The 253,035-nt window shown below is 48.1% G+C and overlaps 3 protein-coding genes across 3 annotated transcripts; 2 read left to right on the top strand and 1 right to left on the bottom strand.

Moving 5' to 3' along the window:
• Positions 1-19,257: 19,257 nt before the first annotated feature.
• On the top strand, positions 19,258-99,903 carry NADK2 (NAD kinase 2, mitochondrial). Its single transcript, XM_068251240.1, is given in 13 exon segments — positions 19,258-19,591; positions 31,075-31,163; positions 35,934-36,022; positions 44,144-44,225; positions 45,137-45,220; positions 47,507-47,643; positions 56,031-56,112; positions 60,678-60,821; positions 74,204-74,259; positions 93,620-93,673; positions 94,694-94,803; positions 94,805-94,818; positions 99,294-99,903. Coding segments are annotated over 13 exon segments (1,293 nt in total). The 5' UTR covers positions 19,258-19,378; the 3' UTR covers positions 99,433-99,903.
• A 21,030-nt stretch (positions 99,904-120,933) lies between these two features.
• Positions 120,934-144,454, bottom strand: SKP2 (S-phase kinase associated protein 2). Its single transcript, XM_068271846.1, has 10 exons — positions 144,384-144,454; positions 139,359-139,615; positions 136,458-136,569; positions 135,241-135,384; positions 132,619-132,753; positions 129,183-129,281; positions 127,417-127,544; positions 127,257-127,308; positions 125,478-125,585; positions 120,934-121,740 (listed from the first exon to the last, which is right to left on the bottom strand). The coding sequence occupies exons 1-10, from the start codon at positions 144,389-144,391 to the stop codon at positions 121,530-121,532; spliced, it is 1,254 nt and encodes a 417-aa protein (XP_068127947.1). The 5' UTR covers positions 144,392-144,454; the 3' UTR covers positions 120,934-121,529.
• A 16,847-nt stretch (positions 144,455-161,301) lies between these two features.
• Positions 161,302-228,553, top strand: LMBRD2 (LMBR1 domain containing 2). The gene is made up of 18 exons (XM_068251239.1): positions 161,302-161,405; positions 186,937-187,149; positions 189,737-189,870; positions 196,334-196,447; positions 196,706-196,873; positions 199,942-200,152; positions 201,083-201,157; positions 210,633-210,746; positions 212,918-213,101; positions 214,457-214,638; positions 216,650-216,783; positions 217,600-217,705; positions 217,788-217,885; positions 218,710-218,813; positions 221,909-221,955; positions 223,591-223,696; positions 224,707-224,833; positions 226,124-228,553. Exons 2-18 carry the CDS (start codon positions 186,976-186,978, stop codon positions 226,188-226,190), a joined length of 2,145 nt encoding a protein of 714 aa, XP_068107340.1. The 5' UTR covers positions 161,302-161,405; positions 186,937-186,975; the 3' UTR covers positions 226,191-228,553.
• Positions 228,554-253,035: the final 24,482 nt, after the last annotated feature.

The raw sequence follows: 253,035 nt of genomic DNA, 5'->3' as shown, positions 1-253,035 counted from the left end.
ACAAAAAAAAAACGCTAGCAGATCCGCAAAATGCTAACAGATTTTGAAACGCTTTTTCTTATTATTCTGTAGCGTTTCAGCTAGCATTTTGCGGCTTTGGGAAGCATTTTTGGTACAGTAGATTTTATATATATTGTTACAGTAAAGCTGTTACTGAACAGCTACTGTAACAAAAAACGCCTGGCAAACCGCTCTGAAGTGGTGTTTTTCAGAGCGGTTTGCGTTTTCCCTGTACTTAACATTGAGGCAGAAACGCCTCCACAATCCAAAATCTGCAGCAGCCCGGGAGTATGCTTTTCTGCAAAACGCCTCCCGCTCTGGTGTGCACCAGCCCATCGAAATACATTACCCTAGCGGATCCGCACCCGCAAGCGGATCGCAAACCGCAGCCGAACCGCTCTGGTGTGCATTAGGCCTTAGAGCATAGAGGCAGTTCTGAGTTTATTTCAACTTTGAGCTGCCTACGTTTTGCATCTGTTTTTGTGGGAGGTGGGAGCGAGATGCTTCTCTGCACAATCACGGGAGGGAGACCAGTTCCCACACAGGAAAGCCACAACTATTGCAACATAAGTTGGCTCGTTCTGCTGATGGTAAAAAGTTCAGCTCTGTTTCAGCATGTACTGTACAAGTCAGAAGCGATAAGAGACAAATGGCGCCCTTCCCCTCCGCACAATCTGGCATGCTTCCTACACAGGACTACAACAGTTAGGACAGAGAGAAAAGCACTGAAACCCCTCTGCCAGTTTTTTAAAGACTGTTATCAAAACCGGTGCAAAGACAACTTTGCCAATGTCAGCTGCTGAATAAAATAAAATTCTGATTGCTTATGATAATACGCTTAAAGTGGATCCGAGATAAACTTTTACTCATTGCATTATTGTGTTCCTTTCCTATAGTTTATAGGGCATTCCTCAAGCCAAATACTGTTTTTGTTTTAATACTCTAATTCCCTATAATCTAAACAAGCCTCGCCCACAGCTTCAGAGTACCTTGGCATTTCTCTGATTTATGTAGCAAGGGCTTATGGGAGCTCAGTCTGGGCAGGAGGAGGAGGTGTTACTAGCCAGAGATTTCAGAGGCGGAGGGAGGAGAAGAGGGCATTGAGCTGAGGGCTGCAGATGCTATCAGCTTGCCTTTGTGTAATGTGACAAACAGAACATGGCTGCCCTCATTGTATTACAGGAATAAATAATCATAAACTGTTGAAGCTGTTTACAGCTAGATTTACTGTATAAACTATCTAAACTTTAGATAAGATATGTAGACAAGTTACTTGTCCTAGTTAGTTTTTATATCTCGGATCCGCTTTAAGTCTACGTTTGTTTATATAATGACTGGAAATGGGCGCTTGTCCGAAATTGGTAAGATCAATCGCAATCCTTGTTATTTGTAAAAGGTTATTTATCCAGGCTAGGACGTAACTAGCATATGTGCAATGAAAAAATATTTCATGGGGCTCCCTGGATCCATAGGCTTCTCAACCCCCTCCAAAAACACACGATCCGATCTCCAATATTTTTCTGATCAATTTTCGGATCCCTTCTGTACAGATTCGATTAGAAAAACATTCGGAAATCAAATTGAACTTGTCTGAAAATTATCGATTTGACCCATCGATCTGATAGGAAATTGCAGTGGTGTGTACCAGGCATTACTGACAAGTTCTTCCCTGCTTCTGTGCAGTCAGCGATGATCCCGGGCAGGCGAATGCGTTCCCCATATAGCGTATTGTGCTAACGCATCTGCCCCCGGGCTACAGCGGGACCACGGCAGACCATCAAAGCTGACACTACACTGTCCACACGTGGTCTGATGGCAGACGAGAGCTGAGCTGCACACATACTAGATTCTTGGAACAGGCAGCCCTGGACAGCCACATTGTATACAAGGCTTTATTGTACAAATGTTAATGATTTATTGCTGGGGTTGTGTATTGTTCTAAAAACATCCAGGAAAGCATGATAAAACAGTGGTGTACATTGGTGCAGTGGTGCTGAGGGCCCTCTCCCATGCTTAGGGATGCAAACCTGTTCTCTGTCCTATATGTGCATCCCACCACCCTAAAATTGTGAAGCTTTCCAAGATACTAAACATGCACTGCAACTAGCGCGGCCTGCTGTCTGCAACTAGCGCGGCCTGCTGTCTGCAACTAGCGCGGCCTGCTGTCTGCAACTAGCGCGGCCTGCTGTCTGCAACTAGAGCGGCCTGCTCTCTGCAACTAGCGCGGCCTGCTGTCTGCAACTAGCGCGGCCTGCTGTCTGCAACTAGAGCGGCCTGCTGTCTGCAACTAGCGCGGCCTGCTGTCTGCAACTAGAGCGGCCTGCTGTCTGCAACTAGCGCGGCCTGCTGTCTGCAACTAGCGCGGCCTGCTGTCTGCAACTAGAGCGGCCTGCTCTCTGCAACTAGAGCGGCCTGCTCTCTGCAACTAGCGTGGCCTTTTCTCTGCAACTAGTGCATCCTGCTCTCTCCAAATAGCACAGCCTGCTCTCTGAAAGCAATAAGCGCGGCCTGCTCTTGGCAAGTAGCGCGGCCTGCTCTCTGCAACTAGCGCAGCCTGCTGTCTGCAACTAGCGCGGCCTGCTCTCTGCAACTAGCGTGGCCTTTTCTCTGCAACTAGTGCATCCTGCTCTCTCCAAATAGCACAGCCTGCTCTCTGAAAGCAATAAGCGCGGCCTGCTCTTGGCAAGTAGCACGGCCTGCTCTCTGCAACTAGTGCGGCCTGCTCTCAGCAACTAGCACGGCCTGCTCTGCGACTAGCGCAGCCTGCTCTCTGCAACTAACCTGCTCTCTGCAACTAGCGCGGCCTGCTCTCTGCAACTAGCGTGGCCTGCTCTGCAACTAGCGCGGCCTGCTCTCTGCAACTAGCGCGGCCTGCTCTCTGCAACTAGCGTGGCCTGCTCTCTGCAACTAGCGCGGCCTGCTCTCTGCAACTAGCGTGGCCTGCTCTGCCACTAGCGCGGCCTGCTCTCTGCAACTAGCGCGGCCTGCTCTCTGCAACTAGCGCGGCCTGCTCTCTGCAACTAGCGCGGCCTGCTCTCTGCAACTAGCGCGGCCTGCTCTCAGCAACTAGCGTGGCCTGCTCTCAGCAACTAGCGCGGCCTGCTCTCAGCAACTAGCGAGACCGGTTCTGCATCTAGCGTGGCCTGCTCACTGCAACTAGCGCGGCCTGCTCTGCATCTAGCGTGGCCTGCTCACTGCAACTAGCGCGGCCTGCTCTGCAACTAGCGTGGCCTGCTCTCTGCAACTGGCGTGGCTTGCTCTCTGCAACTAGCGCGGCCTGCTCTCTGCAACTAGCGCGGCCTGCTCTCAGCAACTAGCGCGGCCTGCTCTCAGCAACTAGCGTGGCCTGCTCTCTGCAACTAGCGCGGCCTGCTCCCAGCAACTAGCGCGGCCTGCTCTCTGCAACTGGCGCGGCCTGCTCTCTGCAACTAGCGCGGCCTGCTCTCAGCAACTAGCGCGGCCTGCTCTCTGCAACTAGCGCGGCCTGCTCTCTGCAACTAGCGCGGCCTGCTCCCAGCAAGTAGCGCGGCCTGCTCCCAGCAAGTAGCGCGGCCTGCTCTCTGCAACTAGCGCGGCCTGCTCTCTGCAACTGGCGCGGCCTGCTCTCTGCAACTAGCGCGGCCTGCTCTCTGCAACTGGCGCGGCCTGCTCTCTGCAACTGGCGCGGCCTGCTCTCTGCAACTGGCGCGGCCTGCTCTCTGCAACTGGCGCGGCCTGCTCTCTGCAACTAGCGCGGCCTGCTCTCAGCAACTAGCGTGGCCTGCTCTCTGCAACTAGCGTGGCCTGCTCCCAGCAAGTAGCGTGGCCTACTCTCTGCAACTAGCACGGCCTGCTCTCTGCAACTAGCACGGCCTGCTCTCTGCAACTAGCGCGGCCTGCTCTCTGCAATTAGCGCGGCCTGCTCTCTGCAACTAGCGCCGCCTGCTCTCTGCAACTAGCGCCGCCTGCTCTCTGCAACTAGCGCCGCCTGCTCTCTGCAACTAGCGCCGCCTGCTCTCTGCAACTAGCGCCGCCTGCTCTCTGCAAGTGCGCCGCCTGCTCTCTGCAACTGCGCCGCCTGCTCTCTGCAACTAGCGCCGCCTGCTCTCTGCAACTAGCACAGCCTGTTCTGCAACTAGTGTGGGCTGCTCTCTGCAACTAGCACAGCCTGCTCTCAGCAACTAACACGGCCTGTTCTGCAACTAGCGTGGGCTGCTCTCTGCAACTAGCGCAGCCTGCTCTCTGCAACTAGCACTGCCTGCTCTGCAACTAGCGTGGCCTGCTCTGCAACTAGCGTGGCCTGCTCTGCAACTAGCGCGGCCTGCTCTCTGCAACTAGCACGGCCTGTTCTGCAACTAGCACAGCCTGTTCTGCAACTAGCGTGGGCTGTTCTCTGCAACTAGCACAGCCTGCTCTCAGCAACTAACACGGCCTGTTCTGCAACTAGCGTGGGCTGCTCTCTGCAACTAGCGCGGCCTGCTCTCTGCAACTAGCACGGCCTGCTCTCAGTAAGTAGCGTGGCCCGCTCTCAGCAAGTAGCGTGGCCTGCTCTCTGCAACTAGCGTGGCTTGCTCTCAGCAACTAGCACGACCTGCTCTCTGCAATTAGCACGGCCCGCTCTGCAACTAGCGCAGCCTGCTCTTAGCAATTAGCTCAGCCTGCTCTGAAACCAGCGCGGCCTGCTCTCTGCAACTAGCATGGCCAGCTCTCTGCAACTAGCACGGCCAGCTCTCAGCAACTAGCACAGCCTGCTCTGCAACTAGCGTGGCCTGCTCTCAGCAACTAGCGTGGCCTGCTCTCAGCAACTAGCGTGGCCTGCTCTCAGCAACTAGCGCGGCCTGCTCACTGCAACTAGCGCGGCCTGCTCACTGCAACTAGCGCGGCCTGCTCTCTGCAACTAGCGCGGCCTGCTCCCAGCAAGTAGCGTGGCCTGCTCTCTGCAACTAGCTAGGCCTGCTCTCTGCAACTAGCGCGGCCTGCTCTCTGCAACTGGCGCGGCCTGCTCTCTGCAACTGGCGCGGCCTGCTCTCTGCAACTGGCGCGGCCTGCTCTCTGCAACAGGCGCGGCCTGCTCTCTGCAACTGGCGCGGCCTGCTCTCTGCAACTGGCGCGGCCTGCTCTCAGCAACTAGCGCGGCCTGCTCTCAGCAACTAGCGTGGCTTGTTCTGCATCCAGCATGGCCTGCTCACTACAACTAGCGCGGCCTGCTCTCTGCAACTAGCGCGGCCTGCTCCCAGCAAGTAGCGTGGCCTGCTCTCTGCAACTAGCGTGGCCTGCTCTCAGCAACTAGCACGGCCTGCTCTCTGCAACTAGCACTGCCTGCTCTCTGCAACTAGCACTGCCTGCTCTCTGCAACTAGCACGGCCTGCTCTCTGCAACTAGCGCAGCCTGCTCTCTGCAACTAGCACGGCCTGCTCTCAGCAACCAGCACGGCCTGCTCTCAGCAACCAGCACTGCCTGCTCTCTGCAACTAGCACTGCCTGCTCTCTGCAACTAGCACTGCCTGCTCTCTGCAACTAGCACTGCCTGCTCTCTGCAACTAGCACTGCCTGCTCTCTGCAACTAGCGTGGCTTGCTCTCAGCAACTAGCACGGCCTGCTCTCTGCAATTAGCACGGCCCGCTCTGCAACTAGCGCAGCCTGGTCTTAGCAATTAGCTCAGCCTGCTCTGCAACCAGCGCGGCCTGCTCTCTGCAACTAGCATGGCCAGCTCTCAGCAACTAGCACAGCCTGCTCTGCAACTAGCATGGCCTGCTCTCTGCAACTAGCACGGCCTGCTCTCTGCAACTAGCGCAGCCTGCTCTCTGCAATTAGCGCGGCCTGCTCTCTGCAACTAGCGCCGCCTGCTCTCTGCAACTAGCGCCGCCTGCTCTCTGCAACTAGCGCCGCCTGCTCTCTGCAACTAGCGCCGCCTGCTCTCTGCAATTAGCGCGGCCTGCTCTCTGCAACTGCGCCGCCTGCTCTCTGCAACTAGCGCCGCCTGCTCTCTGCAACTAGCACAGCCTGTTCTGCAACTAGTGTGGGCTGCTCTCTGCAACTAGCACAGCCTGCTCTCAGCAACTAACACGGCCTGTTCTGCAACTAGCGTGGGCTGCTCTCTGCAACTAGCGCAGCCTGCTCTCTGCAACTAGCACTGCCTGCTCTGCAACTAGCGTGGCCTGCTCTGCAACTAGCGTGGCCTGCTCTGCAACTAGCGCGGCCTGCTCTCTGCAACTAGCACGGCCTGTTCTGCAACTAGCACAGCCTGTTCTGCAACTAGCGTGGGCTGTTCTCTGCAACTAGCACAGCCTGCTCTCAGCAACTAACACGGCCTGTTCTGCAACTAGCGTGGGCTGCTCTCTGCAACTAGCGCGGCCTGCTCTCTGCAACTAGCACGGCCTGCTCTCAGTAAGTAGCGTGGCCCGCTCTCAGCAAGTAGCGTGGCCTGCTCTCTGCAACTAGCGTGGCTTGCTCTCAGCAACTAGCACGACCTGCTCTCTGCAATTAGCACGGCCCGCTCTGCAACTAGCGCAGCCTGCTCTTAGCAATTAGCTCAGCCTGCTCTGAAACCAGCGCGGCCTGCTCTCTGCAACTAGCATGGCCAGCTCTCTGCAACTAGCACGGCCAGCTCTCAGCAACTAGCACAGCCTGCTCTGCAACTAGCGTGGCCTGCTCTCAGCAACTAGCGTGGCCTGCTCTCAGCAACTAGCGTGGCCTGCTCTCAGCAACTAGCGCGGCCTGCTCACTGCAACTAGCGCGGCCTGCTCACTGCAACTAGCGCGGCCTGCTCTCTGCAACTAGCGCGGCCTGCTCCCAGCAAGTAGCGTGGCCTGCTCTCTGCAACTAGCTAGGCCTGCTCTCTGCAACTAGCGCGGCCTGCTCTCTGCAACTGGCGCGGCCTGCTCTCTGCAACTGGCGCGGCCTGCTCTCTGCAACTGGCGCGGCCTGCTCTCTGCAACAGGCGCGGCCTGCTCTCTGCAACTGGCGCGGCCTGCTCTCTGCAACTGGCGCGGCCTGCTCTCAGCAACTAGCGCGGCCTGCTCTCAGCAACTAGCGTGGCTTGTTCTGCATCCAGCATGGCCTGCTCACTACAACTAGCGCGGCCTGCTCTCTGCAACTAGCGCGGCCTGCTCCCAGCAAGTAGCGTGGCCTGCTCTCTGCAACTAGCGTGGCCTGCTCTCAGCAACTAGCACGGCCTGCTCTCTGCAACTAGCACTGCCTGCTCTCTGCAACTAGCACTGCCTGCTCTCTGCAACTAGCACGGCCTGCTCTCTGCAACTAGCGCAGCCTGCTCTCTGCAACTAGCACGGCCTGCTCTCAGCAACCAGCACTGCCTGCTCTCTGCAACTAGCACTGCCTGCTCTCTGCAACTAGCACTGCCTGCTCTCTGCAACTAGCACTGCCTGCTCTCTGCAACTAGCACTGCCTGCTCTCTGCAACTAGCGTGGCTTGCTCTCAGCAACTAGCACGGCCTGCTCTCTGCAATTAGCACGGCCCGCTCTGCAACTAGCGCAGCCTGGTCTTAGCAATTAGCTCAGCCTGCTCTGCAACCAGCGCGGCCTGCTCTCTGCAACTAGCATGGCCAGCTCTCAGCAACTAGCACAGCCTGCTCTGCAACTAGCATGGCCTGCTCTCTGCAACTAGCACGGCCTGCTCTCTGCAACTAGCGCAGCCTGCTCTCTGCAATTAGCGCGGCCTGCTCTCTGCAACTAGCGCCGCCTGCTCTCTGCAACTAGCGCCGCCTGCTCTCTGCAACTAGCGCCGCCTGCTCTCTGCAACTAGCGCCGCCTGCTCTCTGCAACTGCGCCGCCTGCTCTCTGCAACTAGCGCCACCTGCTCTCTGCAACTGCGCCGCCTGCTCTCTGCAACTAGCACAGCCTGTTCTGCAACTAGCGTGGGCTGCTCTCTGCAACTAGCGCAGCCTGCTCTCTGCAACTAGCACTGCCTGCTCTGCAACTAGCGTGGCCTGCTCTGCAACTAGCATGGCCTGCTCTGCAACTAGCGCGGCCTGCTCTCTGCAACTAGCACAGCCTGTTCTGCAACTAGCACAGCCTGTTCTGCAACTAGCGTGGGCTGCTCTCTGCAACTAGCGCAGCCTGCTCTCTGCAACTAGCACTGCCTGCTCTGCAACTAGCGTGGCCTGCTCTGCAACTAGCGTGGCCTGCTCTGCAACTAGCGCGGCCTGCTCTCTGCAACTAGCACAGCCTGTTCTGCAACTAGCACAGCCTGTTCTGCAACTAGCGTGGGCTGTTCTCTGCAACTAGCACAGCCTGCTCTCAGCAACTAACACGGCCTGTTCTGCAACTAGCGTGGGCTGCTCTCTGCAACTAGCGCGGCCTGCTCTCTGCAACTAGCACGGCCTGCTCTCAGTAAGTAGCGTGGCCCGCTCTCAGCAAGTAGCGTGGCCTGCTCTCTGCAACTAGCGTGGCTTGCTCTCAGCAACTAGCACGACCTGCTCTCTGCAATTAGCACGGCCCGCTCTGCAACTAGCGCAGCCTGCTCTTAGCAATTAGCTCAGCCTGCTCTGAAACCAGCGCGGCCTGCTCTCTGCAACTAGCATGGCCAGCTCTCTGCAACTAGCACGGCCAGCTCTCAGCAACTAGCACAGCCTGCTCTGCAACTAGCGTGGCCTGCTCTCAGCAACTAGCGTGGCCTGCTCTCAGCAACTAGCGTGGCCTGCTCTCAGCAACTAGCGCGGCCTGCTCACTGCAACTAGCGCGGCCTGCTCACTGCAACTAGCGCGGCCTGCTCTCTGCAACTAGCGCGGCCTGCTCCCAGCAAGTAGCGTGGCCTGCTCTCTGCAACTAGCTAGGCCTGCTCTCTGCAACTAGCGCGGCCTGCTCTCTGCAACTGGCGCGGCCTGCTCTCTGCAACTGGCGCGGCCTGCTCTCTGCAACAGGCGCGGCCTGCTCTCTGCAACAGGCGCGGCCTGCTCTCTGCAACTGGCGCGGCCTGCTCTCTGCAACTGGCGCGGCCTGCTCTCAGCAACTAGCGTGGCCTGCTCTCAGCAACTAGCGTGGCTTGTTCTGCATCCAGCATGGCCTGCTCACTACAACTAGCACGGCCTGCTCTCTGCAACTAGCGCGGCCTGCTCCCAGCAAGTAGCGTGGCCTGCTCTCTGCAACTAGCGCAGCCTGCTCTCAGCAACTAGCACGGCCTGCTCTCTGCAACTAGCACTGCCTGCTCTCTGCAACTAGCACTGCCTGCTCTCTGCAACTAGCACGGCCTGCTCTCTGCAACTAGCGCAGCCTGCTCTCTGCAACTAGCACGGCCTGCTCTCTGCAACTAGCACGGCCTGCTCTCAGCAACCAGCACTGCCTGCTCTCAGCAACCAGCACTGCCTGCTCTCTGCAACTAGCACTGCCTGCTCTCTGCAACTAGCACTGCCTGCTCTCTGCAACTAGCGTGGCTTGCTCTCAGCAACTAGCACGGCCTGCTCTCTGCAATTAGCACGGCCCGCTCTGCAACTAGCGCAGCCTGGTCTTAGCAATTAGCTCAGCCTGCTCTGCAACCAGCGCGGCCTGCTCTCTGCAACTAGCATGGCCAGCTCTCAGCAACTAGCACGGCCTGCTCTGCAACTAGCATGGCCTGCTCTCTGCAACTAGCACGGCCTGCTCTCTGCAACTAGCGCAGCCTGCTCTCTGCAATTAGCGCGGCCTGCTCTCTGCAACTAGCGCCGCCTGCTCTCTGCAACTAGCGCCGCCTGCTCTCTGCAACTAGCGCAGCCTGCTCTCTGCAACTAGCGCCGCCTGCTCTCTGCAACTGCGCCGCCTGCTCTCTGCAACTAGCGCCACCTGCTCTCTGCAACTGCGCCGCCTGCTCTCTGCAACTAGCACAGCCTGTTCTGCAACTAGCGTGGGCTGCTCTCTGCAACTAGCACAGCCTGCTCTCAGCAACTAACACGGCCTGTTCTGCAACTAGCGTGGGCTGCTCTCTGCAACTAGCGCAGCCAGCTCTCTGCAACTAGCGCAGCCTGCTCTCTGCAACTAGCGTGGCCTGCTCTGCAACTAGCGTGGCCTGCTCTGCAACTAGCGTGGCCTGCTCTCTGCAACTAGCACGGCCTGTTCTGCAAATAGCGTGGCCTGCTCTGCAACTAGCGTGGCCTGCTCTGCAACTAGCGTGGCCTGCTCTGCAACTAGCGTGGCCTGCTCTCTGCAACTAGCACAGCCTGTTCTCAGCAACTAACACGGTCTGTTCTGCAACTAGCGTGGGCTGCTCTCTGCAACTAGCGCAGCCCGCTCTGCAACTAGCGCGGCCTGCTCTCTGCAACTAGCACGGCCTGCTCTCAGTAAGTAGCGCGGCCCGCTCTCAGCAAGTAGCGTGGCCTGCTCTCTGCAACTAGCGTGGCTTGCTCTCAGCAACTAGCACGGCCTGCTCTCTGCAATTAGCACAGCCCGCTCTGCAACTAGCGCAGCCTGCTCTTAGCAATTAGCTCAGCCTGCTCTGCAACCAGCGCGGCCTGCTCTCTGCAACTAGCATGGCCAGCTCTCAGCAACTAGCACAGCCTGCTCTGCAACTAGCATGGCCTGCTCTCTGCAACTAGCGCGGCCTGCTCTCTGCAACAAGCACGGCCTGCTCTGCACCAATAACAAAGTGATTGATTAAACAACCCACTCTTAGGCCAGTGAGTAAGAAGTTCCTCTAGTAACCCTTTCCCATTGGTCATAATTATAAAATGTAATACATAAAACAGCGATGGATTAAGGTGAAATGGGTCCCTGGGCAAGTGACAACTTTAGGCCCATCCTTGATGGCTACCTGTGTTTTTGTTTTTTTGTTTTCGTTATAAGATTTGGTGGGGGCTAGCAGCAAGCAGGCCCCTATACTCTCTCCAGGCCCTAAGCACTTGCTTAAAGTGGATCCGAGATAAACTTTACTCATTGCATAATTGTGTTCCTTTCCTATAGTTTATAGGGCATTCCTCAAGCCAAATACATTTTTGTTTTTGTTTTAATACTCTAATTCCCTATAAAATAAACAAGCCTCGCCCACAGGTTTTCAGAGTGCCTTGGCATTTTCAGACAGTAGCAAAGGCTCATAGGAACTCAGTATGGGCAGGAGGAGGGGGAGGTGTTACTAGCCAGAGGTTTCAGAGGCGGAGGGAGGAGGGGGAATTAGGTTTTCACAGGCTGAGGGCTGGATATGCTATCAGCTTGCTTGTGTGTCATGTTTACAAATCGAACATGGCTGCTCTCATTGTATCACAGGAAGAAATAATCATATACCGTTGAAGCTGTTTGCAGCTAGATTTGCTGTGTAAACTATCTAAACTTTAGATAAGACATATAGACAAGTTACTTGTTATAGTTAGGGCTTGATTCACAAAGCGGTGCTAACCTACTTAGCACGTCTAAAGTCTTTAGACGCGCTAACCAGGGTGCTAAGTAGGTTAGCACCGGATTTCTCAATCAGATCGCGCGCTAACTTTGCGCTCGTAAAACTTTTACGCGCGCTAAGTCCCATAGGCTTTAATGGGCACTTCGCGGGGAGTGCCCTGCGCTCTGTGCAGTACGCGCGTAAAGTTTTATGCGCATAAAGTTTTGCGCGCGTAAAGTTTTATGCGCGAAAAGCTTGTTTAAACGTGCTAAGGGGGTTTTCACAGGCGTGCTAACAGTTAGCACCGCTTTGTGAATCAAGCCCTTAGTTTTTCATCTCGGATCCACTTTAAGATGCTTTGTGGATGATCTGGCTTTGCAAATACAACACCAAATATTCTAAAACTTTATTTATTCCATATGTTGAGTAAATCTTTAGAGTTCTTAATTTGGAAACTCCAGCCTCACTTCTTATCTTGGTAGCAGAGAGGAATCCCCCTCCAGCTGCATGAAGCCTTCTTTCTGGCAGCTTACATGATATCCTCTGACATGTTGCTGGAATAATTTTAGCTTGATTGCAGTGCAGGGTCCTCCCATGTTGACTGAAGAGATCCGGTTCCCAGCATCATCTAGCTATCTGGCATTCAGACGAGGTCATTCCATCAGCCCCCGCATATATTTATATACTGGGCGAAATTATATGAGTAACATCAGTCTGCAATTGTGCTTAACTAGTTGACCACTACAAGTTACCGTATTTCTCCTTATGGACCAGAGCAATTTTCACATTTTATTGTTCCTCCCATTCATTCGACAATAACTTTATCACTACTTAGCACACTTAAATGGTCTATACATTGTTGTTTGGTTTTTTTTCTCGCTACAAATTTGGCTTTCTTTGGGTAGTACTTTTTTGTTTCAATTGATTTTATTTTTTAAAAGGACAAACAAGAAAAAAAACATCCAATACACGTGGAATTTCACCACAGTCAGAAATACATTTAGTGGAATCACAATAAGAAACGACAATCTCGATATACAGACACACAAAAGCGATACGATATGCTGGAGTTCTTTTGCAACACCAATCTGCATCTAGACTCATAATATTAAATAAAGCAAACGCTACTGCCTCATCATGCAATACACTCAAGGCCAGGCAGAGGCGAGAGAGGCTCCAGCCTCAGGGCGCAGTGTAGAAGGGGCCCACAACACACTCAGCTATCATTCCCCTATTGTGTTTGAAGCAGAGAGAAATAAGAAAAGGTGATACATGGCAGCAACTGCAAGCCAGATAACTAGAGATAAAGGTATTGGGGGTCTAATAGCAATCAGTGTGTGACGGCTGGGGTGGGAGGAATAGAGGGAGCACTTTGGTATTTCAGCCATGGGTGCTGGAGGACTTTGTCCCGGCTCTGATACACTCCTATCTGCCTAAGGGTCCCAGATTTTATAAAAGATCTTGAGTTTATCAACAACAGTAGCATTATTTTTTTTTCTGACAGATGTTTAGCATCTAGCCTGGTAAAAACAGACGGGATTCGCAGAGTGGGCTTGTACCATTGCGAAACTAAATAAAGATTAGCCAAAAGAAGGACATGCTGTATCAATATATGCTGCTTTGGGTGTTTTGTTCTATCAGCCTTAAACCCTAATAAAAAAAATTGTAGGGTCTTTGTGGAAACTGGTTTCAAAGATGAGTGAAAGCAGTCGGTCTATTTGAGACCAAAACTTTGAGGCTACTGGACACGACCACCATACATGTTCTGGAGAACCTATGGCTTGGCAACCTCTAAAACACAGAGGAGATTATAGTCTTATAGTCCAAATGCTGGGAGTTCCTGACTTGTGAACGCCTGTCAATACGAACCTCCAACCTGCCGCAATGTCGGGACTCTCTGTACTGTGCCCATGCAGAGGAAGACACGGGGCAAATGAAAGACACAGGGGAACACAAGGAGGACAGAGGCGGACACATGGGGGACATAAGAGGTACAAAGGGGGCACCAGGTTTAGTATATATTTTTTCACCTGATTTTTGGACTCTAATCCTAGGTGCGTCTTATGGTCAGGCGCGTCTTATAGTCCAAAAAAAATACGGTAGTTTTTGATCGTGAGGGGGAGAGTTAAAGTGAGCATATAGAAGAGATAATACGCCATTTCTCAGGGGATCTTTTTTTACTAATTGCCTAGAGTTGGGTACGTTTAGGGTCTTCTGTTTGACAAGGTAGGGCCGCCAAAAAGTTCTAAATCTGTCTAGTACGGAAATACGTAGATTGTGAGATAAAATGGGAAATTACTAGCTGCTGCTAGGTGGGTAGCTTGCTAGAGGGGGCAAGTCGGCCAAGAGTATCACGTTTAGATGCCCTCCGCCAACAGAAAAAGGGGAAATCTCTTCCAGCCGGGATGTCTGGGTTTTCAAGTATCTCAAGGTTGGGAGCGGGATTAGACTGCAGGTTGGATGGGTGGTACTTTTTGCTAAGAATTATTTTATTGACATGCATTTTAACAGGAATAATAAGAAACAAATTTACAAAAATCATTATTTCTTAGTTTTCAGCCATTATAGTTTTAAAACAAAACGTGTGATTGTGTGGATAAAACCTACACACATTATTTTCCAATTTATCCCTGTTATTACAACATTTAAATTATGTCTCTAGTACAGTACAATGTATGGTGACAATATTTTATTTGGAAATAAAGATATATTTTTTCCATTTTGTGTTTTGGTGTCCTCATTATACCCTAGCATTAATTACAATCCATAGTTTGCAAAAATAACAATAATATACCCTCAAGGTATACATATACAAAAAGTTGAATCCCTAACGTAACAATTTATGTATGCTCTTTTTAATTCTGTCACTTTTTTTTTTTAAACAGGCTTTTATTTTGGTTTACATGAGGGGTTGGTATTGGAAAGGGTTAACAGATTTTTTATCTCTTTTTATACCTGCAATATTATTTTTGACCACAAGACGTCGCCTGCCTTAGAATGCTGATACATTCTAGGGCAATGCGAAAATTAATGGAAAAGGTTTTGTTTTTTTTATTTTTATTTGTTTTACAGCGCTCGTTATCCATGAATCAGGCACTTAGATTGGGTTTGGGAATATATGTCCCATTCACCAATCTGACATGTACCAGCGGCTGACAGGCACACATGCGGCATCCATAGAAAGCAGAAGATGAGTATCTAAGCCCCTGAGGCTTCAAATGAAGTCTTGCTGGCTGTAGATATGTTGCCCCCACAACAACAAGTAGTTAAAGTGGACCCAAATTAAAAATACAAGATTTGAGGAATAAAATCTATTTTCTAAATTATAATAATAAATAGCGGCCTTTTTTTCAGCTGCATGATGACAAATATAAAATATTTTACATTTATTGGAGAAACCCCTCTGTAACGATTGGTGTCAGCACACAGAGAGAATCTGATTGTTGATGATCTGCAGAATCATCAACAATACAGATGTATACTTGATAATGGATGATCTGCAGAATCACCAATAATACAAGTATGACTAACCTCTGGACACCAAATGAGTGAAGTACTATATGAACTGAAGGCTATCTCCCGAGGAGCGGGAGATATAAGTGGCTCGGCCAAGAGCCACTTGAGGGGCAGGTGGCCCTGGGCAGTGCAGAAACTATCTCCTAGATAGCAAAGGCCTGGTAACTAAGGATCAGATGGTAAACTGTACTGCAGCCAGAGGGAGAGACCACTGGCTGCTAACAGGCCGGACTCTCCGAGGAGCGGGAGTCCTGTATGCAGCTAACACCTGATGGAATGGTGTTACTGCTAGTACAGATCGACTGAGCACTTTGGGAGAGTGTCAGCTGGAGTGGTCGGGCAGGCCAGGTCGGCATCACACGAGCAGATTAGGTACAGAGAGAGAGACTGTTTCGGTAACCAGGTACAGGCAGGGTCTGGCAACAGGTAGGCAGATATGCAGAGGTACCAAATCAGAAGACAAGAGCAAGGTCGACAGAGCAAATGGTCATAACATATCAGTATAACAATCTCCTAGACTGAGGTGTGAGTTCCTTGGTCTCGACACCCTGGAACTAGTCTAGAGTATAACACAGTATTGGTATAGTATTCCTAAAATCGGGTGTGAGGTCCGTGGTCACATCACCCTGGAACTGGTCTAAAGTATAACACAGAAATGACACAGTATCCCTAAGCTTGGGTGTGAGGTCCGTGGTCACAACACCCTGGAACTGGTCTAAAGTATAACACAGCAATGACACAGTATCCCTAAGCTTGGGTGTGAGGTCCTTGGTCACAACACCCTGGAACTGGTCTAAAGTATAACACAGCAATGACACAGTATCCCTAAGCTTGGGTGTGAGGTCCTTGGTCACAACACCCTGGAACTGGTCTAAAGTATAACACATAAATGACACAACGTAATCTGGCTAAGTGTGAATTCCCAGGTCCTCCTGGTTCTAACACACTGTGGGATCTGACTGGTCTGAGTGCTCACACGTAAGTATTCGCAACGGCAGACAACCAGCAACTGACAGGCAAGAAGTATATATAGTGCAGCGCTCCTCAGCGCCGCCCAGCCCCACTCAGCCAATCACTCCCTGCGCTGGGATCAGCTGACAGTCCTGATCAGCTGATCCCTCTCCTATTGGCATAAAGGTCCTGCCCCCTAGCGCGCGTGCGCGTAGCTCTCCATCTGTGTGCACTACTAGGCTCAGACACACCAGACGCATGCTGCTGTGTGGAAACCGCCGGTCTGAACGCGGAGACAGCCGCCCCACTGCCAGACCGCGCGGCGGTGTCTCCGCAATCCTTTACACCCTCCCTTCCTTTCATATTGCCGGGACAGAATCCGGCAAACTGGTGGAGTAGGTGGTGTCCAGCAATGGAGGAATTGCTAATGACTGCCCCCAGTATAACCCTAGTTATGAAAAGAGAAGGGTGAAAAGCATGCACTGAAATGATCATAGGTTTGAAGGAGTGTTTATTTATCTTTGTATGTGTCAGAGTGGTGCAACTAAATATTTTGAATTAAAAAAATGTTTGGTTTGGGTCCGCTTTAAAAAGGATTAAAGAGGCACTGTAGAGGCATATAGTAGAGTGCAGTAAATTATTCTGGATACCCACTTGTACAGAAAGGGCTCGTTCACACTATGAGCATTTGTGGATTTTTTTTTTTAAGCACTGGTGATTTTAGAAATCACCCAAAGCGCTTGTGCAATGTTTTCCTATGAGAGTGTTCACGTTTGAGCGTTTCAATTTCTTTGAAATTGCAAACCCGCTACATGTACCATTTTCTGAGCGCTTTGGCTCAATGGAAGGTCTAGGGAAATCGCACAGCGCTTGAAATAGCTTTGTATATCGATTTAACGAGCGTTTTTTTTGAATAAATACATTGTATTTATTCATTTCTGGATCAAAGAGTTCACGTCCCAACTGATGTCAGGAAGTGAAAAAAATGAATCGTTCAACAAAAGCGCTTTTCTAAACGCAAAGCGCAAGGAAAAGCGCTTAAAAAAAGCTCACTAAATCGTTCAAGGCTTGTGATAGTGCTGGCGATTTATAATGTGAATAAGGCCTAATTTAGTAACTTTTCTGGTGGTTTCAGCATCAGAAACAATGCCTATAGATTGCAGTGGCGTACCTAGGAATTTTGACACCCGGTGCTGATTATTTACAGACCCCTCCCCCAAAACAAACAAACAAATAAACAACAATTTTTTTTGATGGGAGGGTTGACGGGTTGTGTCACTGCAAATTTTGGGGGATTTTTGGGGAAAAGGAGTCATAAGAATGTGGACGGCGCTAACCGTTATGAAACTCTGTACTCTATACAGTGCTGCAGAAGATGTCAATACAATAATAATATGGTAGGACATTAGACTATGACTATGGTACGATTAGATTGTGAGCTCCTCTGAGGAGAGTCAGAAAAGGAGGACATACGAAAGAGGGGGTGCATAGGAGGAGGGGGGGATTTAAGAGCTCTCTATCTCTTTATCCCCCAGGCCATGGGAGCCTCTAGGCATAGGCAGCACAGGCCATTGCCTGGAGTGCCATTGGTCCTAGGGGCGCCATGTTGATGGATTAAGCCATGCCCCCTGGACGGATCAACGCCCCGACTAAGTCCCGCCCCCACACGTGTTCTATTACTTGCTTCTGCTGCATCTGCTTAGCATTAGTTACAGACAGCTTTCATATGTGTCCCTCTGCCTTGTACATCCTTTTTCTTCCCTTTGTGCCTCCTTCTGTCCCTTTTGTGCCTCCTTCTGTCTCCTTGTTGATGGATGTTGAAGGATTAAGCCACGCCCCCTGGATGAAACCACGCCCCTGGTTAAGCCCCGCTTCCACAGGTATTCTATTACTTGCTTCTGCTGCATCTGCTTAGCGTAACTTACAGATAGCTGCGAATGTGTCCCTCTGTGCCTTGTACATCCTTTTTCCTTCCTCTGTGCCTCCTTCTGTCTCCTTGTGCATCCTTCAGTCCCCCTGTGCCACCTCTGTCCTTCTGTCCACCTGTGCCTCCTTATGTCCCCTTGTGCCTTTCTTTGCCCCCCTGTGCTAACTCTGTCCCCCTGTTGCTCCTTCAGTCCCACTCTGCCGCCTGTCCTCATGTGCCTCCTTCTGTCTTCCTTTGTGCCTCATTTTGTCTCCATGTGCCTCTTCAGTCCCCATGTGCCACCTCTGCCCCCTGCGCCTTTCTCTGCCCCCCTGTGCTTCCTTCTGCACCCCTTTGTGCCTTCTTCTCTCTCCCTGTGGCTCTATCTGTTCCCCTCTGCCTCCTCTCTCCCTGTGCCTGTTTCTGTCCCCTTTGTGCATCCTTCTGTTCCCCTTTGTGGCTCCTACTGTCTTCCTGTGCCTCCTTCTGCCACTTGTGCTTTTTTCTGTCCCCCATCATGCCTCCTTCTGCCCCCTTTGTCCCTCCTTCTTTCCCCTGTCTGTCTCCTTCAGTCCCCCTGTGCCTCCTTGCCTCCTTTTACCTCCCTTGTGCCTCAATCTGTCCTCCATTGTAATTCCAGTCTGCCCCACTTTATGCCTCCTTCTGTCCCCCTGTGTGCCTCCTTTGGTCCCCCTGTGCCTCCTTCTGTCCTTTTTTTGTGCTTCCTTCTGACCCTCGTGCCTTCTGTCCCCCTGTACCGCCCGCTGCCCCTTTGTGTACTTCCTTCTGTCCTTAAGTGCCTCCTTCTGTCCTCCTTTGTGTCTCATTCTGTCCCCCATTGTGCCACCTTTTGTTGCCTATTGTGCCTCCTTGTGTCCCCCTGTGTGCCTCCTTCTCTTCCCTTGTGTCTCCTTCTGTTCTCCTTTGGGACTACTTCTGACCCTCATGCCTCCTTCTGTCCCCCTGAACCTCCTATGTCACCCTGTGTGCCTTATTCAGTCCACCTGTGCCTCCTTCTGTCCCCCTTTGAGCTTCCTTCTGTCCTCATTTGTGCCTCATGAAAGTGGAGCTCTGCCTATGTGTATTTTCTGGTGAAACGCTGCCCGCATTGTGCATTTTCTGGTGAAACGCTGCCGCATTTACGTGTATTTTTCTGGTGAAACGCTGCCACATTATGATTATTTTCTGGTAAAAATGTCACCATGTAATAAATGTCAGAATATAAATCCGGGATTAAAAATATTTTACAATGGGCAAACACTGACTAAATCATTTATACATAATTATTGTAAAAATTAAGCACTTTTTTTATTACATTATTTTCACTGGTGTTCCTCTTTAAACTCTCTATAGCATTTTTTTGTTATATGCATGTGCTGAGTTAATTTTAGTTTTACATTTGTTAAAACTTTTATTCTTGTACATTTGTGTGTCCCGTCTACGGAGCCATTTTGTCGGAGTCTCCCTTCGCGCTTGGTTGGTACAGTGGGAGACTCCGGAAAGATGGCGGCCGCACGCAGGTTGACGGGAGATGACTACTGTCTCCGCCCACTGCAGCCCAGCCCTCCCAGTCACAGCCAATAAGACTGCTTGGTGTCGGCCAGCTCCCCCTCCTGTCACACGAAGGTCCCGGACCGGAAGTTTGTGGTGCGCATTGTGGCAGGCGGACTGTCTGCAGCGTTCCGGTGTCCGCACGTTCCGCAGCCGGGGAGGAGGAGGAGCTCCTCCGGTCATGAGCGCGTCCCGGGCCCTGCTGTGCGCGTGCTGCACCTCCGCGCGGCGCTTCCCCCTGGGGCGCGTGCCCGTCCGCCCCTTCTCCGCAGCCGGTGAACCCCGGGACTTCCGGCCGCAGAGGGTGGCCGTGGTGACCAAGACCACCCGCTATGAGTTCGAGCAGCAGCGCTTCCGCTCCGCGGGCCTTTCCGAGGAGGAGCTGAAGCAGCTGGTGAGTGCTGGGCCCGCCCCCTGGCCGGGTAACCGGGGTCGGTGTGACCTCTCTGTGTGCAGCCTGGTGGTCACCCCCTATACATACTATAGTGTCATTGATGATTTGTCCATTTACACTGAGCACCGTCCCTTTAATTGAAACCTGTAATTAAAAAAAAAAGTTGACCTTACCTGGGGCTTCTACCCTGCAGGTGTCCTGTGCTGGTGTGCTGAAAAGTTTTGCCACTTTATAACGTTTTGCAACCGGTTGCAATAATTTATACTTCTAGCTATCAGAAAGTGCAACCTAACCATTGATTTTAATGTATTTGTATCAGAAAATGCAACCCAACCTCACCCTAGTCTCACACAGGACCCTCCTCTACTGGGCAACTAATAACACACACACGCGCGCAATATTTTTAATTACACCGGGACATAATGATCCTCTGGACCCCTGCCGCAGCTTGCGATCGGTTTTGCAGTTGGAGGGCCACTGTGCCTGCGCTGCCCTCGCTGGAAGTGTCCTGCGCAGACGGAGGTTTTTTCTGTACCGCGCCTGTGCAGGATGCTCCCGTCTATGGGAGCGTTAATGAGAATGCGCACGGGCAGGTCCATGCAGGTGCAGGGGGCCTGCAGAAGCCCCAGGTAAGTTACATATTTTTTTTTTTTAATACTTTATTACAGGTGACCTTTTAAAGTGAATGTTTACAAGATTCAAAAAGAAAAAGTCAGATACTCACCTAAGGAGAGGGAAGGCTCGGTCCTAATGAGCCTTCCCCCTCCTCTCCCGGTGCCCGGTCCCGCGCAGGATCCCCCGTGGCAGTATTCGACCAGTTCGGTCAAATACTGCCACTTCCGCATGCCTTCGGGAGCTTTCGTAAGCCTTCGGGAGCACTCGGGCTCCCGATGACGCGGCCGCTCCATACTACGCATGCGCGAGCGCCCTCTATGACGCACTCGCGCGTACGTAGTATGGAGCGGCCCGTCTTCGGAAGCCCGAGTGCTCCCGAAGACCTCCGAAGTCCCTGCGGCCGCGGACGCGAATGGGAGAGCCAGCGCAGCACCGAGGGCACCGGGAGAGGAGAGGGAAGGCTCATTAGGACCGAGCCTTCCCTCTCCTTAGGTGAGTATCTGACTTTTTCTTTTTGAATCCGATACCCATTGGGTTTAAGATGGCCCCACTAACGATATAATTTGCTGAATGAATGTTTACGAACTATCCTTCATATGAACGATTAGAAATTATCGTTTGTTACCTCTAAGATTTCCACTGTGACTCTGTCTCCATCGGCTTTTACATTTGCGATTTTTGTGAATTTTTTTTGCTGCGATGTTTGTTTGTGGCGTCATATACTGTATGCGAACGCACGTGTCGTGTTAAAAGGCAGAAAGCTGTGAGAGTTAAAAACTCGTTGAAAGTCGCAAATGCAAATTGCGAACAAACTATCGTAACGAGTATTTTCCTCGTGATTCTATTGACTTCAATAGCCTGTGGAACTGTGCGCATTTTACTATCCACGGCAAAAGGTGCAAAATCGCATCTAGTGTGTGCCCTCTCCAATGGAAAAAAAAAAATCTCCAAACTAATCAGATTAATGAAGTTAATCCGATTTTTAGGTCCATGCTGTCAATCTGATTGGATTGGTTGGAGATTTTTGTCCATTAGTGGTTCCAAACTATCATTTAGGCCATCTAGGCCTGGAATCCACTAAAGACTTTCAGCAGCGCTTGCTGATCGCTGGCAGTTGCTAAAGTGATGCAACAGTGGAACCCTGTACTATAGTAATCTATCTATACTTGGCCCTAGTCTACTTCATGTAGAATCCCTTTATAGTAAATTCTAATGCTAGGTACACACAATACAATTTTCTGGCAGATTTACCTGCCAGGTCGACTTTTTCCAACAGGTCCGATCTGATTTCTGATTGATTTTCTGTTCACATTTATGGAAAATTGATCGGAAATAGGTCATCCTGCCCTTGCAAGCTTAAAATGTAAAGGCCATTACGCTACATGGAGGTGGTAAAATTGGCCAGTCAATGACCAATCAAAATTGGATGTATATACCAGGCTTTAGCTGGGAATACACGATGCGTTTCTGCCGCTCGATTCTCTTATCTTCTGCTCGTTTTTCTTATCTTTTTCCATTCACTTCTATCAGAAATCGAGTGGCAAAACGATCGAACGTGAGATCGGACATGTCGGAAATGATCTATCGAACCCATTTATCTGCTGCAGAAACGCATGGTGTATTCCCAGCATTACAGACTAGACTACATTAGATTCCTTCCTCTGCCTGGGCCCTGTATGGTTCTGGTTGTAGTGTTGTCCGGATCATGAACAATTCGGATCTTTGATCCGGATGATTCGACTCACAAAAGAGATTCGGATCACCAAAATGAATGATTTGGATCAAAAAGGGGGTGGAGCCAGGAGTGGCACCCCCCCTCCCCTTCCCCAGTGGGCAGCGGGGTCCTGGAAGCAGAGCAGAAATGGATCGCTCTGTTGGAGGGGAGCCAGCCTTGCAGGGACAGGTAGATGGGAGAGAGGGGACATCCGTGCCACTGCCAGATATGTGTAGAGCACACATACTGGCTATAATGTGCTGCTGATTTTAGGCTGTCTGTTCCGTAGTGCTGCATAGTGAACAAATGGGAAACTTTTGGCTCAGCTCAGTAACTTTGCAGACAGCGTGCTGGGCTAGAAGGGCAGGCACTGTGATTGCTGTGCAATATGATCCTCCTGCACTGCTCTAAACAGCTGCACTTCACTTCTCCCTAAATTTATGATGCGTGCTGGAGGTGAAAACAGGACACATTGGGGTGGGGAATGCTTTCTTTCACTGTGAGCATATGATTGCAACATGTGGGTAATGTGTGCAAAAAACATTTCTGCTCTCTGCTCACCCCTCTTCGTCCACCTCCTCTCTTCTCTTTCTGTCCACCATTCCCCCTTCTCTGTCCGTCCACCCCCTCCCCTTCTCTGTCCAATGCAGGGAAAGGCCTGTCCTGCTAGTCATTTCACCCCCGAATGCTTCCCTAGTAAAAATGATTCGAGATTCGGATCAAAGATCCAGATCTTTTCAATGAACCGATTCGAATCATCCGAATCATTGAAAAGATCCGAACTTCCCATCTCTATCTGCTTGAGACGTCTGTTTTGGTAACTCCCTTTCCTTCTACAGTTATCTCTGGCACCCTCTGAGGTACAGCTGTATATTCAGCCCCCACCCACTAGCAGAATCTAGCTGATGTGCCTGTGATTCTGACAAGAGAAACTTCCTAGAGACTGGCAGTTGCATGACTTGGCTTTTCAACGTATTGCCTACCTTACCAGCACTGGCTCATCTGCAATTCACTTTTTCCCCAAGTTGGCATTTTAACACCTTGTCAATAAAATGCCCTTTAAACACCCAGAAAGCAAGAAAATACACAATCAGTTTAGTACTTTTGGTACTTAATTGGAATTGTGAAATGCTGAAAAGTTATTCTCTCACCTAGGAGAAAACTCAGGAGAAAAAGTAAATTGCATATGGACTCCAGTGTGTGATAAACCTTTGCTTTCATTTTCTAACTGCAATGAAAACAATGGCCTCAATTCACTAAGATCATGCTGGAGATAATAAAGCGAGAGATATCTTACCTCCTCTGTAGTTAAGTTACCTCCTCTGTAGTTAAGTTACCTCCTCTGTAGTTAAGTTACCTCCTCTGTAGTTAAGTTACCTCCTCTGTAGTTAAGTTACCTCCTCTGTAGTTAAGTTACCTCCTCTGTAGTTAAGTTACCTCCTCTGTAGTTAAGTTACCTCCTCTGTAGTTAAGTTACCTCCTCTGTAGTTAAGTTACCTCCTCTGTAGTTAAGTTACCTCCTCTGTAGTTAAGTTACCTCCTCTGTAGTTAAGTTACCTCCTCTGTAGTTAAGTTACCTCCTCTGTAGTTAAGTTACCTCCTCTGTAGTTAAGTTACCTCCTCTGTAGTTAAGTTACCTCCTCTGTAGTTAAGTTACCTCCTCTGTAGTTAAGTTACCTCCTCTGTAGTTAAGTTACCTCCTCTGTAGTTAAGTTACCTCCTCTGTAGTTAAGTTACCTCCTCTGTAGTTAAGTTACCTCCTCTGTAGTTAAGTTACCTCCTCTGTAGTTAAGTTACCTCCTCTGTAGTTAAGTTACCTCCTCTGTAGTTAAGTTACCTCCTCTGTAGTTAAGTTACCTCCTCTGTAGTTAAGTTACCTCCTCTGTAGTTAAGTTACCTCCTCTGTAGTTATTTTCACACGCAGTTAATGAACAGCCTGTCTTTAACTCTGGAGTTATTTTAAGGATTAAAGAGTTAACTTAGACAGAAGAGTTAACTTTAGGTTTGCCTGAGGTAAAATGTTTCCTGAATACTACATGCCTTATCACCATGGTAACAACTCTAGAAGAGTTATTAAAGACAGGAGATAAGCTTAGTGAATTGAGGCCAATGCCTCAGGCAGGGGAGTGGCTGCTACTTTTAACAAACCAAGTAAACTATCTGACACTCAGTTATTTGTCTGCTTGCCACCTTTTGTGACTTGATCTAACATTGACCACTTTGTACTGCTCAGTTCAGTGCAAAGCTAATGCTGGGGATACACGGTACGTTTCTGTACCGTGTATCGACCAGCTGATCCGGCCAGCTGATAATGATCAGCTGGCCCGATCATGCCGCTCGACTGCTGCCCGCTCGATCCCCGCCGGCGGACAATGGCAGGGAATCGAGCAGCTGATTAGGAAGCGGGGACGAGCGGCAATCGATGCGCGGGGACGCGGCGGGGGTCGATCCGGCGGCTAATCGGCCGCCGGATCGACTCATCTATGCCCAGCATTAGATAGTAGTCAATCACATACTACTCATGCTTGTGTTGCCGTGGCGATCTTCTATCCCAGCATGACCTCTGATTTGAGGTCAGCTGGCTAATGAGCATTAGGTGTACCGCTCAAACCTCTCCTCCTCACATAGTACTTCTGGATAGATCGCAATGGATCAAGAAGCAGCAGGCTGGTTGGCAACTGGCTATTAGGGATGGAGTTTGCTGCGGTGACCAGATTTGTGAACTGTGGTCTGCTTTGGGACATGCTGGTCCGTGAAGGTCAGTGGCCAGCTGACTTCAGGTCAGAGGTCATGCTGAGCATTATGGGATGGAAGTTCGCCTCTGGCAACACCATTCCGGAGCCCATTCCATCTCTATCGCTTGATGTAAGTTGTATATGAGCCCATTGATAATTCACTAAACAATATGGCGCTCTCCATGAACTGTCCAGCTAGAGTTCTGTGGCTGCTTGTGCCAGGTAGCGCCTGCTAGGCCGTGCTTTTCTGCAGACAGCTGTTTGTCCGGTTCTGTGGATCAGCACATCAGGTGATGGCTGCAGTGCAATCCTGGGCTTGTGCTCTGAAACTGATTACAAATGACCTGATAGTCAGTGTCCTTTTCTGTCTGTTCTTGGCCAGACTTCAGAGTGGTTATGTTGCACAATATGCAGCTTTTATGCTTTATTTATTTATTTTTTTTGTTATTCAGGGATAATCCTACAATTCAGACCTTCTGATATGTTGCTGTAAATTCTTCTTCACTCTTCTAAAATCTGTGGAACTGTAAAGTCGCTGGAAAGCAGTTTCACTTACCTGGGGCTTCCCCAAGCCCCCAGCAGCTGTCCTGTCCCGCGCCGGTCCTGCATGATGATCCGTTCTTCTGCAGCCACTTCGTTTTGTTACCATCGACTTGTAAGACGACGCTAACTGCGTGCCCTGGACTAAGCAAAGCTTTCTTCACGTTCCAGCCAATTAGCGCTAATGGTGCAGGACACTATTGCAGGCTGAAACGCAAAGAAAGGTTCACGTAGCCCGGGGCGTGCAGGCACGGTTGCCGTCTACTTACAAGTTGACGGTAACAAAACAAGCTGGTGGTGGCAGAACAGAAGATCGTGCAGGACCGGCGCAGGAACATGACAGCTGCTGGGGGCTTGGGGAACCCCTTGGTAAGTGAAACTGTGTTCCAGCGACTTTACAGTTCCACTTTAAGCCTCATCTACACGGTAAAATTTTGCATCGGATAGACTGATCTATTATTTCTAATAAGAAATGGCATCGTGTGTAGACGTACAAATTGTTTCAGACCAATTTTGCAATAGATTTTGCTTTGATAAGTGCTCAAAATCTATTGCAAAATCTAACCCAATCCAATTGGACGGGTTGGAAATTATCTAATCCGTCTAATAGATCCGATCTGACGGAAAATTGTACCAAGTAGATGAGGCTTTACTGTTGTGTTTATAGATGGGTCTCTTTTCAGTTTCAATGACTGATGTATCCTCTAGCCATTACAGCTCAGGCACAGCATTTTATTTCCCTTTAATTAAACCTTTTAAAGGGGAACTGAAATAAAAAAATAAAAGTTGGAATCCTTCACAAGACAACCTAGGCAGCTGCCTTGGGTCAGGTGGATGTTAAAGGGGCTGAGCTGCCAGCTCTTGAGCCATCTCTCATCTCCGCTTACAAGAAAGACTATCATGGGGATCAAAACTATTACCTTGCCATGGGCCACATTTCATCCTAATCCTTCTCTGGTTCAATACTTGCCTCACTAGTTGTAACCCGGGCACCTGAGGTGTGAGACCCATGGAAGCTGCCATATTTCCTTTTACACAATACCAGTTCCCTGGCAGTCCTGCTGACCTCTCTGGTCAGTAGGGTTTACATCATACCTGAAACAAACTTGCAGCTAATCTTGTCAGATTTATCATTGGCCTCTGATCTGCTGCATGCTTGTTCAGGGTTTATGGCTTAACGTATTAGAGGCAGAGGATCAGGACAGCCAGGCAATGTGCATTATTTAAAAGGAAATAAACATGTCGGCCTCCATATCCCTCTCACCTCGGTTTCCATTTAATGTGGACCTAATCTCTTGCACAGGACAGAAGGAAAACAGAGAAATGCACCCTGTATATATTTAGAGAGTTTAGCCCAATTCCCCCTCTTCTGTGACTAATTACAAGTGTAATTTGATCTCCCAGCTGTGGCAGCTCGCTGCCATGGCAGAGCAGCTAATTTCTAAACCCAGCATGTTAACCCTCTGTCTAGTTCCATGAAAGCAGGAAGTAGACAAACTACAGATTTATTGCAGGATTTGTATTAGTTGTAACAAATATTTTTTTCTTTAAAGGTAATTATGCTGCTTCTTATCTTTTAGCGCAGAGAGGAAATTCTGAGTTCATGTCCGCTTTAATAGTCCAAGGTATAGAGCCCACCGGTCCTGTGCAGGGTCCCTCTTCTGGCCATGCTATTTGGTGCAGAGGACATAAAGTGGATCCGAGATAAACTTTTACTCATTGTATAATTGTGTTCCTTACATATAGTTTATAGGGCATTCCTCAAGCCAAATACTTTTTTGTTTTTGTTTTAATACTCTAATTCCCTATAAAATAAACAAGCCGTGCCTACAGCTTTTCAGAGTGCCTTGGCATTTTCAGACAGTAGCAAAGGCTTATGGGAACTCAGTCTGGGCAGGTCGAGGGGGAGGTGTCACTAGCCATAGATTTCAGAGGCAGATTGGAGGAGGGAGAATTAGGTTTTTACAGGCTGAGGGCTGGAGATGCTATCAGCTTGCTTGTGTGTAATGTTTACAAACCGAACATGGCTGCTCTGCTCTCATTATATCACAGGAATAATCATATACTGTTGAAGCTGTTTGCAGCTAGATATGCTGTGTAGGCCAGGCATTGGCAAACTTGGCCCTCCAGCTGTTAAGGGACTACAAATCCCACAATGCATTTGCTTTTGAGTCATGACTGTGGCTGTCAGACTCCTGCAATGCATTGTGGGACTTGTAGTTCCTCAACAGCTGGAGGGCCAAGTTTGCCCATGCCTGCCCTAGGCACTCTGAGACTCGTAAAGCAAGGGCTTATGTGAGCTCAGTCTGGGCAGGAGGAGGTTACTAGCCAGAGATTTCAGTGGAAGAGGGGGGTGGAGTTTTCACAGGCTGAGGTGTGAAGATGCAAAGCAGATTGACTGTGTAATGATCACAAGCAGAACATGGCTGCTGTCATTGTATCACAGGAAGAAATAATCATATACTGTTGAAGCTGTTTGCAGCTAGATTTGCTGTGTAAATTAAAGAGAAACTCCAACCAAGAATTGAACTTTATCCCAATCAGTAGCTGATACCCCCTTTTACATGAGAAATAGAATCATTTTCACAAACAGACCATCAGGGGGCGCTGTGTGACTAATTTTGTGCTGAAACCCCTCCCACAAGAGACTCTGAATACCGCGGTACTCTGGGCAAACTGCCACAATGTAACAATGTTCACAGACAGGAAATGGCTGTTTAAAGCTGTCTGTAACAGCCAGAGCAGCTAGAAACAGCTACATAACCTGCCCACAGTAATGATGTCACCATGTAATACATGTCAGAATGTGAATCTGGGAGAGGAAAGATTTTACAATGAGCAAACACTGACTAAATCATTTATACATAATTATTGTAAAAATGAAGCACTTTTTTTTATTAAATTATTTTCACTGGAGTTCCTCTTTAAACTTTAGATAAGATATATAGACAAGTTACTTGTTATAGTTTTTCATCTCGGATCCGCTGGGCAGGTGAGCTCCACGCATGTGCAGTAGAATGAAGCCCCTCATGCAATGTTTTTGTCCTCTGTGCTTCCTTTTACTGGGTATGCGCGGGCCTCTTACTCACGTGCCCAGTCTGGATGTGCTCGTCCATGGCGGGGAATGTGGCCCAGGGTTGAAGAGGGACTCTGCGCTGCAATGATGGGCTGCTGGAGGATCCAGGAAGCCTTTGAACCATATAGAGGCCTCCCACTACTGAGATGCCTTCTCAGTCTCCCACTTCCCTGCCTTACTGCTGAAGACTGACAAGCATTACTGGCCATCAGTTCGTATGGAGTTGAGGCTTCTGTTGATAGAAGCTCTCCTTCCTGCAAGCCTATAGGAGACTGCTTCAGACTGACTTGGAGTAACTGGCAGCTGTAGGTCACCAAGTAGGACATCAAATTCCGAGGGTCTGGTTATTGTAGAGGACCAGGACTCCCTAAAGGTGGCCACACACCATACCATTTTTTTAAAATATCTGTTCAATTTAAGAATTGCAATCATTTTTTTTTCCTGACTAATTGTAACCTTTCGAAAATATGACCAATGTACTACACACAAGTTCAATCTTTCTTCAATTATGATAAAAATGATTGGAAACTCTGAGAAAATTGCTAGGGTGTGTATATTCATAAATAGACAATCTCATACACACACCATACAATCTTTAGAAAAAATGAAGAAAAATTTCCAGCATTCCCGATCGATAAACGGGAAATCTGATCAGAGTTTTCAGTGGAATGAGAAAAAGCTTTCAATTTTTTTTTTTCGGGGAATCCGATCATATTTATCGAATTGCTGTAAAATCAGATCGTTTTGTTGTATCGTGTGTGGCCACCTTTAGTCTTGGTCCACACTAAAGCTATGTACCCATGTCGCGACTGGCGATTATTTTTTTTTTTTTTTTTGTGGCAAGTGGTCGTTTCCATGATATCGAGACGTGGGTACAGTGGCTCGACCACCCAAACATTGCTTAGTGTCGCGCCTCAATAGTGACCGTCACAACGTATCAGATCTTTAAGATCCCCAATGACTCCCGCACAACGTACCGCAATCTTTTAAAATCTCATTCACGCCCAACGTGTGACGTCATGCATACCCGCCGTCTGGAAGACACGTCGCCTAACGACCATCGTCAAGGGGACATCACTGGATCTGTTGGGTGGGGAGTACGGAGCTTAAGGCCGATTTTATGCAGGTGAGCTGTCGCCATCTGTGGATGAATGCTTTGTTCAGAGTGCCCCTGTCCGCTGTGTCCACGTCGTGCCTAGCATTGCTATGACATCCACGACTTCTTTCTGCTTATATCGTGCAAGTCAGGACTTTGTGTTCTGTCACTGCAAAGCACCCTGGGCAGAGCGGGTATGTTTTCTAGGCTGATTGCTAGGCTTTTGTGATTGGCTGTAGGGAGCCCTCTACTATAGGCTCAGTAGTGTACAGCACTGGCTTCCTACAGGAGGCTGTATTTGCTGCCAGCAGTCAGTACAGTGTGGGGAATGTGCTGTGAAGACATTACTGTCCTGCTCCTGTAGTAATTCTAGCCAATGTGTAATTTGCTGTGTAATCCTGCAGGGGAAGCTCAGTGATGATCCACACTTATTAATATGAGGCTTATATCTTTGTCCTCCATGTGTACCCGGTCACACCTTTGCTGTGCTAAGTACCGCATGTAGAGTGTTATCTCATCACTTGTAATCCTTCAACTAGCTTCTAATTACCAACATGTAAACTGTACTACTGTGATGTGCCAGTTCAGGCTTGGTTTGTGTGATTGGGGCTGCATAGTGTACTAGCTATGGGCTCTGACACTGGAGACCTGGGTTCAAATCTTGGCTCCTCCTGTTCAGTAAGCCAGCACCCAGGCAGTAAAGAGTTCTTGGGCAAGACTCCTTCACTGCTACTGCCTACTGAGCACACCCTAGTGGCTGCAGCTCTGGCGCTTTGAGTCTGCCAGGAGGAAAGAGCAATATGAATGTTTGTCTTGTGTCATTCTTTTAGGGCAGTGATGGCTAACCTTGGCACTCCAGCTGTGACAAAACTACAAATCCCATCATGCCTCTGCCTCCCCAAGTTACGCTTACAGCTGTCAGAGTATTGCAATGCCTCATGGGACTTGTAGTTTCACCACAGCTGGAGTGCCAAGGTTAGCCATCACTCTTTTAGAACATTATTTTTAAAATCAACCTTTGAAATCTTTAAATGCTCCCTCAAAACCATTTTTTCGACAAGCGTTCTCTCCTACTTGGGCCGTTCCACTCTGACCTCTGGCCAAGTTGTACGTCTTACTAGATAACCTAAAACCACACTGGCCCATATGTCATTCACTTTTTCTCCTGATTTCTCTCATAGGTGATATTTTAAAACTTGTCAATAAAATGCCTTTTATACCACCAAAAAACAAGAAAACACACAAAATAATTTTGATAGTACTTTTTTCAACTCCTTTTTAATATCTTTTTCAATTGCAAATTGCTGAAAAGTTGTTTTAAATAGAAACTGAAAAATGATCTTATGGGAGATAACTCAGGAGAAATAATTGCATATGGGCCGCTGCCTCTACTTATACAGATACTGTGTTCTACCCCACCTCTTTTGCTCTCTCAGCTGTGTCAGGTCAGGAATCTCCTCCTCTACGGCAGAGATGCTAATTTGTAAACACAGGATGTTAACCTGTCTGCATCCATGAAAGCTGGATGTAGACACACTGCAGATTTCTTGCAGGATTTGTATCGGCTGTAACAAAGATGTGGAGAGGAAGTTCTGAGTTCAGGTCCACTTTAAAGTGCCCATATCTGTCCATTGGAAGTGCTTCTAGCTTGACTTTAAATCAGAAGTGTGACTGCCGTGCGTCTAACATGTGTTCTTTGTGTTGCAGCTCGCCCTGAAAGGTTCCAGCTACAACGGTCTGTTACAGCGACATAACATTCATTCAGAAAATGTCGAGCATGTTGTAGAAAGCTTAAGGTACATTTTCTTTTGCCCTCCTGTTTAGAACAACGTTAACCACTTCAGCCCACAGGGTTGTTTGTTTTTGCATGTGAGCAACTTTCACCTCCCATTCATTTGCCAATAACTGTATCACTACTCATCACAATGAAATGATCTATATCTTGTTTTTTCCGCCACCAATTAGGCTTTCTTTGGGTGAAACCTTTTTGCTAAAAATTAATTTATTCTAAATCCATTTTAAGAAAGAAATGTTCATCCAGATAGGCTAAAGTGGTTAAGGATGCGTATACACCGATCCAGTTTTGATTGGCCAATTTGACCACTTCCATGTAGTATGAGAGTTTACCTACACAATGGTATTACAAATCTTTGAAAGGAGGAGAGAAATGGGCAATGCTGCATAAAAAGTCCCTTTATTGTGGCCGGGTTACACAGTGGTTGGCAGTGGGGGGAAAAGGATATGCCTAAGCTAACCACTGTGTAGCCCGGCCACAATAAAGGGACTTTTTATGCAGCAGTGCCCGTTTTCTCTCCTCCTTTCAAAGACGTCAGTGTTACATCGGAGCACGCTGCAGGTAAGCCCACCAGTGGCCGTTCCATCCCTGCCGCGTACTGGTGCCAGTTTTAACTATTTTTTCATCTTTACATATTGGTGTTACAAATCTGTTTGCCCTCATACGACATCCGTGTTCTCCTCCGGCTCTTTTAGCTGGGTGCTCCACCCGGCTAGTTTTGCTGAGCACCCGGCTGTCATCGGCTCACCTCCTCGTATGCTTTAGGCAGAGTTGTGCACAGAAGCACTGGCCCTGCATTCTCTCATCACGCCCCACCCGGCTACTTTTTTGTGCCACCCGGCTACTTTTTCAGTCCACCTGGCTGGAAAAAAATTCTGGGGAGAACACATGGAAGTAGTAAAATTGGCCAATCCATATTTTGTGTGCACCAGGCTTTAAGCTACGTACACACATGCGATAACTGTCGGCTGAAACAGACAATCGCGACCATTCCAGCCTACAATCGTTGTGTGTACAGCGGCAGATGTTAGTATTGCTAATGCATCAGGGGGCATCAGTTCTTTAACGACCGCCGATGCCAGAGCATTACTGAGAACGCCATTTCCATCCCCCTGATTGAAGTTGCTCCGTTGTCCGCCAATCGTTGTCCCTCTCCATAGCAACAGGGCATGTCCTAGAAAGCAATGTTGTCTGAATTGTTCGTTGCGACGGGACTCCAACGGATATGGAGGTGCTCAGAGGATCATACATGGCAAAAAGTCTGAGGTCGGCTAGCACACTAAAAGTAACTTGCAGCGGTATTTATTCCCTAATGCGTGTCAACAAGAGATTTGACAATTGTTTTGGGGCCACTGAGGTTCCTCTTCATCAGGAAGTGCAGACAGTGCAGAGTATGTTTGCACTTTCTGATGAAGGGGACCTTCTGTGGCCCCGAAACAATTGTCACATCTCGTGTTGACACATGCATTAACCACTTAAGGTCCCCAGGCTTAACCGCCACCCCCCCCCCCCCCCCCCCCAAACGACCAGGCTATATTTTTTTTGTAAGCTGGGCTGTGCAAGTGTGCAGTTTTTTTCAGCCTCCTGCTATGGAGCCCAGCGATATGACTCGCCTCCTCCTTTTTTTTTTTTTTTTTTTTTTTTTTTTTTTTGTCCCTAAGGGGACATGCCGCCCGGAGGTGTCTGATCGCTTATCCCTGTATAAGGCTGTTTCTCCCTCCATCCTTCCTCCCCTCCGAGATCCTGTATTGAACAGGACAACAATTCATCCTGTTCACCTCTAATAGGCATCAGCCTATTAGAGGACGACGATCCCCGGGATCACAGCACTGTACGTATGCAAACAAAGGGGATTTCTTTCCCCTTTCATTTAGCCGCGATTGGCGGAGCTCTGTAAACTGGCAGGGAACGATCGCGCATGCGCGCGGCCGTTCCCTGGGAAACTGCAGCTCCAGGACTTGACGTCAATTGGCGTTAGGCGGTCCTGGGGCTGCCGCCGTGGCCGCGCCCATTGGTGTGGAGCGGTTGTATAGAAGTTAAGGAATAAATACCCCTGCAAATTACTTTTTTTGTGCATAGTCAACCGCGGACTTTGTGTATTGTATTGGATGTGGCTTTTTGTCTTGACTATGGACCGAACTGTAAACGGTAAGGTCTGCCTCTTCCAAACCCTCTAATGCACGGATCATACATGGGATCAGCTGTCACCAGCCATGGCATGCCTGTGGCCTAGTGTAACCACTTCCTGCAAAACAGATGTATCAGAAATCTGTTTTGCAGGGCAGAGGATTGGGATGCAGCCACGAGGCTCACGCACATACGTGTATCTACGGGCGTGGCCACTTTTTGCTACTTTTGGGCAGTCAGAAAGGGATTAAACTCTTCCAAGTCAAGAAAAACCCAACACAACCTGAAGTGAGAGGTATATGGAGGCTGACATATTTATTTACTTTTAAACAATACTAGTTGCCTGGCTATCCTGCAGATGGGCTCTCAAAGTATATTCACATAGTATGTTTGAGATTGGGCCAATCACTTGACAGGAAGTGCATTTGATTGGGCCAAATCCAAGCTTACACAGATTTGGCTCTGTTTGCTTTTGCCTTCTTGGGCCACCCTGCCAGTTCTGGTTTGGTGCTGCACAGGGGGAAGCCTCCTTAGGATCCAGAGGCTTCCCTCTCCCGAGGTAAGTACCCCCCGGGGGCACTTTTCTTTATAACAGGTTCTCTTTTAAAGGGAATATGCGAGCTATTTACTTCGGGCTTCCTCCAGCCCCTAGCAGCCGCTATGTCCTTCGCCACAGCTCCGCTCTCAGATGCTGACTCCTGGTCCCCAACGGTGCAGAGGCCCGCCACGCCTCGTCCTCTACATCCGTCTGCATGAACACCGCTGTCAGTCACTCGCGTGGTTCTGCGCAGTAAACTCCACACCACGTGCGAGTGATTGACAGCGGCACAGGTGCAGTAGAGGACAACCTGGCGTTTTTTCAGCTCGGATATTACCTTTAAGGCCGTCTTTGGAGTTGCTGAAAGCCTCTTCACGCAGATTTGACTTTATTAAACAGTTAATGATGTAATTAGATCTCTATATGTACAGTGGAGGAAATAATTATTTGACCCCTCACTGATTTTGTAAGTTTGTCCAAAGACAAAGAAATGAAGTCTCAGGACAGTATCATTTCAATGGTAGGTTTATTTTAACAGTGGCAGATAGCACATCAAAAGGAAAATCGAAAAAATAACCTTAAATAAAAGATAGCAACTGATTTGCATTTCATTGAGTGAAATAAGTTTTTGAACCCTCTAACAATAAAAGACTTAATACTTAGTGGAAAAACCCTTGTTTGCAAGCACAGAGGTCAAACGTTTCTTGTAATTGATGACCAAGTTTGCACACATTTTAGGAGGAATGTTGGTCCACTCCTCTTTGCAGATCATCTCTAAATCCCTAAGGTTTCGAGGCTGTCTCTGTGCAACTCTGAGCTTGAGCTCCCTCCATAGGTTTTCTATTGGATTAAGGTCCAGAGACTGACTAGGCCACTCCATGACCTTAATGTGCTTCTTCTTGAGCCACTCCTTTGTTGCCTTTGCTGTATGTTTTGGGTCATTGTCGTGCTGGAACACCCATCCACGACCCATTTTCAGTTTCCTGGCAGAGGGAAGGAGGTTGTCGTTCAGGATTTCACGATACATGGCTCCGTCCATTTTCCCGTTAATGCGATTAAGTTGTCCTGTGCCCTTAGCAGAAAAAAACCCCCAAAGCAAAATGTTTCCACCCCCATGCTTGACGGTGGGGACGGTGTTTTGGGGGTCATAGGCAGCATTTTTCTTCCTCAAAACACAGCGAGTTGAGTTAATGCCAAAGAGCTCTATTTTGGTCTCATCAGACCACAGCACCTTCTCTCAGTCACTCACAGAATCATTCAGGTGTTCATTGGCAAACTTCAGACGGGCCTGCACATGTGCCTTCTTGAGCAGGGGGACCTTGCGAGCCCTGCAGGATTTTAATCCATTGCGGTGTAATGTGTTTCCAATGGTTTTCTTGGTGACTGTGGTCCCTGCTAATTTGAGGTCATTCACTAACTCCTCCCGTGTAGTTCTAGGATGCTGTTTCACCTTTCTCAGAACCATTGACACCCCACGAGGTGAGATCTTGCGTGGAGCACCAGAGCGAGGTCGATTGATGGTCATTTTGTGCTCCTTCCATTTTCGAACAATCGCACTAACAGTTGTCACCTTCTCTCCCAGCTTCTTGCTAATGGTTTTGTAGCCCATTCCAGCCTTGTGCAGGTCTACAATTTTGTCTCTGACATCCTTGGACAGCTCTTTGGTCTTTCCCATGTTGGAGAGTTTGGAGTCTGCTTGATTGATTCTGTGGACAGGTGTCTTTTATACAGGTGACTAGTTAAGACAGGTGTCCTTAATGAGGGTGACTAATTGAGTAGAAATGTCTAACCACTCTGTGGGAGCCAGAACTCTTAATGGTTGGTAGGGGTTCAAAAACTTATTTCCCTCAATGAAATGCAAATCAGTTGCTATCTTTTATTTAAGGTTATTTTTTCGATTTTACTTTTGATGTGCTATCTGCCACTGTTAAAATAAACCTACCATTGAAATGATACTGTTCTGAGACTTCATTTCTTTGTCATTGGACAAACTTACAAAATCAGTGAGGGGTCAAATAATTATTTCCTCCACTGTAGATCTAGAATGGATACTGGTTCTCCTAGAACTCTCACTAAATCCTTTGTGTTCCTCCCCCTTTCTTTCAGGAAGGAAGGTATTGAAGTAAAAGTAGTGAAAAGAAGAGATTATGATGAAGCCACAGTGCGGTGGGCAGACGCCATCATCTCTGCAGGAGGTAATGATTGCCAGTCTTACTTCTAATGCCCGGATTATTCTCATTGTGCTATGTATGGTCCGGTATAATGAGTGGCCAGGTTGTCCTGTATAATCCTGATTAGTGAGCTCTGGAAGGCAGGAGGCAGTTTATTTATATGTACACAAAGACTGCAATGTTCAGCTCCTCCATGCACAGTAGTTCCATCACAACATAATCATGTTTTTCCTCCTAGATATGTACAACTGTACCAGAAACGCAGATAGTACTCAGTGATGTAGTACTGGAGATTGGATAGGACAGGGTTAAAGTATTTATTTACTTTTAGAGACTAAAGACCTTCTTAAAGCAGACCTGTACTTAGAACTTTCTCTCTGCTCTAAAAGATACGCAACAGCAGTACAACTTTACAAGAAAAACATTGCTTTCTTACAGATGATACAAATCCTGCTATAAATCTGCAATGTCTACTTCCTGCTTTCATGGAAGCAAAGGAAGGGTAAACAGAGTTAACATCTTGTGGTTACATCATAGCTCTCTGTTTTGTGTACTGCCGAATTTTCTGTGCTGACACAGCTGAGAGATCAAATTACACTTGGGATTACTTGATGATGGGGAATTAGCCAGATCTTCTCTAAAAACAGAGTGCATTCTCTCTGTTTTCCTTGTGTATTGTGCAAGAGTTCAGGTATGGTGGGGAGCAATGCTTACGTTCGTATGCCCACATCTGTTAAAGTGGACCTAAACTCTTGCACAGGACAGAACAAAAACGCATAGAAATGCACCCTGCATGTATTTAAATAATTTAGTCTGTCTAATCCCACCTCATCTGTGACATGTGACAAGTTGTAATTTGATCCCTCCCCTTTGTCAGCTGACTGTCACGGCATAAAAGCTAATTGGTAAACACAGGATGCTAACCCATGAAAGCAGGAAGTAGACACACTACAGATTTATTTCAAGATTAGTATCACTGTAACAAAGCAAGCAAAGAAGCAGCCGGCACCATCAATCGTAAAGTTTCTGCTCTTTTATTGCATGAAGGATTCCAGCAGTTAAAGCAACGTTTCAAGGTTGCACACCTCTTTATCAAGCTTGCTAGGAATCAAGATACACACTAACTGACAGTATACAGCTTTATATAATACACATGATCAACAGCATCCAATAGGATTCAAATCTAACTGCCCCAATCATCACAGTCCTATGCTGGTGGACCTGATGGGGAACTTAAACATAGCTGTCCTGATAGGCTGCAGTATTGTAGAACCACCCACCTGTCCAATCTCTCATTGACCGACCAGCCTCCGTCCCCCTGGGTCCGCCGGACTTGACAATGGGCGTCCACCTTCCCCGCTGAACGTGTCAGGCGAATCCCCCATGTGTATACACGCGATGGGCGGAGCTGACGCTCCGTCCCAGCGTGTCTCGGCGGACTCAGGAGACGTCAGCGGCTGTCAGCCGCCGACGTCACCAGATGGAAGGGGGAGCGGCGCTGTCGGCCAATCAGAGTCCTCCTACATGTATACAGAACGTGGCAGTCGCCTGGCAACCGTGAAAACACGTTGTCAGAGCGACGCCACCGTAATACGCAATACACTGGTAGTAAGCATTCCATAAACAATCACTAAATACAATCCATATATAGACATCAACGCAGTATGGAGGCATAGCAGAGGCAGACAGAAGGAGAGAAGGAAAAGAGTATATAGTAACGAAAATAGAAAGGCAAAACAAAGAAAGGAGAAAAAAAGAGAAAAAAGAAGAAAGAGTATAAACGAGAGTAGGGGGGATGGCCAGTGCCAGCATACACAAGGATCAGAGAGTAGAAAAAACAACATCATATTATGTCATAAAATCGTCTACCAAAGTAACAGATGTCAATACATTCCCACCAGATTCCACTATGAGCATATATCCACAATTCCAATAACATGCAACCACAGTTCTATACATATAGTAAGGCTGGGCACAATGGAGTATTGAGTGCAACAGTCTATATCAACACAATATTAGCATAAAATTTTTTTTATAAAAAGGGTGATAAGTCAAGTTCCCTATTGAGTCCTCTCGGCTCCATTGTGTCCAGCCTTTTGATCCAATACGCCTCCCTCCACAATAGCTTCTTAATGCGATCCCCTCCCCTCCTAAGGGGTTCAATCCTTTCAATGACCATAAATCTGAGTTGGCTAACATGGTGGCCCATCTGTGCAAAGTGGTAGGCCACCGCCTGGTCACTCAGTTTCTCTCTAATTGCATGTTTATGAGATGATAAACGTTTTTTAAGTTTTTGTGTGGTCTGGCCAATGTATAGTAGGCCACATGGGCATTTCAGAGCATAGACTACATAGTCTGAATCGCATGTATGCCAGCCCCTAATCATAATTACGACAACTCATACCGGAAGGTGAATATGAGGCATTCCTGGTGGATTTAACCGACAGCCTGGAAAGATATGAGAAACAAATACAAGCAATAAAACGTGATAAATTCCAGAGGGATGAAGTGGATTATAAAACTGGCTTTGTGTATAATTGGCAAAGACCAGGAGCAAGACCATATCCCCCACGTAGACCAAGACAAGGGGGTAGACCAGGCGATCGACCGGGAGAACATCCAGTGGGGAGCCGGCCAAATTGTGATGAGCTGGTGGCATTGTCAGATGAATTTGGCCGGTAGACGATTTTATGACATAATATGATGTTGTTTTTTCTACTCTCTGATCCTTGTGTATGCTGGCACTGGCCATCCCCCCTACTCTCGTTTATACTCTTTCTTCTTTTTTCTCTTTTTTTCTCCTTTCTTTGTTTTGCCTTTCTATTTTCGTTACTATATACTCTTTTCCTTCTCTCCTTCTGTCTGCCTCTGCTATGCCTCCATACTGCGTTGATGTCTATATATGGATTGTATTTAGTGATTGTTTATGGAATGCTTACTACCAGTGTATTGCGTATTACGGTGGCGTCGCTCTGACAACGTGTTTTCACGGTTGCCAGGCGACTGCCACGTTCTGTATACATGTAGGAGGACTCTGATTGGCCGACAGCGCCGCTCCCCCTTCCATCTGGTGACGTCGGCGGCTGACAGCCGCTGACGTCTCCTGAGTCCGCCGAGACACGCTGGGACGGAGCGTCAGCTCCGCCCATCGCGTGTATACACATGGGGGATTCGCCTGACACGTTCAGCGGGGAAGGTGGACGCCCATTGTCAAGTCCGGCGGACCCAGGGGGACGGAGGCTGGTCGGTCAATGAGAGATTGGACAGGTGGGTGGTTCTACAATACTGCAGCCTATCAGGACAGCTATGTTTAAGTTCCCCATCAGGTCCACCAGCATAGGACTGTGATGATTGGGGCAGTTAGATTTGAATCCTATTGGATGCTGTTGATCATGTGTATTATATAAAGCTGTATACTGTCAGTTAGTGTGTATCTTGATTCCTAGCAAGCTTGATAAAGAGGTGTGCAACCTTGAAACGTTGCTTTAACTGCTGGAATCCTTCATGCAATAAAAGAGCAGAAACTTTACGATTGATGGTGCCGGCTGCTTCTTTGCTTACCTATTGATTGCTCCAGAGGGCTGCTGGACTATCAGCCAGGCACATCCAAGTGGATTTTTTTAGAGGGTGCTACCACATCACTACTTACCTATCACTGTCACAAAGAAATGTTTTTCTACGAAGGTTATTATGCTGTTGCGTATCTTTTAGAGCAGAGAGGATGTTTTCAGTACAGGTCTGCTTTTAAAGGGAACCTAAACTAAGAAGCATATGGATTTTTCCTTTTGAAATAATACCAGTTACCTGACTCTCCTGCTGATCCTGTGTCTCTAATACTTTTAGCCGCAGCCCCTCAACAAGCATGCAGATCAGGTGCTCTGACTGAAGTCAGACTGGATTAGCTGCATGCTTGTTTCTGGTGTGTGACTCAACCACTAATGCAGCCAAAGAGATCAGGACGACTGCCAAGCAACTAGTATTGTCTAAAAGGAAACTTCCATATCCCTCTGTTTAGGTTCCCTTTAAAGAGGAACGCCTGGAAAATTATGTAATAAAAAAGTGCTTCATTTTTACAATAATTGTATATAAATGATTTAGTCAGTGTTTGCCCATTGTAAAATCTTTTAAATCCCTGGTTTACATTCTGACATTTATCACATGGTGACCTTTTTACTGCTGACAGGTGATGTCGCTGGAAGTACCTGCTGCTTGCTTTTTTGGCAGTTGGAAACAGATGTAAACAGCTATTTCCCACAATGCAACGAGGTTCACAGACAGGAAACTGTCTGTGGGAGGGGCTTCACCAAAATATTAGCCATACAGAGCCCTCTGATGATCCGTATGAGAAAAGGAATAGATTTCTCATGTAAAATGGGGTATCAGCTACTGATTGGGATGAAGTTCAATTCTTGGTCACGGTTTCTCTTTTAAAGAGACTCTGAAGCTTCCTAAAATGCCACTTTTTATTAAACATTTCTCTTCAGCAATATCCGCATAGCTAAAACGCTGCATCCCCGAGGCAAAACGCTGTGTTTATACCCCCCAAATACCGGGGCAAAAATCTATGACTTTCAAAGTCATGGATTTTGCTGCCCGGGGAGACGGAGCCTAGCGCTGCAGCTCAGCCTCAATTTGCACCAATCCCTGCTGATCGCCGCCTCCCCCCCGCCCCTCTCAGTGAAAGCAGACTGAGAGGGGCAGGGAGAGGTGCCGATTAGTGGGGATTGACGCGAGTAGAGGCAGAGCTACAGCACAAAGCTCTGCCTCTACCAGGAAGCGCTCCCCACATTTTGCCCCGAGAATTTGGGGGGTTTAAACACAACACTTCTGCCATGGAGATGTGGCGTTTTAGCACTGCTGATATTGCTGAAGAGAAATGTTAAATAAAAAGTGGCATTTTAGGAGGCTTCAAAGTCTCCAAAGTAAGGTATACCGGTGGGGAGAACAGATTATGTCCTCCCTTGTGAGTTTCCTTTTGGTCTAAACTGCTCCTCTTCCTTGATTAAGAACCCTCTTCCACTTTTGCATTTTATTTATTATTCCAAGTGTAGACAAGGGTTAAAGATTGAACCTTATCCAGGGCTTCTGTATGCAGGAATCAGTGCTTCTTTGTGTGCTGCTGAGTTCCTTGCAGAGATAAGGCTGATCAGCACAGTCTCAAGGGCATGCATTCATAACATTGTAACTTTTCATGCATGCAGAGTGTCTTATCTCCATGCTGCTATACTGTACCCAGCAGGTCTGCCTGCACAGCTGCTTAAAGGCCCATACAGACGTCGGATTTTTCCAAACGACTGGTTGTTTGAACGTCCCGTCCAGTCATCCGCACGCCAAATTGGGCGTGTGTACAGTCCGCCGTTCGGGTGATAAGACTGATTTTGAGCGATCCGCCAGCCGAACGACGGACTGTGCGCACGCCCGATTTGGCGTGCGGACGACTGGACGGGACGTTCAAACGACCAGTCGTTCGTCAAAATCCAACGTGTGTATGGGCCTTTATACTGTTCACTCTCCCCGTTCTTTGCACTTTTTTTATTTTAGCTGGAAGTGTTGAAGGTCTTAAAGGAACCATTGGGAAAATCTTAAAATTTAAAATGCATACAAATAAGATGTACATTTTCTTCCTGAGTAAAATGAGCCATAAATTACTTCTCTTCTATGTTGCTGTCACTTACAGTATGCAGTAGAAATCTGACATAACCGACAGGTTGTCCATCTCCCCATGGGGGATTCTCCGCATGGCTTTTATTCTTAATAAAGACATTCCCTGAAAAAGATTTATACAAAGATACTGACCAGCCTCCCTGCTCATTGTACACTATTTTTGGCAGTTGGATGGAGCAACTGCCATTCACTAAGTGCTTTTTGAAAATAAAGAAATCCCTGTGAACCCCCCATAAGGGCTAGTCCAAAACCTGACGCTTCTGTCAGATTTCTACTACCTACTGTAAGTGACAGCAACATAGGAGAAAAGTACCGTATATACTCTCATATAAGCCGACCCGCTTATAAGCCGAGGTACCCACTTTTCCGCCAGAAAGCAGAAAAAAGTAATTGACTCTCATATAAGCCCCCTCCCCAGGCTAGCCCCTTGCCATAGTAGCCAGATGTGCCCCCAGTAGAAGTAATTCCCTCTCTCCTTAGCCAGATGGATGATACAGCTGTCTCAAGGCCCCACTAGATGGCGTCATAGATATGAGACACAGTGATTGCAACACAGGAAGAATCCCTGATCATTGCACCACTGGCACGCTCCACTCCACAAGCCAGGGACACAGGTAGTCTTGAGCAGTGCACTCTTCACACCATGTTGCTGGGGATGGGGGGACACGGACACAGCAGGGAGCCAGCTGGCAAGAGCAGGATCACTAGTGCAAGCTCCTTACGCTCCTTTGCCAGTATCAAACCTTCCTCCACCATCTATTCTTCTCCACTGACTCGCATATAAGCTGAGGGGGTAAATTTTCAGCACATTTTTTGTGCTAAAAAATTAGGCTTCTATGCGAGTATATACAGTAATTTATGGCTCATTTTTACTCTGGATAATTTGTACTCCCTAATTGTTTAAATGTTAGGATTTTCGCGACAGAGGTCCTTTAACCATTTTACGACTGCTTCACGCCAATAAGCTTGGTTGGCGGCAGCCCCAGGACCACCTGACGCCGATAGGTGTTCGGTCCTGGGGGGTGTGGTTTGCAGGAGATTGCGGATGCACGCACATCTCCGCTTGTATGATGGAGCCCTGCTCTGTCATCAGTATCCCAGCAGTGATAGCCGATAGGAGACTGTTAGACAGCGAAACCGCCGTCTATTTACATAGTACAGTGCTGCGATCTACGTCAGCGCTTTACTGGGGACTGCCGTGTCCTCTTGCCCTATGGAGGTAGGAATGTGGGAGGGGTGATAACCAGATTCCTTCTGATTGGCAATGCCAAAAATAGAGCCAGGCTGACTGTAGTTATTATAGCAGAAACATTTCTGACTATTTTGGAGTACTTGCAATGCAGGGTACAGCTGCAGGCTGCATAATAAACACAGAGCAGTGGGTAAATAGAATTTGATTTTGTGGCTGACAGTACCTCTTTAAAGAAAAACATTTCTTTGTTACAGCTGATACAAATCCTGCAATAAATCTGCATTGTCCATTTCCTGCTTCCATGGAAGCAGACAAAGGGTTAACATCCTTTTTTTTTTTTTTTTTTTTTTTTTTTTTACAAATTAGCTTCTTTGCTGAGGCTGTCTATTATGGAGCTGACATCCTAAAGATCAAATTACAGTTGTGATTTGTCACAGATGAGGGGGAGTTAGACAGGCTAAACTCTCTAAATACATACAGGGTGCATTTCTCCATGTTTTCCTTTTGCCCTGTGCAAAAAGTTCAGGTCCATTTTAAAGTAAACCAGAGATCAAAAACTATAAAGAATCGATACTTGCGTGGGGCTTCCTCCAGCCACATAAGCACGTGCGAGTCCCTCGCTGTCCTACCGTGGTCTGCTGTTCAGCCGCGATCAGCCCTGGTAACTGGCTCAGTCGCATTAGTCCGGGTCTACTGCACATGTGCAGAAGACCTGGACTGGACCCGACTGAGCCAGTTTCCAGGGCTGATTGCTGGAGCCTTCATTTTTAATAAGTTTGTCAAAGTGGACCTGAACTCTTGCACAGGACAGAAGGAAAACAGAGAAATGCACCCTGTATGTATTTAGAGAGTGTAGCCGGTCTAATTCCCCCTCATCTGCGACTGATCACAAGTTTAATTTCATCTTTCAAATGTGTCCGCTTGCTTCCTGGCAGAGCAGCTAATTTGTACACAGGATGTTAACCCAATGTCTGCTACCTTGAATGCAGGAAGTAGAAACAGTGCAGATTTATTGTAGTATTTATATCGGCTGTAACAAATGGGTTTTTTCTTTAAATATTATAATGCGGTTGCTTATCTTTTCGAGCAGAGCAACAGAATACATTGCTAGCCTATACGCTAGCAACCTGTCAGTATTGTACTGCCCTGAATTGTTTCTGGAGGGATCGAGTCCCTATTCTTTCGGGCAATAATCCTCATACATGCGTACAAGGCCTTTCTCTATGCTGAAGATTGCTTCCATTTTATATTTGGGTATTATTCCTCATGATATGAACTTGTTTCCCCAGGTGATGGGACAATGCTTCTGGCTGCTAGCAAAGTGCAGGACAAGTTTAAACCAGTGATTGGCGTGAATACTGACCCAGAGAGGTAACTCATTTGCTGCCTGATCTTTACAAATGCTCAATGAGACGCTAAGGATTCCAGCTGGCATGCCAATTTAATACAGCTTGGAATTGGGCCGAGCAGACGCACTTTTGATTTCAATTCCTATTTATGGGCTGGTGCACACAAAGAGCGGTTCTGAGCGTTTTTGAAAACTTTTGCAGTTTGAAAAGCGCTTGGCTAATGTATTTTAATGGTATGGATCACACCAGAGCGATTTTTGTTTTTTTTTCCACAAACGCAAGCTCTGATCCTGCAGCATTTTTGCGGATTTGAGGCGATTCTGCCTCAATGTTAAGTATAGAAAAATGGAAAACCGCTCTAAAAAGTGCTGAATCAGAGTGGTTATTCAAGCGTTTTGTTACAGTAGCTGTTCCGTTACAGCTGTACTGTAACAAAATATAAAAAAGCTCCAAAAAGACGCTAGGCATGTTTAGAAAATCGCTCCAAACGTGTCTTTAATCGCTCTGAAAACCCGCTTCAAAAACCGCTAGCGTTTGCGGATCTGCTAGCAGTTTGTGGTGTGCACTGGCCCTACCATAGTTTGCTTCTATCTGCTGTATATATGCACTTATTATCCTGACTAATACTACAATTTGCCTTGCTCGGTGTTGGGTTTCATCATTAAGTCATGCTTAGGACAAGTCATGGAGTACGTGATTGAGGTTCTAATCTGCTGTGATGACTTCCTGGTTTAACACATGATCATGACCAGCAAATCAGAGCATTACAAATGTATCAGCTGATCAAACCGATCACATGCTTCTCCATGAGTTCTCCCAAGCATTGCTATTCTCATTCATCATACTTTGTGTTCCTCATTACTGCTGTAGAGTGTATATATTTCTGCTGTGAGCTAATGACCTGATCCTGTGTAATTTTCTGTGATCCCCAAGGTCTGAAGGGCACCTGTGTCTGCCAGTGCACTACACCAATTCCTTCCCAGAAGCTCTGCACAAACTTTACCGTGGTGAGTTCAGGTAGGATTCTTCATGCCTGTAGCTAAGGTTTTCATGCCCGTCGGCTGTTTGACAGAAAGCCTCTGTACCTTGCTTATGCATGACATTGCATCCCAGACTGTAAGGCTGGTTGCTGTTATACATGGGTATAACAACGCAATGCACACCCTGTACATTATTTTTTATGGCGTGAACTATTTTAATGTGACCGTTTTTGCATGCTTAAAGAGACACTGAAGCGGAAAAAAAAAATATGATATAATGAATTGGTTGTGTACTATGAATAATTACTAGAAGATTAGCAGCAAAGAAAATATTCTCATACTTTTATTTTCAGGTATATAGTGTTTTTTCTAACATTGCATTATTCTATAATATGTGCAGATTACACAACACTCAGCATTCAAAATAATTCTTTCAGAGCAGTCTGTGAAGTAATGACATCTCTGGCAGAGGAAAAGTAAATAGTCCAGGAACAGTTGAGATAATAAAAGTCAGATAACAGCCCTCTCCACGACTAAAGGGGCCCATACACTCAGCCAATTTTGCTGGCCGACCGATCGATCCCGATCGATTGATTGTTTGCAAATCGGTTGGCCAATCGACCGATCGATGGCCGATTTCGATGGATTTCCATCGAACTGGCAGGGTGGAAAATTTAGGTCGATCTGATGAGATTGCTTATCAGTTTGCATTGGCCTTAATGGAAATCTGATGTCAAAAAAATGCCATCAGATCGAATTTCAATAGATTTCAAACTGAAATCTATTGGAATTCTATCCTGGTAAAAAATGTTCTAAAAACGCATCAGATAGATCATCAGATGCATTTCTTATCTATCTGCTGCCAATCTGGTGAGTGTATGGGCACCTTAACTTAGTCGGAGAGCTTAATGGCTTGTTTGCATAGAGATAACTGGAGTTTCTCAACTCTTCCTGTACTGGAAACAATTAGACTGATGTATCTGATCTTAATGTTTTATTTCTTAGCTGTACTACACATACAAATCATAATATAATTTTTTTTTCGCTTTGGTCTCTTTAAAGTGAACCAGAGACGAAGCATCCTTATGTATTTTACCATATAGATCAGTGGGAACATTAGAGAAAACACCTACCCTGCTCTGTTTCATCCTGCACTGCACAGCTTGTTTATCAGCCCTGATAAAACCCCCGACTGAGAATTCAGTCTGGCTTTGCTCAGGAATATTTATAGTTGAGTCTGTGTTTTCTGGTGTCTTTTCAAGCCCAAGCCTGCCCTGTGCTGGCTCTGCTCAGGAATCATTATAGCTGAGTCATTATAGCAAAGGCAGACTGAATACTCAGTCGGGGATTTTATCAGGGCTGATAAGAAATAAGCTGTGCAGAATGAAACAGAGAGCAGGCTAGGTGTTTTCTCTAATGTTCCCACTGATATACATGGTAAAATACATGAGGGTGCTTCGTCTCTGGTTCTCTTTAAAAGACACTTGAACTGAGAGGGATATGGAGGCTGACATATTTATTTCCTTTTAAACTATGCAAATTTCCTGGCTGATCCTCTGCTATTATTATTATTATTATTATTATTATTATTATTATTATTTTTGCCTGAGACCCTGAACAGGCAGATCAGATGTTTCTGACGGAAGTTTGACCTGATTAGCTGCATGCCAATCTCCCTAGCAGTATTGACCGATATACACGTCCATACAAAACCTGCTGTGAACAGTATTGACATGCATACACGTCAATACTCTGCTGCACTGCATACTAGACCCTTGCTTGACACATTTTGCCAAGTTACAGGAGAAAAACGTTTTTGCACAGAAATCCTGGGGAAATTGAATGCCAGGGAGGTTAAAGGGTGCCTGAACTCTTGCACAGAAGAAGAAAAACATAGAAAAATAAAAAAATGTATTTAATTTTTCTATTTCATATAGTGCAGGGGTAGGGAACCTTGGCTCTCCAGCTGTGATAAAACTACAAATCCCAGCATGCATTTGCCTTAATCATGACTGTGGCTGTCAGACTCCTGCAATGCATTGTGGGACTTGTAGTTCCTTAACAGCTGGGGAGCCAAGGTTCCCTACCCCTGATATAGTGTGTTTGGGTATATTTTTACTTTTTGGCCACAAGATGGCTCCACACTTAGTTCCAGATAAGATGGAAACGAGTGTGAAATATTTTTCTTTAAAAGGTTATTATGCTGTTGCGTATCTTTTAGAGCAGAGAGGAAGTTCTGAGTTCAGGTCCGCTTTAAAAATGTCTCCTTGTTTCATTGATCTTGTGAATGTTATCACAATGAAGAGCAATGTTTCCCCACTAGGTGGCAGTGGAGGCAGCGTATCAGACTGTACCTGGAAGGCACCGGCATAAACCTGACTCCTGTAGACTTGCATGAGCAGCAGATGAGCCTGGAGCAGCAACTCAGGGCCCAGAATGTGGACGCTCGTCAAGAGCAATGTAAGGTGAAGACTCAACTCTTTCTACCACATGCGCATTGTAACAGGGATTTATACTAAAGGCGATGTGAAGCCAACCCTAGTTCACTAAAAACATCAGTCGTGTGGATTAATTTAGAAATAATTATTCTAGAGATTGGATGCCTTTCACTGGAAGTTTCATTTAGTTATTCACACTCCCTGTGTTTAGAGTGTAGCATGTACATTACTGGTTGTGTAGTAAAACTGTAGTGGGTAAAAAAGTCAGATACTTGCCTATGGAGAGGGAAGGCTCTGGGTCCTAAAGAGCCTTCCCTCTCCTTGCACTTTCCCCGCGGTCCAGCGCTGTCACGCCTGTTACCTTTGTCAATGTGAGCACTCTCATGCAGTATGGAGCCGCCCTCCTTTTGGACAACTCTGAGACACGAGTGCTTCAGTAGCCTACCATTGTAAGCAGATTTGGACTGAGGGAACCACACTGGAACGCAGAGTCCATGATAGGAAAGGGAAGGTTCTATCGGACCGAGAGCCAACCCTCTCCATAGGTAGAGTATCTATCTGATTTACTTTAAAATGTAACTGAGACATTTGGAGATGGTTGGGACAGAAAACTGAAAAAGGCCATGGCTCAAATTGGGCTGTAGCTCCATCGGAGGAGGAGACAATTGGAAGAAAAGGCTTTTCACTTACCTGGGGCTTCCTCCAGCCCTCTGCATTCCAGGAGGCAGGAGGGAAAGGCTTACAATATGGCGTAAGGGTGCGAAATGCATATCCAAATTTGATTGGCCAATGTTTGGCTAATTTTACCACCTCCCATTTAGTATGAGAGCTTACCTATACAATATTTCATAGTATGCAAAATTTGTTGGCCTCATACTACATAAAAGTGGGAAAATTAGCCCATCATTGGCCAAAGTCTCGCTCCATAAGCAGTGTTAACATTGTGTAGTGCGGTAGCTGAGCTGGGAATGGGGACATGCCATTAGTTGCTAAGATACTTTCCATGCGATGTGAGGTTCTTGCTTTACCAATACATTCGCCCCCTGTACTGTGCCAGTGTTGTGTAACAAGCTGGATGCTAAAACTCTTGTGACATTGATCTGCAAAGAGCCTTTTGTGCTGTGTTGGCACATCTGCAGAAGCTGACCTCATGGGGCTGCAGGCATCCATAGCGGAGACTAGAAGTCGCTGGCAGTCAGTGGAGCACATGCCATGCAGCCAAAGCCAAGCGTCATGGCAATACTCTGGGCAATGGCCCGGATTAAAGCACACAAATAAAATTAACCATTTACGTTATTGGCTGATTTTACACTTTTACAGCAGTACTCCTGTTTTCTAGGTTAAGAATCCTATTATAGAGAAAATCTGTAACTTAAAAAAAAATTCATCTGTTTCTAAAAGCTTCAGAGTTGACTGTTGTGGGATGTCGGGTGTTGGAGATGGTCACTGAGTGGCAAGTTATTCATGCTTGCACAGGAATTTAAGGGCCTCTTCCATGGACAGTTTATAGGCAGTGCAATGCCTCTCAAACTCTCACAACTGCTTGCTGCTGCCTGGTAACTGCTTGCTGCTGCTTGGTAACTGCTTGCTGAGCAGGCAGTTTAACTGTCCATGGAATAGAGGCCCAAAGGACACCTGAAGTGAGCAGGATATGGAGGCTGCCATATTTATTTCCTTTTAAGCAATACCAGTTGCCTGGCTATCCAGCTGATCCTCTGCCGCTTATACATTTAACTATAGCCCCTGATCAAGCCTGCAGCAGATCAGGTGGTTTCCGACATTGTCAGATCTGACGAGATTAGTTGCATGCTTTTTTCTGGTGTGATTCAGACATTACAGCAGCCAAATAGATCAGCAGAATGCCTGGCAGCTGGCATTGTTTAAAAGGAAATAAACATAACTTCATTTGTACTTTAGGGCTACTTGCACACCAAGACGTTGCGTTAGGTGCCACGTTAAGGTCGCATAACGTGCACCTAACGCAAGGCCTGGTGCTCTTCGATGTGGACGTCAGAGTGAGCCGCGTTGTGCAGCTCACTCTGGCGTCCGTGATGCCGTGATGCGTACTCTTGGACGCATGCGCCATCACGTGGTCCCGCCCGGCCAATCGCCGCACAGAGCGGACGCTCCAGGAAGTAAACACTGCACGTCACTGAGTGCAGTGAATATTAATTAGCCATGTGCCTGGCCGCTCTCCCCTCCTCCCCAACATGACTGAGCATGTGCAAACAGTCTAACGCGGCTTAAGCCGATGTAACGCCGTAGCATGCTGCACTTTCGGAAGAACGTGCAGCATTACAATGTAACGCAACGTGCGCAGTGTGAACAGCCCACTTGTGTTACATTGCTGTGCGTTGGGGGAGCGTTACAGGCTGCACTAATGTGCGCCTGTAACGTCCCTGTGTGCAAGAAGCCTAAAGCAGATTCTTTGAAGTGGGCCAATTAGATGTACTTCCTATTGAATATGATTGGCCGAGTTGCAAGCTACATGCAATGTGCATGCCGCCTGCAATCATTTGCATCTTATTAACTTTAAAAACTAGCTCTAAAAACTGTAAGGAATTGTACTAAATCTTTATTTCTTCACCAATAATCAGAATCAGAATCAGAATCAGAATCAGTTTATTCGCCGAGTACGCTGTAGGCGTACCCGGAATTGGTTGTGGTACACATGGCAAAGGCAGGAGAGCGTGATACATTTAAAGCATTAAAAACATTTAAAACATTTGAGTCATTCGCTAGTTTTTAAGAGACAGGGCAGACATACATGCATTGGTGAGATTAGAAAGTGGGAACATATACATGTTACAGCATGCATGCCAGGCACTGAGAAGAGTACATTAGTCCTGGTAAAGGGTTGGTTAGTCCGTGATCAGGACTATAGGGGCCCAGATGGGCAAGTGTTCAGTAGGAGAACAGCTTGAGGAAAGAAGGTGTTCCTGCGCCTTGTGGTTCTGGTGCGGATTGTTCTGAACCGGCGGCCTAGTGGGAGTGGCTCAAAGAAGCGGCTGCCCGGGTGGGAGCGATCTTGTGCGATCTTGCAGGCTCTTTTCCTCAGTCTGGCGGTGTGGATGAGGTCAAGGGGGGGCAGGGGCGTGCCGATGATCTTTTCTGCAGCACTAATTACTCTTTGTAGTTTATACTTGTCGCTAGCTGTTGCCCCCGCATACCAGACAATAATGGAGGAGCACAGGATGGACTCAATTGTGGCAGAGTAAAAACTGGAGAGCAGCTCCCGTGGGATGCCAAATTTCTTCAGCTGGCGCAGGAAAAATAGTCTCTGCGCCAGCTGAAGAGATCCGTATCTAAAATGTCATCTAATGGTGGAAGTTTTGAAGCAATGCCTTTCTTTTTAGGAGTTACTGCCCACTCTAAGGCCCCATTCACACTTGCAAAACGCTAGCGCTTTGGCTAGCATTTTGCTCTGGTGATTTTTGGTGATTAACGTGAAAAAATCACACTTGGCGATATTTTTTTCCCCCACAATTAGCGCTTCAATAGCACTGAACACTATCGCCGGAAAATCGCCTAAAATGGTGCAGGATACAAATGTGCGCTTGGCGTGTTGCATTAATCATACAGCCATAAAACTTTTTCCTGGCAGTAAATGGCTTCTGAGAACAGGAAAGATATAAGGGTCAGTAGTTCATAGATTTTAGCTCTGGCATACTTCAATGAATGTGTCATTGAGCAGAGACAATGAAACCGTAATAACTTAAAAAGTACATTTAAATTTAAACTAAAACTGTGGGAGTAAAAAAAGTGTGTTTTACTCACTTGCCGACCGCCCACTACCTATGGGTGTCAGCAAAGTGGCACCCCCAGGACCGCGTAACGCCGATCGGCGGCGGTACCTGGGGGACTGAACAGCCAGGGATCGCGTTAGGCTCCGCCCACCCGCGACGTCAACTCGCCGGCCATTTAGAAGCGCGGGCGAGTTGTTAACCCCCAATATGCCGCATAGTAAGTGTATAATACACTTTGTAATGTATACAAAGTGTATTATACAGGCTGCCTCCTGCCCCGGTGGTCCCAGTGATCGAGGGACCACCAGGGCAGGAGGCAGCCCCCCTAGTAAACACACACACTGATCCTGCCCCCTGATCGCCCACAGCACCCTTCATACCCCCTGCCCGATCACCCCCTCAGACCACTGTTTGCACCCAATCACCTGCTGTCACGATCTGTCAACGCTATATTTTAGATTAGGTCCTAAATTGCCCCCTGAGGGCACCTGATCACCCGCCCACACCCTCAGATCACCTCTAATTACCCACTGATCAATCACCCCCTGTCACTGCTACCCATCATACCTATCAGATCAGACCCTCATCTGCCCCTTGCGGGCACCCAAACACCCGCCCACACCCTCAGATCACCCTCAGACCCCTCCTGATCACCTCCCCAGTGCATTGCTTGTAACGATTCCCCCCCTCTAATCACACCCTGAGACACCCATCAATCACCACCTGTCACCCCCTAGCACTCCTATCCATCAGATCAGGCCCTAATCTGCCCCCTGTGGGCTTCTGATCACTTGGCCAAACCCTCACCCTCCCCACCGCAGTGACAGAATTTTTTTTCTGATCACTGCTGGTCTCTACGACTTAATTGTGGCTGAGACCAACAGTTATGCCACACAATACACAACCGCCTATTTATTTATTGTATTTATAAAGCGCCAACATATTACGCAGCGCTGATCCAAGAGGCTACCATGCCCAGCCTTTTCGGTAGAAACCACTCCAAGTTTCCGAATGTAACATTTTTTGGGGCCTTCTCCTTAACATGGGTCTAGTCAAAAAGAATGTATTGCGGTCTTATTGGTCTGTGCACCCAATACATCACATGCCCATGTTCTCTGCTGCCATGTCCCGGTCACGATTTGAGAACATCCTGCGCTTCCTGCACTTCAGTGCCAGTACAACCTGTCATCTAAGAGGCCACCCTGCTTATGACCGGTTCCACAAAATTCACCCCCTCATAGACCACCTGTCATCAAAATTTGCAGATGCTTATACCCCTGAACAGTCATTTTGAGGCATTTGGTTTCCAGACTACTCCTCACTGTTTTGGGCCCCTAAAATGCCAGGGAAGTATAGGAACCCCACAAGTTGCCTCATTTTAGAAAAGACACCCCAAGGTATTCAGTTAGGTGTATGGTGAGTTCATAGACTATTTTATTTTTTTGTCACAAGTTAGTAGAAAATGACAAGTAGCGGAAATTAATTTTTTTTTTTTCCAGTGTCATTTTCCTTTCACTAGCTTGTACCAAAAAATAAAATCTTCTATGAACTCACCATACACCTAACGGAATACCTTGGGGTGTCTTCTTTCTAAAATGGGGTCACTTGTAGGGTTCCTATACTGCCCTGGCATTTTAGGGGCCCTAAACCGTGAGTAGTCTAGAAACCAAATGCCTCAAAAAGACCTGTAAAATCCTAAAGGTACTCATAGGACTTTGGACCCCTTAGCGCACCTAGGCTGCAAAAAAGTGTCACATGTGGTATCACTGTACTCAGAAGTAGTATAATGTGTTTTAGGTGTATTTTTACACATACCCATGCTGGGTGGGAGAAAGATCTCTCTGTGTGTGTGTGTGTGTCATCTCATTTACAGAGAGATTTCTCCCACCCAGCATGGTTATGTGTAAAAATACACCCCAAAACACATTATACTACTTCTTCTGAGTACGGCAATACCACATGTGTGGTACTTTTTTGCAGCCTAGGTGCGCTAAGGGGCCCAAAGTCCAATCAGCACCTTTAGGCTTTACAGGGGTGCTTACAATTAGGCAACCCCCAAAATGCCAGGACAGTAAACACACCCCACAAATGACCCCATTTTGGAAAGAAGACACTTCAAGGTATTCAGAGAGGAGCATAGTAAGTCCGTGGCAGATTTCATTATTTTTTTTTTGTCGCAAGTTAGAAGAAATGGAAACTTTTTTTTTTTTTTTTTTTTTGGTCAGTGTCATTTTCCGCTAACTTGTGACAAGAAATAAAATCTTCTATGAACTCACCATGCCTCTCAGTGAATACTTTGGGATGTCTGCTTTCCAAAATGGGGTCATTTGGGGGTATTTATACTATCCTGGAATTTTAGCCCCTCATGAAACGTGACAGGTGGTCAGAAAAGTCAGAGATGCTTTAAAATGGGAAAATTCACTTTTGGCACCATAGTTTGTAAACGCTATAACTTTTACCCAAACCAATAAATATACACTGAATGTTTTTTTGTTTTTTTTTATCAGGCATGTAGCACAATAAATTTAGACAAAAATGTATATAGAGATTTTACTTTATTTGAAAAATGTCAGTACAAGAAGTAAAAAAAAAAATCATTTTTTTGGGCAAAATTCATGTCTTTTTTGATGAATATAAAACTAAAACTCGCAGCAGCAATCAAATAGCACCAAAAGAAAGCTTTATTAGTGACAAGAAAAGGAGGCAACATTCATTTAGGTGGTAGGTTGTATGACCGAGCAATAAACAGTTAAAGCTGCAGTGGTCTGAATGGGGGAAAAAAAGGCTCTGGTCCTTAAGGGGTAGTAAGACTGCAGTCCTTAAGTGGTTAGTCATATAGGAGGAGGAGGATAGATACGATTGTTTATCATCAGTTTATTTTCACCTCGGATGTCCTTTAACAGCAACTCTGCATTTCTATATGAAAACCTGTAAAATTAACCTCAACATAAGGTGTGTGTGTGTTTGTGTGTGTTTGTGTGTGTTTGTGTGTGTTTGTGTGTGTTTGTGTGTGTGTGTTTGTGTGTGTTTGTGTGTGTTTGTTTGTGTGTGTTTGTGTGTGTTTGTGTGTGTTTGTGTGTGTTTGTGTGTGTTTGTGTGTGTTTGTGTGTGTTTGTGTGTGTTTGTGTGTGTTTGTGTGTGTTTGTGTGTGTTTGTGTGTGTGTGTGTGTGTGTGTGTGTGTGTGTTTCGGCAGCTCCTCTGGCACCACCTTCCCATTTGTGATATACTATTTTGTCCAGGCAAAGACTGCAGTGTGCTACAAATTTAAGCCCGGTACACACCGAGTGTTTTTTGAAGCGTTTCGCAAACCGCTTCTGCCTGTCAAAACGCTTGACTAATGTATCTCAATGGGCTGGTGCACCCCAGCGGTTTGAGGTTTTTAGCAAACCGCAAATGTGGCTCCTGCAGCACTTTGCATTGAGGCAGAAACACTTCTGCAAACCGCAAAAGTATAGGAAAAGCGCAAACTGCTCGGAAAAATGCTAGATCAGAGCGGTTTTTGTTACAGAAGCTGTTCAGTAACAGCTTTACTGTAACAATATATGAAATCTGCTACACAAAAACGCTCCAGAAAACGCTAGGCATGTTTAGATAACCTCTCTAAACGCCTAGAATCCCTCTGAAATCTGTTCCAAAAACCTCTAGTGTTTTGCGGATCTGCTAGCGGTTTTGGTGTGCACTGGGCCTCAGGCTTGATCACTCAAACCTCCCATTAACCCCCCCCCCCCCCCCCCCGGCCAGCCACCAAGCTGATGCTAGTTTTATGCAAATGACTGCATCTTTGCATGGTATAATGTATTATTGCATAATATAGCACGTGTATGTCTCGAGCCTCGTCTTCTCTGCATGTTTTCTAGTTTGGAAAGTTTCTGAAAACTGTTTTGGAACAAGGGGGACTCTAGGACCCCCTGTCTCTCTCTCGCTCCTTCTCTCTCTTCTCTTTCTTTTACTTGCACTTACCAGGACATGCGGTGGGGCGTCTGTACAGGATTGTGGCTGCTCCACTCGACATAGCACTCAAGGTGGCCACACACCATACAATTTATCTGTTCAATTCAAGAATAGCCATCAATTTTTCTGACAGTAAAATTTCAAAAATCTGAGCAATGTACCACATATGTTCAATTTGTCCTCCGTTATGATAAAAATTATTGGAAACTCTGAGCTTGGGTGTGTATATTAATAGATTGACAATCTACCACACACCATTCAATTTCCATAAAAATTGATTAGAAAAATCCACAATTCCCGATCAACTTATCAATAAAGGGAAATCCGATCGGATTTTTTTGCTTGAAAAAAAATAGAAAACTTAAGCTTTTTCGGGTAATCTGATCTTTTATTGAATTGCCATAAAATTGGATGGTTTTATTGTATGGTGTGGCCACCTTCAGACGGAGCCCTCTGTATCCAGTGTAATGTGCATGACTCTTTATTTTTAATGTATGCTGTTACTGTATCATTGCCAACACTGTATGTGCCAAAAACCATTCCGGGTACAACTACCGTTGTACTTGGCGAAGTAAATGATTCTGATTGCATCATTTACAAATTTGGCAGAACTATTCATTTTTTGCACTGTATAAGAAAACCGGTTTTATCTTATAATCTGAAGATTTAGCCTATTTTTAAAAATTAATTGTTTTTATGCTTTGTGTGCAGCATCTGCGGCAGTTTCTGGGCCTCAGCTTCTACCTATAAGAGCGTTAAACGAGGTATTTATTGGCGAGTCGCTCTCCTCCAGGTATTTACCAATTTAATATGCACTAACACAGAATACTCCTTCTCTCCTCAGCAGAATGCACATCTCTCTCCCTTTGATAGCAGTCACCCACTATGAGGGCAGAGGGATGTACAAATGTATGTGTGGGTGTGTGGTGTTCAACAAAACAAAATTGCTGTTCTTAAACTTGTAGGCATGGCTGAGCATATTAAAGTGTTTGGCGTACGACTCCTACAGCCGTGACTTAGCATGCTGTGGCTTTCAAACTCTGCAGCCAGGAACCTTCAGTACCGACTTTGAAGCTGCCCCTCACCCCACAATCGGCACAAATATTTCATCATGTTTGGTTAGTGCCAAGTTTGTGCCACAAAAATGATTTATAATGGCAATTGTTTTTTTCCAGGCCAGGGGTTGTCAAAGTCAAATCTAAAGTGGGCCAACATTGAAGACTGGGACCAAGTCACAAGCCAGCCTTCTTGTTTAGTGGCCACCTCCCTCCCTTATAAAGTTCCCTGTTGTCTAGTGGCCCTCCTCCCTCCCCTATACAGTTCCCTGTTGTCTAGTGGCCCTCCTCCCTCCCCTATACAGTTCCCTGCTGTCTAGTGGCCTCCCTCGCTTATACAGTTCCCTGGTGTCTAGTGCCCCCCCCCCCAAACCTGTAAAGTTCCTTGGTGTCTAGTGGCCTCCCTTATACAGGTCCCAGGTATCTAGTGGGCTCCCTCGCTTATACAGTTCCCTGGTGTTTAGTGGCCCCATCTCTCTCCTGTACAGTTTCCTGATGATCTGGGCTTCACCTCTAGTATAGCTCCCCTGGTGGTGTAGAGTGGGCCAAACCATTCGATAGTGGGGAAAACACTTGGTGGGCAAACTTTGATGGCTCTGTGGTGAGACTGAGTTTATGTATGTCCTAGATAGTCACCCAGCACCTCCTATAAAAGGGCACAAAACTGGTATAGTTGGGTAGTGCTGTGCTTGTGCTAATTTGTGTTGCAAAAATCAGTTCTACCTTTATATACTTTCAGATATATTCTTATTCTTATAAGGGTCAAAATTTCACTCAGTTCCCCTACAACAGTGTGTGGCTGTGTGTTCTTTGGACCTTGTATACACCATTTTTGAAGCATAAATGGGGACTAATGTGGCATTACTCAGCCATACCAGTTTAATATTTGTATGCTATTGTAGGGGTGATATTATCTGAAGAAAAAATAATCTCTACGAAAGTAGCACAAATCCTTATATTAGCAGCACAAATGTAGCACTAACCAGACGTGTGCTTTTTTTTTGGGGGGGGGGGGGGGGGGGGTAAACTTCAGCAGCCAATGTTTTTCTCTTGTGCCTCTTCTTGTGGTCCTGGCTGCCATGGAGTTTAGTTACGAACGCTACCTAATACTGTGGCAGTGCTGTACTAGATTTTGTTGAGGAAGATTATTTTCGGATTGGCTGTTTGATTTTACTGGATTACTTGGCTTTTACGGTCTGGTCCATACATATTTGGACGCTAACACAATTGGTAGCTGTTCACTTCAAATAAACTTGAGACAAAAAAAAAAAGGATAAAAGCCTTTATACTTTCCTGGGTCTTCCTTCAGCCATTCCCTGGTTGTCCTGTGATGCTGTGCTGGCTGGGCCGTCTTTCTCCAGTCACTGCGTGAGCTCCGGTCGTGCTACAGTTGCCGCTCACAAGGTCGCTGCACAGTACAGTGCGACTAGTGAGAGACCAGGCCGGCCAGTGGAGTGTCGGAGTGTCACAGGAGGGACGAGGCTGCTGAAGGAAGCCCCAGGTAAGTATAAAGTCTAATTGGTTTTATAATGAATATGGGTGTAAAGCGAGGTCCTTGGCGTCTTCTGGCTCACCTCCGTGGTCCGGCTGGCGGCTTCGTTAGCCCGGGGACTTCGGCCAAAGTCGTAAGCAACTGCGCATGCGCGGCCATCTGTGCACCCAGCTCAATCACGTTGCCGTAAGCCTCTTGCGTGGTTCTCTAAAGACTGAAATGCGCATGCGCAGGAGGCTTACAGGAATGGGCGCGTGATCGAGTTGGGAGTGCGGACGGGCCGCGCAGGTGCAGTTACTCATGACTAATGCTGACTACACACTGAGATTTTCTGGCCGATTTACTGTTGGATCGATTTCCAATAAGTCCGATTGATTTCCGAGCGTTTTCAGATCGGTTTCCTATTAAAGTTAACAGAAATCGACTGGAAATCAATCGGAAAACCGAACATGTTGGAAATAATCGATCTGACAGTAAATCAGCCAGAAAATCTCATAGTGTGTACTCAGCATTAGGCTGAAGTCACCGGGCTAATGGCCAGCGGGACCATGAAGGGGGAACCACAGGACACTCTGTGAGCGGGACTTGGGTCGTATTAGGGACAGGGCTGAGTGATGGCTACATGCGTCATTGAAAGTCATTCCACTTGTCTAACTGGAGAGATGTATTCTAAGCATGTCATGTAACTGGTTTCTGTTATGTATGGTCTTATTAACACCATGCTTGGCTTGTGCTAAGAAACTACTAAAGAACCACGATCACCAAGGCAATTAAATACATAAATGTACATTTCTCCCAGAGTCATTTGTGCTATAAATGACTTCCTATGTTGCTGTCACTTAGGCCTGAAGGTGGCCACACACCATACAATTTTTTTTAAAATCAATTTTTCTGACTGTAACATTTCAAAAATATGCAATGTTTTAAATAAATTGGTGTAACCCCCTGTTGCAAAGGAATTCAAGCCTGTGTTGTGGTTTTTACCCTGGGTGGTGGCCACACTGTTGTTGTGCACTGGGTGACTGCAGGCTGCAACTGGAGGGGTGTCCCAAATATACAGCGCTGAGGATTACAAAAGTTATAGGTCTATCTCCATGTGGATGGGATCAACCTCTGGCTGCTGAACTATTATTGCTGTCTAGCGCTCAAGTTTAACATTCTTCTAGTAAAAAAAAATAAAAAATATGACCAATGTACCACACACCTAGGTTCAATTTTTTTTTTTCTCCAATTATGATAAAAATGATTGGAAACTGAGAAAATTGCTGGGGTGTGTCTATTATATTGGCTATCTACCACACACCATACAATCTTTAGAAAGATTGAAGAAAAATATCTGGCATTCCGGGATCGATAAAAATCGAAGACTGGAAATCCGATCGTTTTTACCGAATTACCGTAAAATCGGATCATTTTATTGTATCATGTGTGGCCACCTTGAGACGCACTGCAGAGCGCATTTTGATCAGTCAACATTTTTATTGTTTTTTGTAAACCCGCTTTTTTAATCAAAAATCGTTGACTTGCATACAAATTGCGGTTAAATCACCGCAGTCATGATTTTTAAAAAAAATTGCAAATTTAAATTTTTATTTTTTTTTTTTTTTTTTTTAATGCAAGTCAGTACGACTGTTTTAAACACACAGTGTTGACTGATCAAAACGTTCTGCAGCGAGTCTCAGGCCTTACAGTAGGTATATTTAAAAAAAAAAAAAAAAAAAAAAACTGACCTGGTTTTGGGTGACTCTTATTTCATAGGAGATTCTCAGTATTACACTTCTATTCTTTACAAAGTTTTCCCTGGAAAGGATCTATGCAAAGATGACAGCTTCCTGACTCATTCGTGCACTATTTTGGCAGTTGGACTGAACTGCAGTTCAGAAAGTGGTTTTGTAAATCTGCAACGGAGAATCCCCCATGAGGAGATGGCATAGTCCAAAACCTGCCTGATTTTCACTGCTTGCTGTAAGTGAAGGCAATTTAGGAATACCGTTACAGTGCATTTACTCTGGGAGAAATACACATCTATATGTGTGCCTTTAAAACTCTACATTTTTTGTGATCGTTGTTCTTTAATTTCCACTTCTTTTAACTTTGTTTTATGCAGATTTGTTTTTTCCATCTTACCACTGTGTATTCAGCTGTTCAACTGAAGCCGTTTTATGATGCTGGCCTTTTAATAGTGAGGGTCTGAGCTATTGAAGTAAGCTAAGCACCCATTTATGAAAATATAGGAAAACAAGGGAGGCTGTTAATGAAGTGCCCCATTGTGTGGGATCCCTTTATACTAGCCCCCCCCCCCCCCCATCTTTATACTGCCATCAATCTTCTCCAGGAAGACCCACTAATGCAGCAGTCTGTTGCGGCAGTGTCGCTTGTTTGTGGATGCCATGATGCATGCTGGGAAATGGGGAAAATCAGGTTCAAGCTTGCAGTTGTGGGTCTCCCTAGAAGATGATGGGTGAACCCTGTTACACACACCACACACACACCCCACCAACCACACTCCTATATTTTTATAAATGGGTGTTTAGCTTCTTTACACTGTACATGTGTCCCCACTGTGGAATTCTGGGAGGACTAGATGCCAGTGGCAGCGCTGCAGTGTTGAGGGAGACCTCCGCTCACCCCCATATGCTGACATAGGTGGAGGTGCATCTTGTAGACAGAAGCCCATTCCATTACTCATTGTGAGGTATTCTAGCTTTTGCTCTGTCAGCAGTGGCTGCAATGCTCCATGTAGTCTGCTGTCCGTATTCACCAATGTGAGCTTTGCACAGCTGATGCACACTTATGTTCTGTCCCATTCAGGGTGAACTATAAAGTCTGCAAACCACGTTTTACCTTCTCGCTTCATAGGGCCTCCTACTATGAGATCTCTGTGGACGACGGTCCCTGGGAGAAGCAAAAGAGCTCCGGATTGAATGTGTGCACAGGGACCGGATCCAAAGCTTGGTAACCTCTTTATTCTACACGCTGCCCAAAAGAGGAGTGGTGGGGGGAATTGGTGTGGGCTACTTCAGCTGTGAGGGGAAGCTTAGCTTTTTAATTTTGGCCACGAGATGGCGCTAAAGCTATGTTAAATAGTCGCACTATACACTGAGTGGCCAAAAAAATTAAAGTAAACCAGTCCAGCAGTGATGTAGAGTGACTTAACAATTATTATTTTTTTATTTATAAAGTGCCAACATCTTCCGTAGCGCTGTACATTGTACAAACAAATAATGGGGGAAAAATATACAGTACATACAAAATACCAGACACTGTACAGTCATGACATTAAATAGAATACGAATACATACATAGTTGATGTGTAGTTGTTACATGTACATATATTAAAATCATAGCAGTATGGGGAGGCCCCTGCCCTTGCAGGCTTACAATCTAGAGGGTAGTGGGGAGGAAACAAAAGGGAAGGAAACACAAGGATTAGTGGGTGAGCCAGTGTGCCTTCAGTGCTGCCTATAGCAAATTATAGGCTTGTCTGAACCGGTGTGTTTTCAGAGTACGTTTAAAGGTTTCCAGACTCGTGGCATGACGAACCGGCTGAGGGGGAGAGTTCCAAAGGAAAGGGATAGCCCGTAAAGTCTTGGATGTGAGAGTGAGAGAAGGTTACTAGGCTAGAGGACAAAAGGGTCTCTTGTGAGGAACGGAGGGTCCGGGCGGGGAGGTATCTGGCGATTAAAGAGGAAATGTATGGAGGCGGTAGCTTGTGTAGAGCTTTGTTAGCAAGCGTGATAAGTTTTTAAACTGGATCCTTTGGGCAACTGGTAACCAATGGAGAGATTGGCAGAGAGGGGCTGCCTCAGGATCTAGAAGAGGTGGATGAGACGGGCAGCGGAGTTCAGTAGGGATTGGAGAGGTGCCAGTCTGCTTTTTGGTAGACCAGAGTAGGGTGTTACAGTAGTCAAGATGGGAGAGGATTAGGGCATGCACAAGCATTTTAGTTGCTTCTTGTGAGAGGTAGGGACAGATTCTAGAAATGTTTTTAAAATGGAAGTAGCAGGAGGTAGTTAATGTGTTCATATGTGGTAGAAAGGAGAGCCCAGAGTTACCCCCAGGCAACAAGCTTTGGGGGTTGATGCTATTGGGGTGTTATCTACATTGATTGTGACAATGGGAGGTGGAACAGAGAGTGAAGGTGGAAATATCACAATCTCCATTTTGCTCATATTGAGTTTAAGGAAGCGGGATGATATAAATGTAGATACAGCGGATACATTCGGGGACTTTTGATAGTAATGTGAAGAGGTCTGGGGCAGAACAATAAATTTGGGCGTCATCAGCATAGAGGTGATATGAAACCCAAAAGAGCTTATAAGCTTATAAGGACGGACCCATGTGGTACTCCCACAGCTAGTGGGCGCGCAGAGGAGTTGGTGTTGGCATAGGAGACCATGAAGGAACTACCAGACAGGTAAGATTTGATCCAGGAGTGTGCTAGGCCCTTGATTCCCAGTGTTGAGGGTCTGGAGAAGTAGGGTATGATCAACTGTGTTGAACGCGGAGGACAGATGTAGGAGTATTCGTACCGAAAATTTGGCTTTAGCAACTAGGTCATTGGCAACCTTAGTGAGAACTGTTTCCAGAGCGTTGAGGGCAGAAGCCAGACTGGAAGGGGTCCAACAGGGAATTAGCAGAGAGAAAGTTAGACAACTCTGAGTAAATGTGGTGTTCCAGCAGTTTGGAGGCAAAGGGAAGGAGAGAGACTGGGCGATAATTAGAAAGGACAGTAAGGACTTCCGGTTCCGGCGCCCGCATGATCGGAGGCAAGTGGTGAGAGCTCCGTGCAGCAACCGGCTTCGCCACTAATCCGCAGCCAAATAAAAGATAGGAGGAGGCCCTCCGAGCAGCTCTAAGTCCCCAGCGCACGGAGGTACGACGCATGGACAAATACCTCACCCGATCCTCTCGGAAGAAGGCCAAGAAAGACGCCTGGCAGGAGCCGCGTTGCAGGCAAGATGGCGGCGGGAAGATCACGCACCTCCCAGAGCCCCGAGCCCCACTCACCCACGGGAACGTGGGAGACAGAGTATAGAGGAGGAACGCACCAGGGGGCAACTTCAGTGAGGACTATCGAGCAATTGCCCAAGAAGTGGCTAAATTCATTACGGCTGATCTTCAATCCATAGTGGAGGGCGCTGTGAAGAAATCCTTGGGGCATGTGACACGCCAACTGCAAGATCCTGCTGGGAGGATTGGTGAAGCAGAGAAACGTATAAGAGAGCTGGAGAAAGATGTCGAGGAGGCGAACAAGCAGCTAGAAGACTCCCAGAAACACGAGCAAATGTTCTATGACCGTATAGAGGATATGGAGAACCGATCTAGGAGGAATAACCTGCGAGTGGTAGGCCTTCCTGAGCAATATAAACTACAGGACATCGATGAGTTTTGTGAAAAGACCCTGCCAGAACTCTTAAACATGGATGGGACCTTCAGAGCGGAACGAGCCCACAGAGTGGGTCCCCAGAGATCAGAAGGCGCCAAGAGACCACCCAGGCTGGTAATGGTCCGTTATTTGGACTATAAAGATAAGGCAAAACTGCTCTCAGCTTTTAAAGGGGAACTGAAGAGAGAGGTATATGGAGGCTGTCATGTTTATTTCCTTTTAATCAATACCAGTTGCCTGGCAGCCCTGCTGGTCTATCTCTCTGCAGTAGTATCTGATTAAAACCAGAAACAAGCATGCAGCTAGTCATGTCAGATCAGACTTATAAGTCTGAACCACTGAAACACCTGATCTGCTGCATGCTTGTTCAGGGGCTATGGCTAATAGTATTAGAGGCAGAGGATCAGCAGGGCTGCCAGGCAACTGGTATTGTCTAAAAGGAAATAAACATGACAGCCTCCATATACCTCTCTCTTCAGTTCCCCTTTAAAGCACGCAGGGAACCGCTTCTGTTGGAGGGTAAGAAAATTATGATTTTTTTAATGATTACTCGGCAGATGTTACCAAGCGCCGTCAGGCGTTTAATGATGTATGCTCGGAACTGGTGAAAAGGAAGGTTAAATTTGCCCTAATGTACCCTGCAACTTTGAAAATAACGGCGAAAGATGGGGAGACTTACATCTTCAAAAAACCCTCTGATGCCAAAAAATTCCTCTCACATCCTACCGCCTTTAATAGCCCGGCCAAAGAACCAGCTAACCACTCGACAGGGGACCCGGACATGAGCACCTGAGAAGAGACTGTCCAGGAGGTCGTAAGTTGCACTGTGAACCTGGGTTGGGGACAATTTTTTTATGTTTAACGTTTTTTCTTTGAGAAGTTATATGGCTGCTCATGCACTCTAAGCAAGTGTTTACTGGAAACCTGCGAAGCCGGGGAAGCAGGAGAAATGACACTCACTGAGGGAGATAATGGCGGATGTGACATGCGGGGAAGAAGTGAGGTCAGAAGAAAGAAGGGATGAAAATGGGGAACTGAACTTATGGGGAAAGATAATCAGTCGCTCAGCGAACAAGAGTTCTGGGGGTAAGGGAAGGGGGGATTGTTGTCTAATCTATGTTCTTCTAGTGGACAAGGGGAGCTCTGACTTGCGAACTTGTGGTCTCAGTACCAGGTGTCACGCATTCTTTCTGATATATAGATGACGTTTAAAATTATATCATGGAATGTAAAGGGCCTGCGGTCTCCGCAGAAGAGATTGCAGGTCCTACGTCACCTGAAGAATTACATGCGGACGTAGCAATTTTGCAGGAGACGCATCTAAAAGTGGGGGAGGCAAAGCTTATGCGGAAAAGCTGGGTAGCTGAAGCATTCGAATCGCCGGCGCAGAACCGCAAGGCGGGAGTTTTAACTCTGGTTAGTAAGAAGGCTCGGGCTAAGTCCGAGCTCCTGTGGTCGGTTGGAGAGGGAAGATGCTTAGCGTTAAATCTTGTATTACCAGGGGATAACCTCACAATCCTTAACATCTATGGCCCAAATTCGGGTACGAGTCAGTTTCTACACAACCTACAATGGCAGGTAACAAAAGGGATGGCTAATAATGTAATAGGAGGGGACTGGAATACGGTAGTGCACATAGATGAGGATAGAAGGGGAGGAAACTATGCCAGGTCCCAGTTAGGGGGCAAAGAAACACCCTTGGCCAAGTTCCAAAAAGCTATGCAAATCAGACTCCTGGAGTTATATGCATCCTTATGATCGAGAATATTCATTCCATTCGGCAGCGCATGGAGCCTTCTCCCGCCTAGATTGTATCTTTACAAACGAGCGTTTAGTAAACAGAATTTGTGCAGCGGATATAGAGGATATGATCATCTCTGACCGGTGTCTCTGGAACTACAGGAAAAAATCCAAAAGGGCTCGGATATAATCTGGAGATTCACCTCCTTCCTGTACGGGGATGAGGGGTTCCATGCACTGTTGAGGGGGATGGTGGTTCGAATATAGGGAAGACAACAGGGGACACAAGGCAACCCCCCTTCTCTTCTGGGACACGGCCAAAGTTGTCCTGAGGACGCATCATGGCATATGTGAGTGCAAAAAAAAAGGGAAACCGCAAAAAACTATACGGACGCACTTCTAAGGGTTAGAGAGGCTTTCAGAAATTACAAACTATCCCAGACTGGGCAGACAAGAAATGAATGGCATTCAGCTAAAGCCAATTCAGACAAATGGTTTAGAGACAAAGACACTATCCAGGTCATACACAGAGCTGAAATTCCATAAGCATGGCAGTAAAGCGGGACGTATTCTTGCCTTTATGGCGCGAGGGCACTACACACCTACGGAAATACACACAATACGGGACGAGAGAGGGAGCCTGATAATCCGAAGCAGATAAACGAATGTTTTCGACAATTTTATGAGGCACTATATACAGATTCGGGGGGAGTAGATGCCGAGGGGATCCAAAATATTTTGCGGAAGGTCAGTTTACCCCAACTTACTCAGGAAGAGATGGAAGGTCTCAATGTGGATATTACTGAAGGAGAGATTAAAGTACTATAACAAATTTAGCTAACCACAAAGCCCCAGGCCCTGATGGCCTACCGGGGGAGTTCTATAAAATTACGAGAGAAGAGATAGCCCCCACGCTTAGAAGAGTATACGATACTACTTTAAAAGGTAGAGGCTTTCTGGGCATAGGGAATGAAGCCCATATTAAATTACTCCACAAAGCAGGTAAAAACCCACAAAACCCAGGGTCCTACCGCCCAGTTTCTCTAATAAACCAAGACGTGAAATTGCTTTCCAAGATAATGGCCGATAGGCTGGCAGAACTTATGCCCAAACTAATTCAAGGGGAACAGGTGGGCTTCATTAGAGGGAGGGCGGCGGTCACCAATATTAGAAAAGTGCTCCTGGTTCTGGAACAAGTCAAGGCGTATCCTAAATCAAACCAAAACTGGGCACTGGTAACTTGACGCTGAAAAAGCGTTTGACGCAGTTACCGTATTTTTCGGACTATAAGACGCTCCGGACTATAAGACGCACCCAGGTTTAGAGGGACAAAATCAAGGAAAAATAAAATATACTAAACCTGGTGCATCCTTGGTCCAGGAGCACCTTGCGGAGCTTCAGACACAAATAGCAGCATCAAGTGAAAACCCCCCACTGAGGTGTAACAATATAAAACCAAAGATAAACTTGTATTGTGAACCCCCTCCCCTCCCCCCCACTAAGGTTCAACAATATAAATCTAAATATAAACTCCTGATGTACCACTGCCACCTCCTGTAAATCTTTCTAGATTGGTATAAGCAGTGAAATTGCAGAATGGCAGCACAGCCCCTCCCTTGAGACACATGGCCAGCAACCCCGTGCAGACCACCTCACCAGCTTGGTGGCCCAGTCCCATGATGCAGTGCTTCATGCCGCTCTCTGGTGCTTGGGGTCTCCAGGAGATGAGGAGTTTCTGTCTTGTAATGCGTCCCTGGGGGAGGAGGGAAGAGCCTCTGGGTATTGCGGATTTCTTATGCGGGGATCGTCTGCCCGGCTTGATGAGCGCCGATGTGTACCCATGGCAACTGCAAAAGCACCCCGCCATTTCAAGTCTCGCTGCGGGTCCCGACTTCCGCAAACAAGATGTCACACACTTCTGCCCATCTCCGTGAGTGACTGCAGATGCAGTCAGCTGCGGGTCCGGACTTCCGCAAAAACGATGTCACACACTTCTGCCCATCTCCGTGAGTGACTGCAGATGCCTCTGATTGGCGCTGATAGCCCTGCTGACGTGACGTAGGCACCGCTCCTGAACCAATCACAATTCCCCTTCCGTGGAAGGGGGATTGTGATTGGTTCAGGAGCGGTGCCTTTGCCAGGCCGGCAGGGCTATCGGAAGCCAATCAGCTGCATCTGCACTCACGGAGATGGGCAGAAGTGTGTGACATCGTGTTTGCGGAAGTCCGGACCCGCAGCAGACTGCATCTGTAGTCACTCACGGAGATGGGCAGAAGTGTGTGACATCGTGTTTGCGGAAGTCCGGACCCGCAGCAGACTGCATCTGTAGTCACTCATGGAGATGGGCAGAAGTGTGTGACGTGTTTGAGGAAGTCCGGACCCGCAATGAGACTTGAAATGGCGGTGTGCTTTTGCAGTTGCCGCGGGTACGAAGATCCTGTCCGGTATGAACTGCTGTGGCTCTGCAGCAGATGAGAAGGTCTGCCGAGACTCCTTCGCCTCCCCACCTTACCGGACAAGCCGCGGCTCCTCCACAATAATAAGAAATCCCACTTGCCACAGGTGCATTCGGACTATAAGACGCATCAACTTTCCCCCCCCTCTTTTGGGGGAGAAAAAGTGCGTCTTATAGTCCGAAAAATACGGTAGATGGAAATGGACAGAAGCCGTTCTTATTAAAATGGGATTCCAGGGAGCATTCCTCACTATGTTTAGACTAATGTATAACTCCCCCCAGGCTCGAATTAGTACACCAGGCTTCCTCTCCTGCCCCTTCTCACTGCATAGAGGTACAAGACAGGTGTGCCCCCTGGAAGGTATATGCATTGGTCACACGAAAGTAGTACAGACCCTATTCGCGGATGACCTCCTACTCTTCTTGTCGGACCCAGTCCAACAGCTCCCGAGAGCCCTGGAAATCGTGCAGGAAGTAGGCCATCACGCCAGGATTTAGAATAAATGCATCTAAATCTGAATTACTAATGCTCTCAAAATACGAAGACCACGAATCAGTCAATGGTCTGGGTCTGCAAGTAGCAAAAGAAAAGATAAGATATTTAGGACTAGACATTGGTAGGGACCCGAGTTCACTCTATACCCGCAACTTCTCCCCACTCATAAAATCCATAATTGAACAAGTACAGAGCTGGAAAGAGATTCCACTGGGGGTTGTCGGGAGGGCGGCACTGATCAAAATGATCAGTTTTGGGAGACTACTCTACCCCATGCAGGTTATCCCTCTATTGTTAAAGCATAAGGATGTTAGAGCCCTTAACTCCGCATTTGCTAAATTTTTATGGAGGGGAAAACGAACACGCATATCCCTAACAAGGTTACAACTCCCAAAAGAGAAGGGGGGCTTGAGCTTCCCAAATATTAGGAAATACAATTTAGCCTGCATGTTCCCGGCATGTAAGAGACTGGATTGCTGACACGGGACATTTCTCAAATATAGAGCTGGAGAAACAGGTAGCTGAGCCCTGGGAACTAACGGGTCTCCTACATGCAAACTGGTCCTGCCTACCATTTCGACTTAAATATAATGTAATATATAGAGATACCCTACTAACCTGGAGAGAAATACGTAAACTATTTCACCTCCCCTGGAGGATATCAAAATATATGCCCCTGGTAGGTAATCCGGGATTCAAACCAGGTTCTCTACACGAACACTACTCAGTTTGGGCAGACAAAGGGATCATGAAATTGGGCAATCTGTTGGATCTCCGGGAGCACAGATTCTTAACTCTAAGAGAACTATCCCAAAATTATGGTATCCCAAGAATTGATTTCCTCATATATAATCAAATTTGCTCTTATGCTAGAGCCAATCTACAAAACATAGCCTCAATAGTTGATATCTTACCATTTAACCTATTCTTAAAGCCAAGAGGAGAGAGGCTGTCCCTTTCGGAGATCCAAAGATCCATCACAACAATCAAGATGGAAGAAAAAGCAGTACATAATATGAGTAGCTGGTCAAAAACATTTCAGATCCCCAATCTAGAGAAAATTCTGTGAGGAGAGTAGTGGTAAGCGAGAAATGTAGGGAATCCCACCTATTAATGATCTATAAAGCAAAGTATGCCTTTAATATAATTTATAAGGTCCCGAGACCGGGATACATAGATCACTGCCCTAAATGTCATCAACCTCAGGCTAACATGGTCCATTGCATTTGGGACTGTCCTTCAATCCAAACATTCTGGGACTCTATTTGCACTTTTGCAAGTACATTGGGAAACTGCACCATAGAAAAAGAGCCGCTCCTGCTTCTATTCAATGCTACCCATGGAGAAAATACACCGGATCAGTCCAGGCGCATACAGGACCTTGTACATATAACAATGCTAGCAGCACGTAAATCAATCTTTAATAGATGGATATACTCAACACCTCCCACTTTATGGGACGTTCAAGAGGAATTAAGACATTTAATGCTAATGGAAAAACTGGATGCAACAATGAACATGGATAAAGGGACGAAATTGTTTTTCAAGAGATGGAAACCTTTCTTACTGCTCACGATGTCGGATTCGGACTTATGTCTGCTGCAGCCCTTCAAGTATACCTCGTGGTATGCAAAGGCTGATTTATCTGGGTCTCTAGGCCAGGGGTCTCAAACTCGCGGCCCGCGGGCCATTTGCGGCCCTCGATGCAATATTTTGTGGCCCTCGCCGGCAATAGCTTCCTTATAGTTCGTTTCAGTGCTCCCAAGTAATCGGCCGCATCCCCAGCGCTAAACGATCGAAATCGCCCGGGGGGCAATCCGCAGGCATTTCCTGGAAGGGGCAGAGCTTTCAGCTTCAGCTCTGCTCCTCCTGACGTCAATCGCCGCCTCTTCCCGCCCCTCTCTGTGAAGAAAGAGTGAGAGGGGCGGGCAGAGGCGGCGATGCGCCGCGATTGTGAAATTCCTTATGCGGCCCAGCCTCATCCTGACTTTGCCTCCTGCGGCCCCCGGGTAAATTGAGTTTAAAGTGTACCAGAGATCATTCATACTTATGGTATTATACATACCTGGGGCTTCCTCCAGCCCCATGGTCACGGATCGTTCTCCACGCCGCCGTCGTCCACTGCCTCCAGCTCCGGTACCGGGTCCTGTTAGTTTGGCCAGTCATGGGGCTGGAGGTAGCCCCAGGTATGTATAAAACCATAAGTATAAATGATCTCTGGTTTCCTTTAAGACCCCTGCTCTAGGCAGACTGAAACTAAGAGCTTGACCTATCCTACTGGACAATGGACATCAGACCCTAATTTAGGGGCCTTGGGAGAGGTCCCATTTGACTCTTAACTTAGCTAAGCAGGAGTGACCAAGGGGAGGGGAAGGGCAGGAAGGCAAAAGGGAGGGGGGAAGGGTTTTGAATTGTTTATCCTGTTTGACTTGCACTATATCTTCGCTGTGAAGATCATTTCAGCTGTCATTGTTTATTGAACATTCAAGAAAACGTTTTAAAAAAAAAAGACAGTAGGGTCTAAGGAGGGTTTTTTGATTAGGGATTTTGATGGCTTGTTTAAGTGAAGAAGGAAAAATGCCAGTAGAGATGGAAAGGTTAAGCAGTGTTGTTAAAGCAGGAATGAGTGGGGAGGAGAGCTGGGGGATAAGATGAGAGGGAATCGGGTCCAAGGCGCATGTAGTAAGATGAGCTATAGAGATTAGTGAAGAAAGACGCTGTTCAGTTAAGGCAGAGAAGGTTGTTGGCAGGGAGGAGGTTTGAGTGAGTGTGTGGTTATGTAGAGAGGGATAGTTGATATTTGGGGAGCTGCCGGGCAGAGAGGACAGAGGAAGAGGTGATTGGACCGGTGAAGAGGGTTGCTTTTGAAAGCTGTTCTGTAGTGTTTCAATTTTGTTCACAAAGTATGCTGCAAAGTCTTCTGTATGTGGTTGTAGTGGGAGGCGGGTGGTGGAGAAAAGAGCTGAAGGTGTTAAAAAGTTGTTTAGGGCTATGGGATTGTGAAGAGCTTTGCAAGTGAGAGAGCATCCCTGAGCTGGAGCAGCGTGTTTTTATAGTGGACGAAGTCATCTGCAGAGTTGCATATATGAAGAACGCTCAGCTTCAGAAATGTAGTTATCAGAGAAGTTAATGTCAAAATGGGTAAGAGAAAAGATTTAAGTTGCTTGTAATGAGGGATGATCGATACTAGCATCTCTGAAACAATGACTCTTGGGATTTTCTCACCCAACAGTATCTCAGGAGTTAAGAGGGTGGCACTTGAGAAAAAACTCAGTGATCAGAACTATTCTGGTAAAAAAAAAAGCTGGTGAATGAGGTGAAAGGCGAGTAGCACACATAGGCCTCGATTCATCATTCTCTTTGAGATAACTTTTTCCAGTTTGTTAAATTACAGAATTTGAAGTTTAGCGATTTCTAGTTGTATTCATCAAGGTTTTTCCTCATTCGGTGTGAATTCGATAACAATTCGGTAACCATTCGGGAACGTGTCGATATTTCCATTTTACAGTGGTACTTTAACACAAGGCCATAAGATTCCCATGGAATTGTGGGTAAAAGGCAGTCCTTTGAGCACTACTTAGCAACATTCTGAATAGGGCTTTACACCTGGACCAGGATTCTGAAAGTGGTTGGGACAATCCCACAATTTGATAGGAGCCTTTTCTAAAAAATTATAGTGCAGCTAGCAAATTAGTTAACCCTGACACTGCCTGTGTTCTCTTACAAGATGATTCAAGAGAAATGCAGATGTCGTGTTATAGCAAATAAATCTATTCTCTTACAAATTTATATGGTTGCAGACCTTATTCTTGCCCTTTTGCGCCTTTGAATCACTCTCAGCTGATACATAACCACTTCAAATGGCTCCATCTTCTCTGTCAGCAATGATCTGACAGGAATAACGACAGAGCAGTGAAGGAGATAACTAATCCTAAATGTAACGCTAAACCACGCCCACTTTCTTTTTCATGAATTGCACTTTATTCCATTTTAGCGAATCGTTACCGAATCGTTACCGAACGTTCGCTAACAGCTGTAGATAACTTTGATGAATCCCGAAATGAAGTTAACAAATTCGGTATTTTACCAAACTGTTGTTAACAAATTTGCTAAGCGTTGATGAATCGAGGCCATAGTCCACTGCAACAGAAGAGCATGACCAATTGCAGCTGAATTCAATGCAGATGCATCACAAAGCAAATCCAATGCACAAAACCACTTTGCAAAGGATGGGCTTTAGCAGCAGGAGACCAAGAGTGCGTTTGGTATCACAGAAAAATAGGAAAAGATGCCCATTGTGGGTCCTTGCCCCTATGCTGGATTCAAATTGGTTTGAGGGACATCAGAGTTTAACATGCTTCCATGGCCAGCTCAGTCCCCTGACCTCAATCCTACTGAGCATTTGTGGGACGAAGTCAAAAGATCACTTCAATCTGACCCAACTTAGAGCTGCCATTAGGTCAGCATGGGCCAACATTCATTAGCAATGGTATCAGCATCTTGTTGTGTCCATGCCAAGAACATCAGCTGTGATCAGAACGCCATGGGGAACCAACGCGTTATTAGAGGTAGTCTTGATTTTTTTTTTTTTTTTTTGGCCACTCGGTGTGTAATAGATAAGCTGTTTCATATTTGCAAATGTACGGTAAATCTGAAGAATTTCCAGTAAACATGCTTGAGAGATTTTTGTGGAAATCCGGTTGAACGAAGTGCCACACAGCATGTTTTAACTGTGCCAGCTGAAACCATCTGTTTACCTTTAGGAGCATGGCGAAGAGTCCTGACACCAACTAGTTTAATCACCAAACTATTGTGCTGCCAGGTGTGTCCGGTATGTGCCTCGCCACTGCTGATAAAGCCTCATAATTCTTGTGCTGATTATGTATGTCTGGAAACTAAAGGTGGCCATGCACTAATAGATAGCCACCAGATCTGACCATCAGATCGATCCCTGTGAGATCAAATCTGATCTGAGAGGGATTGAATCCTTCCACACACTGTACACAGATTTTCAATGGCTTTCAGCATTATAGAACTTACAAGGCCAAAAAAGAAATGCAGTTTTACTTGCCTGGGCTTTTCAGCCCCTAGACCCCAACGGGTCAGCGCCTTCTGGGCATGTCATTGGGAGAGTACTAAGCATGCGCAGGCCACTCCCAGTGTCTTAGGCGCACGCCCGCACATGTGCTGAAGGTGCAGACCCATTGGGGGTCTGCCATCCTTACAGGCTGCCAGCAGGACACTGGAGAGGACCGGAGCTGCGGCAAGGGGCCCAAATGACTTCTAGGGACTGGAAGGCCAGGTAATTAACCCTCCTTAGCGGTAACCCAGAGTCAGGCTCGGGACAGAAATCCTCAGTACAAAGCGGTAACCCTGAGCTGGATCCATGGGAGGTGTGTAATGTGCAGGGCTGCTACAGATCTATCTAGCAATATGACTTTTATGGTCTAAAAGCTTGTCAAAAAAATTGCACTGCATTTAGACACTAAGATCCAGATGTAATCCTACCACTAGGGAGGTTAAAACTAAATTTCTTTTTTGGCCTCGAGTCCTTTTAATCTATTGAAAATCTGTGGAGCCGCACACTGCCTGCTGGGCCCTAAGGTCTCCCCATCATGTGTAATCCCCATTCTAGCACCCACTTTCAAAGTGTTGGTAGTGGAGCTTACATTACCCTATCAGCTGGTGCATTTCTTTACTCCGTCGCCCACCCAGCCTGCTTCTTTCTCTCTTCTCTCCATCGTCTGTGTCCCGGGACAAATGCTAGAGGCTGAACATGAGGCCCAGTGGCGCTCATCTTGTGTTACCACCGGGTACATGCCAGGCCTCCTGCGTTTGACCTCTAGTGTTTGTCTCTGGACACAGGAGATGGAGAGAAGACAGGAGGAGCAGACTGGGCAGGGATGGAGAGAAGACTCTCGCTGGTGGACAAGTGAGTGTGCAAAGTGTTGGCAGCAGAGCCTACAATCAGTAGTCCTGAAGTCAAATGTGGCTACCAATCTGCCGCCGATCAAGTGATATCTATCAATCCAGTGATTGAATCTGCTAGCTATTGACTGGAAAAATCTTGAAGTGTATGGCCACCTTAAGATAATCCACACTGAATTTGAAAGTGAGCAGAAATTAAATCAAAATGGCTCAAAAGTACATTTGTAAAAAAAAACAAAAAAAAACAACAACCCTGTGACCTTGACAGCAATGCACACTACTGGTAGCTGTGGCAGATTTCCTGATGGCACTTCCTTAATACCTTGCAGGTCTTACAACATAAACAAGATGGCTGCACAGACCGTGGAGGACATCCTCAATATTGGTGAGTAACTGCATATTATTGTATTACTAGGGACCTTAGCCCTTTTAAGAATGGGATCTAGGTCTGTCACCGCCACCACCTACCAGCGCGCATGCCCGCCCGGCCCCGTCTGTCCTGCTCCTGTCCGAGGCTGTACGTGCTGCGCATGTCCTGCTCCTGTCCGAGGCTGTACGTGCTGCGCATGTCCTGCTCCTGTCCGAGGCTGTACGTGCTGCGCATGTCCTGCTCCTGTCCGAGGCTGTATGTGCTGCGCATGTCCTGCTCCTGTCCGAGGCTGTATGTGCTGCGCATGTCCTGCTCCTGTCCGAGGCTGCCCGACCCTGTCTGTCCTGCTCCTGTCCGAGGCTGTACGTGCTGCGCATGTCCTGCTCCTGTCCGAGGCTGTACGTGCTGCGCATGTCCTGCTCCTGTCCGAGGCTGTATGTGCTGCGCATGTCCTGCTCCTGTCCGAGGCTGTATGTGCTGCGCATGTCCTGCTCCTGTCCGAGGCTGTACGTGCTGCGCATGTCCTGCTCCTGTCCGAGGCTGTACGTGCTGCGCATGTCCTGCTCCTGTCCGAGGCTGTCCGGCCCTGTCTGTCCTGCTCCTGTCCGAGGCTGTACGTGCTGCGCATGTCCTGCTCCTGTCCGAGGCTGTCCGGCCCTGTCTGTCCTGCTCCTGTCCGAGGCTGTACGTGCTGCGCATGTCCTGCTCCTGTCCGAGGCTGTATGTGCTGCGCATGTCCTGCTCCTGTCCGAGGCTGTCCGGCCCTGTCTGTCCTGCTCCTGTCCGAGGCTGTACGTGCTGCGCATGTCCTGCTCCTGTCCGAGGCTGTCCGGCCCTGTCTGTCCTGCTCCTGTCCGAGGCTGTACGTGCTGCGCATGTCCTGCTCCTGTCCGAGGCTGTATGTGCTGCGCATGTCCTGCTCCTGTCCGAGGCTGCCCGACCCTGTCTGTCCTGCTCCTGTCCGAGGCTGTACGTGCTGCGCATGTCCTGCTCCTGTCCGAGGCTGTACGTGCTGCGCATGTCCTGCTCCTGTCCGAGGCTGTATGTGCTGCGCATGTCCTGCTCCTGTCCGAGGCTGTACGTGCTGCGCATGTCCTGCTCCTGTCCGAGGCTGTATGTGCTGCGCATGTCCTGCTCCTGTCCGAGGCTGTATGTGCTGCGCATGTCCTGCTCCTGTCCGAGGCTGTACGTGCTGCGCATGTCCTGCTCCTGTCCGAGGCTGTACGTGCTGCGCATGTCCTGCTCCTGTCCGAGGCTGTATGTGCTGCGCATGTCCTGCTCCTGTCCGAGGCTGTACGTGCTGCGCATGTCCTGCTCATGTCCGAGGCTGTATGTGCTGCGCATGTCCTGCTCCTGTCCGAGGCTGCCCGACCCTGTCTGTCCTGCTCCTGTCCGAGGCTGTACGTGCTGCGCATGTCCTGCTCCTGTCCGAGGCTGTACGTGCTGCGCATGTCCTGCTCCTGTCCGAGGCTGTATGTGCTGCGCATGTCCTGCTCCTGTCCGAGGCTGTATGTGCTGCGCATGTCCTGCTCCTGTCCGAGGCTGTACGTGCTGCGCATGTCCTGCTCCTGTCCGAGGCTGTATGTGCTGCGCATGTCCTGCTCCTGTCCGAGGCTGTACGTGCTGCGCATGTCCTGCTCCTGTCCGAGGCTGTACGTGCTGCGCATGTCCTGCTCCTGTCCGAGGCTGTATGTGCTGCGCATGTCCTGCTCCTGTCCGAGGCTGTATGTGCTGCGCATGTCCTGCTCCTGTCCGAGGCTGTACGTGCTGCGCATGTCCTGCTCCTGTCCGAGGCTGTACGTGCTGCGCATGTCCTGCTCCTGTCCGAGGCTGTATGTGCTGCGCATGTCCTGCTCCTGTCCGAGGCTGTACGTGCTGCGCATGTCCTGCTCATGTCCGAGGCTGTATGTGCTGCGCATGTCCTGCTCCTGTCCGAGGCTGCCCGACCCTGTCTGTCCTGCTCCTGTCCGAGGCTGTACGTGCTGCGCATGTCCTGCTCCTGTCCGAGGCTGTACGTGCTGCGCATGTCCTGCTCCTGTCCGAGGCTGTATGTGCTGCGCATGTCCTGCTCCTGTCCGAGGCTGTACGTGCTGCGCATGTCCTGCTCCTGTCCGAGGCTGTACGTGCTGCGCATGTCCTGCTCCTGTCCGAGGCTGTATGTGCTGCGCATGTCCTGCTCCTGTCCGAGGCTGTACGTGCTGCGCATGTCCTGCTCATGTCCGAGGCTGTATGTGCTGCGCATGTCCTGCTCCTGTCCGAGGCTGCCCGACCCTGTCTGTCCTGCTCCTGTCCGAGGCTGTACGTGCTGCGCATGTCCTGCTCCTGTCCGAGGCTGTACGTGCTGCGCATGTCCTGCTCCTGTCCGAGGCTGTATGTGCTGCGCATGTCCTGCTCCTGTCCGAGGCTGTATGTGCTGCGCATGTCCTGCTCCTGTCCGAGGCTGCCCGGCCCCGTCTGTCCTGCTCCTGTCCAAGGCTGTACGTGCTGCGCATGTCCTGCTCCTGTCCGAGGCTGTACGTGCTGCGCATGTCCTGCTCCTGTCCGAGGCTGTATGTGCTGCGCATGTCCTGCTCCTGTCCGAGGCTGTATGTGCTGCGCACGTCCTGCTCCTGTCCGAGGCTGTATGTGCTGCGCATGTCCTGCTACTGTCCGAGGCTGTATGTGCTGCGCATGTCCTGCTCCTGTCCGAGGCTGTATGTGCTGCGCATGTCCTGCTCCTGTCCGAGGCTGTATGTGCTGCGCATGTCCTGCTCCTGTCCGAGGCTGACCGGCCCCGTCTGTCCTGCTCCTGTCTGAGGCTCTACGTGCTGCGCATGTCCTGCTCCTGTCCGAGGCTGTACGTGCTGCGCATGTCCTGCTCCTGTCCGAGGCTGTACGTGCTGCGCATGTCCTGCTCCTGTCCGAGGCTGTACGTGCTGCGCATGTCCTGCTCCTGTCCGAGGCTGTACGTGCTGCGCATGTCCTGCTCCTGTCCGAGGCTGTACGTGCTGCGCATGTCCTGCTCATGTCCGAGGCTGTCCAGCCCTGTCTGTCCTGCTCCTGTCCGAGGCTGTACGTGCTGCGCATGTCCTGCTCCTGTCCGAGGCTGTACGTGCTGCGCATGTCCTGCTCCTGTCCGAGGCTGTATGTGCTGCGCATGTCCTGCTCCTGTCCGAGGCTGTATGTGCTGCGCATGTCCTGCTCCTGTCCGAGGCTGTATGTGCTGCGCATGTCCTGCTCCTGTCCGAGGCTGTATGTGCTGCGCATGTCCTGCTACTGTCCGAGGCTGTACGTGCTGCGCATGTCCTGCTCCTGTCCGAGGCTGTATGTGCTGCGCACGTCCTGCTCCTGTCCGAGGCTGTATGTGCTGCGCATGTCCTGCTCCTGTCCGAGGCTGACCGGCCCCGTCTGTCCTGCTCCTGTCTGAGGCTCTACGTGCTGCGCATGTCCTGCTCCTGTCCGAGGCTGTACGTGCTGCGCATGTCCTGCTCCTGTCCGAGGCTGCCCGGCCCCGTCTGTCCTGCTCCTGTCCAAGGCTGTATGTGCTGCGCACGTCCTGCTCCTGTCCGAGGCTGTACGTGCTGCGCATGTCCTGCTCCTGTCCGAGGCTGTACGTGCTGCGCATGTCCTGCTCCTGTCCGAGGCTGTACGTGCTGCGCATGTCCTGCTCCTGTCCGAGGCTGTACGTGCTGCGCATGTCCTGCTCCTGTCCGAGGCTGTACGTGCTGCGCATGTCCTGCTCCTGTCCGAGGCTGTACGTGCTGCGCATGTCCTGCTCATGTCCGAGGCTGTCCAGCCCTGTCTGTCCTGCTCCTGTCCGAGGCTGTACGTGCTGCGCATGTCCTGCTCCTGTCCGAGGCTGTACGTGCTGCGCATGTCCTGCTCCTGTCCGAGGCTGTATGTGCTGCGCATGTCCTGCTCCTGTCCGAGGCTGTATGTGCTGCGCATGTCCTGCTCCTGTCCGAGGCTGCCCGGCCCCGTCTGTCCTGCTCCTGTCCAAGGCTGTACGTGCTGCGCATGTCCTGCTCATGTCCGAGGCTGTATGTGCTGCGCATGTCCTGCTCCTGTCCGAGGCTGTACGTGCTGCGCATGTCCTGCTCCTGTCCAAGGCTGTACGTGCTGCGCATGTCCTGCTCCTGTCCGAGGCTGTCCGGCCCTGTCTGTCCTGCTCCTGTCCGAGGCTGTACGTGCTGTGCATGTCCTGCTCCTGTCCGAGGCTGTATGTGCTGCGCATGTCCTGCTCCTGTCCGAGGCTGCCCGGCCCCGTCTGTCCTGCTCCTGTCCAAGGCTGTACGTGCTGCGCATGTCCTGCTCCTGTCCGAGGCTGTCCGGCCCTGTCTGTCCTGCTCCTGTCCGAGGCTGTACGTGCTGTGCATGTCCTGCTCCTGTCCGAGGCTGTATGTGCTGCGCACGTCCTGCTCCTGTCCGAGGCTGTATGTGCTGCGCACGTCCTGCTCCTGTCCGAGGCTGTATGTGCTGCGCATGTCCTGCTCCTGTCCGAGGCTGTACGTGCTGCGCATGTCCTGCTCCTGTCCGAGGCTGTATGTGCTGCGCATGTCCTGCTCCTGTCCGAGGCTGTATGTGCTGCGCATGTCCTGCTCCTGTCCGAGGCTGTATGTGCTTCGCATGTCCTGCTCCTGTCCGAGGCTGTACGTGCTGCGCATGTCCTGCTCATGTCCGAGGCTGTCCGGCCCCGTCTGTCCTGCTCCTGTCTGAGGCTGTACGTGCTGCGCATGTCCTGCTCCTGCTCCTGTCCGAGGCTGTACGTGCTGCGCATGTCCTGCTCCTGTCCGAGGCTGTACGTGCTGCGCATGTCCTGCTCATGTCCGAGGCTGTCCGGCCCTGTCTGTCCTGCTCCTGTCCGAGGCTGTACGTGCTGCGCATGTCCTGCTCCTGTCCGAGGCTGTACGTGCTGCGCATGTCCTGCTCCTGTCCGAGGCTGTATGTGCTGCGCATGTCCTGCTCCTGTCCGAGGCTGTACGTGCTGCGCATGTCCTGCTCCTGTCCGAGGCTGTACGTGCTGCGCATGTCCTGCTCCTGTCCGAGGCTGTATGTGCTGCGCATGTCCTGCTCCTGTCCGAGGCTGCCCGGCCCCGTCTGTCCTGCTCCTGTCCAAGGCTGTACGTGCTGCGCATGGCCTGCTCCTGTCCGAGGCTGTACGTGCTGCGCATGGCCTGCTCCTGTCCAAGGCAGTACGTGCTGCGCATGTCCTGCTCCTGTCCGAGGCTGTATGTGCTGCGCATGTCCTGCTCATGTCCGAGGCTGTATGTGCTGCGCATGTCCTGCTCCTGTCCGAGGCTGTACGTGCTGCGCATGTCCTGCTCCTGTCCGAGGCTGTACGTGCTGCGCATGGCCTGCTCCTGTCCGAGGCTGTCCGGCCCTGTCTGTCCTGCTCCTGTCCGAGGCTGTACGTGCTGCGCATGTCCTGCTCCTGTCCGAGGCTGTCCGGCCCTGTCTGTCCTGCTCCTGTCCGAGGCTGTACGTGCTGCGCATGTCCTGCTCCTGTCCGAGGCTGTATGTGCTGCGCATGTCCTGCTCCTGTCCGAGGCTGCCCGGCCCCGTCTGTCCTGCTCCTGTCCAAGGCTGTACGTGCTGCGCATGTCCTGCTCATGTCCGAGGCTGTATGTGCTGCGCATGTCCTGCTCCTGTCCGAGGCTGTATGTGCTGCGCATGTCCTGCTCCTGTCCGAGGCTGTACGTGCTGCGCATGTCCTGCTCCTGTCCGAGGCTGTATGTGCTGCGCATGTCCTGCTCCTGTCCGAGGCTGCCCGGCCCCGTCTGTCCTGCTCCTGTCCGAGGCTGTACGTGCTGCGCATGTCCTGCTCATGTCCGAGGCTGTATGTGCTGCGCATGTCCTGCTCCTGTCCGAGGCTGTATGTGCTGCGCATGTCCTGCTCCTGTCCGAGGCTGTACGTGCTGCGCATGTCCTGCTCATGTCCGAGGCTGTACGTGCTGCGCATGTCCTGCTCCTGTCCGAGGCTGTATGTGCTGCGCATGTCCTGCTCCTGTCCGAGGCTGTATGTGCTGCGCATGTCCTGCTCCTGTCCGAGGCTGTATGTGCTGCGCATGTCCTGCTCCTGTCCGAGGCTGTCCGGCCCTGTCTGTACTGCTCCTGTCCGAGGCTGTACGTGCTGCGCATGTCCTGCTCCTGTCCGAGGCTGTACGTGCTGCGCATGTCCTGCTCCTGTCCGAGGCTGTATGTGCTGCGCATGTCCTGCTCATGTCCGAGGCTGTACGTGTTGCGCATGTCCTGCTCCTGTCCGAGGCTGTATGTGCTGCGCATGTCCTGCTCCTGTCCGAGGCTGTATGTGCTGCGCATGTCCTGCTCCTGTCCGAGGCTGTACGTGCTGCGCATGTCCTGCTCCTGTCCGAGGCTGTACGTGCTGCGCATGTCCTGCTCCTGTCCGAGGCTGTACGTGCTGCGCATGTCCTGCTCCTGTCCGAGGCTGTCCGGCCCTGTCTGTCCTGCTCCTGTCCGAGGCTGTACGTGCTGCGCATGTCCTGCTCCTGTCCGAGGCTGTACGTGCTGCGCATGTCCTGCTCCTGTCCGAGGCTGTATGTGCTGCACATGTCCTGCTCCTGTCCGAGGCTGCCCGGCCCCGTCTGTCCTGCTCCTGTCCAAGGCTGTACGTGCTGCGCATGTCCTGCTCATGTCCGAGGCTGTACGTGCTGCGCATGTCCTGCTCATGTCCGAGGCTGTACGTGCTGCGCATGTCCTGCTCCTGTCCGAGGCTGCCCGTCCTGCTCCTGTCCGAGGCTGCCCGGCCCCGTCTGTCCTGCTCCTGTCCAAGGCTGTACGTGCTGCGCATGTCCTGCTCATGTCCGAGGCTGTACGTGCTGCGCATGTCCTGCTCCTGTCCGAGGCTGTATGTGCTGCGCATGTCCTGCTCCTGTCCGAGGCTGTATGTGCTGCGCATGTCCTGCTCCTGTCCGAGGCTGTATGTGCTGCGCATGTCCTGCTCCTGTCCGAGGCTGTATGTGCTGCGCATGTCCTGCTCCTGTCCGAGGCTGTATGTGCTGCGCATGTCCTGCTCCTGTCCGAGGCTGTATGTGCTGCGCATGTCCTGCTCCTGTCCGAGGCTGTACGTGCTGCGCATGTCCTGCTCCTGTCCGAGGCTGTCCGTCCTGCTCCTGTCCGAGGCTGTACGTGCTGCGCATGTCCTGCTCCTGTCCGAGGCTGTACGTGCTGCGCATGTCCTGCTCCTGTCCGAGGCTGTACGTGCTGCGCATGTCCTGCTCATGTCCGAGGCTGCCCGGCCCCGTCTGTCCTGCTCCTGTCCGAGGCTGTATGTGCTGCGCATGTCCTGCTCCTGTCCGAGGCTGTATGTGCTGCGCACGTCCTGCTCCTGTCCGAGGCTGTATGTGCTGCGCATGTCCTGCTCCTGTCCGAGGCTGTATGTGCTGCGCATGTCCTGCTCCTGTCCGAGGCTGTATGTGCTGCGCATGTCCTGCTCCTGTCCGAGGCTGTATGTGCTGCGCATGTCCTGCTCCTGTCCGAGGCTGTATGTGCTGCGCACGTCCTGCTCCTGTCCGAGGCTGTATGTGCTGCGCATGTCCTGCTCCTGTCCGAGGCTGCCCGGCCCCGTCTGTCCTGCTCCTGTCTGAGGCTGTACGTGCTGCGCATGTCCTGCTCCTGTCCGAGGCTGTACGTGCTGCGCATGTCCTGCTCATGTCCGAGGCTGTATGTGCTGCGCATGTCCTGCTCCTGTCCGAGGCTGTATGTGCTGCGCATGTCCTGCTCCTGTCCGAGGCTGCCCGGCCCCGTCTGTCCTGCTCCTGTCCAAGGCTGTACGTGCTGCGCATGTCCTGCTCATGTCCGAGGCTGTACGTGCTGCGCATGTCCTGCTCCTGTCCGAGGCTGCCCGTCCTGCTCCTGTCCGAGGCTGCCCGGCCCCGTCTGTCCTGCTCCTGTCCAAGGCTGTACGTGCTGCGCATGTCCTGCTCATGTCCGAGGCTGTACGAGCTGCGCATGTCCTGCTCATGTCCGAGGCTGTATGTGCTGCGCATGTCCTGCTCCTGTCCGAGGCTGTATGTGCTGCGCATGTCCTGCTCCTGTCCGAGGCTGTACGTGCTGCGCATGTCCTGCTCCTGTCCGAGGCTGTACGTGCTGCGCATGTCCTGCTCATGTCCGAGCCTGTCTGTGCTGCGCATGTCCTGCTCCTGTCCGAGGCTGTATGTGCTGCGCATGTCCTGCTCCTGTCCGAGGCTGCCCGGCCCCGTCTGTCCTGCTCCTGTCCAAGGCTGTACGTGCTGCGTATGTCCTGCTCCTGTCCGAGGCTGTACGTGCTGCGCATGTCCTGCTCCTGTCCGAGGCTGTACGTGCTGCGCATGTCCTGCTCCTGTCCGAGGCTGTACGTGCTGCGCATGTCCTGCTCCTGTCCGAGGCTGTATGTGCTGCGCATGTCCTGCTCCTGTCCGAGGCTGTATGTGCTGCGCATGTCCTGCTCCTGTCCGAGGCTGTATGTGCTGCGCATGTCCTGCTCCTGTCCGAGGCTGTACGTGCTGCGCATGTCCTGCTCCTGTCCGAGGCTGTCCGGCCCTGTCTGTCCTGCTCCTGTCCGAGGCTGTACGTGCTGCGCATGTCCTGCTCCTGTCCGAGGCTGTCCGGCCCTGTCTGTCCTGCTCCTGTCCGAGGCTGTACGTGCTGCGCATGTCCTGCTCCTGTCCGAGGCTGTCCGGCCCTGTCTGTCCTGCTCCTGTCCGAGGCTGTACGTGCTGCGCATGTCCTGCTCCTGTCCGAGGCTGTATGTGCTGCGCATGTCCTGCTCCTGTCCGAGGCTGTCCGGCCCTGTCTGTACTGCTCCTGTCCGAGGCTGTACGTGCTGCGCATGTCCTGCTCCTGTCCGAGGCTGTACGTGCTGCGCATGTCCTGCTCCTGTCCGAGGCTGTATGTGCTGCGCATGTCCTGCTCATGTCCGAGGCTGTACGTGTTGCGCATGTCCTGCTCCTGTCCGAGGCTGTATGTGCTGCGCATGTCCTGCTCCTGTCCGAGGCTGTATGTGCTGCGCATGTCCTGCTCCTGTCCGAGGCTGTACGTGCTGCGCATGTCCTGCTCCTGTCCGAGGCTGTACGTGCTGCGCATGTCCTGCTCCTGTCCGAGGCTGTACGTGCTGCGCATGTCCTGCTCCTGTCCGAGGCTGTACGTGCTGCGCATGTCCTGCTCCTGTCCGAGGCTGTCCGGCCCTGTCTGTCCTGCTCCTGTCCGAGGCTGTACGTGCTGCGCATGTCCTGCTCCTGTCCGAGGCTGTACGTGCTGCGCATGTCCTGCTCCTGTCCGAGGCTGTACGTGCTGCGCATGTCCTGCTCATGTCCGAGGCTGTACGTGCTGCGCATGTCCTGCTCATGTCCGAGGCTGTATGTGCTGCGCATGTCCTGCTCCTGTCCGAGGCTGTACGTGCTGCGCATGTCCTGCTCATGTCCGAGGCTGTACGTGCTGCGCATGTCCTGCTCCTGTCCGAGGCTGTATGTGCTGCGCATGTCCTGCTCCTGTCCGAGGCTGTATGTGCTGCGCATGTCCTGCTCCTGTCCGAGGCTGTATGTGCTGCGCATGTCCTGCTCCTGTCCGAGGCTGCCCGGCCCCGTCTGTACTGCTCCTGTCCGAGGCTGTACGTGCTGCGCATGTCCTGCTCCTGTCCGAGGCTGTACGTGCTGCGCATGTCCTGCTCCTGTCCGAGGCTGTATGTGCTGCGCATGTCCTGCTCATGTCCGAGGCTGTACGTGTTGCGCATGTCCTGCTCCTGTCCGAGGCTGTATGTGCTGCGCATGTCCTGCTCCTGTCCGAGGCTGTATGTGCTGCGCATGTCCTGCTCCTGTCCGAGGCTGTACGTGCTGCGCATGTCCTGCTCCTGTCCGAGGCTGTACGTGCTGCGCATGTCCTGCTCCTGTCCGAGGCTGTACGTGCTGCGCATGTCCTGCTCCTGTCCGAGGCTGTCCGGCCCTGTCTGTCCTGCTCCTGTCCGAGGCTGTACGTGCTGCGCATGTCCTGCTCCTGTCCGAGGCTGTACGTGCTGCGCATGTCCTGCTCCTGTCCGAGGCTGTATGTGCTGCACATGTCCTGCTCCTGTCCGAGGCTGCCCGGCCCCGTCTGTCCTGCTCCTGTCCAAGGCTGTACGTGCTGCGCATGTCCTGCTCATGTCCGAGGCTGTACGTGCTGCGCATGTCCTGCTCATGTCCGAGGCTGTACGTGCTGCGCATGTCCTGCTCCTGTCCGAGGCTGCCCGTCCTGCTCCTGTCCGAGGCTGCCCGGCCCCGTCTGTCCTGCTCCTGTCCAAGGCTGTACGTGCTGCGCATGTCCTGCTCATGTCCGAGGCTGTACGTGCTGCGCATGTCCTGCTCCTGTCCGAGGCTGTATGTGCTGCGCATGTCCTGCTCCTGTCCGAGGCTGTATGTGCTGCGCATGTCCTGCTCCTGTCCGAGGCTGTATGTGCTGCGCATGTCCTGCTCCTGTCCGAGGCTGTATGTGCTGCGCATGTCCTGCTCCTGTCCGAGGCTGTACGTGCTGCGCATGTCCTGCTCCTGTCCGAGGCTGTCCGTCCTGCTCCTGTCCGAGGCTGTACGTGCTGCGCATGTCCTGCTCCTGTCCGAGGCTGTACGTGCTGCGCATGTCCTGCTCCTGTCCGAGGCTGTACGTGCTGCGCATGTCCTGCTCATGTCCGAGGCTGTATGTGCTGCGCATGTCCTGCTCCTGTCCGAGGCTGTATGTGCTGCGCATGTCCTGCTCCTGTCCGAGGCTGTATGTGCTGCGCATGTCCTGCTCCTGTCCGAGGCTGTATGTGCTGCGCATGTCCTGCTCCTGTCCGAGGCTGTACGTGCTGCGCATGTCCTGCTCCTGTCCGAGGCTGTACGTGCTGCGCATGTCCTGCTCCTGTCCGAGGCTGTATGTGCTGCGCATGTCCTGCTCCTGTCCGAGGCTGTATGTGCTGCGCATGTCCTGCTCCTGTCCGAGGCTGTATGTGCTGCGCATGTCCTGCTCCTGTCCGAGGCTGTACGTGCTGCGCATGTCCTGCTCCTGTCCGAGGCTGTCCGTCCTGCTCCTGTCCGAGGCTGTACGTGCTGCGCATGTCCTGCTCCTGTCCGAGGCTGTACGTGCTGCGCATGTCCTGCTCCTGTCCGAGGCTGTACGTGCTGCGCATGTCCTGCTCATGTCCGAGGCTGCCCGGCCCCGTCTGTCCTGCTCCTGTCCGAGGCTGTATGTGCTGCGCATGTCCTGCTCCTGTCCGAGGCTGTATGTGCTGCGCACGTCCTGCTCCTGTCCGAGGCTGTATGTGCTGCGCATGTCCTGCTCCTGTCCGAGGCTGTATGTGCTGCGCATGTCCTGCTCCTGTCCGAGGCTGTATGTGCTGCGCATGTCCTGCTCCTGTCCGAGGCTGTATGTGCTGCGCATGTCCTGCTCCTGTCCGAGGCTGTATGTGCTGCGCACGTCCTGCTCCTGTCCGAGGCTGTATGTGCTGCGCATGTCCTGCTCCTGTCCGAGGCTGCCCGGCCCCGTCTGTCCTGCTCCTGTCTGAGGCTGTACGTGCTGCGCATGTCCTGCTCCTGTCCGAGGCTGTACGTGCTGCGCATGTCCTGCTCATGTCCGAGGCTGTATGTGCTGCGCATGTCCTGCTCCTGTCCGAGGCTGTATGTGCTGCGCATGTCCTGCTCCTGTCCGAGGCTGCCCGGCCCCGTCTGTCCTGCTCCTGTCCAAGGCTGTACGTGCTGCGCATGTCCTGCTCATGTCCGAGGCTGTACGTGCTGCGCATGTCCTGCTCCTGTCCGAGGCTGTATGTGCTGCGCATGTCCTGCTCCTGTCCGAGGCTGTACGTGCTGCGCATGTCCTGCTCATGTCCGAGGCTGTACGTGCTGCGCATGTCCTGCTCATGTCCGAGGCTGTATGTGCTGCGCATGTCCTGCTCCTGTCCGAGGCTGTCCGGCCCTGTCTGTCCTGCTCCTGTCCGAGGCTGTACGTGCTGCGCATGTCCTGCTCCTGTCCGAGGCTGCCCGGCCCCGTCTGTCCTGCTCCTGTCCAAGGCTGTACGTGCTGCGCATGTCCTGCTCATGTCCGAGGCTGTACGTGCTGCGCATGTCCTGCTCATGTCCGAGGCTGTATGTGCTGCGCATGTCCTGCTCCTGTCCGAGGCTGTACGTGCTGCGCATGTCCTGCTCATGTCCGAGGCTGTATGTGCTGCGCATGTCCTGCTCCTGTCCGAGGCTGTCCGGCCCTGTCTGTCCTGCTCCTGTCCGAGGCTGTACGTGCTGCGCATGTCCTGCTCCTGTCCGAGGCTGCCCGGCCCCGTCTGTCCTGCTCCTGTCCAAGGCTGTACGTGCTGCGCATGTCCTGCTCATGTCCGAGGCTGTACGTGCTGCGCATGTCCTGCTCCTGTCCGAGGCTGTATGTGCTGCGCATGTCCTGCTCCTGTCCGAGGCTGTATGTGCTGCGCATGTCCTGCTCCTGTCCGAGGCTGTATGTGCTGCGCATGTCCTGCTCCTGTCCGAGGCTGTACGTGCTGCGCATGTCCTGCTCCTGTCCGAGGCTGTCCGTCCTGCTCCTGTCCGAGGCTGTACGTGCTGCGCATGTCCTGCTCCTGTCCGAGGCTGTCCGGCCCTATCTGTCCTGCTCCTGTCCGAGGCTGTACGTGCTGCGCATGTCCTGCTCCTGTCCGAGGCTGTACGTGCTGCGCATGTCCTGCTCCTGTCCGAGGCTGTACGTGCTGCGCATGTCCTGCTCATGTCCGAGGCTGCCCGGCCCCGTCTGTCCTGCTCCTGTCCGAGGCTGTATGTGCTGCGCATGTCCTGCTCCTGTCCGAGGCTGTATGTGCTGCGCACGTCCTGCTCCTGTCCGAGGCTGTATGTGCTGCGCATGTCCTGCTCCTGTCCGAGGCTGTATGTGCTGCGCATGTCCTGCTCCTGTCCGAGGCTGTATGTGCTGCGCATGTCCTGCTCCTGTCCGAGGCTGTATGTGCTGCGCATGTCCTGCTCCTGTCCGAGGCTGCCCGGCCCCGTCTGTCCTGCTCCTGTCTGAGGCTGTACGTGCTGCGCATGTCCTGCTCCTGTCCGAGGCTGTACGTGCTGCGCATGTCCTGCTCATGTCCGAGGCTGTATGTGCTGCGCATGTCCTGCTCCTGTCCGAGGCTGTATGTGCTGCGCATGTCCTGCTCCTGTCCGAGGCTGCCCGGCCCCGTCTGTCCTGCTCCTGTCCAAGGCTGTACGTGCTGCGCATGTCCTGCTCATGTCCGAGGCTGTACGTGCTGCGCATGTCCTGCTCCTGTCCGAGGCTGCCCGTCCTGCTCCTGTCCGAGGCTGCCCGGCCCCGTCTGTCCTGCTCCTGTCCAAGGCTGTACGTGCTGCGCATGTCCTGCTCATGTCCGAGGCTGTACGAGCTGCGCATGTCCTGCTCATGTCCGAGGCTGTATGTGCTGCGCATGTCCTGCTCCTGTCCGAGGCTGTATGTGCTGCGCATGTCCTGCTCCTGTCCGAGGCTGTACGTGCTGCGCATGTCCTGCTCCTGTCCGAGGCTGTACGTGCTGCGCATGTCCTGCTCATGTCCGAGCCTGTCTGTGCTGCGCATGTCCTGCTCCTGTCCGAGGCTGCCCGGCCCCGTCTGTCCTGCTCCTGTCCAAGGCTGTACGTGCTGCGTATGTCCTGCTCCTGTCCGAGGCTGTACGTGCTGCGCATGTCCTGCTCCTGTCCGAGGCTGTACGTGCTGCGCATGTCCTGCTCCTGTCCGAGGCTGTACGTGCTGCGCATGTCCTGCTCCTGTCCGAGGCTGTATGTGCTGCGCATGTCCTGCTCCTGTCCGAGGCTGTATGTGCTGCGCATGTCCTGCTCCTGTCCGAGGCTGTATGTGCTGCGCATGTCCTGCTCCTGTCCGAGGCTGTATGTGCTGCGCATGTCCTGCTCCTGTCCGAGGCTGTACGTGCTGCGCATGTCCTGCTCCTGTCCGAGGCTGTCCGGCCCTGTCTGTCCTGCTCCTGTCCGAGGCTGTACGTGCTGCGCATGTCCTGCTCCTGTCCGAGGCTGTCCGGCCCTGTCTGTCCTGCTCCTGTCCGAGGCTGTACGTGCTGCGCATGTCCTGCTCCTGTCCGAGGCTGTACGTGCTGCGCATGTCCTGCTCCTGTCCGAGGCTGTATGTGCTGCGCATGTCCTGCTCCTGTCCGAGGCTGTATGTGCTGCGCATGTCCTGCTCCTGTCCGAGGCTGTATGTGCTGCGCATGTCCTGCTCCTGTCCGAGGCTGTACGTGCTGCGCATGTCCTGCTCCTGTCCGAGGCTGTCCGGCCCTGTCTGTCCTGCTCCTGTCCGAGGCTGTACGTGCTGCGCATGTCCTGCTCCTGTCCGAGGCTGTCCGGCCCTGTCTGTCCTGCTCCTGTCCGAGGCTGTACGTGCTGCGCATGTCCTGCTCCTGTCCGAGGCTGTACGTGCTGCGCATGTCCTGCTCCTGTCCGAGGCTGTCCGGCCCTGTCTGTCCTGCTCCTGTCCGAGGCTGTACGTGCTGCGCATGTCCTGCTCCTGTCCGAGGCTGTACGTGCTGCGCATGTCCTGCTCATGTCCGAGGCTGTATGTGCTGCGCATGTCCTGCTCCTGTCCGAGGCTGTCCGGCCCTGTCTGTCCTGCTCCTGTCCGAGGCTGTACGTGCTGCGCATGTCCTGCTCCTGTCCGAGGCTGCCCGGCCCCGTCTGTCCTGCTCCTGTCCAAGGCTGTACGTGCTGCGCATGTCCTGCTCATGTCCGAGGCTGTACGTGCTGCGCATGTCCTGCTCATGTCCGAGGCTGTATGTGCTGCGCATGTCCTGCTCCTGTCCGAGGCTGTACGTGCTGCGCATGTCCTGCTCATGTCCGAGGCTGTATGTGCTGCGCATGTCCTGCTCCTGTCCGAGGCTGTCCGGCCCTGTCTGTCCTGCTCCTGTCCGAGGCTGTACGTGCTGCGCATGTCCTGCTCCTGTCCGAGGCTGCCCGGCCCCGTCTGTCCTGCTCCTGTCCAAGGCTGTACGTGCTGCGCATGTCCTGCTCATGTCCGAGGCTGTACGTGCTGCGCATGTCCTGCTCCTGTCCGAGGCTGTATGTGCTGCGCATGTCCTGCTCCTGTCCGAGGCTGTATGTGCTGCGCATGTCCTGCTCCTGTCCGAGGCTGTATGTGCTGCGCATGTCCTGCTCCTGTCCGAGGCTGTACGTGCTGCGCATGTCCTGCTCCTGTCCGAGGCTGTCCGTCCTGCTCCTGTCCGAGGCTGTACGTGCTGCGCATGTCCTGCTCCTGTCCGAGGCTGTCCGGCCCTATCTGTCCTGCTCCTGTCCGAGGCTGTACGTGCTGCGCATGTCCTGCTCCTGTCCGAGGCTGTACGTGCTGCGCATGTCCTGCTCCTGTCCGAGGCTGTACGTGCTGCGCATGTCCTGCTCATGTCCGAGGCTGCCCGGCCCCGTCTGTCCTGCTCCTGTCCGAGGCTGTATGTGCTGCGCATGTCCTGCTCCTGTCCGAGGCTGTATGTGCTGCGCACGTCCTGCTCCTGTCCGAGGCTGTATGTGCTGCGCATGTCCTGCTCCTGTCCGAGGCTGTATGTGCTGCGCATGTCCTGCTCCTGTCCGAGGCTGTATGTGCTGCGCATGTCCTGCTCCTGTCCGAGGCTGTATGTGCTGCGCATGTCCTGCTCCTGTCCGAGGCTGCCCGGCCCCGTCTGTCCTGCTCCTGTCTGAGGCTGTACGTGCTGCGCATGTCCTGCTCCTGTCCGAGGCTGTACGTGCTGCGCATGTCCTGCTCATGTCCGAGGCTGTATGTGCTGCGCATGTCCTGCTCCTGTCCGAGGCTGTATGTGCTGCGCATGTCCTGCTCCTGTCCGAGGCTGCCCGGCCCCGTCTGTCCTGCTCCTGTCCAAGGCTGTACGTGCTGCGCATGTCCTGCTCATGTCCGAGGCTGTACGTGCTGCGCATGTCCTGCTCCTGTCCGAGGCTGCCCGTCCTGCTCCTGTCCGAGGCTGCCCGGCCCCGTCTGTCCTGCTCCTGTCCAAGGCTGTACGTGCTGCGCATGTCCTGCTCATGTCCGAGGCTGTACGAGCTGCGCATGTCCTGCTCATGTCCGAGGCTGTATGTGCTGCGCATGTCCTGCTCCTGTCCGAGGCTGTATGTGCTGCGCATGTCCTGCTCCTGTCCGAGGCTGTACGTGCTGCGCATGTCCTGCTCCTGTCCGAGGCTGTACGTGCTGCGCATGTCCTGCTCATGTCCGAGCCTGTCTGTGCTGCGCATGTCCTGCTCCTGTCCGAGGCTGCCCGGCCCCGTCTGTCCTGCTCCTGTCCAAGGCTGTACGTGCTGCGTATGTCCTGCTCCTGTCCGAGGCTGTACGTGCTGCGCATGTCCTGCTCCTGTCCGAGGCTGTACGTGCTGCGCATGTCCTGCTCCTGTCCGAGGCTGTACGTGCTGCGCATGTCCTGCTCCTGTCCGAGGCTGTATGTGCTGCGCATGTCCTGCTCCTGTCCGAGGCTGTATGTGCTGCGCATGTCCTGCTCCTGTCCGAGGCTGTATGTGCTGCGCATGTCCTGCTCCTGTCCGAGGCTGTATGTGCTGCGCATGTCCTGCTCCTGTCCGAGGCTGTACGTGCTGCGCATGTCCTGCTCCTGTCCGAGGCTGTCCGGCCCTGTCTGTCCTGCTCCTGTCCGAGGCTGTACGTGCTGCGCATGTCCTGCTCCTGTCCGAGGCTGTCCGGCCCTGTCTGTCCTGCTCCTGTCCGAGGCTGTACGTGCTGCGCATGTCCTGCTCCTGTCCGAGGCTGTACGTGCTGCGCATGTCCTGCTCCTGTCCGAGGCTGTATGTGCTGCGCATGTCCTGCTCCTGTCCGAGGCTGTATGTGCTGCGCATGTCCTGCTCCTGTCCGAGGCTGTATGTGCTGCGCATGTCCTGCTCCTGTCCGAGGCTGTACGTGCTGCGCATGTCCTGCTCCTGTCCGAGGCTGTCCGGCCCTGTCTGTCCTGCTCCTGTCCGAGGCTGTACGTGCTGCGCATGTCCTGCTCCTGTCCGAGGCTGTCCGGCCCTGTCTGTCCTGCTCCTGTCCGAGGCTGTACGTGCTGCGCATGTCCTGCTCCTGTCCGAGGCTGTACGTGCTGCGCATGTCCTGCTCCTGTCCGAGGCTGTCCGGCCCTGTCTGTCCTGCTCCTGTCCGAGGCTGTACGTGCTGCGCATGTCCTGCTCCTGTCCGAGGCTGTACGTGCTGCGGCACATGCGCAGTAGCAAAAAGAACGGACATGGGACGCAGAGATGCTTTTATTATAGAGGATAATGTGAGAAGGTGCTCAAAGCAAGCAGGCAGGATTCAGCTGCTGAATAAAACAAGGACCCTGATTGCTCTGAGCAGCTGCTGCGCTTTGCAGGTGTCTTGGCAAACGAAGACTCCTGAAGTGAGAGGGTTATGGAGGTTGCCATATGCATATCCTTTTGAGCAGCCGTTTAAATTGCCTGGCTTCTCTGCTGATCCTCTGCCTCTAATACGTTTAGCCATCGACCCTGAACAAGCATACAGCAGATCAGGTGTTTCTGACTGAAGTGTGACTGGATACGCTGCATGCTTGTCAAGTGTGATGCAGGAACTACTGGCACCCGAAGGATCAGCAGGACAGTCAGGCAACTGGTATTGTGTAAAAAAGAAATAAATATGGCAGCCTCCATATGTCTCACACCTCGGGTTCCTTTTAAATCAATCCTGAAGTGAATGTATATTAAAAAAAAAAAAAAAAACCCTGATACTCGAGCAGTAGGAAGCCTTTGGATGATCTAAAGACCTCCCAGGTCCTTCTACCTACCACCGTCTCACTTTATCTTCAGTCCCTGTGGACGGCAGTTGTACAGTGAAGCGCTTGTGGACAGAGTTTTCCATGGGTTTCCCACTGTTAGGTAAGTAAAGTATCAAACTTTTTAAAAATTTTCTTGTTTTTACATTCACTTCAGGTTTGTTTTAAAGAGGGTCCGAGGTGGGCTCAACCCCCCCCCCCCCCCCCCCCCAAGGAAAAAAATGGGCTACTTGATCTGTGGGGCTGGGCGGATCAGTTGCCCGCAAAAAAACGCTGCTCCTGTGGGACGCACCGGCCCACTTTAGAGGTCACAATGTTGGAAAGAGATTTATTATCTCACCAACTTGCAGAGAGACGGGGGAGCGGCAGGAGATGTGGCTAGGGAGAGAGCTGCCCAATGGCAGCTCTGGAAATCTTTTAGGAACGCCCTTGGTGGGCATTTTGAACAGGAAATCCCTCTCCCTGTGTTTACCTCAGAGATGGCGACAATGTTGCCTGGGGAAGGGGGCAGGGGGGTGTAGCGCATCGGTGGTGGGGACACAGAGGCATGTCATGAGGCAGAGAATCTGCGTCCCATCTGCCCACTTCGAGTTCTCTTTAACCACTTAACGACCAGCTAACGCCGATAGGCGGCGGCTGGTCGTTTGTGGTATTACATGGAAACGTTCCATGTCCGTTCACAAAGGGTGTCTCCGTGAACTGCCTGCGAGCCTCTGATCGCGGCTCGCAGGCTAATTGTAAACACGCGGGGAAGAAATCCCTGCTGTGTACAACAATACGGCGCTGCTGCGCAGCAGTGCTGTAAAGGAGATCGGCGATCCCCGACCTCTGTTTGGCCGGGGATCGCCGTCGTGTGATAGGCTGAAGCCTATCAGAGGCGGCGCAAGACGCATCGGCGTCCTGTGCCGCCCAGGGATCGAGAGGTAGGGAAGGAGAGAGAGGGAGGGAGGGAGAAATCGCGCTGCGGAGGGGGGCTTTGAGGAGCCCCCCGCTCGGCCACACGGAGTGGCGGCGATCAGACACCCCCCCCCCCCCAGCAGGTCATCCCCCTAGTGAGGGAAAAAAAAAGGGGGGGGGGGGGGGGGAGTCTGATCGCGCTGCCATTTACACGATCTGTGCTGCTGGCTGGAGAGCCCACGCAGCAGGGATCTACAAAAACATAGCCCGGTCCTTAAGTGGTTAAAGGGACTCAGAGCTCTGAATAAAAATGAAATTGGTACTCACCTGGGGCTTTCTGCAGCCCAGTGTAGGTCGGGAGGTCACACGGTGTCCATCCGGCTCTTCTCCCAGGGCCTGGTCAGAAATGGCTCCCCGGCGGCTCCTGGCAGCATCTGACGTCACCACACCGACCGCCTTGCGTCACCACGGCAGCCGGCGTGACAGTACTGCGCATGCATGGTTTAATCGCGCATGCACCGTACTGTCACGCCGGCCGGCGTGGTGAAGTCAGACGTGACGTATGAGGAAGGAGCCAGGCACTCGGACCAAGTGTCGCCGGGAGCCGCTGGGCAGCTATTTCTGACCAGGTCCTGGGAGCAGAGCCGGATGGACGCCGTGGGACCTCCCGACCTACATCCCTTTAATATCTGCCATCTATGCAATTTTTTTTGTATTCGGCGTACTTGTATGAAACTTATATTTGTCTTTCTACAGTAAAACAGCACAAGAGTTTAAATCTCACACTGGACAGCGGCTTGATAGAGAGAGGTGAGTTTATAGTGAGTGATGAGCACATTCTCTCCTTCCTTTTTAAAGCGGCAGGGAGAACAATATGATCCCAGGAAAAAAACTAATATGGAAGTAGATAAATGCTTGCTCTATTTACATAACATATGTATTGTACTGTCCACATTTTGTCAGTAAATTTTATATAGTAAAGAGAAAACTGCCAGGCATTTTCCATCTTTACTGCCTTTGACTGAATCCAATACTGATGTCATTTCCTCCCTTTAGATATTTTTTTTTTTTTTCTCCTGCCTGAAATGGTGTTTGCATTGCCAGCCCTCCTTCCCACTGAGTTCTGTACTAGAAACTGCACTATCATATCTAGCTTGTTTGGTAAAACACACGCGAGCACAGCATAGATCATATTTCAGCAGCTTCTGCAGAGGGGTGAGGTGTATTTCCCTTCTCAGCCTCGTGTCACACTGCACTACCCTCAGCCTGATTGGAGCAGGAATGTGGGAGGGAGAGATAACAAGCTTCCCTCTCCCTGCCAACTCACCAGTACAGAGCCAGGCTGACTCAGATAAGATTCATTGCAGCAGAAACCTTTATGATTATATTGGGATGCAGGGGTCAGGATACAGACTACATAATTAACACAGAGCAGTGGATTAATGAAACTTGATTTTATGGCTGACAATCCCACTTTAAAGGAACCTGAGGTGAGACATACAGAGGCTAACCTATTTATTTTGTTTAAATCAATACACATTGCCTGGCTGTCCTGCTGTTCCTCTGCCTCTAATACTTTTAACCATAGTCCTTGAACAATCAGGTGTGTGATTCAAACACTATTGCATCCAAAGAGATCAGCAGAACTGCAAGGCAACTAGTATTTAAAAGGAAATAAATGTGGCAGCCACCTTGTGTCTCTCACCTCGGGCCCTTTTTAAGATCACCTTCATGTTATTAAAGCTGTCATTCACCTTAGTTTGTCTTTTTTTTTAAACCTGATTTTGGTTGTAGCTGATTGTAGTTGACGTTGTTGTGTCTGCTCTGCAGTGACCAATGAATACAATGACACTCTGATATTCAGTCCGGAGGAGCAGAAGATGTTCTTTAGTGTGCGGGAGCCAATTGCTAACAGGGTCTTCTCCAACAGCCGCCAGCGGGGGGTTCACCTCCAAGTAAGTGTTGGGGTTTCCAGGAATACAAATATTATGTAACGGCTTTCTCTCTCATCAGGACGGTGATACTTAATGAGAAACTATTCGATTATTGAACTTCATCCAGATCAGCAGCTGATACCCCCTTTCCCATAAGAAATCTATTCCTTTTCACAAATGGATCATCGGGGAAGGGGGGGGGGGGGGGGGGGGGGGGGGGGGGGTGTATGTATGGCTGATATTGTGGTGAAACCCTCCCACGGTGTGATGTAAGGTCCATGGTTCTGATATCACACTGTGGGAGCCTTGTTGCATTGTGGGAAGAAAGTCAGTCAAAAGTCATGAAAGTCAAAAAGAATCTTTTTTTTCGATTAAGTAAAACAATCGATTATCCCTTTTTTTTTTTTTTTTTCTATAAAAATATCATCAGACATGTTTGAAATATCTTTATTCGGTCTAACAATTGAACGAAACTATCTAATACAAAGAAAATTTTAAAATTGTACCATGTGTGGGCACCATTACATGTCTCATCGGATTTTTATCAAAAATAGGGTTAATCATTTGTTTCTCTTGATCGAAAAAAAAAATATTTTTGACTTTCATTGAATTCGATCATTTTGCTTGAATAAACTGGAAAATTAAACGTTTTTATTGTACAGTGTACGGGCACCATAACGGCTCACCACACACCATGCAATCTTGGTTGTACAGATTTACCAAATCTATGTAGTATAAGGGCCAACAAATTGAAAATACTTTGAAAAGATGGTCTTGATAAGCTCTTATACTACATGAAAGTGGTAAGATTGAACAAAGATTGTATGGTGTGTGTGGTGAGCCCTAAATAATAATGGTGGGTGTTCCTTTAACTTTGAGGAAGCACTTACCACTATCTGCAGTCTCTGGAGTCCTCCATTACTGTGAGGTTAGTTTTTTATCTGGCATGTAGTCGGTTCATTTAGACAGGGAGAGCCCACGGTTGATTATGTAATTGGCATGTGTGAGCTCTGAACTAGGTATGGACAGTAAACTTCTTTATGTGAGAGGCGCCCCAAGGTAATAACGTGGACTCTATGCGTCACACTGCAGCTATTGCCAAGGCGTATCCAGGACACCACAAACCAGCTATGACAGTCAATCAGTAGCGCTGTGCATTCCACTCTAGTAGTTGTCACATCAGTCTTCCACCTCCAGAGATCCTCATGAGTTATCAGTGAATACCTGAATGTATGCAGCTCCGTGCACAGGAAATACAAAGATGGAGATATCTCAGTGGAATATCCAAATTGGTGTGTATTTATTGAATTAAAAACATCCAAAAGTGCAGTATAAAACACTCACATTTAGAGGGTCCTACTCCAATAGGGACCCTCTCGGCAAATCCGCTTCCCACTCCATGTGGTACTACACACAGGTAGCAGCGATCATACATGCAGTAATGCCCGCTCTCGTATCCCCTGATGACGGCGGAAGGCCGAAACTATTAAACGGGGACGAGAGCGGGCATTACTGCATGTATGATCGCTGCTACCTGTGTGTAGTACCACATTGAGTGGGAAGCGGATTTGCCGAGAGGCAGGTAGGTATTGTAGACGAAAGCATGTCAATCTTATGTCGAAGAAGCAAAAGGAGCGTGCACTATACGTCTGACGATGTTTATTGCAAGCGTACATCCAACTTGTGGCAATCAGAGTAATACAATCAGTAGTGGCATACCCTTGACCGTGTTCATGGAAGCTGCTGCAATAGAGGTGGGAGTGAGGGAAGACTCTGGGCCTAGCGACGGTTGTTTTGTGTCACACAGCGTGACCAAGGGTCCGTCAGGACGCCAAATGGCTGTCGCTGAGGTTGGATGTACACTTGCAATAAACACATTGTCATAGGCGGATGATGCACACTCCTTTTGCTTCTTTGACATAAACTTCATATGTAAGTAGACCCAAATATTTGACCCTCTTAAAGCAGACCTAAACAAGGGGTGATTCAAACCAAAGGAGTTCTGCACAACATAGCATTATTGTAGCATTAGGTGTTACTTGCCTCTATACAGCAGCACATGAAGGTACCTGCTAGGCTGCTCTATCTACACTGACTGTTAGACGCTTCAGGCACCAGCAGCACTGACAGGAAGACACACTAATGGAAGGGGGGTACTGGGGGAAGGGGCATAGTTAAGTAGTGTAAATTCACAGTACAACCTGCATTTTACAGAACAAGTCAGAATTTTAGGTCTGGCCCATGTATGTCACCCCCTGTGCTGCTAGTCGTGGCCAGTCATCCTGCTCTGTGTGGAGCGTGACGGGTGTGCGTGCGGCCGGGCAGAAGAGGACAACCGACAAATGCTGGCTGCTGCCATGGGAGAAAGGAGCAGTCGGGGAGGAGTGGGGGTGAGGGAGCCAACTGACCACATGGGGTTGGGAGGAAGCACTAGGTATGTATAAATAAATGCCCTCCAGTACCCTCTTCCAATCACCTGGGTTGGGGGCATCACTACGCCCTGTGCTGGCCCGTCTGTGCGCTTCCTACAGTGCATGGCTGGGACGCTCTACACATGCGCATGACGTCACGATGATGCGGTCGCAAGCTGTAGGACGCGTGCAGCGGACCAGTGCAGGCGTCCTACTCAGGCGACCAGAAGATGGTGCTGGAGGTTAGAGGCAGCGGAGGGGCAGAATGGAGAACGGGGGAGCGGTGAGCATCAGGACAGCCTCACCATACATGCCTGCTCATTCCCCCCCCCCCCCCCCCCCCCCCCCCCCCCCCCCCCCCCCCCCCCCCCCCCGTTTCTCTTATTGATTTTGGCTCTGGTATCCTTTAACCTCCTTAGCGATAATCCCGGGTCAGGGCTCGGGACGGAAATCTGCAGCTCAGAGCGGTAATCCATGTGGCCTAAGTGAATTCTATGCAGGAGCTGCTGCCAGATCTCTGTGGTATGTTTTTTTTTTTTAATTATTAGGGTCTAAAAGCTTGTGAAAATTGCACTGCTTTTAGACCCTAAATTCGGAAATAATCATAACGCAGGGAGGTTAAGAGCAGCCATGTGCTCAGCGGGGTTCTACAACCCCAGCTGTCTAGGGGAACTTCCTTCTTGACCTTGTCTCTCTCTATTTTGTACTAGACCAGGGGTAGGGAACCTATGGCTCGGGAGCCAGATGTGGCTCTTTTGATGGCTGACATCTGGCTCACACTGGTATCAGAAGAAAAGTGAGTGTGGCACTCCTATGTATTCATGAGAGGATTTTCCGGTGGGAGAAGATGAGGAGGTCAAAAACATCCCGCACAGGGAGTCTCTTGCACGTACCTATCACTAATCACCACTGACGTGTGCTCCACATGATGAGTAGGAAGAAGTGTACCATGGATATTATACAACAAGAAGCAGGCACGGGCACCCTCCGTCATCCAGCTTTCAATTGTGCAATTTATTCGTGCAATACATGACATGTTGACATCACCTGATATTCATGGCGACAGCTGTGCGGGGTGGAGGTGGGTGTTCAGGGCTGCAAATAGATCGGCGACGGCCGTTTCGCGTCCACCAGGACGCTTGGTCACGCTGTGTTCCAAAAAATGGCGATCGATACGCTTCCGGTATAAGACGGGGTTAAACCCCGCCCCTACCGGTTGCGTGTCAATGCCAGTGCTCGGAGTAGATTGGTCGACCCAAGCCGGACGCATCTGGAACCTAGTACGCATGCGGGGCCTGGCTACGCATAATAGGTGCGACCTAAGGGTCGCACGGCGGACCAAAAACAATTTCAAAGTCCGTCGGCAATGATGTAGCCTATTGCGCTACGTTGCCCTATCCAATGCGTATCCACGGAGGTCAAGTGACCTCAGGGCATGCTAATCAAACACATGCCGATCCATTTGCAGCCCTGAACACCCACCTCCACCCCGCACAGCTGTCGCCATGAATATCAGGTGATGTCAACATGTTGACATGTATTGCACGAATAAATTTCACAATTGAAAGCTGGATGACGGAGGGTGCCCGTGCCTGCTTCTTGTTGTATAATATACATCTGGCTCACAGACAAATCAGTAGGGGTTGATTCACTAAGCTACATTGCTCAAGCAGCGCAGCTTAGTGTGGCAACGTAAGTAAAATTGCTTGCCAGGCAGCCTATTGGACCAAAGTGCGAGGATCTCGGCCTAAAAAGTTAATCGGCCCCCAAGTCAGCTAATTGTACAAGCTGTTAGTCAGTATTTCTCCTGTCTGGCTCTCGGTGAAATTGCTGATGTTGCTGAAACCCAAAAGAAGCTGAAGACGTGTCTGACTCTTCCGCTGCCCGGCGGATCAACTGTGTACACATCACCATGGCAACAGGGACATGAGCCCTCTGCTGTGTGTGCGCAATGTGCCAGTTTGAAACATATTGTATGGCTCTCACGAAAATACATCTTAAAATGTGACGTTTATGGATCTCTCAGACAAAATGGTTCCTGACACCTGTTGTAGATCTTCTTACATACTTGTGTTTCCTCCGCAGGGTGTGTGTGCGCTCCCGCTGCTGGGATGCCTGCATGGTGGTCGATGGTGGAACATCTTTTGAGTTCAACGATGGCGCCATTGTCACCATAGCCATGGATGGCGAGGATGCCTTGTGCACTATATTGCTGGATGACTAAGGCACGCCTGGATGACAATGAGGAGCTTCAGTTCTGCCGTTTCCCTGAAGATACTCATAAACTCAGGACACCAATCCTGATTCTTGACAGAAGTCATGGGCTGGTGATACCAGACTGCTGCAGACTCCATTCCTCATCAGAGCACTAATAGCAAACACCTGCCAAGCTGTCTAAACTGTGAAGTTACTCCACAGCGCCACCTACCGACCACAGGCCAACCTTACATGGATGCTGCACCCCTCCAGCCAGAGGGCTGTTGTATATTTGTACAGAGATATTCTATTGCCACATATAGTACAATTTTGATAGATTGCTTTTTTTTTTTTTTTTTTTTTTTTTTTTAGCTTTGTTACTTTTTTCCTTTTTTTATTTTGAATTTTCTTGTGTAAACTATGGGTTGCTGATTTCTACTTTATCCTTATTACTGCTTTGCTGAGAAATACATATATAAAACCATTTACTAGTTTCAAATACGCCTTGCCTTTTCCTGGAAAACAGAGTACCCCCTTTTAGGGCTGGTGCACACCAAAACCCGCTAGCAGATCCGCAAAATGCTAGCAGATTTTTAAACGCTTTTTTTTATTTTTATGAGGCGTTTTGCTAGCGTTTTGCGGATTGCTGCTGCGGTTTTCAGTATAGTAGATTTCATATATTGTTACAGTAAAGCTGTTACTGAACAGCTTCTGTAACAAAAACGCCTGCAAAACCGCTCTGAAGTGCCGTTTTTCAGAGCGGTTTGCGTTTTTCCTATACTTAACATTGAGGCAGAAACGCATCCGCAATCCAAAAAATGCCTCACCCAGGCATTTTTCGTTTCTGCAAAACGCCTGCCGCTCTGGTGTGCACCACCCCATTGAGATACATTGACCAAGCAGATCCGCAGCCGCAAGCGGATCTGAAAACGCCCAAAAAGCCGCTCGGTGTGCACCAGCCCTTTAAGCCATAGTTTTGTTGTATGGGCATTGTGTACAGTGTACAATCGCATTGCACAAAGATTTGTGTATTGTGTGTGGATTGTTCAGAAAGTATCAGCTGTTAGTATTTATCTGCCATGCAAGGTATTCCTTCTATATAATTTAACTTGCATCTGTCAGGTTGACCTCCTCTCTCCCTGCAGTTGTCATGTGACTACAGTATGCCAGTACATGTTTGTTCAGCAGCATGAACATGAAGTCAGCCTCAATTCCACCAACTCATAGAGGAGCATGATGCTACAATGGCCTCAATTCACTAAGCAGTTTAGACTAGTCTACAGATGGTTTTTAGTCTACTAATGGTTTGGTGTAATGTGTTAAACCTGTTTTTAGACCTGGTCTAACATTCAGTAATTACACAATTTACAAAGGCAAACAAGGAGTAACCACGCCCACTTTTTCTGACAGAGATTAGACCAGCTGATTTCTCATTGGTAAAGCAATTCTGTGAGGTATTTTGGATGTCAGGATGGAACCTTTTGAATTAATTATGCAGGAGTTTAATTGTATGCAGAGGAGAGCTCATCAGAGGAGAAGGATGTCAGTCATAGCTACTCGTATGTGAATTGCATCTTTTGATCATTTCTCCTGCTTTACCGACCTAATTACCGAATGGTTTAGACCAAGTCTAAAACATTTGGTAATAGTGAATTCCCCTTTGATGCAACTGACTAAACCATCAGTAGACTAAAAACCATCAGTAGAGTAGTCTAAACTGCTTAGTGAATTGAGGCCCCTAAAGGGATTTAACCTTGAGGACCCTGGGCTTAAACCTCCCTAGTGACCAGGCCATTTTTACAATTTAGGCCACTGCAGCTTTAAAGGAGAACTGTAGTGAGAGGAATATGGAGTCTGCCATATTTGTATCCATTTAAGCAATACCAGTTGCCTGGCTCTCCTGCTGATCCTCTGCAGCTAATACTTTCAGCCATAGGCCCTGAAGCAGCATGCAGCAGATCAGGTGTTTCTGACAATTTTGACAGATATGACAAGATTAGCCGCATGCTTGTTCCTGGTGTGATTCAGACATTTCTTCAGCCAAATAGACCAGCAGAGCTGCCAGGCAACTAGTATTGCTTAAAAGGAAACACATATGGCAGCCTCCATATACCTCTCACTACAGTTCTCCTTTAAAGCCTAATCTACACAATACGATTCTTAAGCTGGGCATACACGCTTTTTATTATCAATCGAGCCGCTGATGGCTCGATTGATAATATCCGACGTGTCCGATCACCGCGCCGGATCGATACCGAGCGGGAATCTATCCAGGCGCCCACTGGGACATGCCGGGATTGAGCCAGCGGCTCGATTCCGGCGCACAAACGTGCCGTGTATGCCCAGCATTAGTACGATTCGATTACGATTCTATATACGATCTGAATAAATCCAACATGTCCAATCGAATTCAATTCGATTTGCCATTGCAAAACAATGGTAAATGGAATTGAATCGAATCTCGATCGGACATGGCGGATTTAATCGGATCGTAAATAGAATCGTACAAAGAATCATATCATGTAGATGGGGCTTAAGGCCTCGCTGCAGGGCCGTACAACTCAGCACACAAGTGCTGCCGTCGATCGCAGTGCTGTACAGTGTAAATAGACAGCGGTTTAGTCGTCGAACAGTTTGAACAGACGGATGACCAACCTGAGCTCCATCATTTAAGCGGAGATGCGCGCATGATCTCCTGCAAAACGCCCCCATGACTGCACGCCAATTGGCGTTAGGCGGTCCTGGGGCTGCTGCTACGCTCATGCCAATTGGCATGAGGTGGTCATGTTTAACCTCCTCAGTGGTATGCCTGACACTGTGTTGGGCATACCGCTCTGGCCCCAGGAGTCCCCCATAATTAAATATTTGTACCTAATGTGTGTAAACCCTCTAGCTAGCGCTAGGCTAGCTAGTAAGAGTCTCCGGCACCCCTTGATCCCCCCCCCCTCCCTGGATCCAGCGATCGTGCAGCTCCGGTCTCTATAGAGAGGATCGGGTTTGCGCATGACGTCATCTGCGATTCTCCCCATAGTGAAGACCGGAGCTGTCCTGGGAGGCTTTGCGATCGCAGGATCCAGGCTGGGTAATGTAGAAACGGGGGGGGGGGGGGGGGAGATCAGAGGGTGCCTGAGACTTCTTCTAGCTAGCTTAGTGCTAGCTAGAGGATTTATAGCCATTAGGCACATTTTGTTTTCTAATCGGGCAAAAAGTAATGAATCCTCCTGAGCGTCATAACGCACAGGAGGTTAAGGGTTAAAAGTAGGGTTGCTCTTACCTAGTAGCTTCCTCCTTCAGCCCGGAAGCATGGAAGTGACATGGAGCGCATCATCTAACATTGGCAGCATCTGTAAATAAACTATTCTAAGAGCAACCCTAGTTTAAGAGATGATAAATGCTTAAAGGTGATGGCATAGTGTGTCTGAAACAAGAGGTATGGGTTAAGGAAACATTTTAGACTGTAATTTTCCTGCATGGCTCCTATGTTGGACATTGTCAGATGCGGTAAAATTTGCTGCAGTTTATCTGAAAACCGCACCATCCTACACGTTGGCCTATGTCTGACACTCTGATCCCTGCCTGCCGACTAACCTGCTGCCCCACTGTATTTTGTTCTGTTGTAGGGACACCGCTGCCTGATCAAGTATAAAACTTCCCAACTTGGGGAGGAGCAAAGTTGGACAATGCATTATCAGATAGTGATTTGGGGGTCAGTTAAAGGAAACCAGAGATGAACGCTTTGGCACAAAATAAACATATCCCCCGATAGACTTTACAAAATAAATACTATACCTGGTATTTTCGCCACTCTGCCGGTTTTTACTAAAACTCCATGCAAAACACAGTTCCTCAGAAAAGCATATTTAGTGGGCTGTGTGCAAAATAAAATCCCCATATCTAAAAACCTCTTATGACTAACAAATAGATTAAAAAAAATTCAATATACCCTTACATTAGCAGACACAAGCATAGCTCCTTCCTTGGCACCAGCAGCTCCTCCCATCTCATCACAGCTCTCTCTGATGCTGCAAGTATACAGAACAGGAAAGCAGAGCCAGAAGGGGGCTGGTTTGGGCTTAAAAAGGACATCAGAGAAGACCGACCCTGCTATGTTTCCTGAGCAAAGCCAGACTGACTGCTCAGTCGGGAATTTTATCAAGGCTGATAACAAGCAGGCTGAGCAGTGAAGCATGAAACCGAGAGCAGGGTAGGCGTTTCCTCTAATGTTCCCACTGATGGTAAAATAGATCAGGGTGCTTAGTCTCTGGTTCACTTTAATGTTCTTGAAACAGCCACTTCCTATAGAGGGTGACTGGTTTGTGACAAAACACTTTTTAGAAGTCAAGCTGGAACCTAAAGGGGTATTCTGAATCATACAGTCAGTCACCATGAGCTGCTTGGGTAATCTGTGTTGTGCAAGACATGAAGGGAGGCATTCACTTAAACTCAGACCACTGGGACCCGGCAGGCACACAGATTTTCAGCATGAAATCTTTTATAATCTAGGTACATTGTGTGGAGGCAATCGATCAGGTAGAGCCCTCTCTGATCAGATAATGTTCGGAGAGCTGTCTTTCTGCTGGTCATACCAACCAGTGTATGGCCATGTTAAAACTTACTCACTTTCAAATCCTATTTAGTACTCCCACTTAAAGAGACTCTGTAACATCAAAAACCTCCCCTGGGGTGTACTCACCTCGGGTGGGGGAAGCCTTCGGATCCTAATGAGGCTTCCCACGCCGTCCTCTGTCCCACGGGGGTCTCGCTGCAGCCCTCCGAACAGCCGGCGACAGACCCGACTGTCAGTTCAATATTTACCTTCCTGGCTCCTGCGCAGGCGCTCTGACGGCTGTCGGCTCTGAACTACACGATCTCAGTCGGGTCTGCTCTACTGCGCAGGTGCCGGAAACTTGCGCCTGCGCAGGAGAGCAGACCCGACGGCGCCTGCGCAGGAGCCAGGAAGGTAAATATTGACGTCCTCTTTAGACCCCTGAGGGACGGAGGACGGCGTGGGAAGCCTCATTAGGATCCAGCGGCTTCCCCCACCCGAGGTGAGTACCCCCCAGGGGATCTTTTGACGTTACAGATCCTCTTTAAAGAAAACCTGAACTGAAAATTAAGTTAAAATAAACATACACAAGTCATACTTCCTGTGTAGTCTACTCCTCAATCTTTCGCTTCTCCCATGTTCTGTTTGTCCACTGTGATCAATGGAATTCTCAGTCCTCCATTTTGAAATTGACCATTACCCCATAACAGCTTTCTGGTCAGTAAACTGTTAAACTGTATCATTGCCCACTTGAGCCATAGGGAGACTTGCACATTACCGAGCACATCAGTTGTCCACTCGGCTATATCTCGGGGATCATTGTCAGAAGAAAATGGTTAGCTTCTGAGAGGAACTGATGGCAAGGTAATTATGGAATGTTCATTTGACATTACCTCATGTGTTAATTTTACTCGGTACAGTTTCCCTTTTAATATAGGTAAATATTTTGATCACCATTACATTGTAAAATGTAAGATGCATATAAAGGTAAACGTCTTCCAGAGTAACATGTACTACAGATGTCTTTTGTTGCTGCCACTTACAGTAGTTACTGAAAATCTGACAGATTTGTCTAGTTCATCTCCTCATAGGGGATTTTCAGTTGCAGTATTTTTTTTTTTTTTACACAAAAGCACTTACGGCGTGTACACACTACAAGAGCTTTTCTAAAGGGCTCTTTCACACTAGATGCTGCGGTAGAAAAGGCTGAAACTCAGCCTTTTGCTTAACGCCAATACATAGCGTTTTCAAAGCGTTCTACAGCTCATATGAAAACGCTGAAGTTGGCGGTTTCCATTGACTATCATTGAAACGCCAACAGCCAACTTCGGCTGTAAACAGCCTTGAAAAGGCTCCTGGGAGCGTTGAAACGCAACACTCCAAAACGCTGAGTTAGATGTGAAAGTCTATGGACTTTCATTTTACCTTAGAAAACGCCAACTTCGGTTGTGGCGTTAAAACGCCGAAAAAGTCCTCTGGTGTGAAAGGGCCCTAACTGCTGCCTGTAGTGTGAAAGAGAGCGCTTTATGATTTTAAAAGTTCCTGCTAATGTTATCCTATGTGGTGTGTACATACTGGAGCGATGGTTTTTTTTAACAGTCCCCCATAGCAGTGCATTTGCAAGAGCTTTTCAAATTGCCAGTGCAAAAAAAAGCTCTTGCAGTGTGAACAAGCTCTTGCTGAATTGTAGTTGCTCACTGCCAAAATAATGTGCAAATGAGTAGTGAAGCTGCCTGACCTGTTTGTATAGATCAGATGCCAAACTCCAGTCCTGGAGGGCCATATCCATGCCGGGGTTTAAGATGGACTGAAAAATGTGCTTTACTTGATGAACCACACCCTTCTGCTCCAATCCCATCAGTTCATTTGAGCTGAGCCAAAAATGGGTACTTAACCGTAAGTGGCGGTAATTCCATTCATACATACTTCACGTAACAAGTGTGAATGTAACCTGCAGGTGGTGCTAATTGCATTCATAGTTAACGTAACAAGTGTGTTAATGTAAACGATGGAATTGTGTTTTAAAATGTATTGTAAACAGTGAGTTAATAGAATTAAAATGAAGCCGGGGGGGGGGCAATGTAACAGATGCAGCCGCCGGATTTGGCTCTCGCTTTCCTCCCCCTTTGCCCTCTCTTTCCTATAGAACACTGCCAGCCGGGGGGGGGGGGGGGGGGCACACGTGTGCCCCCCCCCAGAGTCGTTCGTCGCAAGCAACCAACCAGGATTCCCTGCCATGACGAACGACTCTGGGGGGGGGGGGGACACGCATGTCCCTGCTGGCTGCCAGTATTGTATAGGAGAGGGCAAGGGGAGGAGAGTGAAAGCCAAAGCCGGCGGCTTCATCTGTTACATTGCCGCCGGCGGTTATATCCACACTTTTGTTACGTGAAGTATGAATTAATGGAATTAGTGCCACCTGCTGGATGCGCCCAGCTAACGGATAAGTACCCAAAAATGTTTGAAGACTGGTGTTTGACATCCCTGCTATAGATCCCCTCCAGGGAGTGCTTTTGTAAAGAATAAAGGTAATACCCTCTAGTGCAGTGTTTCTCAAACCTGTCCACTTGACTCCCTAACGGTGCATGATTTGCAGGCAACCTCACCTATGCACAGGTGGGGTAATTAGTCTCAGGTGGATTCCATGTAGCTGAGATGCTAACTACCCCACCTGTGCATAGGTGAGTTTGCCTGCACCGTTGGGGAGACAGGTTTGAGAAACTCTGCTCTAGTGTGTATGCTAATTAGGGCTGGGACCAACTTTAGGTGAGATCTCAATTCACTTAAAGGGAAGGTCCAAGCAAAAAAAAAAAAAAGAGTTTCACTTACCTGGGGCTTCTACCAGCCCCATGCAGCCATCCTGTGCCCTCGTAGTCACTCACTGCTGCTCCAGTCCCCCGCTGGGAGCTTTCTGACCTCGGAGGTCAGGGCAGAATTGCGTACATTTTTACACATTCCCGCTAGTGCAGGAACATTAACGCATACATTTTTACGTGTTAGTGGTGCAAGGTGTAAATTTTTGTTCCTGCACTAGCTGGAATGCGTAAAAATGTATGCAATGTGGCCCTGACCTTCGAGGTCAGAAAGCTGCCAGCGGGGGACTGGAGCAGCAGTGAGTGACTACAAGGGCACAGGATGGCTACATGAGGCTGGTAGAAGCCCCAGGTAAGTAAAACTCTTTTTTTTTTTTTTTTTGCTTGAACCTTCCCTTTAAAGGGGCACTATGGCGAAAAATTGTAACATTTAAAATATGTGCAAACATAAACAAATAGGAAGTACATTGGTACTTATCCGTTAGCCGGGCGCATCTGGCAGGTGGTGACAAAACTCCAGAGTTATATCTTTCCCTACTATCCATGGCGGCCTGGAGGGGGAATAGTAATTTGCACCACCTGCCGGATGCGCCCGGCTGACGGATAAGTACCCAGTACATTTTTTTCCAGAGTAAAATGAGCCATAAATTACTTTTCTCCTATGTTGCTGTCACAGTAGAAATCTGACAGAAGTGACAGGTTTTGGACTAGTCCATCTCTTCATAGGGGATTCTCAGCAAGGCTTTTATTCTTTATAAGGATATTCCCTAAAAAGGATTTAAACAATGATGCTGGCCAGCCTCCCTGCTCACTACACAGTTTTAGTTGGACAGACCAACTGCCATTCACTAAGTGCTTTTGAAAATAAATCCCTGAGAATCCCCCCATGAAGAGATGGATTAGTCCAAAACCTGTCACTTCTGTCAGGTTTCTACTGCCTACTGTAAGTGGCAGCAACATAGGAGAATTGTAATTTATGGCTCATTTTACTCTGGAAAAAAAATGTACTACTTATTTGTATATGTTTGCATATATTTTCAATTTTAGTTTTTTGCTGTAATGCCCCTTTAATAACTATGCATAATAAAATACTGAGGATCTCCCATGAGGAAACAAAGTAGTCCAGAATCTGTAAAAGAAATTTATTACCTGCTGTAACTGACAACACAATAGGGGGCAAAAGAATGATCGCACATATTACTGAGAGAAATATACATCTATATAAATATTTTTCATGATGGTTTTGCTGTAATTCTTTTAGTATAATCTGATTAACTACAATGCAAGTCTGTCTGGACATGCAGTCCTCAATCAGTGAAATTTCTATCATAAATGAACACAAACACGATATTGGGAAAATATTTTAATACTTACAAAATAAGGTTTATAAAGTATCCAGTTAGTAATTGCTGTGAGAAAAGTTGGCTATTTTATCTTACAGAATTCACTTACAAATGGAAAATTGACTGACAACTGAAGTGAAAATAGGGAGACTGCCATATATTGCTGCATATGCTATATGATGCTGCAGCGCATCATCCGATCAGCGGAAAGGATAATTGGCTGTAGCTTACCTTCCCTGCAGGATCTTTACGCTAGCAGGTGCAGAAAGAGAGCATCCAAAATTGCCTCTGACCCCTCTCACCCAGCTCACTCCATCTTCCAGCGCATGCCTTCAGGAGTAAGATTCCGGTCAATCGCTACCAAAACCTCTAGACACAGGAACAGTTTTTTTTCCTCAAGCAGTAGCCATACTTAATGCTGAACCACGTTAGAGCTGCTAGGACTGAAAGTAATTAGCACAAAACTAAACATGAACAATTCTCACATTGCTTACTGCCACTATACTTATAATGTCCTTAACTTGTAATATTCACACTGTCTGTCCTTGTATTGTTTTTGTTTGTTTGTTAAGCAACTGCCAAGACAAATTCCTTGTAGGTGCAAACTTACTTGGCGAAAATAAATTGATTCTGATTTCCTTTTAAACAATACCAGTTGCCTGGCAGCCCGGCTAATCTATTTGGCTGCAGTAGTGTCTGAATAAGGGCTGGTGCACACCAAGCGGTTTTGGTAGCGTTTTCAAAACCGCTGCTGCTTGTGAAAATGTTCGGCGAATGTATCTCAATGGGATGGTGCAAATGTGGCTCCTGCAGCATTTTTGCGCCATCCCATTTGCAGATGTTTCTGCCTCAAAGTACAGGAAAGTGGAAAACTGCTCTGAAAAGCGCTAGATCAGAGCGGTTTTCCAGGCGTTTTGTTACAGTAGCTGTTCAGTAACAGCTTTACTGTAACAATATGTTATCTGCTACACAAAAACGCTAAAAAAAACTAGCATGTTTAGAAAACCTCAAACATGCCTAGAATCGCTCTGAATATCTGCTTCAAAAACCTCTAGCATTTTGCAGATCTGCTGGCGGTTTTTGGTATGCACTGGGCCTAAAGCCCCGTCTACACAAAGCGATCCGGTGGCTTGATTAGCTGCCAGATCGCTTCTGCCGCATACCCACTTGCCCGCGCACGCGTCGTATTCAATCCTCCCTCGTCCACACGCGCCGCCGTTCATCTTCTGCTCGATTCCCTGCCATTGTCCCCTCAAGAACGAGCAGGGAATCGGCGGTGGCGAGATCCGGCCTGTCGGATCTTGTCAATCGAGCCGCATCGCTCTGTGTAGACTGAGCATAACACCAGAAATCAGCATGCAGCTATTCTTGTCAAAAATACATCTATCTGATCTGCATGCTTGTTCCGGGTATATGGCTAAATGTATTAGAGGTAGAGGATCAGCAGGATTCCTCGGCAACTGGTATTGCTTAGAAGGAAATAAATATGGCAGCCTACATATCACTCTCACTTCAGTTGTCCTTTTAAAGTACACCTGAACTGACAGGGATACAGATGCTGCCAAATGTATTTTCTTTTAAATAATACAGATTGCCTGGCTCTCCAGCTGATCTTCTGCCTCTAATCCTTTTAGGCATAGACCAGTGATGGCTAACCTTGGCACTCTAGCTGTGGAAGTCCCATGAGGCATTGCAATACTCTAACAGCTCAAAGCATAACTCGGGGAGTCAGAGGCATGATGGGATTTGTAGTTTTGTCATAGCTGGAGTGCCAAGGCTAGCCATCACTGGCCTAGACCCTGAGGACCCATTCACACTAGAAGCGCTTTTCTGAGCGTTTTGTGATTAGCTTTTTTTTTTTTTAATCACTCCCATTCACCTTCATTAAAATCACTGTAAAAATCATGATTTTGTGATTGTGTACGCAAAAATCACAACGATTTTCCTGCTATTTAAATGAAAGTAAATGGCAGTGATTTTAAAAACGCTAATCAATCGCACAACGCTCAGGAAAGCTCTTCTAGTGTGAATGGGCACTCAACAAGCATGCAGATCAGGTGCTCTGACTGGATTACCAGTATACCAGGCAACTGGTATCGCTTATTCACTTGAGGACCATAGTGGTAACCCCCCACCCCCTAAAGACCAGGCTATTTTTTTTTTTTAATCAAAACTGACCACTGCAGCTTTAAGGCCAAGCTGCAGGGCCACACAACACAGTACACAAGTGATCCCAACCCCTTTTTAAATAAATATTTATGCTAATATTTTTTTCAATCCCTCCCACCCCCTAGCCAGCCAATAATGGCAATTGGTTGTCATAGGCTTCTGCCTATGAGAACTGATCACTCATGTGCCTCAGGGGGACAGCTGTGTCACACGGCTGTCCCCAGTACGGTGGTGCTGCTATTTGCAGCACTGTATATGTAAATAGACAGCAGTTTCACTGTCTAAGTCTCCGAGCGGCGTTTGCCGCTGAGGAGACTGAAGGTGGGGTGGTGCTCCGCCCCCCTGAGCAGGAGATGCGCGCGGAATCTCCTGCAAACTGCTGCCCCAGGACTTTATGCCGATCGCCATTAGGCGGTCCTGGGGCAGCCACGCCCATTGGCAAGCGGTTAAAGAAAACCAATACGGCAGCCTCCATATCCCTCTCGAGTAAGTTGTCTTTTAATATTTATAGCACAATGCTAGCTGGGGCAGCAGTCCATTCAGATTTGTGATAGAAATAGTACTGCATGCAAATACGTCAAATACAACAATCATCAGCTTTCACACCAGGTATAACTGATTGCTTACTATCTGGGGCATCCTATAACCCTTATATGGCTAGCTTTAAATGGACTTAGCAATATGAAGACCTGGGCTGTAGAGAGGGTTGGTATTAGAATGTAACTGTCAGGCATAAAATCAATTATTTATTTTTTATCTGGTGAACAAGTAATAATGATGCTAACCAGGCAATCCAAAAGCTTAAATCTATTACTTTTCTTATTGATAAACCATCATTCCCCAGTTTACCTGACTTTTATTTGGTACACACAAAATGGAAGTTGCAGGGCATGCTGGGTTGTCCTTTTTTGCTTCTATATTTTCCCTCAGATTTAACTAATGCGGCCTGATTGGCTGAAGCCTCTTTCCTGATACCTCCATGTCTTCATATTTCCAGGGTTAGCTCCGCACCTTTAACCACTTGCCGACCGCGCACTCATAACACGTGTCAGCAAAGTGGTAGCTGCAGGACCAGCGACACACATCTGCGTCGCCAGCTGCAGGCTAATTAATCAGGAAACAGCCGCTCGCGCGAGCGGCTGCTTCCTGTCAATTCACGGCGGGGGACTCCGTGAATAGCCTGCGGGCCACCGATCGCAGCCTAAATGTAAACACAAGCGGAAATAATCAGCTTTGTTTACATTTTTACAACGCTGCTATAGTAGCAGCGTTGTACTAGATCAGCGATCCCTGGCCAATCAGTGGCCGGAGATCGCTGTCACATGACAGGCAGGAGCCTGTTAGAGGCTGCACAGGACAGATCCGTTCCTGTGCAGCCTCCAGGGCAGGGAGGGGGAATCCTGCGGTGGAGGGGGCTTTGAGGTGCCCCCCACCAGCCACACGCAGGCAGGAGCGATCAGACCCCCCCCCCCCAGCACATCATCCCCCTAGTGGGGAAAAAAGGGGGACAATCTGGTCACTCTGCCTGCTATTTGATCTGTGCTGGGGGCTGTAGAGCCCACCCAGCACAGATCTTCTAAATCAGCACTGGTCCTTAAGGGGGGGGGGGGGGTAAAGGCTGAGTCCTGAAGTGGTTAACCAGACATACTTTCATACCTACATACATCCGCACTAGTCCAACACTGTCTGTTCTCTATCGCCGTTTGCCAGCTCTTGTGCACCGCATACTTCCTGGTTTCGTATGTCACATGGCAGTTAGGGCTGGTTCAGATGGACGTTTTTGCGGCGTTTAAGATGCTGCGTTTTTTGGGATCCACCATCGCCCCATTCAAGTGAATGGGAGCGTTTATGGCTGGCTTTTGCAGGCTTTCATAAACGCCTGGCGGTTGATCCCGGCGTTGCGTCTAGTCTCGAAAGCAACATGTTGCTTTCAGAGGTGGTAAATGCCAGGAAACAATAGCAGAGACCAGAACTGCTAGCCTTGAACGCTTCCAAAAAGCCTTCAAAAGCTAGCGTTTGAACGCGACGCCAAGCGAAAGCTCAGCAGACGCCCGTGTGAACCAGCGCTTAGTATGCCCTGCATTAGAGCCTGCAGGAGGTGAAGTGGATAGATGGGCATCGCTGGACTCCTGCTGTAAGGTATGTACAGCACTGCTGCAGCTTGGGAGGCACAGGGGGAGCAAAGCTTGATTTAAAGGAAATCGTGAATGTAATCACAATTGCGATTTTGGACAGAAATCACTCAAGACAGCCAGGCCATATGCATCATATAAAATGCACAGCCGGCCACTGCTTTGCGCTATAGCTCTGCCTCAACAGAAGTCAATCTCCCCCTCTACCCGCCCCTCTCATTTTTCTTTCACTGAGAGGGGTGGGGAGAGGCAGAGATCCACACAGAGATTGAGGCTGCTTTCACAGTGGGACGTTACAGGCGCACGTTAGTGCAGCCTGTAACGCAGCCCACCACACAGTAATGAAAAATCAATGGGCTGTTCAGTGCCCATGTTGCATTACATTGTAACGCTGCACGTCAAGGGAACGTACTGCATGCAGCAATTTATACGCGGCTGAGCCGCGTTAGACTGCTTGCACATGCTCAGTAATGTCGGGGAGGAGAGCCGCCAGGCACATGGCTAATTAATATTCACTGCACTGTGATGTGTGCAGTGTTTACTTCCTGAAGCGGCCGCTCTGTGCAGCGATTAGCTGGCGGGACCACGTGAAGCCGCATGCGTCCAAGAGTATGCATCACGGACGCCAGAGTGAGCTGCACAACGCGGCTCGCTCTGACGTCTACATCCAACACCACCAGGCGTTGTGTTAGGGGCACGTTATGCGACCATAATGTCCCCTAAAATGCGACGTCCTGGTGGGAAAGTAGCCCGACTGTGCAGGAGGCAGAGCTACAGCACAAAGCTCCACCTCCCCCAGGCAGCAAAATCCATAACCTGGAAAGTCGTGGATTTTTGCCCCGGGATTTGGGGGGTATAGAGCCCTCGCTCTGCCGTGGGAATGCAGTGTTTTAGCAGTGCTCATATTCTTTAAAGGAAAGGTTCAGGGTAACGTGGAAAAAAATAAAAATCCATATCCACTTACCCGGGGCTTCCTCCAGCCCGTGGCAGGCAGGAGGTGCCCTCGCCGCCGCTCCAGAGGCTTCCGGTCGTCTTCGGTGGCCGACCCGACCTGGCCAGGCCGGCTGCCAGGTCGGGCTCTTCTGCGCTCCACGGACGGGCTCTTCTGCGTCCCACGCGGTCATCGGACGTCCTCCGGGCTGTACTGCGCAGGCGCAGAACTACTGCGCCTGCACAGTACAGCCCGGAGGACGTCCGATGACCGCGTGGGACGCAGAAGAGCCCGTCCTTGGAGCGCAGAAGAGCCCGACCTGGCAGCCGGCCTGGCCAGGTCGGGTCGGCCACCGAAGACGACCGGAAGCCTCTGGAGCGGCGGCGAGGGCACCTCCTGCCTGCCACGGGCTGGAGGAAGCCCCGGGTAAGTGGATATGGATTTTTATTTTTTTCAACGTTTCCCTGAACCTTCCCTTTAACATAACAGGTCAGAACAAGTACCGTATATTCCGGTGTATAAGACGACCCCCCAACTTTTCCAGTTAAAATATAGTTTAGGATATACTCGCCGTATAAAACTACCACTCTTCTAACGCACACCAAATTAAAATAAAAAATCATATACTGGTGCTATGTATGAACAGATACTGGTGCTGTACTGTATGTGGTACCCAGTATATAGGCGATTGACTGGTTGGATTGGTCAACTCTCCCTCAGTGGATTGGTCAGCTCTCGTTTCCCTGTTTATCAGAGTGGTATGGAAGAATAGATCACACTGTGCCCATAAAACACGCCTCTTTCCCCTTCTGGGCCCACCCTTGTATCCTATTTACCTCCTTCTCTGCCTCTCAGAACTCGCACATGTGCACCTGCGCCGCTTCACTAGTCCTCAGCAGTGAGATCTGAGCGTGGGTAACAGGATAGGGTGTTTCACCCGGCATCAATGATACCCGGCGTATAAGACGACCCCCGACTTTTCAGAAGATTTTCAAGGGTTAAAAAGTAGTCTTATATGCAGGAATATACTGTTAAATTGGCTTCACACGCTCTTTAATTTCATAAAAAGGCAGTTGTATTTACCTGGGACTTCTACCGGCCCCCTGCAGTCGCCCTGGGCCTGCGCCGGTACTCCACTATCCTCCAGTCCCACGCCATGGCTCAGTTGCCGGTTACTGCACTTCCACAGCCCTTGCCACACACGTCCTCTTTCGTGCTCCCGGTGACGGGCATGTGAACGAGGCCACGCATGGCCAGAGCTACGGTGGGGGACCAGAGAATAGTGGAGTGCGGGCACAGGGCGACTGCAGGGGGTTATTAAAAGCCCCAGGTAAGTAATTTTTCTTTTATGGACTTAAGTATCCCTTTAAGCTATCCATTATGTGAATATTTAAGAGGAACTCCAGCAAGCACTCAATGAAGAACTTCCTGAGCCTCCCGGGGCCTCCAGTGGGAACAACATCAGGGCTGATGGGTCTGAGAAATTTTTGGGTACCTGGAGTTGGGAAAAACCACCCCAACTCCTTATAAATGTAAACTGTAATTAACCGCTTGCCGCCCGCGTCACGCCAGTAGGCGTGGCCGCGGCGGCAGCCCCAGGACCAGCTAACGCCAATTGGCAGAAAGTCCTGGGGCAGCAGTTTACGGGAGATCGCGCGCACGGTGCACGCGCATCTCCCGCTTGGTGGGCGGAGCTGAGCTCCGCCTTCAGTCTCCGAGCGGCGATTGCCGCTCGGGGGATTGTTACACGGCGAAACCGCTGTGTATTTCGCCGTGTATTTACATGTGCAGCGCTGCGATCAGCAGCAGCGCTGCACTGGGGACAGCCGTGTGACACGGCTGTTCCCCATGGGGGACAAGAGAGCGATCGGCTCTCATAGGCAGAAGCCTGTGACAGCCGATCGCCGTCATTGGCCGGCTGGGGGGAGGGAGGGGATTTAGAAAAAAAAAAAAAGAAAATGTCAAATATTTTAAAAAAAACCAAATATTTATAAAAAAAAAAATAAATAAACACAGGGGAGGCGATCAGACCTCTCCAAAAGAGAGCTCTGTTGGTGGGGAGAAAAGGGGGGGGGGGGGGGGGGAGATCACTTGTGTGCAGAGGTATACGGCCCTGCAGCTTGGCCTTAAAGCTGCAGTGGCCAATTAATGTAAAATTAGGCTGGTCACTAGGAGGGTTTACCACCATGGTCCTCAAGAGGTTAAGAGACAATGTAATAAAGTGGTCTCTCAGATAGTCATACCATACATACAGTAATAGTAGTGCTTAGTCTACAAAAATGAAGGAAATTTGGGTGCAGGGTGAAGCTGAAAAACAGCTCACCCTGCTCCTGCAAAAGTCCCAGCGTTGTTAATTACTATTCCCCCTCCAGACTACCATGGACTCAAGGGAAAGATGTAATTGAACTGCCACCTATTGCTTGGCAGCTGAATTACATTGTTATTAAAGCAATTTGTGCTTCACCTTTTGACGGTGCCCAAATTACTGTTTGAGTGGCACTATGACAGCACATGATGTGCCCAAACTTCCAGCACTTTTTTACTGTTTCAGGCTGATGGTAAAGTGTCCGTTTCATGGCCAGGAGCTTTTTGTTCCCAAGAGCAACTTTGAAATGCCTACACTTCAGCAATTACCGTATATACTCGCATACAAGCCGAATTTTTGACCCCCAAAAAGGGGGTCAAAAGTTGGGGGGTCGGCTTGTATGCGAGTCTTCCCTGGTGGTCTAGTGGTGGGTGGTCCGCGCCCCGTTCCCCCCCCTCCCCGCGGCCGCTGCTGCTATTACCTTGTTAGACAGCGGCCGCTTCCTAATCCGCGTTCCTCCTCTTTCTCAGAGTGTATCACAGCAGCGCGCCCGGCGCTGCTGCTGTGACGATGCAGGGGGCAGGAAAGAGCGGTTCCCTTGGTAACGGCGATACAGATCGCCGCTATAGGGAGCCGCGCTCTTTCCTGCCCCCTGCATCGTCACAGCAGCAGCGCCGGGCGCGCTGCTGTGATACACTCTGAGAAAGAAGAGGAACGCGGATTAGGAAGTGGCCGCTGTCTAACAAGGTAATAGCAGCGGCGGCCGCGGGGGGGAGCACTACCCACCTATGCTGGGCACTATACTGGCTAAACTGGGCACTTTACTAGCCATACTTGGGTACTATACTAGCTAAACTGGGCACTATACTGGCTAAACTGGGCACTATACTGGCTAAACTGGGCACTATACTGGCTCAACTGGGCACTTTACTAGCCATACTGGGGCACTATACTAGCTAAACTGGGCACTATACTAGCTAAACTGGGCACTTTACTAGCCATACTGGGGCACTATACTAGCCAAACTGGGCACTATACTAGCTAAACTGGGCACTATACTGGCTAAACTGGGCACTATACTGGCTAAACTGGGCACTTTACTAGCCATACTGGGACACTATACTAGCTAAACTGGGCACTATACTAGCTAAACTGAGGCACTACCTACCCATACTGGGCACTATACTGGCTATACTGGGCACTTTACTAGCTATACTGGGCACTATACTAGCTATACTGGACACTACCTACCTATACTGGGCACTATACTAGCTATATTGGGACACACTGGGGGGCTGCACCAATCCAGCATTTCCTACCCCCGGCTTATATGGGGGTCAATCATTTTTCCCTGTTTTTTCAGGGAAAAGTGGGGGGGGGGTCGGCTTATATGCGGGTCGGCTTATATGCGAGTATATACGGTATTTTTTTTTTTATGTTACATATTTTCAAATCAGCAAGATTGCTATTTGCAAATTAGGAATCTAGGTCAGAGGAATCATAAATTGAAGAGTTGGAGGACATTTTCTTTTTTTCCTTTACCTCACAGCCCTCAATAACACAAGTGACCCAGTAAACATGGACTGGCATTCTCATCTAGGTTCTCTCAGGATTATAATGAGAGTTGACAGGTGATGTTATAAAGCAGCATCTACAGGCAGAGGTTGCCACATCAATCCAGGACAGTCAGACATCACATTCTGGTAGTTTACTGGAAACTTTGTAATAGCACTCAGACAACTGCTAATTCATTAACCTCCCTGGCGGTAAGCCCGAGCTGAGCTCGGGCTATGCCGCGCAGGAGGAGTTCTCAGGCCCTGCTGGGCCGATTTGCACACTTTTTTTTTTTGCAACACGCAGCTAGTACTTTGCTAGCTGCGTGTGCACTCTGATCGCCGCCGATTAGCCGCCGCCACTCACCACTCCGCCCCCCCCCCCCCCCCCAATCAGTGCCAGGCAGCGCTGAGGGGTAGATCGGGGCTCCCAATGACGCCATGGCGACGGGGGAAGCCCTCCAGGAAATCCCGTTCTTTGAACAGGATTTCCTGATCGGAGATCGCCGGAAGCGATCGAAGAGGGCGGGAGGATGCCGCTGCACAGCGGCTATCATGTAGCGAGCCCTGGGCTCACTACAGGATTTAAAAAAAAAAAAAAAATTTAAAACTACTCTGCTGCCCCCTGGCGGTTTTTAATAGACCGCCAGGGAGGTTAAAGAGGAACTTCAGCCTTAACAAACATACTGTCCTTAAAGGGGCACTACAGCGGAAAACTGTAAAATTTAAAATATGTGCAAACATACAAAGAAGCACATTTTTTCCAGAGTAAAAATGAGCCATAAATTACTTTTCTCCTATGTTGCTGTCACTTACAGCATGTAGTAGAAATCTGACAGAAGTGACAGGTTTTGGACTAGTACATTAGTTATGTTAATTATAATAGATAGGTAATATCTCTTACCCACCCCATTTTAAAAGAACAGGCAAAGGTTTGTGATTTCATGGAGCAGCCATCTTTTTGGTTGAAAGGAGGTGACAGGGAGCATGAGACACAGTTCCAACTGTCCTGATCACCCCTCCCAGCTGCGTGCACTAGGCTTCAAATCTCAAATTAAAAAAAAAACAGCAAAACGAGAACCACAACATCAGAAACCCCATCATGCTTTGCACAGCATCAGGGGAAAAATATCCGGGCAGTTTTCTTTTATGGGGCGGAGCTTAGCTTCTGTGCAGCTAAAAATGAGGCTTGGGCAAGAAAAACAAAGTTCTGATGCTGTGAAACTGTTAAACACTAAGCCTTTTCAGTGCTGCTAACTAGATTTTTAGTCTGGAGGTTCACTTTAACCTACCAGCAGCCTCCCACCATGGATCAATATTACCAGTGTTCTCCCCATAGCCTTTAAGTCGTGAGCTCTGCCCAGCTAATTTCAGCAAGCGACTGACTGTTTTCACTGCCTGCCTGACGATGCTAAAGAGAGACATGCTCAGCTCTCCTCTGCAAAGATCATCTCAATTACCGCCAATGCATATGGAGAACTGCAGATCAATCAGTGGCGAGAGCAAGCAGTGCCCAGTGACCACACCCTATACAGGAAGTGATATCACTGTTCACTTCCTATATCTGAAGTACATGTCAGTGGGCACAGCTCACTCTCGTCACCACGGTCAGCCATCAGCACCACTGATTATCTGCCAGTTTGCAGAGCAGAAAGCGAGGGGGATCTCTGTGGAGGAGAGCAGGTTTCATTAGCATCAGCAGACAAGCAGGCAGCTACAGAGAGGAGTCTGCTGGCTGCAGTGTGTCTGCATATGCTGCCCTAAGCCTGTGTTAACTCATGGCATATTAAAAATGGGCTAGATCACGCATGTTGCACAAGGGGACAAAATCTCAGGTTGGGTGCAGCTGCTAATAACACCCCGCCAACCATGCTATTTTTTTTTGGGGGGGGGGTTCACACTGGTTGCTGCTAATGTAGGAGTGGGAATCTCTCTTTGGGAGTGGGGGTCTCTGGGAATATTCCGCCCCAACAGAATTGCATCAGAGTGCTGCTGGTGGATAGGGGGATGAGAGATCTTCCTATCCACCAGCAGCACCTTGAGTGAGAATACCCCTCCTTAACAGCATCACTGTGAGACCCCCCCCCCCTCATCCGAAGGGAGATTACCCCTCCTACATTAATAGCAGCCAGTTTTAACCCCCTTTTCCCACCCCACTAGCCTCATCCAGTAGCACAAACTCACAGATCAATATTTTCCCCAAGCTCTTTTAGCTTGGTGCCCCACCCTGCTAATTTTATTGAGCACCCAGCTGTCATTGCCTCATCCTATACTCCAAGCAGAATTGTGCTGGCCCTGCATTGCCCCGCAGCCCCCCACCCAGCTACTTTTTAATGCCACCCGGCTGGAAACATTTTCTGTGGAGAACTCTGCAGATCATAGTCTCCTCTGCAGTAACACTCAGCTGCCTCCTCACATCTACTCTGATTCCATACATCTATACTAGAGGCCCACAGCCGTGATAGGCTAGCAGTCGGCAGAGAGGTGTGGCATTAGCTGGAAGGGCAATCTTTCTCTGAGCTCATAGAATTAGAGGGGGAGTGGCTCACACTGACCAACTAGGCTGGCAAGGAACAATACAGCACCTGGATAAGGGATATTTTTTTTATTTTAGTTTTGAATAAGGTTTCCGGGAAATCTGGTAACACCACACAGCAATGAAAGCTAGATAGCCATTCTAACATTTACTATGAGACAACAAATAGGAATTGTTGCAGTGTCACTGTTACAGATTTCATCACTTCCTGTCTAGAGAGGAAGTCATGACATTTCTTGTAGATGAAGACCCACTTGCAGCGTTTGTGGTAAGAAAAATGCTCTCTCATAAGAATCACGGAAAAAATTGTTTGCAACGATTTTGCCATGATTCTCATCCAAGTGAATAAGAGAGCGTTCATCAAAATGCAAACGCTGGCCAAACCTCTGGCAAAAACTCTGAAAGTGGGTCTCAGGCCTAACCCCTTACAACCCCCTATCCAAAACTAAAATCAAATTGGACTACATGCATTTTTTTTTACCCCCATACTCTTGACACCCCACAGAGGGAACCTCAAAAACAACTAATGCCTACAAGGCAAGATTATCATCATTAAAAAAAAAAAAAAAGTCTTTGTAAACCTCCCTTTTTTGGCGATTTGTTAAAGTTCCTGTGATGAGGAAGAGAATCTGAAATCAGGTTGACCTCATATTAGCTTTATAGGAGAACGTGGCAGTGTCCAGTCATTACGATTGTAGAGGGCCTTGCCAGTGGTGTAACACTTCCATATATTGTCACTTTCCATAAATAGGGCTATGCGATAATGGAGAAAAGCCTGATAACTTCTTCAGCCACAGATAGGCCCAGATGATGGTTCTCCCATACTTTGGATGCAACAGGGACTATCCGCATTCTTCTGTACACATTAAAATTCATTTTTGTGTTTGCAAGTTAGATCCTTCTATGCTGCTATCTACATAAATATAAGGAGTAAAGAAAGAGAAAAAAAGTGGGGAGGGGAGGGGGAAACAAAAAAGGGAGGCGGGGGGGTAAACAAAAAAAGGGAGGCGGGGGGGTAAACAAAAAAAGGGAGGCGGGGGGGTAAACAAAAAAAGGGAGGCGGGGGGGGTAAACAAAAAAAGGGAGGCGGGGGGGGGTAAACAAAAAAAGGGAGGCGGGGGGGTAAACAAAAAAAGGGAGGCGGGGGGTAAACAAAAAAAGGGAGGCGGGGGGTAAACAAAAAAAGGGAGGCGGGGGGTAAACAAAAAAAGGGAGGCGGGGGGTAAACAAAAAAAGGGAGGCGGGGGGTAAACAAAAAAAGGGAGGCGGGGGGGTAAACAAAAAAAGGGAGGCGGGGGTAAACAAAAAAAGGGAAGGGGGTAAACAAAAAAAGGGAAGGTGGTAAACAAAATAGGGAGGGGATAAACAAAATAGGGAGGGGATAAACAAAATAGGGAGGGGATAAACAAAATAGGGAGGGGGGGGAATGATAAAATGGGCGAGCCTGGACATTGCGATCTGGAACCTGTAAGGCTAGCACAGAAATAGGAAACAGATGTTTAACTGACCAAAGTGGTGTCCTTTTAAATGCATTTAAAAGTTAAGGTTAAAAAAAATAAATCTGAGGTCTGATTGGCTGCTTCCAGCAACAGGTTCTTTAGGTTCAGACCTACTTTGTAAAATTCCAGTGGCAGAGCACACAGGCATCATCACATGACTCTCAGCTGACTCATCCATAAATATCCCCATCCTGGTGCGGTAGAGGAATGCTACACAGTATGTACATCACAGGGATCAGCTAGCATGCCTTCTCCCCCAGATACAGTTCTAGTTTGTGGATATCCAGCCATGGGCTCATCAGAAGTCTATACGGGATAACGACAGCTTGCACTTTATGCCCCAAATGTCCCGGTTCCTCTTGTGGCCAGTGGTTGGCCTGGCGATGGTGCTGAAGAAGGAGCAGTTTATCTTTATGTGAGGCAGAGATTCCTTCAGCAGCTGCAGGGAACTGTCAGTCACTATCCCGAAGGCACTGAGCGTCCTGAGAGGCATGCTCTTCCCCAGCTCACTGCAACAACAAAACATTCTATGTCAGTCATTGGATATTCCTTATAAAACACAATAGGCTACATTACTGCAGTTAAAGAGACTAACGAGGAAAAAAAAAAAAAAAAAAAAAAAGGTCCCCTGGGGGGTACTCACCTTGGGAGAGGGAAGCCTCAGGGTCCAGATGAGGCTTCCCCCCTCCCCTGTAGCTGCAGGCAGTCCAGCGCTGGCTGCCCAGAAGTGGCCGGCAATCTTCCCTCGACAAGTGCTACCCTGGCTTCCCTGGCTCCAGTGGGGGCGCTGTTGCGGCAAACCGTACGGAGATAGGCAGAAATACCCGATCTCTGTCGGGTCCGCTCTACTACGCAGGCGCAGGAGACTTGTGCCTGCGCAGTAGTGCGGGCAGACAGCGATCGGCTATATCCGCCTATATCCGAGGCGGAGAGCCGATACTGCGCCTGCGCTGGAGCCGGGGAGGCAAATATTTACATACCCGCTGTTCGGAGGGGCACAGCGAGACCGCCATGGGACACAGGAGGACGGGGGAAGCCTCGATCAGATCCGGAGATTTCCCCCTACCGAGGTGAGAACCCCCCCGGGGAACATTTTGTAGTTACAGGTTTTCTTTAAAGAGAATCTGTATTGTTAAAATCGCACAAAAGTAAACATACCAGTGCGTTAGGGGACATCTCCTATTACCCTCTGTCACAATTTCGCCGCTCCTCGCCGCATTAAAAGTGGTTAAAAACAGTTTTAAAAAGTTTGTTTATAAACAAACAAAATGGCAACCAAAACAGGAAGTAGATTGATGTACAGTATGTCCACACATAGAAAATACATCCATACACAAGCAGGCTGTATACAGCCATCCTTTTGAATCTCAAGAGATCATTTGTGTGTTTCTTTCCCCCTGCAGCTATCTTCCACTGAAGTGTCAGGCTGTTTCTTCCTGCAGAGTGCAGACAGCTGTGCCTGTATGTAATTCCTCAGTATGTGAAAGCCCAGCCAGCTCAGAGGAGGATTTATCCAGCTTGTAAAAGACAATAGAACAGAGATAAGCTGCACTAATCTAAATATCACACAGGCAGTGTGCAGAGAGGGGCCTGGATGGGGGAGTTCATAGCAGAACCACAACACTGAAGAACTTGGCAGCCTTCCAGACACAGGCCTGACAAGTCTGACAAGAGAGAGATAAGTTGATTTATTACAGAGATGGTGATAGTAGAACGTGCGGCAGTGAGCCAGAACACATTAGAATAGCTTTTGGAACTTGTAGGATGATAAAAAACAGGATGCAATTTTTGTTACGGAGTCTCTTTAAGGTGCTCATACAATGGCAGATGGGCCAGCAGATTCAATCATCAGATAAGAGACCTATTGCTGCCAGTGTAGTGCGCACAGATTTCAGCCACCTCCACCTGCCAGGCCTCCCACATGTAATATGTACCTCTGGACCTGTGGAGAGTGTGCAGTGCTCTTTTGGTTCACCCATCCTCCATGCCGGCCACTTCTGGGCACTCTTCCACGTCTTTCTTTCTTGCCACTGGGGCGCCTGTACCCCTTTGCATGTATATGACAGAGCAGGGCTGGGCAATCTTTACGCTTCCCAGGCCACATGCTGCCCGACCACGAGACACATTCTTTACATTTCAAACCCCATACAGTTACGAGTGGGGGATATGAAACTCACCTTCAATCACAGCTTCTGTCACATTTCCATGGCAAGAGGATGCTGGCGCATCACGACGTCACTTGCTGTTGCCGTGGAAACGTGACGCGGGAAGCGGTGAAGGAGAGTTTCAAATCCCTCCGCTGCCCACTCACAACTCTGCAGAGGGAGGGGGATTTGGCCACCTGTCAGCGGGCCGGTGTAACAGCACATGCGGGACGTAGTTTTCCCAGCACTGCATTAGAGCATGCAGCGGGGTCATGTGGATGCAGGTACCCCCCCAGAGGCAATGAAGAGAAGACGCTGGGCCCAGCGGAGCGGACAGGCGAGCCACAACTACTCCGCAATCTGGGGATGGTCAATGAGATGCAAACAATTTCAAGTTGATGCAGGATTATGCAAATTCTGTATGCAAATTTGAGCAGCTTGAAAATAGACTAATCGAATTTACCTTAGCAGGATTTAATGGATTCATGTTCTAGCTGCATACATTTGCATACAAAATGTGCATAATACTGCATCAACTCAAAATGATTTGCATCCATGAATGTGAATAAATGAGTGACTTGGGGAGAACAGAACTCTGCAGCTTCTTATGAAGGCACAGCTTGCTGCCTTAAAATTGTCAAGGGGAGGGGAGGGGGAGTAAATGATGGAAAATAACCATTGTGGAGTGAAAATTGGAGAGAGGCAGTAGGTCACATCCAGTGCTTGCTGTCACGGTCCATAGTTTAGTGGGTGGGCTGTCTCACAACCCTGGTGTCTAAGGCCTTTAAAAATGGGCAGCAGCAGGCATATACTGCCTGTCAGCCAGGGCTGTGGAGTTGGAGTCGGTTTCATAAACTAAGGAGTTGGATGATTTTTGGACCAACACCATAGCCCTGCTGTCAGCTGCTCCCAAGCACCAGCCGGGCACTTTGCTTCTCATTGACCGTGCCGGTCAATGAGACGCAAATAATTCTGAGTTGATGCAGGATTAATCAAATGTATGCCGCTCGAAAAACGTGCCACTTAAATACCGCCTTGGCAAGATTCAGTTGGTCCATTTTCAAGCAGCATACTGTATATATCTGCATACAAAGTTCACATAATCCTGCAGCAACTCCCACTGTAAAGTGACCAGGTTTTTTTTTGCAGACCAATAACCGCAGTGTGTGTTAAGCATTAACTTAGGTTTGGTTAAAGCGGACCTCAACTCAGAACATCCTATCTGCTCTAAAAGATTCGCAACAGCATAACAACCTTTAAAGAAAAACATTTCTTTGTTACAGCTGAAACAAATCCTACAATAAATCAGCAGTGTGTCTACTTCCTGCTTTCATGGAAGCAGACATATTGTTAGAGAATCTGTACTGTGAAATTCTTACAATAAAAAGCATACCATTCTATTCATTATGTTCTCCTGGGCCCCTCTGTGCTGTTTCTGCCACTCTCTGCTGCAAACCTGGCTTGTAATTGCCAGTTTTAGGCAGTGTTTACAAACAAAAGACATGGCTGTTAACCAGCATGTGATAGGCTGAGAGAAGCTCAGTGTGTGACTCATACAGAGCCTGCAGGGGGCTTGGAGAGGGTGTGTATAGCTTCTATCACAAGCAGTGCAGCACATTCCAGCCTGAGCCCCACAAAGCCGTCAGAGGAAAGAAGATTAGATTATATAACAGAGATAATACAGCCACTGTGCAACTAGGAAAGGCTGCAGTAAGACAGACCACATTAGAACAGGTATAGGAACTTATAGGATAGAAGAAATAAGGCTGAACATTTTGTTACAGAGTCTCTTTAACATCCAGCGCTTTCAAATGAGCTTATCTGCCATCTCAGTCATGGTAGTCAGCTGACACAGGTGAGAGATCAAATTACACTTGTGATTAGTCACAGATGAGGGGGAATTAGACAAGCTAAACTCTCTAAATACATACAGCGCACATTTCTCTGTTTTCTTTCTGTCTTGTGCAAGAGTTCAGGTCCACTTTAAAACAATGCATTAGTCTGTAGCTGGAAGGTGAAAGCAGGCAAGTTCAGCTATGCATGTTCAGCCTGTAGCTGCGATAAGGGACACAGATGGACAGACACACAGACATATTCCTTACAGCAAAGATGCAGGGCAGATCTGATAGCAACGACTGAGGCCGAGATGCTGGAGGTGTGGCAGACGATATAAAGCTGGAAAGCATTCTGTAGTCAGCATCACGCTGTCACTGTGGAGAGAAGACACCTTGTTACATACATTTCACTTGAGATTGTGTCACAATAAGGGGGGTCCTGTTGCCTGGGGAGCTGGGAAGCAGGTAAGGACACTTCATACTGGTATATTCAATGGCTGAAATCCTTTTTTTGTGTTGCTCTTATGTGACCATTTTATAGTTCTAGTATTCTGTGTGTGGCTTCCTTCAACCCCCTTTAAGCCGTTGGCTCCCTCACCGTCCTCCCGGGCAACTCCAATCGTCAGCTGGCCGGCCCAGTCTTTTCTCCTAGTTGACTCAGTCTTGTTGTGCTGCACATGCGTGGCCCGGGCACATGCATCCCATCGCACTCACGCTGCCTGGTGTGTTCTGAGCCCTGCGTAGGATGCTTCCAGAGACAGGAGCGTGATGGATGCACGTGTGCAGTACAGCACGACTGAGCCAACTGGGAGAAGAGACCGGCCAGCTGACGATTGGAGAGGCCCGGGAGGATAGTGAGGGAGCCAACGGCCTAGAGTGGGCTGAGGGAAGCCCCAGGTAAGTATAATGCTTAAATCGGGATTGTCACCATAAAAATCAAATCTCAACAGCAACTGGTCTGAGTGTATTAACCTCCCTGGCGGTCTATTAAAACCACCAGGTATTTTTTTAAATAATGTAGCTAGCCTAGCGCTAGCTACATGATAGCCGCTGTGCAGCGGCATCCCCCCCCCCCCCCCCCCCTTCTGTTCAGAACAGGATTTCCTGTATGGCTTCCCCATCGCGACGATTGGGATGACATGGCATCGGAGGGAGTCCCGATCCACCCCTTAGCGCAGCCTGGTGGTGATTGGCCAGGCTGCGCAAGGGGACTCGAGGGGGGGGGGGCGCCTCTAATGCGGCGGCGATCGGCTTGTGCATGCAGCTAGCAAAGTGCTAGCTGCGTGTAACCAAGCAAAAACTGTGCAAATCGGCCCACCAGGGGCTGAGAAATCCTCCGCGGCGGCTTAGCCCGAGCTCAGCTCGCGCTTACCGCTGAGGAGGTTGAGTGATAAAGATGCTAATCCTGCATTCAAAAAAAAAAAAAAAAACAACTTTCTGCTGTTATGATTTGGAGTTATCACATACTGTACTGGCCCTTTAGTAGTCAGTGCCAAACAGTTGCATGCTGGGGGTTCTTTTTATCTATAATATATTCCTCCTCTTCCATTTCCCTGCTTAGCTGCTTATCTGAAACACAATCCCCTGCTCACTTGTGTTTACAGGCAAGGCTGAGGTGACTCAGTGATTGGAGGAGAAAAGAAAAAAAAAAAGTAAAGGGCAGAAATGACATCAGGATTTAGCCTAAACTGTGGGCAAAAGACATGGCCCTCACCAGGACAAGAATTATCTGCATTTACTATATAGCATTCACATTCAACATTCAAAACGTGGACAGTACAATACATGTGTTACGTAAGTAGATCAAGTATTTATCTACTTATATATGTTTTTTTCCCTGGCATAGTATGGCTAATCCTCCTGCTTTAACAATATGTAATATAAAAAAAAAAAAAAAAAAAAAAAAAAAACAACAAATAAAAACAAAACACCAAGGTATTGTATAATTTGTACATAAAGACAACTTATCTCTGAGAAGTTGTAACTCGAGTCGTTTGTAAGTAGGGCACTGTCTGTATGGGCGATTGATGCAATGGAAAGTCTTACCTTAGATCTAAACTTGTAAGGTCAGGACACTGCTGTACTAAAGTCTCCACATCTATAATTGAAACAGGACACAACCAGATTAATTGCTATTTACATTTTATTCTGATCTTGTCAGATCACAGCACAGCTTCCAGAAGAAGTGAATGATCTCTGCACATACCGGCTAACAAAAGGTTCTGCCGATATCCGCTGAAATTCAGCTGGGTTAGACGTCGGGGGAGGTCGGTTACTGCGCTCTTCACATGGCCGGCTGTGAAGTCACACCAGGACAGGTTCAGCTCATCCAGCCTGCAAGACAAACCGCCACAGTATAACTTTTAAAGGGAACCTTAAAGGGAACCAGAGGCCCCAGAAAAAAGGATTTTATACATACCTGGGGCTTCCTCCAGCCCCATAGGCATGGATCGCTCCCACGCCGCCGTCCTCAGCTTCCTGTATCCGGCGGTACAGAGTCACGTAGTTTCGGCCAGTCGGCGGCAGCACGCGGCCAATTGTCCGCATCACAGGGGCTCCTGGCATACCCTTCCGCGTGCGGCTGCATACTGCGCAGCCGCACGCGTAAGGGTATGGAGGGAGCCCCTGCACATGCGTACAACTGGTCGCGTCCGCCGGAAGTGACGGGACCCGGTACCGGCGGATCCAGGAAGCGGAGGATGGCGGCATGGGAGCGACGCAGGCTTATGGGGCTGGAAGAAGCCCCAGGTATGTATAAAATCTTTTTTCTTTTTATTAGTATGGCGTCTCTGGTTCCCTTTAAGTGACATGATGAGAGAGACATGCGTATGTACAGTGGCAAGCATACAAATAACTAGGCTGTGTTCCTTTTCTTTTTGTGCCTGAAAGAGTTAAACTATAGTAATATAATATAGGAGGATAGATAAAATTAATCTCACCAGTTTATTTTCACTTAAAGAGAACCTGTACTGAGTAAAAATATTTAAAATAAACACATGAGGTAACTTCAAATGAACATTGCATAGTTACCTTGCCATCAGTTCCTCTCAGAAGCTCACCATTTTCTTCTGACAATCATCCCTTCCAGTTCTGACAATATTTTGTCAGATCTGAAATATATCAGTTGCTGTCAGTAAAATATCAGTTGCTGTCAGTTATAGCTGAGAGGAAAACTGAAGTACCAGGTAATGTCCATGTCTCCCTATGGCTCAAGTGGGCGATGTTACAGTTTAACTGTGTGCTGACCAGAAAGCTGTTTTGAGCAATGGCCATTTTCAAAATGGAGGACGGAAAATTCCCTTGATCACAGTGAACAAACAGGACGCGGGACAGGAGAAAAACACTGAGGAGTAGACTACATGGAAGGTAAGTATGACTTGTGTATGCTTATTTTGACTTTTAATTCTCAGTTCAGGTTTTCTTTAAGGTTAACATTAATATTCGTATTGATTATGTCTAAGTGTATCTGAACTTACTAACTCCCTTACAATCAAATAAATATACCAAAACTCCACACCTACGGCTAGTTTTTAGAAGATATTGAGCATTTTCACTGTCAATTCATTCTGTCTATAGTTCTGCCAGACATTTATCTGACTCTAGTGCAAACTCCTGCTATGGTTGCTAGAGAGATGGTTAACCCTTTGGAGTCTAAAGCAGCCGGCACCATTTATGAACTTTAACACTCAAATATCGTAACAGTGGATCTCAATCAAAAAGGAGCATATTGGCATTCTCAATCCTTATCCCAACATTGGACAGCGGCAACATAACGACATGCAGACAGCTGGCTCATCTGTACCCCAATACAGGTAGCTACTGCTGCCCCATAACAGGAGCAATGGCAGTAATTCCTAGCAAGACAGATCGCCCTTTTCACATCCTCCAGATTCATTAACAGCTTGACTGGCTGTTAATTACTGGAAGGAAATGATTGAATTCTGGCTCCCATATACAGCAGTAGAGTCTTACCTTGTGCAGCTCTTCAGCATGTGGGACAGCATGGATGCCGAGAAGCCATAGCAACCTCCGAGGTTTAGTCTCACCAGATCGGAATTCTGAGCAATGGCACTAGAGACAACAGGGTGCAGTAAGTACCATATCAACCCTAAATGCTTTCAACTAGCGTTCACTGGCTTGCGAGTCATATGACTCCGATGCTTCCTCCTTCCCAGCCAGAAGGAGGAAGTACAAACACTACCCAAAACACACAGGACTGGGTTCACACAGCATCCATTCTCAAGAGCCAGAACTAAACCACAAGGATAACTGTTCTTATGCAAGAAAGGTGTTTGTATCCTAGGTAGGAGGTCCAGTGTAGGAGGTCCAGTGTAGGAGATCGGATTTAGCCACTGCAGCCTAGTACCCCTCCAATCCACATTGCCCAATAACCTACCAGTATATCTTTGTAAACCCATACAAACACAGGATAAGCATACATTTCATGTAGATCTAGTCCAGGCCAGAATTGGTACCTTGGGCAAGCACTGCAAGATTAGACTTCTAGTCATTTTGTCACTGTGCTACGCCTATCACAAGCCTTGTACTGAGATGAAGCATAACTACTTGAATACGATTTACAAAACTAAGCAAGTGATGAAACTAGAGATGGTCGATGATAAAAAAATTCTCTTGGCGAGATCTTATTGGTCCATTTCTAAGCTGCATAAACGTGCATACAAAATCTACATGATTCCGTAAAAAACATGCACCAGGAGAGGCCCATTTCACGCAAACTACTGTGCAGCAGTCTGGTAGCTGGCTACAGTAGTGGTCTATGCAGCTACACAGAGACACACACACACATAAAAAGGAATATTTAAAAACGGTTTTCATACACAAGGATATTTTAAATGATTTGAAAACCTCCTTGCCAGTGGGCGATTCACACATCTAATACAAACATGGTTAAAGCAGACCTGAACGTGCAGGACAGAAGGAAAAAAACTTAGAGAAATGCACCCTGTATGTATTTAGAGAGTTTAGCCCAATCCCCCCTCATCTGTGACTAATCACCACAATAAATTAAATCTCCCAACTATATCAGCTTAGGAATCTCCTCTGCCATGGCAGAGCAGCTAATTTGTAAACACAGGTGTCAGGAATATAGCAGCTAGTTATGGTGTTGGGATAATACAGGAGTATATTTTCATTTTTCTATCTGCTGTGTATTATGTCAAAGAACAACACACAATCCTTGCGCTTCCACAGTGAAAAACAATCCTGGCTTTCTTCTATGGTATTACACAATATGCTGGAGCTCCTCCACCACTGGGTAAACATGTAATCTAGAAAAAACAGGAGCGCTCCATAGTGTATTACCAAAACTGCAACATTTATTCCCATTCAAGGTTCTACTTACATAAAAACAGAATAAAATTCGCTCATAAGCGGTAGGCACATCCGCTAAAGCCTCTGGAGAACGGATCCACTCGCGCTGTGGCCTGCAGCGCGGTCTCCGATGGCCTGGGAGTTCCGTCTCTCGGGGCAGTGGGCGGAGTCTATGCCTGGCGTGCTGGTAGCGTCATTACGCGTTTCGGCGCTCTGCGCCTTCGTCAGATCTTATGAGCGAATTTTATTCTGTTTTTATGTAAGTAGAACCTTGAATGGGAATAAATGTTGCAGTTTTGGTAATACACTATGGAGCGCTCCTGTTTTTTCTAGATTATGTGTATTATGTCAGGCTGGCAGCTGGCTTCATGGAGTTCCTGTATGTACATGTAAATTAACTCTACCATTGTCTGCATTTAAATAGGTCAATTACGTTGAATAGGCAAATGAACCTAGACATTCAAGTAGGGACTGTCTACCTAGCCTCTAACTAGGAGATGGCTAATTATGCCCATGTCCTTACCTTTTGATCTTCAGGGAAATACTGTCTCAGATGTGTATTGTGCTTGGGAGCAATTGTCACCTGGACTGGCTGCAGTGTGCTTTGAAGCAGCTCACACCAGCACAGGGCCAGGAATTTACACATGACAGCCAGGAAGCTTCACCCCACAATCTTTTGATGTATGTGCTAGACTACAATTTTACCTGTCACCTTGAGATGGGAAATCTCTGTAAAGATCAAAAGTGTACAGGAAAAACCTTTGAAGCTGCATATCACAGAAAGGATATGACCAAATCTGCAATAAGACTCAGTCTGGAAAGATGAAGTGTTTGAATTGCTTTGAAGTCTGCAAAGTTTGACAGGAAAAGCCTTGAAATTCGCATGTCACAGCTAGCCCAGATGTGACAAGGGGCTCGGCAGACCGTGATGTCACAATCTGGGAAATTGCGTTAGTTTTGGGGACGGAACATTACATGCCCCGGGACACACATTTTGCTATAAAACAGCAGCTAGGACAGTCACAGATCATCTTCTCTTGGTGGTAGCGCATAGCTAGGGATGATCCCGAGCGAATCGGAAAAAGCGTTCTCCCGCCAACCACGTTCTAACTTACTCTGGTAACGTTATTTCCCTTTTATTTTTGCAAACTTGTCTTGATGTGTATCGTAACTTTTTACTTTGTTTTTTTGTAAATATTTTGTATATATTATTTTCTGCATTGTTCCACTTTTTTCCCTGGAATATTAAATCGTTATTTAATAAGTTTGACTTCTGCTGTACTAAACTAACACTCGTAGCCTAGTAGAAGAGACTGAAGTGTAACTGTGTATAAGTCCATGCCTGATTGTATGATTGAGCAACACTACCGTTTAAGATTGTAATTGCGTTGTGTGTATGGGGGCACTTCCGCGCTCGACAGCAGAGTGGGAAGTCTCGGAGTGGCTAACACTATCGTTCGGAACGACTGTTAGTGGTTTTGCTTTACTATACTGTGAGATTGGAATTGTGCGTGTGTGGGGCGTTTGTCATACGTTGGCCTAAAGTGCGCAGCTGACCCAACGTACGAAAACACCAGTGCGAGTAGCTCGACAGAGTGAGGAGTGTGTCTAGCAACAGCTAGTGGTGGCAGTGAGAAGTGTTCTGAGGGGTCACAGCCTTGTTTTAGCTTGAATAAGGCTGCTCCCCGCTTGATCTGGTCAAACCAAAGTAGGAAGTAGACACTGCAGATTTATTGGAGGATTTGTATCAGCTGTAAGAAAAATGCTTTTCTTTAAAAGGTTATTATGCTGTTGTGTATCTTTTAGTGCAGAGAGGAAGTTCTGAGTTCAGGTCCGCTTTAACAAACACATTCCAGCTTCTTTTCTGTAATTGGTCAGGAAGAAGCCAGCTGGATGCTCTGCAGATCTGGGTAACGAGCATCACTGACACATTCATAAACAGTACAATTTTACAATCTGAAGTTCAGGAATGTTTTGCACAGTCTGGAGATAGACTATTCCCGCATGTGACCAGCCCCACAGTAAGTAAGCTGTGACTGTGATAAGCTGTAGGCCAGGACGTGGGCGGATCACTCACCATAGGATGTCATCAGTCAGCTCCAGCCCCTCCAGGCTCAGGTTGTGCAGCTTGTGGCAGCGGGAGATGATGCTTCGCAGGGCGTCTATGCTTACTGTGCAGTTAGAGAAGTCTGCGTGCTGCAAGCGTAGCGGTCTGCAGAATGGATCAGGGAACACAGCAGTGTTATATGGGTTAATTAGCAATGTAACTTCACAATAAACATGCACAACTCACTGTAAACAGATTCAAACAGTAGAGGAGAGGCGGAGACTATCTAGTAAAGGCAGACAATATTGCACAGGACATTATTATTATTATTATTAATTAGATTGATATAGCGCCAACATATTACGCAGCGCTGTACAATAAATAGGATTACAGACAATGATAACAGGGGTGACAGAACAATACAGGTAATAGACAATAGATACAACAATACAGGTAATAGCAAAAAGATACACAACACAATGCAGACAGTAGTACAATGCCAGATCATAAACTGGAGTGGTTGTGGTAACAAGTTCCAAATTCTGGGTAAAGTGCACACAGTCAAGTATGATACACAAGGGGAGAGGGCCCTGCCAAAGGCTTACAATCTAGAGGGAGGGGTTGGTGACACAAAAGGGGGGGGGGGGGGTGCAACAAGAAGTTATTGGCAGAAAGGATTAGGGCAGTGTTGAGTTGATGTAGGCCTCCTTGAAGAAGGGAGTTTTGAGTGCTTTTTTGAAGGTGTTGAAGGTGGGAGCGTGCCTGATGGGCAGTGGGAGAGAGCTCCACAGGATGGGGGCAGCTCTAGTGAAGTCCTGAAGTCGTGCATGGGAGTGCAAGATGCGTGGGGTGGTTAAGAGGAGGTTGTTGGAGGAGCGAAGTGGGCGGCCAGGTGTATATCTGCTGACCAGGTCAGAGATGTAGCCTGGGCAGGACTTGTGTATGGATTTGTAGGCCAAACATAGGACCTTGAAGCTAATTCTGAAGTGAATTGGAAGCCAATGAAGGGATTTGCGTAGGGGAGTCGAGGAGACAGAGCGGTGGGAGGAGTAGATGAGTCTGGCTGCTGCGTTCATGATGGATTGTAAGGGGGCTATGCGGTTTTGAGGGAGGGAGTTGCAGTAGTCCAGGCGGGAGATGATGAGGGCATGGACAAGAAGTTTAGCAGTGTCTGGGGTCAGGAAAGGCCGGATCTTGGAGATGTTGTGTAGGTGGAAATAGCAGGCCCTAGCTACGGTTTGGATAAACATAAAGCCACCCTTCAGCATTCTTAAAGTGGATCAGAGATAAACTTTTACTCATTGCATAATTGTGTTCCTTTCATATAGTTTATAGGGCATTCCTCAAGCTAAATACTTTTGTTTTGCTTAAATACTCTAATTCCCAAAAAAACTAAACAAGCCTCGCCCACAGCTTTTTCAGAGTGGCAAGGCACTGTAGCAAGGGCTTATGGGAGCTCAGTCTGGGCAGGAGGAGGCGGTTACTAGCCAGAGATTTCAGAGGCAGAGGGGAGGAGGAGAGGGGACTGAATTTGTCACATTACACACAGGCAAGCTGATAGCATCTCCAGCCCTTAGCCTGTGACAATGTGACAAACAGAACATGGCTGCCCACATTGTATCAAAGCAATAAATAATCAAACTGTTAAAGTGAACCTAAAGTCCCCCCCAAAAAATTAGATGAACTCACCTGGGGCTTCCCTCAGCCCCCTGCAGACGATCGGTGCCCTCGCAGCCCCGCTCGCCCAGGACCCGCCGGCGAGCACTTCCGGTTTGGCCGTCACCGGCCGACAGGCATGGGAACGCGAGTGATTGTTCGCGTTCCCAGCCTGTATATCGCCCCCTATGCTGCTATTGCGGAAGCCCCAGGTGAGTTCATCTCATTTTTTGGGGGTGACTTTAGGTTCACTTTAAAGCGGTTTGCAGCTAGATTTGCTGTGTAAACTATACAAACTTTAGATTAGATATATAGACAAGTTACTTGTTATAGTTTTTCATCTCAGATCTGCTAGAAGGTGCCCATACACTATACGATATTCCTCAGCATATAATGGAATTGCTCAATTGTAATTTGTATTGATTTCTGGGTGATCTGAGATTACAGATCGGACAGGACAGGTTTTGTGGTGGTCTAAAGGGGGCGTGACTGTATCCATGCAGGTGTACTAGAGCCAATGACGGGCCCCCAGGTGTCTCCCCCAGAGTACATACCCCATGCACTATAGCATTACTGATAGTTATAGCGGTGCCTAGTTTTGCCGCTGCGAGCCAAAACCACCTGCTTTTCTAATCTAATCCTTACCATAGTCATATCATGTCAATGTATGTAACGTGTAGTGGTATGTATCATAGTCTGGGGGCAATTAGGGGGAAGACAACTTATCTGTAGGTTTTTGGGATGTGGAAGGAAACCAGAGTGCCCGGAGGAAACCCACCCAGACATAAGGAGAACATACAAACTGTGCAGATAGTGCTCCGGCTGGGATTAAAACCGGGGACCTAGCGCTGCAAGGTGAGAGCGCTAACCACTACGCCACCGGGCTGCCCAGTATAATAACATACATTGTATTTGGCCATTTAAACGATGCTTGATAAGTGAATGACTGGCAGTCAGATGATGTAACAGCTGCCCTATATCTATGGGGTATCTCACCTGATATCTTTAAACATTGGCTCTCCTATACAAGATCGCGGGCAGCGAATTACAGCCACTCCCAGCAGCAGCAGGTTTCCGATAACACCATCCGCCAAATGCTTGCCCGTGAGATCCATACTGTACCATAGAGATTCATCACACCTAGAGACAGGAGGGGCAGTGTTCATATACATTATATCAAGAAAGGCAAAATATGTGCACAAGATATCCATGTTATCACAGGTGTACATTTACACACAACTCTCAGCAGGGTGTTCAAAGTGTGTGAGCTGCTACCAACGTCCCACTCCAGGCTCAGCGGAGCCCTTCAACATGCTTTGTGGACATTCAGTTTTTGTCTTAAAGGGAACTTGAGGTGTGAGGGATATGGACGCTGCCATATTTATTTCCTTTTAAACCATACCAGTTGCCTGGCAGTCCTGCTGATCTTTCAGGCATCAGTAGTATCTGAATCACACACCTGAAACAAGCATGTGGCAATTGCAGTCAAACATCTGATCTGCTGCATGCTTGTTCAGGGTCTATGTTGAGGCAGGTAACACACTTGTCTGTTTTCGTGCTCGTTTTCTGCACAGAAAAACTGAGAACTCATGTTAATCACAGGGCTGTGGAGTCTGTGCAAAAATCTTCCGACTCCAACTCAGACTCCTCAGTTTATGAAACCACGACTCAGACTCAACTCCGGGTGCCCAAAATTGCCCTGACTCCGACTCCACAGCCCTGGTTAATAAATGTGCTAGTTCACACTGTGTTGTTCGCACGCAGAAAAAAGACATTCTGCATGATGACACATTTTGGCAGTTTTCTCTATCAATTACATTAGCTGCAGTGAAAAAACACATGCGTTTTCCTGCATGAAAACACACTTGGTGTGCAGAAAAAGTATGCAGAAAAACGCGCACGTTTAAACAATGCACATTGCCTGGCTGTCCTGCTGATCCTCTACCAGTTGTTTCAGGTGTGTGAGTCAGTCAGTCACTACTGTAGCCAAACAGATCAGTAGGACTGCCAGGCAACTGGTATTGTTTAAAAAGAAATATGGCAGCCACCATATCCCTCTTCACTTCAGGATCCCTTTAACAGTATAATAAAGCAGAGACAAGCAGCAGTCCCACCCACAGAGACTGGAGTAGTTATGGTGCATCAAGCAGAAGGGGACAGAAAATTGCCACTTAAAGTGCCCTATGGCCAAGTACATTGTGTAATCTACTTACGAAAGTCTGTTCCATCTCTTACAAACACGAGACACTCGCACCAGATCTGTCAGAGGCAGGCAGGAGAGGATGCCCAGCAGCAGCTCGTCTGGCAGCGCGTCCCACGATATTCCTACAAGAGAAAGAAAAAAAGAAAAGTGTAGTAAATTGGACGGCATCCATCCCTTGCATGAACACCTAAGCAGGCAACAGCCGCAAGTTAGGCGTGATAGTTTACTGGTGAACAGTAACTGGTAATGTGTCACCAGCAGGCAGAGATAAAGACGCTGCCATTCGGTAGCACTTGCTGTGCAGCTGAACTGGTGGCCAATGCGCAGTTCAAAGATCCACATGAAAAAGGACCTTACAGAGATATTCCCTCAGGAAGATCTGACCATTTTTGGAAAGCTGAATGCCCCGGCTTTCTGTTGAACCGGGTCCCAAGTCGGTATGATGCTCAGTTCCCAAGTTATGGTGTTTTGAAGGAGGGGTGTCCCGTGAACTTGGCTGCAGAAAGTGCAATTACAGAAGTACGGGACAAACCCGACATGATGATAAGCAGCACACCCGGTAGGTCTTCTTCCTTTGCAGCATAAATCTGTGTCTTCAAAACTTATGTCAAGTGCCCTGGGTCTCATTACAGATGAAGGAGCAGCGCAGCTATGCACCCTCATCTCCTCTCTGTCTTACTGACATGGGCAGGAGATTCAATTCCACTGTGCTCTCTGCAGCAAAGTGCAAGGGACGCTGAAGTTACTTTTAAAACATAATTCTAGTGTGGCTTCAAACTCATGTAACTGTTTGCATCTTTATATCATTTTTAGCAAGTATTCAGTAGTCCTAGCCATGATTAGGAGAAAAAAAAAATCTCTTATCTTCTAATCCGGCCGGCCGCACTCTTCTGCGCATGCACGGCTCGGTTGCGTAAACCTGTTGCTTGGAACGTTCTTTGCCTGCGCAAAGCGGGTGGCTTACGTGCAGCCATGCTGGGCATGTGCAGGAGCGCATGACTGCCCAGAATGCCAGGTGGAATTAGAAGATAAGCTGCTGGAGAGGACGGCAAGAGAGCCCATGGACCTAATGAAGCTGGAAGCTCCAGGTAAGTATAAATATCCCAAGAAAGCCCATCTCAGGTACACTTTAAAGAGAGTCTGAAGCGAGAATAAATCTCGCTTCAGACCTCAGATAGCATGGGCATGTGTGCCCCTGCTAAACCGCCGCTATCACGCCGCTAAACGGGGGTCCCTTCACCTCCAAATCCCCTCGGTGCAGCGGGGGAGCGCTTCCTGGTTGGGGCAGGGCTAACCACCGCCGCAGCCCTGCCCCACGCGCGGCTGTCAGCGCGTATCTCCGCCTCTACCCCGCCCCTCTCAGTCTTCCTTCACTGAGAGGGGCGGGGGAGAGGCGGCGATGCGCCGCTGATAGACGCGACTGGAGGCAGGGCTGCAGCTGTTAGCCCTGCCTCCAGGAGCGACCAAGTCTGCGACCAAGTGTTGCAGTGGGGGGATTGGGGGTGAAGGGACCCCCGTTTAGCAGCGCGATAGCGTCGGTTTAGCAGGGGCACACATGCCCCTGCTAACTATGAGCACTGAAGCGAGATTTATTCTCGCTTCAGAGTCTCTTTAAAGATCAGAGTAACATCTTGCAGACTAGCTGTTTTCTTGAACTCAAGTAACTTTCAGAGCACAGATGGTACATCTTGTAGCTTGCGTGCTCAATGTTTGTACAAAAGAGATAACCTAGAGGTCAAGGAGAAAATACCTGCAGTCTAGGCAAGGTACATTTTGTAGTTTGAGTATTTAGTGCTGGCTCTAATTCAAGAAAAAGTACATCTACAGCTGTGAAGCACGCGTCTTCCCAATGTGGATGTCTTCAGACTCATACGATTCTAATGTACCGTATATACTCGCATATAAGCCGACCCGCATATAAGCAGACCCCCCAACTTTTCCCTGAAAAAACAGGGAAAAATGATTGACCCCCCCATATAAGCCGGGGGTAGGAAATGCTGGATTGGTGCAGCCCCCCAGTGTGTCCCAATATAGCTAGTACAGTGCCCAGTATAGGTAGGTAGTGCCCAGTATAGCCAGTATAGTGCCCAGTATAGCCAGTATAGTGCCCAGTATAGCGCCCAGTATGGGTAGGTAGTGCCTCAGTTTAGCTAGTATAGTGCCCAGTTTAGCTAGTAAAGTGCCCAGTTTAGTTAGTATAGTGCCCAGTTTAGCCAGTATAGCGCCCAGTTTAGCCAGTATAGTGCCCAGTTTAGCCAGTATAGTGCCCAGTTTAGCCAGTATAGTGCCCAGTTTAGCCAGTATAGTGCCCAGTTTAGCCAGTATAGTGCCCAGTTTAGCCAGTATAGTGCCCAGTTTAGCCAGTATAGTGCCCAGTTTAGCCAGTATAGTGCCCAGTTTAGCCAGTATAGTGCCCAGTTTAGCCAGTATAGTGCCCAGTTTAGCCAGTATAGTGCCCAGTTTAGCCAGTATAGTGCCCAGTTTAGCCAGTATAGTGCCCAGTTTAGCCAGTATAGTGCCCAGCATAGGTGGGTAGTGCTTCCTCCCGCGGCCGCCATTACCTGCTTAGGCAGCGACCGCTTCCTAATCCGCGTTCCTCTTCTGAACTTTCTCAGAGTGTATCACAGCAGCGCGCCGGGCGCTGCTGCTGTGACGATGTAGAGTGCAGGAAAGAGCGCGGCTCCCTATAGCGGTGATCTGTATCGCCGTTAGCATCGTCACAGCAGCAGCGCCGGGCGCGCTGCTGTGATACACTCTGAAAAGTTTCAGAAGGGGAACGCGGATTAGGAAGCGGCCGCTGCCTAAGCAGGTAATAGCAGCGGTTTTTTTTTAAGTGGTGGCAGCACTTAGTTTAATGTGTAGTAATTAACAAATGAAAGCAGACAGCATGAAATCCTTGCACAGCTTGTACCTGGCGGAGAGGTCTTGGCTGCTCTCGGACGTCTAGCGATGACGAAGGTGTCATCTTTCTCCTTCTGTTTCTTGTGTTTCTGTGGTGGTGTCATCATCATGATTTGGTCTTGAGGTGTATTTTCTGTGTCCTGCGGATCCCTCTCCATAGGTGTCACCCCCATTCCGCAAAGGAGGTCTGAGCTCTTCTTGGAATCCCATGACCAGCTGAGATTCGAGGAGTTCCTGGACGAAGCCGGAATTTCCTGAAGATGTCGCCTGGAGTTAAGACACAGAACATTTATATTGCGCTTTTCTCCTGGCGGACTCAAAGCACCAGAGCTGCAGCCACTAGTGCACCCAGGGCATTATCTGGAATTTGTATGTTCACCCTATGTTGGCAAGGTGCAATCCATTTCCTCTGAGCAGTGGGCGATCGTGGCGAGGTACCTAATTCTACGCCCCTGCAGCGAAGATGAAGTCTCCATATACTGTACCTGTTCCGAGAGCAGGTTAAAGGACACCCGAGGCAAAAATAAGCTAATGAAAAACAATTGTATCCATCTTCCTTCTCCTAAAAATGACTTAAGATATTCCAGTTTTATTTTATGTTTAAATCTACTTTTTAAGTTAACTGTTTTATTATTTTTGCTCAATGGACACATTCATTTAAGTATGCCAGGGCTAAAAACTATGAACAATTGATTCCTTTTATCCCTTTCCTGCTCTCCAAAGCCATTTTCTGCTAGGAAAGTGTTTTAGGGTGCGTTTCCACTAGTGCGGTGGGGAATCGCAGCGGATTCCCCGCAGACGAATTTGCATGCAGGAGCGTAATCGCATGCGGTTGTATGCGAATTTTACCGCAAATTCGCATGAAAATTCGCATAAAAAACCGCCATGCGAATTTCCTATTAAATACAATGTATGCGAATCGCATGCGGTGTGTGCGGTGTCCGAATTCGGATGACTCTGCTGTGCAGATTTATCCTGCACAAGAAAACGCTCCTTTTTCCTGACAAGTGGACATAGGCTCATTAACTTTTATTGGTTATGCGAATTTGCATGCGGGGAACATATGCGAATTCGCATTAGTGGAAACGTACCCTTATAGTTGGAATTTCTTATCAGTGAGTCAGGACTGAGTCAGCCACTTACATACCTGATATTTAACTCTTTCAGGCAGAGAAAAAAAAAAAAAAAGGAACAGCATAGTTATTAGTGTACTGTACATACCCATGTCTATCTCATGTCACATGTCCCCTCGGGTATCCTTTAAACTATGGTAGGGATTAGATTGTGAGCACCTCAGAAGAAAATAATGGACATGACTATACACACTGTAGAGTGCTGCAGAGGATTTCAGGGCTAAATGTTGCAGAACTGCAATGTCAGGGAGCCCCTGGACACTAGACTCTCATCCAAGACTGTCCTTTAAGTGGACCTGAACTCTTACACAGGTCAGAAGGAAACCAGAGAAATGCAGTCTGTATGTACTTAGAGAGTTTAGCCTGTCTAACGGTGGCCATTCATCAGGCGACTTGGCGGCCGATCGACCATCCAATTTGATCAAATTAGATGAAAATCGGTGCCGCCAAGTGCATGCCCGACCGACAATGCGACCAATTTCAGGACAATTGCTCACACTTTCGATCACGCATACTGGGCCAACTTACTCAATCAGGTGCGCGGCAGGAACAGCGTGCAATTTCCCAACGATCGAGACGAGCCCCGAGACGCTGTGCCCCCCATAATGTAACGGTCCCCCCGTACAAAGTATACATTACCTGACCGTGGCCTGCACTTGTCCCTCCGCTGCTCCGAACGCATTCCCCTCTTCATACACCCACTCCCTATGTGGTTTCCTTGTAAAGGCGCGCACGTGACATCACACACACACACACACACACACACACACACACACACACACACACACACACACACACACACACACACACACACACACACCTTACTAGGAAACCACATGGGGCGTGCGTGTATGCGGACGAGGACACGGGGATGTGGAGTCGGAGCAATTTTGGGCACCCGGAGTTGTTGATTTCATAAACTGAGGAGCCGGATGATTTTTATACAAAATCCATAGCCCTGTTAAGTATTAGACTAAGGAGTCGGAGTCTGAGCAATTTTGGGCACCCGGAGTCGTAGTTTCATTAACTGAGGAGTTGGAGTCTGAAGATTTTTGTACCGACTCCACAGCCCTGGCGGACAGGTAATGTATACTTTACACGGGTCACAGGGGGACATTTAAGGGGCACAGTGTCGGGGCGCCGGATGCAACGCAGAAGGGCGATTCCGGATTGATTTCAGCATGAAATTGATCAGGAATTGGCCTGCAGTGAATGGGCAGCTGACAGATCTCTCTCTTATCAGATTCGATTAGAGAGATTTGTCTCTTGGTCGAATCTGCCCATACATCACTAGATGTATGGCTACCTTCATTCCTCCCAATCTGTGACTAATCACATTGTAATTTGATCACTCAGCTGTGTCAGCTTAATGCCATAGCAGAGCAGATAATTGGTAAACACAGGATGTTAACCCTATGTCTGCTTCCATGAAAGCAGGAAGTAGACAAACTGCAGATTTATTGCAGGATTTGTATCAGCTGTAACAAAGAAATGTTTTTCTTTAAATGTTGTTATGCTGCTGCTTATCTTTTAGAGCAGAGAGGAAGTTCTGAGTTAAGGTCCGTACACACCCTGGACTGCAGGCAACGACGGGTCCGTCGTCACCTCCCGCTGGGTGGGCGTTCCAGCAACAGTCCGGCGTGTGTAGTCTCTCTGCAGACTGATACGGCTGTTTCTGAGCAATCCGCCCGGCGGATCGTTCAGAAACAGCCTCATCAGTCCTCCGACAGACTGTACACACGCTGTACTGTCTGCTGAAAACCCGCCCAGCGGGAGGTGCCGACAGACCCGTCGTTGCCTGCTGTCCAGGGTGTGTACGGACCTTTAATGACTGAGTGTCATTTAGCATGTGCCCTAGGACCAGCAATATACAGTGTTTCCATTCAGACAAGGCAGGCATGCAGAACAACACAATCCACTGTTCTTGTGTTATCAAACAATAAAAGGTAATCGAGTGCAAACAAGACCTGGTTAGGAGAGAAAACAATTGTACAATGCGTTTAGCTGTATGCCAACTGGAACTGTAAATACACCAAACCAATGTGGGTGTGCACTGAGTCATCTGCTGACAGAGGGAATTCTGCTATCTAGAGATTGGCAATGAGATGCAAATAATCCCAGCTTGCATGTGGATTATATGTACAGTGTCTAGGAAAGAGTACACCTCTCACATTATAGTAAATATTTTACTACATCTTCTCCTGGGACAACACTGAAGACATGACGCTTTGGCACAAAATAAAGTAGTCAATGTATACATTTTCTGTCCATCTAAATAAATGGTCCTCAACAGTGGTGCTCAGCAAGATTTCAGATATCCGTACTACCCAGATAATCCGAACTTTTTCCACTATCCGAACTTTGAATAGCAATTTGGATATTTTTCAAAATCCGAATAGACTATCCGAGCAAACTCTGATTTCCCATCTGAAATATGGGCGGATAGTTAGTTCAGATATCCGAGCAGAAGCCAAAATCACCTTCAATGGCAAAAATCCCTTTAGAAGGCATCCAGGGAGAGGGAGGGGGGGGAGAGAAGAGAGGAGAAGAGAAAGAGAGACATTTTCAGGTCACTTCTGGATATCCGAATCCGGCCGGATACCAGGGCTGTGGAGTCGGGACAAAAATCTTCCGACTCCAACTCCGGGTACCCAAAATGGCTCCGACTCCTCGACTCCGACTTCTTAGCCTAATACTTAACAGGGCTGTGGATTTTGTACAAAAATCATCCGACTCCTCAGTTTATGAAATTAACGACTGCGACTCCGAGTCCCCAAAATTGCCTCGACTCCGACTCCACAGCCCTGCGGTCGGATATCAGATTCGGATTGGAAAATTTTAAACGCGGATATCTGACCTGGATCGGATATCTGGGTATCCGGATCCAAATTAGATCCAGATAGTGAAAAGTGGTATCCGAGCAGCACTGGTCCTCAAACTAAGGCCCACGGGCCGAACACAGCCCCTGAGGCTTTTTTCCCCTGGGTTTTGCACTTAGAAAAGCACTTTTTAAGCACTTTTGCTGAGCAATTAATTTTTACACTTCCTGATGTCAGTCAGGAAGTGAACTCTTGTACCCAGAAATGAATAAATACAATTTATTCATTAAAGCGCTTGGGAAACCGCTTTTCAAAGCGATTTGCAGCTTCCCTATTAGTATTGAGGAGCAAATGCTCAGAAAAATGGTACAAGAAGCAGCGTTTGCGATTGGAAAGAAAGCTCATAGTTGAGAACACTCACATAGAGCAACATTGTACTAGCGCTTTTAAAAGGCAATTTTTAAAATCAAAAGCACAAAAAATAAAAACACTCAGTGTGAATAAGCCCTTCAAGCATACTTGCAAGAAGCTGCTGGAATCCAGAGATACATTATGTACCTGTGAGACACCCAGGGGACAGTCTCCACAAGTAAGTTGCTCCAGTGACATTAGTTACACAGGTATGAAAAACACACCTACACTCAGTATGAAAATATCCCAAGTTGAATTCAACTAATGTAACCTCCTGAACCTATCAATGGTGTATATCCACCACCATGACAATAAGATGTGCCTAGACTAGACTTCAATTATTGCCAGATTCCATAGACAGCTTAGACAAGCGCATCACGCCAGCGCAGGACCCTCCAGCCTAGTGATATTGGTGCATGTAGGCTGAAACCAGTGGTGGTCCTATAGGAACCTGTATACAGCCCAAACAGGGGAAGAGGAGGGGAAGAGGGGGGCAGATAGAGCGCAGGCAGCCCAGCCGCACTGAAACTTTCAGCTTCCCTCCCAGCTGCAGCCATACTACTTGCAGTGGCGCCATAACAGTAAATGTGCAGCCAGCAGCATGGGACACACTGAGCTCAGCACAGCAGCACCGTGCTGGCTCTCACCATTCTCCCTCCCCGGTAACGTTACCTCTGCATGGTCAGCGCGCCGCTCAGACCTCCAGTCTGTACAAACTTCCCGCGTCCCCTGTTCTTCTTCCACGTACCGGCGCGATGACGTCTGGTGACCCTCACTGCGCATGCGCCCGGCTTCCCAGCTGTGGAGTGTGACGGAGCACTGTTCATGCGCACAGCTGCCCAGCTGTGAAGGAGCTCTGCGCTTTAGAGATGGGAAGTTCGGATCTTTTCAATGATCCGGATGATTCGAATCGGATCATTGAAGAGATCCGGATCTTTGATCCGAATCTCGGATCATTTTACTACAGGAAGCATTCGGGGTGAAATGAACAGCAGGACAGGTCTGTGGACAGGAGAAGGGGAGGGAGTGGACACACAGAGAAGGGGAGAAGATGGGCAGGGAGTGGACAGGGAAGGGAGGAGGGACGAGCAGAGAGCAGAAATGTTTGCACGTAATACCCACATGTTGCAGTCATATGCTTTACATATATTTCACCTATATGTTCATCTGTACACTTTGAAAGAAAAGGTCGCACAGTGAAGGAAAGCATTCCCAGAAGATAAGTGCAGCTGTTTAGTGCCGAGTGCAGGAGGATTATATTGCCTTTCAATCACACTGTCTGCAAAGTTACTGAGCTGTGCTGAGCCAAAAGCTTCCAATGTGATCACTGTGCAGCACTACGGAACAGCCAGCCTATAATGGGCAGCACGTTATAGCCAGTATGTGTGCTCTACACATATCTGGCAGTGGCACCCATGTCCCCTCTCTCTCATCTACCTGTCTCCCTGCAAGGCTGGCTCCCATCCAACAGAGCGATCCCTGCTTCCAGGACCCCGCTGCCCGCTGAGAGGGGGCGTGTCGCTCCTGGCCCCGCCCCTTTTGCGATTCGAATCGTTCATTTTGATGATTCGGATGATCGACTCATAAAATAGATTCGGATCAAAGATCCGAATCGTTCATGATCCGGACAACACTACTGCGCTTACTGTAGCTGGCGCCACTCGTCTGGTGTTTGACATGGTCTCATTGGTCTGTGCTTCCGGCGCTTCCCACACCAGCCCGACAGGAGATTGAAACAGTGTCCATTATATTGAAATTGCATAGCTCCCAACTTTCCCTCTTTTGGAGGGACAGTACCTCTCAGGGAGTCCTGTCCCTCTTTCCTCCTCATTTGTATCTCTTTCAGGACTTTGTCCCTCTTTCTATGTAAATATATAAATTTCTCTACTAAAAGAAATGTGTTTTAACGAATCTAAACTTTATTCCCATCCTTTAAATTGATATATTACTAATTTTAAAAGGAATATGATTATATGAACCAGGATAGAAAGGACCCGTGTGGTTTGAATTATAAAAAAACCCTTTTTCTTATGAAATGTTTATGATATGCGTGACTAGGGGTGTGACTGGGGTGTGATCAAGGGTGTGGCCGGGGCGTGGCTTAAGTATCCCTCTTTCTCATCTCAAAAAGTTGGGAGGTATGAAATTGTGGCAGGGGACACACCTGTTGAAATCAATGCAAAATCGCATGCAATGTTTTGATGGGGCCCTGCAGGTGTGTTACTTACCAGGCAGGGATTTAGTGTAATCACGAGTGATTACTCGTGATTCAAATGAGGCTTAAAGTGAACCAGAGATGAAGCACCCTCATGTGTTTTACTATATATATCAGTGGGAACATTAGAGAAAACACCTACCCTGCTCTCCGTTTCATTTATAACTGTTCAGCCTGCTTCTAATTAGCCCTGATAAAATCCCTGACTGAACATTCAGTCTGGCTTTGCTATAATGACTCAGCTATAATGATTTCCATGCAGAGCCACAAGGGGACAGGCTTGGGCTTGAAAAGACACCAGAGAGCACAGACTCAGCTATAAAAATTCCTGAGCAAAGCCAGACTGAAAGCCCAGTCGGGGATTTTATCAGGGCTGATAAGAAGCAGGCTGTGCAGTGCAGAATGAAACATAGAGCAGGGTTGGTGTTTTCTCTAATGTCCCCATTGATATATAAGGTAAAATACATGAGGGTGCTTCGTTTCTGGTTCACTTTAAATGGCGCAGATGTGTGGTGGGGATACAAGGGGTTATTTACCCATAATTCTGCTGTCCGCCCTGCGTTCCAAACAGCTTGCATGCGTCCTATTGGTCGCGTTGCAAGCCTCACACCGACACACTTCCTCCTGGCTTGAAGGAGAAGTTCCCTGTGTTGAAGCTTGCAACGCAAACCAATAGGAATGTGTGCAAGTGTTTTGGAACGCAGGGCGGACTGTGGAATTACATAGCTCCCGGGACAGTCCCTCATTGGGAGTCCTGTCCCTTTGTTCCTCCTCATTTGTCCCTCTTTCAGGATTTTGTCCTTCTATGTAAATATATAAATGTATCTACTATTCCCATGCTTTAAATTGATATGTTACTAATTTAAAAATGTTAATATGAAGGAAAATGAACCAGGTTAGAAAGGACCAGTATGGTTTGAATTATAAAACGGCATATCTTTCTTATGAAATCTTTATGGTATGCATGACTAGGGGGTGTGATGGGGCGTGATCAGGGGTGTGGCTTAAATGTCGCTCTTTCTCATCTCAACAAGTTGGGAGGTATGGAATTATGGGTAAATAACCCCTTGTATCCCCACCGCACACCTGCGCCAATTAAGCCTCATTTGAATCACGAGTAATCACTTGTGATTACTCGAAAGCCCATCCCTGTTACCAGGTAGTACAGGCACGAACAAGCCAGTGAACAGTTCACCATCTAGCTACTGTGGCAGTAGTGCGCAGGTACTAGCGCACGGGTCGATGTGGGTCTTTGATCCCGTGGTCAGGAGCTCTCTGCGCATGCGCACAATGTAGTTACAACTATGTAATGAGCAGAGTGCTCTCAGGCATGGCATCAAAGATGCACTGCGCCAGGCCAGCGCATGCGCACTACTGCCGCCAGAGATATGCTTCCAACTAATTGAGTAGCAAGCTACTCGAAATTTAAATCCTAATGAAGCGCTGATTAATCGCCTGAGACCGCGGGTGACGAAGGGGTTAACTTTCCCAGAAGTCTGCGCAATAGTCTGCGCCCCATTACGCATTATAGAGCTGTGAGCCGCATTCCACGACTCACTACCACGCTTCTGGCTTTAATGCAACATGGCTCACTGGTCTCCTATGATGCGTAATGGATCACAGACTAACGTGCAGACTTCTGGGAAAGTTATCCCCCCCCGTTACCACCGGTCCCAGGTGATTAATCTGCACTTCATTAGCATTCAAATTCGCAATAGCTTGCTACTCGAAATTAGTCGGAAGCCCATCTCTGAATTCCGCAGCTCGCCTGTCCGGAAGTAGCTACATGGTGAGCGCCTGCCCATTGCTGCCGCAGATTGGCAGCCTGGAAGAAGCTAGATGGTGAACAGTTCATGGCATCACTATTCCCAGGCTGCGGTCCCACAAAAAAAATGTTTGTTCACCGCTCATTGCAAAGCTGATAATGAACGGCTCCTATTTTATAGGCACAGTGTGCACCAAAACCGCTAGCAGATCCGCAAAACGCTAGAGGTTTTTAAAGCAGATTTTTAGAGCAATTCTAGGCATGTTTAGAGACGTTTTCTAAACATGCCTAGCGGTTTTCTGGAGCGTTTTTTGTAGCAGATTACAAATATTGTTACAGTAAAAACTGTTACTGATGAACAGCTTCTGTAACAAAAACGCCTGGAAAACCGCTCTGATCTAGCATTTTTCCGAGCGGTTCGCGCTTTTCCTATACTTTACATTGAGGCAGAAACGCTTTTGCAAAGCGCAAAAGTGCTGCAGGACCCACGTTTGCGGTTTGCTATAAACCTCAAACCGCTGGTGTGCATCATCCCATTGAGATACATTAGCCAAGCGTTTTCACTGGCGGAAGCGGTTTGCGAAACGCTTCAAAAACCGCTCGGTGTGCACCAGGCCTTACATAGGAGCCATTCACACTTGTCAGCCTGCAACGGATGCATTGCAGTAAGCGGGCCGCACTTCTGTGCAGTCTGCGATAATAATCCTGGAAGAGCAGATGTGGTCCCCATATAGCCTATGGGGGTAACACATCTGCCCAGGACTACAGCTGGACTGGACACTACACAGTCTGCTCCCGCTGGCAACACATGATCCGGTGCAAGTGGGAATCGAGCTGTAGGGTTCTGTAACATTACATAACTACATAGGGGTTGATTCATTAATCAGCAGCGCAAGTAACAATTCAGCAGCGTCAGATAAAAATCAGCACGTGCGCAGTTGTGCTGCGTAGCATGTGCTCCTAAGTTACGCACGCTTTTTTTCTAAGTTACGGGCCCTCCTTTTATGTGCCATGCAATGTAAAGTAGCGCGACCGCAGCTTATGAGCACACGCTATGCAGCACTACCGCGCGTAATGTGTGCGTGCTGATTTTTAACTTGCGCAATCAACCCCATAGTTATTTGGGTTGAAAAAAGACTCACGTCCATAGAGTTCAACCAGAAAAACATTGAAATGCAATCGCTGAAAAGTGCTGTATGCACCGCGTTTGCTACAGTGAGGCTGGGAGCACACTAGGGAGTGCAGAAAACCAGGTGTTTCCTGCCCTATGTGTTTTTTCATTCTTCGGTGCCTTTGTGTTTTTCAGTATTTCCGTATTACCAATGGAGTAAAATACAGTAAATATAAAAAATGCAAGAAAACATGCAGTCCTCTGCATCTCCATCCAGACATAGTATGTGCGTATTACACACGGTTTTTTAAAATTATGCAGCAAGTTGTGCGATTGAGAAACGCACACTGTAAAACGCAAATATATAACCATACACTTTTTCTCCTTGCATGTGACTTGGACAGCCTATTGATTTCCCTGTCCGAATCCATATGTGGCAAAATGCTGGAAATCACCCCCAGTGGAAACAAGACCTAAAAAATATACAACCTGCACTAGTCTTCTGCACGACACATGCGATTCCTCATCTAACTCACTGGCTACTGTAACAAATTGTCAGTGTTCAATTTCAGACAAACGCACATTCCAAGATGCAAAACACTTAGGCAGGGGTCACACTTATCGGCTTTCGTACGCGTTTTCTGCACAGAAAAACTGACTTCAACTGAGAACTCATGTTAATCAATCAGGGCTCTTTCACATCAGGGCAGATTTTCTGCGTTTCAACGCAACGGGTAAAGTTTGCGTTACCCAAGGTAAAATGATAGTCCATAGACTTTCATTTTAGCTTTCACATATAACGCAGCGTTTTCGTGCGTTGCGTTACGACGCACCCAGACGCAGTTTTTTGGCCGACGCTAGCTTTACGCGTTACAATGTTAGTCAATGTAAAACGCACACTATGCGCGTTTTTAAAACGTCAACGCAGGCAATCAGTCCCAGAATGCAACAGAGGAACAATGTAGAAAGTTGAAAACTAAAAAAGAAAAAAAAATGACCTGCGTTTTGCTATGTGCTGTAACGCATATTAAAACGCACACAACAAACGTATGCGTTGAGCGTTCTCCAACGCCAGCTCTGATGTGAAAGAGCCCTAAGCAAGGTCACACTTTAATGCAGATTTCGCATGCAGAAAAAAAAGTGACATCTTGCGCAATTTGTCAGTTTACTCTATAAATTACATTAGCTGCTGTAAGGCAGGGGTCACACTTGTCTTTCAGTTTTCTGCAAAGTGTAGAAACTGAAAGACAAGTGTGACCCCTGCCTTAGAGGAAGGGTCAGTATCTGTTCAGTAAGAAGTCCTTGGGCAAGACTTCCTAACACTGCAGGATGGCCCCTTGAGTACATCCTTAGTGGCTGCAGCGCTTTGAGTCCAACAGGAGAAAAGCGCTTTACAAATGTTCGTAATGTTCGTAAAGTCTACATTTCCGCAGACACAAGTGCAATTCCTCCTTTTAATGGGAAAGTGTGGTTGATTCAGAGTCCTTTCACACAGTGTACGTTATGTTATGATACCAACGTAACGGTGCTGAAATGAAAGTATCCTTCGCTGCCATTGTAAACTCACATGTTACCCGGTAAGCAAAAAGCTTTGCGTTACTCCCAGTGGTGCTCAAATACCCCTTTTCAAAATTCGAGTTTGGTCGAATTCGAATAGTAAATTATTCGAGGTCAGTCGAATATTCGAGTCGAATAAATTTTACTATTCGATTCGACCTCGGACTTCGAGCTCACTATTCGAGTCGGTATTCGAGCTCATTATTCGAGCTGACTATTCGAATTGGCCTTAAATAGCTTCCTACACTTGTTTTGAGGGTGAATGATGCAAGAAACATCTTTTTTTCCAAGTAACAACAGCAAGTGATTATGTGGGGATGTTCCTTTAAAAAAAAAAGGTGAAAAGAGAAGTTGTGTCCAGAATTTTGTTCAGTACTGTATATACTTCTTCTTCTTCTTCTTCTTCTTTATCTTCTATATCTTCTTCTTCTTCTTCTATATCTTCTTCTTCTATATCTTCTTCTTCTTCTTTTATATTGTCTTCTTCTTCTTCATCTTCTTCATCTTCTTCATCATCATCTTCTTCTTCTTCGTCTTCTTTTTCTTCATCTTCTTCATCTTCTTCTTCTTCTTCTTCTTCATCTTCTTCATCTTCTTCTTCTTCTTCTTCATCTTCTTCATCTTCTTCATCTTCTTCTTCATCTTCTTCATCTTCTTCATCTTCTTCATCTTCTTCTTCTTCATCTTCTTCTTCTTCTCCTTCTTCATCTTCTTCTTCTTCATCTTCTTCTTCTTCATCTTCTTCATCTTCTTCTTCATCTTCTTCATCTTCTTCTTCATCTTCTTCATCTTCTTCTTCATCTTCTTCATCTTCTTCATCTTCTTCTTCTTCATCTTCATCTTCTTCTCCTTCTTCTTCTTCTTCTTCATCTTCTTCTTCTTCATCTTCTTCATCTTCTTCTATATCGTCTTCTTCTTCACTTATTTCTCTTTTCAATTTTTTTTTTTAAAGAAATGCAGCTATTTTTGAGCGTAACAAATAGCTGGTGGCGCACGCATGTTGGAAGCGCCATTGTATGTGCTCCCTGGCAGTGGAAACACACAGACAGCAGGAGGTAAATTCAGCAGCAGGAGGAGGAGGATGAGTGTGTGGCAGCAGGCAGTCAATGAGGCAGGCAGCGTGACATAATAGCCCTGGTACCTAGCGGTGATACCAGGGCTGTAAATAAACACAGCAGGCAGGAGGTCCCAGACAGCAGTCGTGCAGCCCACATCGTGTCCAATACACAACTGGGACAACACAGTTTTCAACCCGGGCACCTCAGAAAAATTAAACCTTTTGTTTTATGTTTTTTTGGTTTTGTTTGTAAAACAAATTACACAGATATATAGCTATTGTTTGACGTAATAGCTGGTGGCAGAGTGGCAGCAGAAGGTAAATCTGTGTACCCTGGCGTTGGGAAACACAGACAGACAGCAGCAGCAGGAGGAATGGAGGAGTAATTATGTGTGCAGCTATTGTTTGACGTAATAGCTGGTGGCAGAGTGGCAGCAGAAGCTAATTCTGTGTACCCTGGCAGTGGGAAACACAGACAGACAGCAGCATCAGCAGGAGGAATGGAGGAGTAGTGTGAGTGTGGCAGCAGGTAGGCAGCGTGACATAATAGCCCTGGTACCTAGCGGTGATACCAGGCCGTAAATAAACACAACAGGAGGTCCCAGACAGCGGTCGTGCAGCCCACATCGTGTCCAATACACAACTGGGACAACACAGTTTTCAACCCGGGCACCTCAGAAAAATTAAACCTTTTTTTTTGTAATGGTTTTGTAGTTTTGGTTTTACAACCAATTACACAGATATAGCTATTTTTTGACGTAATAGCTGGTGGCAGAGTGGCAGCAGAAGGTAAATCTGTGTACCCTGGCATTGGGAAACACAGACAGACAGCAGCAGCAACAGGAGGAATGGAGGAGTAATTATGTGTGCAGCTATTGTTTGACGTAATAGCTGGTGGCAGACTGGCAGCAGAAGGTAATTCTGTGTACCCTGGCAGTGGGAAACACAGACAGACAGCAGCAGCAGGAGGAATGGCGGAGTTTTGTGAGTGTGGCAGCAGGCAGGCAGCGTGACATAATAGCCCTGGTACCTAGCGGTGATACCAGGCCGTAAATAAACACAACAGGAGGTCCCAGACAGCGGTCGTGCAGCCCACATTGTGTCCAATACACAACTGGGACAACACAGTTTTCAACCCGGGCACCTCAGAAAAATTAAACCTTTTTTTTTATGGTTTTTTGGTTTTGTTTGTAAAACAAATTACACAGATATATAGCTATTGTTTGACGTAATAGCTGGTGGCAGAGTGGCAGCAGAATGTAATTCTGTGTACCCTGGCAGTGGGAAACACAGACCGACAGCAGCAGCAGCAGGAGGAATGGAGGAGTAATGTGAGCAGCTATTGTTTGACGTAATAGCTGGTGGCAGTGTGGCAGCAGAAGGTAATTCTGTGTACCCTGGCAGTGGGAAACACAGACAGACAGCAGCAGCAGGAGGAATGGAGGAGTAGTGTGAGTGTGGCAGCAGGCAGGCAGCGTGACATAATAGCCCTGGTACCTAGCGGTGATACCAGGCCGTAAATGAACACAACAGGAGGTCCCAGACAGCGGTCGTGCAGCCCACATCGTGTCCAATACACAACTGGGACAACACAGTTTTCAACCTGGGCACCTCAGAAAAATTAAACCTTTTTTTTTTTTTAATGGTTTTTTGGTTTTGTTTGTAAAACAAATTACACAGATATATAGCTATTGTTTGACGTAATAGCTGGTGGCAGAGTGGCAGCAGAAGGTAAATCTGTGTACCCTGGCAGTGGGAAACACAGACAGACAGCAGAAGGGCAGTACACAGCAGCCCACTGTAGGTGTAAAATGTGTGGCTGCAGGCGACGTAATAGTCAAAGTGAACCAGGCTGGCTTAGTGAGCAGGAGCCAGGAGGTGGTAAAGGGTGGTAAGGCACATTAACGATGGTTCTTAGCCAGTTCATGTCCCCCTCTCGCCGACAACAGGGGCCAGGAACTCGCCTTCCACCCACGCCTGGTTCATCTTGAGAAACGTCAGTCTGTCCACAGACTTGTGAGACAGACGTGAGCGTTTCTCGGTGACCACACCACCAGCTGCACTGAAGCAGCGCTCGGACAGCACGCTGGAAGGGGGGCAGGACAGCACTTCCAGGGCGTACAGCGCCAGCTCGCTCCAGATCTCCAGGCGCTTGACCCAATACTCCATGGGATCAACAGGGGCATCGCTGTCAAGCCCGCTGTAGGACCCCATGTAGTCAGCCACCATGCGGGTCAGGCGCTGGCTGTGACCGGAGGAGGATGCTGCTGCATGCACCTCCTCTCTAGTCACTGCTGCCGGAGCCTCTACAGTCCTGTAGAGCTCGTGGCTGAGAGACAGCAGGTCTGTGGGGCGCTTGCTGCTGGATGCAGGCACCTGCTGCTGCCTCTGTGCTGGCTGCTGGACAGTGGGGGTGGAAGGCTGGGGGAAGGCTTCCTCCAAGCGCTCAACAAGGGCCTGCTGCAAGCTCCTTATTTGTTGCGCTGGGTCTCCTCCTGCAGGCGGCAGGAACTGGCTCAACTTCCCCTTGAGGCGTGGGTCCAACATCATGCTGATCCAGATGTCCTCCCTCTGCTTCATCTGGATCACCCTGGGGTCCCTGCGCAGGCACGTCAGCATGTGCGCTGCCATTGGGAAGAGGCGGGCCACGTCTGCTGGCACATCGACGGCAGTGCTGCTGTCCTCATCCTCCTCCTCTGCCTCGTCAGCCTCATCCTCTCTCCACCCCCGCACCAACTCAGCTGCACTGTGCTGCTCCCCCTCATCAGCAGCAAGGTCAGGGACCTCCACCAAGTCCTCCTCCTCCTCCCCCTCAGAGGTGGACTGTGCAGCTGCTTGCCGCTCCTGCTGGTCCAAGGCTGCCACTCCCTGTTCCAGCAAAGCATCGAGGGCCCTGTTCAGCAGACAAACCAGGGGCACCCACTCGCAGACCATAGCATGGTCCCTGCTCACCATGTTAGTGGCCTGCAGAAAGGGAGCCAGCACTAAGCACACCTGCTGCATGTGCCTCCAGTCATCATCGGGGACGATGGACGGGATGTTGCTGGTCTTGTCCCTTCTCTGAGCGGCGGAAACAGTGGCCAGGGCAAGGTACTGGTTGACAGCGTGCTTCTGTTCAACCAGACGCTCCAACATCGCCAGGGTGGAGTTCCAGCGAGTCGGAACGTCAAGGATCAGCCGATGGCGTGGCAGATCCAGCTCCTTTTGCACGTCTTCCAGGCTCGCACAGGCTGCAGCCGAGCGCCGGAAGTGACGCACAACGTTCCTTGCCGTTTCCAGCAGTTCGCCCATCCCCTGGTAGGTGCGCAAGAACTTCTGCACCACCAGGTTCAGCACGTGGGCAAGACAGGGGATGTGGGTCAGGTTTCCCCTGTCTATTGCGGCAACCAGATTGGCCCCATTGTCGGCCACCACCTCTCCGACTCTGAGGCCTCTGGGGGTCAGCCAAATCCTCTCCTGCTCCTGGAGTTTGGCCAACACATGGGTTGCCGTCAGCTTGGTCTTCCCAAGGCTGACCAAGTGCAGCAGCGCTTGGCAGTGGCGGGCCTTCACGCTGCTGCTGAGGCGGGGGGTTTGGTCAGGTGTGCCGGAGGATGGCAGAGGATCGGAGGAACCTGCTGCAGTTCCCCTGACCCTGCGGGGTGGCACCACCCACTGTGTTGCTGCTGCTGCTGTGCCCGCTGCTGCTCTCCCATCCTCACCCCCTTCCACCAAGCTGACCCAGTGGACAGTGAAGGACAGGTAGCGGCCTGTCCCGAAGCGGCTGCTCCAGGAGTCCATGGTGACGTGGACCCTTTCACCAACCGCGTGCTCCAGCCCTCGCTCCACATTGGCCATCACAAAGCGGTGCAGTGCAGGAATGGCCTTGCGGGCAAAGAAGTGTCTGCTGGGGAGCTGCCAGCCTGGGGCTGCGCAAGCAAGCAGCGCACGAATGTCGCTCCCCTCCTGCACGAGCGTGTACGGCAGGAGTTGGGAGAACATGGCCCGTGCCAGCAAGCCGTTCAGCTGCCGCACGCGACGGCTGCTGGGAGGCAGAGCCCTAACCACCCCCTGGAAGGACTCGCTCAAAAGGCTCTGGCGTGGCCTTTTGCTGGCACGGGAATCAGCAGACACAGCGGAGGAGGCCACTGAGGACTGGCTGCCAGAACAGGCCTCAGTGTCGGCGGCAGGAGTTGCAGAGGGGGGAGGAGCAGTGCGTTTCCGCACTCCTGCTGGTGCTGCTGGAGGAGCAGGAGGGCGGGTGGCTGCTGTTGCTGCTGCTGCTGCAGCTTAAGGCTGTGCAGTGATGGGTGTGGTGCCACTGCCAGCACCAGATGCCTTCAGCCTCTGAAACTCCTCATGCTGGTGGAAATGTTTTTCGCAGCAAGGTGGTTGATGAGCGAGCTGGGGTCTGCACCTATGCTCAACTTCCGCTGACAGTGGTTGCAAGTGGCGTACTTGCTGTACACAGTGGGCATGGTGAAAAATCGCCAGATTGGTGACAGAAACATCCCCCTACGGCATGGAAGCGCTGCTGCCGACTGTCTCCCTGTGGTGGTTGTAGGGGGGGGGGGCTTGGGTGCGGCTGGGTGGTGGTACTGGCAGATGCTGCTGCTGCTGAGCCTGAGACACCAGCAGGCTGTGGGACCTGCCTACTGCTGCCAATGCTTGCAATGATGCGCCTCCTTGCAAGGCCCACAAGCGCATCCTCCTCCTCCTCCTCAGAGCTGCTGAGGACGACATCCCCTGGAGGTGGTGGCACCCAGTCTCTGTCTGTCACCGGTCATCATCATCCTCCCCCTCCTGAAACATGTCCTGCTGGGATGATGACCCCCCAAACTCCTCTCCTGATGCATGGATGGGCTGCTTGACTGTCGCCACAGTCTTGCTGTCCAATCCCTCATCCCCCAAAGTGCCCATCAGCATCTCCTCCTCCAAATCGCCAACAACAGCAGACAATACCCTGATGGTGCCTGGGGTAAAAATACTGCTGAGTGACAGGTAGCCAACTTGTGACGGTGAACTGGCCTCCTCCCCAGACCCTGCTGGGCGGCTGCTGCGAACAGGGGTGGTGGTGGTGGTGGTGAGGGTGGAGGCCTCGGATGCAGAGCTGATGGCGGGCTGCTCATCCTCCGTCATGAGTTGCACCACAGTGTCTGCATGCTTTTCCTCAATGGGACGTTTCCGACCCGGCTGGAGGAAAATCGGAGCAGGTGCTACACGCTGCTGCTGCTGTGTCTCTGCAGCGTGAGTTGCAGATGCTCCTGCTGGGCGGTGCCCAAGGCGTCCACGGCCAGTGGCTATGGGAGGAATGTTAGCCACTGACGCTGCTGCTGCTGCTGCTGCTGCGGAACTGTGCATGGTGGCGCGGCCGCGGCCTGCCACAATGCTGCTCCCTCTCCTCCTGATTCCCTTGCTGCCCTTCGCCTTGCCCAAACCGCGCTGGCTGCCACTTCCAGACATCTTCGATGTTTTGGGCGTAAAGACAAAAGTTTTTTAAAAGGGCGGGTTAAAAGTGGGGTACTTTAATGGAGTGGGTTGGTGGGTGAGGTGACTGAGTGAGTGTCCCTAGTACAGTAAGTAAGTAGTAACAGTCAGGAAGTACAACTAGAAGTTACAATAATCAGTAGTAATCACAAGGAAATTTAGTGTGTGTACACTACAGACAGTGAGTGCAAGCACGCGCAAACACGCGCAGGAGCTAGCCTATGAACAGTGACTGAGTGAGTGTCCCTAGTACAGTAAGTAAGTAGTAACAGTCAGGAAGTACAACTAGAAGTTACAATAATCAGTAGTAATCACAAGTAAATTTAGTGTGTGTACACTACAGACAGTGAGTGCACGCACGCGCAAACAAGCGCAGGAGCTAGCCTATGAACAGTGACTGAGTGAGTGTCCCTAGTACAGTAAGCAAGTAGTAACAGTCAGGAAGTACAACTAGAAATTACAATAATCAATCAGTAATCAGAAGGAAATAGAGTGTGTGTACACTACAGACAGTGAGTGCACGCACGCACAAACACGCGCAGGAGCTAGCCTATGAACAGTGACTGAGTGAGTGTCCCTAATACAGTAAGTAAGTAGTAACAGTCAGGAAGTACAACTAGCAGTTACAATAATCAGTAGTAATCACAAATAAATTTAGTGTGTGTACACTACAGACAGTGAGTGCACGCACGCGCAAACACGCGCAGGAGCTAGCCTATGAACAGTGACTGAGTGAGTGTCCCTACTACAGTAAGTAAGTAGTAAGAGTCAGGAAGTACAACTAGAAATTACAATAATCAATCAGTAATCAGAAGGAAATAGAGTGTGTGTAGTGTGTACACACTACACAGACAGTGAGTGCACACACACACGCAGGAGCTAGCCTATGAACAGTGACTGAGTGTCCTAGACTCCTATAGTACAGTAAGAGTAAGTAGTAACAGTAAGTACAACTAATTACAATAATCAATCAGTAATCAGAAGGAAATAGAGTGTGTGTGTACAGTACACAGACAGTGAGTGCACACACGCAGGAGCTAGTAGCCTATGAACAGTGACTGAGTGTCCTAGACTCCTATAGTACAGTAAGAGTAAGTAGTAACAGTAAGTACAACTAATTACAATAATCAATCAGTAATCAGAAGGAAATAGAGTGTGTGTGTACACTACAGTACACAGACAGTGAGTGAGTGCACACACGCAGGAGCTAGTAGCCTATGAACAGTGACTGAGTGTCCTAGACTCCTATAGTACAGTAAGAGTAAGTAGTAACAGTAAGTACAACTAATTACAATAATCAATCAGTAATCAGAAGGAAATAGAGTGTGTGTGTACACTACAGTACACAGACAGTGAGTGAGTGCACACACGCAGGAGCTAGTAGCCTATGAACAGTGACTGAGTGTCCTAGACTCCTAGTACAGTAAGAGTAAGTAGTAACAGTAAGTACAACTAATTACAATAATCAATCAGTAATCAGAAGGAAATAGAGTGTGTGTGTACACTACAGTACACAGACAGTGAGTGAGTGCACACACGCAGGAGCTAGTAGCCTATGAACAGTGACTGAGTGTCCTAGACTCCTAGTACAGTAAGAGTAAGTAGTAACAGTAAGTACAACTAATTACAATAATCAATCAGTAATCAGAAGGAAATAGAGTGTGTGTGTACAAGACAGTGAGTGCACACACGCAGGAGCTAGTAGCCTTAGCCTTAGCCTATGAACAGTGACAGTGAGTGTCCTAGTACAGTATAACTACAATACTAAATACAGAATCAATCAGTAGTAAAGGACAGCAGAAATACTGGTATAGATGAGAGAAATATACTAACAGAGGACAGGAGAGAACAGCTGCCCACACAGGCAGGCCCTGAGGCCTAAAGCTGTAAGCTTGCCTGCAGCAGCTGTCTCTGTCTATGTAACACAAAAGCTACTAACTAAAATACAATGTCTATCTAACTAACAACAATATAGGTGTGTATAGGAGGTGTATGTGAGCAAAAACGCTAGGTAAATGACCGCAATAGAGCTCTTGCTAAGCCAAAGCACAAAGGAGCAACTCTCTCTCTATGCAAGTCTCAGGCAAGGACGGAGAAACGGAACATGGCGGCCGCTATTTATAGGGTAGGGGCTGGCCAGGGTCCCCCTCTGTGATTGGCTGCCGTCAGAGGGCCTGGGAGCCCTCTGATTGGCTCTAAGGACATCAATCTGGGCTATGACGCTATTCGAGCTCGGTACCCGAGCTCGAATAGCGCCGTTTGCTCGAATAGCTCGAATAGTGAATGGGCTATTCGCGTTTACTCGAATAGCCCATTCGAATAGCTGCAGCTATTCGGAGCTCGAATACCGAGCTCGAATAGCTGAAAAAGAGCTCGAATATTCGAGCTACTCGAATATTCGAGCTCTGCTGAGCACCACTGGTTACTCCGCAGGAACCCATCGCACCGGAAAAAAAGTTTATGTTTACTTACCTGGAGGTTCTTTCAGCCCCATGTAGTATTTGAGCTCCCTCAGAGTTCTTCAGGTCCCCTCCATTTTTCTGCTCTCACCCCAACTTGTGGATTATGGCGCATGCGCTGTCCCAGGCCTTCTCGAACATGACTGGAAGAGTCCTCATGCTCAGTTACAGTCTTTACAAACTGTGTACACACAGAATGCTCCAGGGCAGTGGCGTAACTAAAGAGCATGGGGCCCCTGAGCGAGTTTTACATGGGGCCCCAAGCACTCTATTGTTATGGAGCCCCAAAATCTATTAAGGACAGCTGCAGCATCAGAAAGGTGTATTTAGAGTAAGTAAACAGTTTGTTAAATTCTTGCTGACCGCTCCATGCCAATTGGTGTGAACGCGACGGCAGCCCCAGGACCGGTCCATGCCAATTGGCGTGAAGTCCTGGGTGGGGGCATAGATTGCAGGGGATCGCACGCACCGATTGTTGCTAGGAGACTGTTGGACATCGTCTATTTACATGGAACAGCGCTGCGATCTATGGCAGCTCTGTACTGTATTTATCTGACACCATGTCATACATTCTTACCTGCTTTGAAATGTGACCTTATCTCTGCTTAGATCTATTGAACCCTGAGAGCATTTGACAATAAAGGTAAAAACAAACTGTAATCAAATGAGATTTCAGTCAGAGTACATCACCAACATGCAATAAAAGATTAAAGGCGTCCGCCCAGCGGGAGGGTCTGGCGGGCCCATCGTTGGCGGAAGTAGGGCGCGTGAAAGCGCCTTTAGATGTGTGAAAGCAGACAGTCTGCCTAGTACACACAATGAGATTTTCTGGCAGATTTACTGCCAGATCAGTTATTCCCAACATGTCTGATATGATCTCCGATCGATTTCCCATTCACTTCTATGGAAAATCGATTGGAAATTTGTTCGGAAATCGAATCGGACATGTTGGAAATAGAAGATCTGGCAGTAAATCTGCCAGAAAACCTCATTGTGTGTACTGTCTAGGCATTATGTATAACGCCTGCTACACACCATGCAATTTCCTGTCAGATATACTGGTCATATTGATTATTTCTGACAGATCCAATCTGAACCCAATCGTTTTTCTGATCGAATTTGTGTAGAAGTGATTGAAAAAACGATCAGAAAACCACTCATTAATTAGATTGGACATGTCTGAAATAGTTGATTCGACCGATCTATCTAACAAGAAATTTGCCATGTGTGTACCAGGCATAAAGGCCCGTAACCACTACGCAAGTTTTCCAATGATTTTTCTGGCGAGCGGCAATTTTTTGAGCAATAGTTTTTGCGATCTCTCGACGTCAGTACATGATTACACGAATGACACTTAGTGATGCGCGGTGACAGCGAATCTTAAGATCCATGACGACTACTGCGCAAAGTACCACGATTGCTTTAAGTCTCGTTCATGCCAATCGTGTGCCGTCGTGTGTACCAACCACCAGGAAGATGGATCAGGGAGAGCTTGTCGTTGTGGAAAGTTGCCGGGATCCGTCTTCCTGGCCAGTGGTTGGAGGCGGCGAGGCGACGCCACGAGGACAGGGCGCACACTGAGCCACCGACCTGCGGTTTATGGCAGCCAACAGATCTCTCTCCGATCAGATTCGATCAAAGAAAGATCTGTCAATCGGTTGATCAGCTGCCAAAATCATGTGATAATATGGGTACCTGTAGGCAAGCTTTTTATAACTTTGCAAAGCTGAAACAGCTAATCACTGCGCTGTCTGCTAACTGGATCTGATAATATATGACTAGTCACGTCCATAGGTGGCAGTAATGTGTTTGGAGATGAGTATAGATTAGATTTTACGCGATGGTCTCCGACAAAATGGCTCCTGTGCTGGAGACACTCCCCCAGCGTCCCGCAGGCAGGAGAGGGCAGTGTGTACCGGTGGGTAGCGCTGCAGGGCGGAAGTTCGCCGGAAGTGAGGTGACAGTGGCTTGTTTCTTGTCTTGTCAGCTGAGAGCTGCGGGCCGCAGAGTGAGGGGGAGCCGGGGATGCGGGGACAGCGCGCTGCCTGAGGACAGGAGGAGCAGGTGAGAGCCGAATCCCACCCATCATCCTTCCTGCCATGTCTCCTCACTGTCTCCTCCTGCTGGGGTGTCTCCTGTGTGTCTCTCCCTGCTGGGGAGTCTCCTGACTGTCTCCTCCTGCTGGGGTGTCTCCTGTGTGTCTCTCCCTGCTGGGGAGTCTCCTGACTGTCTCCTCCAGCTGGGGTGTCTCCTGTGTGTCTTTCCCTGCTGGGGAGTCTCCTGACTGTCTCCTCCTGCTGGGGGGTCCCCTGTGTGTCTCTCCCTGCTGGGGAGTCTCCTGACTGTCTCTCCCTGCTGGGGAGTCTCCTGACTGTCTCTCCCTGCTGGGGAGTCTCCTGACTGTCTCTCCCTGCTGGGGTGTCTCCTGTGTGTCTCTCCCTGCTGGGGTGTCTCCTCACTGTCTCCTCCTGCTGGGATGTCTCCTAAGTATCTGTCCCTGCTGTGGTGTCTCCTGAGTGTGTCTCCCTGCTGGGGGGTCTCGGGTGTCTCCTGAGTATCTGACCCTGCTGGGGTGTCTCCTGAGTATCTGACCCTGCTGGGGTGTCTCCTGAGTGTCTCTCCCCGCTGGGGTATCTCCTCAGTGTCTCTCCCCACTGGGGGGGTCTTCTAAATGTCTCTCCCCACTGGGGGGGTCCCCTGAGTGTCTCTCCCTGCTGGGGGGTCCCCTGAGTGTCTCTCCCCGCTGGGGGGGGGGTCTCCTGAGTGTCTCTCCCCGCTGGGGGGGTCTCCTGAGTGTCTCTCCCCGCTGGGGGGGGGGTCCCCTGAGTGTCTCTCCCCGCTGGGGGGGGGGGGGGTCCCCTGAGTGTCTCTCCCTGCTGGGGGGTCCCCTGAGTGTCTCTCCCCGCTGGGGGCGGGGGGGTCTCCTGAGTGTCTCTCCCTGCTGGGGGGGGGGGGTGTCTCCTGTCTCCTCCTGCTGGGGTGTCACTGGATGCAGCTAGGTGGTCCATCAGCATGGAAAGTGACACGTGACTGATGTGCTTCATCCACATCTGTTATTACATAGGAGGGGGGGATCGGTCAACATTTAGCAGGTGGAGGGAGACCTGGGCAAAAAGCCAAGCAGTTGCCCAGAGTAACTAATCAGGGCCCATTCACACCTTAACTCGCTAAACACAAGCGCTAAGCGATTTTTCTGGCGGTTTCCAGCATTTTTGATGAGCGCCTTCCAAGCGATTTTCACTGTATAGAAAGCATTTTTTCAGTGATTAGCTAATACTTAACATTGAAACGCCAATCGCTCAGAAAATGCTGCATGCTACATGTTTGCGTTTCAGCAAAACTCTAAACGCTTAGATGAGAACAGAACCATAAACAATACATTGAACAAGCGCTTTTTGAAACGCTAGCGCTTTTGAGCGCTGCTAAGAGCGCTAGTAAAACGCACAAGTGTGAAAGGGCCCTCATAATCTGTATCTTGATAAAAACAAGGAACACCAAGAGCCCCAATAGTGTAATATGTACTGGTAAATGGTTACTAGATAGAGTAAATATTAATACTCACAAACCAGGGTTACCATTAGGCAACCACTGTAAAGGCAGGTGGGGAGATTTTCCTGACCCCACTCAGGAATAAGAAGTCGCTCTCTGTAGATGAGAAAAAGGGGGTTCAACCCTCCACCCAGGGTGGACTCAATATTATGCAGGAGAACAGAGGCGCCAAGAGGATAAAAGGAAGCTAAATGAGCTTAAAAAAACAAATTCTTGGTAAATAGAGGAGGTAGTTGTGGACTTTGCAGAACACTCTGGTCCACTGGAGAGCGATTAAAGAGGTGCATAGCTGGAACCACGCATGTGCATTAGTGTATGATTGAGCCAGTCGCAGACGTTAACTAGGGTCACAGCACCAAGATGAAGCAGACCGTGACAGCGAGGGACCTTATAGACTGCGAGGAGCTGGAAGAAGCCCCAGGTAAGTAAATATTAACTTTTCCATTACTTAGAGGGGCACTATGGCAAAAATTGTAAAATATGTGCAAACACAGACAAATAAGAAGTATGTTTTTTCCAGAGTAAAATGAGCCATAAATTACTTTTCTCCTATGTTGCTGTCACTTACAGTAGGTAGTAGAAATCTGACAGAAGCGACAGGTTTTAGACTAGTCCACCTCTTCATAGGGGATTCTCAGCAAGACTTATTTTTTTATAAAGATATTTCCTAAAAAGCATTTAAACAATGATGCTGGCCAGCTTCCCTGCTCGCTACGCAGTTTTTTGGCAGTTGGACAGAGCAACTACCATTCACTAAGTGCTTTTGAAAATAAATCAATCCCTGAGAATCCCCCTATGAAGAGATGGACTAGTCCAAATCCTGTCGCTTCTGTCAGATTTCTACTACCTACTGTAAGTGACAGCAACATGGGAGAAAAGTAACGTATAGCTCATTTTACTCTGGAAACAAAAGTACTTCTTCTTTGTTTGCACACATTTAAAGTTTTACAATTTTTTGCCATAGTGCCCCTTTAAGGTACCTATGTACACAGTAGATTTCTGTGTTGGGCAAGACCCTAGACAGCAGGTGGCCCCCAACACAGGCAAACCTCCTCTCATCTTAATTGTTGTTATATCTCCTGCTGCAAGCTTTGGGGGTAGACCTCCTGCTGGTTCTTCCTTTTCTCCATTACAAGGAAAAGAATGGGCTTCTCTGCACATAGCCAAGCAGTTCATATATACAGTGACTATGGATAATCAGTCACTCGAAGCAATCATGATATGTCATGTTATGCTGCATACACACTTGGGATAAAAGTCTTTGGAAAAGGCAAGATCACAGACCAATTTTACCCCCTTCCATGTAGTATGAGAGCCATACTCTACACAGTCTATTCTATGGAGCTGAACTCCCCATCAGATAAAAATCTTTGCAAGATGCTGCACACAAAGATGCCCGTACATACTCAAAAGATCATTATCTGCAAAAGATCTCTTCCTGCAATAGATCCATTCCTGCAAAATGCATTCAATGGGTATCATTCATAAAGCATTTCCGCATGCGGAAATGCTTAACACCGGTGACTTTCCCGACCACTCAGCATAAGCCCCATTCATAAAGGCTCTTTCCGCATGAAAAAGTGACAGAGCGATACATTTCCGCCTTGTGCGGAGTTTTTCTAGATTAATCTAGAAAAAGTAACAAACACATCCATTCATAAAGATTAGAGCAAGCGGTATCCAGGAGGAAAATACCGCTTGCTCGACAGTAGCGATAGGCGGGCGGAATACATATAAATGAATGGGAGGGACCTCCCAAGCAGCATCAGACAGAGGAGCGCAGGGAGGGAATCGGGCAGCTTTTAAGTTTCCGCATGCCTACCGCCACGCTACCGCCAGCTTCCTCCAGAAAACCTCCGCACTTCTTCCGCAACAGGCAGACTTCTTTATGAATGGCCACCCAGAAGTCTTAATTACCGGTTGCGGAGAAGAACGGTGTTTTCCCGCACTACCGACAGCCTGTTTATGAATGATACCCATAGTCTATGAGATCTGCAGTTCATCATACACACCTTGTTTAACAGGCAATCATCTGCAGATCAGATCCACCAGGATGGATTTTCAGATCTGCAGATGATTGCCAGATATGCAGATGAAGTCTGTTAAACAAGGTGTGTATGATGATCTGCAGATCTCATAGACTATGAATGCATTTTGCAGGAATGGATCTATTGCAGGAAGAGATCTTTTACAGATAATGATCTTTTGAGTGTGTACGGGCATCTTTGTGCGCAGCATCTTGCAAAGATTTTATCTGATGGGGAGTTCAGCTCCATAGAATAGACTGTGTAGGTATGGCTCTCATACTACATGGAAGGGGGTAAAATTGGTCTGTGATCTTTCATTTTCCAAAGACTTTTATCTCAATTGTGTATGCAGCATTAATGTCTTTTCTGGTACTGCAGATGCAATTTACTGGGATGCTTTTCCTGCAGCCATTTATAAGTCAGGTGCTGCTTGGTCTGAGTGCTTACCGAGGGTTCACACTTTAGTCTGTGCGGCTAGTGTATTGGTTACGGTCTCTTCTTCCTGTTCAGTAAGCCAGCACCTATTCAGTAAGGAGTCCTTGGGCTAGACTCTCTAACACTGCTACTGCCCACTGAGTGTACCCTAGTTGTTGCAGCTCAAGAGCTTTGAGTCCGCCAAGAGAAAAGCACAATATAAGCCTAGTTCACAAGCACTAAGCGCTTTTGTGAGCTCTTTTGAAAGTGATTTCCCATTGCGCTTTCAGAGCAATTTGCGCTTTGTTAAAGAGACACTGAATAAAAAAAAATTATGATTTGTATGTGTAGTACAGCTAAGAAATAAGAAAAGAGTTAAGAAACTCCAGTTGTTATCTACTGTATGCAAAAGAGCCATTGAGCTCCACGACTTTCAAAGTTGCAGAAAGCTCTGTCTTCTGAAGCTTGTTATCTAAACTGTCTGTCATTGTATTTTCTTTTTCTCTGCAGAGGACAGCTCAATAGTTCACTGGCCTGCTCTGTAAAATCATTTAGAATGCCAAGTAGTGTATAAAATACAAATATCAGAGAATGATGCAATGTTATAAAAAAAAAAACCATATAACTGAAAATAAAAATATGAGAATATTTTATTTGCTACTAATGTTCTAGGAATTATCTGTACTACACAACCAATTCATTGTATCAAAAAAAAAAAAATTCCGCTTCCTGACGACACTCAGGAAGTGAATTCTTTGACCTGGAACTGAATAAATACAATGTTTTTATTCTTAAAAGCGCTGGGGAAATCGCTTTTTCTCAAGCACTTTGCGATTACCCTATACTTTGTATTGAAGTGCAAACGCTCTGGAAATGGTGCAGGACCTGCCGCTTTTACGATTGGAAAGAAAGCTCATCGCTCATGTGAGAACATACACATAGAGCAACATTTCAGAAGCGCTTTTAAGGCGATTTTTAAAATCACCAGTGCTTAACCACTTGCCGACCGCACGCTTATACCGTGCGTCGGCAAAGTGGCAGCTGCAGGACCAGCGACGCAGTACTGCGTCGCCAGCTGCAGGCTGATTAATCAGGAAGCAGCCGCTCGTGCGAGCGGCTGCTTCCTGTCAAATCACGGCGGGGGGCTCCGTGAATAGCCTGCGGGCCGCCGATGGCGGCTCGCAAGCTAAATGTAAACACAAGCGGAAATAATCCGCTTTGTTTACATTTGTACGGCGCTGCTGCGCAGCAGCGCCGTAAGGCAGATCGGCGATCCCCGGCCAATCAGCGGCCGGGGATCGCCGCCATGTGACAGGGGACGTCCTGTCACTGGCTGCACAGGACGGATAGCGTCCTGTGCAGCCCAGATCTCCCGGGGGAGAAGGTAGGAGAGGGAGGGGGGAGAATGTCGCCGCGGAGGGGGGCTTTGAGGTGCCCCCCCCGCAAAATGCCTGCAAGTAGGAGCGATCAGACCCCCCCTGCACATCATCCCCATAGGGGGGAAAAAAGGGGGGCGATCTGATCGCTCTGTGTGGCCGCGGATCTGTGCTGGGGGCTGCAGAGCCCACCCAGCACAGATCCAAACAAACAGCGCTGGTCCTTAAGGGGGGGTAAAGGGTGGGTCCTCAAGTGGTTAAAAGAAATCAAAAACGATCCTAGTGTGATCGAGCCCTCAGTGTTATTTGTCTTGTCTTCTCCACAGATTGTTTCCCATTAGCATTGCCTGTTCAAAGTGCATGTCACCCAGAGTCAGCTGACAGCAGCTGACTTGTGGCTTTGGGACCTGGCACTGTGAACAATTGCTGTGAACAGCAATTTATTTTGGCGCTGGTCTAGTTTAGGGAACCCAGCAGGAACCCTCATAGGGATCAGTTCTCCAATCACAGCAACCTCTACAGCAGGAAGCGTTGTTATTTATTGAATAGTGTGGCCGTGGTTTACTACTACTTATTAGAAACCTAGCAGTCTGAGAGGGAGCCATCCACCCAATCACGTTTGCCGAATTTCCCGATAAGGTTTCCTGCTCTGTCCTCTAAAGTAGACTAGCTCCTTTGTTTCTGCCTGCTGGAATCTCATTTAGATGTGAATGAGCCCCTTCATTTACATGTGTTGTCACATCTGGTGCGACTCCCTCAAGTGTGAACCCTTCTTACTCTCTCTTTGCCAGGATGACAGACTGATACGTTAATTGGTTCCCCTGCAGAGACTGTCCATAGACTGGTAGGGACATTAGACTTTGCCTATTGGTAGGAATTAGATTGTGAGCTCCTCTGAGGGACAGTTAGGCCTGGGGCTCACTAGAACGCCTACAGGAGCGACTTACGCTTTCTAGGAATTGCGAATGATTCCAAAACTCTTTACCAGTGTAAGCCTATGGCAGTGATTGCACAGGAGCGATTGCAATGTGCCAAAATGGCAATAGTGGTGCCTGCAGCATTTCTAGTTAAATTTCATTCAAGGAAGGCCGGGTCCAAACTTTCATTCCCTGAAATAATTCTGTGTTTAATGCAAAAATCACTATAAGGCTAGGGAGCTCCATACACACTGCATGCGATTCCGATTTTTAATCAGTTTTTACATCCGATTCAGATTTTTAATCGTTACTGCATGCTGCGTTTTTTCCTCTGTTTTTCTGTTGCCTGCATTCAGGGAAAATCGGATTTGCAGTGTGCTGGGAGCCTTAAAGGAGTCATCAGGCAATCGTAAAGAAAATAAGTGCTACCGGGGGATTCCTCCAACCCCAAGCTCCCAGCATGTCCCTCGCCGCAGCTCTCCCTTCAGCCGTTCACCGGAGCTCCATCTTGGCCCCTGACGATGTCGTCAGGGCGACCTCCAGGTCGGCTTGTACTGTGCCTGCGAGAGCGCCGCTGTCAATCACCGCCACGTGGGCCTGAGAGGACTGCGCAGTCCGCTCCGACCCACGTGGCGATGATTGACAGCGGCGCTCACGCAGGCACAGTACAGGTCGGCCTGACATCATCGCTGGGGACCGGGACGGAGCTGCGGCGAACGGCTGAAGGGAGAGCTGCGGCGAGGGACATGCTTGGGGCTGGAGGAAGCCCCTGGTAAGTAGCACTTATTTTCTTTACGATTGCCTGATGACTCCTTTAAAAACGTTTTTTGTTGTTGTTTTTTTTTTGTTTTTATAGCAATGAGGCTACATTCACAATGCCCGTTGCGTTCGCTGTAACAGCAGGAACACAATAGATCTGGAAAGTGGCACCGCACATTTCCCACACGTTGCGCCTCTTACAGTCAGCATACAGTGAAGCATACAGTCAATGAAACGTATGCTTTACTGCCACTGTCCACACGTGTGTTTTGTGGTAAGGCACTGCATGCAGTGTGTTATCATCCCTCATGCCGTTGTACTGCAACACACCTCTCGCACTGTGCACGTCGCATATGTGTTGCAGTGCAGCAAGCTGTGCTGCAAAGCAGCCATTATGCCGCACCACTGTGAACATAGTTTTTTTGATTTCTAGTGGGACCTATTTTTAAAGGACAGCTGTAGCAAGAGAGCTATGGAGGCTGCCATATTATTTCCTTTTAAACAATACCAGTTGCCTGGCAGCCCTGCTGATCTATTTAGCTGCAGTAGTGTCTGACTCACACCACAAACAAGCATGCAGCTAATCTTGTCAGATATGATAGGTCAGAAACGCCTGATCTGCTGCATGCTTGTTCAGGGGCTATGGCTAAAAGTATTAGAGGCAGGGGATCAGCATGACATCCAGGCAACTGGTATTGTTTAAAAGAAAATAAATATGGCAGCCTCCGTATCCCTCTCTCTTCAGTTGTCCTTTAAAAGCATGACTTCCATTACAATTGTAGCAATATTGCAGCGAACACGATTTTTAAAAAACTTCACTGCTATTTTAATGCAAGTTAATGGGAGCATGTTTTTAAAGCGAACCTGAACTCCTCTCTGCTCTGAAAGATACACTACAGCATAATAACCTTTAAACAAAAACATTTCTTTATTACAGCTGATACAAATCCTAAAATAGATCTGCACTGTTTCTACTTCCTGATTCATGGAAGCAGACATATTGCTTACAGCATGTGCTTTCAAATGGCCTCATCTGCCATCTCTGCCATAGCAGTCATGTGACACAGGGGAGAGATCAGATTACAATTTGTGATTAAACACAAATGAGGGTGAATTAACCAGGCTAAACTTTCTAAATACATACAGGATACATTACTCTGTGTTTCTTAAAGGATACCCGAACTGAAATGTGACATAATGAGATAGACATGGGTATGTACAGTGCCTAGCGCACAAATAACTATGCTGTGTTCCTTTTTTTCTTTCTCTGCCTGAAAGAGTTACATATAAGGTATGCAAGTGGCTGACTCAGTCCTGACTCAGACAGGAAGTGACTACAGTGTGACCCTAACTGATAAGAAATTCCACCTATAAAACACTTTCCTAGCAGAAAATGGCTTCTGAGAGCAAGAAAGAGGTAAAAAAGGGGAATTTCTTATCAGTGAGGGTCACACTGTAGTCACTTCCTGTCTGATTCAGGACTGAGTTAGCCATTTACATACCTGATATTTAACTCTTTCAGCCAGAGAAAGAAAAAAAGGAACACAGCACAGTTATTTGTGTGCTAGGCACTGTACATACACATGTCTATCTCATTATGTCACATTTCAGTTCGGGTATCCTTTAAGTCCTAATCAAGAGTTCAGGTCCACTTTAAAACTGATTGAAAAGTGCTCTGCAGTGTGTCCCTGTCCTTAATGACATGACTGTGTACTCTGTGAAACACTGAGGAAGATGTCAGATCTATCTATAGATGCATAATAATTGGGTTTAGGAAGGAGAGGTGAACGGTTTAGCAATATAATTGTTGTGTAAGACTCCTCCTTTATTAGAATATGCTTGTTATAAATGGAAATTAGTACTAATCCTAATACCAATTATTAAAGCGAGATTGTCCGCCCATAAAATCAAATTCCATTTACACACTGCTCTGTGTTTATGTAGTCTACAACTAGACCGTGCATTGCGAGCATTACAATATAATCATAAATGTTTCTGCTGTAATTTTATCTTATCTCAGTCAGCCTGGCTCTATTTGGTACATTTGTATTTATCAAGAGGTAGCGCTCAAGGTGTGTATCATTAGATATGGACACAGCCGTTCATCTAAATCAAATCCACAGTCACAATAAAATTCCAAAACCCTTGATACAGGTACAATGGAACAGAGTTTTAAAATAGAAAAAAAAAAATTGTTATAAAAATTCATCACAAAGTCTCTATGATAAATTGACTAAAAGTCCATGTACACATGCCCTAACATCCCAAAGTTAATATAAACGACTAGTTTCTTCTTCATAGATTTACACAGCGTTACAGATGTTATCTCTTCTAATTGTGGACCCTCCACCAACACCCTTTGTGGTCCACTCACCGCTGTATTAGACCAACCAATGGTCTATATGCACCTTGGGACAGTTCCCGGGTCGTCCCCCACCTCTCGATCAGTGTAGTGGATCACAGATTTTTGCCAGACCTCTTCACATGAATACAGCCTTCTTGCTTATACCTCAGTGAAAAAGACCCCACATAGCGTGAACCATCCGTCCTGTCGGATCTTATCAATCGAGCCGCATCAGCGGCTCGATTGATAAGGAACATCGGAGCTGCATCTACGCGTATAGATGCGGCTTTAAATTATTTTCTGTAGAGTACTGGTAGAGACTGGTCATTATCTCTGGTGCATTGTCTTCTGGTTATCTCCTGCTGAGTAGAACAAGGCCTAATTGCTAGGCAGATAGATGGTTAGATTGATAATTTCCAACATGTTGTAAATTATCTATCTGGCAGGTAAATCTCAAGCTTCGTCCACGCGCTGTACTACAGGGAAATACTGGTCCGTCAGACCCTCCCGTTTGGCGGGAGTTCCAGTGACAGTACACCGTGTGTACAGTCAGTCTGCAGACTGATAAGGCTGTTTCTGAACGATCCGCTCAGCGTGTGTACGAGCCTTAATGCTGGGTACACACTTTGCGTTTTCTCGTGCGATTTTGATCGTTTTTTCGGCATGATTCCGCGCTCGATTCTCTTATCTTCATACGTTTTTCTTATCTTTTTCCATTCAACGCTATGAGAAATCGAGCGCGGAAATGATCGGGAGCAATATCGGAAATGACAGATTTTATCTATCTGATCCATCTATCGCATGAAAAAATGTAACGTGTGTACCCAGCATTGCGGAAAATCTAACAGATCATAGTAAGGTGTGTACCTAGCCTTATGCTGAGAATACACGGCTCGATTCTGAGCCATTTAGATGGCTGAATAGATCATTTCCAACACATCCGATCTGTTTCGCCACTCGATTCCACATTGAGGACAATGCAAAAAGATAAGAAAAATGAGCGGAAAATAAGAGAATCGCCTGCGGAATAGAAAGGGAAAATCGAGCCGTGTATGCCCAGCAGGAAGGGGGAAATTGCATCAGAATTGGCTTCACTCAGAGGCAGTAAAGATGGAAAATGCCTGAAACAATTTTGTCTTTATTTATTATATAAAATTCACTGAAATCAAAACGTGCACAGTACAATACATATGTTATGTAAGTAGAACAAGTATTTATTTTTTATTTTTTTTTTGCTTGGATCCCTGCTGCTTTAGGCTGGTTTCACACCAGGACATTGCGTTTTAGGGGACGTTATGGTCGCATAACGTGCCCCTAACGCAACGCCTGGTGGTGCTGGATGTGGACGTCAGAGTGAGCCGCGTTGTGCAGCTCACTCTGGCGTCCGTGATGCGTACTCTTGGACGCATGCGGCATCACGTGGTCCCGCCCGGCCAATCACCGCACAGAGCGGCCGCTCCAGGAAGTAAACACTGCACGTCACTGAGTGCAGTGAATATTAATTAGCCATGTGCCTGGCCGCTCTCCGCTCCTCCCCAAAATTACTGAGCACGTGCAAGCAGTCTAACGCGGATCTGCCGCTTATAAAGTACTGCATGCAGTACGTTGTCTTATGGCACAGCGTTACTAAGTAACGCAACGTGGGCACTGTGAACAGCCCATTGATTTTGCATTGCTGTGCGGTGGGGTGCGTTACAGGCTGCACTAACGTGTGCCTGTAACGTCCCACTGTGAAACCAGCCTTAAGGCTGCTACAGGCTGACGTTACAGCAGCCTGTAACGCAGCCCAACTCACAGCAATGCAAAATCAATGGGCTGTTCAGTGCACAGGTTGCGTTACAGTGTAACGCTGCACGTTCAAACAAAGTGCAGCATGCTGTGCGTTATAAGCGGTTTTAGCCGCGTTAGACTGTTTGCACATGCTCACTGGAGGAGGGGAGAGTCTGCTAATGTCCATAGCCACATGGCTAATTAACCACTTAACGACCGCCTAACGCCGATAGGCATCGGCAGGTCGCAAGTGGTTTTGCATGGAAACGGCCGCTCGTTCGAGCAGCCTTTCCATGTCAGTTCATGGAGGGTGTCTCCGTGTACAACCTGCGAGCCGAGCCGCCGATCGCGGCTCGCAGGCGATATGTAAACATGCGAGGAAGAAATCCCTGCTGTTTACGGCCTCTGATTGGCCGGGGATCACCGGCATCTGATAGGCTGAAGCCTATCCTTGACTGCGCAGGACGGATATTCGTCCTGCGCAGCCCATAGCCTGCAGGAGAAGCAGGTATGGGCAGAGAGGGCGGAAATCACTGCGGAGGGGGGCTTTGAGGAGCCCCCCCGCAAGGCAGAGATAGCCGGCGGCGATAAGACCCCCCCCCCCCCCCAGCAGGACATCCCCCTAGTGGGGAAAACGGGGGGGGGGGGGGGGGGGAGTCTGGTCGCCTTGGCTGAAATACGATCTGTGCTGTGGGCTGGAGAGCCCACGCAGCACAGTTCTAAAGAAAACAGGCTGGTCCTGGTGGTTAATATTCACTGCACTGTGCTGACGTGCAGTGTTTACTTCCTGGAGCGGCCGCTTTGAGCGGCGATTGGCTGGCGGGACCACGTGATGCGGAGTGTTCCGATCACGTGGTCTCCACCAGCGCATGCGTCAAAAAGTACGCATCACGGACGCATCAAGAGCCGCATTACGCGGCTCTATGTAGCGTCGTCCTTTACCACCACCATGCGTTGCGTTAGGGGACGTTATGTGACCTTAACGTCCCCTCTAATACAATGTCCAAGTGTGAAAGAGCCCTAAGCCTTGTACACATGCTGTAAAGTCTCTGGATGACCATTTAGCATAAGTAGAGATGTCCTCTGTAGTTGTTTAGCAAACGACGGGTAGCGAAGGAGCTCATTGTGTTCATGCTCCCCCCTCCTCTCTCCATTGGCAAGAAGTGTACAGCGCACATTCCCTGCAGTGTTGCCCTAATGATCAAGTAGCAGTCGCTAAAGGACCATACACACGCTCGACTAAAACAACTGATTGTTGTTTGATTTTGATGTGTTGGACGACAAACAGGTGCACAAATTTTAGCTAAACGACTAGATGAACGACTAATCATGCATTCTTACAATCCATCTGGCAGATAATCTTACACGGCAGTTGGGCTGATATGGCCACGTGTGTACATGTTTGAATGATATTGTTCTGAATGCTGACGTGTTTTGCATACTGTCATTTCATTGCGCGCACAGTATGTAAATGAGTTGGTCATTTAGTTGGTCGGTATGTGGAAAAGACATGCCCCTTCGAGCGGGAAATCGAAACCGGCGCACGCGCGGGGACGCGAAAGAGGCGATCCGGCGGCTAATCGAGCCACCGGATCGCAGCCTCATCTACCCGTGTAGATGAGGCTTAAAGCTTAGTCGCAGTTGTTCATGATCATTTCAGGTAACAGTATACATTGTGTACAAGTATACCCTGAGGACAGCAGCCTCAAATCCTTGCAGAGGCATTTCTAACCTTTTTGTCACTCCAGGGAAGAAGTCCTGTGTCACCCCCCCCCCCCCCCTTCGGGAAAAAAAAACACCACACACTAGAGAATATAAACCATGTGCTGTATAGGCTGGATGCATAATACGGGGAGTACCTGAGATACAAACAACTCGCAGATCCTCTCATATTTTATTACACACCCTCTTCCTGCATTACCCCAGCTAAGTGTGTAAAAGCAGAGTATAGCGCAGTGGAAGCTGTGCTCTCACCTCTCCGCTGTCCAGTGCTGTGCTTCCGTCTGTCCGCTCACCACTCGCCCTAGTGCCCAGCATCTCCTAATTCATGTTGCAATGCTACATGAGGAGAGCGAGATGCCAGCACTAGAGGGAGCTGAAAAAAGACAGGATGGTCGCACAGGCACAGCACTGGACTCTGCAGGGGAGGTTAGAGCACAGCTTCTGTTGTGCTATACTCAGCCTTTACACACTGGACAGGGGGAGTGCAGGAGGGGGATGGGAACAGTTATTGGGAAAAGGGGACAGAGGGAGGCACAGAGGGATGCCCACAGAGCTGGATCATCCAAAGTGCATTTAGGCAGGTGCCTAGGGCCTGGAGAGGGTCCAGGGGCCCGGTTTATGCAAATTGTCAGGAACCGGCCCGCGGCACGCCTGCGTATACGGTTCCCGACTGCGGGTTTGACCAGACTGAGAGGGGAAGCAGCCTTAGTCAAGCTAAAACAAGGCTGGAACCCCTCAGAACACCTCTCACTGCCACCACTAGCGGTTCGCTAGACACTTCCACTCTGCTGTCGAGTCCTCAGCGCGCACTCCGCGTTTTCGGATTTGGGTCAGCTTTGCGCTTAGGCCAAATACGGGAACGCCACGCACCCACACACACACACAGTTGCAATCTTACACTGTCGTGAAGCAGAGACCCACTAACAGTCGTTCCGAACGATACTGTTAGCCACTCTGCTGTCGCTACTCGCACTGGCGTTGTTCGTACGTTGGGTCAGCTGCGCGCTTAGGCCAACGTATGACAAACGCCCCCACACACAATGCAATTACAATTTCATACGGTAGTGTTGCTCAAACATACAACTAGGCATGAACTTATACACGGTTACACTTCAGTCTCTTCTAGGCTATGAGTGTTAGTTTAGTACAGCAGAAGTCAAGCTTATTAAATAATAATTTAATATTCCAGAAAAACATAGAACAGTGCAGAACTTAATATATACAAAAAGATTACAAAAAACAAAGTAAAAATAGTTACAAGATAAAAGTTACAAAGATAACACACCAAGCAATTTGCTTACCAAAAATACAGGAATCCAGATAGAAGAACCTTGGACTTTGGTGGACGGACACAATTCTGGTTAGACCAGGAGTTCACTAGCTTGGGCCAGGAGACCGGCTGCCACTACCGTCAGAAGAGAACTGATTTGAGGTAGATGTCCCCTGGTTTTTATAATGAAATATTCGCCTCGAGGCTGTAAGCCTGTGTGGACGGGGGGAAGCTAGATTTAATTACATCCTCAGTCATAATTGGATCTCCAGAGATCTAACATCCACCTGCGAAAAATGTACAATAGCCCACATACATGAAAAGATTTCCCTAGTCCAAGTTACAGGTGACAACCCCATTGTTGACAGTACTTCCTAGCTGATCAAAGATAAGGAGGTTGCACCTCCACCAATAATTCAATTTCCACAGGTAGCAAATGGTATCAAAAGGACATTTCAAACATGCAGGTGTCAGCTTCCTACTTTCCCCAAGACTCTTAGCAGGCTTTCCTTGTATAATGGGACAATAGCTGACACCAGACTCAAAAGCCATGCCGACCAGCCTATTCTTCCTCAATTGGCCGCTAATTAGCAGTACACACAGTTTCCCCGGCTGGACAATGAGGGCAGAGGTAATGTACATTTACATGCAGACTTACATTATCCTTCAGATTACTCTGGCCAGGTGGCCAATTACTACCAAGCACAATACACATCTGAGGTTTTACCCAGTAGACAGAAAAAAGACAGAAATATGTTCTGTTATTATCCTTAACATTATCAGCACCCCAATATATCACCACACCTCCCCTCTTTAGAATGGGGCAGGCAGATGATCTTCCCAGATTATCCTGCCTGCGCCTACATTGTTGGTTCTGCTTGACGGGACAACCCGTCCGCATTCCCATGATTGCTCCCCTTCCTATGTTGAATGGTGAAGCTATATTGTTGGAGAACCAAGCTCCATCTCAGCAATTTTCCATTGTCACCAGAAACCCGATGTAACCAACTAAGAGGGTTGTGGTCGGTGACGACCGTGAATACGCGACCATAGAGGTAGTGCTGCAGCTTTTGTAGGGCCCATACAATTGCCAAGCACTCTTTCTCTATGGTGGCGTAGGCTACCTCCCGGGGTAGCAGCTTCCGACTTAAATACAGAATCGGATGTTCTTCCCCAGTCTGGTTTACCTGGCTTAACACAGCACCCAGGCCAAAGGCTGAGGCGTCCGTCTGGACCACAAACCGTCGGCTGAAGTCTGGCGCTTGCAACACGCGAGGGCTGGCTAGGGCCCTCTTCAGAGCTGTGAATGACTGTTCACATTCTGGCGTCCAGAGAATCTGCTTGGGCAGCTTCTTTTTGGTGAGATCTGTCAATAGCTTGGCGAGGGCACTGTAGTTGAGGACAAACTTTCTATAGTACCCAGCCGTTCCTAAGAAGGACTGAATCTGTTTCTTCGTTTGGGGGGTGGGCCAGGACACAATGGCATCTACCTTCCCCGTATCTGGACGAAGCTCTTCCCCCCCCCCCCCCCCCCACCACATGTCCCAGGTACTGTACCTGTTTCATGCCGATCTGACACTTGCTAGGCTTGACTGTTAGTCCTGCTGCAGTGATGCGCCCCAAAACCTGTGACAGCTGTGCTAAGTGGTCGTTCCAGTTGGCGCTAAACACGGCGATGTCATCTAGGTAGGCGACAGCGCAGTGTTCCAAACCTTCCAGGAGACCATTTACAACCCTTTGGAAGGTGGCCGGGGCGTTTTTCATTCCAAAAGGCATTACATTAAATTCAAACAGACCTGAGGGGGTGATAAAGGCAGACCTCTCCCGTGCCTCAGCTGTTAGAGGGACCTGCCAGTATCCCCGACTCAAATCCACGATTGTTAGATATTGCGCGCCCGCTAGCTTATCTAACAATTCGTCGACCCTCGGCATTGGGTAAGCATCTGACGCAGTTATCAAATTTAGTTTTCGATAATCTACACAGAACCGAGTGGTCTGGTCCCGTTTGGGTACTAGCACTACAGGTGATGCCCATGCGCTGTGCGACCGTTGGATCACCCCTAGTGACAGCATTTCCTCAATCTCCTTGCTGATGTGGGCCTGAACCTCAGGGGAGACTCTATAGGCTGACTGTCTAACCGGCTTGTTATTTCCGGTGTCAACATGGTGTACAGCCAGGCTGGTCAGACCAGGGCGGGCTGTAAAGGTACCACGGTAAAGGGTCAGCACATCAGATAGCCCAGCCTGCTGCTCTGCTGTCAACTCCGGATTGATCTGCACCTCGGTAACAGAGTCGGTTTCCTGGGTGGAGGCCAGGATGTCAACCAGGGCCTCTGCTTCACCGTCCGGTAGCAAACTGCAGACAGGGAGAGCACAAGCGGTTCTAGCATGATGTTCCTTTAACATATTTACATGGTATGTTTTCAGCTGCTTACCTCGGTCATCCAGCGCGACCACATAGGTCACATCACTAATCTTCCTATGTATGGTATAGGGCCCACCCCAAGCGGCCTGCAGCTTATTCTGTCGCATCGGGTTTAGGACCCACACCTTGCGACCTACCTCTTAAACTCTCTCCCTAGCCCCGTAGTCATACCACTGCTTCTGGGTGGCCTGGGCTTGAGTCAGATTCTCTCGCACTAACCCCACCAGGGTGTCCATCTTTTCCCGGAACTTTAGAACGTATTCCACTATGGAGACCCCGGGACCCATATCCTGCCCCTCCCAGACCTCTCGAATGAGATCGAGGGGTCCGCGTACCCTCCTCCCATATAAGAGCTCAAAGGGCGAGAACCCGGTGGATGCCTGGGCACCTCACGATAAGCAAACAGTAAGTTGGGCAGGTATCGCTCCCAGTCTCTCCCTTGCGATTCAACAAACACCCTTAGCATCTGTTTCAGAGTACCATTGAACCGCTCACATAACCCATTTGTCTGGGGGTGGTAAGGGCTGGTCATGATGTGTTCTACCTGCATTTGTTTACAGAGGCATTCCATTAGGCGCGACATGAATTGCGGGCCGTGATCGGTGAGCATTTCACGGGGAAAACCGACCCGTGAGAAAATGCGCACCAATGCGTCCGCAACCTTGTCTGCCCGTATGGAGCTCAGGGCTACAGCTTCAGGGTAGCGAGTGGCATAATCTACCACCGTAAGAATGAAACGTTTCCCTGTGCTGCTGGGTATCGCTAGAGGCCCAATTATGTCAACAGCAACCCTTTGGAAGGGCTCCTCTATTATGGGTAAGGGCCTCAGTGGGGCTTTGTCGGTGTCACCGGCTTTGCCGACCCGCTGACAGGCGACACAAGACCGGCAAAAATCAGCAATATCTGTCCCCATGTGGGGCCAATAAAAATTGTGGGCAAGCCGGGATTTGGTCTTGCGGGTCCCCAAGTGACCAGCCAGGGGCACCTCATGTGCTATTCTTAATAGCTGCTCCTTGTACCTGCCGGTCGGCCTCCTCCACTTCAGACGGCTCAGAGGGAATAACCTCTCTGTACAGTCTGCCGTGTTCCCAGTACACCCTCACTTTGTCGCCCTCCACCGGTGCCCTGTCCGCAAGACTCCTGAGCTCTTCCAGGCTGCTATCAAGTCGCACAGCCTCGGAGAACTCAGCGCTGTCGGCCACAGGCACCAGGGAGGTGGCAAACTGAGAGGCCTCTGGGTCCTCAGAGCCAGGCTCTGAAGTGGAAGAGCCCGACCCAGTGACATCAGCCCCTTCAGTGGACAATTCGTCTGCTGCAGCCCGGTGAGCACTGCGGGTCACCACTGCAGCTGACGGAGCGTTCACTGCACACATGTCATTATGCAACACATCACATATTACATCAACATTATCTGCATTCATGGTAACAACGTGTCCCCCTCCAGGCCTGAGCACTGGAGACTCACTAGGGCTGGCTCCTAGTACACAGTCCGTAGCCCCTGGGGCTTCACCAGCACTCCCCGCTTGCACAGCATTATCACACAGTACCTTGCCAGAGTCCGGAACTTCTGCGGGGGATGCAGGCTCCATGGGGTTTGGAGTAGGCTCATACCGGGCCACTAACCGTCCCAGGTCAGTACCCAACAAAACGTTCGTGGGGATGGCATCCGTTACCCCCACTTCTTTCATTACGCTGCCGGCCCCCCAATCCAGGTGGACCAAGGCGGTGGGTATGGCGGGGGTGACACCCCCAACTCCTTTGACAGCCATAGTCTTGCCAGGAATGTACTCCTCAGGGTTCACAAGCTGGGGGTGCACTAGAGTCACCTCTGCTCCAGTGTCTCTTAGACCGGTGGTAACCGTATCCCCAACCGTGACAGGTTGCAGATTCTCTGCATAGCTACCTGCATTCCTGGTGGCACACAACGCATTCCGGGCCCCGCCAGAGTTTGGGGCTTCCTTCTTCTTTTCTGGGCACGTAGCACTGATGTGACCCGGTTTGTTACAGGCAAAACATCTCCGAGTGTCAACGGTGGCTGTTCTACCTCCAGGCGGCTGCGGGACTTGGCTTCGCTGGGTGCTCAGAGGAGAAGGTCTCGCAGGCTTTTCTCCCTTCCAGCTGGGCGCCGTAGTCCTTCGAAAGTCAGATGCTCGATTGGACGTGTAGGCATCAGCAACTTTTGCGGCCTCATCCACGGTCTTCGGCTCTCGGTCCCGTACAAACTGCCGGACCTCAACAGGACAAGTGTGGAGGAACTGGTCTTTTATTATCAGTTCCTGCAGGGCATCAAAGGTTTCAACCGACAGTCCTTTTAACCACTGCTGGAAGGCAGTGCGCAGGTTGCAAGCATGATCCGGGTAGCTGTCATTAGGACCTCGCTGCACTGTCCTGAAACGTTTGCGATACACCTCTGGCGTGAGGTGGTATCGCGCAATAATGGCTTTCTTAATCGCCTCAAAGTCTGTTTCTTCCTCCTGGGGGAGACTCACAAACGCCTCCAGGGCCTTGCCTCTCAGCCCTGGTGTGAGGTATCTTGCCCACTGCTCACGGGGCACCCCATACTGCCGACAAGTCCTTTCAAACCCCTGTAGGAAAGTGTCTATGTCAGAGTCCTTGTCCATAGCGGGGAACTTATCCAGGGGGATTCTGTGGACTCGCTCACCTTCGCGTTCTGCGGGTCCAGCAGACCGGTTCTGCTGCTAAAGTTTAGCCAGCTCCAGCTGGTGTTGCCGTTCAGCACTTTCCCTCTCGGCCTGGTGTCGCTGTGCAGCTTGTTCCCTCTCGGCCTGGAGTCGCTGTGCCGCTTGTTCCTTCTCTGCCTGTCGGTGCAGTAGGATCAGCTTTAGGCGCAGTTCAGGATCAGCCGAGTTCAGTAGCTGTAGATCAGCTTCCAGAGATGTCATCTCCGTGTTCGGTGGATCATCCAGGACATCGTCTCCACTCGCATCCTGTAGCGGGAGCGATTCCTCCTCTGGCATGTCGTGAGCTGCATCCGCTGACGTTGAAGCACGGGCTTGCTCTGCCTCATCATGCTCCTCGAGGGCACGAACCAACTGCTCCTTAGTCTGGCCGCTCACCGTCTCGATGCCTTTGTGCTCACACAGGTGGAGTAGCATCTCTTTATTTTGCCTTGCATAGCTGGATGCTTTCTGAGCCATCGTGTTGCAAAAAAGAAAAAGAAAAAAAAAAAGGGGGGGGGGGAAGGGAAAGCAAATACCCAGTGTGTATCTTTGAACAAAAAAAAACGTATATAGATTCTGCACTGAGTAGACTTCTGTAGGCTAGTTGCTTCCAGCCTTTAGTACTCAGAATAGCGAGCTAAACTGCGTACTAATGTACCAAACGATGCCACCACTGCCAGCCAATTATGCCAGGAACCGGCCCGCGGCACGCCTGCGTATACGGTTCCCGACTGCGGGTTTGACCAGACTGAGAGGGGAAGCAGCCTTAGTCAAGCTAAAACAAGGCTGGAACCCCTCAGAACACCTCTCACTGCCACCACTAGCGGTTCGCTAGACACTTCCACTCTGCTGTCGAGTCCTCAGCGCGCACTCCGCGTTTTCGGATTTGGGTCAGCTTTGCGCTTAGGCCAAATACGGGAACGCCACGCACCCACACACACACACACAGTTGCAATCTTACACTGTCGTGAAGCAGAGACCCACTAACAGTCGTTCCGAACGATACTGTTAGCCACTCTGCTGTCGCTACTCGCACTGGCGTTGTTCGTACGTTGGGTCAGCTGCGCGCTTAGGCCAACGTATGACAAACGCCCCCACACACAATGCAATTACAATTTCATACGGTAGTGTTGCTCAAACATACAACTAGGCATGAACTTATACACGGTTACACTTCAGTCTCTTCTAGGCTATGAGTGTTAGTTTAGTACAGCAGAAGTCAAGCTTATTAAATAATAATTTAATATTCCAGAAAAACATAGAACAGTGCAGAACTTAATATATACAAAAAGATTACAAAAAACAAAGTAAAAATAGTTACAAGATAAAAGTTACAAAGATAACACACCAAGCAATTTGCTTACCAAAAATACAGGAATCCAGATAGAAGAACCTTGGACTTTGGTGGACGGACACAATTCTGGTTAGACCAGGAGTTCACTAGCTTGGGCCAGGAGACCGGCTGCCACTACCGTCAGAAGAGAACTGATTTGAGGTAGATGTCCCCTGGTTTTTATAATGAAATATTCGCCTCGAGGCTGTAAGCCTGTGTGGACGGGGGGGAAGCTAGATTTAATTACATCCTCAGTCATAATTGGATCTCCAGAGATCTAACATCCACCTGCGAAAAATGTACAATAGCCCACATACATGAAAAGATTTCCCTAGTCCAAGTTACAGGTGACAACCCCATTGTTGACAGTACTTCCTAGCTGATCAAAGATAAGGAGGTTGCACCTCCACCAATAATTCAATTTCCACAGGTAGCAAATGGTATCAAAAGGACATTTCAAACATTCAGGTGTCAGCTTCCCCCTTTCCCCAAGACTCTTAGCAGGCTTTCCTTGTATAATGGGACAATAGCTGACACCAGACTCAAAAGCCATGCCGACCAGCCTATTCTTCCTCAATTGGCCGCTAATTAGCAGTACACACAGTTTCCCCGGCTGGACAATGAGGGCAGAGGTAATGTACATTTACATGCAGACTTACATTATCCTTCAGATTACTCTGGCCAGGTGGCCAATTACTACCAAGCACAATACACATCTGAGGTTTTACCCAGTAGACAGAAAAAAGACAGAAATATGTTCTGTTATTATCCTTAACATTATCAGCACCCCAATATATCACCACACAAACCCCCAGCAAATCTTGCCAAAAAGCTAGGTGGCCAGTGTGGGCCCAAAGTCGTTGCTTGCCTAGGCACTATTTTTCACTTTAATCCATCTTTGACGCACAGGCATAAGGAGACAGAAGGAGGCAGAAAGGGAGACAGGAGGCAAAAGGGGACAGAGGGCCACATGGGGGCAAAAGTGGTACGGGTTGACTGAAGGTGGCACAAGGCGACAGAAGGCAGCATAAGGGCCCGTTCAGACTGCAAAACGCGGACGGCCACGCATGCAGAATGCAACGCGTACGAACGCACGCCATCCGCGTTCGTATGCGTTGCGTGGCTGATCCCATCACTGAAAAGTGAATGGGACAGCCGCGCGTTTTTGTAAAATCTGCGTGCAGCATGCGTTCCCGGACCGCACAGGTCCGGAACGCATGCTGTGTGAACATCAGACATTGCACTCTATGCACTGTCTGATGTTGTGCGTGTCGGCCACCTGCACGCGTTTCCAAAACGCGGCTGGAAACGCGTGCAGTGTGAACGGGCCCTAAGAGAACAGAAGGAGGTACAAATGCCTGTGGGGGTGTGGCTTAGTTTGGGAGGTGGGGCTTCATTCAGAACGGGGCTCCGTTAAGGGGTGAGGCTTAATCATGGGCATGGCACCTCCCAGGAGCAATGGCACTGAACCACGCAGAAAGTCGGTACAGTGATTTGTTCTTATCCTTTTAGGTGACGTTTATGCACAGTCCATGTGTCTGTTTACTTTCTGATGTTTTTTTACTCTTGCTGTTACTGTTACTGTTGCTGTTGTAGAGACTTATCACAACACTGAGGAGTCACAGTAGGCCTTGGTGACAAGTTTGTGGATGGTAACCTGTCACTGTTTTACCGCCCTCACAATTGCTGTTAGTGTCATTGATGGGAGAACCTGTGCACACATTTGCGGCTGGAGGGCGGTGTTGTTGATGGCATTCAGAAAACAGTGTACTTCGTATTGTGGTTTTTCCTGTGGCAGTGGAGTAAGTCCTGGTAGAGCGAGTAAACTCGCTCACACTATGTGCTGCACTCGGACATGAAAAAAGGGTGTCCATAAATAGACGATATTTACCATCGTCCAGTGACCATTGCTAATGAAGACAACATATCAGTAATAGATGCTGATATTTTAACTACAAACTAACCCTAGTCTTATGATGAACCCTCCCTCTACCGATGCCTTGCCTTTACCACCCCCACGTACACCTAACCCTAACCAGCACTACGCCTTACCTTCAGACAAGACACAGAACATTTATATCGTGCTTTACTCCTGGCAGACTCTAAAGCTCCAGAGCTGCAGCCACCTCCTTACTGGAACAGCCTCAGCGTACCTCCCGACTCCTCCCTACGCATTTTGTCACAACGCGACCCATTCAGGGGCTTATTGTGGAAACTGTGCCTGTCCACGTTGTGGCTGCAGTGTAGTGTGATCCATGCCTAACCAATAACTCATTGTATATGTTATGGCCAGAACCCGAAGTGTGGCCACCTCCCGTTCTGGCCAGCCACTTCGGGTTCTGGCCGGCCAATGTGCGAAGTGGCCACAGCGCAGCGGCCAATGTTAGAAATGGAATGATTACACTAAGCTCAATGTATTTTACGGCCGTCTCGCTGCAGCCAAATGTATTACAAGTTGGTAAATTTAATTAAATATAGCCGGCGGCAATGTAATAGATGAAGCCGCCGGCTTTCGCACTGCCTCCTCCTCCCGCCGACCCTCCCCCCCTCCTCTCTCCTCTCCCTGACCCCCCCCCCCCCCCCCCCGCCTCTCTCCTCTCCCTGCCTTCTATACAATACGGAGCAGCCGGGGACATGCGTGTCCCGGAGAGTCGTTCGTCGCGGCAGGGGAAGCAGAGCGAGGAGGCTGCAGACATTGCTTCTGCCAGCGCCCGCTCAGCAGGAACGGCAGGATTCCCCTACCGCAACGAACGACATGCGTGTCCCCGGCTGCTCCATATATTGTATAGGAGGCAGGGAGAGGATAGAGGCGGGGGGGGGGGGGGGGGAGGAGGAGAGGAGGCAGTGCGAAATCCGGCGGCTTCATCCATTACATTGCCGCCGGCTATATTTCATTAAATTTACCAACTTGTAATACATTTGGCTGCAGCGAGACGGCCGTAAAATACATTGAGCTTAGTGTAATCATTCCATTTCTAACATTGGCCGCTGCGCTGCAGCCACTTCGCACATTGGCCGGCCAGAACGGGAAGTGGCCACACTTCGGGTTCTGGCCGTAACATATTCAAAAAATAAGTGGCAATTCTGTAAAGAGATAAGGTACAAAAGACCAAGAATTTGAAAAGTTGGATTGGGTTTTTTAAAAATAGGCTTCTCTAGGTGCAACCTTTAAAACAAAACAAAAAATAACAGTATAATACGGTTATTTTTTTGTTTTGTAGAACCAGTAACTCATTGCCTAGAAAACAACCAGATACAGTACTGCCATGTGAGGTTTCCAGGTGTTTTTACAATTAGTGTGAACTTATTAATCACAGCTTGAGTTTTGAAATCACTGCTGTTGGATGGTTGTGTTGTCACCATGCTGTAGTTAGTTTTGATTAGTCTCGTCTGATAAGCATCTATGGAGAGAGCTCTGCTTTCGGTGTGTCATGGTTGGCTGACTTCTTTGTCTGTCCAGTTCCTGTTGGCATACACCCATTGCTAAATCAGACGCTCTCTGTGCACTTGCCATGAGTGAACATTCCGTTTTTTGTTTTCTTGCTGACTGTATGCAGAATGAGGTTTTATTGCATCTACTTTACACTGAGTGGCCAAAAAAGAGACACCTTCTAATAACGAGTTGGTCCACCTTTAGCTTTGGTCACAGTCGATCTTCTTGGCATGGACTCCACAAGATGCTGATACCGTCGCTGAGGAATGTTTGCCCATGCTGACATAATGGCAGCTCTAAGTTGGGTCAGATTGGATGGTGGCATTGCCAAGCTTTTAAGTGATCTTTGGACTTCATCCCACAAATGAGGTTGAGGTCAAGGGACTGAGCTGGCCATGGAAGTAGATTCAACTCTGGTTGATGTTCCTCAAACGAGTCCTCAACTCTCCTGCTGCTAAAGCCCTTCCTTTGCAAAGTCTGTCTTGTTGTGCATTAGATGCTTTGTGATGCACCTGCATTGAATTTTGCTGTAATTAGTTGTGTTGTTGCCCTTCTGTTGCTGCACACTATGGACTTGATTCACTGAACCGTGATAACTCAAATATCACACCTTATCAAAGATATCACACCTTATCAAAGTTAACATGCCTTATCAGACTAGCATAGCGAGCGCTACGAACCCGCAGGGGCTCAGGGCAGGACGAGTGCCATTGCCAATTAGCAGGCATAAGTTTGTAGCGCTTGCTATGCTACTCTGATAAGGTGTGATATCTTTGATAAGGTGTGATATTTGAGTTATCACGGTTTAGTGAATCAAGCCCCATGCGTGCTACTCGCCTTCATTCTCTCTCATTCGCCAGTCTTTTTTTGACCAGAATAGTCCTGATCACTTGAAGTTTTTTTTTTTTTCTCAACGGCCACTCTCTACACACCAGAGATATCATTGGCGAGAAAATCCTAAAAGAGTTGTCATTTCAGAAATTCTAGCACCAGCTCTTCTTGCACCTACGATCATCCCTCGTTCAGTCACTTAAATGTTTTGTCTTACCCATTTTGACATTACAGTACCTTCCATGATAACTTCTTCATCCAAAGCTGAGTGTTCCTTATTTAAAGGACCACTAACGCGAACAAAGTAGGCAGTTAAAATCTGACAGAACCGACAGGTTTTGGGCCAGTCCATCTCCTCTTGGGGTATTCACAGGGTTTTCGTTTTCAACAGCATTTCCTGAACAGCAGTTGAACTGCCAAAATAGTAAGATACCAGCCAGCCTCCCTGCTCACTTGCACACTCTTTTGTCAGATTTTGCTACTTCTGTTCAGGAAATCCTGTTGAAAACAAAGAAAACCCTGAGAATCCCCCAAGAGGAGATGGACTGGCCCAAACCCTGTCAGATTTTAACTGCCTACTTTTTTCACGATGGTGATCCTTTAATCAACTCTGCGTTACGTCACTGTTGGACTGGTTTACTTTCAAATAAGGGGTGTCTCTTGGTTTTTGACCACTCATTGCATATCTGCTTTTACGTGATACAGACTGTAATACTCTCATCCTGTAACGTTGCTGTCTTGCAGTATTCCGGTCTCTGCAACGGATAAAGAACATCGCTAACCATGAGTGGAGCTGCCCTGGCAATAGAGATTATATTTGTCTTCTTTTTGGCCCTCTTCCTCCTCCACCGCTATGGAGACTTCAAGAAGCAGCACAAGCTGGTGTTGGTGGCCACACTGCTGGCCTGGTGGTTGTGCTTTATAATCGTGTTCATCATTCCGCTGGATGTCAGTACGGTAAGTGCTCACAACAGTCGGCCATTAAAAGGCCAAATGCTTCACAGCTTAAAGCTTCTTTTGTTGTCGGTACACATTTCTGAAAGCAAAGCGCCAGAGCTGCAGCCACTAGGGTTGTAGCAGTGTCAGGGAGTCTTGCCCAAGGTCTCTTCACTGAATAGTTGCTGCTTACTGAACAGGAAGAGGCGAGATTCGAACCCAGGTCACCTGTGTCAGAGGCAGAGCCATTACACTATCCAACCATGGATGGAGGCTATTGAAATCTACATCCGATTTGCTGCCTCTTACCTCTGCCAGGACGTAGATTTCATTAGTCCTGAACCTGCCGCAATGTCCGAGTTACTCGCTGTGATGACTGTGAGCCAAGCTCAGTGATCACAGAGGAATAATAAAGGCTCTGGATGGAGTCAGAGCCTGCGGGTCCCAGAACGGTTAAAGTATACCTGAAGAAAAAAAAAAACAGCCCCATTGGGGTAATTCAGGAGAGGATCTCCCAGAGGCTTCCCCCATCGCTGCGCCCATCCCTTTTTTTTCTCCAAGTCTGAACGACGGCTCCATGCTACTGCGCAGGTACAAGCCGCCTGTGCAGTGCGGGTGAGCTCTGTGGAAATTTGGGTGTCCCGGCGCTGGAATGGAGGGATAGAGGAGGACCGGATTGAAGCCTCTGTAGGATCCAAAGTATCTACATTTTGGCTTTAAAGGGAACCAGAGACGAAGCACCGTTGTGTATTTTACCATATATATATCAGTGGGAACGTTAGAGAAAACACTTACCATGCTCTGTTTCATCCTCACTGATAAAAGTGTCTGTTATCAGCTGTGATAAGAGACCAGACTGAGCATTCAGTCTGGCTTTGCCGGGAATGATTTTAGCTGAGTCATTATAGCAGAGCCACAAGGGGGCAGGCTTGGGCTTGAAAAGACACCAGAGAAGACAGACTCAGCTATAATCTTTCCGTAGCAAAGCTAGACTGAATGCTCAGTCGGGGATTCTTATCAGAGGTGATAACAAGAAGATTAAACAGAGAACAATGAAACAAAGAGCAGATTAGGTGTTTACTGTCATGTTCCCACTGATGTATAAGGTAAAATACAAGAGGGTGCTTCATCTCTGGTTCTCTTTAAAGGGAATCTAAAGTGAAAATAAACGTATGACATGATGATTTGTATGTGCAGTACAGCCAAGAAATAGAGCATTAGTAGCAGAGACATAAGTCTAATATTGTTTCCAGTACAGGAAGAGTTAAAGTAAACCAGAGACGGAATGATTAAAAGCTTTGATATGGGGCTTCCTCCAGCCCCATAAGCACGGATGTGTCCCTCACCATCCTCCCGCGGTCTGCCGTTCAGCAGCCATCAGCCACGGTAACTGGCTCAGTCGCGTCAGCCGGGGTATTCTGCGCATGCGTGGACCTCCTGTGCATGCGCAGAAGACCCCGGCTGAAGCGAAAGAGGGACAAATGAGGATGAAAATGGGACAGAGAGACTGGGTTACCAAAGAGGGACTGTCGGGAGCAGGGCTGTTCAGTCGGTACAAAAATCTTCCGACTCCCCAGTTTACGAATACTTACCAGGGCTGTGGATTTTGTACAAAATCATTCGACTCCTCAGTTTATGAAATCACCGACTCTGATTCCAACTCCGGGTACCCAAAATTGTTCCAAATCCGACTCCACAGCCCTGGTCGGGAGCAATGATTAAATGTTACCTGTCCTTGCAGTGCCTAGTGTGCCGGCAGGTGCTGGTCAGAAGTAAGCTGTCTTCTCCCCACCTCCTCCCTCATAGAGACGGGTTGCTGTGGCAACGGCTGATGCCGCATTCAGAAATGGACCCAAACTGCGTGGCTTTCCACTGGGCGACTACCACTAACAGCGATATCGGTCCATCTCACAAGGGATGAGGCAGGAAGGAGTGAGCTATAAGCAGAAGAGAGCTTACTTCCTTGGGTAGCGCGGTGGCATAGTGGTTACCACTCTCGCCTTACAGTGCTGGGTCCCTGGTTCAAATCCCAGCCAGGGCACTACTTGCAAGGAGTTTGTATGTTCTCCTCATGTAACTGTGCGCTAATCTTTATTTAAGTGCAACCGTTACCATTATGTGCATCTAGGCATACTCCCAGTGTTAATTCTTTCCAATACAAGATATCTGTTGCCAGTTTTTACTGTATGTATTTTTTGCCTGTATGAGATTGGCCATCTTGTGGTTGATGTCAGCACTGTGCACAGAATAGTGAGAATTCACAATATGAAACAATATGAGTCTGTTCTGCTCAGTGCATTTGAAACAATTATCAGTCCCCCAGAAGTGATTTCTTTTCACTTCCTTTTTTTGTACAAGCGTGTGGGACGTAGTTGTTAATCTTAATTATCTGATTTATTTTTCAGCGGATTATGGCTAACATTAATCTGGATCTTTATGAGTTCAGTGTTATCTTACTTGAAATGCTGGTTTTTAGTAGCAGTAGATGTACTTTACATCCAGAACACTGCCATTTTAGGAGGGAAACACTGGCACACTGCACAATTCTCTTGACCGATTCCCTGTATGCGTCAGTGGATTATAATGAATGGTTCAAAATCTTTTACAGACAATCTACAATCGCTGTGTAGCCAGCAGTGTTGTCACTCCGGCAACCATCAATGAGAGTCAGCTTCCGACTACTACAAAACCAACATTGACCAACGGCTCCACGCCGACGCTGGCGACCCACAATGCATTGAGGTATGGATCTTACCCAGAATCCTCTAGATATCATTACTGCTGTCTATATTGTTATTCTGGCCTAAGAGTACAGCAGTCTTTCACAGTATTTTCCTGCTGGTGGATGGATACAGTGATGTTCTGGAGACCACCACCACAATATTCTTCTCTCAATGGCAGTATGTCTGTAAAGAGTCACAATTAAAAAAAAAAAAAGTCTTGTCATTATTCCAGGCAACTTTCTCAACTTTTATAGGAGGTGTAAAAGAGTGAGGGAAACAGGCCATGTATATCAGAATGGAATCTTTTTTTTTTAAAGGACATCTGTGGTGAGAAGTATATTGAGGCTGCCATGTTTATTTCCTTTTAAACAATACCAGTTGCCTGGCATCACTGCTGGTCTATTTGGCTGTAGTAGTATCTGAAACAAGCATGCCACTAATCTTGTCAGATCTGACAATAATGTCAGATCTGACAATAACATCTGCATGCTTGTTCGGGGTCTGTGGCTGAAAGTAAAGCTCAACACACACCATACAATCTTGGTTGTTCAATCTTACCACTTTCATGTAGTATAAGAGTTTATCCAATCAATCATTCAAGGTATTTTCAATCTGTTGTCCCTTATACTACATAGATTTAGTAAATCTGTACAACCAAGATTGTATGGTGTGTGTTGAGCTTTAGAGGCAAAGGATCAGCAGGATAGCCAGGCAATTGGTATTGCTTAACCTCCCTGGCGGTAAGCCCGAACTGAGTGCAGGCTATGCTGCCGCGGAGGATTTCTCAGGCCCTGGTGGGCCGATTTGCATAATTGTTTTTTCTTTTGGTACACGCAGCTAGCACTTTGCTAGCTGCGTGTACATACCGATCGCCGCTGCGCAGATTCGCCGCTACCCGCCGCGCCCCCCCAGACCCCGTGCGCAGCTTGGCCAATCAGTGCCAGGCAGCGCTGAGGGGTGGATCGGGACTCCCTCTGACGTCGATTACATCATCCCAATCATCGCCATGGCGACAGGGGAAGCCAAACAGGAAATCCCGTTCTGAACGGAGGTGATCGGAAGGGGAGGGGGGATGCCGCTGCACAGCGGCTATCATGTAGCTAGCGCTAGGCTAGCTACGTGATTAAAAAAATTAAAAAAAAAATTAATGTGCGGCGCTGCCCCTGGCGGTTTTAATAGACTGCCAAGGAGGCTAAAAGGAAATAAATTTGGCAGCCTCCATATACCTCTCACTTCAGGCGTCCTTTAAAGACTGTACACATAACCAGCAAAACCATTAGATGATAGTGCAGTCATCAGAAATGTCACCATCTCCCCCTCCCCAGGACCCTGGTACCAGCTTCCCCTTGATTCCCACCCACAGGGCTGATCTAAAGACCCGGGTCTAGCTTTGGTTAGAGAACTACCACAGCTCCATCCTGGCCACTGGGTTTACTTTGCAGGAGAGAGTAGGCTTCCTCTTTTTTGAGATGAATGGTATGCATTTGAAAAGGCCTAACGGCCAAGGAAGCAGTGCGCCAGATGTGAGCAAATGTGAGTCTCAGCTATACAGATCACACAGACTACTGGGCCTGTGAGTTTGGAAGAGGTGTGGAAAGGTGTCGGGGGTTTAGGGAGGGGAAGGGGGTCATTTTGCACCACCATTAAAAAGGAACTCCAGTGAAAATAATGTAATAAAAAAGTGCTTCATTTTTACAATAATTACGTATAAATGATTTAGTCACTGTTTGCTCGTTGTAAAATCTTTCCTCTCCCTGATTTACAATCTGACATTTATCACTTGGTGACATTTTTACTGCTGGCAGGTGATGTCAGTGGAAGGAGATGCTGCTTGCTATTTTGGCAGCTGGAAACAGCTATTTCCCACAATGCAGTGAGGTCCAAAGACAGGAAACTGTCAGTACCATGGTACTGACATCCCACTGTGGGAGGGGTTTCACCACAATATTAGCCATACAGAGCCCCTGATTATCCGTTTGAGAAAACGAATAGATTTCTCATGGAAGAGGGGGTATCAGCTACTGACTAGGATGAAGTTCAATTCTTCCGAGAGATATTTAAAAAAAAAAAAAAAGAGAGAGAGAAGGAAGGAACACCGGAAGCAGGAGGCCTCTAAGTTTAGTAGCATGTAAACTTTCTGTTTGTGAGTACCGTAGGTATAATCAGTACTACTCGCATTGGGTGGTTGTTCAATCGCTTGTGAAAATAAACCTCTGGTCACAATCCAAACTGCTGAGTGGTGTTGGCTTAGCACTTGCCTCACTGAGTGTCTGACTCCATTGGTTATTTTCAGGAGAATTCATTGGCACATAAACAATGTTTTGTGAGTTAGGTCCACTTCTTCAGATATTATGCCTAATCATCTGAGGTCTCATTGTGGTATGAGAGCCTCTTTGCAACTCCCTCCAATGTGACCTGCCGTCTAACCAACTGGCTCAACTCCAGTCCATGGTGAACTCTGTAGCACAGCTACTCATCCACCTCTCCTCTCACTTCTCTATGGGCCCGTTTCCACTAGAGCCAATCTGCATGCGGTTTTCTGCATGCAGATTCACATAGCCAATAATAGTCAGTGGGCCTGTTCCCACTTGTCAGAAATTCTGTGCCTTGGACTTTGCAGAAAAAATCTGCACAGCAGAGCCGCCAGAATTCGCACACCGCAAGGCTAGTGTGCGATTCGCCTGTAATCTAATTAATAGGAAATTCACCTGCAGTTTTGCTATGTGAATTTTCTATGCGAATTTGCGTGCGTTTTCGCTTAACTTCTTCAGGACCACAGGCTTTTTACCCCCCCCCCCCCCCCCCCCCCCGAAATAGGCCACTGCAGCTTTAAGGCCAAGCTGCAGGACCGCACAACACAGCACACAAGTGATTTCCCCCCACCCCTTTCCCCCCACCAACAGAGTTCTCTGTTGGTGGGGTCTGATCACCCCCAGGTTTGTTTTTTTTTTTGTTTTTTTTAATATTTGTCTTTTTTTTATTTTATTTTTTTTATTATATAAATTACCCTCCCTCTCTCCCTCCCCCCGCCTGCCTATCACAGCGAATCGCTTCGGAGTCCCCCAGGGGGACAGCCGTGTCACACGGCTTCCCCCAGTACAGCGCTGCTGCAGATCGCAGCGCTGTACCAGTACTAACAGTCTGCCAAGCGGCATTCGCCGTTCGGAGACTGAAGGCGGAGCACTCCGTCCACCAAGCAGGAGATGCGCGTGCAGCCTACGCGCGATCTCCTGCAAAATAGAGCCCCAAGAGTTTACGCCGATTGGCATTAGACGGTCATGAGGCTATTGGCGTGGTGCAGTCGGCCAGTGGTTAAAATCAATGTAAAAGCCAAGAGACAATGACATGGTTAAATTCGCATACTCACAAAAATAAGTTTTCGTGGTCAAATTTGCATACAGACACGTACGAATTCACATCCAAATTCGTTTTGTGCGTTTTCCGCAGCGGAATTGCACTGCACTAGTGGAAACAGGCCTTTCTACAAAGCACTTTCCAGTCCTGCTCCTCTTTACTTAGAATATTTATTTTAAACTGAATAGTCTCTAACGATTCTCTTCTCAGATAAAGTTATAGTTGCTTGTGGGGTCTTTTTCTTCCAACTGACCTCCTGAGCCCCGTATCTGCCGACATGTAGCCCCACCCCCTTTCAGAAGAGTGATGTGGCCTCTTTTGCTATCCGAGATAAAGTGTCACGGAAGCGCCACTGCATTTCTCTGGGAGGGGGTGGGGCTGTGCAGCAGAAGTCGGGGGACACACGGGGGGGGGGGGGGGGGGGGGGGGTAAAAGACCAGGTGCTCTGACTAAAGTCAGACTGGATTAGCTGCATGCTTGTTTCAGGTGTGTGATTCAGCCACTACTGCAGCCAAAGAGATCAGCAGGACTGCCAGGCAACTGGTATTGTATAAAAGGAAACATCCATATCCCTCTCAGTGAAGGTTCCCTTTAAAGGACAAGTGAAGTGAGAGGTATATGGAGGCTGCCATATTTCCTTTTAAACAATACTAGTTCCCTGGCCACCCTGCTGACCTATTAGGCTGCAGTAGTGTCTGAATAACAGAAACAAGCATGCAGCTAATCTTGTCAGATCTGACAATAATGTCACCAACACCTGATCTGCTGCATGCTTGTTCAGGGTCTATGGCTAAAAAGTATTAGAGGTGGAGGATCAGCAGGACATCCAGGCAACTGGTATTGTTTAAAAGAAGATAAATATAGCAGCCTCCATAGCCCTCTAGCTTCAGTTGTCCTTTAAAAACATGACTTGCATTACAATCGCCGTGAACACAATTTTTCAAAAACTTCACTGCTATTTTAATGCAATTCAATGGGAGCATTTTTTAAGAAAGTATTAGAGGTAGAGGATCAGCAGGATTGCCAGGCAGCTGGTATTGCTTAAAAGGAAATAAATATGACAGCCTCCATATCCCTCTTGCTTCAGTTGTCCTTTAACTACACTTGTCTGCAGTTATCGCCCTGCACCTAATCCTCTGCTTTAGTAGCTACATTCTCCTCTCTGCCTTTCTAGTCATCGCTTCTCATTCTCATATAAAATAGTTCACTCAAATTTCCCCCCTTATTTGGAACTTCTTTCCACCCTTTGCTTGTCACTCATCCCCACTTACTATCTTTTTAGGATCAACCTGAAAACTCAGATCTTCAGGCAATAATATAACCTTACCTAAAACGCTCTAAAGGGGTTCTTCGGAGGGGGAAAAAAAGACACTTACCTGGGGCTTTTATTGCCCCCCCGTGGGTGCCATGTCCCGCGCCGTCCTCCTATGATCCTCCGTTCCCCGACGCCAGTCCCGGTCTGATTATTCTTCTCTCTAGACTGCGGCTGCTGCCGCACGCATGCTCGTTCCCGCTCGAGTCTCCGGGAGCTTTCTGTGCAGGCGCAGTTCGAGAAAATCTCATACTGCACCTGCACAGTAAGCTGCCGGAGACGCGAGCAGGAGCGCGCACTATTCGTCTATATAGACAAATAATTGGATGGAACCGGCGGCGGGGGACGGGTGATTGTAGGAGGACGGCGTGGGACATTACAGCTGCAGGGGGCCGATAGAAGCCCCAGGTAAGTGTCAGTTTTGTTATTTTTCACCCTTCACAGAACCCCTTTAAACTAGCTATCGACGACCATACTAACAGCTTCCCCTTAAAGGGGACCTGAAGTAAGAGGAATACAGAGATTGACATCTTTATTCTCTAATAAGCAATGTTAGGTGCCTGACTTCTGTGCTGATGCTCCGCCTCTAATACTGCAAGTCACTGGCCCAGAGTGAGGATGCAGATCAGAGGCTGTGGGCCAGATTTATCAAGTGTCTGAGACAAAATATTAGTAGGTTTTTAGAAATCCGTGCAGAACTGTCTCAGATATCCTAAGAAATCACTAGATAGTGCAGATTCCTTCTAAAACTGTTGTATAAGAGGAGGAGCTAGGAAGGTCTCTCAGACAGTGCAGTGTGTGAGGGGAATTGCTGTTGCTGAGGTAACTAACACACCTGCTGTATTGATAGCAGCATGCTCTGAGGAGGAATTCAGCAGGGGGAGGAGCACCACACATATCATGTGTAGCCTGCACTCTGCAATCATGTCTAGCCTGCAATTCTACATCTGTAGAACTGGTATCAAGCACTTCTTAATCTGCACCAGTTCAGGAATGGATTTGCACTTTTCTTAACTGTAGTGCAGCTCTAGAAATCCACGCTAAACTGCCACTATTACTAGGATTTAAGAAGATTCTTATCATGCAGAACTGTTCTCCCTGCTGGTTAGAACAGATTAAGAAGAAAAAAAACGGTAATGCGGTGATAAATCTCCCCCTGTGACTCTGGTCTCACTCCTCTGGCTGCATGCTTGTTGCACGTTTGTGACTCAAACTAAAGTCAAAAGCTCAGCATGACGGCCAGGCAACTGTATTGTTTATAAGGGACTGAAGATGGCAGCTGCTGTATTCCTCTCACTTTAGGTTCCCTTTATCCCCTTAGAACAGGGCGGTCCAAATCCAGTCCTCCAGGGCCGAGGTCCTCACACGTTTGGCACAGCTTAAATGAATTGATAGGACTGAATCAGGAAAGACGTAGGTCATCAAGTTGGACACATTTCTCCAGTTCTCTATCCGTCCTAAACATAAGCATGGATATGGCCTTCGAGGGCTGGAGTTGGACAGCCCTGCCCTTAGAATATAAGCTCCACCTCCAAGTACAAGGCATTGCTGACGTGTTCAATTTGTCTATTATTCAATCTACTAAGTGTTTTGTAATAGTCTATAGTTTGTATGCTCTGTTGTACCACGTCACAGAAGATGCAGTGAATCTAAAATAATAATGATATAAATAGTTCAATGTCAGTTTTTTTACTTCTGTCGAGACAGTGAATAACTTACTGAATGCAAATATCTACCATCACTTTCCAGGACCCCTCTGATGGTCTGATGAGTGTCTAGTGTTTATCTGCCTAATCATTTCTCCTAATCTTCACAGCGCCCCAGAGAGCAGCCTGCCTCCCCAGTGCTACAAGCCATGGAGCTACATACCCAAGGGTATTATGCCAATCTTCTGGCGAGTGGTCTACTGGACGTCACAGTTCCTCACTTGGTAAGTTGGCAGAAGAAGAACAACGCATGGTCTTAGTTGGGCATTGCAGCAAGTTATTTATCTGGTCAGAAAGCTTTTACATTTTCAGAGTGAATCTAGAATCCAACACTTTTCCATCCTTCATCCAGCAGCTGGATAAAATGTTCACTGTGATTACCACCTAAGATCATTACCAAACATCCAGATTGGGTGACTGTCTTTGTGTAGGGCAGTCTATGGTAGCAGGGAGTGGTTGCTGATAATTGTCGCTTTTCCCAGGATTCTGCTGCCTTTCATGCAGTCCTATGCTCGGTCCGGGGGATTCTCCATCACAGGAAAAATCAAGACTGCTCTGATAGAAAACGCCATTTACTACGGCACATACCTGCTGATCTTCGGAGCATTACTGATCTATGTCGCTGTGAACCCGAACCTGCATCTGGAATGGTAAGTAAGCTTTTAAAGGACATATTTTTGCGTTTAACATTTTTATGTACTACTTTATCCAAATTTCTTACATGTGTATTAGTAGCGCAATAAATTATGTTTTATGTTTAAAGATATTGTAACTTTTGACACTGACAGCTATGTTACTTAAAGGAATACTGTAGGGGGGTCGGAGGAAAATGAGTTGAACTTACCCGGGGCTTGTAATTGTCCCCCGCAGACATCCTGTGCCTGCGCAGCCACTCGCTGATGCTTCGGCCCCGCCTCCGCCTCACTTCTGGAATTTCAGTCTGAAAACCACTGCGCCTGCGTTGCCGTGTCCTCGCTCCTGCTGATGTCACCAGGAGCATACTGCGCAGGCGCAGACCACACTGGGCCCGCCCAATACACTCCTGGTGACATTAGTGGGAGCGAGGACATGGCAACGCAGGCGCAGTGGTTTTCAAACTTTAAGGTCTGAAATTCCAGAAGTGAACCGGAGGTGGGGCCAGAGCATCGGTGAGTGGCTGCGCGGGCACAGGATGTCTGCGGGGGACCATTAGACGCTCCGGGTAAATTCAACTCATTCCCCCCCCCCCCCCCCCCTACAGGATTCCTTTAATGACTTTGGGGACAGTGGCAAAAAATTATATTTAGCAAAATTGTTGCTTTTCTACGCCAGGAGGGCAATAGCCCTTGCCTGGAAGAAGACAGAAGCACCATCCATTGCTGATTTCAAATCCTCAGTGAACCTAGACCTACCTGTATATAAAAATGTTTATGAAAATCGTGGCTCTGTGAAAAAATTCTATAAACTATGAAAAAAGTGGTTAAAAACCTTTAATATTGATATTTGACTTATCTGCGAAGATTCATGTGTCAGAAGGAGACGTATTACAATTCTATGTACTTATGATATGGGATGGGTGGGGAAGGGCTGACTCGAGAAGAGACCAGGGGATATGTTGTACAGAGGGGTTGTAAGTGTTGTACACTGTTGTATGTTAAAAATATTTGAAATTCAATAAAATGTGTTAAAAAAAAAAACTTTTGACACTGACTGGGACACTTTTTTTATTGCACTATAACTGTTTTTACAGTTGAGGATGCAGGAATTAGGGGAAGTGTAAAGAGAACTGGTTAAGGGAATGAAGGCAAATGATAAAAGGAAGAAAAATACAGTTAGCAGTACCAGTAGGATCCTGTAAGGTTCAGTACTGGGTCCAGTTCTCTTAAGTGAACCCGAGGTGAGAGTGATAAAAGGCTGTCATATTTACCGGTATGTTCTTTTAAGCAATATCAGTTGCCTGGCTATATTGCTGATCCTCTGCCTCTAATACTTTTACCCATATACCCTGAACAAGCATAGGCAACAGAGTAGCAGGTGCACCCAACCATCTAAGTGTGAAGTGCTCAGGTCGGTGTCCCTCTATTCTTCTGAACAAGCATATGCAGATCAGTTGTTTCTGACATTATTATCCAATCTGACAAGATTAGTTGACAAGATTAGCCACATGCTTGTTTCTGGTGTAATTCGGACACTACTGCAGCCAAATAGATCAGCAGGGCTGCCAGATAACTGGTATTGTTTAAAAGGAAACAAATATGGCCGCCTTCTGATCACTCTCACCTCGGGTTCACTTTAAATGAAACAAAGTAATGTTGCAATCTTCACAGATGATACAAAATTATGTAGCATTATCAACATTCATTGGTTAGTGACATACTAACTACAGGATGCCGACAGCATGGCTCCATACACTTTCACGTATTTGTTATTATAGAAATGGGAGAGGCAGGTGGAAAAATATTAATAAAAGTAGAAAGTCTGTAAATTTTGAGAATTGTAAAATGTTTCAGTTTTTAAAGGAATCCTTTGAGATCCTCAAGAGGCTTCCCCTGTCCTCATCCGATGGGCTGTTCCCGCTGCAAGCCTTTGTCAACAGCTCGCGTCTATGCATGCAGCGGTTGTTGGGGCTACTGTACACACATGACTAAAGTCGGCTGAGGAGAACTATAATGGCCGCTTCAGCTGACTTTAGTCATGCGTGTGTACAAGGCTTAAAGGGAACCTAAATTGAGGAGGATATGGATTTTCCTTTTTAAAATAATACCGGTTGCCTGACTTTCCTGCTGATCCTGTGCCACTAATACTTTCAGCCACTGCCCCTGAACATGCATGCAGATCAGGTGCTCTGACTGAAGACAGACTGGATTAGCTGCATGCTTGTTTCAGGTGTGATTCAGACACTACTGCAGCCAGAGATCAGCAGGACTGCCAAGCAACGGGCATTATTTAAAAGGAAACATCCATATCCCTCTCCGTTTAGGTTCCCTTTGCGTGCCCATGGAATTATCTGAATCTACCTCCAGATCAGCTTCATGTAGTCCCCTGCACAACTTGCAGGAGGGCTGCCCTTTGAGTGATCACTCAGCCATGTACTGCTTGGCACAGTGTTGCCAGTCTGGTAAGTATAGGGCAGAATGACGTGCACAACATTTTAGCATCACAATTCACATTGTTTAGAAGGCTGGGGGGACGGGCTTTGCCCAGGTTGTATAGCTCAGATGCAGGGGGTAAAAAGCTGAAGGCATGGGTCTATTTATGCAGTTTACTGCTGATTTCGCTTTAAATTGAACTGTAGAGAGAGGTGTATGGAGGCTGCCATATTTATTTCCATTTAAGCAAATCCAGTTACCTGGCTATCCTGCTGATCCTCTGCCTCTAATACTTTCATCCCTAGACCCTGAACAAGCATGCAGCAGATCAGGTTTTTCTGACAATTTTGACAGATAAAATTAGCTGCATGCTTGTTTCTGGTTTGATTCAGCCACTACTTCAGCCAAATAGATCAGCAGGGCTGCCAGGCAACTGGTATTGCTTAAAAGGAAATAAATATGGCAGCCTCCATATACCTCATACTTCAGTTCACCTTTAAACATTCCTGATGATTGCTTGGTAGAGATTACTGCCTGGATGTGGTTGTGCTGAAGAATGATCTTAACCACCTGCTATCAGTGTTCTTTTGAATTTATGTATTGTCTTTTGTTATGCCCTGTCTGAATCCCGCTGATCTTTTATCCTGCAGGTACCAGCTACAAACTATTGGCATAGCCGCAGCCAATACGTGGGGTCTCTTCCTCCTGGTGCTGCTGATGGGGTACGGTCTCGTGGAGATCCCTCGCTCATACTGGAATGGGGCAAAGAAAGGATATCTGCTGATGAAGACCTATTTCAAAGCAGCCAAACTGATGACCGAGAAAGCCGATGCTGAGGAGAATCTGGAAGACGTCATGGAGGTCAGCCCACTTCCCCCTGCCCGCCCCAATGCATAATATAAGGCCCTGTTCAGTCTATGCGCGTTCCTAGCCGTTTTGAGGGAACGCATACGGGTACAATATACGCATAGAAATGCCTATCAATGCTCTCCAATGGCCTTGTTCACATCCGCATTGCAGCACGCAGTTCTGTGCGTCACGCACAGAAACGGACTCAATGAAAGTCTATGGACACGTATCAAAAACGCGTACTATTGCGTTTTAGCGTACGTTTCCCTCTGCGGTTCCCATAATTTTTTTTTTCCCCGGGTCGTGTGTGTGCAAAACGCAATAGAAAACATTTGAACGCAAGAAAAACGCATGCGTTTTTCAACTTGCGTTTCTTTGAATTTATACGCGTTCTACAAACGCTGACAGTCTGAACAGGGCAGGAACTTTAATTCAGGATTGAACGTCATCCCAATCTGCAGCCGATACCACCTTTCCCACAAGAAATCTATTCCTTTTCACAATAAGATCATCAGGGACCTCTGTCTGGCTGATATTGTGGTGAAACCCCTCCCACAGTGTGATGTCAGGGCCATGGTCCTGACAGTTTGCTGTCTGTGAACCTCATTGCATTGTGGGAAATAACAGCTGTTTCCAAATGCCAAGCAAGCAGTATCTACCTCTGTGCATAGAACTCTCAGTAAACATGCTGCATGGATCACCAGACAAGATTAAAGACGCCGCCTGTGATAAATTTCAGAATGTAAATCAGGGAGAGGAAAGATTTTACAATGGCAAACACTGACTAAACAATTCATAATTGAATATTAAAAAAAACTAAAACTTTTACTAGAAAGACCCCTTTCCAGATGAGGAAACCTTCTTTCTTTTCTAAGCATTGATAACTTTCTGCTTTTTGTAAGGTGCCTCAGGTGAACCACTTGTTTCTATGTGTCTTTACAGGAAGTCCGTAAAGTGAATGAATGCATGAAATACAACCACCCCTTGCGGAAATGTGTTGACACCATCCTAAGAAAGGTAAGAGGAAAAAAAAAAGACCAATGCTGGGACAGATTGTTTTTCTTTTGTAGTGCAAAAGTGTGTTGTTAGAATTACTGGTTTGAAGAGTTTGTACAACAGATAGATGTTACAGCTCTGCCCTCATGCTGTTGCATGCTTTGTTAAAGAGAACCCGAGGTGGGGTTCTCACAACGTAATCCACATACAGAGGCTGGCTCTGCCTATAGAGCCCAGCCTCTGTTGCTACTCAGATCCCCCCTAAATCCCCCCTGCGCTCCGCAATACCCCATAAATGACACCCGCGCTGCCAACACGCAGCGCGTCAGCAGCGGCTGTGTTTACCTTTCTAGCATCAGTCTCGGCCCTCCCCCCGCCTCTTGCATCGCTCAGGTCTCGCCCGCGTCCCTTCCCTCCCCGCTGATTGGAGGGAAGGGACGCGGGCGGGGACGGAGCTCAGCAGGAGGCGGTAGACTGACGTTAGAAAGGTAAACACAGCCGCACAGCGCGGCTGTAATTTATGGGGTCTGGCTGAGCGCAGGGGGGATTTAGGGGGGATCTGATTAGCAACAGAGGCTGGGCTCTATAGGCAGAGCCAGCCTCTGTATGGGGATTTCGTTGTGAGAACCTCGCTTCGGGTTCTCTTTAAGGTGACAATACATGCTGCAATTAACTCGATCTTCCTGTTTTTTGTTTTCTGAAAAAATAAAGTTTCATTTGAGGAATTTTGTTTTTCCTGATAAAAATATAAAAACTGCATATGTAATTTAACCACTTGCCGACCGCCCCCAGCCAATGGGCGGCGGCAAAGACTGGGCCTAAACGACCGCAATACGCCCATCGGCGGAGGCGGCGGCAGGCGTGGTTATGCGGCGATTGCGTCATTCGTGACGCGATCAGCCGCCGGCGACTGGCTCCGCCCCCCTCACGCTGTAACATGCCGGCCGTTCGGAAGCGCCGGCGGGTTACTAGCACCTGGATCGCCGCATGTACATAGTATAATAGGCTTTGTAATGTATACAAAGCCTATTATACTGGCTGCCTCCTGCCCTGGTGGTCCCAGTGTCCGAGGGACCACCAGGGCAGGCTGCAGCCACCCTAGTCTGCACCAAGCACACTGATCCTGCCCCCCCCTTCCCTCTGATCGCCCATAGCACCCCTCAGACCCCCCCCCCCCCCCTGCCCACCCCTCAGACCCCTGTTTGCACCCAATCACCCATCAATCACTCCCTGTCACTATCTATAAACGCTATTTTTTTTTTTAACCCCAAACTGCCCCCTGCTCCCTCCTGATCACCCCTCTCCCCCCCAGACCCCCCCCCCTGTGTACTGTATGCATCTATCCCCCCTGATCACCTGTCAATCACCCATCAATCACCCCCTGTCACTGCCACCCATCAATCAGCCCCTAACCTGCCCCTTGCGGGCAATCTGATCACCCACCCACACCAATAGATCGCCCGCAGATCCGACATCAGATCACCTCCCAAGTGCAGTGTTTACATCTGTTCTCTACTCTAAACACCCACTAATTACCCATCAATCACCCCCTATCACCACCTGTCACTGTTACCCATCAGATCAGACCCTAATCTGCCCCTTGCGGGCACCCAATCACCCGCCTACACGCTCAGATTGCCCTCAGACCCCCCCTTATCAATTCGCCAGTGCAATATTTACATCTGTTCTTCCCTGTAATAACCCACTGATCACCTGTCAATCACCCATCAATCACCCCCTGTCACTGCCACCCATCAATCACCCCCTGTCACTGCCACCCATCAATCAGCCCCTAACCTGCCCCTTGCAGGAAATCTGATCACCCACCCACACCAATAGATCGCCCGCAGATCTGACGTCAGATCACCTCCCAAGTGCAGTGTTTACATCTGTTCTCTACCCTAAACACCCACTAATTACCCATCAATCACCGCCTGTCACTGATACCCATCAGATTAGACCCTAATCTGCCCCTAGGGCACCCAATCACCCGCCCACACCCTCAGAACGCCCTTAGACCCCAGCCCTGATCACCTCGCCAGTGCATTGCTTGCATCTATTTCCCCCCTCTAATCACACCTTGAGACACCCATCAATCACCTCCTGTCACCCCCTAGCACACCTACCCACCAGATCAGGCCCTAATTTGCCCCGTGTGGGCTCTTGATCACTCGGCCAAACCCTCAGACCCCCTTCCGATCACCTCCCCAGTGCATTGATTGTATCTATTTTCCCCTCTAACCACCCCCTGAGACACCCATCAATCACCTCCTGTCACCCCCCTAGCACTCCTATCCATCAGATCAGGCCCAATACAACCTGTCATCTAAGAGGCCATCCTGCTTATGACCGGTTCCACAAAATTTGCCCCCTCATAGACCACCTGTCATCAAAATTTGCAGATGCTTATACCCCTGAACAGTCATTTTGAGAAATTTTATATGTGGACAAACCAAGCGCAAAGGTGGACCAAGACACAGTGGAAAACCACTGCTCAGCTGTGTGTTATAAGGGGGACTCCCTCCACCCCTCCAGATCAAAAAACAAGATTAAAACACAGATAACACGCGCTTAAGCAGCCCATACACTCAGCCGATTTTCTGGCCGACCGATCGATCGCGATCGATCGATCGATCGATCGATCGCAAATCGGTTGGCCAATCGACCGATCGACGGCCGATTTCGATCGATTTCGATGGATTTCCATCGAACTAGCAGGGTGGAAAATTTAGGTCGATCTGATGAGATTGCTTATCAGTTTGCATTGACCTTAATGGAAATCTGATGGCAAAAAAATGCCATCAGATCGAATTTCAACAGATTTCAAACTGAAATCTATTGGAATTCTATCCTGGTAAAAAATGTTCTAAAAACGCATCAGATAGATCATCAGATGCATTTCTTATCTGTCTGCTGCCAATCTGACGAGTGTATGGGCACCTTAAGTATTCCCCAATCTTCGTTTAATGAAAATGATCTAAAAACACACCGTTCTGAACAAGAATCTTCAGCAGCAACACCTCATAAACCATCCGTACTTGCACACCTCACACACTTAGAAGGGCCCTTCTTTAAAAATAAAAAATGATAAAAAACAAAAGTATATAAAATTAGGCGATACAGGAATCTGTATGAAGAGATGGTAGGTTGTTTATCTCTCCAAAAAAAAAAATATATATATATATATATACACACATATCCTTTTAATCGTTCAGATAATCCTGATGAAAGTTTCCTTATCAGGGACAGGTTTTCATCCAGCAGTTTGTGCAAGCAATATATGATCCAATTTGTAAACAGTAGTGCGCAAACAGTTCCCAATCAGTTCCTAATCAGAAAGTTGGTTACATGTACAGCGCTTACCAAAATGCTGATGTCTAAGCGGACTGTGTGAAACTCACGTGTTCCCGCATATATATGTCCTCACAGGTCAGAAGTTTCGGTAATACTTCTCCGTTCTCCTCACAAGTTATGATAACGATAGCGGCATCTCCAGGTTCCTGCTCCTTACTTCACGTCAGCGGGCTCGTACAGGGCACGTCACTTCCGCCAATAGGATACGGCGGGTTGCTCTCAGTACTTCCGCCCGGCTGGGCTTACACTGGGCTTTACTTGCTAGCGGTGACGTCACCTCAAGATCTAAGAACTTGACATACGGGCAGCAGCTGCGCGCAAACTGCAAGCCCAGTTCAAATCTTGTAATTGCGTTGCCCACAAATAACAGCAATAGCTCTTCACCTCTACGCGTTTCAGCCACTAAGCGATGGCCTTCATCAGGAGGGTTTTTAGCTTATGGAGCAGTCAGCCATCTTCATTCAATATATATACCCTATATGGGTCCGCCCATCCATATGTCACTGAGGGCAAAGTTCACACTTGTCAGAGTTTCGTTTTTAAAGCATAAAGCACACATAGAGACTTCCTGAACATTTTCAGAAACATCTTGCAATGTAAAATTCCTTAGTGAGTGATGTATTATGCTCCTGTGCCTAAATTAAAATACAGCATACATCCTCATGCACACAGTCCAAATACATACATTGCCAATTCACAAATCCCCCATATTTGGTGCCCATAATACTTGGTTTTATAATGATTCATGTTACAGATAATCCCCCCACCCTCTGTACAAAGCAGCATAGCCATATTATCACTAATACACTTTAAAAGAATGCAAAAAGCTCCATTTCACTATTTAATCCCTTTGGGATCAAGGTGTCCAATTGAAAAATCCACTTGGATTCACTCCTAGACATTTTATGAATATAATTACCCCCTCTCCAATCGGGTTCCACAACCTCTACTCCAAAGAATATAGTCCCCCTTAAACTCCCACTATGCTGTTCCTTGTAATGTTTGGATAGCGGATGCCCCTCATTCTTCTTTTCAATGTTATTAAAATGTTCCCCCACCCGCCTCTGGAGTGATCTCTTGGTTCTCCCAATATACCTCTTATGGCAGGGACACTGGACACAATAGATCACCCCAGCTGTGGTACATGTAATGAAGTCTCTAATTTTATATTTCACCGTGTCTTGTGCCTCAATTTCCACTATTCTTCCCGGGTTGCTAGTTCTTCTGCAGTTCAAACATGTTCCGCATCTCACAAAACCCCCCCCTATCCCTTAATCCGCTCCCCTTTGGGGGGAATCGCTCATTTGCCGCTGTGGCTATGGATAACCCCAGATTTGGTGCTTTTTTGAATATCACCTTGGGTCTATCTGGTAACTTCTCACCCAGTAGTTTATCTTCTTTTAGGACGTCCCAGTGTTTCTGGAATATATTCACAACCTTTTTTGATTGGGCCGTATATTGTAGCACTACATTGAACTCGTTTGCCTCCCTACTTTTCCAATCCTGTGCATTCCTAGGACCCAATAACTGGTTACGTTCCTTCTGCCTAATTTCTTCTTGTGATTGGTATACCCATTCACTAGGGTATCCCTTAACAAGGAAAATCAGCCCCTAACCTGCCCCTTGCGGGAAATCTGATCACCCACCCACACCAATAGATCGCCCGCAGATCTGACGTCAGATCACCTCCCAAGTGCAGTGTTTACATCTGTTCTCTACCCTAAACACCCACTAATTACCTATCAATCACCCCCTGTCACTGATACCCATCAGATTAGACCCTAATCTGCCCCAAGGGCACCCAATCACCCGCCCACACCCTCAGAACGTCCTTAGACCCCAGCCCTGATCACCTCGCCAGTGCATTGCTTGCATCTATTTCCCCCCTCTAATCACACCTTGAGACACCCATCAATCACCTCCTGTCACCCCCTAGCACACCTACCCACCAGATCAGGCCCTAATTTGCCCCGTGTGGGCTCTTGATCACTCGGCCAAACCCTCAGACCCCCTTCCGATCACCTCCCCAGTGCATTGATTGTATCTATTTTCCCCTCTAACCACCCCCTGAGACACCCATCAATCACCTCCTGTCACCCCCCTAGCACTCCTATCCATCAGATCAGGCCCAATACAACCTGTCATCTAAGAGGCCATCCTGCTTATGACCGGTTCCACAAAATTTGCCCCCTCATAGACCACCTGTCATCAAAATTTGCAGATGCTTATACCCCTGAACAGTCATTTTGAGAAATTTGGTTTCCCGACTACTCACGGTTTTGGGCCCGTAAAATGTGTGGGGTTTCTATACTTCCCTGGCATTTTAGGGGCCCTAAACCGTGAGGAGTAGTCTAGAAAACAAATGCCTCAAAATGACCTGTGAATAGGACGTTGGGCCCCTTAGCGCACCTAGGCTGCAAAAAAGTGTCACACATGTGGTATCGCCGTACTCAGGAGAAGTATTATAATGTGTTTTGTGGTGTATTTTTACACATACCCATGCTGGGTGGGAGAAATCTGTAAATGGACAATTGTGTTTAAATAAAATCAAAAATGTGTCATTTACAGAGATATTTCTCCCACCCAGCATGGTTATATGTAAAAATTCACCCCAAAACACATTATACTACTTCTCCTGAGTACGGCGATACCACGTGTGCCACTTTTTTGCACCCTAACTGCGCTAAGGGGCCCAAAGTCCAATGAGTACCTTTAGGATTACAAGGGTCATTTTGCGGCATTTGGTTTCCAGACTACTCCTCACGGTTTAGGGCCCCTAAAATGCAAGGGCAGTAAAGGAACCCCACAAGTGACCCCATTTTAGAAAGAAGACACCCCAAGGTATTCTGTTAGGTGTATGATGAGTTCATAGAAGATTTTATTTTTTGTCACAAGTTAGCGGAAATTGATTTGTATTGTTTTTTTTTTTTCACAAAGTGTCATTTTCCGCTAACTTGTGACAAAAAAATCTTCTATGAACTCACCATACTCCTAACAGAATACCTTGGGGTGTCTTCTTTCTAAAATGGGGTCACTTGTAGGGTTTCTATACTGCCCTGGCATGACAAAAAAAAAATCTTCTATGAACTCACCATACTCCTAACGGAATACCTTGGGGTGTCTTCTTTCTAAAATGGGGTCATTTGTGGGGTTCCTATACTGCCCTGGCATTTTAGGGGCCCTAAACCGTGAGGAGTAGTCTTGAAACCAAATGTCGCAAAATGACCTGTGAAATCCTAAAGGTACTCATGGGACTTTGGGCCCCTTAGCGCAGTTAGGGTGCAAAAAAGTGCCACACATGTGGTATCGCCGTACTCAGGAGAAGTAGTATAATGTGTTTTGGGGTGTATTTTTACACATACCCATGCTGAGTGGGAGAAATATCTCTGTAAATAGACAATTGTGTGTAAAAAAAAATAATAAAAAAAAAAATTGTCATTTACGGAGATATTTCTCCCACCCAGCAACTACTTTTCCTGAGTACGGCAATACCACATGTGTGGCACTTTTTTGCAGCCTAACTGCGCTAAGGGACCCAAAGTCCAATGAGCATCTTTAGGCTTTACAGGGGTGCTTACAATAAGGCACCCCCCAAAATGCCAGGACAGTAAACACACCCCACAAATGACCCCATTTTGGAAAGTAGACACTTCAAGGTATTCAGAGAGGAGCATAGTGAGTCCGTGGCAGATTTCATTTTTTTTTGGTCGCAAGTTAGAAGAAATGGAAACCTTTTTTATTTTTTTGTCACAAAGTGTCATTTTCCGCTAACTTGTGACAAAAAATAAAATCTTCTATGAACTCACCATGCCTCTCACTGAATACTTTGGGATGTCTTCTTTCCAAAATGGGGTCATTTGGGGGGTATTTATACTATCCTGGAATTTTAGCACCTCATGAAACGTGACAGGGGGTCAGAAAAGTCAGAGATGCTTGAAAATGGGAAAATTCACTTTTGGCACCATAGTTTGTAAACGCTATAACTTTTACCCAATCCAATAAATATACACTGAATGTTGTTTTTTTTTATTAAAGACATGTAGCAGAATAACTTTCGCGCTCAAATGTATAGGAAATGTTACTTTATTTGAAAAATGTCAGCACAGAAAGTTAAAAAAGTCATTTTTTTGACAAAATTCATGTCTTTTTTGATGAATATAATAAAAAGTAAAACTCGCAGCAGCAATCAAATAGCACCAAAAGAAAGCTGTATTAGTGACAAGAAAAGAAGGTAAAATTCATTTAGGTGGTAGGTTGTATGACCGAGCAATAAACCGTGAAAGCTGCAGGGGTCTGAATGGGAAAAAAAAGGCTCTGGTCCTTAAAGGGAAGGTCCAAGCAAAAAAAAAAAATGAGATTCACTTACCTGGGGCTTCTACCAGCCCCATGCAGCCATTCTGTGCCCTCGTAGTCACTCACTGCTGCTCCAGTCCCCCGCTGGCAGCTTTCTGACCTCGGAGGTCAGGGCCAAATTGCGTACATTTTTACACATTCCCGCTAGTGCAGGAACATTAACATATACATTTTTACGCGTTAGTGGTGAAACGCGTAAATTTTTGTTCCTGCACTAGCTGGAATGCGTAAAAATGTATGCAATGTGGCCCTGACCTCCGAGGTCAGAAAGCTGCCAGCGGGGGACTGGAGCAGCAGTGAGTGACTACGAGGGCACAGGATGGCTACATGGGGCTGGTAGAAGCCCCAGGTAAGTGAATCTCATTTTTTTTTTTGCTTGAACCTTCCCTTTAAGGGGCGAAAAGACTGTGGTCCTCAAGTGGTTAATCAAAGTTTTTTTTTTTTGTTTTTTTTAATTTTTGGAAAAATTGATCAGTGTATGGTGTATTGATTCGATTTTTCAAATATTTTACAAAGTGGAGAAATTGATCCGATTTCCCTGTGCTAGCGGTCTGCTTAATACATGAACTGTTTCTGCTTCTGTCCTGTGACAGCATAAATGAGTAGAGGGCATCTTCAGCATCTCTTTAGATCTGCATTCCTTCTCTAGTTCCTCTGATTCTCTGTATCAATATTTCCTGGTGCATGTTTAAAGGATTACAGGGAAATCTCTATGAATGTGCTCTGTCCCTGCATCTTGTAATTTGTTTTTTTCTGATGTCCCACCCGTCAGTATATCGGTACCAATGGAGTGAGTAGTTGAGTGACTCCTCCTCTTAGCCTTCTCTTTTGCCTTTCATGTTTACTGCTTGGCTAATTGTTAGTTGCCAACAGCTCCAGGCTGGAGATAAATTATTGAACATCTCACTACTGAATGCTCGGTTAGTGAATCTACATTTATTGAGACGGTTAAGTCGGTTAATTAACTCAGTAGTTGGTAATTTTACTTTTTCATGTGGTACCAGCCTTAAGGGGCCCATACACTCAGCTGACTTTTGGCGATCGATCAAAATCGATCGATTGGTCGATTGCAAATCGATTGACCAGTCGACCGATTTGCGTCCGATTTCGATCGATTTCAATCGATCTGACATGCTAGAAAATCTAGGTCGATCAGTTGAGATTGCTTATCATTTTGCATAGGCCCTAATGGAAATTTGAAGGCAAAAAAATGCCATCAGATTGATTTTCAATAGACTTCAAACTGAAATCTATTGGAAATCTGTTCCTAGTAAAAAGTTTTCCTAAACACATCAGATAGATCAGAAATCTATCTGATGATCTATCTGCTGCTAATCTAACGAGTGTATGGCCACCTTTAAGGTTCCCATCATATGCACTGCGCAGCAGTCGATGTGCTATCGCACCGCTGCATGCATTTTTCGAGAATCGCAGCGCTGACCCTTTCACTGTAGTGAGTGGGATCAGCAGCTCGGCGCAGATGGAGTGTGATTGTACGTGTTGCGTTCCGGTCGCACGGCCATCTGCGCTAATTGATGTGAACGAGGCTAAGGGTAAGAGTATCTAAGGATCACCTTGAGTGGGGCAAAACAGTAAATTGATTGGTTCACCAGACTGCACCACCAGTTGGACCATTATTGATAGAGCCACTTTTACATCCAAACGTTTATCTCCAGGTACTAGTCATTAGTCCTAACAAGAAGCCCTCAGTTTGTGCCATGTAGCTGCCTTTCATTGCATGGATTGTGCACTCAGGTTTCAATGGCTTTCTTTTGATCTTTATCTTTAGTGTCCTACTGAGTACCAAGAGAAGATGGGAAGGAATATGGATGACTACGAGGACTTTGAAGAAAAGAATATTAGCTATCCCAGTGAGAAGACACTAGTGAAACTTCACAAACAGGTGAAATATATATAATCTTCTTCACCATTCCCTTTATGGACCAGAGCAGTTTTCACATTTCAGTGCTCCTCCCATTCATTCACCAATAACTTTATCACTACTTATGACACCTAGATGATTTATACATTTGGATTTGGGTTGTACTATACTTTTTGCTAAGCATAATTTTATTTTACATATATATATATATTAACGATGATAAGAAGAAACCATTTTTTAAAAATAATAATTTGTCAGTTTTCACCCATTATAATTTTAAAATAAATTGTGTGACTGTAGATAAAACCCTCAAATTGTATTTGCCCATTTGTCCTGGTTATTGCAGAGTTTAAATTATGTCCCTATGTATGGCGACAATATTTTATTTTGAAATATTATTGAAATAGTATTTTTTTTTTTTGATGTTGAGTTTTTAGCTTTTTCACTCTACTCTATAATAATTACAGCCCATCTTTGCAAAAAATAACTATAATATGCCCTCATAGCATCCATATGTAAAACACTAAGTCCCTAGCATAACTATTTATGTACTCTCTTTTAAATTATATTATTTTAGCTTTTTTAAGTGTTTTTATTTTGGTAGCGATGGGGATTAAGGAGGGAATTGGAAGGGTTAATATGTTTTTTTATTTTTAAGTTTGCTTTTTATTAATTGATGCAGAAATTAAACTAGATGGCGCTTTACTGCTTAGGAAGCTGAATCATGGCTTCCTAACTAAAACAAAAGCAATTTTTTTTGTTTGTTTGTTTTTTGTTTTTGTTTTTTTTGTTTTGTTTAGACTTTCAATGAATGAAATCTGCTGTAACAGCAGAGATCATTCTTAAAGGGAAGGTTCAGGGAGGGTGGGGAAAAAATAAAAATCAATTTCCACTTACCTGGGGCTTGCTCCAGCCCGTGGCAGGCAGGAGGTGCCCTCGCCGCCGCTCCGCAGGCTCCCGGTGGTCTCCGGTGGCCGACCCGACCTGGCCAGGCCGGCTGCCAGGTCGGGCTCTTCTGCGCTCCAAGTCCTTGTACTTCTGCGTCCCACGCCGGCGCTCTGACGTCATCGGACGTCCTCCGGGCTCTACTGCGCATGCGCAGAACTACTGCGCATGCGCAGTACAGCCCGGCGGACGTCCGATGACATCAGAGCGCCGGCGTGGGACGCAGAAGTACAAGGACTTGGAGCGCAGAAGAGCCCGACCTGGCAGCCAGCCTGGCCAGGTCGGGTCAGCCACCGGAGACCACCGGGAGCCTGCGGAGCGGCGGCGAGGGCACCTCCTGCCTGCCACGGGCTGGAGGAAGCCCCAGGTAAGTGGAAATTGATTTTTATTTTTTCCCCACCCTCCCTGAACCTTCCCTTTAAATCGGGTGCTTTGATATGCTTTGGGAACACATGTTCCCATTCACCAATCTGTGAACTACCGGCTGAGAATGGGGTTGAGCGTCCACCGCCTGTAGGAGGCAGAAGACGAGTTTTTACGCCCCTGGGACTTTAGATGAAGTCCAGCGGGGCATAGATCTACTGCCTCAGGAACAAGAAGTAGTTAAACATGTATGAAAGTACAAACCTGGCTGCAGAATGGCAGTAACTGTTTGTTCAGCAGCACTAACCTCTACTGTAAATGACAGCGACACAAGAAAAATATAGTGCACTTTACTCTGAAACAAATGTACATTTTATACATATGCATTTTATATTTTACAATTTTTCATGATAGTGACACACATACTACATGTATGTATGTATGTATGTATGTATGTATGTATGTACATTTTGCCCAAGACAATCTTCCATGTTTGTTTTTACAGAGTGTGTTTTCTGCAGACTGTGTAGATTTGAGCTGTCCAGGTCTCTGCTGAGCACTCACACTAGAGTGTCATGCAAAACAAGAATAAACCACTGTTTTGAATGGCAGAACAGTACCATGTGTATGTAGCTTTGGTTTTAGGCATTGTACGCATGTGCAACCAGTTGTAGCCTTTTTGTAGCACATTCCATGGATTGCTTAGCAGACATTAGGATTATGTATTGAAAACCTCATTTTGATAACATTGTGCACGGGAGTTAATTTTGGTAATTCTTTTTGCAGCTCCACCTGTTGGTGAAATATGGTATTGCATTGCATCCATTTAGCTGCACCTATATTAATGGTGCCCCTCGCTACAACTGTTGTGTTTCTGTCCACAGGCAATCTATGCAGTCCAGAGACATAACCGGACGCAGGTTCAGTGGCGTATGCTGCTAGAACAAGCTTTCCATTTGGAGGATGTTGCTAAAAATGAGACGAGCGCTTCCAGGCAGTTCATTCACACCTTTCCCCCGCAGGAGCCAGAGAGCTGGATCACCCGACGTTTCTACACCCCTGCTGTTGGTATGATCTGCATATAATACACCTCTTCTGTTGGTATAATCTGCAGAAACACAACATGCAATATATCCATGTGGGCTCAACTACAACGGGAGTCTGTTTGGTGTCTTTGATGTAGTCATGTAGGAAGTACTATTAACTGTACTGGAGACACCAGCTGCGTCTTCGGGCTCAACAGAAGTACTGGGATCTCATGCATGCTACACGAGCTCCTCGTCTTCGGAAATACTAGGAGATTCTAATACTTCCGTGGCCTTCCGAGGAGACCCGAAAGCCTCTTAGACATTAAAGTCAGAGGCTGAAACAGGAGGCTTGGTGGAAGAACGAGGGGACGCAGAGAGGGACAGGGAGGCTCTAAGGCACAGGTGTCAAACTCAAGGCCCACAGGCCGATTGTGGCTCTCCTTGCCATTTTATATGGCTCTTGAGAGCTTTAACCTCCTGGGCGTTACGGACGAGCTCAGCTCGTCCCTCACTAGGGCCTGAGCAGTAACGCCGCAGGGCACTGCTCAGGCCCTAGTGGGCCGATTTGCACAATTTGTTTTTTCAAACACGCAGCTAGCACTTTGCTAGCTGCGTGTTTGTTGCGATCGCTGCGGCTCGCCACCGCTACCCGCCGCGAAAGAGGCCCCCCCCCCCCGCAGACCCCTTGCGCAGCCTGGCCAATCACCGCCAGGCTGCGCTATGGGGTGGATCGGGACTCCCTCTGACGTCACGACGTCGAAGACGTCATCGCGATCGTCGCCATGTCGACGGGGGAAGCCCATACAGGAAATCCCGTTCAGAATGGGATTTCCTGTTGGGTATTTGCGCAGGCGGCGATCGGAGGGGTGGGTGGGAAAGCAAAGGGAGGGAGGAGAAGCATGTAGCTAGCGCTAGGCTAGCTACATGTAAAAAAAAAAAAAAAAAATAGCTTCAAAAAACCCTCCCGCGGCCGTGCGCCGCAATAAGTCAGAACGCTAGGGAGGTTAAAGCAGCAGGGTCAGCCATACTATCCCAGGGGGAAAAACATATATAAGTAGATAAATACTTGATCTACTTACATATGTATTGTACCGTCCACATTTTGATTTCAGTAAAAAAAAATTATAGTATAAAGAGAAAACTGTTCTTGGCATTTTCCATTTTGACTCGTTCTGATTGAAGCCAAGTTCAGGGTCCATGGCTTACAGTATTAGAGGCAGAGGCACAGCAGTACAGCCAGGCAACTGGTATTACTTCAAAATAAATGTCAGCCCCCATATCCTTCTCACTTCAGGTGTCCTAGTTATTGGAAGCAGGGACCGGTGAAAGTTTTTCATGCTGTTTGTACATTGCAGCGTAAATAAATGATAATGGTGTTTCTCTTGTCTTGCACAGAGTGGTACTGGGAGTGTCTGCTGCGTCCCTGGTGGTTCCGGATCCTGGCCGTCATTCTGGCTCTATTCTCTGCTGTGGTTGTCTGGTCGGAGTGCACCTTCTTCAGCACTCACCCTGTCCTGTCTCTCTTTGCTGTGTTCATACAGCAGGCAGAGAGAACATACAACTATATTTATATTGAGGTATGGGGGGGGGGGGGGGGGATTGTGTAAATTCACACCAGTAAAATTGTAGGAAAAATGATACTGGGTGATGACTCTAATGGTTCCAAGTAATGTATTCACAGTAGTGAAGGAACTCTTAAAGAGACTCTGTAACAAAATGTTCATCCTTATTTTTTCTATCCTATAGGTTCCTATACCTGTTCTAATGTGCTCTGTCTAATGCTGGATACACACGTTGCGTTCCCGCATCGAATGCGCTGCTCGATTCCCGACGATTCAATTATTTCTGAGCATTTCCGAGCGCATTTCGATGATTTTTAGGTCGAATGCCATGTAAAGTATGGCAAATCGACCTAACAAGCCATCGAAACGCGAATCGGACATGTCAAAACTAAACGAATCAACGGGAATCGAGAGGCGCATCGGCGGGAATCGAGTGCGGGAACGCACCGTGTGTACCCAGCATAACTGCCGCCTTTCCTATTTGCACAGTGGCTGTGTTATCTCTGTTAAATGATCTAATCTTCTCTCCTCTGTCGGCTCTGTCGGGCTGAGACAGTCAGGCTGGAATGTGCTGTGCTGCTTGTAATTGGCTAGAAGCTATACACACCCTCTCCAGGCCCCCTGCACACTCTGTATGACTCTCAGTGTATCACTTGCTATGTCTTTTGTTTGTAAACACTGCATAAAAATGGCAATTACAAGCCAGGATTGCAGCAGGGAGTGGCAGCAACAGCACAGAGGGGCCCAGGAGAACATAATAAATAGAATGGTATGCTTTTTATTGTAAGAATTTTACAGTACAGATTCTCTTTAAGGTGACCATACATCAGGCGACATGGTGGCCGATCGACCATCTTTTTCGATTATTATAATCTAATCAGATGAAAATCGGTGCCGCCCAGAGCATGCCCGATCAATGATGCGACCAATATGAATCGGACATGCTGTATCCTTTCATCGGACATGCTGCAAATGTGCGCAGTGGCAACATTGTGCGATATCGGGACGAGCGACGAAACCCCTGGCTCTGTTCCCCCTACTGTAAAATATGCTCCTCCGTTGTCCTGTGCAGTATACCTATCAGTGTGCGCCGCTCGATCCGCGCTCTCTCCTCCGTGCGCATACACGCACCCCACGTGGTTGCTGGAGTATACATGGGGGCGTGTGTGATGTCACATGTGAGGCGGCAGATGCGGTGTCGCAAGGCCGATTCCCAAGAGAGCTGATGTTGAAATCGATCGGGAATCGGCCTGCTGTGTATGGGCAGCCTACAGAACCTCTCTTCGATCGGAAGATCTTGGTCGATCTGCCCGTACATTGCCTGATGTGGAGGCACCTTTACCCTGCAGCATTGGGGTCCCAGGTTTGAATTGTGGTCAGGACATTATCTGCATTGAGTTTGCCCATTCTTCCCATGTGTCTTTGGGTTTCCTGTAGGCACTCTAGTTTCTCCCCACCCCCCAAAAGCATACTGGCAAGTTCATAGGTTTTCTCATGAATGAGACATTAGACTAGGATTATAATAGGGGTTCTGGTGTGAGCTATTCTAAAGGACATTTGGTGGCAAAAATTTGGTGCACTGCAGAAGAAGTCTGCGCTGTATAAATACATAATAAATCCAATTCATCATGGTTAGAGACAGGGCTATGGATTCAGTACAAAAATCATTTGACTCCAACTCCTCAATTTTTGGTATCCAAAAATTGCTCTGACTCCTTGTTTCCGACTCCACAACCCTTGCAGGGCTATGTAGTGGGTACAAAAATCATCGGACGACTTATGAAACCCCTGACTCCAGGTACCCCAAAATTGCTCCAACTATGACTCCCAACTTTACAGCCCTGATTATAGACAGAGCAGGAAGAATATCAAAAGGCTTCTAGATTGCTTTTGAAGGTCACAAATATTTAACAGTTGCCAATTACAAATGGTAACCTTATATAAATGATGTTCTTAGTGCCGATTCGATGAAACTGAATGTTCTGTGTTGTCTCATACATGGTTGGTTTGTTTGTCTTGCTCCTAGGTGGCCTGTTTCTTCTCCTTGTTCTTCCTGAGCATCTGTGTGTATTCTACAGTCTTCAGGATCCGAGTGTTCAATTATTACTACTTTGCAGCACATCATCAGACGGATGCCTACAGCCTGCTGTTCAGTGGCATGTGAGTGGACCAGGCTGCCTTCTCCGAGTCAGCCAGGGTGCTTTCTAGCAGGAACTGAACTGTTGTGTAAAGAGGCCCTGTAGTGGCATAGAGTAGAATGCAGCAAATTATTCAGCATGCCCACTTTTACAGTCATTTTCATGCCTTCAGACATAAGCAATTTTATTTGTTACATTATTTTCACTGCAGTTCCTCTTTATATTGGAACTCTGTTACAGAACACCTCTGTTGTGTAGCCAGGCAGAGATATAATACATGCTATTGTACGGACTTCTTTGTATTGGCAGCTTCTGTACACAAGTGATGTTTTGTGCTGTGTAACCGCTTGCTACTTGACAATGCTAAGGTAGGGACATTCATTCCACAATAATCTTGTGCATCTTAAAGGAAAGATGCAAGCTATTTGGAGAAAAAAAAATCTACTTACCCAGGGCTTCCTCCTGCCCCTTGGTAAGTAGCCGTCCTGTGCCCGCGCCACATCCATCCCCTCCGGTGAAGATGCGGACCTCGCCAGGTCGTTATCTACTGCGCCTGTGAAAGAGCCACTCGCGGTCGCGCTGACGTCCTCTGACGTGTACTGCCCAGGGGCAGTTGTAATTAGCTTGGACATTCCCATTAAAGAGGAACCACAGTGACTGACGCACGCACACACTTACTTTTCTGATAAACATTTGAAACAAAGTAAATCTAATAACAGATTAATAACAACATGTAGGATTATTTTTTTTTAACTCTTTTTAATCTGTTGATTTATGTAGGTAAACCTTGTACTTTGCTGTAGTTTGTTACAGTTTTTGTAACATTTCTTGCCTGCAGGCTCTTCTGCCGTCTGACTCCTCCCATGTGCCTGAATTTCCTGGGTCTGACCCACATGGACGGGTCCATTTCCCACCAGAACACGGTGCAGACGGCCTACACCTCGGTGAGTCCATCCTCTGATCATGGGGGCAGCCACATGACCTCACCGTGCTTTGCTGACCGCTTTGTGTCTCTCCTGGTCACAGATCATGGGATCGCTGAAGGTCCTGCCACTGATCGCTGATGGGTTTTACATCTATTATCCCATGCTGGTTGTCATCCTGTGTATCGCCACTTACTTCAGGTAAGGGGATCGCTGTCTGCCTGCATGGATTTATCATGTGACCTCTATACATGGAAGGTTATCTGGAAGTTTGAAATATAAAATAAGTGGGACTCCTGGGGACATTTACCCGAGAATGAAGCAACTGATGGACTCATTTTAACCTTCCTGGTATGATTATTTATGGATTTTAGGGTCTAAAAGCGGTGCAAATTTTTTCACATGGTTTTAGACCCTAAATCAGTGAAAACAAAAATCATACTGCAGTGAGATCTGCAGCAGCCCTGCACTTACTCGCCTCCCCTGAATCCAGCACTGCAGTTCTCCCTCTGTCCTCCGAGTGGCGCCGTACCCCTACAGTGAGGTCATCGGCTGTCATTATGACTATAAGCGGCGATCTCATCAGAGGGAACCTAGAGCCCCCGAAGGACTGGAAGGAGAATGGCTGCCAGCGAGAAACGAGGTTGCGTACGGCCAGGGCCACGCAGGCGCAGTAGCCATCAACTGACCCAGTCGCCGAAGTAGAAACTGAGCGGCTGCAGGGGAACGGAGGATCGTTTAGGTTCGGCGTGAGCACAGGGCAGCTGCTGCATGGGGCTGGTCTAAGCCCCAGGTAAGTGAAACTTTTTTTTTTTTAGGTTTGCTTTGGGTTCCCCCACATGTCTTGAACTATTTGTTTTGCCATATGCTGTTTTTAATTAAACTTTTATTATTATTATTATTCTATGCTCCGTTTGAATTGTTGTTTGCTCCAGATCTTGTGTATTCTGTTTAGCATGTTCTGTCTCTGTTTTAGCGAAGATCTTCACCTGTATTTATTCCTCTCTTCTGTTTTTGCCCCTTAGTTTGGGTACTCGCTGTTTGAATTTACTGGGGTTCCAGCAGTTTATGGGGGACAACGATATGACCTCTGACCTAACTGACGAGGGGAAGGAGTTGATCAGAAGAGGTAGGTTCCCATTTTAAAGAGAATCTGTATTGTTAAAATCGCACAAAAGTAAACATACCAGTGCGTTAGGGGACATCTCCTATTACACTCTGTCACAATTTCGCCGCTCCTCGCCGCATTAAAAGTGGTTAAAAAACGTTTTAAAAAGTTTTATAAACAAACAAAATGGCCACCAAAACAGGAAGTAGGTTGATGTACAGCATGTCCACACATAGAAAATACATCCATACATAATCAGGCTGTATACAGCCTTCCTTTTTAATCTCAAGAGATCATTGTGTGTTTCTTTCCTATTCTGCTCTCATGCACTGAAGTTTCAGGCTGCTCTTTTCTTCTTGCAGACAGCTTTGCCCTTGTCTGTAATCCTCAGTATGTGAAAGCCCAGCCAGCTCAGAGGACGATTTATCCAGCTTATAAAAGATAAGAGAAGAGAGAAGCTGCCATAATCTAAATAACACACAGGCAGTGTGCAGAGAGGGGCATGGAGGGGGGAGATTCATCACAGAACCACAACACTAAAGAACTTGGCAGCCTTCCAGACACAGGCCGACAAGTCTGACAGGGGAAAGATACATTGATTTATTACAGAGACTGTGATAGTACAAAGTGCTGCAGTAAGCCAGAACACATTAGAATAGCTTTTGGAACTTGTAGGATGATAAAAAACAGGATGCAATTTTTGTTACGGAGTCTCTTTAACATGGAGTATGTGCGCAAGGACATCTGTGTGTTGTCTGCTGGAAAACGACACGATTCCCAACCTCCTAGACTTGCCAAAATGACTGTCATGGCGATTTGTTGGCTTCAGTAGTGTCGGAGTCCCCTCTGTAAGCAGGATGCAGTCGCCTAATATTTGTGGTGTGTCAGTGGCTGTGGATCAGCTCCACCAGCAGGCAAATAGGCATACATATCAAATCACCGCCGGGAGACTTGGGCACAGGATGCAGCCAATATACAGCTTACCCTGCTGCTGCACAAGTCCCGGCGGCGTTGATTACTATTCCCCCTCCGGAATGATGTAATTCGGCTTCCAGCTATTGCTGGCGGCCGATTTACAGTGCTTTAAAAAGTAACTTCAGCTCTGTCTTCTGACGGCACCGAAGTTACTCGCTGTGCGCCACTATAGCCGTAATTCCTATTACAGCCTATGGTGGCACCGGCTGCGCCCAAATCTCCTGTGCTGTTAATACAGCAGTCAGGCAAATGGCAATGGTAGCTTTTATAATCTCTCCCTATGCTTTAATGCATATCTGGAGGAGGATGCATATCTGGATATGGAGGCTACTATATTTATTTCCTTTTAAACACTGTAAATTGCCTGGCTGATCCACTGCCTCTAAAGGTGCCCATCTGCCGATTTTGGCTTCCGATCCACCAATAGACAGTATGATTGGAGAGAGATCTGTTGCATGCTGATTCCAGACCCATTTCAGCATGAAATCTTCTGCCTCATGTCGCCTTTCCCCGCCCCCTTCCCCCAGCGTACTTGCATCTTGGACCAGCCTAGATGGAGAATCTCATTTGATTTTTAATGCAAACTGATAACTTTTGTGGTGGACTCGATCAGACTAGCATAAGAAGAAGGTGGAAATGACCGTTGTCATTGTATGATTAGACTTCAAACTGTTTCTAATCAATCGTCTATTTATTGTATTTATAAAACGCCAACATATTACGCAGTGCTGGACATTAGTTAAGGTTACAGGCGTGCATGAAAAAAAGGCCCCGGTTGGATAACAAAATGGCGCCGGTGGATAACAAAATCTCAATAACGATAAAGATCGTTAATGAAATTTGTGAATACTGCTTAAAACAAACGGGAGTTGAGAACGAAAATATATTAACGTTAAAAATCGTTACGTAATTCAACAATACAGCTTAACCCAACCATACTCTCACACAGACCTAGTGGTGCTTAAAACGAACCAACCCCCGGTGGCGCCTAGCCCTAACCACCCCCCGGTGGTGCCTAACCCTAACCCCACCACCCCTTTGGGTAGTGCCTAACCCTAACCACCCAACCCCCCCCCCCCCCCCTCCCTGCAGAAACATCCTTTTACACATAGAAATGATAATATCTTTGAGAACGTAAAATCTGTACGCACATACATACAAAATATTACAAAAACTATAACGTTGCAAGCTTCTAAACCGATAACCTACTTCAAAAACTGTAATGTTCTAATGTTATTAACAATATTTATCGGGCACCCTTTTTTCTGTTTTTTTTTTTGCCTTATTAAAGGGGCACTACAGCGAAAAACTGTAAAATTTAAAATATATGCAAACATATACAAATAAGTACTTTTTTTTTCCAGAGTAAAATGAGCCATAAATTACTTTTCTCCTATGTTGCTGTCACTTACAGTAGGTAGTAGAAATCTGACAGAAGTGACAGGTTTTGGACTAGTCCATCTCTTTATAGGGGATTCTCAAGGATGTATTTATTTTGAAAAGCACTTAGTGAATGGCAGTTGCTCTGTCCAACTGCCAAAAAACTGTGTAGTGAGCAGGGAAGCTGGCCAGCATCATTGTTTAAATGCTTTTTAGGGAATATCTTTATAAAGAATAAAAGCCTTGCTGAGAATCCCCTATGAAGGGATGGACTAGTCCAAAACCTGTCACTTCTGTCAGATTTCTACTACTTACTGTAAGTGACAGCAACATAGGAGAAAAGTAATTTATGGCTCATTTTACTTTAGAAAAAAATGTCCTTATTTGTTTATGTTTACACATATTTTAAATTTTACAGCTTTTCGCTGTAGTGCCCCTTTAATGATAATAGCCTCTGTGGTGCTGCTCTTTTGTCCACTAGCCGCCAGTGCCTTTTTTTTCCTGCTACCGGTTACAGACAATATTTAGAGTAACCTACAGCAATAAGACAATACTGGAATACATGGAAACCAGATCACGCAGCACAGTATAAGTACAAGCTAATGCTTAGTCAGTCACTGGATGGGAACGTGGAGAGGTTACTCAGATCCATAGGATGGGTGTACAGTAATGGAGGTACATGAACAGGATGATATACAAAGCCACACACTTGTCAGTCATTCACTTTCCATACACTAATGGTTTGTGCATTTTTACCCTAGAGAAGAGGAAACGTCAAAGGCACGAAGATGGGGAAACGCGCAGGAGGGTGAGTTGGTGTGAATTGATTTTACTTTCCTTTTTTTTTTCTGTGCCCTGAAGCTTCCTATCTACTCCAGTCGAGTGACTCAACAGGAAGTGGAGTTAGGATCAGGATTTCAGCTCCACCTCTAGTAATGGCAGCTTCCGTAACTCTGCTGACGTGCGTAGGGATCCCACTTTTCACTTTGCTTATTTCGCCTGACAAGACTTCTAACTGCCATCATTTCTCTGCAGTCAACAGCCGATCCATCGGTTACTGGGGAAAGTAATGGCTGTTAGAAGTCTTGTCAGATGAAAGATCTGTAAGGCTCCCTGCACACTGCAAATCCGTTTGGCGATTCCGATTTGGTTTCCGATTCTGATTCCGATTTGCAATTCCGATTTTCCCTGAATGCAATCAACAACAAAAAAACGGAGGAAAAAACGCAGCATGCAGTAACGATGAAAAATTGAAATCGGATGTAAAAACCGATTCAAAATCAGAATCGTATGCAGTGTGCAGGGAGCCCAAGATGGGATTCTTGTCCACCACCAATAGTTTGCTGACACATGAAGGTCTGTCCAATAATGAAAAGTGGCTTTACGGAGTGCTTTATACATAAATAAATACGGTACATATGTATTATAAAATCTACCAAATTTGACTGCCTACTGGTTAAAAGATATTTATTCCCATTTAGAAATATACATATGTTTGGTAAGCTGAGAATCTTGGCTTTCATTTTGGCTATGCCCCGCTTCAGTGTGATGTGCCGTTCCTGAGTTACGGGGTGTTGATTGAGGGGATGTCCACTGTGTCTGGCTGCCAGCAGCACTGACCTGGCGACCAGAGTTTCCAGCCTGGACCTCTAGCAGGTCAAGCAGCTTCCACCAGCGACGGTGCAGGAACCACAAGGTGGCGCGGGGACATGGAAGGATCTATGGTACACAGCCTTCCCTCTACATAGAGGTGCATAATAACGCCTTTTTTCCACTTCAGTTGTCCTTTAACCTCCTTAGTGGTAACCCTGAGTCAGGTACAGGGCAGAAACCTGCAGCTCAGAGCAGTAATCCTGAGCCTGGCCAGGAGGCTTGGGCATAGTGTAGCGCACATCGGGCGTTTTTAACTCACCTCCCCTAGGATCTAGACGCCAGCAGCCTATTTACTTCTTGTCCTCGGAGGCTCTGCATCCCTCTGGTGAGATCACCATTTGTCGTCATAAAGAGAGCCAGCAATCTCATTACAGGGTCACAGCGCCACCCGGACGACGGAGGGAGAATTGCATCCCTGGATCCCAGGGAGGTGAGTAAATGTTGGGCTGCCGTTGACTTCTCTGCGGTATGACTTTTTCTTCGTTTTAGGGTCTGAAAGCATAGAAAAAAATTGCACTACTTTAGACCCTAAAATCCAGAAATAATCATATCGCCATTGAGGTTAACTCGCTTTCCAAAACAAAAATATTTTTTACCCTAGAATTTGGCTTTATGCATCACTGGACCATTGATGCAATACTGTTCCTGCTGAAAGTAATTGCCTATAAACCCGTCTGGAAAGTGATTGGAGGCTGTCAGCAGCACACCAGCTTTGTCATTGGTATCGCACCCCTGATTGCATGCCATGTATGCAGACTTTGTCATGTGCCTGATCGGTCTTGTCTTGCAGGAGTGGAAGGAGCGCTATGCCACTAACAGGGAGGATTCCAGCCGTAACAGAAACCTGAACTCTGAACCGAAAGAGGCAACTTACACGGAGATGACCACCAGCCGATGTGAGTACAGCTGGGAAGTGTGTAAGAATGTATGTAGGTAGGTGCTTGTGTGCGCTCTTCATATTGCAGCACTCCTGTAGAGGCATTTTTCTCCATTCCAGTGGTCTACAGCTGAACCATGATGAACTACAATTAAATGTTAACATTGGTATAGGGTTTTTTCCTGTTGCACTCACAGGGCTTGAGAACAGTAGCCGCTAAGGCTGCACTCAGTAGGCAGGTAGGTGGTTATAGAGTCTTGCCCAAAGACTTCTTACTGTATAGGTACTGGGTCCATCTAGGATTTGAATCCTGGTCTCCTGTGTCAAAGGTGGTTTCTTCAACTACCAAGTCCTCTCCAGTAAGAAGATCACAGCAATAAAACAGAGGAAAGGGAAAAAGCGTGCCGCCCTAGGGATCTATGTTAATGGCTGCGATTGGTGGCAATCAGCAGTAAGTTGGGCATCGGAGGTAAAATAGAGGGCGGCCCCACAGGTGCAAAAAGCAGGTGCAAATCCCAAAAATATTGATGGTTAGAGTTGGATTACGGGGAGTGGGTTCTGAGCCCTTATATTAGGCATTGTGACGTTGGAAGAGTTAGTGGTAGGCATCTAGAAGAAGGGCTTATGCTAGGTTAGCCTGATTCTGCATGCTTGTTCTGGATCCCTGATCAGAAAGCATTAAAGACGGGAATAGCACAGCAGCCAGAAGAGCTAAATAGGAAACCAGTAATGGTATTGCAGTGTTCTCTCCAGAATTTTTTTTTCCTGCGGGGTGGCATGAAAAAGTAGTCGGGTGGTGAGAGATGAAGGTATGCAGGGCCAGTGCTTCTGTGTGCAGCTCTGCTTACAGCAGTACGGGTGGTGAGCCGATGACAGCCGGGTGCTCACAAAAACTAGCCGGGTGGAGCACCTGGCTAAAAGAGCCTGGGGAGAACACTGTACTGTGCATATTGTTTCCTATGAAGACTGTGGGATTTCTCTTTCTGCCTTTTTTCAGAAGTTTATCCATGACCTTTTTAATTTTTTTAGCCTCCAAATACACGAGAGCGAGTAACCGGACAGAGCGGGATCGAATAGAGCTCCTACAAGATTCAGAACCGCTGGATTTTAATGCTGACACGTTTACGGACGACCCGCTGGACTCCGAGTCTGGGAGGTAAAGTGCTGAGGGGTTTGTGGGGAAATAGCTGAGGGTTTAGGACTGTTTAGTTTTTGCTATTAATGGCTAAAATGTGTTATTGAGTGTGGGGATTTTTACATTCAGCAACTGTTCTTAGAGTTGTATACAAAGGGTTGCTGCTTCCAAGTCCTCTTTCACATTAAAGTGTACCTGTCGTGATAACAATTTGTGCCAAATCCTTCCATTGCCCCCCTCCACCTCACCACTCCAGCAAAGAGACCTCCAAAGCCAGTTGACAAGCCCTTGTCTCGGAGTTCGGGCATGCGATGTAGTTCACAGCCGAACGGGCTTGGCTCTTCCTGCCAAGCCAGAGTGGCAGCTCCTTGATACTGTGTATGTGTGTGTCCTGTGCCTGCCCACAGCAGCCATGCTCATTCTCGCATGGGAGCGTGGCAGCGAGTTTTGGGGGTCCCCAGCATTGGAGCTGGGAGGCTCGAGAAGCTTGTGGGGAAGTGGATGAATGTTGCTATCAAAGATCAAAAGTTGGGGCACTTGGTGGGCAGTCCAGTAGGTGGGCCATGGGCAGACCACTGTCCCAGCAGCTGCTGGATTTGTGTATGAAAAAGCAAGAGTATGAGGCAAGCCAGAAAGTGCCGTGGACAGATGTCCCTCTGCCTCCCGGGACGCTTTCTGAGGATACTTGTGCACAAACTCTGCTGTGTTATTACAGAGGTGCCTGGCCCTTCTACTGACCACATATGCTATTGCCTGATGAAGTGGGATCAAACCTGCGAAACGCGTTGCATATTTGGAGTTCATAAATAAAATATATTGACTGTCTTTACTACAGTAGTTGTGTGTCTACTTGGAGGAGGTAAGTCCACCACTGCCTCCTCTATTTACCAAGAATTTGGTTTTTAAGCTCATTTAGCTTCCTTTTATCCTTTTGGCGCCTCTGTTCTCCTGCATAATATTGAGTCCACCCTGGGTGGAGGGTTGAACCCCCTTTTTTCTCATCTACAGAGAGCGACTTCTTATTCCTGAGTGGGGTCAGGAAAATCTCCCCACCTGCCTTTACAGTGGTTGCCTAATGGTAACCCTGGTTTGTGAGTATTAATATTTACTCTATCTAGTAACCATTTACCAGTATATTACACTATTGGGGCTCTTGGTGTTCCTTGTTTTTTGTAGATCATAGGTAGCCGTTTGGTGCAGATCTTCATGAGTGTCCGAGAGTGTGCGCTGCCTCTAGTGCCAAATAGTTGGACAACAGGGCGTAAAGTGTTTGTCTAATTCTCTTCTGTATGATTTGTTTTTGTTTATTAGGTATCAGCCAGCAGGACGGTATTTATCCATGTCTAAATCCAACAGCAGAATATTTGACGATGTATAATCAGTCACCGGAAGAGGAGGAGCGGCAAATGAATGCCTCTAGCACTACTGACCTCACCCGGGTCACGCTGTCTTCACCCAAACACACATCATGGTATTATATGCAGGAGAGGCCAGGGCTGATATCTGTCCACTTGTCAGGAGCCCGAGCTTTGTTTACGAGCTTCTCTCTCATACACTGGCAGATACGAAGCAGTGCAGGAAATTCTATATGTATGTATATTTATTTACAGCCGAGGACTGTGACGTGATGTATATAATGCTGTAGCATGCACACTCTTGACTTTCACCGTGTACAGTCTCAGAGCCGATGAAACGCCTCGTTACCGTACAAAGTACTAATAAGAGGTTCCTTCTTCTTTCAGAGGAAGATGCACAAAAAAAGGAAACTGCTGCTTTTTAGTTCTTGTCTTTCTTACACCTCTTGTACTTAAAAAAAGAGGCACTCCACTAAAAAATGATTTATATCTAAGCTGGTAAAACAACTCAACAGCAATTCAATGTTAGAAAAATGGCAAATACTCTTTTTAATGATTAAAAGTTGTTAAACTGAATTCCAACTTAAAGTGTACCTGAGATGGGATAATTAGGTGTATTTATACTTACATGTGTGCTTGGGCTTCCTCGCCCTTCTCTCCAGCCACTCCCTTCCCTGGATAACCCTCCCAGTAATCTGGCCAGTTGTGTGCTTCTGCGCTTGCCTGGCCGAGCGCTCCCCCGGCCGTGCTCCCGTACCTGGCTGAAGGAAGCCTCAGGTAAGTTTAAATGCACCCAATTATCCCGTCTCTGATTCCCTTTAAAGTGGGATTAAACTCCCTAATCCTAAAATGTAAGTACTGGTATCTACTCTGAGGTCCATAAAAGAACATTTGAAAGCATTACCTGTGTGTAAATTTTTTTACTTTCAATGCAGAGAGCAGTACAAACTTGTACAAACTGATTGGCAAATGTGATCATTACCAGTCAAAGGGGAAACTGTGTCTGGTCTCTTCACTCTGCTCCTCATCCTCCTCTGTTGAATACACACGTCCCCGTAGCACCGCCTGACATGTCACCTCAGCAGAGGGGGTGGTGGAGCAGACTGAAGAGACTAGGCAAAGGCCTCTAGCCGGCAATGATTACATTTGCCGATTAGCAGAGCAGCACCAACTTGTTTTTGTCTCTGCATTGAAAAATAAACATTTTTACACACAGGGAATGCTTTCATATGTTCTTTTATGTTCCTAAGAGTAGGTATGATAAGGTGACCGCAAGGACTTTAACCACTTTATGCCATTTTGCAGAAAGTGATTGCGGGACGTGGTCCTTTTCAGCACAACATCAGTCATGTGGTCACCACTTGCTGTTCTCCTGTACGGCAAGTATCACAAAGTATTCCATCTCTTCTGTAACCCAAAATTTGTCATTACGTGACCATGGCAAACCTCAAGAAAACTCTTGGTGGGATTGTCCTCAGTACTTTCCAGTTTTCCTAGATCCCTACCCCATTGAGAGCCGCCTTTTATCTCTGGGTCTTGGTCACAATTTAAGGGAGGGCGTTGGGCTATCTGCAGCATCCCCTGATTCCTGGGTTCTGGCTGCCCGCCATGTTGAGAAGGGGAGGCACTCTGATAAAGGAGAATTTCTTTGTTGTTAATCATAAATTATTCTTCTAATATGTATTGCAACAAAGCAGCACTTTGCGACAGCCGATGCACAGGAAGGAAGGGGTGGGACTTTGTACATAGAGGGCGGGTCTTTGTGGGTGGGGTTTCACATCAGTAAAGTTTGGTACATTTAGGGATAGGTTGCCTCACAGGAATCTAGTGTTGAATTGTGCACAGTTTAATGACTCAGCACTTTCATAAACTAAGCTGCTTATTTGTCATTATAAAGTTGGTGGCCATAAATTAGGCGATGGCCACCAGATTGTCCATCAGATAGAAACTGATCACAGAAGGGATCTATTAACTGCATACACACTGCACACAAATATTCAGTAGATTTCAGCATGAAATGTATTGTAAATCTACAATACTGCCTCCACCTGCCAGACCTCTGACCGGTCTCCCCCGAGCTGTGCAGTGCTGCAGGCTCATCTGTTCCCTGGTGTGCTCCCCCCTGTGCTCTACATCTTTCTTCATTACCGCCGGCATTTCCAGTACCCCATGACCCTGCCACATGTACTGACGTCACTACATGCAGTGGGGTCACGTGGTACAGCCGCCCGACATGATGACGAGAAGACCGGACACTGGAGGAGGTGCACCAGCTGACTGGTGGGCCTGAAACACTGCACAGCTCGGCAGCTACACATTACACATGGGAAGTAAAGGTCGGGCACCAGTGATAGATGCTTCTAGGTTTACTAAAATCCAGTAAGGTGTACACACAGAAACAACAAAGGAGTAAACAGACGGCCTGACAACCTTTTCGCAGGTCCCCCTGCTTTGTCAGAGACCACCTTTGTCCTCTGACGAAGCAGGGGTGACCCGTGAAACGGCTGTCAGGTCATCTGGTCTCTCCTTTACTGTTCCTGTATGTACCTTACTGTATAAAAGTAAACCTAGAAGCATTCATCACTGGTGCCCGACCTTTACTTCTTATGATTGAATATTGGACTACCTTCTTGCGGAGAGCACTCTGTAGCTCTGTATCCAGTGTGCAATCTTGGACCGGTTTGCTTTTGTGTGCCAGTCACTCCTTTCACTTCTCACATCTTCCTAGGATACGTTACACATGGGGGTGGGGAGCGGCCAGGGGTCCGCCTGCGGGAGATAGAACTCTGCTACTAACACACACCCAGCTTAGCCCTTTTGAGCAAGATCCTTCCTGCATGCCGGGTCGATCATTGCGGCACTGATTTCCTGCCAGATTCAAATCTCTGGGATATCAATGCCGTAAATCGAGCAATGTGTGGGCCCCTTTAGCAATCAACAGGGCTTGATGGGAATTGCGGTCTCCTTCTTGTCGATTACACAGCATTGTTCAATTCCCTAGTTAACAAATATGTCCCATACTTGTACATGCCTGGATATGACATGAAAAGTTATTTTATTTTATATATTTTGGATTATTTTAATATTGCTGCTGGTTAAAAGAAATGAGTTTTGTTTTATTCATGTTGTAAATTGCACTGTTCAGTTTGATGTATTATATAATTTATAGTTACTTTGTGTTATTGTGTATCTCCCAGAGAAGATGGAAAGTCTTGATAAATTTGGGCATCGGTAGCTCAGGCTTTGTATTCTAATGATTTACAGGAGAAAGGGTGAGTTATTGCTGCTGACGCCCTCCAATCCTGGCAGCTCTGACACACAGCTTTACATTAAAGCACCACTACAGTAAGTAAGCTGGTAAAATCCATTTTGGACTGGTCCATCTTCTCATGAAGGATTCTCAAAGTTTTTTTTTCTTTTCATAAGCATTTTTAGTATGGCAGTTGCTAAGTCTAGCTGACAAAATAATCTGCAAACATGTAGGGAGGCTGGCCATTCAGGAAATGCCTTTGAAAACAAAGAAAATCCCCCATGAGGAGATGGACTAGTTCAAAACCTGAACGTTTCATTCAATTTTAACTACTTACTTTCTTTGCTGCAGTGGTCCTTTTGAAGCTTGTTAAAATTACTAACTTGGTACTCTTTACAGGACATTTAAGGGGCAGTTCAGCAGTGCTGTCCTGTGTACAAGGAGGCGGGCTCTTCAGAGGTGTGGCCAGTACTTGCCATGAGTCATTGCTGTTTAGCCCCACCTTAACATTCACATTGCATCCCTATTCGCTGGTTCCCTGCAGCTCTTTTTCTATGGCAACCACAGAAGTCCTGCTGCAAGCCATGCAGTGTTAGGCTTCTTCTACTCTTAGATCCAATTTGCCATTCTGATTTCCAATTTTCGCCGGATGCTAGCAACACAAGAAGAAAAACGCAGTATGCGGGACTTTAATTGCGTAAAAAAATCGGAATTGCATGTAAAATCGCATCTGAATCGCATGTAGTGTACAAGAGCCCTTAGGGAGAGAGGCTTTGCGGGGCATCAGCAATGAGACCTTTATATGAATGCATTCATCTGCCAGCCAAAGGAAAACTTAAAATAAACTTGAGACGAAGTGGTGAAAAGTTGTATATATACCTGGGGCTTCCTCCTGCCCCCTCCACGCAGATCGCTCACTGGCCGCTGTCCAAAGCCTCCTGTATGGTCCGGATGAAGCCCCACTATCTTTGGCCAGTCAGGCATACTGCCCATGCGCGGCTTGGCTGTGCGTGCCCCTCTGTCCCCCTTTCGCCGGGAGCGTTCCGCGTTCATGCAGTACTACTATGCAGACGCAGAACTCTCCCAGCTGCAGGAGTGCAACAGGGTAGCACAGGCGGACTGCGATGACTGGCCGAATATAATTGGGCATCTACCTGGTCATCCAGGAGGCGGAGTACGGTGGCGAGGGAGCGACAGTGGCGTAGCAATAGGGGTGGCAGAGGTAGCAACCGCATCGGGGCCCTTGGGTCAGAGGGGCCCTCCCTCAAGCACAATATTAGCTCTCTAGTGGCCCTGTGCTGGTAATAATCACTTCTATAGATACTTTGAATAGTGGTAATCATTAACAAACTGTTCCCCATCCCCTTCTTGCACCTCTGACACTGTAGTTGCCATTGGCAGGTTTTGGTGCGCCGTATCAATTGTTCTATATAGAGTGCTTGGGGGCCCAATGTAAAACTTGCACCGGGGCCCACAGCTCCTTAGCTACTCCACTGGGGAGCGACCTGCGTGGAGGGGGCAGGAGGTATAAAACGTTTCACCCCTTTCGTCTCAGGTGCACTTTAAGGCAAGTGTGTTTTTAAATATGCAGCAGTGTAAGTATTTCTATGCAGACTTCCCAATGGGAATCTCCAGCAGTAATAATAATAATAATAAAAAAAAAAAAAATAGGTACCAGTAACTGAATGTACTGTCATCCACCTAAAACTGTAAAAGATTTCTTTCAGCACAATACAATAGAAAGGCAAAGGAGTGTTCAACACAAAATCAGGAAGTCTGACATCCTCAATGGAATGTTTAAGCAGTTGTGGGACACAGAAGAGCAGTGTAGAGTGTCTGTATTACTGTATACTGTATGTGGTGGTTCTCTGTAAAAACAAACACTTGTGCTCAACCTGCTAGCTTTGCTTGTAAATAAATCGTTGTTTGGGTTGATAAAAGTTTGGTCACATGCAAAATACATTACAATGCTTCATTCTTCCGATACCCAGGCATTGGTCACATGGTCTCTGCCAATGTGGAGAAACACAGTCCTGGCTGAGTTGTCCTTTACCACATAATACACGATGCATAATCTAGAATGGATTATAGGAATGTGGGGGAACGATAGCTCTTCTTTAAAGTGTAACTGTCGAGTATAAAATCAAAAATCAATTCTTTATTTTTATCTGGTAAACAAGTAATAAGGATGCTACTCAGGCAATCCAAAAGTTAAAATCTCTGTTACTTTTCTTGTTTATAAATGATCATTCCCCAGTTTACCTGACACTTATTTGGTACTTTGCCGCACAAAGGAAGTTGCAGGGCATGCTGGGTTGTCTTTTTTTTTTGCTTCTTTATTTCCCCTCAGACTTACCTAATGTACAGAAGCAAAAAAGGACAACCCAGCATGCCCTGCAACTTCCTTTTTGCGGCAACGTACCAAATAAGAGTCAGGTAAACTGGGGAATGATCATTTATAAACAAGAAAACTAATAAAGATTTTAACTTTTGGATTGCCTGATTAGCATCCTTATTACTTGTTTAACAGATAAAAATAAAGAATTGAGTTTTGATTTTATGCCCGACAGTTACACTTTAAAGTGGCCCTGAACAGGACAGATGGAAAACAGAGAGAAATGTACCCTGTATGTATTTAGAGAGTTTAGCCTGTCTAATTCTCCATCATCTGTGACTAAAACCCACTGTAATTTGATCTCTCAGCTGTTAGCTCAGGAATATCGGCAGTCCTTGGCAGAGCAGCTGATTTGTAAACACAGGATGTTAACCCTATGTCTGCTTCCATGAAAAAAGGAAGTAGACACACTGCAGATTTATTGCAGGATTTGTATCAGCTGTAACAGAGATGTTTTTTTTCTTTAAATGTTAATATGCTGTTGCTTATCTTTTAGAGCAGAGAGGACGTTCTAAATTCTGGTCTGCTGTAACAAAGTCTGATCACTGTGCCTGATGCAATCAGTAGCCACTTACACGTTTAGCTGTAATTGTTGTTGTTATCTGTTCTGCTGTTGAATAGGACATTGGGTCTAGTGTAGGATGTATATACTGGAAATATTGTAAATGCAAACATTCATGTTTTACATCTAATTCTCTTCATTCTGGTGGCCAAACGAGAAGATTGTACACACTGTCACTGGGTTCTGTGTAAAGGTGCCCATACATACTCGATTTGCAGCATCATCCCACGTATTCAATCATAATGATCGAATCTGGCAGCAATGTGGCCGCCTGATCATTATTACGATCAATTTCCGCCTGAAATTGATGAAAGCAATCCATCCAGCATGCTGGAAAGATCTGGTGCACGGCAGTTCGATTTTCTAATAACCGATGGACTTCCAACTGTTCTCAACCCAACGACCGATGATCCTCCGACTGTTCTCAACCCAACGACCGATGGACCTCTGACTGTTCTCAACCCAACAATTGATGGACTTCCAACTGTTCTCGACCCAACAACCGATGGACCTCTGCCTGTTCTCAACCCAACAACTGATGGACTTCCAACTGTTCTCAACCTGACAACCGATGGACCTCCGACTGTTCTCAACCCGACGACCGAAAGAATATTATTTAGTATTTATATAGTGCTGACATCTACCGCAGCGCTGTATAGAGTATATTTTCTTGTCACTTAACTGTCCTTTAAAGTAGCTCACAATCCAATCCCTACCATAGTCATATGTCTGTGTATGTATGGTGCAGTGTATGTATCGTAATCTAGGGCCAGTTTAGGTGCAAGCCAATTAACTTATCAGTATGTTTTTCGGATGTGGGAGGAAACCAGAATGAGGAAACCCACACAAACACAGGGAGAACATACAAACGCCATGCAGATAGTGCCCTGGCTGGGATTTGAACTGGGGACCCAGCGTTGCAAGGCGAGAGTGCTATCCAGGAAGCCACTGTTCTGCCCAGACGCAGAGAAGGAGGAGTGCTGGCAAACAGGTGAACCAAGACTATACTGACCACAGCTCGGGGGGGGGGGGGGGGGGCACATCACATGGGGAAGCCGCTGGACAGATCTCCAATAGATTTCACGCTGAGATATTTTGCAAATCTCGTGCAGATGTGTGGCAGCAATAGATCCCTGTCTAATCAGATTCAATCAGAGAGGGATCTGTTGCTTGAGTCTGCTTCCCCATCTGTTAATGTATGGGCACCTTTATACACAGACGACAAGATATGGTTTTAAAAGTCTCGCGTTGTGATTCTGAAATGCTTACAACATGTATAGTCCAAGAATGATCTGTGACTTTGTACTTTGCCTTAATCTTCATGCTTGGGGGAAGGATCCTGGGCTATTTATTTTTTGTTCTCTTTTTAACTGTTAAGTTATTTTGTGGTGCATTTGATACCATTTCCTTTTGCTGTTTCGATTTCCAGTTTGTCATGTAAAGCAATTTGCATGAAATAAAGTTGTAAATACTTTTACGTCCTGTCGATGATCTGGGCTTGATTGTGTCATAGGTGGCTAATTTGGAGTATAATATGTGGGCAAGGAATATGGGGATACTTTTACTTATGGCATATTCCTTTAAAGCAATGGTGTGAAACACAAATACAAAGTGGGCCAAAATTGAACACTGAGATAGTCGTGGGCCAACTTCAACGTCTAGTGGGCTACCTCCCTCCTTTAAAGTTACCTGGTATGTAGTGGCCCCCTCTCCCTCCTCTATACAGTTCCCTGGTGTCCAGTGGTCCTCCCTCCCCTATACAATTCCCTGGTGTCTAGTGGTCCTCCCTCCCCTATACAATTCCCTGGTGTCTAGTGGTCCTCCCACCCCTATACAGTTCCCTGGTGTCTAGGGGTCCTCCCTCCCCTGTAAAATTCCCTGGTGTTTAGTGGTGTTCCCTTCCTCACCTATAACGTTCCCTGGTGTCTAGTGGACCCCTCGGATCTGTTGCATACTTCTTCAGGGTCTATGGCTAAAAGTATTAGAGGCAGGACAGCCAGGAAACTGGTATTGCTTAAAAGGAAATAAATATGGCCGCCTCCATGTCCATCTCAGTTCAGGACAAGCGAGGTAAGTGAATTAAACTATCCTTACTTACCAGGGGAGTCTTCCAGCCCCTACAGATCATGTGTGTCCCTCACCGCAGCTCTGGTTTTCTCCCGCTGGCTGTAGTTGAAGAATGAGGGTCGTGCGCCTCCAGAAGTGTACTGCGCATGTGCAGTGATGCGGGCACGCTTGTGCATACACAGAAGACGCTGATCTTCAGCTGCAGCCAGCAGGAGACGGAAGGAGACCAGAGATGCGGCAAGGGACACACGTGACTTGTAGAGGCTGGACGACGCCCCAGGTAAGTAAGAATAGTCTAATTTACTTGCCTCGTTTGTCCTTTACCTGAACGAATGGGAAACGCAAATTGTGTGAGGTAGCTAATGGGTGAGATTGGATCTTGTACTGGAGATCCACTTCCAATATACTGTACTGCACCAGAAATCTTCTGTAGCATCAGTGAGGTGTCAGTTTTGGGCACAAGTACAACATTTTGTTGGTATCGCCTTCACAAATTAATGAGAAACACTACCGTATTTCCCTGAAAATAAGACCGTGTCTTGTGTTAATTTTTTGCACCAAAAGATGTGCTAGGGCTTATTTTCAGGGGATGTCTTATATTTCTAGCAGGAAGTATCTATCAGCAGAACATTTTCTGTTCCTTTGTACTATGCTCTTCCTGGATTAGAAGGTATGCTACTGTACTGACCAGGCATCTGCCCTGTCATCTGTGCATAGCTGATAACCTTGCTGTGTGCTGGGATGACAGGACAGGTGCCCAATCGGCCCTGCACCGCTGTGTCCCCGCTGGCTGGCCGCCTCTTCCTCCTCTGTAACTTCCACTAGGGCTTATATTCGGGGTAGGGATTATATTTCAAGTATGCTCAAATTCCTGCTAGGGCTTATTTTCAGGGTAAGTCTTATTTTCAGGGAAAGAGCGTACTTGTAAAACCCGATCTGTAAGAGAAGAGAAGCCCTGCTCAGAGGATAGCATGTCACAGCGCACAGACCTTGTGGTGACCTGATATGGGAGATGTGAAATGCTGCAGGCACTGGCTCTACTCTTACCTCCCTCTGCTTCTCCCAAGACATCTCCGGCCTGCTGCATTCCGGCTCTGATCCCCAGGATGCCGGGTATGTGCTGCACCGGAGCGGCATAACACGCCCGCTCTCAGCAGATCAGTGATGAGAGCACCAGCCATATGTGAAGTGGTGCTTCCTCTCTGACTACAGCGGTGCCTCATGTGACAGAATATAACGGGTTTTGAGACACTGCTGTAGCCATGGATACAGGATGCTGGAGATCCCATCGCTGGAACACTGAGAGTAGGTGAGTGAAGGGGCGCCGTGCATCTAGGGATGGGGAGACCAGGAGTGCGATGAGGGGGAAATTTGGGTAGAGGAGCCGCCTCTTGCTGCTCTCTCATTGTTGCCTCCCTGAAGTATGTGATTAAGGTTACTTCATGGAAGAACCGCCCCTGGCTATAGATTGCGCTGAACTGTATAGATTTCATTCACCCATCAGATGACATGCGAGAGAGGCCAATCAAGGACAGATCAGGTGGCACTCATCTGCTGCTGCTGGCCGTGATTCGTTGCCAAGCCTAAAACGTGCAGGGCAATTACCATCTGCCCAGCCCAATCACCTACCAGCATGAAGCCAGCAGCCAATGCAGTGTTTTAACTCCACCCCTCCAGTCATCCCGCTCCTCCAGCATTGGTTGCGGTCGGGGCAACTAGGCCTTTATCTACCCACTCCCCCAAAAAGGTGTACAGCGTGTCATAGACGGTAGAGTTACACATGGTGCTCAGCGGTGCAGGAGGAAGCATGGAGGACTCCGATCGCTGGCTAGAGACGGAGGGAGGACGTGTGTGTGTGTGTTTGTGTCTGTGTACCTGGCACACCTTCAGACCATAAGTAGCACTGACCTTTTCCCTTCACTCTTGGGGGAGAAAAAGTGCATCTTATGGTCCGAAAAATCCTTTTCAAACATTCCGTTGTTTTTAATTTAGTAAAATACAGGTAGTCCCATATGAATGAATGAGATAGGGACTGTAGGTTTGTTCTTAACCTGAATCTGTCCAGTGTTCTCCCCAGGGCTAATTAAGTGGGCGGGCCGCCCGGCTGATTTGAAGCCCCGCCCGCCTGTTGTCATGTGCTTGCCTGGAGCTTCTAGTAAACTTCACATAGGAGCGCTCCATTGCCTGCTTTCAGTCAGCGCCAGCCTCGCACAATAGCAAAGGCTGACACTACACTAGTGTTGTCCGGATCATGAACGATTCGGATCTTTGATATGAATCTATTTTGTGAGTCGAATCATCCGAATCATCAAAATGAGTGATTCGGATCGCAAAAGGGGCGGGGCCAGGAGCGACACGCCCCCTCTCAGCGGGCAGCGGGGTCCTGGAAGCAGAGCAGAGATGGATCGCTCTGTTGGAAGGGAGGCAGCCTTGCAGGGACAGGTAGATGAGAGAGAGGGGACATGGGTGCCACTGCCAGATATGTGTAGAGCACACATACTGGGTATAATCTGCTGCTCATTACAGGCTGTCTGTTCTGTAGTTGTGCACAGTGATCACATTGGAAACTTTTGGCTCAGCTCAGCACAGCTCAGTAACTTTGCAGGCACTGTGATTGCAGCGTAATATGATCCTCCTGCACTCGGCACAGCTGCACTTATCTTTGGGGAATGCTTTCTTTCACTGTGCGACGTTTCCATTCAAGGTATACAGATGAACATGTAGGTGAAATATATGTAAAGTGTATGATTGCAGCATGTGGGTATTGTGTGCAAGCAAACATTTCTGCTCTCTGCTTCCCACCTCCCTTCTCTGTCCACTCCCTGCCCTCTGTCCATCTTCTCCCCTTCTGTGTGTCCACCCCCCTCCCCTTCTCCTGTCCTGCTAGTCATTTCAACCCCGGAGTGCTTCCCTTTTCCCTTGTAAAATGATCCGAGATTCGGATCAAAGATCCGGATCTTTTCAATGATCCGATTCGAATCATCCGGATCATTGAAAAGATCCGAACTTCCCATCTCTACACTACACTGCAGGAGCGCTCCTCTGCCTGTCAGCTCATGTGTTCTGGTGAGACAGGGAGGGATTGGCTGGGCGGGTTGTAAGGGGCGGGACTCCTGTTCTGATTCTCCCTTCTGCTCTCCGAGTATTAGGATCTATTTTATTACGGTGCCTCTCACTCTCCTGAATGACAACAGAGAGAGCAGTAAAGCAAAAAAAAAAAAAAGATACAGCAGCAGCTTCCAGGAGTGAGATAAGAGCCATGTGAGTCTCCGGGACAGCCTCAGAGCGGCTCATGTAGTCTCTCCTTCTCCTCCAGACTGCAGGTAAACAACATGCCTGTGTAGTTGAAAACGGCAGCTGCACATTTAATCCGGCTGGAGGGAGACACGGAGATCAGGAGAAGTGATGCCCCTTCACACCTCTGCATGTTTATTTATTTGCTGTGTGGGCAGAGGAGACACAGCCATGCAGAGCGCGTACGTTAAAAAGGGGCGCTGGGAAAAAAGGGCGCCGGGTTTTGAACGATAAGCATGGATAACGTTTAAAAATGTATTGTACTGTATTTCGTTTAAAATTAATGTTTTATAAAGTTATAAATCATTAAATAATGTGCATTAAATCGGCAATTGTAAAAACGTTAATCTTTCGTTTAAATAGTGAAACGTATAATAACGTTTAAAAAAAAAATTACTAAGTAACCCTCCCTGTACTTACCCCTAACCCCTAGACCCCCCTGTTGATGCCTAAACCTAAGACCCCCCCTGTTGGTGCTTAAGTAACCCTCCCTGTACCTACCCCTAACCCCTAGACCCCCCTGTTGGTGCCTAAACCTAAGACCCCCCTGTTAGTGCCTAAACCTAAGACCCCCCTGCTGGTGCCTAAACCTAAGACCCACCTGTTGGTGCCTAAACCTAAGACCCCCTGTTGGTGCCTAAACCTAAGACCCCCCTGTTGGTGCCTAAACCTAAGACCCCCTGTTGGTGCCTAAACCTAAGACCCCCCTGTTGGTGCCTAAACCTAAGACCCCCCTGTTGGTGCCTAAACCTAAGACCCCCCTGTTAGTTTTTTCGTTTAAAAATAATGTTTAAAAAAAAAATGTACTGTTTTTCGTTTAAAAATAATGTTTTAAAAAAATATTGTACTGTTTTTCGTTTAAAAATAAAATTTAAAAATGTATAAATCATTAAATAATGTGTAATCATGAGAAACAGTAATAAAACATTAAGTCTCCGGGCGCCGCTTTTAAAACGTTATTTTTCTCCGGCGCCCTTTTTTCCTATCGGGCGCCCATTAAACGATATTTATTATAGGAGTGAATGGCGGCGCCCGATTTGTCCACTAGCCTCAGGCGCCCGAATTTACTGTTCCCATGCGGAGCATCTGTCTGTAAAAAGGCAGCCCCCTGTGCACTTGTCTCCTGCTGTGTGTGTTTCCCCCTGGCCCCAGCTTTGTATCGTGTCTGTAGTGCTGCCCCTCCCCCTGCACACTGGGGACACTTAGTGGAGCTGAACTCTTGCACAGGACAGAAGGAAACAGAGAAATGCACCCTGTATTTACACAGTTTAGCCTGTCTAATTTGATCTCTTTCTGTGTCACATGACTGCAGAGAAGCTCATTTGAAAAGCACTAAATGTCTGCTTACAAGAAAGCAGGAAGTAGACACACTGCAGATTTATTGCAGCATTTGTATCAGCTGTAACAAAGAAATGTTTTTCTTTAAAGGACAACTGAAGTGAAACGGATATGGAAGCTGCCATAATTATTTACTTATAAGCCATGCCAGTTGCCTGGCTGTCCTGCTGATCCCCTGCCTCTAATAATTTTACCCTAGCCTCTGAACAAGCATGCAGCATATCCGATGTTTCTGATCATATTGACAGATCTGACAAGATTAGCTGCATGCTTGTTTCTGGTGTGATTCAGACACTACTGCAGCCAAATATATCAACAGGGCTGCCAGGCAATTGGTATTGTTTAAGAAGAAATAAATATGGCAGTCTCCAAAATCTTCTCACTGCAGTTGTCCTTTAAAGGTTATGCTGTTATGCATCTTTTAGAGCAGAGAGCAAGTTCTCTGTTCAGGTCTGCTTAAAAAGGGACCTAAGCACCTTAATCTGAAACAATCTGCTAGGTACACACAATGCAATTTTCTGACAGATCTACTGTCAGATCGATTATTCCCAACATGTCCTATCTGATTTCTGCACGGTTTCCTATAGAAGTGAACTGAAAATCAGATCAGGCATGTTGAAAATTGTCGATCTGACAATAAATCTGTCCGGAAATTGCATTGTGTGTACTTAGCAGGTACATCGGTTTGCCTCCTCATCCTCTTTTTATTCTGTAAGCAGAGTTGCATTCCCCCCTCGCACGCCACCCGGCTACTTTTTCATGCCACCCGGCTGGAAAAAAATTCTGGGGAGAACACTGCTGTCCATAAGTTGAAACATCCTGCCATCTCTGTCCCCTGTACCTCCACCATGCCCATGAGTTTCCAGTGTCTCCCTCTGTATCACCTTAATCCCCCCAGGCCTCCTCCCCCACTGTGTTACCTCTGTGCCCCCAGTGTACCGCAGCAAAACGTCTTTTTACCAGTTTAAAAAAAAAAACATTTAATTCTTTAAAAAAAATTTTTTAAATCAATATTCTTCTTTCATAATGTTCAATAAAAACCTGATTTCCTTTTTTACTACCCATAAAGTTATCATATTTGCTTTTGTGCACAATATTGTCTGTTTACAAATTACAAGAGTCTGAAGTACATTTTATTTGCTCTGATAGCTGCCTTTGCATTTTATTGCATGGCTACTGTATTTATATATTAAAATCTATCTACTGATCACTTCTTAGCTCTTTCTACTTCTAGTATGTGTGCAGCTCTATTTCAGGACGCTGCTGGCTGTAAACTAATTGTAGCTGACAAAGGTATGTAAACAAAAGATGCTATCACCACTTCAGATGGGGCCAGAAGCTGCCCACTGAAGAGGAAAGTGCTGTGTTTAACTGAATGCTGTTCTGCCACCATTTTTTGTGGTAGTATGTTTTATGCTGTAAATAATCTTTTAGAGATGCTCAGTTTCACACCAATTTAATCTTCATACCTACTATAATAAATTGACTTTGACAAGTACTCCCTTTAAAGAGGAACTCCAGTGAAAATAATGTAGTAAAAAAAAGTGCTTCATTTTTTACCATAATTATGTATAAATGATTTAGTCAGTGTTTGCTCACTGTAAAATCTTTCCTCTCCCCGATTTACATTCTGACATTTATTACATGGTGACATTTTTACTGTGGGCAGGTTATGTAGCTGATTCTAGCAGGTTATGTAGCTGCTCCTAGCTGTTTTGGCTGTTAGAGACAGCTGTAAGCAGCTATTCCCTGTCTGTGAACATTGTTACATTGTGGCAGTTTGCCCAGAGTACCGTGGTACTCAGAGCTTCTTGTGGGAGGGGTTTCAGCACAAAATCAGTCATACAGCGCCCCCTGATGGTCTGTTTGTGAAAAGCATTATATTTATCATGTAAAAGGGGGTATCAGCTACTGATTGGGATAAAGTTCAATTCTAGGTTGGAGTTTCTCTTTATCCCTGGGATATGCATCTTCGTGTAGGGAACCTCGGATCTACTCTAGGTGAACCTATGACATCCTTCCGTTTTATTATCGTGTAAAAGTAACGAGAGGATTGTGTTTGCGATTGGTGATGAAGCTGTGGCTGTTACACTGTGTTGCTCAGCAGGTGGGGTTGTACAGCACTGTGGCTGTTATACTGTGTTGCTCAGTAGGTGGGGTTGTACAGCACAGCATCATTGTGGGTGGGGACCAGCATCACTCATTCTACAGAAGGGACGAGGCTGTAGCTGCCGGAAGGGCTGTGCCGCAAGTCATATGTGAACATTCTCATGAAACCTCTTATGTACTGAGTGCATTCGTTTTCTAGGAACTTCCAGGCGAAGAAGTAGCGTGAAGCCAGGCATGGGTGTAGCAATAGACCTCAGAAGCAAATAGGGCTTTTACCTTTCATTATTATTTAGTAGTTATATAGCACAATATCGTCTTGTCACCTAAAGGAGTTATCGGGCAAAAAAAGAATAAAACAAGCACTACTTACCCCGGGCCTTCCTCCAGCCTCAAGCTCCCAGCATGTCCCTCACCACAGCTCTGCCCACAGCCGTTCACCGCAGCTCCATCCCAGTCCCTGGCGATGACGTCAGGCTGACCTCCAGGTTGGCCTGTACTGCGCCTGCGCGAGCGGCGCTGTCAATCACCGCCACGTGAACCAGAGCGTACTGCGCAGGTGCAGTAGATCTGCGCAGTCCGCTCCAGTCCACGTGGCGGTGATTGACAGTGCCGCAGGCGCAGTACAGGCCGACCCGGAGGTCGGCCTGACGTCATCGCCGGGGACCAGGACAGAGCTGCAGCGAGGGACATGCTGGGAGCTTGAGGCTGGAGGAAGCCCTGGGTAAGTAGCGCTTGTTTTATTATTTTTTGCCCGATAACTCCATTAACCTCCCTGGCGGTAAGCCCGAGCTGAGCTCGGGCTATGCCGCGCAGGAGGATTTCTCCGCATCTATTGGGGCGATTCGCCCCATTCAAAGTGCTGTGCGCGCAGCCAGCACTTTGCTAGCCGCGCGCACAGCTTGACCGCCGCCGCTCTGCGGCGATCGGCCGCACGCAGCGGCGAAAGAGGGCCCCCCCGCCAGAGCCCTGCGCTGCCCGGACCAATGAGTTCCGGGCAGCGCTATGCGCCGGATCGGATGCGCCTGACGTCAGGACGTCAGCTGACGTCCATGACGTCATCCCGATCATCGCCATGGCGACAGGAGAAGCCAAACAGGGGAACGCGTTATATACGCGCTCCCCTGTTTGCTATTAGTGCCGGCGACGATCACACTAGAGGGACACATGCGCCCTCTAGTGGTGTTTCATGTAGCTACCACTCTGGTAGCTTTACATGAAACAAACAAAAAAAAATAAAAAAAAAAAAGGATTTTTGCCCATGTGGCAAAAAAAATTAACCGCCAGGGAGGTTAAAGGGAACCTGAAGTGAGTAAAAATATTTAAAATAAACACGGCGTAGCTGCAAATGAAGATTACATACTAACCTCACCATCAGTTCCTCTCAGAAGCTCACCATTTTCTTCTTACAGTGATCCCCTCCAGTTCTGACAATATTTTGTCAGAAATGAAATATATCAGTTGCTGTCAGTTTTATATCAGCAGCTGTCAGTTACAACTGAATGTGCAAGGTAATGTCCATGTTTCCCTATGGCTCAAGTGGCGATATTACAGTTTAACTGTGTTGACCAGCAAGCTGTTAAGGGGTAATGGCCATTTTTAAAATGGAGGACTGAGAAATCTATTGATCACAGTGGACAAATGGGACGCAGGAGAGGAGAAAGAGATTGAGTAGTAGGCTACACAGGAGCTAAGTATGACCTGTGTATTGTTATTTTGACTTTTTATTTTCAGTTCAGGTTCTCTTTAACCACTACAGGTGGTGGTCCCTTATGGACCAGAGCCATTTTCACATTTCAACGCTCCTCCCAATCACTCACCAATGACTTTATCACTACTTATCATACCAAAAGTATCAATATCTTGTTTTTTCACCACTAATTAGGCTTTCTTTGGGTGGTCCTTTTTCCTAAGAAAATCTTGTACTGCGCATGTGCAGTACGCTTCCAGTGATGGGAGCATGAACGAGGACGCGCACGGCCATCCACTTGGCTGCAGGGCCGGGCCGAGGCATAGGCTGGAGAGGCTCCAGCCTCAGGGCGCAGTGTAGGAGGGGGCGCACAATTCATTCAGCTGTCATTCCTAATTGTGTATGAAGCAGAAAGAAATAAGAAAAGGGGATACATAGCAGTGACTGCAAGCCAGATAACTAGATATTAAGGTGTTGGGGAGGTTGTGGGCCCTGTGGCCCTCTTAGTCTAATAGCAATCAGTGTGTGACAGCTGGGGTGGGAGGGATGGAGGGGCGCACTTTGGTGTCTCAGCCTTGGGTGCTGGAGGACCTTGTCCCTGCTATGCTTGGCTGAGTCGCCGAAAACAAAACTGAGCTGCGGTGGGGGACTGGAGGATCGTTCCATGATGGCACAGGGCGGCTGCAGGGGGCTGGTAGAAGCCCCAGGTAAATTCAACTTTTTTTTTCTACATTCAGTTTAGGTTCCCATTAGGCTGCTTTCACAGTGGGACGTTACAGGCGCACGTTAGAGCAGCCTGTAACGCAGCCCAACTCACAGTAATAAAAAATCAATGGGCTGTTCACAGTGCCCACGTTGCGTTACAGTGTAACGCTGCACGTTCAAAGAAAGTGCAGCATGCTGTGCATTATAGGTGGTTTTAGCAGCGTTAGACTGTTAGCACATGCTCAGTAAGGGGAGAGTCCGCTATTGTTCCTAGCCACATGGCTAATTAATATTCACTGCACTGCACTGTAGTGTTGTCCAGATCATGAACGATTTGGATCTTTTTTGTGAGTTGAATCATCCGGATCATCACAATGAAGGATTCGGTTTACAGTGGATGTCTGGAAGAAACAGGAACTGCAGCTTCTGTGCACAAGCACAATCTTCCTGCTGCATCTCTCCCTTCCCCATTAGCACTCTCAATGTGCCTTCATTCTCCTGCACCTCTCACTCTGCTGCACCCCTGAGGTTTATGAGCGCGCCCAAGCTGGGCTGCAGCTCTCTCAAGCTGCTCCACATCTTGTCTCAGAAATTTGACTATTTAAATACATTTGGGCATGGACATGACCAAAAATACAGAGGAATCCTATGCATCACCTCTCTGGCAACAACTACAGCTCATCAGAAATTATGGATCACTTTGGATGGCTGAGATTTAAACTGGATTAAAATTGGACTTGGACTGAAAATGCCTAGCCTGCTAGGAGCTGACCTCAAACTTTGAAATTCTTCAACTTTCTTCAACCCTCAGCTCCTGATCCCTCTGTAAGTAACGGAAATGGCAAAAAACACCTTGTGAGCTTTCTATGTTATATGACTATCCCTATTTCCACATTTATTCCAAACTTTTTAAATTGAAACAAGGAACTGTCTTAATTTGTTTTAATCTGGAGCATCTCCTTTTTTCTGAGAAGTACAGCTTGCATAAGACCCCTTCCCTTTGATCTCAGCAGGTTGTCTATCAGCTGTCCAAATGCCACTATTAAAAATACTCAGCTGAGATGCTTATCTATATTGCAACCTCTGTTCCCAAGAAACTCTTATGGCCCGTACTCACGGGCTGCAGAAGTGGCCTGTCGCCAGCACACGTGAGCGTGCTAGCGGCAGGCCGGCGACAGCTTCTCTCCAGGTCCCTCCGCGTACACACGCGGAAGAGGGACCAGCGGCGAGACGGAAGCTGTCGCCGACGTTCCTCCTCCCCCCGCCGGAAGCTCCATTTACCTCTATGGAGGTTGCTGTCGCTAGTCCGCGTACTCACGCGGACTAGCGACAGTTGCGGCGGAGGTACGGCGGCGACTGTTGCCATGCGATTGAAACTTTCAATCGCATGGCGACAAGAGCGGCGGGCGACGGTTCGGGGTGTGCGCGCGTGCGACGGCCCATACTCACGGGCGACCTGTCGCCGCAACACGCGCGCGCCGCGTGTTGAGGCGACAAAAGTCCCTCGTGAGTATGGGCCATTACAAATAGATTCTGCTTTGATTACCCCTCTAAAATCCCTTGGGATTCTCAAGAAAACAAGGCGGGGGAAGAGGGGAGGACGTGCAGGAACCCCTAAATCAAAGCCAAAGCAATCATCACATATCTATAAATCAGCTGTATCAGTAAAGGACCCAGATAACAGAGACAGCTGCCACACTCCTGATTACAACCCCCAGCCAGGAACTAGGAACACGGACCTCAAAGTTAAGGCAAACAACATTAAAGCAGTACTCTGCAATGCCAGGTCCATAAACAACAAAACAGCAGTTATTCATGATCTAATAGAGGCTTCAGATCTAGCTTTAATTACAGAGACATGGTTGGATCAGAACTCAGGACCCACTCTCGCGCAGTGGCGTTCCTACCATAGGGCGGCATGGGGCGCCCCGCACCGGGTGTCGGGTGCCCCAGGGGGTGTCACCAAGGCCTCCCACAGAGGCCTGGGCACTATGCAGGCAGGACAGGAGGGGGAAGCAACCCGGAAAGGAGGGGTGGCGGGGAAAGCGGCGGGGAGGGGGGCCGGACCCCCCACCTCCCTCACCTGGGTCCCCTCCTTCTGGCGCTTCCCCCTCCTAATTAGCAGCAGCTTGATGAGCGGGCAGGAGCGGGCCTTACTCACCTACTTCCTGCGTTCCAGGCGATGGCGCATAGCGTCATCGTCACCTGACGCTGGTCTCCACCTTCTCCACCGCCCACTGTGCTTCCTGATTTGCGGAAGCACAGTGAGCGACAGAGAGACCAGCGTCACGTGAGGATAACGTTATGCGCCATCGCCTGGAGCAGGTGAGTAAGTCCTCCCCGCCCGCTTCGCTAAGCTGCTGGCTGCTGCTAATTAGGAGGGGGAAGCGCCGGAAGGAGGGGACCCCGCCACCCCACCTTCCAAGCTTCCCTCATACCGGGGGCACCTTGGCTACACCGGGGGCCACTATGCTACACCGGGGGCCACTATGCTACACCGGGGGGCACCTATGCTACACCGGGGGCACCTATGCTACACCGGGGGCCACTATGCTACACCGGGGGCCACTATGTGTACACCGGGGGCCACTATGCTACACCGGGGGCCACTATGCTACACCGGGGGCCACTATGCTACACCGGGGGCCACTATGCTACACCGGGGGCCACTATGCTACACTGGGGGCCACTATGCTACACTGGGGGCCACTATGCTCCACTGGGGGCCACTATGCTCCACTGGGGGCCACTATGCTCCACTGGGGGCCACTATGCTCCACTGGGGGCCACTATGCTACACTGGGGGCCACTATGCTACACTGGGGGCCACTATGCTACACTGGGGGCCACTATGCTACACTGGGGGCACCTATGCTACACTGGGGGCCACTATGCTACACTGGGGGCCACTATGCTACACTGGGGGCCACTATGCTACACTGGGGGCACCTATGCTACACTGGGGGCACCTATGCTACACTGGGGGCACCTATGCTACACTGGGGGCACCTATGCTACACTGGGGCCACTATGCTACACTGGGGCCACTATGCTACACTAAACTATACTGGGGCCACTATGCTATACTGGGGCAACTATACTAGCTATACTGGGGCAGTGGCGGTGCCAGGGGGGTGGTTTGGGTGCTGAAGCACCCCCAGCGTGAACTGCTATTCGGCGTCTAATAGACGCTGTGTCAGTTCACTGACAGCAGCAGCCCGCAGCTCCAACAGCGGCAGAGCAGGGCTACAGTAAAATGGCGTCCGAAGCCCTGCTCTGGAGACGGAGTCTGCAATGCAGGGCTTCGAGCGCCATTTTCCCGTAGCCCTGCTCTCAGCGCGGGAGTTTCAGTTGCTGGCTGGCTGCAGAGGATCGTGAGAGCTGCGCGCCGGACGGAGGCCGGGACAGGAGGTCTGCTGCTGCTTCAGGTGAGTAAACTTTTATTTAATTTATATTAGCAGGTGTATCGACTGTTCTGGCCAGGTCTGCTACATGATTGAAGTGTTTTCTGGCCAGGTTGGCCACATGATTGCATATATTTTCTGGGCAAATCTGCCAACATGATTGCATGTATTTTCTGGGCAAATCTGCCGACATGATTGCATGTATTTTTTGGGCAAATCTGCCGACATGATTGCATGTATTTTCTGGGCAAATCTGCCGACATGATTGCATGTATTTTCTGGGCAAATCTGCCGACATGATTGCATGTATTTTCTGGGCAAATCTGCCGACATGATTGCATGTATTTTCTGGGCAAATCTGCCGACATGATGGAACGTGTTTTTTGGGCAAATCTGCCGACATGATTGAACGTGTTTTTTGGGCAAATCTGCCGACATGATTGAACGTGTTTTTTGGGCAAATCTGCCGACATGATTGAACGTGTTTTTTGGGCAAATCTGCCGACATGATTGAACGTGTTTTTTGGGCAAATCTGCCGACATGATTGAACGTGTTTTTTGGGCAAATCTGCCGACATGATTGAACGTGTTTTTTGGGCAAATCTGCCGACATGATTGAACGTGTTTTTTGGGCAAATCTGCCGACATGATTGAACGTGTTTTTTGGGCAAATCTGCCGACATGATTGAACTATTTTCTGGTCAAATCTGTTCACATTACGTGTATTTTCTTGAGAAAACCTGAACAATTATGTGAATTTTCTGGGGAAAGGCCCACTGTCTTTGTGTTGCACTTTTAAGGGGAACCCGAGGTGAGAATAATATTGGGCTGCAATATTTATCTCCTTTTAAGCAATACCAGCTGCCTGGCTGCTGTGCTGGTCCTCTGCATCTAATTCTTTCAACCATAGACCCTGAATAAGCATGCAGCAGGTCAGGGGTTTCTGACAATATTGTCAGAACTGACAAGATTAGCTGCATGGCTTGTTTCTGGTGTAATTCAGTTCACTACTGCAGCCAAATAGATCAGCAGGGCTGCCTATTGTTTAAAAGGAAATGAATATGGCAGCCTCCATATCACTCTTATCCCGGGTTCACTTTAAATTAGTTAGCTCTGCCCTCATCCGGTCATGGCCACGCCCATTTTTCGCCGCGGCGCGCAATGCGCGCCGCATGTTATAGCCGCACCCATTTTTTGTTAGCTATACTGGTGCCACTATACTATACTAAGGACAACTTTAGGGGGGGGAGCGAGCCTACACCTGGCATTACCCGCCGTGTCACGTTTAGCATGCCACATTTGCTGTTTTTTGGTTTTTTTATGGGGGGGGGGGGGGGTGTCTTTTTAATACCCAGCACCGGGTGTCAAATGCCCTAGGTACGCCACTGCTCTCGCGGCTGCGGTACCAGACAATTACTCAGTTTTACACTGTGAAAGGCAAAACCGCAAGGGCGGAGGATTAGCTCTGTGCTTCAAATCCAGTTTGAATATTAAACCCCTTGCTGTAGCCCCCACCCACTCTTTTGAATATCTGGCAGCCCAGCTCTCAGCTGGAAAAAAAAATAAACATACTGCTTGTCTACCGACCTCCTGACGCTGGCTCAGCTTTTCTCAAGGAAATAGCAGAACTTGTATCTTGCATAACACTGAAACACCCTAGGTGGATAATTCTGGGAGACTTTAACGCACGGGTCGATACACACTCCTCCCAATTAGGATCTGAGCTACTTCTCTCCATGAATGAACTGGGCTTCTCTCAAGCCGTCAACCTCCCTACCCACAAAAAAGGACACACTTTGGACCTCATTTTCCATTCAGAACTGCTAATATCCATTGTGGAAATTGATCCAGTAGTTTGGTCAGACCACCACACTGTCCACTTCTCCTTTACAGCACCGGCTACAAAACACCAAGTGAAAGAACTAATAAAATATCGTTCCTTGAAAGGTTTGACACCCCAACACCTTCAGAACAGCCTCAATCTAGGTGGACTGACAGATCACAACTTAGGCCTTGAATCCATGGTCCTTAAATATAACCACGATGTCTCAGCCGCTTTTGACGCCATAGCTCCCTTCAAGATTAAACGTTCCGCACCATTACATCACGCTCGCTGGTTTGACAACTCTATAAAGGAACTAAAGAAACGGACGCAGACTGGAACGAAGGTGGCGCAAACATCAGTCTCCTGATGACAAACTTTCCCTAATTGCTCACCTGAAAAAATATCAAACGATGATTAACAAAAAGAAGTCCTTATTCCTGTCTCACGAAATTGCAAATGCAGCCAACAGACCTGCCCAACTCTTCCGCACGGTTGACAGTCTCTGGAATCCATCTTGCAGGAAATCCAGCATCAGACCTTCACAGGAACTGTGTGAGAAATTTGCCCACTTCTTCTCAGACAAAGTCTCCTCCATACGATCTGCCATTCAATTCACAGCCCCAGAAACCCATGCAGAGCCATATAACAGGTGCAAAAATAGCCTACCACCATGGTCTGATTTTAAGGTAATCACTGAAAAAGACATCTTGGATATCCTCTCAAACCTTCGCCAGACTACCTGCGATCTGGCCCCACTAAGTTCATGTTGAAATGTCCTGAACTATTTACACTGGCATTCCACAAAATAGTCAACAGCTCCTTACAAGAAGGGTGGTTTCCCTCTACTCTGAAAGAAGCAATCGTCAGGCCTCTACTCAAGAAACCATCCTTAGACCCAGATGCTCTAAACAGCTACAGACCTGTCTCAAACCTCCCCTTTCTGGGAAAAGTTATGGAAAAGGCTGTCTACCTCCAACTTGAAGCCAGGCTCTCCAGAAACAACATCCTTGACCCTCTTCAATCTGGCTTCAGGAAATATCACAGCTGTGAAACAGCCCTCACCCAGATTTGCAATGATCTGCTCATTGCAAGAGACAAGGGTCAATGTTCCATACTGATTTTGCTCGACCTCTCAGCGGCTTTTGACACAGTCGATCATGAAATCTTGCTCAACAGGCTACAAGAGTACTGTGGCATAGATGGCATTGTTCTCCGGTGGTTCAACTCCTTCCTGGCTGGCAGAACACAAAGGGTAGCCTTAGGGCCCCTCCTCTCCAACCCTGTACCACTAAAATACGGTGTACCTCAGGGGCAGGGCGCAATATTATCCCCTTTACTGTTCACCATATACATGCTGCCACTTGGAGAAATCATACAAAAACATGGCCTGACATATCATTGCTATGCTGATGACACCCAGCTATATTTGTCATTCAAACATGACGTCACAGACCCTACTCCACAAATAAACGCATGCTTAGCTGAGCTTCAGGAGTGGATGAATAATAATTGGCTAAAACTTAATGCTGACAAAACGGAGGTTCTTGTTATCGAGGGCCAGGGCTCAACAGCAAAGCAGCCCCAGTCTCAACCAACACCGCTAAGGATAGGGAGCTTAGACCTGAACAACTCAGACTGTGTGCACAGCCTGGGAGTACTGATTGTTGGGAAATTAAGCTTCAGGAATCAAATCTCAGCTGTTGTGAAACATTCCTTCTTTCACCTAAGGAATATTGCAAGGATTAAACACCTAATTCCTTCAGAGGATCTTCCAACCCTAGTTCATGCCTTCGTCACATCAAGGTTAGACTACTGCAACGTCCTCTACACAGGCCTGCATAAGAAAGACTTACGCCGCCTGTAATTAGTACAGAATGCCGCCGCAAGGCTGTTAACGAGCCAACCCCGCCATTACCACATAACACCAACCCTGAGCTCACTCCACTGGCTACCGATAAAATGGAGAATTCTGTTTAAGATTGGCTTACTGACATTCAAATCCTTGCACAATCTGGGCCCTGGATACCTGAAGGACTTGTTGCAACTACATCACACCCCCCACAATCTTAGATCAAAAGGACGTAACACCTTGGTCACCCCCAGAGTCCACCTCAAAACCTTTGGAGGCAGAGCCTTTTGTCATGCTGCCCCTACACTTTGGAACTCCCTGCCACACCCAATCAGGACAGCCCCATCCCTGGAAGCATTTAAGTCTAAACTGAAAACCTACCTCTTCAGTCTGGCATTCATGAACATCTGACTATCTCCTCTGTAACACAACCCAGCCTGCAACCCTGTATTAATCTGAGACACAGCTATGCGCTTTGAGTCCTATGGGAGAAAAGCGCTTTACAAATGTTGTTATTGTATTGTATTGTATTGCTTCCTGCTTCCCTAGTAAAATGATTCAAAGATTCGGTTCAAAGATCCGTATCTTTTCAATGATCCGATTCGAATCATCCGAATCATTGAAAAGATCCAGACTTCCCAGGATAGCACCAAGAGCCTCATAAGGCTGCTTAATCTGATGTCCAACTTCAACACCACCATGCGTTGTGTTAGGGGCACGTTATGCTCGTCCATACCGCTCAGGAGGTTAAGCGACCTCGGGACCTTAGATTCTCAGCCAAGACGGTCCTCAGGTTCACTTTTAAGGACAATATCTCAGGTTCACTTTTAAGGACAATATCATGAAAAATTAAAAAAAAAATGTAAAATACACACATTCAAAAGTTGCAAGGAGGAGTAAAGAGCTGGCATTACGGCACAGTGCGGGAGATGAGAAGCTGGTCACTTCAGCCTGCGTGCTCTGGTTACAATAGGAAGTGCATGCTGTGACAAAGGAGAGACAGAAAGCGGCACTGCAGCCATGCGATTATTCCTGTGTCCATATATAATTGTGTGCCACAAAAAAATGGTTCATGTACCAGTACAAGCCCACCGACCAAAGATGTCACCCCTTGCCTGTACCAGTATGCATGGCCAGATTTATACCTAGGCCAAATAGATTGTGACTCCCCTTTCTTGTGCAACAGCCTCCTCCCATTCCATGTGCAGCCCCCTCTTCCATGTAAAGATGGCCTGAACTGTTCGCCGGCGTACAGTATTCTGCAAACCTCCGCTGTTCGCATTCGTGGTGATCATTTGGCGAGTTCGACCCGCCCACTATACATCATCATTGAGCTAAACTTTGACCCCTTACCTCACAGTCAGCAGACACGTGGCAACCAATCAGCTAGCACCCCCTCCAGGGCCCCCCACCCACCCACCCACCCCAAGGAAATGGAACCAAAAGATCCCAAAACGGCGAATAGGAGGAAAAATGCAGGATATTCGCAAACGGAAATCAAAGGGATAAGTGTAAAAGGCCCCAAATATTGCTTATTTAGAGATTTAAAAAGAAGCCGAGGTGAGAGACCTATGAAAGCTGCCATATTTATTTCCTTTTAAACAATACCAGTTGCCTGGCTGTCCTGCTGATCTTTTTGGTCAGTAGGGTCTAAAGCTGAATATACTCACCTTAATATTGCAGGAGATGGATCTCAGCGACATCCCCCGACAAGTGCTCCTGTGATCCATCTCCCTGCCGGCAGGACGTCCTGCAACGCCACACAAAGGGATCGATCGAGACTTCAAAACGATCACAGCACTTTGCATGGGAGTCATGGGGGATCTTACAGATCTGATCTGCTGCGCATTGCTAAGTGTCGTCTGCCTAATCCTGCACTCATACCCACCTTTCTCATCGCTCAAAAAAATGCTGGTCGTCAGAAAATCGTGAGATGGGTACGGAACAGAACTGGCAATAATGTCATAAAAAGAAAAACCAATAAGGAAGAAATAGATAGACAGTGAATGGTACACACCAATAAGAAAAAACGTACAAATATTTATAGAAAAACGTATAATTCTTTATTGTATCAAAAAGGTATATATTAAATATTAAAAAAAACTTGGCCTCATAACCCAACCACCACCCTGCTAACCCCTACCCCAACAGACCTCAAAGCAGACTCCACATTCAACCATACATACTCAGACCAGGCATACCGGGCAACACAATGATAGTGCAATATTCATAGAACTCAGATGGTAAAAAGACACTGTTGTGCCTATTCAGGTTGCAACATATTGTCAAAAATTAAATGGTGAGCCCAGGCACACTAGTCCATATTGTTAGAGCAGAATGGTAGCTGTAGCGTTGAAGCAGCAAAAGCAGTGAAGCATGTAAG

The sequence above is a fragment of the Hyperolius riggenbachi genome, chromosome 1, assembly GCF_040937935.1.
Source record: "Hyperolius riggenbachi isolate aHypRig1 chromosome 1, aHypRig1.pri, whole genome shotgun sequence".
Lineage (NCBI taxonomy): Eukaryota > Metazoa > Chordata > Amphibia > Anura > Hyperoliidae > Hyperolius > Hyperolius riggenbachi.
This window is presented reverse-complemented; position numbering and strand designations above follow the sequence as displayed.

Excerpts from the sequence above, each read along its gene's own strand:
- SKP2 (XM_068271846.1), bottom strand. Across the intron at positions 136,570-139,358 it reads AGCCAAGACCTCTCCGCCAG|GAATATCGTGGGACGCGCTG; the intron begins GTACAAGCTGTG and ends TTTCTCTTGTAG. Across the intron at positions 127,545-129,182 it reads ATGCTGAAGAGCTGCACAAG|GCTGGATGAGCTGAACCTGT; the intron begins GTAAGACTCTAC and ends TTTGTCTTGCAG.
- LMBRD2 (XM_068251239.1), top strand. The coding sequence starts at position 186,976 with ATGAGTGGAGCTGCCCTGGCAATAGAGATTATATTTGTCTTCTTTTTG. Across the intron at positions 214,639-216,649 it reads ACAACTATATTTATATTGAG|GTGGCCTGTTTCTTCTCCTT; the intron begins GTATGGGGGGGG and ends TCTTGCTCCTAG. Across the intron at positions 217,886-218,709 it reads TGTATCGCCACTTACTTCAG|TTTGGGTACTCGCTGTTTGA; the intron begins GTAAGGGGATCG and ends TTTGCCCCTTAG.